Source organism: Manis pentadactyla, chromosome 4 (assembly GCF_030020395.1).
Source record: "Manis pentadactyla isolate mManPen7 chromosome 4, mManPen7.hap1, whole genome shotgun sequence".
NCBI lineage: Eukaryota > Metazoa > Chordata > Mammalia > Pholidota > Manidae > Manis > Manis pentadactyla.
In genome coordinates, this window is record NC_080022.1 from 159,789,344 (window position 1) to 160,077,701 (window position 288,358).

Below are 288,358 nucleotides of genomic sequence, written 5' to 3' on the forward strand. Positions count from 1 at the left end.
TCACAGGCCTGGATGCTAATGAGCTGAGCCAGCAGATAAAGGACATATTTGAACTAAAAATGGCTGCTGCTGCCTCATGTCCATCCTCCAAATCGCCACAACAAACTCTAGTCTTCTGGGCCTTTCTAGTCAGATACACATAGGAAAGGTAATTTTGGAAAACGTAATTTGGCCTAGGTACGCTGAAACATTACAAAGACGGCACAGTTCATTCCTCACCAAGTTGGCGCACACACACACTGTCTTAAGCCACATTTAATCTCCAAATAAGGACAATAACAAAGTCATGCTTCTGCTTATTGTGACACAACTCTCCCTCTTGTGAACAGAACCACTCTGACCTTTTCCCCAGAAGAGCATCAGATTCCCATTTTTCTCTCCAGATAATGTTCATTCTTTCCCTACCTGATTCACACTCCCTTTTTGACACCCTGTAACTTGAATACTTACATATAGTTAATTATTATAAGCACATCTTAAATTAGATGATAAAGGGATGAGATTTAAAAATTAGTTAATGTTTATTAAAATGTACATAAAAATAAGGAATACTCAACTCTTGCAGTCCTCATTCTACAATTGGTCACAAGGTCACAGTATTTATAACTACTGTCATCCAGTACTTACTCCGTATTTCGTCCTCAGAAAGCATCTCAGTTGGCCATAGTTCCTTGCCTGGTAGAATGACCTAAACCTTTTGTGAATGGTCTGGGCCATTAGCAATCTAAATTGGGTTGTTACAGTTTCTCATTGACCTTAATCAGAGGGTATTAGAATATTAAGAGATATCCCAAAAGATCTCCTGCATTTTCCCTCCTTACCCCCACTGTGTAGTAGCAACTCAATTTCCCCTTGAAAATCAGGATCAGTCACCCCAGTAAGTACTTTGCCTGTTGATTCAGGGCCATAAGAGGCCAGATGGCAGCCTCAAGTTCCGATTCAGTGCAATCTTTGCTGTGTCTCCTGGTGAAAGTATTTCTCCCTTTGCAACTAAGACCTCTAGACCAGCAGATGCTAAAGCTGCAGGGATGCAGAACAAAAACTTGACTCTTGCATCACTAGGGTTAACAGTGAGAGAGGTGACTTTCATTTTTATCCTTTGATTCTGGGATTCCCAGGGAATGGGAGAACCATGGTGCCGGTTTCGAGCATATACCACTACTGGGGGACATTTCCTCAGCCCTGCAAGATGTCACAACCTAGCTGGCACTGTAACTGAATCTTCAGTAAGCCCTTCAACCATCTGTCAAGGCAGGTGCTTCAAGATGATGGGGGACATGGCTAGACCAGTGAATTCCAACAGTGTGAACCCATTGCTTCATTTCATTTGCTGTGAATACCATAATGGTGGATGATGCATTCTGTTAGGCCACAGATGGTAGTTTTGGCAGAAGCATTGTGGGCAGGGAAGACAAATTTATGTCCAGAGCAAGTGTCAGTTCCAGCAACAACAACTTGCCGTGTCTTCCATGATGAAAGTAGTCCAATGTAATCAACCTAACACCAGGTAGCTGGCTGATCCCTTCAGGCGTTGGTGCCACATTAGGGGCTCAGTGTTGTCTCTTCAGCTGGCAGATCAGGCACTCAGCAGTAGCTGTAGCCACATCTGTCTCAGTGAGTGCAAGTCCAAGTTGCTGAGCCTATAATGACCTTCATTACTGTCACCACGGCCACTTTGTTCAGGAGTCCACAGGAGCTGCTGGGGAAGGAGGCTGTCTAATGTCTGTAGAATGGATCATCTTATCCACCTCATTATTAAAACCTTCCTCTACCCTTTGGTGAACATTCACATAGAATACTGATATCTTCATATTCGGCCATTCAGAGAGGTCTGTCCTCATACCACTTTCTGCAGCCTTTTGATTTTCCACTTGTGTTCAAGTCCAACTACCCAGCCAAACCATGACTTGGTGCAGAACCATCTCTTCCCAGGCAAAATGAACAAACTGGTGTACTGCTCCAAGTTCTGTCCACTGGGAAGATGTCCCTTCACCACCATCTTCCAGGGCCATCTTGAGAGAGGTTTTAGTGCTGTGGTTGTCCACTTTCAGGTGATGCATGCATATCAGGCAGAACCAGGACTTTTCTTCCTCGGTCAGCTGAACACAGGCAACTCCCCATGAAGGCATGGGTATGTGGAGAGGGAGAATGTGATGTAACAGAAGAGGGGCCTTGGACAAGTCTGGAAATTGGTTACAAGATCCTATAGGGATAGAGATTAACTTCCTCAGGTAGGGAAGGAGGGGCTGCTTCTCATGGCAAAAAAGGGTTTAGGTTCCTAGCTTCGCTAGGATCTGCCCATAGAACCCATCCTAAGGTTTGTCACATTCCTTCCCAACCAACACCCTAACTTCTAACAAAAGACCCTGGCAGGCTGAGAATTTGTGCTGTAACTCAATGCCAGGAGGATTCACAATACTGAGTAATTAGTTACACTCATAGCTAAAATTTTCTTCAGCAAAAGATACCCAGGAGAAGCAGTAGAACAGTATGCATTGGTGCAGTTTGGGGCACCTAGCACAAGGCTCTCAGGTTCCTCCATGTCCCAAGGCACAGAGGTGGGCTGTCCCTCCAACAGAACTTGGGGATGTGGACACCCTCTGCCTGAGGAGGCCTGCTTCTGTCCCTGGTCAGGAGGCACTGGCCACGTAGGCATCACCTGCTATGAACTCCTTCCTCAGTTCTACAGGAATGGACTTTGGGTTTAGTTTTCAGTAGTCAGTCCCACAAACACTGGGCCATCACAGAAGCTACCAGATCCTTTATGCAGACCTTGAGCTGTGAATTAAAACTTCTAAGTTCCAAATTTATCATCTTAATTTTAAAGAAATGTTACAGTCCTTTGACTAAATAATTATGCTTTTAGGAATAATAATAAGGATGTGCATAAAAATATAATTGTCAGGATAAATCATCAGAGTACTGTTCATATTAGTGACAAACTAGAAACCACTTACGGGAAACAAGTAGGCATTCAGTACATAAATTTGGTACATCCATAAAATGGAATGCTAAGCAGCCATTAAAAATGTCACAGAAGAACATTTATTGACATGAAAAGGTAATCAGGACATACTGATATGGGAACAAAGTAGACAGCAGAATAACATACAGTACTGATTCCACTATTGTAAATTATATGTATACTCAGCAAAAAAAGATTTGCAAGGATGTCCATTAAAGCAGTAACAGTGCTTAACCCTGGGGAGTAGTATATCGATGTTTATTTTGTTCTTTGTTTACCTGTAGGTGTCTTTTTTCTATAAATCACATAATTTGCTTTTGTAGTAAGAAAATGTTAACATATTTCAATGCTTCATTTTGATTAAAACAAATCCATTTTTTAAAAACAGGTTTTCTCAGAAGCAGAAAGTTGCCACAGAGGCAATGATCTTCTTCTCTGCAGAAGCTGGCCGGAATCACAATCACAATCACAATCACAGCGCAAGTGTGATTCAAGGTGCAAACGGTGCTTCCTACAGTTTCAGAGTGCTTGTGTCAGCTCCTGTGACCAAGTGGCTCACTTCCAGCCCAGCCCGTCCTATTCTTGCTGAGTCACCATCCTCATCATCTTCAGAGCCATGTCCCCTTGGTCAGAAGGAACCTAAAACCAAGCAGTATCAGAGTTAGTGCTCCTGGTCCTGAGTTCAGGGGTAACATCCTGAGAACCTACCTCCAGGCAAAGTGCCATCTCTAACAGCACCCTGAGAGGAGAGCTGCACTCGGATGCATTCCCTTCTGCAAAACAACTTCTGCACTGGACAAAAGCTTTGTGGGCCCCAACCATGATGGCTTTCAGGGGTCTAGAGAAATCAGCATTTATGAAAGAACCTTCTACTCCATTTGGGGCTGATCTGTTGGCTTCTTTGTAAGGACTGTGCTTATGTCACTAGGACCCAGCCTTTGCTCAAAGACAGGGGAAGATTCTACACACTTTAAAGGATTCTCTATGTAGAAGGGATCCCAGATTGGGGAAATAGCCAAGAAGAAAGCTAACAGCAAACCTGTAAAAAATACAGACAAGACCCGATGCTGGGTGGCACCCCCATTTTTGTATTGTTATTCAACTTTCTTTTGTCTTTCTCTTTTATTTTTCAAATAATTCCTTTAAAAAATCTCCTCCCCACACACCATCAAGTGCAGGAAAGCAGAGTCCTCAGTTTCTCCTCTATAGACATTGGGGAAGGGTATATGGCTCCACATTCTGAAATTTCGTGGCTCCATGTTTCTCCCTGACTCTCCTGCCAAGAGAGGTCCTTAGGAGGTACAGGCACAGTAGGGCACCCCAAAATTACATTTAATCAAATGAAGGGGAAGTAAGTGGTGCGGATGATTTACTAACAGTCTTCTAGAGCTATTTTAAGGCTGCCATAAACTGATTTTTTATTCTGTGACAAACCAAGAAGAAATGGGCCTGCACCAGCACCCTGGTGAGGGCGTGGTGTTAGCGCCTCCCTCCTTCCCCCTCCTGCCTGCCTTTGCAGTAACAGTTGTAGTAACAGTTGTGCTCTGAGACTTCCTACTAGCATTTCCCAGTCAATATTGACAGTCCTCAGACACTGAGGGTCACATGAATGCCCTCTTAACCCCACATCCTGCTGCCTTGTTCACTGTCTCCAGATGACGTTTCTTAAAGGGCCAGCTTCTACTTCCCGTTTCTTAACAGAGGCTGTCTTCTCTCCCCCAAGGCTCATTGATTTATTCCATCCTTTCCATGCTGGCTTCTGAGCCTGCCACTTCCCTAAAATGCCTGCCACGATGCCTAAAGGCCTCAGTGCAGCCAGAGTGTTGCTCAGTCCTTTGAGCTCTCAGTTTGACACCACTGGCCCCTCTCTGCGTTGGGGACCCACGTGTCCCTGGTCTCCCGCCTACTTCGAGTGTTCCTTTCTCAAGTCTTATTTGTGGGTCCTCCTTTTGCCTCCTACCTCTTAAGTGATGGTGTACCCAAGACCCCATCTCCAGCCTTTTGCATATTTGACCCCCAAATCTCTATTTCCAAGGACTAACATTTGACTCCAGGTTCATGTATACACGGTTGATATATTCAGTTGCTTTATGGACATCCCACATGGCTGTTCGACAGCAGTTACCAAGTCCCGCCAATTCTCCCTCCTAACACTTTACCACATTCCTCTTCTCTCCCTTCTGGATTACTATAAAAAAGACTTGGATTGCCTCTTTGCCCCCAGTTTTGTCTCACATCCTTGTTGCTAGAATGTTGTTTCTTAAGACAAATTTGGTAACTTCACTCCTTTGTTTAAAACTGCTCAGTGGCACCCCGTTGCTATGAGGACAGGTCTGAGCTCCTTAACGTAGCATGTAGAGCCTCCCTTCCCAGCCTCATCGCTCCTGTGTCCCTCCTGAGGCCTAGGCTGTCTGAAGGCTGCTCTGGACCTGCACACGCTGTTCTCCTTGCTCCCACACCTTGTCCTCTGTACCCAGCTAAGTCTCGCTCTTGTATAGAGCCTGGTCTTCCATACCCTGAAGCCTGGACTGGGCACCTTCCCTGGGTCAAGCGTCATCTTAGCATTTCTTATGCCATGTGATTAGACTCTTTGCCCCTCTGCCCTCCTGGCCTGTGAGCTCCTTGAGGACAGAGATGGTGCACCATCCACTTATATACCTGGCAGTGATCAGCAGTCACCACTCAATGAATATAGGATCCAAAGAGAAACTGGTTTCTCTCCAATCTTGCAGCATCTTCATTTCTGGGAAATTCTTAGGAGACTAAGGGTCAGACAGGTTAAGGATAGGTTGTCTGTGGTCAGACCCCTAATAAATATTGAGGCCAAGTCTACTACACATGAGCCCCCCTTTCTTCCTTATCAGGGTTTCTCAACCTTGACGCTACTGAGATATACTGGGGTGGTACAATTCTTTCATGTGGGCTGTCCTGTGCACAGGATCGCTGGCCTCTGCCCACTAGATGCCACTAGCAGCCTCCCCCAAGCTGTGACAACCTAAGTATCTTCAGACACTGCCTAAGTCCCCTGGGGGATAGTTGTGACCCCAGCAGAGAACCACTCATGCCCCTGAAGAGTGGCTTGTGGAGAGGGCCCCTTGGTCCCAAATCTCTCTCAGCACCTTGTCAGCCATCTGAGTAAACACACTATATGCTTGATGTGCTAAGAGAGCTTTAAGACCAGTTTCCTAGGCCCATTTTCCAGTCAGACAGCGGCCCCTCAGCCCTTTCTCTATGGAGAATCTGTTCTGGGCATAATGGAGCCAAGTAGGGAGGGCATGCCAGAGGGCACCTTGATGCCCCTCCCAACTAATCTCCCCGCAAAGGCCATCCTGAGAGAAAGAGAAATACTATTTAAGATTTAAGTGGCCAGACCAAAGGAAAACCCTGAGGGAAGTGCAAGGCCCCTTCTGCCTCCTCCTGGTATTCTCCCTGTGGCTCCTTCGCAGGTGTGCGAGTGTGTGTGTATGATTAGATTCATTCCCAAGCAATCTTCCTCAGCCCGTGGAAAACCACTCAGACAGCACACAGCCTAAGAGAAAACTGTTCACTCTGCAGGAGTGCAGTAGTCTGAATGCCCATTTTTGCACACAGAGCCTCTTCTAAACTGCAATTCTAGAGCCACCGCAGCTCACAGCCACTTCCCCACCTTGCACCATGCACTGGCGACTCAGCTTTGGAGAGCACCTTAACAAAGCACTGAGCTACGTTCTCATTCCCTCAAAGTGTCAGAGAAAAACAATTACCTCCCTCTTCCCCCAGGACAACTTGTTCCTTCAGGACAAACCGTTAAAGAGGAAAGCAACACTGAAAAGAGTAAAGGACAGACAGCCCAGCTTAACTCTCTCAGAAAGATTTACTTTCTAGAATGAGAATTGTTAGAATTTCTCAAATGAAGCAAGCACACCAATAGCAGAATTTCATTACAGACCTTTTGAAACACTCCCAAGCCTAAAAGCATTTCTTATAAGACCAATCCAGGCAGCACAAACACGCAAAATCAACAGCTATGGCTTCCGTCTCAGAACAGGTTAAAGTCTGGGACAAAAGCCGACTCTCACCATGTGTCCAGCTCTGAGAATCCAGTAGAAAGTCAGGTTCTTGTAGGATTTAACAAAAGCAGACGTTTCAGAAGATGTAGAGTTACTGTACAGGGCCTTCCACTTCAGCTGGCTGAATTTGTGCAGTTCTGGCCACTTCAGCTTCCGCATCCAGGCCTCCTGACCTGGTGAGAGGGGCAAAGAAGGGCTTGGCGTGAAAAGCCGGGTGGAGCAGGAACAAAAATCTAGGCCCCATAACTTGATGTTTCCCAAACTGTGATGTGCATAAAACTCACCCGGGGATCTTGTTAAAATGCAAATTGTGATTCAGTGGGTCTGGATGGGGCCTATGCTCTCCATTTCTAGCGACCAGTGGTACCCAGGCTGACTGAGAGAAACCTAACAGCTGTGAAGCCCAACTACTGTTTGCCTCGGACTCTCCCACCACCATATGCTTTGTAGAAAGGAAATCAGGGACTTCTGGAGGTAGACAGGCAGTCAGAACAGAAATTTCAGATTTAGGAGACATAACATGGCTCGTGGAAGAAATGCAGAGTCTTTTCAAATAGTCCTCAGTAGTCTTGGCTTACAAATGGCAGAAATATTCAGTCCTGCTGACTTGAGAGCCGCACCACACCCATCAGACCATGTGCATCGACCTGTCCACAGGTTCTGAGAACATGCCCTGAACTTCTGCCTGGCCCCACTGAAACCGAGAGAGACCACGCAGTGGCAGGGTGACAGGGACTCCATGAAGACCGCTTTCCCTGGCGCAGGTTTATGGAGTTTGGAGGATTCAGTTTTAATTCACCTTGTAGAGCTGATCTGTGGCAGGGCACAAACCCAAGGTTTTCCTTCAATTACATAGTGCATTTGTCTAACGGTCAGGAAAATGTCTTCTTTTTTATTTTTGTTGTGGGGTAGGTGTTGTTCTTTTCTTTAATTGCACGCGAGGGCCTCAAAATCTGGATGGGCCCTGGCTTCTCAGAAGGGTCAAAGCCTCACGCAGTTCTGACCCCTTTAAACAGTCAAGGTCCAGGGTGGACAGATGTAACAGGAAAAGGCCTTCCTTGCTGCATTTCAATGTCACCAGTCCTAAGACCAACTTGTCTGGGTCCCATGGCGCCTCCACGTGCCCCTCAGAACAGGTTCCTACCTATGGTGTCCACAATGAGGTCAAGCTGTCCGTTATACACAGTCACATTAACCCCTGCTTCTAGCAACTCGTCCACAATGCTGATGACTGGCTTCATGAAGTCCTTCTCCATATTCAGGAAGACGTTGGTCGCCTGGCCTGCACATAGGGAAGGAGAAAGAGGGAGCAGCTTGGAATCTGCCAGTATGCAAGGCACCTTTCAATCCAGAGCACCCTGGGCTCCAGCGCCCAAAAGTAACTCTGTGCAGCAGAGTTAACTTAAAGACTTAACAGTTAACTAACAGAGACTGAACTTACAGATGCTTCACTGCCAGGGCCCAGAGGGCCCCAAAATCCACGTCCTGAGCTGGTCATCCAGAAGGGAACGTAACACGCACACATGCTCTATTCACTCAAATGCCGTGAGGACAAGCAGGCACCATTTTAATGAGGAACTGAAACCTAGAGAACACTAACAACGGCTGAGGAAACAGGGAGGCTCAGAAGATCCTGTTTCGGCTGTTCCTCTCAGGGAACAAACTAGGGTTTTTGGCCAATGTTAAGTTTTCCTCCTTTGCTGAGGGCCAAGTTTTAAGTTCTGAACAAGTGGGGCTAGCTTACTGATACACCATATCAGAGCGACACCAGTTCAGAGCTGGCCCTCAGCAAAAACACGTGGAAGACTAAAGGAGATGGTCAGGATGCATTCCTGCTGGGTTCCTGTCCATCATCATCATCACACTAAATAGCAAGAACAAGAACAGCTGTCATTTGTTTTTATTTACCAGTCACTGTGCTAAGGAACATCCTATCTCACCTCTTCAACAACCCTGGGAAATAAGGAGTCTTAACTTGTGCAATGGTTAAAGAAAAGGAGGCTCAAAGAGGCTAAGAAACATGCCCACATGAAACAGATACTCAGCAACAAGCTGGGATGCACATGCTGGCCTGGCTGGCAAGCTGGAAATCAAGTCACTGGGGGCACTGGCTGAGGAGTCTGCCTTTCCAGGCCATACACAGATACATCTAAAGCCAGAGAGATTTCTCTATTAGTCATCATCTGCAAAAATGTAGTCAAGACTAAAGATTAAAGATAGCGGCGTGAGAGGTGAGACAGAGGCTTCCTTCTAAAACTACATATAATACGAAAATATAATTAATACAACTAATCTTGAAAGAGCAACAGGAAAGGGGACTGTGCCAGACTGCATACATCTGGAGAAAAGAGCAGACCTCATGGAACAGGGTAATGTACCAAAGCTGCGGCTCGGCAGGATCCAGGCCTTCCCCCACCCCAGCTCACTGGCGGGAGGAAGAGAAACGGAGCGGGCAGGGAGTGGAGGCCTGGGACTGCTAAATACCTAACTCTGGAGATCTGCCCTGGGAGCACAAACCTACATTTCATGGTGCTTTCATGATACTCTCGTGATTAGGGGACTGGAAAGCTAAGACAGGCAGAATTCCTGGAGAGACTGAGATTCCAGCTGCTTGTGGAAAGCAGGAATCCATATCCGGCTGTTCTGCAACAAAAGAAAGGCGGGAAGTCTAAGAGACTTCATAACAAGGAAGCCCTTAGCAAGAGGGCTGCTAAAGGGGCAAGGATTGCACAAAGCTTACTGCTCAGGAGAAAGGACAGGTAGACAAAATTGTCCAGGTGCACTCCACCCAGCAGGTTGGGAGCTTTCACAATTTCCAGGTGCTCCAGCTCCCTGGCTGGCTACACAGCTCCAAGGAACCCCTCTATGATAGGCAGCCTACTGCACCTTTCTCCCGGCCAGCCCCACCTGGCTCGAAAACAGGCAAACCCTACTCTGGCAATAGGTCAGCCAGAGGGAAGATCTGTCTATAGCAACTACAAACGAAAAGCATAGAGGCTTATACCTGTGTGCTCGGCTGACTGGTTCAGGCAGTGGAGACAGGCATAGCAGCCCGGAAACAGGAAACAGCTCTTTCCTCCCCTCAGGCACCAATACCACTCCCCTGCAACCCCCGACATTCCTTCACAGGCTGAGCAGCTCCAGAGAGTAGAGCTTCTGGACACCAGAGGGCGCCATATACAAATATGAAATGCCAAAGGAACCTGGTTCAGAGTAAAATTAATATAACTCTTGAGAAAGATGACATGGACCTCATGACTCTTCTTGAAAGGGAGCTCAAAATAAAAATCATTAACATGCTAATGGAGATACGGAAAGATATTCAAGAACTCAGGAATGAATTCCGGTCGGAGATCCAATCGTTGAAGAGCACAATGGAGGATATTAAAAGCAGATTAGATATGGTGGAGGAGATGACAGATGAAATAGAAACTAGAGAAGAAGAATACAAAGCAGCTGAGGCACAGAGAGAAAAAAGGATCTCTAAGAATGAAAGAATACTGAGAGAACTGTGTGACCAATCCAAATGGAACAATATTCGTATTATAGGGGTACCAGAAGAAGAGAGAGAAAAAGGGATAGAAAGTGTCTTTGAGGAGGTAATTGCTGAAAACTTCCCCAATCTGGGGAAGGGGATAGTCTCTCAGGCCATGGAGATCCACAGATCTCCCAACACAAGGGACCCAAGGAAGACAACACTAGGACATATAGTAATGAAAATGGCAAAGATTAAGGGTAAGGAAAGACTATTAAAAGCAGCTAGAGAGAGAAATAAGATCACATACAAAGGAAAGCCCATCAGGCTAATATCAGACTTCTCAGCAAAAACCTTACAGGCCAGAAGGGAGTGGCATGATGTACTTAATGCAATGAAGCAGAAGGGCCTTTATCTGGCAAGATTATCATTTAAATTTGAAGGAGGTATTAAACAATTTCCAGACAAACAAAAGCTGAGAGAATTTACCTCCCACAAACCATCTCTACAGTATATTTTGCAGGGACTACTATAGATGGAAGTGTTCCTAAGGTTAAATAGCTGTCACCAGAGGTAATAAAACCATAGTAAAGAAAGTACAACAGCTAATCACTAAGCAAATGCAAAATTAAATTAACTATCCCCAAAGTCAATCAAGGGATAGACAAAGAGTACAGAATATGATACCTAATATATAAGGAAAGGAGGAGGAAGAAAAAGGAGGAGAAAAAGAAAAGAACCTTCAGATTGTGTTTAATATGTAACAGCCAGCATATTAAGTGAGTTAAGTTAGACTCTGAGATAGTAAGGAAGTTAACCTTGAACCTTTGGTAACCACGAATCTAAAGTCTGCAATGGCAATAAATACATACCTATCGATAATCACCCTAAATGTAAATGGACTGAATGCACCAATAAAAAGACATAGAGTCACTGAATGGATACAAAAACAAAACCCATCTATAGGCTGCCTACAAGAGACTCCATTCAAACCCAAAGACATACACAGACTAAAAGTGAAGGGATGGAAAAAGATATTTCATGCAACTAATAGAGAGAAAAAGCAGGAGTTGCAGTACTTGTATCAGACAAAACAAACTTCAAAACAAAGAAAGTTACAAGAGACAAAGAAGGACATTACATAATGATAAAGGGGTCAATCCAACGAGAAGATAAAACCGTTATAAATATCTATGCTCCCAACACAGGAGCACCTACATATGTGAAACAAATACTAACTGAACTAAAAGGGGAAATAGAATGCAATGCATTCATTCTAGGAGACTTCAACACTCCACTCACTCTGAAGGACAGATCAACCAGACAGAAAATAAGTAAGGACACAGAGGCACTGAACAACATATTAGAACAGATGGACCTAACAGACATCTACAGAACTCTATACCTGAAAACAACAGAATACGCATTCTTCTCAAGTGCACATAGAACATTTTCAAGAATAGATCATATACTAGGCCACAAAAAGAACCTTGGTAAATTCGAAAAGATTGAAATTGTACCAACCAGTTTCTCAGACCACAAAGGTATGAAACTAGAAATAAATTAAGCAAAGAAAATGAAAAACCCCACAAACACATGGAGGCTTCACAACATGCTCCTAAATAACCAGTGGATCAATGACCAAATAAAAACAGAGATCAAGAAACATATGGAGACAAATGACAACAATAATTCAACACCGCAAAATCTGTGGGACTCAGCGAAGGCCATGCTAAGAGGAAAGTATATTGCAATACAGGCCTACCTCAGGAAAGAAGAATAATCCCATATAAGTAGTATAACTCACAATTAATGAAACTAGAAAATGAAGAACAAATGAGGCCCAAAGTCAGTAGAATGAGGGACATAATAAAGATTAGAGCAGAAATAAATAAAATCGAGAAGAATTAAACAACAGAAAGAATCAATGAAAGCAAGAGTTGGTTCTTTGGGAAAATAAACCAAATAGATAAGGCCCTAGCCAGACTTACCACAAAAAAAGAGAGTCTACACACATAAACAGAATCAGAAATAAGAAAGGAAAAATCACTACAGACACCAGAGGAAATGGACAACTTTCTAGAAAAATACAACCTTCCAAGGCTGACCAAGGAAGAAACAGAAAATCTGAACAGGCCAATTACCAGCAACAAAATTGAACTGATAATCAAAAAACTACCTAAGAACAAAACTCCTGGACTAGATGGCTTCACTGTTGTATTTTATGAAACATTCAGTGAAGACCTAATACCCATCCTCCTTAAAGTTTTCCAAAGAGTAGAAGAAGAGGGAATACTTCCAAACTCATTCTATGAGGCCAGCATCACTCTAATACCAAAACCAAGCAAACATACCACAAAAAAAGAAATGTACAGACCAATATCCCTGATGAACATAGATACAAAAATACTCAACAAAATATTAGCAAACCGAATTCAAAAATACATCAAAGAGATCATCCATCATGATCAAGTAGGATTTACTTCATGGATGCAAGGATGGTACAACATTTGAAAATCCATCAACATCATCCACCACATCAACAAAAAGAAGGACAAAAACCACATGAACATCTCCATAGATGCTGAAAAAGCATTTGACAAAATTCAGCATTCATTCATGATAAAAACTCTCAACAAAACGGGCATAGAGGGCAAGTACCTCAACATAATAAAGGCCATATATGACAAACCCACAGCCAACATCATACTTAACAGCGAGAAGCTGAAAGCTTTTCACCTAAGATTGTGAACCAGACAGGGATGCCCACTCTCCCCACTTTTATTCAACATAGTACTGGAGGTCCTAGCCATGGCAATCAGACAACACAAAGAAATAAAAGGCATGCAGATTGGCAAGGAAGAAGTCAAGCTGTCCCTGTTTGCAGATGACATGAGATTGTACATAAAATACCCTAAAGAATCCACTCCAAAAGTGCTAGATCTAATATCTGAATTCAGCAAAGTTGCGGGATACAAAATTAACACACAGAAATCTGTGGCATTCCTATACACCAACAATGAGCTAGCAGAGAGAGAAATCAGGAAAACAATTCCATTCACATTTGCATCAAAAAGAATAAAATACCTAGAAATAAACCTAACCAAGGAAGTGAAAGACCTATACTCTGAAAACTACAAGACACTCATGAGAGAAATTAAAGAAGATACCAATAAATGGAAACATAACCCATGCTCATGGATGGGAAGAATTGATATTGTCAAAATGGCCAGCCTGCCTAAAGTAATCTATAGATTCAATGCAATTCCTATCAAAATACCAACAGCATTCTTCAACGAACTGGAGAAAATCATTCTAAAATTCATATGGAACCACAAAAGACCTTGAACAGCCAAAACAATCCTGAGAAGGAAGAATAAAGCTGGGGGGATTATGCTCCCCAACTTCAAGCTCTACTACAAAGCCACAGTAATCAAGACAATTTGGTACTGGCACAAGAAAAGACCCATAGACCAATGGAACAGACTAGAGGGCCCTGACATAAACCCAACCATATATGGTCAATTAATATATGATAAAGGAGTCATGGACATACAATAGGGAAATGACAGCTTCTTTAACAACTGGTGTTGGCAAAACTGGACAGCCACATGCAAGAGAATGAAACTGGATTATTGTTTAATCCCATACACAAAAGTAAACTTGAAATGGATTAAAGACTTGAATGTAAGTCATGAAACCATGAAACTCTTAGAAGACAACATAGGCAAACATCTCCTGAATATAAGCATGAGCAACTTCTTCCTGAACACATCTCCTCAGGCAAGGGAAAGAAAAGCAAAAATGAACTCATGGGACTACATCAAACTAAAAAGTTTCTGTACGGCAAAGGACACCATCAACAGAACAAAAAGGCATCCTACAGTATGGGAGAATATATTTGTAAATGACATATCCGACAAGGGGTTAACATCCAAAATATATAAAGAACTTACACGCCTCAACACCCAAAAAGCAAATAACCTGATTAACAAATGGGCAGAGGATATGAAGAGACAGTTCTCCAAAGAAGAAATTCAGATGGCCAACAGGCACATGAAAAGATGCTCCACATCGCTAATCATCAGGGAAATGCAAATTAAAACCACAATGAAATATCACCTCACACCAGTTAGGATGGCCAACATCAAAAAGACAAACAACAAATGTTGATGAGGCTGTGGAGAAAGGGGAACCCTCCTACACTGCTGGTGGAAATATAAAATTAGTTCAACCATTGTGGAAAGCAATATGGAGGTTCCTCAAAAAACTAAAAATAGAAATACCATTTGACCTGGGAATCCCACTCCTTAGAATTTACCCAAAGAATACAACTTCTCAGACTCAAAGACATATGCACTCCTATGTTAATTGCAGCACTATTTACAATAGCCAAGATATGGAAGCAACCTAAGTATTCATCAGTAGATGAATGGATAAAGAAAATGTGGTACATATACAGAATGGAATACTATTTGGCCATAAGAAAGAAACAAATTCTACCATTTGCAACAACATGGATGGAGCTGGAGGATATTATGCTCAGTGAAATAAGTCAGGTGGAGAAAGACAAATGCCAAATGATTTCCCTCATTTGTGGAGTATAACAATGAAGCAAAACTGAAGGAACAAAATAGCAGCAGACTCAGAGACTCCAAGAATGAATTAGTGGTTATCAAAGGGGAGGAGTGTGGGAGGGCGGGTAGAGAGGGAGAAGGGGATTGAGGGGTATTATGTTTGGTACACATGGTGTGGGGGATCACAGGGAGAACAGTGTAGCACAGAGAAGGCACACAGTGGACCTGTGGCATCTTACTACACTGATGGATAGTGACTGCACTGGGGTATGGGTGGGGACTTGATAATATGGGTAAATGTAGGAACCACATTGTTTTTTCATGTGAAACCTTCATAAGAGTGTATATCAATCATACCTTAATAAAAAATAAAAAATAAATGTAGTCATCTTGCCCGTCCAGCCATATTGGGCAGGGAGAGAGGGTCCCTATAGCCAGGGAGGCTGGGGCTGGAAAATACTGTCACAATGATAAAAAGAGGCAGTTGAGCTGAAAAGATGCACACCTATGAGACTGACCTTTCTGCCTCCTGTGTTGCTCACATCTCTTTCTGCTCAGTGCCACAGCAGGTCGGGCACACAGGTGTACCCCTCCCTTGCAGCTTGGATACCATTTTCTTTTTGTTTGAGCTAATTAACTTTTTTCTTCATTTCTAGAAAACTCTTAAGGGGTGAGAGAGAGATGAAGATCTAGGAAGAGGATGAGGCTTGAGGCCTTTGCTGACTTTGCAGGCTGGGAAAGTGGCCTGCGCCACTAAAGTAAGTGAGCACCAGAGCCAGTCTCAGCTGCTGTCATGGGGTTGCCCTAGGAGGGCATAGTCTGGGGTACCTAGGACATGAACAGAATGCCCCTCAGTTGGCAGTGCTTCCCCTCCAGCTGTCTGGGAGGCCCACTTACTCGTGGCTTCCCTGCAGGACTCAGCAAGAACTTATCCAAGACTTCTGCCCGGCCCTGCCCCCTGAGGACTCTACTATTTGCTCACTGTAGCCCTCAGACTGGACTGCAGCAGGTGCCAGACCTCGTCCAGAATCAGGATGCCTATGGATGATGGCCAGAGAGCTCGTCGAAACCTGTCCCAGATGACCTTTCTCTGAAAGTCACACCCACAGCTGACTGTGGCCTTGGGCATGCTTTTAGTATGAACTTTTTATTATGGAAAACTTCAGACTGATACAAATTAAAGAGTTATGATTCCCATATACCCACACCTGGCTTCAACAATTATCAACTCATAATCATCTGGTTCATTTCTCTCCCCACCCACTTCCTTACCAGCCCCTTACTTTGAATTGATTTGGGCATGTTATTTCCTGTCATCTGTTTGCTCATCTATAAAATATGCACAGTACTATCGCTCTACCTACATTACCATCACCACCACCAAAGCCCATTCTACAAATGAAGGTCTTTTGAGCTTGTACCCCACCCCCGCCCTACAAATGGGACAAAGTTAGGTCATGTAACTACCTCCCCAGAAGCAATCCTCAGGAATAATTTTGAGCTTCTTTCTGATGGGCCCGTTCATGAGCTGACTTAAGGTGTCCTGTTGTAGGTGTCCCACGTGGCGCTGGCAAAGACGAACTAAAACAAACTGGTACATGGTGAGTCAGAGAACTGGATGTAGGACCAAGGGGACATCTTTACCAAGCTGCTGGGGGTGCTGTATGTAAGAGGGAGGCTTCCAGCTGGAAAATGAAAAGTGCTGCCTTGATTCACCCCAAAGGGACAGAATCAGAAACACTCTAAAAGTGGAGATGCCTTATTAGTTTTGACTGCTACATTTTATGTGCTTTGGGGCCACTGAGATTATCCAGCATGGCCAAAGGAAGTTGGCTGAGAAGAGGAATCTAGGACTCCCACAGTCTTCATCTGCCTTTTATAGGAGGAGGGTCCTGGGCCTTTGGCACCCACAGTGAAGCTGGGTCAGTCGAGAGTAACTTAATCCAGCCCGATTCAGGAGGACTGACATTGTGATGTTGGCTTCCAGCCAACAGACGACCAACCAGCCAGCCAGCAAGCATGCAGAAACTGGTTTCCAAACTTAAAGAACACCATGCTAAGTGAAAGAAGCCAGATACAAAAGACCCCCTCTTGCATGATTCCATTTATATGAAATGTCCTGAAAGGACAAATCCAGAGAGACAGAAAGCAGATCAGTGGCTGCCTGGGGAAGGGAGTGCAAATGAGAACAGACAGCAGAGACCTGTGGGATCTTCCTGGAGTGATGGAAATGCCCTAAACCTGCATTGTGATGACTGTACCACTCTGTGAATGGACTAAAACCGCTGAATTATACAGTTAACATGGGTGAATTTTATAGTATATGCATTATATGTCAACAAAGCTTTTCAAAAAAATTGATTTCCTCTTGCACAGAGTTGGGGAGAGGGGTCTAGCAACTTCAAAGTTCACTCACCTAGGTAGCTCTGGGTCAATTCTAGGCTCGACTTCATTTCAGACATGGGAGGGCTTTTAGTTAAGATGTTATAGAAGTTCACCCCATCTGCATTCTGAAATACAGAAGTATATCTGGCTGTTTGTTTTCTTTGTTTACACATTATCAAAGCTCCAAAACAGAAAGGCACCTGGCTCTCCATCTCATCCAAGGACAGCTCTAACTCCGTAAATTTCCTCAGACTGGAAAGAAATGCAGCTCTGAAAACTCAGAGACGAGAGGGGTCAGTTCAACCTCCTGGGGACAGCGAGCAGCTCATGTAAGTGGAGCTCAGATGCTGCAGGAGAAAACCAAGGTCCTGTGTGTTAATTTACAGAGACAAGGCTGCGGAGGGTCCTACACACTGGAGCCCTCAGCTGTGCATATTTCCCTTCTGCTCACTGGGGTCAGAATGTTGCTTGGCAAAGATTCAAACACTCACCTCTGCAAGACATACTGTTTCTTACAGAATCCATACATTCAGCCAATGGACAAGCAAGTCTTGCAGGCCTGGGTGGCTTTCTAACCCTGTCATTGCTCAGACCTGTCAGATTTAGCATTTGGCATGCAATTATTTTCAGATGTGTAGAGCCTTGTGATAGACCCTAATCCTGACAACACCAACTAAGGGCCCTTTATCCACAGGAAAACACTGAGTGGGCTGGCCCCTGACATGTCCCATTACCTGTTCAATGACCATTTCCGCTTTTCCCCACAGCTGTGTGGCCTCTTTGTAGAGCCCCTGATTTACAGCATCCCGGACTTGTTCTGCAACCTGAACCACCTCTGTCAGACCTTGGTCATCGAGAAGAGACTGGAATACAAACCAAGAATAAAAATGCCCACTTTGTTTAGAGATACAAATCTGGCACCGCTACAGTTAGGAATGGGTAACAGAAAGAGCAGGAGAAAAGAGAAAGGGGGGCTCATGTATAAAAGTACACTGTTACAAGTCACATATTTAATGATGAAAGAAATAGACCAAATGCAAACTAAACTGAGTCTAGATTGGGTATATGGGTGTTCATGGTGATCTTTTTTGCATATTTGAAAATTTTTTTTTAAGTTTAGGGGATTTTTAAAATGATGTTTCTTCTACCTGAAATAATGGGTGACTGTGCTATTGTTTCTTTCCATTTGGCTAGCTGTTGTTTAGGATCTCCAATTTATATGGACTAAGTGTCTGTGCCTAAGGAGCAGAATCAACACATAAGCATCCTTCCTCGGGACAGAGCCAGAAGAGGTCAGCTGGGCTGTTCACCACAGGAGGTGCAGAGGTGCGGACTCATCTACTTACCATGCTGTACAGGTAAGGTCCCCAGGAGAGCACCGAATCTAAAGGAAACCATATGTGTATCAAGTAAGTTGGTCATGGCTGTCCCCCCAACAGGAAAGCCTAGCCAGCTATCGCTCCCAAAGCAGAAAGAGACTGAAGCAAGAAACCCGGTGGCTGTGAGTTTTAAGGCTCCTCACCAGGTCACCAGTGCCTATAAAGGGCTGATGTCCCAGCAGCCGAGACATGTGACAAGGGTGTGGGGCCTTTCTGTTGACTCAGGACTAATGGCCCGTCATCTGGCCTGATACTGGCCCAGCAAGTGAGTCACAGCCAATGCTGGCATTCCCCCAGGCAGGCCTTATGCTTTTTGACACCTTAGAATATTTCCCCACCCTCACGTTTCTGCCCTGCATCCTGTTTGCTCTTCCAGTTGGGGGATACTAGCTTCTGCCAAGGAGCTACTTAAGGAATAATACTGATGGTTTTGTAATTCAAGCATCTATGACTATACTGCCAATCAGTTCCTGTCTGTTCCACAATTATATTGAGAATTTACTAAGAGCCTGAAGCCAGCAAAGGGTTTTAGAAGATATAAATATGAATAAGACAATGCTTACCCTCAAAGGGAATTGGGCTTGGTTTAGACAGATTCACAATGACTGTAACACTAAGTAAGGCTAGTGCCATTGAGATGTGCCAGCAAAGTATCAAAGACCATAACTTATAAACACATTTGAATGTCACTCCTTTGCTTAAAAGCCTTCAATGGTCCCCTAAGGCCCAGCATCTCAAAGTATGTTTCAAATAACCTCAGTTCTGCAGGATTTTAGTCTAGGTATTAGAAGAAAAAACGATCTTCACTGTTAAATATCTGTGGGGTTATGCAAAATATAACGCATTTCTTCACTGCAAGACTTCTCAGAGCCTTTAATGTGTCTGTGAAATCTTGAGGAGATGGAGCCAGTATTTAGCACTCCCAAAACTTATTTGGCCACAGAGCCTTTTGCAGAGCACCTCACTGGGCTGGTATTCTTCTGAGTACACCCTGAGAAATGCAGGCACACCAGGTCCTCCAGGACCCAGGTATCATTTACCTCCAGCATAACCACCAAGCCTGTGCCTGAGGTTCTTGAAATACAGAATCATCTGCAATTTTCCAAAGCATCCCATTCCCTGCTTGATCTTGACCAGGACTGACAAAGTCTTTCTGTAAAGGGACCAAGGCCAGTTTGTAGGCCAGCCACTCTCTATTGCAACTACTTAACTCTGTTGTTGCACCACCACTCACTCACAAATATGTAGATGAATGTGCGTGACTGAGTCCCAATAAAAAACTTATTTACCAAAGCAGCAGAGTAGCAGGACAGACTCCATTTGTAGGCCACAGTGTGTTTATCTCTGATATGGACCTTAGAGGCCCAACAGAACTTTCTGCAGTGTTGGAAATGTTCTATATCTGTGTGGCCCAAAACAATAGTTAATACCCACATGTGGCTATTGGCACTTGAAAGGTAGTTAGTGCTATTGAAACACTGATAGTTTTATTGTATTTTAATTAGTTTAAATTTAAACAGTCACATGTCACTATGGGTACCATACTGAAGTGCAGGTCTTCTTAAAGCATGCAGCACCACCTGTGTTATCTTTCCTAGCACAACACCTACTACCTAGCAAGCAATTGGTGATTGCTCTTGAAAATTAACAGTACTTCTCCTTCCAAAAGGAGGAGTTCTGGGATGGAGGGGTGAAACTTAAGGGTGGATCTGAAGGGAGGTGTTAGATCTGGGCAGGAAGATTCATAAGGGTCACAGCAAGGTGAAAAATGTAGATTCTGGGCAGGATGAGTAGCACCTGCAAAGCCATGAAGCTAAACTTACTGATCTAGTGTAGGGGGCACTGTGTGATGGGTCAGGGCATGGATTTTAGTGCCTGCTGCCTGGGTATGAATCCTGGCATCAGCTGTGTGACTTTAGGAAAACTGCTTAACCTCTCTGAGTCTCAGTTTCATCATCTCCAAAATTAGGATAACATCCATCCTTACACCTGAAACTAATACAATGTTATGGCAACTACACTTCAATAAAAATGTTTTTTAAAAATCCATCCCTGGGAGCTGTTGGAAGCATTAAACAAAGTTAACACATACAAAGTAATGTTGTTAGGAAACTGTGATGAAACCCCAGAAGGAAGCATGAGGGCCAGCACTGTAATTTTGAGTGAGATCTGGTGAGATCTGGTCATGTGCTGGACCTTCATGCCTCTAATCAAGGCTTTTGCAGTTTCAAGATGTCCTAGGAAGCTCATCCAGGAGGGAAAAACAAACAGCAGCCCTTCTTGCAATGCTCACTCAGAGCTCTCAGTTATGCGGCTGCGGTCCTGCCCAGAGATGCCCAGAACAAGGGCACCACCGGGGAAGAACCATTCCAAGTAGCATCAGAATGACCCGAGTCCATTATGGACATGGCTCTGTATGAAGTCAAGCCCCTGTCTTTTTGGGGGAAAACATTACCGTTAATAAATTATTCTTCTTAAAGCAGGCATAATCACACATCGCCAACAGTAAAGCTACATTTAGAAGAATTTTGGTAAACACATACACCATGTAACGACCACCCCAATGAACATATATAAAGCACAGAAAGTTCCAGCACATCCCTTTCCAGTTTATTCCCCTCCTTCCTCCAGGAAGAAGGCAACTTTTCTGTTTTCTAACTCTGTGGTTTTGCCTATGAAAAGCCACCTTTTGTTAGGTTAGAGCAGTAGTTCTCCACCAGGGGTGATTTTGTTCCCCAGGGGACATTTGGCATTGTCTGGAAATACTTTTGGCTGTCACACTGGGGTAGAAATACTGGCATCTAAAGATGCTAAGATGCTACAATGCACAGGACAGTCCCCCAAAGCAAAGAATTACAGGACTGAAAATGTCAACAGTGCTGAGATTTAGAATCCTGCATTGGCATTAACCCCGTGGAGGAGGTGAATATTTCTGAAGTCACACCCCAGATGTTTGCAACATAAACTTTTATCTATACTCCCAACGAGGATGCTCAGGTTAGGAAACTGCAAACCTGAGTTGCAAGATCTGATGGTAATCTTGCTGCACCATTAATATGAGCAACAGATAAGAATTTCACCCCAAATGCTCATGTTAGTATCAGAGTAGTGGAGGGGCAAATGACAAAAAAACCTGGATTTGAATCCTGACCAGGCCACTAATGCTGTGTGTCAGAGGGCAAATTTCATCATCTGAGTCTTTAGAATGTCTTCAACTGTAAAATTTGATTCTTTTGTTATGAGAACCAAATAAGAGAATATGGTTCAGTCCATAGCAACTCATGGTTGATGCTTTGTACATGAGTTCTCATCCCAAATTTTGTGGATGCTCCAGGAGCAAACACTTTCTGTACTGAATTCTGCAAGGACCCAGAAGATTCTATGGCCTTGTTCTTTGACCTGGACAACACAGCCCAATGTCCCAGGGAAGGACGGGGAAAAGGAAGTAAAAAATGTCTGAAAATTCCACACTCACCAACAGGGGAGATCCAGGAGTCACCCAAAGCGACCCCAGCGAAGTTGCACCGGATGGTCCCTTGCTGAATGGCCTGAAGGAAGAGGGGCCAAGAAACATCCTTGCTAAGGACCTCTGTCCCCTCAACAGCAAGCCTTTATCCATTTCCTTTCCTCAGTTGCAGAAAACTCCTGCCCACCATTTCTAAGACTCCCTGGGTATCCAAAGAGCTTGGACACACACTAGGGAACAAAAGTAACTCTTTCCTGCTGCTCTTCACAAAATGAGTAGGGATGTTTGAGCTTCTCTCTAACGTTTTCCCAAGGGTGTTGGCAGGTGTGTGAGGTCTGGTGAGCCCCTATTTCTTTAAAAGGGACACTGGCACCATCCCCACTAAAGTCTCACCAAGTGCTCAGGGGACTCCTTGGGTACAATCGTCCGTGTCCAAGTGGCAGCCACTGAAGGGCCTCCTCAGGAGATCCTTGAGGGTGGGATGGATGCTTTAGGACTAGGAGCTCATGCTCCTCTGATTCTTTCAAATTAAATTAATACATCTGTCCAGTAGCAGAAAATTGGAAACAATCTTAGATACTTATCAACCGGATGGGCTAAATGAATTACGGTTATTTCCATGGTACAAGGTGCAACTTAAAAAAAGAAAGTGGTGGCTTTTTATTGACTGATAAGAAGAGATCTCTCAGGTATTTTGTTAAATTTAAAGAGACAAAAAATAGTACATAGTATACACTATCATTTGTATAAAAAAGGGAAAAAAGAATATATATGAAGGGGTTAACATCCAAAATATATAAAGAACTCACATGCCTCAACACCCAAAAAGCAGATAACCTGATTAAAAAAATGGGCAGAGGATATGAACAGACACTTCTCCAAAGAAGAAATTCAGATGGCCAACAAGCACATGAAAAGATGCTCCACATCACTAATTATCAGGCAAATGCAAATTAAATTAAAAAAATTAAAACCACAGTGAGATATCACCTCACACCAGTTAGGGTGGCCAACATCCAAAAGACAAGGAACAACAGATGCTGGCGAGGATGCGGAGAAAGGGGAACCCTCCTACACTGTTGGTGGGACTGTAAAGTAGTTCAGCCATTGTGGAAAGCAATATGGAGGTTCCTCAAAAAACTAAAAATAGAAATACCATTTAACCCAGTAATTCCACTCCTAGGAATTTACCTGAAGAAAACAAGATCCCTGATTCAAAAAGACATATGCACCCCTGTTTATCGCTGCACTGTTTACAATAGCCAAGATATGGAAGCAACCTAAGTGTCCATCAACAGATGAATGGATAAAGATGTGGTACACATACAAAATGGAATATTATTCAGCCATAGAAGAAAACAAATCCAACCATTTACAACAACATGGTCGGAGCTAGAGGGTATTATGCTCATTGAAATTAGCCAGGCAGAGAAAGACAAGTACCAAATGATTTCCCTCATTTGTGGAGTGTAATAATGAAGCAAAACTGAAGGAACAAAACAGCAGCAAACTCAGATTCCAAGAAGGGACAAGCGGTTACAAAAGGGGAGGGGTGGGGGATGGTGGGTGGGGAGGGAGGGAGAAAGGGATTGAGGGGTATTCTGCTTAGTACACATGGTGTGTGGGGGGGGGTCACTGGGAAGACAGCGTAGCACAGAGAAGACAAGTAGTGACTGTGGCATCTTACTACACTGATGGACAGTGATTTCAATGGGGCATGGGGGGGGACTTGATAATATGGGTGAATGTAGTAACTACAATGTTTTTCATGTGGAACCTTCATAAGAGTGTATCTCAATGATACCTTAATAAAAAAAAAAGAATATATATGAATTAGCTTACATAGGCATGACAAACCTCCAGAAAGACACAGAAAAAAACTACTAACAGAGGTTGCCTTACAGGAGGAGACAGAAGCAAGAGAGAGAACTTTTTTTACAGTATAACTTTTACATTTTCTGAACTTTGAATTATGTGCATGCACAAGATATTCAAAGACCTAAAATAAGAAAGCAATTAATATCCTGACTTTAAACACTGGTAATTAAAGGGAAAGAATTATCCATTTATCTGGCTTTTCCATAAGGAATTTATTTCAAAGTACCAAAATAGTCCCAGATGATGAGGGCAAGTTCACTTTATAGAATACTAGGCTCACATATGTGAACAAAACGTCAGGAGGAGAAAAACCGTCATTTTGAAACTCCTAATAAAATTGCTGACTTAGCTAAGAATGACAAATTAATGCTAAAACCATTAGGTGAGAGATGAATGAAAATTGGGAAATCTATATAGTGTGAAATAACACTACTCAGGTAACTTTCTGCCCAGGGGGAGGGTGTAAGAGTTCAATGGAGAGATCGGATTAGACCTAGACATTATGTGCCTTCTAATAAGAAGCAAAATGAAGTTCAAAACATCACCTACATCAGAGGTTGGCAATTTTTTTTTTCTAAAAAGGGCCAGATATTAGATATTTTAGGCTGCATAGACCAAACAGTCTCTGCTGCATATACTTAACTCTGCCATCATATTGCTGAGGCAGCCACAGGCAATATGTAAACAAATGAGAGTTCTAAGAAAAGTTTTGGACACTGAAATTTGAGTTTCATATAATTTTCATGTTTCCTGAAATAGTCATTTTCTTTTAACATCACCCCCACCCCAACTTGAAAATGTAAAATCATTCTTAGTTTATGAGTGATATAAAGACAGGTGGTGGACTAGATCAGATCTATGGGCCATAGTTTCCTGAAACCTGACCTATTATAATATATTCTAGCCAAAACTTTTACCTTGAATGCATCAGGCCTCTAGTTATAACTTTGTTTTGTAGAACAGACAGTGAAAAGAGGAATAAACTAAATAACACCATGAAGATGTTACCAAACAAATCCAGAAAATGGGACATTCCATAAGTCAAGTAGTCTGCTTTCTTTTCCAGATCAGGGTCATAAAAAGGGACCGTGCTAGATGAAAACAGCCTGATGTAATTCATGGATCTGGGTTGAGTATTGGCTTACACAAACCAGAGAAAAGTACATGTTGGGACCATTAAAGAAGTCTGAATATTTGAGGTAAAAATTTACTGAAGTGGGAAGGTGAGGATTAGTGGTTGAAGCAAGCCTCAACAAGTGGTTGTAGACCTATGGATAATATGATATTGTATTGGTTAAAAATCTTTTTATTTATAAAAGCCCAGAAAAAGATGTAAAGGCGTTAATAGTGGTTATCTCTGGCTGGAAGGTGAACTTTTAACTTTTAATTTGTTTGTTGTATTTTTGAATTTTCTGTCATGCACATACTGCTTCTTATAAAAGGTTCATTTTTTAAAAGAAATAATAAATCTTAAAAAAGCAAAAGTCATACAAACTCACTAAAAAATTTAAACACCAGGTGCAGGACAAACTGTGACAAACTCTTACCTCTGCCCCACTTGTGCCTCACACTCACTAATTAACCACAGTTAACAGGTTATATATCCTTCTATCCCCTTTGCTGTCACAAGCATTAATACACACGTATATGTGTACAGATCTATCCACTCTTTATGATGATGGCTGCGAAGTATTCCATCATGCAAGGTATACTATTTTATTTAACTAATCCTGTACAGACAGCCATGAACTTATTTTCAGTTGATGGACATTATAAGCAATGGAATATCAAACATCCCATCCTCTGACACATGTATATTTGTTAAGTATTCCCAAATGGAAAGATTCCTGGGAGTGAAATTACTGGGTCAGCGGGCACATACATTTAAAAAATTGATAAATACTGCAAACTGCACCTTTAAAATGATTTGCCCAATTTCCATTCCCACCAAAAGTACACAAGAACACTTATTTTCCTGGCTGCTTACCAAAACTGGCTGTTACCAATCTTGTAAATATTTGCAAACTCATAGATTTGGCTTACTGATAAAAGCGAGTGTTTTCACATAGTCCATAAGCTATTTGCATTTCTTCTATAAATTGCTGGCTATATCCTTTGCCAATTTTCAACTTAGGAGATTGTCCTTTTTTATGGATTTATTGATATGAATTCTTTTTCTATCATATATATTTGTGTATATGTGTGTATCTTTTAAAATTATTTATGGAACTCTAAGAAGTTTTAAATTTGTATGTGGTCTACATCTGCCAAACTTATCCTCTGGGTGTTTCATCTTATGAAGGAATAGCCTTTCCTACCCAAGATTCTAAAACTCTTTCCCTAAATTCTCAGGTTCTCTTACAGTTTAGATGTTTAATCTGTCTGGAAGTGGTATTTTATGCAAAGCAAGAATCCAACTTAACTATTTTCCAAAGTGATAACCATTTGTGTCCATACCATTTACTGAATATTCTATTTATTCCCTAATGATTTGAAATACTATCTTATCATTTATATATGACTACATATATGCTACATTTATAAGTATCTATAAAATATTTCTAGACTCTATCCTGTTGCATTTAACCTATTTGTCTGTTTTAATGCCAGTACCACAGTATAATACTGGCTGTAGCTTTTTAGTTTGTTGAATATCTGGCCAGGGAACCTTCACTGTTCTTTTTGAAACTCTTTATGATTATTATTACAGATTTACTCTTACTTTGTATGCACAAGGTCCTATTCAAAGAATGTTCAAAAACATCTGAATACAAAAAGTAACATAACCAGTTTTATCTGAAGCCAATACACTGAAGTCATCTTCCCTGTTACCTTATGAAGTTCTGGACCAATGCCAGCAGCCATTTTTCCTCCATACGACTCTGAGAAAATGTAGAATGGAATCGTCTAGCAAGAAAAGGAATTTGTGAAGAATTAAATTAGAATGTTTACTGCATGTAAGGCCTGGCCAAAAAATCTGATTTTGTTGGTCTTTCCCCCCATATCTGATTATTCTATCTCAGTAGAATACTGGCTCCAGGGTCACTCTTTCAAGCAAAAAACCATGTTTAGGGATGATAGAAACAGAAGTCCACAGCCTGTTCTTGGGCACAAAAAGGTTTTCTCTGGAATCAGCTGGGCATTGAACTCTTGGAGAAGTTTAAATTTATTCTGAAGCTTTAGTGCTGCAACTGCTAGCCCCGTGCATAGCTGCTCCTGAGTCACTGCTCACCTGGAATTCTTTGTGGCTATCGAAGAAGGTCTTCAGGAGAACCATCATGTCTGACACCACAGTAGCAAGGTCTTTGGCATATGCATCACTCCTGTTCACATAGCTGAACCCAGTACCCACAGGGTTATCCACAAATAGCAGACTGGCCGACTGGAGCTACACGCCACAGAAAATCAAACGCTGCAATCAGTTGGTCAGGCACCAATTATCTTTTGATCATTTCATATAAGCTCAATAAAAACCACACCTGTGAGGTATCAGTGTAGTTATAATCCTATTGCTAAAAGCATTTTAAAAAATAAGGGGCAGGGACATAGGCTACTATGAAAAGAAAAGGAGCAGCAAGAAAGGAAGAGTGACATATACATAGGGACAAAGCATCTAAGCTGTCACTTCCAACAGTTTGCAGATGTCCTAAATGTAATAATCAGTGCAGGTAGAACCACACAGTGTCAGTCTGAGCAAGAGCTTGAAGCACTAAGAGTACATCCAAGGTCTTACTACCACACAGTCTTCTTCAAAATGAATCCAATTTCCACACTGGCTTGGCTTTCCTCTATACTACAAGGATATACAATCTATACCCCTTCCAAAGGGGCTTAGGGTTATAGAATTTTACATCTAGAAGGATCCTTAGTGATGACACAGTCCTGCCATGTCCTTTAGTGATCAGGAAATTAAAGCCCAGAAAGGGCCCAGTACTTGTCCAAGGTCACAAAGTTGGACAGGTAATGGCAGAATCTGGAATAAGGCCTGGGTCTCCTCACTTTTCATTCAGGCTTTTTCCCAATTGTATTACCCTCTCAGTTCTGAGAGGTTTGGAGACAAGCCAGTCAGGCACTCTGCTCCTGCAAGCAGAAGTGAAATTTCAGTTGGAAGTGTTCTAGGCCAAGGGAACAGCATGTGCAAAGACCCTGAGGCAAGAGTAAGTAAGATGCACTTAAATTAGACTAGTACGGAGATAGATAAAAATCAAAGGACTCAGAGGGGACCTTAAGGAAAAGGTGATCCTGCATTGAGTCCTCAAGAAGTTCTAAATATAGATATGAGTATGGTGAGGGAGGTGTGAATGCATGGACGAAGGAATGAAGTCCAACCAGGAAAACTGCCCATGCAGAGGCCTGAAGGGAGAGTGCACATGGACAGATGTTGGAAGATGTGGCTGGAGGTAGGCAGGGGCCAGCTTAAGCCCAGGAATCTGATCTGATCCTTCAGGTAACTGAAAGATGTTAAACTAAGGACTGATTTGCACTGTAGAGTTTCCACTCCCTTGGCGTGTGGAAAGTGGACAGGGTGGGGGGACACTCTGAAAGCAGCCTCTAGAGGGGATGGAAAAGGGATGATGAAGAACACTAACAATATGTGGGTCACAGAGCAACCACAAGACCCAGAAATTTCACTCTTATGTCTGTATCCCCCAAAAACTGATAACAGAGGTACAATATTTGTACACCAGTGTTCCCTACACTATTCACAAGAGCCAAAGGGTGCCAGTGCCATAACAGGTGAGTGGATAAATAAAATGTGATATATCCACACAACAGACTACTCGGCCTTAAAAAGGAATGAAGAACTGATGTATGCTACATGGACAAGCCTTGTAAACACTATGCTAAGTGCAAGAAGCCACACACCAAAAGCCACATATTGTAAGATTCCATTTTCATAAAATGTCTACAATAGGCAAATCTATAGACACAGAAAAGTAGATCAGTGGTTGCCTAAGGAGAAACTGGAGGTAAAAGCTAAGGGGTGTGAGGTTCTGTGGGCTGAGAGGGTATGAAAATGTTTTGAAATCACTGGTGATAGCTGTAAAATTCTGAATATACTAAAAGCCTTGAATCGTATACACTTTAAATGGGTGAGTTGTACAGCATGTGAATTATATATCAATAAAGCTATGTTTTAGGAAATCATTTTCAAGCAAAACTGATTGGACAACAGGGATGAGGGGCAGGGGAAGACGAGGATGGCTCTAGTTTCTGGCTCAGGCACCTGAGTGGAAATTGGCTGGTTTTGTGGGTGGATAAAGGGTCTGGTGTAGGACACAGAATAATGAGCACCGCCTGGGGTTCTACTGAACTGGGTTGTACGAGGGACACCCATATGGAGATATCCAAGAGACAAGTGGCAAATAGTTTTGGGGCAAAAGAGAAAGTTCTGAGCTAGAGATACTGACTTGGGAGTCACCTTCCTTGCACCGTTTATGCAGTTTTCAAGGATGGAGTTGCCCAAAGAAGACATAGGAGGGAAAGTTGCCGAGGACACAGTCCTGGGAAATAGCAACATCTAAGACATGGGAATGACCAACAGTGCTGCACAGAGTCAATGAAAATGAATCCCAAGAAGCACCCAATGGACTTGGAAGCCAGCTCGCCTCAGGGACAACAGCTCGAGTAGAGTTATGGGGACAGATTGCAGTGACTTAGGGCAGTGCTTCGCAACCTCGTGGCCACAGAGGAAATAATCCTAGAGTTAACGCTCTGGGTTCGCTAGCACCTACTTCCTCCTGTGCCCAGACCCCTGGGTGGGAAAGCTCTGGGCTAAGGGGTATGCAGGAGGTAAAGAACAGGCAAGAGCAAACACAAAGAATTCTGGTAAGAAAGGGTGGGAGCTGGAGGGGCTTGTGTAGTCAGGTGAGAATTTGTTTTTAGGTTGGGAAAGACCTGTGTACATTGGCACGTCCAGGAAAAGAAAGCTAAGGGGCATAAAGATACAGAAAGGTGCTGACTCCCGAAGTGGAGCTGGGGAGGAAGTGACTCACAGAGCACACCCTTGCTTTTTGTTCTAAGATGGGCAGGATAGTAAGAAAGGGCAGAGGGGCAAATACATTTATTAGTGAGGACAGCTGGTCATGTGTGATGGCTTCTGTTTGCTGGTGGGGCAGGGAGATAGGTTAGCTCCTGGGGAGGGAGGGAGGCCGCAGTAGGAGCTCCGAGGATAGTGGAGAACATATGCAGCAGGGGGCTGTCGGGAGAGGAGCAGAGCAGGAGCTCAGAGAGCAAAGGGTGGCTGTGCGCCCAGAGCAAAGCCACAACTGGGAAACAGCACCACCCGGCTGACAGTGTGGCTCTGCCCACCAGTATTGGGCAGCCTGTGGATAGGGGCCAAGCTGGTGCAGACTGGGACTGACCCAAGGCTGGGCCTGGCGAGGCTGTGATGGGAGGAGGATGGGGAGCCAGTACTGGGAGGCTGACTGGAGAGAGGGTCAGGGTAGGAAGTGATGCTAAGAATAGGGGAAATAGGCAGAGAGCTAGACATCAAAAGGGCAGAGGACAAGGGGTTTGAGGTGAGGAAGTCAAGAAGCAACACAGGAGAGTAGTAGAGAGGAAAGGGTTGGAGACCATGACCAGAGAGTGGGACCCTGGTGTCAGACTGCAGAGATGACCTGTATGTAGGAAATGACAGGTCCAGGGTATCTGCTAGAATAGGTTTCTGCACACAAGTGAAGGGAAGGTCATGTAGTTGGAAAGGCAAGAGAGACCAGTGTGGGATAAGCTGTCCTGAGAAATTAAGAAGCTGGCTCGAGAAGAAGCCTGTGGTAATACCCACAGCCCCAGGACACACTGAGAACAGGAAAGGGTTGTGGGGCAGGATTGCTAAACTTGTGGCTCTACCCAGAATGGGGCAGGGCCTGGTAAGGCTCAGCCTCCGAGAGCCCATGTGGCAGTTTCAGTTAGGGGCCATCCTCACTGTACCCAGGTAGTTCTTCGTGGTTTGAGAGCACTGTCAAGGGGCCCAATTTCCTCAAAGTTTCCAAATCCAGTGCTGGAGCCACCTGGACCACCCTGTAGAAGAGAAAAGAAACAGAAATAAACCCAGAGAACACATTAGTCCAATCACAGTCACTACAATGACAAGCACAGTTACTACAATTTAGGATTTTGTGATGGCTGGTCAACCCTAAACAAAAGGCACAGTTGCTCTAAGTAAGGCAGGGACATGGGACACGCATCATAATGAACTTTTCCTGCCTCTGATGAAAATGCTGAGATATGAACAGTATAGTAAGAACAGGAGGGATTCCATCTTAAGGCTAAGATTCCATTTTAAAAACCAGGGAGTTAGGAGGTAAGATTCCTAATATATTCTTTGGTAATCAGACAATAACCCACCCTACCTTAAGGCAGGGCAAGCAGTCCTAACTGATATGTTCCCAGGGAACATGCTCTAGGGAAACCACTATCTTGGAGAAGAACAGGATCTATTAATTTCTTGTGTTAAGTTTATCTTACACAACATCTAGAGGACTGACTGGATGGTAACATAATGTCTCTCACCAGAGAGAGACATCATGAGACCACATATGAAACCTACACATCCCTCCCTCCTGTGCCGCCACCCTTTGCCCCATTCTTGAAAGCCTTAAAAGAGAATCCTAGGCCCTTAAGTGTGCCTCTCTCTGAGGCTGCCCTCACTCCCCTGTCCTCCAGTGTATACTTTTTAAATAAAGCTTTCTCACTGCTCAACTTACTGCGTTTTGTCTCTGTGCTTTTCCAGTGGTGTCTTTGTCACTATGTTATTTCATTCTATTCTCTAGACTTAAGCACAAGTCTTCACTCTCTCTGTCCTACTTCAGACAAGTAGGGAGGTGCTGCTGAGACCTCTGATTTAGGCTTGCACGTTCCCGTCACCTGGGTGACCCAGCAGGACTGCAGCTGTATGATCAAGTTCTTTCGTAGCCTGCCCAAAAATCTTTCTTTGCCTTTGGGAAGTTCTCAGAACATAATCTCCATCCAGTGCTCTGCAGCTCCCCCATATCCTGGGGTGGAAGGGGCTTCATTACCACACCATGCAGATCCAAGCAGATCCTGGATACCAGGTGATCCTGGCTTTAGGAGTTGGCAAGGGATCTGCCCTATGCCAAGGAGAAGTTAAACGAGCTTCCCTTTTCTTTCTCTGCTCTTCCTTGCTCTCTCTCTATTCCCTGCTACTCTCAATTTAATGAACTCCTTCCTTACTTACGCTTGTTTGACCTGCTCAAGAATTCTTTCTCCATCAGAGTCAAGAACCCTCCCCCATCCAGGCTGAGGTTTCACCTGGTGTTTCACCTAGTGCACAGGGAGAGACCCCCCCAGACACAACTACCCGGCAACAGATCCAGTGAACCTGGGGTGTCTGTACTGAACCCCCCCTAGTAACTGAAGTCTTTCTAAAAGGAAAAGGCCCCAGAGGGAACTTTCCTACCTACTATTCTCCAAGCTTGAACCCTAGCCTGCCATGGAGCTCACTGGCCTTCAAAATACTTTGTCTAACCCCTTTCCTTTCAGAGAGAGATGTGGTAATCAGGGGCTCTGCCAGGACTGGACCTGGAGCTAGTGACTCTCCTCCCTACCACCCTCTCCTCAGCATCTCTGAAGATTAGCAAGAGGCCCAGACTGAGGGGTAGTTGGATCAAGTCGATCCCCAGGATACAATGAGGCTGACATAAAAGTCCCAGGGCAGGGAGCACACAATACTCCAGGCCTCTAGGGCCAAAGGTAAAGCAGGATTCTGAGTGGAAGCATGGTGCTGGGAGCCCCAGCTGTGAGAGGCAGTTTCTATGGATTCTGAAGGGCTAAGAGAGGGAGGAGGCCCTTCAGGAGACAGGGGTAAGACGGTACTTTTCCAGACAAAATCTTGGGGCCACCAGAGCCAAGGAGGCTTTGATAAAAGCATTACCAACTGAGATGAAGGGACAAGTCAAGGGCCTTAAAATAAAAAAGGCTACTGCCTCACTGCACATGAGCAAGATGGATAGGAAAAGGAGATATGCAAAGATAGAAGGGAATGACTCAAGCCAAACAGAAGTCAGGGCAATTTGGATTGGAAAACCTAAAGAAGAAAAAGATACATAAAATCAGCACTTGGGTAACTAGGACCCCAAAAGGGAAGGTCTTTATGAAACTAATGTTTTGAACCCACACCAACCTACCTATTACAAAATCAGGAGGCTACAAATCCCTGTAATTACATGTACTCTGTATCTTAAGATTTCCTAACGCAGTATGAAAAAACTCACAAACCGGAGGGAGCTGATCATCACAGTGGTATTGATAACAGCAAAAAGACTCAGCCCCAATGTCCCCCAGTAGAGCAACAGGTCAGTAAATCATGACGTCTACAGGATATAATGTGAAACTGCCATGTACAATCACAAACTATGAAAAACTATATTGAAAAATTGAAAAATGCTTATAATGCAATAAGTAAAAAATAAAAAACCCAGCAAGTATGTACCCTCGAGTGAGTGCTGGGCCCCTTTTCCCAGTGGGCTTATTAAGATGGGCCAGGGGGGAAGCCAGGAATCCTAGGGGGCTTGGTCTTTGAGGAAAAAGCTCAATTTCCTGTTCTGCTTCTGATAAGCCATGGTTGGCAGCAGGAGGTGATCCACCCCCAGCCCAATGGCAACAAGAAGCTGGCTGAAGGATGCTTTTGGTCTCTTTGTACAGAAGCATTCTGCAGCGGGATCTTTTTTGTCTAGAACTTTGGGATGACATACTACCATGGCCCAGCGCTATCCAGGGACTGAAACATGGTTGAAGGTGTCAGTGGATGGACTTAAATGCTTAGATGGCTTCAAAGTGTACCAAAAATAGCTCACTATTCCACTCAGTGTTACTTCACTCAGATGACATGAACCTCAATTCTCAAGACCTGCCCAGAGAAGTTTATGCATGGGTCCTCGGCAGACTGCTAAAACAGATCTCCTTTTAATCTAAATTGATTATTTCGTCCTTAATATTATATATTTTTCTTTTCTCTGAGGGCTCTGAGGAAATGAAAAGCAGGTTAGTTAGCCAGCCAGCCGATAACCTTCAAGAGCATCTCAGCTCAGACCGTTAACTTAACCAAAGGGCACAAACTCTGGGGGCCAGGAAGTGCCTGGGCACCGCATGGAGCAGAGGAATCTGAGGGCTCCACCTCCTCCAGGAGCTCCTGCCCTGTCTGAAAGGCAGCCAAGCCACTCAGCTTTGGGATAGTAAGTTCACGCCCAGATTGCTAAGGATTGCTAAGTCTCCTGATTTTTAGAAAAAGGAAATCTCTTGATTTTTAAATGTTGGAAATTAATTCAAATAGGACAACCACTCCACTCAGCAATAGACCAAAAGAAAGGTTTGCAACTTCTGAAATTCAGTGGTTTTCAAATTGCGCTCCCGAGAGCCCAGAAAGTGCCCCATGGGCAGCATGTGACAAAGGGGAGGATGAAAGGATGGGATGGGGCACCCCACCCCCACCCTAGGGCTTCTGCTTTCTTTTGCTTTGGCCCTTATGTTAGCTTTCACTTGGGGGTGGAAAAAATTCTGTTGATTAAAAAGAAGTCGGAAAACCGCTGAAATCCCCAAGATTAGAAAGCCCAGAAAAGGGAAGTGTCTTCCCATAGCTTTAAGTGGCAGGAAGGCATCAAGAACTGCAGTCTCCTGACTGGAGGACCTGGCCTTGTCCACTGCACTGCTCTCCCCAGTCCTTGACCACCGGGTTTATCTTCATCTCCAGCCACCCCAGAGGTGGACAGAAATTCCCTGGGCTACATATATTGGTTCCTCTGAAACATTTTCACATCTGCACCCTTGGTTAAGCTTCACCTCCAGCCCTCAAGGGAGACACTTGGGATAATCCTAACAGAGAAAGGCCCATCCCTGCAAACTGCTCAGTTTTGCTTTCTCTCACCAGGAAGTCTGCACGGGCTAACCCAGGAGGCGAAGCCTGGGGCAATAGGAGGCTGCTTGTGATACAAACATTTTTTGAGGAAGTGACATTTGTGTCCCATGGAGGTGAACACCAGGGCACCTTATTTCCTGCTGAGCAACCTGGGGGCCCATCTAGGCCATATCTACAGTTTCTAGAGACTGAAGCAAGACCATGTTCTTCAACTCCTCCCTAGAGACTGATCTTCTTGGTGAGTGTGACCTTTGACAGGTATCTCAGATATGCAAGGAAGGATCCTCTGCCTAACTCCAAATATCCTTCAACCAGTTTCCTGCCTTCCATTCTACAATCAAAGCCCAAATTTAGAGTGCAAAGACATCTATAGAGAAGGAGAAGGCTCAATATTTAACATGAATATACAAAAGGCTGAGTCATTTGAAAAGACTGGCTTTTTCTGGGCACAAGAAGTTAAGGTCTAGGAAAGGACTGGGAAAACAAGGAGAGGGAGGGCTGGTCAGGGTTCCTCTCTTTGCTTTGGAACCTTCAAAAGACTTTCTGTTAGCATATGGTCAATGGTATCTTCAGGAGCTTCCAATAAAGGGTCCTGCTGCTGTCTGGGCTCAATATAAAAGGACCCTGCCAAAAGGCTAAAATCCCGCCCTCTCTGATTTGGCCTCCCTGGCACACCACTGCCTCAAAGGACAATGAACCCAAGCATAGGAGTCCCCGAGCTGGCTGCTGGGCCAGATCAGTCCTTCACTGCTGAGCTGTGAGCACTTGAGAACAAGCAAAGTGGTAGGTAAGTGGGCCAGGCAGTGAAGCCGATTTTACCTGAAGCCACATGACCAGGGGCAGCTCTGAGTAGTTCTTGCAGGGGCTGGTGGCATAATAGAGCCACCAGAACATGTGGGCATCCTTCCGGACGGTCACATAATCCCACACTTCCTTTCCGTCCTCTGTGGGCCAGTCAATGACAGCACCTGAAACAAGAACAATTCGATATTCCTGAAGAATGTCTAATGTCCAGGTAAATTCCAAGCCCAGTAGATACGGCTATGCTAGGCTAGAAATGATCTGGTTTATATCTCAGGCAGTTTACTCATTCTAATATATCGTGGATAAGGAAAACCACCTCAGTTACAAAAAAACAAACCAAACTTAACAGTGGTATAGGAGATGGGGGGCTTTGACTTTTTCCTCTACACCCTCTGTAATATTTGGATTTTTAACCATAAGTGTGAAACACTTTTGCAGTTGTTTTAAAGAAGAGAGATTTACATATTTGGGAGAAAAAAAAAATCTCAAAAGGCAACATGCTGGTTTTTGTATCTCATTTAATAGATGATTAAAGGGCATCACAAATGACTGGAGCCAAGATCTGACTCTATTATGCCAGGGCAACTGTTAGGTTTTTTTGAAGGAAAAAATAGAAATGTAGGTCCTCTCTTAATGTTATAAACCAAAATAATCCCCAAGCAGATTAAGTATTTCAATTTTAGAATTTAAATATTAAAAGTAACATTAAAACATAGTTGAATACTTTCCTGACCTCTGGATGAGGAAATGATGTAAACATACCCCAGAGACTACAAAGGAAAATACCAACACAGTTGAGGACAGAAACTGACTATATTTCTGTACAAAAAAATTTCTGTACGTTAAAAATAAGGCAGACCACAAAGAAAGATCTGCAACAAATATGACAAAAGTTAATTTTCCTTATTTATGTAATCCATTTAAGAAAGGGAAGTTTCTAATAGTTATATGGGTAAAGATCTGCAACAAATATAACAAAAGTTAATTTTCCTTATTTATGTAAACCATTTAAGAAAGGGAAGTTTCTAATAGTTGGAAGGGTAAAGGCCATGAGGAAATAATTTCTGATAAATATGTGAAAGAATGGTTAACATCACTAATACTCAAAGATATGAAAATTAAAGCAATGAGGTCACTACACAATCTTTGCTCATTTTCATGACAGACAAAAAATGATGGCAGGTGCTCGATGTCCACAAGGAGACAGGAGATGCCCCTCAGCACTGCTGACCAGCGTGAACAGTGGCGTAACTTTCAGGGAAGGCAGTCTGACAAAAAATTTATCGAAAGCCATGTATACATTCCATCCTGTAGATATGTCTTAACATCTCCTGGTCTGAATCAACAACTGAGAATTCGGACTGACCACGAACTTGCCTTGTGACCTTAGGCAAGCTGCGGAACAGTTCTGTTTTCCCTATTGTAAAATGGGGATCTAGCCCTCCAGCTTTAATCCTGTAACTCCAATTTTCGTTAATTAACTTTTCTAGCACTGCAAAACATGTATCAAGGAGAGTGGGTTAAATACATTTTCTAAGTCACTTTTGCTAAAGTAACTACTTTCAAGGCACCATCTTTTTTTCTCAAATACCACTCTGGGGGTAAAAAAAAGGTTGATGTTAAAATGTGATGAGAGAGGTGACCCTTGGTGACTGGAGTTCTCTACCTTCCCTTCCTCCTTTCTTAATTTCAAGCCCCAGTGGCAAGTCAAAGAACAAAAACTGGTCTCGAGAATATAAGGAAGTAGATGAGACAATGCAGGTTCGTAACTGGTAAGGATGGAGATGAGGAGAACCTTCAGCAAGTGGCCTGAAGAACAAAACAGAACCACTAGAGTATTATAGATGTGGCTATAAGGTCTATACACAAGTAACACAGGTGTACCGTCTCCTTGAAAATGACAGATAAGGCTCAGGTCCCTTTTGACCTAACCCATGGCACTTCTCCCTCCCCAGGCACTGACCACAGTTAAAAACTTTGGAGGCAACATATTTGACAACATTTCCCAGACACAAGCTGAAGGGCCAGAAGATCCACATTTTACAAAAGGGAAAACAAGAACTCTTAAGCAACTCGCAAGTTTGAGGCCCGTTCAAATTCTCAGTTTGAATTTAGACCAGGGGATGTTATGTTGAAAGAAAAAAATACAAGTCATCCTTATTAAAAGTGAATTTGCTTTTGCCAAGATTTGTGGTGGGAGAGATGTTATCTTGTCTGTTGTGATCAAGCATAGGGAGAAAGGCCTTATCTCAATGAAACATGCACTTTGTGGTAGTATTTTCCAGGGTCTTTTGGACTGCAAATTTCAGCTCAAAGTAAAAACACCGAATCTCACTTAGCAGCCAGTAACATCAGGAAAAGGCAGGTGGTCTTCTTAGGATATTAGAAACCTCAACTGATCAGCTGTTCCTCCAAATCATATATTTTGCACAACTGCTGCTACGTAGGCATAGGGAGGAAAAAGGCACCAGACCATCCGGAACCAAAAATGGGTAGAAAAAGCACTTTCAATTTAAAAAAAGAAAAAGAAAAAAAGATTCACAAGCAATGTAATTACTCAAGGTAAAAACCGGGGAAAAGAGATTTGCTTTAAAAAGCACAAACTCACTAAGAGGCTCTCATCCTTGGAGTAGGCAACGGCCGCCGAGGTACCTTTTGCCCGAACCTACCCGTGCTCAGGCCCAGAAGCTGCACCACCACCAGGAAACAGCTCGAAAGCACCAGCTCCATGACGAACACTGCGCGGCAATTTGCGGCAGGCTGGACAGACGCCCCACCACGTGACGGCGGCGGGCGGGGCCCGGGCGGGGGCGGCATGGGGCGGGGCCCTGTCCGTCTGGTCCGTCTGGGGGCGGGGCCTTTGCGGGCGAGCCGCTAGCATTACCCGCGTGCGCTCCGTGGGCGGGCTCATGGAACAGTGCTCAAGTGTTCTGTCCGCCCGACAATGGCGTTCCTGGCGGTTTTGGGGTCAGAGCAGAGAGTAAGAGACGTTTAATGCATTTTCTGACTTAGGTTGTGCGACAGGACTGAGACGCTACGGAGAAATAACCAGGAGGACGAGCCTGCTTGCTGCATCCAGCTTTTTACTTTCCAACAAATGGCCTGGCATTTCAAAAACTGCTGCATCTGCCCCATATCAGATTAAGCCCAAATCAGCTGGTTCTTGGAAACTGTTGAATTCTGGATTTTCACAGATTTTTTTTAAAAGTTATTTTTCATATAAAATTACATACATAAAGTTTATTTGTTTTTGGCAGGGAGAATTCCCAAGAAATCAATACCAGGGGTCTCAGTATCAGTGGCACATCCCTGAGCCTGACATAGGCAGTGAGTACTTATTTCTCCCCATCTTTATTCATCTCCTTAATAAATTTGTCTACTATTCCTTAAGGCAGAGTGTTTAAGACCATAGACCTTGGAGATTGGCAGGTTGGGATCTGAAACCCAATTCCAAGGGTTTGACTTCTATATTTTTATCACCACCCTGGGTTTGGAAATCTTAGGCATGACCCTCCATACCACACCCCCGATTCTGGGCTGCAGGAGGACTACCAAGCGCAGCATGGACCTGCGATGGCCCAGTCAAGGAGGTAGAAAACTAAGGTGCATTTGGGCCCTTTGTAGAGAGCTCTGAACTCTCTAAAATGGTAACAAGGCAGTTAAGTATATATTAGAATTATGTACATTATGGACGTTTTGGAAATTTGAAAAAAATTTTACATCCTATATAACCATTGTTGGCATTTGGGATATTTTTTTCCTCCAGTCTTCTAATTCAGTTTTCTATATACAATTGTAAAAATGCTATTTTTTTCTTTTGATAATTTTCATCAGCATTGTTCTGTGTTGTTAACATCATCTTCACAACAGTCATTTTAAAGAGGAAGGGGAAGAGAAGAAAACGATGGTAGAGATGTTTTTGTGTGTGCGTATTTGTGTTTAAAGGACATTTTTAAATGAGGGTGTGCTGAATAACTCGCTGAGTTAGGGAACTGGATTATGCGGGGGCTGTATGAGGGTCGGGTCACTTTTGAATACTCTGCTTCAAAAGTACACGACAAAAAATGCATAGTGTTTCCCTGTATGGCCCCGGAAGATGACTGGTTAGCCAGAGACGGGTAAGATTCCTCAAGGGAGGAACAACCTAAGACAGGCACAGTCGCAGGGGGGCCATCAGGTGAGAAATTGGGGATCAACAGAGGTGAGGCTTAGAACCTCACCCCCCCTGTTCTGAGAGAAATCTTCTGCATACGTGGATGTTTTATTGCCCTGGTCTAGCTTGGATTAACACATAGTCTACAGGCACACACCTGATCATCTACATTTGCTCTCTTACAACACTAAACTATGTTTTCTACCTTTATCTTGTATCTACCTACCACTTCAGCATTTTATTAAAAATAATAATAATAAAGAGAGAAATGTAGTATCCACACATAAATCAAGTATAAAAACCAAATGAGTATTCATATTTGAACTGACTGTTTAGAGTTCATAATGCATGAGCAAAACCGAAAGTTTCTGTGATGACTGCCCTTGTACTGTTCACTATGTAACTTATTCATTATGTAAGAATCTGTTCTCCATGTAAGAACTTGTTTGGTATGCCTCAGAAGATTGGAGACTGACGAAAATTAGGTTTGGGGTGGATTAATGATTGTGCATTGAGCATTGACTCCCCTATACAGAATTTTATTGTCGTTAACAATCATTTGATCAATAAATATGAGAGATGCCCTCACAAAAAAAAAAAAAAAAAAGGACAGACTTCCAATGGTAAAATAAATAAGTAACCGGGATGTAATGTATAGCATAAGGAATATAGTCAAGATAATGTAACAGCTTGGTAGGGTGATAGCTGGAACCTCAAATTATGTATATAAATGTTCTACCACTGTGTTGTACACTTGAAACTAATGTAATGTAATACTGTGCGTCAACTACCCTTCAATAAAAAAATAATTATTAAAAAAAATAAAATAAAATAAAATAAAAAATAAAAAAATAAAAAAATAAAAAATCAATACACCTATGTACCAAAATAGACATAAAAGTTTAGTATATGATAAAGTTACAATTAAAAAATCAATAAGGAGAGGAAAGATTATTCATTGTCTGATATAGAAATGAAATGACTAGAAAAAGTCCCATCAGTGCCTCCCATCACACCATAAAAAAAAAAAAAAAAAATGCATAGTGTGTAGTACCTGAGAGTATCATATGAGAACCATGTGCCTGGCTTATTAGAAAATGCTCTACCTTAGTATCAGAAGGTCAGTCACTTTGCCTTCTTCCAAGTTTGGGATAAATTATTTTTCTAGTATGTGCAGAGCCTGGGACACCCACCATATTCTGGGTGTTGTTGGGGAATAAAGTATAAAGGGACTTGGGTTAGTCTGGATCACAATGCAGAATCCTGAGCACAACAGCGAGTAGCATGCTGGGAATATAGGATTCACACAGGTGATGTGCCTCTGGGCAGAGGGTTGGGCAGGCAGCCACATGACCAGATCTGTGCTACATTAGGTTTTGTGTTGATGCAATGAAAATGTCCCTCCTCTTCTTCAGAGCTAACCCACTGAAGGAACTAATCACCTGAAGGAATGTGGCTAATTTCCACAGCAACTACCTACCAAAACTCACATAGACAGTAACGAACTAGAATCGTCAAGGAGAAGGAAGATGTAAATCTACTTGACAAAGCTGAGTGAGGACTGGAAAATATGGGAGAAGAAATGGACTGGAAATCATTCTTAGAAGCAAGTGAAACCCTGATAGGCCAGAGGGATTTTTTGTGCTTCCGATTTTCAGTTTCACTTTCAGTTTCTAAATTTAAATTCTTTGCAGGTGCAACAAAAGGAATAATAATTCAACTCTCTAATGTTACGTAGAATGCACTGGAATACAGTTTATTTCTTGAATTTCCAAACTCAAATAAAAATACGTCAGGAACCAGCGACTAAAGAGGTTGAGTTCATTTGGACATGTCAACTGGTCTGGGACCTTCTACATGAAATGCCCACCAGAGCAGCAGTGACAAGAAGCTCCCCCAGCTCCTGCCTTCAGGTGTCAACAGAGCCCGAGTAGGGAACCTGGACTATCGTCCTGGTGGTAATGAGCACCCTCTCCCCTCCCGCCCCAGAACAGTGTCAGAGAAAGGCAGCTAAAACAGCATAAATAAAATCCAGAGTCTCAAAACTTAATTTGAAAATGTTCAGATTTCAATTGAAAATTACTCATTATACCAAGCACCAGAAGATCTCAAACTGAAAAAAAACAATCAAGAGATGCCAACAGTGAGGTAACAGTACATGTTAATAATAATGTATTGTTAAAAAGAAAACTGCTGGCTAAAAATAGAGTCATTTACGTTAAGGCCCTACATCAGTAAACCAAAATTTAATGCCTAACCTAACTACAGTTTCAGCCCCCTCAGGAATATAACCTTTGACCAGCCAAACTGGAGTTCCCTGGAGGTAATTCCTGAGAGACACCTTCACCCTTAGAAGGGCGACCTTGTCTAAACAATCCATTCCTGGCTAATAAATTTCTTATTTTTTAAAATAGCCCTCTCTCTACTTTTAAAAACCCTTCTTTATCTGCAGCTCAGTGGAGCTCCCATCTACTTGCTAGATGGGATGTTGCACAAAGCAAGAATCATTTAATAAAGCCAATTAGATCTATTAAATTTTGTTTTTTAATGTTATCAATATTCATTCATCAGTTGTAACAATATGAAACACACTAATGCAAGTTGTTAATATGGGAAACTGAGTATGTGGGTTAGGGTGGGGGGAGACCAAGGATATACAGGAAGCTGTGCATATTTTAGTCTCAATTTTTATAAACATATAACTGCTCCAAAAATAAACTTTTTATTAAGTTAAAGAAACCCTGCTCCGAAATTGGAGCCAAAATGGCGGCGTCAGTAGAACAGCGGAAATCTCCTCCCAAAACCACATATATCTATGAAAATATAACAAAGACAACTCTTTCTAGAATAAAGACCAGAGGACACAGGACTACATCCAGACCACATCCACACCTGAGAGAACCCAGTGCCTCGTAAAGGGGGTAAGATACAAGCCCCGGCCCCGTGGGACCCGAGCACCCCTCCCCCCAGCTCCCGGCGGGAGAAGAATAGGCAGAGCGGGAGGGAGACGGAGCCCAGGACTGCTGAACACCCAGCCCCCGCCATCCGGACCAGAGTGCAGACACAGTGCGTGCGCGGGGGGCCCTGGATACTAGGGAAACAGGCAGCAAGAACAGTGAGTGGGCACCGGAGGCCTGGCGCTGGAAGACAAAAGAAAAGCGAGCAGCCATTTTTTTTTTCTGTTTTGTTTTGGCGAGTGCTTTTTGGAAGTCTTAAAGGGATAGGGACCCCAATACTAGGGAAACAGGGCAGCAAGACTGGTGAGCAGATGCCTGAGGCTGGCACCGGAGAATAAAGAAAAACGAGTGTCCATTTTTTATTTTATTTTTTATTTTTTATTTTTTTTAATTAAAAAAAAATATATATATTTTTTTCGTGGTCATTGTTTTGTTTTGGCGGGTGCTTTTTGGAAGTCTTAAAGGGGCAGGGCGGGACACTTAATCCAAAGGTAGAGAATCCGGGGACCTCTGGGCACCCTAATCCCATGGGCTGCAGGGAGCTCGGAGGCCCCTTAGGGAGATAAATAGCCTCCAGGCCGCTCCCCCTCCAACGTGACTGCACCATTTCGGAGCAGAGGCCCGAACCAGACCACGCCCACAGCAACAGCTGAGATTAACTCCATAGCAGCCGGGCAGGAAGCAGAAGCCCTGTCTGCACGCAGCTGCCCAGCACAAGCCACTAGAGGTGGCTGTTCTCCCAGGAGAGGAGGGCCACAAACCAACAAGAAGGGAAGTTCATCCAGCCATCTCTCTTCCCAGCTCTGCAAACTATTCCTATCACCATGAAAAGGCAAAGCAACAAGGCAGACAAAGATCACAGAGACAACACCAGAGAAGGAGACAGACCTAACCAGTCTTCCTAACAGAGAATTCAAAATAAGAATCATAAACATGCTGACAGAGATGCAGAGAAATACGCAAGAGAAATGGGATGAAGTCCGGACGGAGATCACAGATGCCAGAAAGGAGATCGCAGAAATGAAACAAACTCTGGAAGGGTTTATAAGCAGAATGGATAGGATGCAAGAGGCCATTGATGGAATTGAAACCAGAGAACAGGAACGCATAGAAGCTGACATAGAGAGAGACAAAAGGATCTCCAGGAATGAAACAATGTTAAGAGAACTGTGTGATCAATCCAAAAGGAACAATATCCATATTATAGGGGTACCAGAAGAAGAAGAGAGAGGAAAAGGGATGGAAAGTATCTTGGAAGAAATAATTGCTGAAAACTTCCCCAAACTGGTGGAGGAAATGATCGAACAGACCACGGAAATCCACAGAACCCCCAACAGAAAGGATCCAAGAAGGACAACACCAAGACACATAATAATTAAAATGGCAAAGATCAAGGACAAAGAAAGAGTTTTAAAGGCAGCTAGAGAGAAAAAGGTCACCTATAAAGGAAAACCCATCAGGCTAACATCAGACATCTCAACAGAAACCCTACAGGCCAGAAGGGAATGGCATGATATATTAAATGCAATGAAATAGAAGGGCCTTGAACCAAGGATACTGTATCCAGCACGACTATCATTCAAATATGATGGTGGGATTAAACAATTCCCAGATAAACAAAAGCTGAGGGAATTTGCTTCCCACAAACCACCTCTACAGGACATCTTACAGGGACTGCTCTAGATGGGAGCACTCCTAAAAAGAGCACAGCACAAAACACACAACATATGAAGAATGGAGGAGGAGGAATAAGAAGGGAGAGAAGAAAAGATTCTCCAGACAGTGTATATAACAGTTCAATAAGCAAGCTAAGTTAGGCAGTAAGATACTAAAGAGGCTAACCTTGAACCTTTGGTAACCACGAATTTAAAGCCTGCAATGGCAATAAGTACATATCTTTCAATAGTCACCCTAAATGTTAATGGACTGAATGCACCAATCAAAAGACACAGAGTAATAGAATGGATAAAAAAGAAAGACCCATCTATATGTTGCTTACAAGAAACTCACCTCAAACCCAAAGACATGTACAAACTAAAAGTCAAGGGATGGAAAAACATATTTTAGGCAAACAACAGTGAGAAGAAAGAAGGGGTTGCAGTACTAATATCAGACAAAATAGACTTCAAAACAAAGAAAGTAACAAGAGATAAAGAAGGACACTACATAATGATAAAGGGCTCAGTCCAAGAAGAGGATATAACCATTCTAAATATATATGCACCCAACACAGGAGCACCAGCATATGTGAAACAAATACTAACAGAACTAAAGGGGGATATAGACTGCAATGCATTCATTCTAGGAGACTTCAACACACCACTCACCCCAAAGGATAGATCCACTGGGCAGAAAATAAGTAAGGACACGGAGGCACTGAACAACACAGTAGAACACATGGACCTAATAGACATCTATAGAACTCTACATCCAAAAGCAACAGAATATACATTCTTCTCAAGTGCACATGGAACATTCTCCAGAATAGACCACATACTAGGTCACAAAAAGAGCCTCAGTAAATTCCAAAAGATTGAAATCCTACCAACCAACTTTTCAGACCACAAAGGCATAAAACTAGAAATAAACTGTACAAAGAAAGCAAAAAGGCTCACAAACACATGGAGGCTTAACAACACGCTCCTAAATAATGAATGGATCAATGACCAAATGAAAATGGAGATCCAGAAATATATGGAAACAAATGACAACAACAACACTAAGCCCCAACTTCTGTGGGACACAGCAAAAGCAGTCTTAAGAGGAAAGTATATAGCAATCCAAGCATATTTAAAAAAGGAAGACCAATCCCAAATGAATGGTCTAATGCCACAATTATCAAAATTGGAAAAAGAAGAACACATGAGGCCTAAGGTCAGCAGAAGGAGGGACATAATAAAGATCAGAGAAGAAATAAATAAAATTGAGAAGAATAAAACAATAGCAAAAATCAATGAAACCAAGAGCTGGTTCTTCAAGAAAATAAACAAAATAGATAAGCCTCTAGCCAGACTTATTAAGAAGAAAAGAGAGTCAACACAAATCAACAGTATCAGAAACGAGAAAGGAAAAATCATAACGGACCCCACAGAAATACAAAGAATTATTAGAGAATACTATGAAAACCTATATGCTAACAAGCTGGGAAACCTAGGAGAAATGGACACCTTCCTAGAAAAATACAACCTTCCAAGATTGACCCAGGAAGAAACAGAAAATCTAAACAGACCAATTACCAGCAACGAAATTGAAGCGGTAATCAAAAAACTACCAAAGAACAAAACCCCCGGGCCAGATGGAGTTACCTTGGAATTTTATCAGACATACAGGGAAGACATAATACCCATTCTCCTTAAAGTTTTCCCAAAAATAGAGGAGGAGGGGATACTCCCAAACTCATTCTATGAAGCTAACATCACCCTAATACCAAAACCAGGCAAAGACCCCACCAAGAAAGAAAACTACAGACCAATATCCCTGATGAACGTAGATGCAAAAATACTCAACAAAATATTAGCAAACCGAATTCAAAAATACATCAAAAGGATCATACAACATGACCAAGTGGGATTCATCCCAGGGATGCAAGGATGGTACAACATTCGAAAGTCCATCAACATCATCCACCACATCAACAAAAAGAGAGACAAAAACCACATGATCATCTCCATAGATGCTGAAAAAGCATTTGACAAAGTTCAACATCCATTCATGATAAAAACTCTCAGCAAAATGGGAATAGAGGGCAAGTACCTCAACATAATAAAGGCCATCTATGATAAACCCACAGCCAACATTATATTGAACAGCGAGAAGCTGAAAGCATTTCCTCTGAGATCGGGAACTAGACAGGGATACCCACTCTCTCCACTGTTATTTAACATAGTACTGGAGGTCCTAGCCACGGCAATCAGACAAAACAAAGAAATACAAGGAATCCAGATTGGTAAAGAAGAAGTTAAACTGTCACTATTTGCAGATGACATGATACTGTACATAAAAAACCCTAAAGACTCCACCCCAAAACTACTAGAACTGATATCGGAATACAGCAAAGTTGCAGGATACAAAATCAACACACAGAAATCTGTGGCTTTCCTATACACTAACAATGAACCAACAGAAAGAGAAATCAGGAAAACAACTCCATTCACAATTGCATCAAAAAAAATAAAATACCTAGGAATAAACCTAACCAAAGAAGTGAAAGACTTATACTCTGAAAACTACAAGTCACTCTTAAGAGAAATTAAAGGGGACACTAACAGATGGAAACTCATCCCATGCTCGTGGCTAGGAAGAATTAATATCGTCAAAATGGCCATCCTGCCCAAAGCAATATACAGATTTGATGCAATCCCTATGAAACTACCAGCAACATTCTTCAATGAACTGGAACAAATAATTCAAAAATTCATATGGAAACACCAAAGACCCCGAATAGCCAAAGCAATCCTGAGAAAGAAGAATAAAGTAGGGGGGATCTCACTCCCCAACTTCAAGCTCTACTATAAAGCCATAGTAATCAAGACAATTTGGTACTGGCACAAGAGCAGAGCCACAGACCAATGGAACAGACGAGAGAATCCAGACATTAACCCATACATATATGGTCAATTAATATTTGATAAAGGAGCCATGGACATACAATGGCGAAATGACAGTCTCTTCAACAGGTGGTGCTGGCAAAACTGGACAGCTACATGTAGGAGAATGAAACTGGACCATTGTCTAACCCCATATACAAAAGTAAACTCCAAATGGATCAAAGACCTGAATGTAAGTCATGAAACCATTGAACTCTTGGAAGAAAGCATAGGGAAAAACCTCTTAGACATAAACGTGAGTGACCTCTTCTTGAACATATCTCCCCGGGCAAGGAAAACAACAGCAAAAATGAGTAAGTGGGACTATATTAAGCTGAAAAGCTTCTGTACAGCAAAAGACACCATCAATAGAACAAAAAGGATCCCTACAGTATGGGAGAATATATTTGAAAATGACACATGCGATAAAGGCTTGACGTCCAGAATATATAAAGAGCTCACACGCCTCAACAAACAAAAAACAAATAACCCAATTAAAAAATGGGCAGAGGAACTGAACAGACAGTTCTCCAAAAAAGAAATACAGATGGCCAACAGACACATGAAAAGATGCTCCACATCGCTAATTATCAGAGAAATTCAAATTAAAACTACAATGAGGTATCACCTCACACCAGTAAGGATGGCTGCCATCCAAAAGACAAACAACAACAAATGTTGGCAAGGCTGTGGAGAAAGGGGAACCCTCCTACACTGCTGGTGGGAATGTAAATTAGTTCAACCTTTGTGGAAAGCAGTATGGAGGTACATCAAAATGCTCAAAACAGACTTACCATTTGACCCAGGAATTGCACTCCTAGGAATTTACCCTAAGAATGCAGCAATCAAGTTTGAGAAAGACCAATGCACCCCTACGTTTATCGCAGCACTATTTACAATAGCCAAGAATTGGAAGCAACCTAAATGTCCATCGATAGATGAATGGATAAAGATGTGGTGCATATACACAATGGAATACTACTCAGCCATAAGAAAAGGGCAAATCCTACCATTTGCAGCAACATGGATGGAGCTGGAGGGTATTATGCTCAGTGAAACAAGCCAAGCGGAGAAATTCAAATGATGGAGTGAATACCAAACGATTTCACTCATCTGTGGAATATAACTACAAAGGAAAAACTGAAGGAACAAAACAGCAGCAGAATCACAGAACTCAAGAATGGACTAACAGGTACCAAAGGGAAAAGGACTGGGGAGGATGGGTGGGTAGGGAGGGATAAGGGGGTGGGAGAAGTAGGGGGGTATTAAGATTAGCATGCATGGGTTGGTGGGAGAAAGGGGAGGGCTGTACAACACAGAGAAGGCAAGTAGTGATTCTAAAACATTTTGCTATGCTGATGGACAGTGACTGTAAAGGGGTTTATAGGGGAGACCTGGTATAGGGGAGAGCCTAGTAAACATAATATTCGTCATGTAAGTGTAGATTAATGATACCAAAAAAAAAAAAAAAGCAGTTCCTGTGTGGTGACCTCCAATGAGTTCTACACAAGGGTATAAAGGGCATATAAAAGTGTAGGCAAAGGGCCTGTTTGCATTTATACAGAAGATCAAAGCCTAATTGGGCTACCCCGAAAGTGAACTAAGATACGGTAAGAAAGAGAACTTCCAACATCAGCACTCTCTGGAAGACTCATGCCAGAAGATGATCATCAAAAAACCCCAACAAAGATCCACGCACTGCTACAGCTGTAGATGCACTCATCCCACCAGCTCCTGGACTTGCCATGGGAATGAAGGAGATATGTAAGCTGGCCTGTGCGTACAGTAAAACAACAAATTTGAGTGGATCTATACTGTTGGAACTCAACCAAGAATTAGGAGAAGTGCAAATTGTAGCGCTCCAAAATCTTACAACTACAGACTATTTACTGTTAAAAGAACATAAGGGATGTGAACAGTCCTCAGGAATGGGTTGTTTTAATGTGTCTGATTTCTCTCAGACTGTTCAAGTTCAGTTGGACAATATCCACCATATCATAGATAAGTTTTCACAAATGCATAAGGTGCCTAACTGGTTTTCTTGGTTTCACTGGAGATGGCTGGTAATTACAGATATGCTTTGGTTATGTAACTATACTCCTATTATGTTAATGTGTGTGCGCAATTTAAGTAGTAGCTTAAAACGTATACATGCTGAAGTTACTCTACAAGAAGATATGTCAAAGAAATAATCAATCTTCCCATGTTTTCTTCCGCCTGCTACTTCTATCGCTTTTCTTCTTCCTTCCTAATTACAACCCTTAAATAGAATTCGTGCCTCATATCAAATTTACCGAGTATCATAATTCTTCCAAGTGGTAAAGATACCTCAAGACAAATGCTGGGCATAGAAGCTACAGGGCATAAATATGCAAAGAAATAAAAAGCTAACCATTTCAAACAATAAGGCTTCTCTCTCACTTACCAACTTTACATTTCCCTGTATGGCCCTGGAAGATGACTGGTTAGCCAGAGACGGGTAAGATTCCTCAAGGGAGGAACAACCTAAGACAGGCACAGTCGCAGGGGCGTCATCAGGTGAGAAATTGGTTATCAACAGAGGTGAGGCTTAGAACCTCACCCCCCCGTTCTGAGAGAAATATTCTGCATACGTGGATGTTTTATTGCCGTTTTCTAGCTTGGATTAACACATAGTCTGCAGGCACACACCTGATCATCTACATTTGCTCTCTTACAACACTAAACTCTGTTTTCTACCTTTATCTTGTATCTACCTACCACTTCAGCATTTTATTAAAAATAATAATAGTAAAGAGAGAAATGTGGTATCCACATATAAATCAAGTATAAAAACCAAATGAGTATTCATATTTGAACTGACTGTTTATAGTTCATAATGCATGAGCAAAACCGATAGTTTCTGTGATGACTGCCCTTGTAATGTTCACTGTGTAACTTATTCATTATGTAAGAATTTGTTCTCCGTGTAAGAACTTGTTTGGTATGCCTCAGAAGATTGGAGACTGACGAAAATTAGGCGTGGGGTGGATTAATGATTGTGCATTGAGCATTGACTCCCCTATACAGAATTTTATTGTCGTTAGCAACCATTTGATCAATAAATATGAGAGATGCCCTCACAAAAAAAAAAAATATATATATATATATATTGTAACAACTTGGTATGGTGATAGCTGGTACCTAGAATTATCATGTATATAAATGTTGAATCACTGTGTTGTACACCTGAAACTAATGTAATACTGTGTGTCAACTACCCTTCAATAAAAAATAATTATCCACAAAAAAAAGAAAAAAAAGAAACCCTGCTCCGCAAAAAGATATGTCCAAGCTCAGTGTCTTCACTGGAGAATTCTACCAAGCATTGAAAGAATTAACAACAATTCTAAACAATCTCTTCCAGAAAATAGAAGATGGCACACATCCTAACTCATGTTATGAAGCTATTATTACCGTGGCATATATGAAGTCATTATTATTAAAACCAGATAAAGACATCACAAGACGATAAAACTGTAGACCAAAATCCGTCATGAATTGAGCCATGAAAATCTGTAACAAAATATTAACAAATAGAACTTAACCATAGTTAATAAACAAAATTCAACTGAGTCAATTTGAAGATCTAATCGGCTACATTCAATGATTTATGAAATCGGCACCATCCCACACAGCAAGTAGAAAGGAGTTTTGAGGAGCGGTTACAAAGGGGAAGACTCTTATAGGCAGAAATGGGGCAGGACATAAAAGTTATTAGAAAAAGAAAAAAAAGGATTATTTCAGACAGGGTCACCTTCCTTTGGAGGACAGGGTGGGTGTCTGTCATCCAGATCCATTCACCAGTGCAAATCAGGAAATTTCAGATTAATTGGTTAAAAAAATCACATTCCTTCAATTAAGTCTTGGTTTGGTGGCCCGAAGGAAAATAATGCCATTTTGGGACTCTCTTCCTCCCCTCTTCCCCTCCTCCCCTCCTCCCCTCCTCCCTCCTCCCCTCCTCCCTCCTCCCCTCCTCCATTCCTTTTTTCCTTCTCTCTCTCTTTCTCTCTTACTTCTTAAACAGCATTATATGAAAATAATTATTTACCGTGACAAAATAGGATTTATTGTAACAATGTAAGACTGGCTCAATATGCAAATATCTATCCATCATATTAACAGGATAAAAATATCATTTGATCATATAAATCGAATCAGAAAAAGCATTGACAAAATTAAACATCCATACATACATGATAAAACTTTCAAAAAATAGGTCTGGAAGGGAATTTTCTCAGTTTGATAAGGAACATTTATAAACCCTTCCGCTAACATAAACTTAATGGTGAAAGATGGAATGCTTTCCTCCTAACATTGGGGACAAGGCAAGGATATCCACTCTTTTTCAATATAATGCTAGAACTTCTAGCCAGGCAAGAAGAGGAAAGAAAAGGCATACAGACTGGAAGTGAATAAATAAAACTATCCTTATTTACAGATGACATGATTGCCTACATAGAGAATCCCAAGGAATCAATGCACACCAAAAACCCTCCTAGAATTAATAATTTAGTTCAGTAAGGTTGCAGGATATGAGATAAATATATTAAAAATAAATTGTATTTCCATATAATAGGGAACACATGAACACCAAAATATAATTTCATTTATAATTGCTTAAAAAAGTAGGTATAAATCTAATAACACATGTATAGGATTTATATGCTGAAAATCCCACAATGCTAATGAAACAAATCAAAGATCCATGTAAATAGACAGTTCATACCATGCTCAAAGATTGGAAGGCTCAACATAGTAAAGATAGCAATTAGTCCTCCCACAAAAAATTAAATATATAGATGGATATTCAGGAACTAGAGTAAAGGTAAAAGAACTAGAATAGCTAAAACAATTTGGATAAAGCACAAATAAAGTGGATAGAATTCATTGTCTGATTTTACACTTACTGTATAACTACAGTGATGAGGAGGACTGTGTGGTCACAGAGAACAGAAATAAATCTGCACAAATATGCCTAACTGATTTTTACAAAGGTGCAAAAACAATTCAATGGAGGAAACAGAGACTTTTCAACAATGGTGCTGAAGTAACTGGATATACAGCAGCAAAGAAAATAAACCTTGCAGTAAGTCTCACACCTTATCCAAAAATTAACTCAAAATGGACCATTGTCATAAATACAAAGCATAAAACATTGGGGGATGGCGAAGTAGAAAATTTGGAATACAGTGCTAGGCAAAGAGTTATTTGATTTGAGACTAAGAGCATGACCCATAAAATTAAAAAGAAGCAAGAAACCCAAGTACAACATGGATAAGAGACTGGAAGAGAAATTTCACTAAAGAAGATAACAAGCAAAGACACAGAAAGATATTCAACAGTATTAGACATTAAAGAAATGCAGATTAATACCACAGTGAAATATCACTACATGCCCCTTCAGAATGGCTAAAATAAAAAATAGCGGCAATGCCAAGGATATGGAGAAATTGGATCACTTCATACATTGCTAGTGGGAATGCAAAAGGGTACAGCCATTCTGGAAAACAGTTTAGCAATTTCTTACAAAGCTAAACATGTAGCTATCATATGACCCAGCAATTGCAATCCTGGGCATTTATCCCAGAGAAATGAGAACTTGCATTCACATACAAACCTGTAAATAAATGTTTATGTCAGCTTTATTTGTCATAGCTCTTAACTGGCAACTGTCCTTATATCCTTCAACAGGTGAATGCTTAAAATGTCATGAAATACTACTCAGCAATAAGAAGAAACAAATCATTGATATATACACCGACCTGGATGAATCTCCAGGTTGCTGAGGGAAGAAAGCCAATGCCAAGGATTACATGCTTTATGATTTCACCCATATAACATTCTTGAAACGACAAAATTAGAGAAATGGAAAACAGTGGAGGGGGGGTGTCTATAACAGAGCAACAGAAAAGATAATGGTGATGATGGAATTATTCTGTATTTTGAGTCTCATCAATGTCAATATCCTGGTTTCACAGGGGGAAATTGGGTAAAGAGTACCTGGGATCTCTTTGTATTATTTTCTACAACTGCATATGAATGTATAATTATCTCTTATTAAAAGGTTTAATTTAAAAGAAGAAAGCAAAGAGAAGCGTACAATATAAATTGATCTGCTTCTTACTTTTTATATCATATCCTAGACACCATTCCATGATAATGTATTTGGAAGTACTTCATAGGGATTAATTGAATAAATGATACATTCATACGGTGGAATTCCATATAGCGTTCTATGGATGTACACTAATTTTATTCAGTTAAATCCATGTTGATGGACATTTACTTTTATTCTTGTTGTTTGCTATCACAATGTTTCAATAAACATTGCACAGGAGTCTTTGCACATAGTCTTAGTCTATCTGTAGAATAAGTGCTTAGACCTGGAACTGCTGGGTCAAAGAATACATGGATTTATAATTTAGACAAATATTGCCAAATGACCCTATAGAGACCTCTTAGACCCTAAATGGGTCTTGACTCCCCTCCCCCAAGAAAAATCCTCTCCACAGATTTTTGCAATCATGAACATTACAAAATAAAAATAAGCACACAGAATTAGGAACCTACTACTCAGCCTTATTAATGTAATGTTAGCTCTTTGATTCTTAAATTAGATCCAATTTAATCAGATTAGATCTGACTCTTGGATTGATAGTTCAGATTCACTGTTTTTTCCTCACTTGAGGTAACCATAGTGGGGGAAATGGGAGTATTTTACTTATCTCCAGAAAGGAAAATAAAAATAGACAGGCAAGCACTGAGAAGCTATCCACTGCTTAGGTAACTTTCCATGTTTTGGAGAAGCGTTTTCAGACTGGGGATAGACAAATCCTGAGGAGTACTCAAATCTGCTTGAGCACTTCCTGAACACAGGCCTGTGTGGTTTTAAGAGAATTTAGTTCCACATCTCCTTTTCTCACTTAGATCCCTTCCTAGAGCTACCCGAGAATGTGCCTGTGTTTCTATTCTCCCAAAAGAAATGTATCTTTTTCTCCCTTCTGCCCCACCTACACAGCCTCACTAGCACCTGCTACTATACTTGCTTATTTGTTTCTACCAGATATTTTTAAATTTACATTAACTTTAGGGGAAAATGTAGTGGATTCTGCTGTAAATAATGCACACAACAATGACTATTGATACACAAAAATCTAGTATCCTGAACTTGAAAAAACTGCTTCATTTTATTAACTCCTCTTTCTTAGATTTATTATGCTCTTTCAGTTCCATCAGTTGCTTATTTATAAGATAATTGATTTCATCTACCAGATTAAATTGCTAGTACATCTGGATATAATAGTTTACAAATGTCCATCTCTCTGGCCATCTGCCATGAATATACAATCCTTTTTATGGAATTGTCATTTTCACCCCAGTTTCATCTAACTTTAGCTCCATAAACCTGAGCAAGTGGTGTAATCACTTAAGTTTTAATAGAGCTTTCCCAGATATTGAGAAAGTGAATGACTCTAATGACTGGGTAATTATTGATCCTACCTGAATTGGTGGCTGATAGAGTACTGAAAACAATTTTTTTTAAAGAACACTCTTTAGGTGATTTTAGCACGTTACTTGGAAGGAGTTTAAGGAATTGACTAACATTGCCAATAAAATAAGTCCTTCCATTCTTATGTACTTATATAAAGGAACATGTTTTCTCAGGACTTTATATCTATAAAAACACAAGTAGGTCCATAATTGATGTGGACCCCCGTATCATTTAGCAATGTTCACCAACGGACTTGGATTCATTACACATACACACACACACACACACATGCAAAGCTCCATATATTTCATAAATATATATGTTTCCATGTCTATTTTATTTTCCCTATTTGCTAATTATGTAACAAAATGTGTGATGTTTTATGTTATTTTGATCAATTGTGTACCACTAATAATAGTAATGATAACTCAATCAGAAGACCTAGAGCATTAGGGTCTCAGGAAAATAACAGAAAAAAAATTTTTTTCAGTGTATCTATTGACTACAAGGTATTAGCTACTTACTAGTCCACTGACCTGGGGAAGTTACTCAACCTCTCTGAACTTTGGGCTTTTTAAAAATCATCAAAATGGGAATAATAGTTCATAATTCATACCTTTTTAAGGAAAACTAAAAAAATTCTTATGAGGGAGAATGGAATGGAATTTTAATGATGTAAAATTTCTGACTTATTTACCTAGAGGCTTATTTTTTTTTAATTTTATATTATGGCTAGTGGTGGTATTAAACTACTAAGATATTCCACTGGATACATTTAAAAAAATGATTATAAAATATCGATATTTACAATACACTAGGAATTACATCTTTTCCGACTTTTTTAAAGATAATTTTTTTGTCAAAGCATAGATGACATTAAATATTAAATATTATATCAGGTATACAACAGTGGTTCGACAATATATATTACAAAATGCTCATCATGATAAGTGTACTGTGTCACCATACAAAGGTATTATAGTATTTTTTACTGTATCCCTAAGTTGTACATTTCATCCCCGTAACTTATTTTATAATTGGAAATTTGTATCTCTTTATCCCCTTCACCTATTTCGTCTGTCCCTTCACCCCCACTTCCAACCACTTTTGATGAAAAATTTTGTCAACTAAGTATATTGGGAGTTACTGATTTTTCACATTCTTTTATGTATGTGAGCACGTATCTTAGAAGACCGCTGGTGAGAATTGCTTGTTTATCCATACAGTTACCGATCCTACACAGCGCTCAGGAGGAAAGGGATGAAGCCCTTGCATCTGTACTATACTCTCCCTAGCCCTGTCAACAGAACCGAACCATCCCCGCTCCGCGTTCTTGCCCTTCACGAAGCCTGTAGTAGCCACTTGCTACCAATAGGTGGCACACGTTAAAGGTTCCAGGGGGCGGGCCGGCGGAGCATGCGTCTCCGAAGCTCTCTGGTGCCTCGCGACTTCCGCTGAGCGGGGAGCAAAATGGCAGCCTCCGAGACGGTCAGGCTGCGGCTTCAGTTTGATTATCCACCACCAGCCACTCCGCACTGCACGGCCTTCTGGCTTCTGGTCGACCTGAACAGATGCCGAGTAGTCACGGATCTCATCAGTCTCATCCGCCAGCGCTTCGGATTCAGTTCTGGGGCCCTCCTGGGCCTCTATTTGGAGGGGGGGCTCTTGCCCCCCACCGAGAGCGCGCGCCTGGTGCGAGACAACGACTGCCTCAGGTGCGCGCGGGCCGGGGACGCGGGCGGGGTGGGGCGGCGGGCCTCCGGAAACCGGGGTCCGTGGGGGCCGGCGCGGGGATGGGGTGGGGATGTCAAACTGCACAGAAGTGAACCCCGGAGATTCTGATTGGTCTAGTCGGCTGTGGAGCTCAGGAATCTGCACCGGAGCGAGCATCTGGTACCAGGATGCTTCTGATGCAGGTGGTTGGTGGACCAAAGGTGGAAAAACCCAGATCTTGTGTGAGCAGGGCCCGTGTTTATTTGAGCTTTGATTTAGCAAATGCCCACTTAGCCAGGCACTGCAGGGTCAGGTGCAGGAGACCCAAGCAAACAGAGGGCTGTCATGTTTTCTTCATAAACGTGCAGCTTTTCTAACAGTGCTGCTGCAGTATTTCCTGGGACTTCTGGTGGGTGTCATTCTGTGTCTCACATGGGCGTTTTGTGGTTCACTTAAATAAGTGTTTGGGATCTCTTGGGGTATAAGTACATGTGCCCAATTATATATAACAGCAATAAATGTCTTATTCATATCAAGGTCATTTTCATGTATTTCATTTGCTGCTGTCTTCAGTTAATCAAGATACCAGTCATATCCGCGTCTCTGTTCCGGAGCCCTATCTCTGTGAATTCAGTAAATTCACATGGTAATTATATAAAAATATAGTTGGAAATGTCACTATATAAGGTAATTAATTCACTGTCAAATCAGGTAAAGGGTGACCATTTTAAACTTAAAATAACCAATCTAAGGGTGTAAATATTTTTGAGTTCGACAAAAGCAAGTTTGAGTCCATCACTTGCTCTTGAAATATTTTTTAAATGATTCGAGATGTGTATCGAGGAGCAGGTGTGATAAGAATTGCCCATGTATGGTTGATTTGTCTCAATAAAATGGTAAGATATGATCACTTCAGTTTGGACTCAGATTGATTTATTCAAGACTTCTTTTTATTTTATTTTTCAGATCTCTTCCTTTATTTTTTAGATTAAAATATAGTTGATATACTTAGGACTTCTTTTTAAAGCTCCAGCTACAGTGGATAAATTTGAGTTGTGAACTGGCAGACTACTTCCTCTTGCTTGCACTTTGTTGAATATTCTTTTCCCTAGAGCATGTCAGATCATAAGGTTTCTTCAGAACATTAGGGACTTGTAATTTGGAACAATTACTACATCTTTGAGTGTGTGTGTGTCTCTTAAAATCAGGAATACTACGATTTATTAATAATGTTTAGCTGCTTCTAATAACAATTTGAAATAGTCCAAATTTCAGAAATAGTTCTTTCTCCTTTTCATCCATTGTGACTAAATCTCCCCTCTCTCTGCAGTTCAGGGACTATTTAAATATTGCAATTATGAGGAATGCAGCTTCTCCTATGAAGTTTAGTTTTTTTTAGCTGCCCTTAAGTTTACTTTCTGAATTGTCCCCTGCGCAATGAATTAATAACTTGTGGCTAGCTAGCTGTCAGCATACTGCAGTTATACTTAAGTTAATGAATTGCTTGAGGATTGTAACTCTTTATAATGAAGTTAATGTCAAAAGCAAACTGTGAAAACTGGTAAAAGAAAAAAATACAGCAACTTGGCAGGAAGAATTTCTCCTAAATGAGTCAAATGCACAATTGCATATGGAAAGAAATACTTCTGTAGCTGGCTCCAGTGGTAAACCTTAGGAAACAATTGAAATTGTAAGATTTTTTTTTGTTTTTGCAGTTTCATGTTGCCAGTCATTCTGTCTTCCCCTGCCTCACTTTCCGTAGAGCTACAGAAGAAAAGTCTCTTTTCTCAAATGTACCTGATACTGTTGGAGCAGACCAAAATAAGTAGCTTTGTGCTTCTGTATATTTTCTTCTTGTGTGATGCAGGCAGTCAGACTGAATAATTATGCCAGGTTACGATGCTAAGCGCAGAATTTGGTTGAGAAAGGAGAGGTCACCATGGAACACAGATGGCCAGGGAACTTTGGAGTACTTTGAAGGAGAGGTTGGAAAGGTTGGATGCTCCAGTATAGTTGTGGAGGCAAAAGCTAGCCTGACTAGGCAAAGCAACAAGTCTGATGAACAAAAGGATTCTGTTGGGATTGCTGGGAGTATTGACAAAAGTGTAATGAGAAAGGGGGAGTCAGGTTGTGGGAGTCCTGAGAAATGACCCCAGAAGCTGGAGAGGTAAGCTCCATGCCTGGCTGGCATGGCCATTTCCCCATAGCATATTCTTCTCAGCCCCCAGCATCTGATTTTCTCTGCTCCCAAGTTGCTGACAGTGGGTTCTTGATGGATGTCCCAACTCTCCTGAGAGGAAGAAATGCTCCCATTTGCTTGGAGCCCCTTTAATTGTTTGCTAGGGTCGCCGTAACAGCATACCACAGATATGGGGTGACTGAAACAACAGAAATTTCTTTCTCACAGCTCTGGAGGCCAGGAGTCCACGATTAAGATGTTGACAAATTTTGTTTTTTTCTGAGGTTGTAGATGGCGCCCTTCCCAGTGTGTCTCGCATGACCTTTCCTCTGTATGCAAGCATTCCTGGTATCTCTGTGTGTCCAAATTTCCTCTCTTACCAGGACACCAGTCAGATAGGATTGGGACCCACTTTAATGGTCTCATCTTAATTTTATCATCACTGGGTAAAGTCTGGGGGGACATCATTCATTGTATTAATAAAAATTAGAGGTAACATTTGGGTAGCACTTGTTCTAAGCCTGACACTGCTGTGAATATATGATAGCTCATTTGAGTACTATACTCATTATCACTACCCATTTTTACAGATGAAAAAGGCTGAGGTAATGATAATTTAAAAATTTAATTGAGGTGAGAGAAAGGATTTGAACCCAGACAGTCACTTTGGCCTTGGCAGGCAGTAGGTGGGAGTTCTCAGTGTGCATATAGGCTGTATTTCTTTTTTTTTTTTTAGGCTGTATTTCTCTTTGATAGCATCCTAGAAGTAAAATTGAAGGTTTAAAGGAATTACCATGTATTTTGATAATACCACTCAAGTTGCCCTGCCAAGAGTTTGTGTAAACAGTGGAGAGTCTGTTTAAAAATTTGTTGTAATCAAATCTCTGTCATCGCTAATCACACAGGTAACTCACATCTTTTTTGTAAAAAGAAAGCCACGTTTGTTGTCTGTGATCCAAGTAGAGAAATGGAGAACATTGCCAGGGAATGTATACACTCTGAAAGGGAAGGTAGAGCAGGCCCAGGTGAACCATTTCTTGTTCTCCATATGGCATTTGTCTCTCAATCTTGGTATGTTCCAAACCGAAATTATTCTCTTCTAGAATAGCAGATTCTAGTGAGGCTTCAGCAATCACAGGTCATACCTTCATGCCAAATATCCACAGGTCCAGTGTCTTCAGAATGGGTGAGATGATGCCAAGGGTTGCATTTGAAAGCATGATGGTGTTCCAAGATCTTCTAAGGCAGGGTTCTGTGTATATTGGGTGCAGCACATCCTGCATTCCAGTGATTTAATAAACCACAATGACTGAACAGAGGGTCTTGCAACCATTTTCAAAATTTAATGGAAAGTTTGGTCCTAAATATTGGTTGTCTCAGAATGGAAACTTGAATCATAACATTGCTACAAGTTAAAAACAAATTGATCAATAATGTCAAGGACCAGCACCATATTCTGCAAGTTTCCTAATAGTTCTTAGGTTTACTGGATGCCGAACTAGCTCTTGCCAGTTAAGAATTACTTTATGTAAATTTAATATCAAAAGGAGAAATAAAAAGAGAACTATAAACAAGTATTAAACTCTGTATCAAATTATATGCAGATGTGTTTGGAGGTAGAGCATACTGATGTCTCAACTTACTTTGAAACACACCAAAAAATAAGACAGATTGATTGTTATAGGCATGGATGATTAGATAGATATGTGATAAGAGAAGTGTAGTAAATGCTGATTATAGAATCTAAGTGATATGAATATTGCTGTCAATTCACTGTAAATTCAACTTCTATGTATGTTTGAAAAGTGTCATAACATTTTGGAAAATGTAATCAGTGGAAGAACTAAAATTAAACTATGAAATATGGCAAAGAAAAAGGGTGTCCTGGAGGTGAGCTAAATCCTTATTTTTCATTTTAGAGTCAGTAGACATTGTCTGAATTTAATAAATCAATAAATGTGTGTTCATGTTATTTAGAGCAATGGAGGTAACAGAGGTAAGCAAATAGAAACATTTAAAGAAATTATCTCTGAAATGAGATGAAGGTGTTGTATGCATTAAACTTGTCTTTCATAACCTAAAAAAAAAGAAAAAAAAGAATTACTTCCTTGCTGCTATGTGCCGAGGTCCACAGCTGGGAATACAGGTAATGTGTTTTTATAATTTAAACCACTGATTTTTCAGAGTTTATTTTTCTCTTAATTGAACTGTGCTGTTGGCTGCTTTTATTTTACCTTGATTTGTATGTGTGTATTTGTGTATTCTGAAGAATAATTAAGGATTTTTTTGACTACCACATTGAGATAAATCCATAGGGCTACTACACCTTAAAAATTTTGAAAGAGTACTTGTATCTTCTTATTCACTAATTGTACTTTTTTTTTTCCTAATTACTGGCATAAATCTTTTTAATTTTTTAATTTTTAAAATTAAGGTATCATTGATACACACTCTTATGAAGGTTTCACAAGAAAAACAATGTGGTTATTACATTCACCCTTATTATTGAGTCCCCCATTGCAGTCACTGTCCATCAGCATAGTAAGATGTCAGAGTCCCTATTTGTCTTCTCTGAGCTACACTGTCTTCCCCATTACAACCCCACACCATGTGCACCAATCATGTTACCCCACAATCTCCTCCCTCCCTCCCAACCTGCCCTTCCCGACCCTCCCCTTTGGTAACTGCTAGTCTGAGTCTGCTCCTTTTTTTTCCTTCAGTTTTGCTTCATTGTTATACTCCACAAATGAGGGAAATCATTTGGTATTTGTCTTTCTCTGCCTGACTTATTTCACTGAGCATAATACCCTCTAGCTCCATCCATGTTGTTGAAAATGGTAGGATTTGTTTCTTTCTTATGGCTGAATAGTATTCCATTGTGTATATGTATCACATCTTCTTTATCCATTCAACTATTGATGAACACTTAGGTTGCTTTCATATCTTGGCTATTGTAAGTAGTGCTGCAGTAAACATAGGGGTGCATATGTCTTTTTGAATCTAAGATCTTGTTTCCTTTGGGTAAATTCCAAGGAGTGGAATTCCTGGGTCGAATGGTATTTCTATTTTTAGTTTTTTGAGGAACCTCCATATTGCTTTCCACGAAGGTTGAAATAGTTTTCATTCCCACCAGCAGTGTAGGAGGGTTCCCCTTTCTCCACATCCTCACCAGCATTTGTTGTTCCTAGTCTTTGATGTTGGCCATCCTAACTGGTGTGCAGTGATATGATACCTCATTGTGGTTTTAATTTACATTTCCCTGATAATTAGCAATGTGGAGCATCTTTTCATGTGTCTGTTAGCCATCTGAATTTCTTCTTTATATCCTTAGTCCATTTTTTAATCAGGTTATTTGCTTTTTGGGTGTTGAGGTATGTGAGTTCTTCATATATTTTGGATGTTAACCCCCTTGTCGGATATGTCGTTTACAAATATATTCTCCCATACTGTGGGATGCCTTTTTGTTCTGCTGATAGTGTCCTTTGCTGTACAGAAGCTTTTTAGTTTAATGTAGTCCCATTTGTTCATTTTTTTAGCAAGCTTTTTTATGCACCCACTGTGCTTGACATTGGGGAGACTCTGAGCTTTCCATCATAGGTCTGGACTTATTAGAAATAGCCAGCTGCCAGTTTATGGGGGAACAGAATTCCAAAATTCCTGATATAATTTTGTTTGAAACATGTATGAGCCAGGGTTCTCTAGAGAAACAGAAGCAACAGGATGTAGTATAGACATAGATGTATAGATGTAGTTTTAGATACAGATATGAGGTTTATTATAAGGAACTGACTCATGTGATGATGGAGGCTGAGAGGTCTCAAGATCTGTTGGCAACCTGAAGGCCTTGGAGAGCCAGTAATATAATTCCAAACCAAGTCCGAAAGCTTGAGAACCGGGAGAGTTGATAACATAAATTCCAGTCCTAGTCTAAGTCTGAAGGAAGGAAAAGACCGATGTCTCAGCCCAAAGACAGCCAGAGGGAGGGAATTCTCCTTTGTTCAGCCATTTTCTTCATTCAGGCTTCAATGGACAGGGTGAGGCCCATTCGCTGTGGGGCAGGCAGCCTGCTTTACTAAGTCTACCAATTCAAAGGTTAGTATCATCCAGAAACACCCTCACAGACACACCCAGAACAATTTTTAAGCAAATATTTGGGTACCCCATGGCCTAATCAGGTTGACACATAAAATTAATAATCACAAAATATCATGGAATTTTATGATGGCTGTCACCACTCCAGAGAACGTAAATTGTTCAGTATTTTCCTAAGTTTAAACAAAATAAAAATGAAATATGACATTACAAGAGTAGTGCACATTTAAAAATAAAAATGGATACTTAGCATTATCACTGCTTGGGATAGGCAACATAATATAATGGAAAGATTATGAACTTTGAAATGAGACACTGAGGTTTGAATCCCATATCTGCGTTTACTAGCTGTGGATCTTGAGCAAGTTACTTGTCTGAACTATGATTTTGTGATGTTTTCAAATGAAAGGTACTTCATGGTGATGTTGAGATGAGAGAAAATGTGTAGAAAATGTTTGGAACACAGTAGTCAATCAAATCATTCATTTGAAAGTTGACCATAAATGATGCCATATTGACCATTTGGTTACAAACTTTTGGCCTTAAGTGGTTGGACATTTTTTTTCATTGACTAATGGCACTGACTGTTTATGGTCATCATAGCATATAACTACATCTTGGAGACATGCCTGTGAATTACTCATTCTGGCTCTCTCTCTCTGTCGTTCTTTTGATAGAGTTAAATTAGAAGAGCAAAGAGTTGCTGAGAATCCTGTGGGAGTCAGTAATGGTGACGGTACTCATTTATTACCTAGAAAAGCAAAGAAGCGGGCATTTGAGTTGGAGGAAGATGAAGAAGCTGAATTAGGTTACAGAAATTCAAAGAAGCATTGGAAGAGTCAAGAGAACAGCAGTGAGACAATGTTGGATCCAGAACCAAAAGCTGTCACACATCAGAGTGTAAGGAAAAAAAACAAGAGGAAAAGCAAAGCTGCATGGAATGTAGTGGATGGTGAAGAAGCGACCAAAAGAAAACCACCCAAGGAAAAGGAGAAATGTGGATATAAAAAACAGACCAAGAATCCCAAGTCTTCTAAATCACAGACAGTGAAAGAATGGGCAGCCCAGAACTGTAGTTCCTCAAAAGGTTCCCCTGCTAGAAACAGCTTTGTTAAAGCCAGAAAGAAAGTTGGTGTGGGCGTTCATGTAAAAGATAGTCCCAGTTACTCCTCAGAGTCTGAGTCTAATCACGAGTCCACCAGTGATGGGCTCAGCAGTGTCACTGTGGAAGTTGGAAATTCCTCAGAGAAAGTATCAGCAGAGTTATCAAAGGAAGGACTCTCTACAAAAAACACAACTGCAAACAAAGGGGCTACAAAAACTGACTTTAATGCTACTGCCGTCAAGGGCCAGACAACCAGAACATCATCTTCTAGTTCAGAATCAGACGACCAATGCCTGACGTTAAAGAGCGCCCTAGAGCGTGCTGCAGATTTCCGAAAGACAGTAGGCCTCTTCACAGGCTGCCCAGGCCCAGGGCTGCCATCACAGCCTCCAAATACTGCTGGATGGAAGTACTCTGACTCAAAGGGTGGCAGACAGGCTCCTGGTCCTCCCAATGTGACTCTCCCCACCAGTTTGGGAAGAGGTTGGGGCAGAGGAGAGAACCTTCTTTCTTGGAAGGGAGCTAGGGGTCGGGGCATGCGGGGGAGAGGTCGAGGACGGGCACATGCTCTTTCCTCGACTTTAAATAGAAATGCTGAATTTCAGAAGCAGCAGCAATTAAACGATATGGTAACAAACACATCTACTATTATTCAGGCAAGTATTTATTGTGAGTCTACCTCCTCCCTTTTCCATGGTGGTGTGTCTGGAGTTGATGTGATGGGTTCATGTTTTCCATCAGTAACAAAGTCCCATGGCTAATACTGTTTTTCAGAATCCAGTTGAGACACACAAAAAGGACTACAGTCTGTTACCGCTGTTAGCAGCTGCTCCTCAAGTTGGAGAAAAGATTGCATTTAAGGTATATTTTTAAAACAACAATTACAACAAAAAAGATTATCCTCCATCCAAACAAACTTAGTCATTAGCAGGGCAAATATATATGTGTGTATACACACACACACACAGTTGATCCTTGAACAGCATTGGTTTTGAACTCTGGGTCCACTTATATGCAGATATTTTTCAAGAAATACAATGGAAAATTTTTTGGAGATTTATAACATTTGAAAAAATATATTTTTTAGCCTACTTTACAGTAAGAATATACTGTGTAATACATACACCATACAAAATTTCTTAATTGTATGCTTATGTTATTAGTAAGGCTTCTAATCAACAGTAGGCTATTAAGTTTTTGGGGAGTCAAAAGTTATGTATGGATTTTTGACTACACGGGCAGGGGGGTTAACATCCATTGTTCAAGAGTCAGCTGTATGTATATATAAATTATTCCCAGATCATATCTTCTCTATTCTCTGCCTAGCATATAGTAGGTACCCAGTAATTGTTTAATTAATGAATAAAAATAGCTCAGCTTGGTGTCTGGAACATAGTAAGTGCTCAATAAAAATGGGTGTACATACATACATAGCATCAAAGAAGTTCCCCTAAACCAAAGACACCCTGCTCAAAACCAAACATACCTTTCCCACTGGAAGCCCTACACCACAAGTAGGGCTCCCAGAATGGTGGAGTGGGCACCTCAATGCTACATATTTTTTCAGAGGTAGGGGAAAGGAGCCGCAAGGCTTGTGTATTTGTGGGCTTTTTCTTCTTTTTTAGCTTTTGGAACTAACATCTGATTATTCTCCTGATGTCTCTGACTACAAGGTAAGGCCACTTATTTAAAAATAACTAAGTGTCAGTATATTTAAGAAGCTAAAGTCATATTTAATACTAATATGGGTAATAGAGTTTTTCAAATAATTTTTTAAGTGTCATAAAGTAGAACATAAAAGCATTGCAAGAATATAAACTTTTTAAGAGTATCATTGTGAAGTCTCCCAGTGTTATTTTCCTTTCACTTGGAAAGAATATGGAATGAGAATGATGAGTTTAATTTTTTTATTAATATTTTTCTAGTTAGCTTAGATACACAAACTTACTGGAGTAACCTGTCCCCTGTGAGCCTAAACTTTGAAAGGACATAATAAGTACCTCTCACCCAGAAAGAAACTTGATTATTTTCATCATAGGAATCTATTTCATATATTGTTGAGTTACTGCTGGTTATTATGCTATAATATGGCTTCTTTTGCATTATCAGTTAACCAAAGGCAATTCACAAATATTATCTTTGGAATTTACTCACTTAATATCTGTATGGAACTTTGTATTAGCATCTGAGCTTTATTTATCACAGTTCAGTAAAGACTTGACTCAGTCAGTGGGATTATGTGTTTCCTTCCCTTTTTCACCCATTCAAAATTTTGTTGAAAATCTCAGTAAAATGCATACTTTCTTGTTTCGGTGTAATATACAGAATGTAAGTTCATTTTAAAGTGACAATTGGGAATTTTAACATAGTAATAAAAAATACAAAGAAGATTTGATTATGAGCTGATACTTAAGAAGGCTTTTAAAATCTTGGTAAGAACCTTTCCTCAAAAGCATGCTAGAAGAAAAATCTGTTCATGAAGGGATTTGGTAGGTTAGTTCTGGTAATTGGTGTTTTAACATATTTTTCATCATCTTAACTCCTTAATAGAGGTAACCTTATAATTTATCATCTAAATTATCTAAATCAGTGAAAAGGATTAATATTATATTAAAAATTATACTGGAAGGAAATGTAAACAGATCAGTCTTGGGTAAACCAAGATGTCTTATCACCTTGTCATAGATAACTCATTTAATTATGTGATATATGAGGAAATGGAAATATAGAATTGTTATATTCCACAGCCTCTGCAAATTGTGAGTATTGATGATACTAATTTTTTTGGTATTATTAATATACACTTATATGAACAACATTGTGGTTACTAGGTTCCCCCCATTATCAAGTCCCCACCACATACCCATTACAGTCACTGTCCATCAGTGTAGTAAGATACTATAGAATCACTGCTTGTCTTCTCTGGGCTATACTGCCTTCCCTGTGACCCCTGCTACTTTATGTGTGCTAATTGTAATGCCCCTTTTTCCCCTTATACCTCCCTTCCCACCCATCCTCCTCAGTCCCTTTCCCTGTGGTAATTGTTAGACCATTCTTGAGTTCTGTGAGTCTCCTGCTGTTTTGTTCCTTCAGTTTTGCTTAATTGTTGTACTCCACAAATGAGGGATATCATTTGGTATTTGTCTTTCTCTGCCTGACTTATTTCACTGAGTATAATACCCTCTAGCTCCATCCATGTTATTGCAAATGGTAGGATTTGTTTTGTTCTTATGGCTGAATAATACTCTGTTGTGTATATGTACAACATCTTCTTTATCCATTCATCTACTGATAGACACTAAGGTTGCTTCCATCTCTTGACTATTGTAAATAGAGCAGCAATAAACATAAGGGTGCCTGTGTCTTTTTCAAACTGGGCTCCTGCATTCTTAGCATAAATTCGTAGGGGTGGAATTCCTGGGTCAAGTGGTATTTCTATTTTCAGTTTTTTGAGGAATCTCCATACTGCTTTCCACAATGGTTGAACTAGCTTACATTCCCACCAGCAGTGTAGGAGGGTTCCCCTTTCTCCACGTCTTTGCCAACATTTGTTGTTGTTTGTCTTTTGGATGTTGGCCATCCTAACTGGTGTGAGGTGGTATCTCGTGGTTTTAATTTGCATTTCTCTGATGATTAGGGATGTGAAGCATCTTTTCATGTGCCTGTTGGCCATCTGAATTTCTTCTTTGGAAAAGTGTCTGTTCAGATCCTCTGCCCATTTATTTATTTATTTATTTTTATTTTTTTGAAGAACATTATGTTTTTATGTTTACTAGGCTCTCCCCTACCCCAAGTCCCTCCAACAAACCCCGTTACAGTCACTGTCCATCAGCATAGTAAGATGTTGTAGAATCACTACTTGTCTTCTCTGTGTTGCAAAGCCTTCCCCTTTCCCCCCACCCCCCACATTATACATGCTAATCATAATACCCCCCTTCTTCCCGGCCCTTATCCCTTCCTACCCTCCCATTCTCCCCAGTCTCTTTCCCTTTGGTAACTGTTAGTCCATTCTTGGGTTCTGTGATTCTGCTGCTGTTTTGTTCCTTAGTTTTTCTTTTCTTATACTCCACAGATGAGTGAAATCATTTGGTATTTGTCTTTCTCCGCTTAGCTTATTTCACTGAGCATAATACCCTCTAGCTCCATCCATGTTGTTGCAAATGGTAGGATTTGTTTTCTTCTTATGGCTGAATAATATTCCATTGTGTATATGTACCACATCTTCTTTATCCATTCATCTACTGATGGACACGTAGGTTGCTTCCATTTCTTGGCTATTGTAAATAGTGCTGTGATAAACATAGGGGTGCATCTGTCTTTTTCAAACTGGAGTGCTGCATCCTTAGGGTAAATTCCTAGAAGTGGAATTCCTGGGTCAAATGGTAAGTCTATTTTGAGCATTTTGAGGAACCTCCACATTGCTTTCCACAATGATTGAACTAATTTACATTCCCACCAGCAGTGTAGGAGGGTTCCCCTTTCTCCACAACCTCGCCAACATTTGTTGTTGTTTGTCTTTTGGATGGTAGCCATCCTTACTGGTGTGAGGTGATATCTCATTGTGGTTTTAATTTGCATTTCTCTCATAACTAGTGATGTGGAGCATCTTTTCATGTGTCTGTTGGCCATCTGAATTTCTTCTTTGGAGAACTGTCTGTTCAGCTCCTCTGCCCATTTTTTAATTGGCTTATTTGCTTTTTGTTTGTTCAGGTACATGAGCTCTTTGTATAATTTGGATGTCAACCCCATATCAGATGTGTCATTTATGAATTTATTCTTCCATACTGTAGGATGCCTTTTTTTTCTACTGATAGTGTCCTTTGCCGAACAGAAGCTTTTTAGTTTGATATAGTACCACTTGGTCATTTTTGCTTTTGTTTCCCTTGCCCAGGGAGATATGTTCATGAAGAAGTTGCTTGCTCGTGTTTACATTCAAGAGAGTTTTGCCTATATTTTCTTCTAAGAGTTTTATGGTTTCATGACTTACATTCAGATCTTTGATCCATTTTGAGTTTACTTTTGTATATGGAGTTAGACAGTAATCCAGTTTCATTCTCTTACATGTAGATGTCCAGTTTTACCAACATCAGCAGTTTGAAGAGGCTGTCATTTCCCCATTGTATATCCATGGCTCCTGTATCATATATTAATTGACCGTATGCTTGGGTTTATATCTGGACTCTATTCTGTTCCACAGGTCTATGGGTCTGTTCTTGTGCCAGAACCAAATTGTCTTGATTACTGTGGCTTTGTAGTAGAGCTTAAAGTTGGAAAGTGAGATCCCCACTGCTTTATTCTTCATTCTCAGGATTGCTTTGGCTATTTGGGGTTTTTTGTGGTTCCATATGAATTTTAGAACTACTTGTTGCAGTTCATTGAAGTATGCTGTTGGTATTTCGATAGGGATTGCATTGAATCTGTAGATTGCTTTAGGCAGGATGGCCATTTTTTTTTTTTTTGGTATCGTTAATGTACAATTACTTGAACAACATTGTGGTTACTAGACTCCCCCTATTATCAAGTCCCCTCCACATACCCCATTACAACTGTCCATCAGCGTAGTAAGATGCTGTAGAATCATCACTTGTCTTCTCTGTATATACTGCCTTTCCCGTGTTCCACCCCCTCGCTACATTATGTGTGCCTATTGTAATGCCCCCCTTTTCCCCCTTATCCCTCCCTTCCCACCCATCCTCCCCAGTCCCTTTCCCTTTGGTAACTGTTAGTCCATTCTTGGGTTCTGTGAGTCTGCTGCTGTTTTGTTCCTTCAGTTTTTGCTTTGTTCTTATACTCCACAGATGAGTGAAATCATTTGATACTTGTCTTTCTCCACCTGCTTATTTCACTGAGGATAATACCCTCTAGCTCCATCCATGTTGTTGCAAATGGTTAGGGTTTGTTTTCTTCTTATGGCTGAATAATATTCCATTGTGTATATGTACCACATCTTCTTTATCCATTCATCTACTGATGGACACTTAGGTTGCTTCCATTTCTTGGCTATTGCAAATAGTGCTGCGATAAACATAGGGGTGCATATGTCTTTTTCAAACTGGGCTGCTGCATTCTTAGAGTAAATTCCTAGAAGTGGAATTCCTGGGTCAAATGGTATTTTTATTTTGAGTTTTTTGAGGAACCTCCATACTACTTTCTACAATGGTTGAACCTATTTACATTCCCACCAGCAGTGTAGAAGGGTTCCCCTTTCTCCACATCCTCGCCAACATTTGTTGTTGTTTGTCTTTTGGATGTTGGCCATCCTAACTGGTGTGAGGTGATATCTCATTGTGATTTTAATTTGCATTTCTCTGATGATTAGGGATGTGGAGCATCTTTTCATGTGCCTGTTGGCCATCTGTATTTCTTCTTTGAAGAAGTGTCTGTTCAGATCCTCTGCCCATTTTTTAATTGGGTTATTTGCTTTTTGTTTGTTGAGGGGTGTGAGCTCTTTATATAATTTGGATGTCAACCCCTTATAGGGTATGTCATTTATGAATATATTCTCCCATACTGTAGGATGTCATTTTGTTCTACTAATGGAGTCCTTTGCTGTTCAGAAGCTTTTTAGTTTGACATAGGCCCACTTGTTCATTTTTGCTTTTGTTTCCCTTGCCCGGGGAGATACGTTCATGAAGAAGTTGCTCATGTTTATGTCCAAGAGATTTTTGCCTATGTTTTTTTCTAAGACTTTTATGGTTTCATGACTTACATTCAGGTCTTTGATCCATTTTGAGTTTACTTTTGTGTATGGGGTTAGACAGTGATCCAGTTTCATTCTCTTACATGTAGCTCTCCAGTTTTGCCAACACCAGCTGTGGAAGAGGCTGTCATTTCCCCATTGTATATCTATGGCTCCTTTATCGTATATTAATTGATGATATCTGCTTGGGTTTATATCTGGGCTCTCTATTCCTTTCCACTGGTCTATGGGTCTGTTCTTGTGCCAGTACCAAATTGTCTTGATTGCTGTGGCTTCGTAGTAGAGCTTGAAGTCAGGGAGCATAATTCCCCCTGCTTTATTCTCAGAATTGCTTTGGCTATTTGGGGTCTTTGGTGGTTCCATATGAATTTTAGAACTATTTGCTCTAGTTCATTGAAGAATGCTGTAGGTATTTTGATAGGTATTGCATTGAATCTGTAGATTGCTTTAGGCAAGATGGCCATTTTGACCATATTAATTCTTCCTAGTCAAGAGCATGGGATGAATTTCCATTTATTAGTATCCTCTTTAATTTCTCTTAGGAGTGTCTTGTAATTTTCAGTGTATAGGTCTTTCACTTCCTTGATTAGGTTTATTCCTAGGTATTTTATTCTTTTTGATGCTATTGTGAATGGAATTGTTTTCCCGATTTGTCTTTCTGCTAGTTTATCATTAGTGTATAGGAATGCCACAGATTTCTGTGTATGAATTTTGTATCCTGCAACTTTGCTGAATTCAGGTATTAGTTCTAGTAGTTTTGGAGTGGATTCTTTAGGGCTTTTAACATACTGCATCATGTCATCTGCAAGCAGTGATAGTTTGTCTTCTTCCTTACCAATCTGGATGCCTTTTTTTTCTTTGTGTTGTCTGATTGCCATGGCTAGGACCTCCAGTACTATGTTGAATAAAAGCAGAGAGAGGGGGCATCCTTGTTTTGTTCCCGATTTTAGAGGAAAAGCTTTCAGCTTCTCACTGTTAAGTATGATTTTGGCTGTGGGTTTGTCATATATGGCCTTTATTATGTTGAGGTACTTGCCCTCTATGCCCATTTTGTTGAGAGTTTTTATCATGAATGGATGTTGAATTTTGTCAAATGCTTTTTCAGCTTCTATGGAGATGATCATTTAGTTTTTGTCCTTCTTTTGTTCATGTGGTGGATGATGTTGATGGATTTTCGAATGTTGTACCATCCTTGCATCCCTGGAATAGATCCTACTTGGTCATGATGGATGATCTTTTTGATGTATTTTTGAATTCAGTTTGCTAATATTTTGTTGAGTATTTTTGTGTCTATGTTCATCATGGATATTGATCTGTAATTTTCTTTTTTTGTGGTGTGTTTGCTTGGTTTTGGTATTAGAGTGATGCTGGCCTCATTGAATGAGTTTGGAAGTATTCCCTCTTCTCTTTTGAAAACTTTAAGGAGAATGGGTATTATGTCTTCTCTAAATGTCTGAGAAAATTCAGCAGTGAATCCATCTGGTCCAGGAATTTTGTTCTTGGGTAGTTTTTTGATTACCGATTCAATTGCATTGCTGGTAATTGGTCTGTTCAGATTTTCTATTTCTTCCTGGGTCATCTTGGAAGGTTGTATTTTTCTAGAAAGTTGTCCATTTCTTCTAGGTTATCTAGCTTGTTAGTGTATAGATTTTCATAGTATTCTCTAATAATTCTTTGTATTTCTGTGGTGTCCATCATGATTTTTCCTTTCTCATTTCTGATTCTGTTTGTGTGTGTAGATTCTCTTTTTTTCTTAATAAGTCTGGCTAGCGGTTTATCTTTTATTTTCTCGAAGAGCCAGCTCTTGGTTTCATTAATTTTTTCTATAGTTTTATTTTTCTCAATTTTATTTATTTCTTCTCTGACCTTTATTATGTCCCTCCTTCTGCTGGCTTTTGGCTTCATTTGTTCTTCTTTTTCCAGTTTCAGTAATTGTGAATTTAGACTATTAATTTGGGATTGTTCTTCCTTCTTTAAATAGGCCTGGATTGCTGTATACTTTCCTCTTAGCATGGCCTTGGCTGTGTCCCACAGATTTTGCGGTGTTGAATTATTGTTGTCATTTGTCTCCATATATCGCTTGATCTCTGTTTTTATTTGGTCATTTATTCATTGGTTATTTAGGACCGTGTTGTTAAGCCTCCATGTGTTTGTGAGCCTTTTTATTTTCTTTGTACAATTTATTTCTAGTTTTATACCTTTGTGATCTGAGAAGTTGGTTGGTACAATTTCAGTCTTTTTGAATTTACTGAGGCTCTTTTTGTGGTCTAATATGTGGTCTATTCTGGAAAATGTTCTGTGGGCACTTGAAAAGAATGTGTATCCTGTTGTTTTTGGGTGGAGAGTTCTGTAGATGTATGTTACCTCCATCTGTTCTAATGTGTTGTTCAATACCTCTGTCTCCATACTTATTTTCTGTCTGGTTGATCTGTTCTTCAGAGTGAGTGGAGTGTTGAAGTCTCCTAGAATGAATACATTACATTCTATTTCTCCTTTTAATTCTGTTAGTATTTGTTTCACATATGTAGGTGCTCCTCTGTTGGGTGCATAGATATTTATAATGGTTATATCCTCTTATTGGATTGACCCCTTTATTATTATGTAACGTCCTTCTTTGTCTATTGTGGCTTTCTTTGTTTTGAAGTCTATTTTTTCTGATACCAGTACTGCCAGACTTGCTTTTTTCTCCCTATTAGTTGTATGAAATACGTTTTTTCATACCTTCATTTTTAGTCTGTGTATGTCTTTGGGTTTGAAGTGAGTCTCTTGTAGGCAGCATATAGTTGGGTCTTGGTTTTTTATCCCTTCAGTGACTCTCTGTCTTTTGATTGGTGCATTTAGATCATTTACATTTAGGGTATTTATCGATAGGTATGTACTTATTGCCATTGCAGGCTTTAGATTCATGGTTACCAAAGGTTCAAGGTTAGCTTCCTTACTATCTAACAGTCTAAATTAACTCACTTAATATGCTGTTACAAACACAATCTAAAGGTTCTTTTTTTTTTCCCCCCTCCTTTTTTTCCTCCTCCATTGTTTATATGTATTAGGTATCATATTCTGTACTCTTTGTCTGTCCCTTTTTATTACCTCTGTTCACAGCTATTTAACCTGAGGAACACTTCCATCTATAGCAGTTCTTCCAAAATACGCTGTAGAGATGGTTTGTTGGAGGTAAATTCTCTCAGCTTTTGCTTATCTGGAAATTGTTTAATCCCTCCTTCAAATTTAAATGATAATGTTGCCAGATAAAGTATTTTTGGTTTGAGGCCCTTCTACTTCATTGCATTAAATATATCATGCCACTTCCTTCTGGCATGTAAGGTTTCTGCTGAGAAGTCTGATGATCTGATTGGTTTTCCTTTGTATATGTTCTTATTTCTTTCTCTGGCTGCTTTTAATAGTCTGTCCTTATCCTTGATCTTTGCCATTTTAATTATTGTATGTTTTGGTGTTAATCCTCGTTGGGTCCCTTGTGTTGGGAGATCTGTGTACCTCCATAGCCTGAGAGACTTATCTCCTTCCCCAGATTCGGGAATTTTTCAGCAGTTACTTCCTCAGAGATACATTCTATCTCCTTTTCTCTGTCTTCTTCTTCTGGTACCCCCATAATACAAATATTGTTCTGCTTGGATTGGTCGCACAGTTCTCTCAGTATTCTTTCATTCTTAGAGATCCTTTTTTCTGTGCCTCAGCTTCTTTGTATTCCTCTTCCCTAATTTCTGTTTCATTTATCGTCTCCTCCACTGTATCTAATCTGCTTTTAATACCATCCATTGTGTTCTTCAACAATTGGATCTCCATCCTAAATTCATTCGTGAGATCTTGAATATTTTTCTGTACCTCCATGAGCATGTTAATGATTTTTATTTTGAAATCTCTTTTAGGAAGATTCATGAGGTCTATTTCATTTGAATCTTTCTCAGGTGTATTCATCATTTTGCCTTGAACGAGGTTCCTTTGACGTTTCATAATTTGTCTGTGGTGCCCTCTACTACCCAGAAACACTATTCCCTTGAGCTGCTCAGCCCCTGGGTCGATGTTGGGGGTCGCAGGGGAACGGTGTTAGTGCTTGGGGGGAGGAAAGAGCTGTTCCCTGCTTCCCAGCTGCTATGCCTGTCTCCACTGCCAGAACTACTGAGCTGAACACACAGGTGTAAGCCTCTATGCTTTGTGTTTGTAGCTTCCATAGGCAGGGCTTCCCTCTGGCTGCCTTGATGCCAGGTCAGGGGTTGCTTGTTTCCAAGCCTGAGCCAGGTGCAGGCTAGCTGGCAGGAAGACACAGCAGGCTTCATATCATGGTGGGAGTCCTTGGAGCTGCGTAGCCAGCCAGGGGGATGGAGCACCTGAAGATCATTTAAGCTCCCAACCTGCTGGGCAGAGTGCACCCAGACAATTTTGTCTACATGTCTTTTCTCCTGAGCAGTTAGCTCTCTGCAATCCTTGCCCCTTTAGCAGCCCTCTCACTTTTAGGAAGTCTCTTAGACTGCCCACCCAGATCAACTGGATATGAATCCCTGTTTTCCACAAGCAGCTGGAATCTCTGTCTCTCCAGGTATTCTGCATGTCTTAGCTTTCCAACCCCACTAAATCCAGAGCACCATGCAATGTTGGTTCATGCTCCCAGAGCAGATCTCCAGGGCTAGTTGTTCAGCAGTTCCAGGCCTCCACACCCTCCCCACTCCGTTTCTCTTTCTCTTTCTCCCACCGGTGAGCTGGGGTGAGGGAAGGGCTTGGGTGCCACTGGGTCACAGCTTTGGTACATTACCCTGTTCTGTGAGGTCTGCTCTTTTCTCCAGGTGTATGTAGTCTGATGCAGCCTTCTTTCCTGTTGCTCTTTGAGGATTAGTTGTATTAATTATATTTTCATATTACATGTGGTTTTAGGAGGAGGTCTCTGACTTCTCATGCCACCATCTTTAATCTTGTCCATGATACTGATTTTTAAAAAAATTTTTGATTAGAGGGTAGGGATACTTTTAGCTGCTTAATATATGTTAGAAATGGACTTTCCAAGGAATTGTACTAATTTTTTTTTTGGTATCATTAATTTACAATTATGTGAGCAACATTATGGTTACTAGACTTCCCCCATCATCAAGTCCCCCCCACATACCCCATTACAGTCACTGTCCATCAGCGTAGTAAGATGCTATAGAATCACTACTTGTCTTCTCTGTGTTGTACAGCCCTCTCCGTGCCCTCCCCTACATTATGTCTGCTAATTGTAATGCCCCTTTTCTCCCCCTTTTCCCCCTTATCCCTCCCTTCCCATGATACTGATTTTTTAAAACACATATTCAATGGGTGTTGGTCCTCATAGTTATTACCTTGGAAACCTGTTTGCTTACTTTATTTCCTGATATTTTTAGACCTTCTTTGAAACTGTTTTAAAAACCATTTTTGAGAGTTGACTTATTTTTAATTTTTCTTGAGATAAAATTTGTATAACATAAAATTCATTCTAATGTTTTTAAAGTGTACAATTAAGTGGCTTTAGCATATGTTTAGTTTTATATGTTTTCAATACAGTGTGTACCATGTTGATTTTTAACTTGGACTCTTATGTTTGAAAGGAAGGAAAAATATTAAGCCATAATTCAGAGACCCAGCAAGTAGACATAGAAATTCTTTCATCTTTACCTGGTGAGTCTTCTAGAAAACAATTTGGAAATTAAAGCTTCTCATGTCTGCATTGGTTTCTAAATAACTCTGCTAGCTCTTCAGTCCACCGATCACTACTGATTAACAGACGCCCATCATGATCAGTGACCAATCACATCACTTCTCTCAGAGTCTCTTGATGATTGGTCACTGCATCTGTTTACTCAGTCCCCCTACACACAACAAAGTGGGTAGTTGTGCTGTCTCCTTGTCTCAGTGGTAAACCCATGTGACATTTTACAAAAATGGGTAATGGAAATAGGGAATTGGTCAACAAAGATGAAAGCACAACAGAGAAACAGGGATAATACTGGAAGTGACATCCAAATCATGTTTAAGTGAAATTAGAGAAGAAATAGCTAACCAAGGGAATGTTGACACTCAGTTTACGGAACTTCTTGGCATAAATGCAGAAAGGGGTTGTAAAGAAAGGGACGAAGATGTCACAGAAGTGACATCAGCCAAAAACTTCACAAAATTGTGAAATGAAACAAACTCTCAGAACTATTTTATGACATTAAAAGCTCAAAGGATTAAAATATTGAAAGCTGTTCTAGACTTAAAAAGACATATAACAATTCTGCCAGGAGGGCATAGGGAAGATTTTCATTCTGTAGCATTTCATTCTCATGACAAGAAGGCTAGCAGTGTTCAAACTACCCTTGGTAAGTTGTTTACAAAAAAGTAGAATAATTCTCAGTGTTTCTATTGTTTTAAATTATTGTGTACTATATAAATATTAGTTTTACTGTTTTTTCATTTCCCTAAATCGTAAAGGTTTTAATGTTTTAACAAAAATTTTTAAAGTTTGTGAGACAATCATAATTTCCCCCACTGATTATCAAGATTGCTTTGCATGATTTAACCTTGCATGGTCATTTTTGTGGTCCACGCCAATGTGCGAGGTGAGGGCTACTGTATCACCAAGTAGTAAGCATGTGTAATTTCTGATGGAGCAAGACATAGGAATTTTGCAGAATTCATATTACCTTCCCCTGTTGAAACATTATCAATTATTTTTGGGTATTGTCCTGTAGTTATTTTTTTCTGGGAGTACTAATAATGACAGTAGATCAAGCTCATTTTTTTTCTGTGAGAGATAAATGTTAATCTTTATTGCAAACAAAAGTTTTTTTAAATTAAGGTATCATTGATATACAATCTTATGAAGGTTTCACATGAGCAATATTGTGGTTACAACATTCACCCATATTATCAAGTCCCCCTCACACCCCATTGCAGTCACTGTCCATTAGCATATTAAGATGCTATGGAAGCTAATTTCTTTTTGAAGAAGGAAAGACTGTCTCTGATAAATGGCCAAGAAGCTCCCTTCTGCTGGTGCAGGATTTTGTAAGGGTCTCCTGTCACTGAGCACTCCGTATGTTTATGTGCATATCCGGCTTCCACATCAGTGGACAGTTTGTGGTGGTTTTCAAATGATGTAAATACCCTGTTGAGAAACATTTTCACTACTGGGAAATTACTTACTGTCTCTCCTCCCTGCCATCTGCTTTCAGCCATGAAAGAACCTGGGAAATTTGATTTGGTGTATCACAACGAAAATGGCACTGAGGTAGTGGAGTACGCTGTGACGCAGGAGAAGAGGGTAGGCACGCTTCTCTTCTTGGGGTTGCTTGGTCGTCCTTTCTCTACTGGTTACTGGTGGTCTGGAAGCTGACATTGCAGAGCCTATGTGAGAAGATGCAGAAATAACAAACTCTTGTTTAAGTCCAGAATGGCATAAAAGCATAGTTAATTAAGGATTTCAGTAGAGAATAGCATATTTTTAAGAACTTTTTATTGATGTATACATTTAGAAAGTATGCATAAGTGTATATAGCTTGAATGATTTTCTCAAATGAATATATCCATGTAACTAGCACCCTGATGAAGAAATAGAACATTAACAGCCTCCCTGGAAATAAATCTCCATTATGTCTCTTTGCAGCCACTACTAGCCACCAGATGTTACCATGATTCTTAATGTATAACAAAATCTGAAGAATGACATAAAATGATGATTCTGTCTCTCGATTTTTCTTAAATCCTTAAACTGCCATTTTAGGGAGTATATCGTTTATTGAGTTTTTTTAAGCAGCCAGACTTCCAGAGTTGCTGGCAATGGCTGGCTCATTAGGCTATGTTAGCATTGAAGTAAATAGACTTTATATTTAAGAAAATGCTTTCTCTTATGGTGTTTATAGTTGAAATGTTTTAGATATTATTCTGTAAGTTTCAGTCTTAAAACTCTCATTTTACCTGAAGTGTAAAAAACCTGTAGAAACCCTAGCCAGACTGTATTATTTTTGCTTAGTCTTTAGGATAGATGACACACTTAGGGATTTGTTCCAAAGACACATTTTTAGGGTCTGTGGTAGGATCATCAGATTTGGCCCAGTCTCCTGTAATTCTTTATTTGCAACATATGCAGCCCCCACTTTTTTGTTGAAATGTGTTCTGGAAACTACATCGGAAAATTAAACGTGGAAGCTTTTTCTTTTCTATGCCTTTTACTGAACAGAGGCCTGAAGTAGAGCCTGTAATTACCCTTTTTAACACTAGATGGCCCTCATCATCCATATAGCCAAGTGTTAGAGTTTGCTTTCCCTTGGTAAAATGCCTGTTTTTAGGCAGCACAGAGTAAGAACTACACAACTACACAAAAGGGCATCAGCAGCCTAGTGATAACCCTTTTGGACCATATCTGCCTCCAAAGAGATCTGTGGGCCACGTGTCCACAGGGTCTTATTGGACAAATTCTCTTGCTTCTTGATAACTAGTTACCCCATAGCCTCCCCCTTTCCCCCCAACCCTGCCCAACTCCTGCTCGAAATCAAAGATGTAAAGTTTCTATGTGAAGTTTAGTTGCATTCTAGGTAAACAAGTTCTCATACCCTTATTGAAGTCAGTTTAACTGGGACCTAAATTATTCCAGGCCTTCATTCTGTGCAAATGGAAATTTTCTTGACTGAAGTTTTTTAGTCACTAAAATCTATAGGACCTCCAGATGAAGTCTCTAAACTGAATACTTTGCGTTTTTCCTCAGATCACTGTTTTTTGGAGAGAGTTGATTGATCCAAGACTGATTGTTGACTCTCCGAATAACCCATCAAGTTCAGAGCTTGCCTTAGTATGACCTCTCCACCTCATAGTTTACAAATGTCTTGTTTGTAAAAGTGACTGTAACCTGAACTTTAAAAAAAAAAGATTTGAAAGGTGTATGCGTTTTGTTATCTTCACTTTACTGCATAGGAAAAAAATCTACCTCATGATTTAAAATAACATAAGTGTTGTTTTTGTAGACCTTCCCCCCAACCAGGTTTAATTTCAGTAACAAAATTTAAAACATGACATTCCCTGCAGGCATTGTTATAAGCCAATATGTATGATTTCTTCTCTTTTTTTATTTTTTTGACCATCAAGTAGCCATCGTCAGTAGGAGTTTATAATACCAAGTGCAAGAAAGTGCTGCATATCTTGTCTCAGTAAGTCTTATTAAGTAACATTTTAAACATGAAAGCATGTATATTTGACCTAATTTTTTAACATTTGAGTTGTTCTACTAAATGTGGAACATCTTAGAAATTTCAAGTATTTTATACTTGGAATTATCAGGAATTAACAAGTAGTTGAGTTTGTTGAAGTAATGAGTTAAGGAATCCTTTCACATTTTTCTCAACTTTAAGATTAAGGCTTCTCAGGGCCAGTGCAGATCAGTTGAGAATAAGACCTCATGTGTGTGCCTAGGGAAGAATGGGTGTCCCACTGGGTGAGAGGATCCACTCTGAGTCAGACCAAGGAATGTGTTACTTTGCTTCAAGATCCCAAGCACCTGATTGAGTACGCTGGAGTGAGGATCTCAAACAGAAACGTCCTTTTCTGTTATTAATAAGCACAAAGCTAAAGTGGCTAAATATATACTATGAAAATCACTGGAACAAAAAGATCAGATTCCTCCTTCAGCTTTTCAGATTCTTAAATAAAATCTTATTGAACTAAGCTTCCATGCTGAGTCCTCATCTTTAGTTGGGTATTGGCAAATCACTCTTATTTTACAGTAAAGACATTAAATTTCTCTGGGACACAATTTGCCTAGATTGAAGAATCTGGTGTTGAAAAGTTTAGTTCAACAGAGTTTGTTAGATCTGGGAGCTGTTGGATTAATGAAGATGCTGTGTAGGTTTAATTTGCATGACATTGGTGTCTATCAAATGTGGTTTTATTGATTTGTAATGCATTACTCCAGAAAGAGTGAGATTAATATGAGTGGTGGGATCTTGGTACTGGGGTTCTTGTGTAGCACACTTTCTTTCCAGAGTTTGAAAAGATAACTGGTAAACAACAACAGGTACATTTTAAAATGCTCAAAATCACTAAACATCAGAGAAATGCAAATCAGAACCACAGTAAGATATTACCTCATACTGTCAGAATGGCTAGTACCAAAAAGACAAGAAATAACGAGTGTTGACGTGGATGTGAAAAAAAGGGAAGCCTTGGGCACTGTTCATGGGAATGTATATTGGTGCAGCCACTATGGAAAACAGTATGGAGGTTCTTCAAAAAATTAAAAATAGAACTACCATATGATCCAGAAATTCCACTTCTGGGTATTTATCTGAAGAAAATGAAAACATCAGCTTGAAAAGATAGATGCACCCCCATGTTCACTACAGCTTTATTCACAATAGCCAAGATGTGGGGAGATAACCTAAGTGTCCACTAAAGGATTAATGGATAAAGAAAATGAGGTATACGTATGTACAGTTCATTCAGTTATAAAAAAAAGTGAAATCTTGTCATTTGTGACAACCTGGGTGGACCTTGAGGGCATTAGGCTAAGTAAAATAAGTCAGACAGAAAAAGACAAATACTATATGATCTCACTTATATGTGGAGTGTAAAAAACAACAACAACTAAAATTCATAGATACAGAGAGCAGATTGGTAGCTGCCAGAGGTGGGGTTAGGAGTGGGCAAAAATGGTGAAGGGACACCAAAGATTCAAACTTCCAGTTATAAAATAAGTCATGGGAATGTAATGTACAGCACAGTGACCATAGTTATTAATACTGTATTGCATATTTGAGCGTTGCTAAGGGAGTAGATTTCAATAGTTCTCATCAGAAGAAAAAGTTGTAACCATGATGATGGATGTTAGATAGACTTACTGTGATCATTTTGCAATGCATGTATACAAACACTGAATCATTATGTTGTACATCTGAAACTAATTTAACAGTTATATTTAATTATGTCTCAATTAAAAAAAACACCCTAGTAAACACTGACTAGACCAAAAGAAGTGTTGACCTCAGAATGTGTTTTCTTCACATTACAATCAGTTTGTGAGTCACCTTTTTTCTCTTTAGCAGTGTTTTTCAAACTATAAATAGTCTGCTGGAAGGGTCATGAAATCAATGTAGGGGGTCATGACCTGCTTTTTGAAAAATGAAATGCAGTAGAATAGAAAAAACAAGTACCGTATCCAACTAACCCTGTCAGTTTTTCTTGATGTGTGAGGCTCATTTTGTTCATTGTGAAGAGACTGCCTGCCAAACCCATGTCTGAATGGCCACAGGTTTTCTGTCAGTAATTATTTCAAGTAACAATGTGTCCCATGGAAACTAAGGTCAGCTCTGCTCACAGTACAACAAATTGCACAAGTGCTTTTCCTTGTGACAACCACTGTACTGTGTTATGCAGAAGAAAATGTACCTTCAAGGTACTTCAAGGTACAAATAATTGTCACTGCTCCGTCAAGGACATTCTTAAATGCAAAAGGCTTTTTTTTCCTACTGCGAGCTCAAGGCCAAGCGGTCCCACTGGCTAGGTTCATGCTGAAGTGCAGCAGTTCATTGCTTTTGCACCATCATTGCAAACACCAACGCGGTGAAAAGACAAGTAGCATCTCAGTAATTTTGACCTCATGGACCCCCAAAAGCATCTTGAGGACCCACAGGAGTCCACAGACAACACTTAGAGAATAGCTGATATAGTAGGAAGGAGATGGATTTGGGCATCATCATTGGGTCCCCATCTGAGCTGGATGGCATAGAGTGAATGTCTTCATTAGAATGGGCCTAACCCACCCTCAGACTTGCAGTAAAAAGTCAAAATAATGCTTGTGAAATGTGATATTCAGAAAGTGTCAGTCTACTCTTAAACCTCTAATCAGACACAAAAGAGGCTAATTAATACAGTAAATCAACTCATTAATATTCAGAAAGAAAAGTCACAACAGTATTAGCATGGGATCTTTTTGAAGGTGGATTCATTTTACTCTGCGAAAGTTATATGGATTAGTCAAAAGGATATTTGCATCCTGCCTAAAAATATTCATTTTAAAGATTCACTGTATTAGTAAGAATGTAATCACAGTTAGCACCTAGCTCTTTAAACAATCCAGGTATGCCCATGGGAATGTGATGGCTGTGAAAATATCATTTCTCCTGTGTCCCAGTGGACTCGAGAGAAATAAAGCTTTGGTCTAAACCATGAGTCTTTACTGGAATCTAAGCACCCAATCTGGGGTCATATCATGTTAAAGCCAGAAGCCACCTTTGGAACAGTGAAGCACAACGTCCATTTTACTCTGAGACAACAGACCCAGAGGAAGTGAAACAACAGAGACAGTATGTGGTTAGAATGTGGACTCCAGAGTCTGCTGACACAGGTACAAATTTTGCCTTGGGTTTTAGTCACTTCACCTTAGACAAATTATCTAACCTCGGTTAGCCTCAATTTCCTCCTCATAGTACCTACCCACTGGAGTGGGGGCAGATAATGCATGTAAAGCATTTAGCACAGGACCTGGCACATAGGAAGCGCTTGATGAGATTTTGTCATTTATTTATGTTCCTATTATGTGACTTGCCCAAGTGTGTAGGCTATTGCCTCCCCATCACCTGGTTAGTAATGAAGCAAGAGGAAACAAATATGAAATTCCACTATTAGGAATTAAGCAAAAGGTTTGGAAGCTGAATCCCTTAAGAATGTGTTCTTGCAAAACCATTACGTGAAAAAGCTGAACGCTACTGAGTACAAGAATGTGCTTTTGGCACCAGCTGCTGGGTGTGTGCAACATGAATAAGGGTCTTGGTGGTTTATTTTTTTTTAATATCTAAGATAATTACCAATACAATATTTTTAAAGTTTTTCCCTTAAGTATAAATTCAGATGTATGTTGTTTCATTCCTGGTCACAGTAAGATTTTTAACTACACATACAACCTCTTCCCCCCTTCCATTTTTAAAAAACAAAAATGGTGTCTTACAAAGCCCTTGGAATTCCAAACAGTTCTTCCATTAATGCTACCAGTTTGCCGTACTTCTTTTGACATCCTTTTGGAGAACAATCTTGAGGACCCTTGTCAAACAATCGTAATAACAGTAATAAAAATACAGCTAATTGACTATTTTGAATTCATACCTGTTAAGCATAGATTTAATTTCTGGAAACTTCCAAGGTTGGTGACTCCTGATCCATTTTAAAAAATAGTCTTTATTTCTAGGACAGTTTTCACAGGAAAATGGAGTAGAAAGTATAGAGAGTTCCCATACATCTCCTGATCGTCCCTGCCGCCAGAGTGCCTCCCCCACCGTCAGTGTCCCATGCCACAGTGGTACATTTGTTACAACTGATGAACCTACAATGACATCATTATCACTCCAAATCCATAATTTACATTAGGGTTCACTCTTGGTATATATTCTTTGGCTTTTGCTAAATGTGTAATGACATGTATCCACCATTACAGTATCGTACAGAACAGTTTCACTGCCCTGAAAATCCTCTGTGCTCTGCCTATTTATCCATTCTTCTGTACTACCCTGGTAAACACTGATCTCTTTACTGTATCCATATATTTTACTTTATCCAGAATATCATATAGTTGGAATCTCAAAGCATGTAGCCTTTTTAGATTGGCTTCTTTCACTAAATATGAAATTGAAGTTCTTCCATGTCTTGTCATGGCTTCATAGCTCATTTCTGTTTGGCACTGAATAATCTATTGTCCGAGTTTATCCATTCACTTACTGTAGGACATCTTGGTTGCTTCCAAGTTTTAGCAGTTATAGATAAATATCTGCACTAAATATCTGTGTGCAGGTTTTTGTGTGGACGTTAAGTTTTTGACTCCTTCGGGTAAATCCCAAGGAGCATGATTGCTGTATCATATGGTTAAGAATATGTTTGGTTTTGTAAGAAACCACCAGATTGTTTTCCAAATGGCCAGTCCATTTTGCATTCCCACCAGCCATGAATGAGAGTTCCCTACTGTGGCACATTCTCACCAGCATTTGGTCTTGTCAGTGTTCCAGATTTTGCCCATGATAGTTGGTATGTGGTGGTATCTTGTTTTAATTTGCATTTCCCTGATGTCTTATGACAGGCATCTTTTAATATGCTTATTTGCCATCTGTTTATCTTCCTGGATGAGGTGTCTGTTCAGATCTTTTGCCCTTTTTATATTTGGGATGTTCATCTTACCAAGTTTTAATTGCTGTTTGTATATTTTGAATAACAGCTTTTTGTCAGTTATGTGTTCTGTAAATATTTTCTACCACTGTGTGGCTTGTCTTCTTATTCTCTTGATCCTAAACCATTTTTAGGATTAGGAGATAGAATGAAAAACAATGAAAAAAATGAAGTAGGTGACAGGGTGGTGCTAGAGTATACAAATGGTAGAGTAGGCCTAAGCTCAGGGTACCAGTAGAAAAACATGAGAAACAAAAAATGTGGAAATAATTTGATGCCAGAAAAAGACATAATAACATCCACCTTTGGCTGTGACAGAGTAATTGGTGCATGACTTGCCTTCCCACTGAAAAACTACAAAACTGAGCAAAATATATGATGCAACTTTTTTCAAGCATTGGGCAAAAGATAGTATAGGATTATAATTCTGCAGAAAAGGGGAACCCCTAAGGAAGGCATGCCTTATAATCACCCCAGATTTCTGCTGTGGTGCAGGGAGGTGGATCCCAAGTGGTATGGTGTCTTGTTGAGCTGAAAGGGCAGAGGGTGGATTAGTAGGCTACTGAACAACAAAAAAATTGGGGCAGGTTGCTAAAGAGGAGAAAGCTGTTTGGGGGAGAAGGATCCTGGATGTCTGCATGGAGTTTCACATGGGTCCTTGGTTGAGGGCTAGCTAGGTTGCAAAGGTACAGGGTGAGGCTATGTGAGACCTAGCAGAGATTATCTGTTGTGCAGTTGAGAGCTGAATGGTGATACCAGAGATTATGCAGTTCTGGGAGATGATGGTGTTCAGGCCTTGTCAGAGTGGAGAGAGACTTCTATGAGCTCCTTCACCGTTCAGGCCAGACTCCAGAAAAGACATGTTTTAGGAGTCAGGAATACGTCTTAGTTGAAGGACCAGGTCCCAGGATTAAAGTCAAATTAAAATATACCCACTCTAATAAAGAATAAAATCAAGGCTGACAGGGCCAAAGGGATATATCTGTTATTTAACTGCCTAGCAGAACAAAAATCAATACCCTTTAAAGGAAAACAATATAATCAAGACTTCGTAAAACATATCATCCACAATGCCCAACATAAAGTAATTATTATTGTGAAAAAGCAGGGAGATCTGACCTTGATCAAGAAAAACAACAAAAACATCAACAGACTCCAGGATAACTGAAGTTTGGAACTAACAGACAAGGATGTTAAAGTAGCTATTACGAATATTTTTCAGGACTTAAAGGGAAATACAATCAGTGGATGGGTAGGAAATCTCACAAAGCAATGGAAGCCATTAAAATAAAAAACCAAGTGAAAATTCTAGAATGGAAAATTAAAATATCTGGAATTAAAATTTAACTGTAGGGGATTAACATCTAATTGGAGACTTCAGAAGAAAGGGTGACTAAACCTATCATCAGATGAATAGAAATTATCTGATGACTAGAAAGAAAACAGATTAACAAAGTCTCAGTAACTCAATGGGGCAATACCAAACAAGCTAACATGTTTAATTGGTAAGAGAGAATGGGGCTAAAAAGTTGAAGAAACAAAGTCCAAAAAATTGCCCAGATTTGGAGAAAAACATCAAGTTACAAATCCAAGAAGTCTAGAGAAACCCCAAACAGGATTAAAAAAAAAAAAAGACACGTAGGCATATCATAGTCAAAATGCTGAAAATCATAAAGAGATCATCTCAAAACCCACCAGAGGAAATTAAAAACATTCCCACAGAGGAACAGCAATACAAAGGACAGTTGTCTCATCACAAACAACGGAGCCAGAAGACTAGAATGATATTTTTAAAGAGTTGAAAGGAAAGAAAGTCAACCTAGAACTGTTTTCAGTTGTCAATAGTCAATACTGTGAAATTATCCATTAAAAGTGAAGATGGAATAAAGACATTTTCAGATAAATAAAAGCTGAGAGAATTCATTTCCAGGAGACCTGCACTACAGGATATGCTGAAATAAACTTGTATCCATAGGAAAGAACGAAGAGTACTGGGAATGATAAATATGGAGAGTATATCTATCTTTTTATATGTAATTTTTTTTCTTCCTTTTATTTTATTTGGAAGTTAACTGTTTAAAGTAAATGTAATTATATACTGCTAAAAGATAAACTGAGGCACTTAAAAGATTTGAAGAGTTTATTTGAGCAAACATCAATTCGAATCAGGCCAGTGCCAAACCAGAAGTGGTTAGGGGCACTCCACTCTCAGGAGCTAGGGAAAAGCTTTTGGTATTTAATTTGCTATAGCTTAATGTATGGTTTTCCTTACTTGGGAAAGCCTAGTTAGCCATTTGTGATTGACTGTGCTTAAGTTTTGCTTTCCTAACCTTGGGCATTTACAGGAATTGCCTCTGGCTTCAGTTTTGCTTGTTCACGTTGCCTGACACAGCAACAGTGCCACCTCAGTCTAGTGACCTATTTGTTACTGACTTTCACAATAGTGTGTGCTTTATTATGTAAGCATATGTAAAATAGATGATGATAGCAAAAGAGGCTGTAAGTAAAAATTTAATGTAAATGAGATTCTCCAATTTTATATGAATCATTAATACAATCTTTATTCTATATAGACTATGATAAGTTAAGGATGTGTATAATAATCCCTAGACAACCACTAGAAATATAATAAAAAGTATAAGTAAAAGGACAGTAAGAGGAAATAAAAATGAAATGTATCATATATTTGATTAATCCAAAGGAAGACTGGAAAAGAGGAACACTGGAACAAAAACCAGAGACAACTAAAAACAAGTAGCAATTTGGTAGACTTAAAATCAGTAAGTCCATTTAATACAATAAAAGACAGATTGTCAGGCTAAAAAAAAAATCAAGATCCAACTGTATTCAGTCTATAGGAGAGACACTTTAAACATAAAGATTCAGTGAATTGAAAGTAACAGGATAGAAAGGTATACCACACAGACAGTAGGATAAAGCTAGTGTGACCATATTGCTTTCAGACAAGGAAGATTTGAAGAGAAAGATTATTATGAGAGGTAAAGGGGGATTTTTCTTCATTATAGAAGGGTTAAACAAACATATAAAATCCCTAATCTGTATGTACCTGTATTAGTTTCCTAGGGTTGTCATAACAACTACCACAAACGAGGTGACATCAACCAATGAAAGTTTATTCTCTTGCAGTTCTAGAGGCCAGAGGTCTGAAATCGAGGTGTGGGAAGGGCCATGCTGCCTGTGGAACCTGCAGGCGGGACTCCTTTCTTGCTTCTTAGCTTGTTTACTAGCAATCTTTCGTGTTCCTTGGTTTACAGCTACAGCACTTCGGTCTCTGCCTCCACTGGCATATGGTATTCTCTCCTTCTGTGTGTATGTTTTCACATGGAATTTTCCTAAGTCATACTGAATTAGGGCCTATCCTAATGACCCCATCTTAATTGATTACATTTGCAAAGACTCTATTTCCAAATAAGGTCATATTCGCAGATACCAGGGGTCAGTATTTTAACATATTTTGGGCATATAAAATTCAACCCATAATAGTACATAATGACAAAGTGTCACACTGCATGAAGAAAAAAACAAAGTGAGAAATAGACAAGTTCATTATCATATTGAAGAAATTAACATCTCCTGTCAGAAATTTGTAGAACTAGACAAAAAAAAATTGAGAAGGGTATAGAATATCTGAACCTTGATATAATTAATATTTAAATATTCAGTAGCTGCAATACATACTTTTAAAAAAGTGCTACTAGGAATGTTCACTAAGATAGACCAAATGCTGATAACATAGGTCTCAACATATGTCAAAAAACAAACATCTTAGATAGTAGAACTGACTGAAATGGAATTAAATCAGAAATCAATAATAATAAAATATCCAGGATAAATAAAATAAAAATATCCAGGTATTTCATAATGAAGCCATTTTCTTATAGGTAGCTGATGTATTAAAGAAGAAATTACAAAGGAAATTAGGACATTTTGAATGGAATGATAATGAAAACACATATATCAAAACTTGTGGAATATAACTAAAGGAGTATTTAAAAATTTATAGTTTTAAATGCCTACATTAGAAGAGTTTAACAACAGTAGTCTATGTTCGAACTTAACAAGCTTATAAAGAAGAGCAAATTAAGCCAAAAGTAAGTAGAAGGAAATAATAGATAAGAGAATGAACCAATGAAAAAGAGAGCAGACAAATGACAGAGAAAATCAAAGCCAAAAGTTGATTCCATGAAAAGTTAATAAAATTAATAATCTATTGGGTGGATTAATCAAGGAAAAAAGAAATTGCTTAAATTAGGAATGAAAGGGGTTATTACTACAGACTCTACTGACATGAAATGAGCAATATGGTAACATCAGCAAAGATGGCAGAGCAAGGGTCTCATAAAATTCTGCCTCCAGAAAAGGAAACTAATAAGAATTGTCAGGATCAACTTTTTCAGAACTCTGGAGATTAGTGAAGAGCTTACAACAATTCAAGGAGTGCTTATTCAATACAAGTGGCTGAATCTTGGTAAGAACAGCATGCTTTGTGGTGTTTTAACTTGCCCTATTCCCATTATCCATCCCCAACACCCCCCTCCTCTCCAGCTCTCCATGATAGTCTTGGAAACCAATAGTCTGCAAATGTGAGTTCTTGGAAAACACTGGGGAATTTACTGGTTCTAAGCATTTAAGGAAATCCCTATCCAATCATTAGGTGATCACTAAGACAACTAATCAGAGACTTCAGAAGCAACAAATGACAAAGAATACAGACTTAATGGTATTCAGGAAAATCACTAAACAAATAGCAAGAACAAACAGTCACAACAACAAATCCTTGGAGGGGAGGGGGAATTGGGGGTCCACAGAGTCACACTATATTATTTTAAATGTCCAGTTTTGAACAACACACACAAAATTATATTAAATGTCCAGTTTTTATGATATAAAGAAACAAGAGTGACCCATATGTAAGTCCAGGGAGAGGAAATCCCAGGACAAAATACCTCAAAACCAAAATCAGTCAAAGGGAGAAATAAAGTTTAAAACCCATTTATTGCTCACAAACTGCACTCCAGGGCCATCTCTTTCCTCTGCTCCTGAAGAAGCCAGCAAGCAAGCCAGCCCCTCCCTTTAAACTCTCAGGTTCAGATATGCCCTTGATTGCCCAGGTAATTACCCATTGACATGGAGATGAACTTCTCTCCACCCCTGAGGACATGCAAATGCACTAAAACGAGGCCAGATATTCTGGAAATGTTACAATTTTATCCACACCATATATAAGAAAAAATAGAAACTGTCCCTGAAGTGCAAATGTTGGGACTTACTAGACAAAGACTTTAAATAAACTATTTTAAATAGGTTTAAAGAACATTAGGAAACCAAGTCTAAAGAAATAAAGGAAAGTATGTGAATTATGTCTCTCTAAATAGAGAATATCAGTAAGGAGATATAATTTGTATTTATTTGTTTTGAGATTTTTTTTTAACTAAATTCCAGAGTTGAAAAGTAAACTGAAGTGAAAAATTCACTAGAGGGACTCAACAATGGGTTTGAGCAAGCAGAAGAAAGAATTTGTGAATCTGGATATGATCAATTGAGGTAATCCAGTCTGTGAAACAGGAAAAAGAATAAAGAAAAATGAGCAGAACTTCAGAAACCTGTGGAAGGGACACCAACAAGCATACCAACCTACATGAAAGGGAGTTCCTATAGGTAAGGGGCAAGAGGGAGGGCAGGAAGAATATTTGAAGAAATAACAAAGGAATAAAAATATTGCACTGGAAAATAATGAAAGATGGCAGTAATGGAGAAATAGAGGAGCAACAAAGATGTAAGACATAAAAATAAGTAGCAAATGGCAGATGTAAACCTTACCAGTAATTTAATGTAAATGGATTAAATGCTCCAATTAAAAGGCAGAGATTAGTTGGGTGCATAAAAACCATGATCTAAGACTATATGCTGTCTACAAGAGCCATACTTCAGCTTCAAAGACACAAACAAGTTGAAAGTAAAAAGATGGAACAAGAGATACCACACAAACAGTAACCCATAAGATAGACCACCTTTGGGTAATAAAACAAGTCTCAATAAAATTTGAAAGATTGAAATGATATAAGTATATTCTCTAGCCACAATGGAATGAATTTAGCTTGTAGGTCTTAGTAAATATCTACTGCATGGAATTTAATAACCAAAGTATGTCCCTCCTTGCTATCTTGACTGTGAAACCAGCCCTTCCCAACTTCTCCATCTGGAAAAAGAAGTCTACAAATATTCTGTCCTGAGTCAACAGGCCACCTCACCCACAAGAGCTAGCTCATAGGGGACTTCATAGTGTTTAGTTCCTGGGAACTGCTGTATTCTTTCCATCCAGAGGCAGCATTATAGAGTAGGAAATGCTTGGTTTCTGGAATCAAATAGGCTGGGTGCCAGTATCGATTGTCTCAGGTAAGTTATTTTCTCTAAGCCTCAATTTTCTCATCTGTAACATGAGATAATTACACCTACTTCAAAGATTTACTGTGGCAATTAGAGATACAATGCATACATGTTAATTTCCTTCATCCTGTCTTCCTCCTCCCCATGCAAACACCATTGCCAAAGGAAAAAGAACAAATGGGGTAAGGGTCCTGGAAGAATAGAAATAGGGCAACCAGGAATTAGAATGCTGAGTAAGGCAATCCTGAGCTAGAACTTCAGCACTATTTTATATAAAATATGTGACTTTCATTTGTAAAAATGTATATAAAGACTTCTGTCTTGTAGTTTATAAGGGTTGTAAGAGATAATACAACTGACTCATCTAACGCAGAGCAGGTGCCCCATCTAGCGCTGAGTAGGAGCTATTGCTTTCAGCAGTAGTTTTAGACATCTTTACCTTTTCTCCTTTTTGATGCTCACCCTGTCCCCAATGCAAACTCCAGCTAACTCCTTCCCAAATGCTTTCTCTGCTCCCCATCCTTTTTTTGGGGGGGGGAACAATTCTCTCCTCCTGTACACCCACTTTTCCTGCACTCAGACCAGAGAAGGGGGAAAACAGAGCGCAAAGAATTAGAGAAAAACCTAAATAAACAATTTTGAGACAAATGTTTTAAGTCGCAGTATTGTATGTGTCTGTGTGTGAGAGAAAACCTTTGTTAAACTGGGATGTCTTCAAACCTCAACAGGAAATAAACAAAAAACACCAAAGAGCGTGTTAACATCAGTAGTATGGAGAGATTCACTAATTCAAGCATGGGTGTGTTACGGGCTCCAGCCTTCCAGGGATCCTACGTCGATAAGCCAGAGTCCAATCAGGGAAGAGGAAGGAAGGATTAAAAAAAAAAAAAGAACGTTTTGTTCCTACAGTTAGTTTTTAAAGTCCTGTCCTGACAGCCTTGTTCGCGGGGCAGTGGGGACATCTCCGGTCTGGATGAGTTCTTCGTAGGTAGGGACTCGCTGCAGGCGCGTTCATGCAGAAGCCCAACTGGGTCCGAGGCTCCCCGCTTGCCACGTCGGTCCCCTCATCCGCAGAGTGGGCCTAAGATCCTCCTGCTAGTAGTGAGGATAGAAACCCCGAGCCTCGCGCCCACCCTGTGGAAGCCATCGGTGGACCCAGCGTCGCCGACCTGCCTCTCGGAGCCGCAACTAACTCGCGCCTCAGGCCGCCCGGTCCCCCGCGGGCACCCCGCGCCCCGCCCCCGCGCTCACGTGACTTCCTGGAAGGCCGCGGAGGCCGCCCTCTGCCCCGCTCAGTTTCGCTTCCTCTGCCTCTGCCCGAGTGCAGCAGTTTCGCCCTCAGTCCCAGCTCGTCGCGTCAGGAGCGCCATGGCTGAGCTGATCCCCCTGGCCGAGGAGCTGTCGTGCTCCATCTGCCTGGAGCCCTTCAAGGAGCCGGTCACCACTCCCTGTGGCCACAACTTCTGCCGGTTATGCCTGGACGGGACGTGGGCGGTCCAGGGCCCGCCGTTCCTGTGCCCGCAGTGCCGCGCGGTGTACCAGACGCGGCCGCAGCTGCACAAGAACACGGTGCTGTGCGCGGTGGTGGAGCAGTTCCAGCAGGCCGAGTTGGCCCGGGATTTGCCCCCCGACGGCTGGACGCCGCCTTCCCGCTCCACGACCCCGAGTCAGGCCAGCCAGGTGGCCTGCGACCACTGCCTAAAGGCCAACGCCGTCAAGACGTGCCTCGTGTGCATGGCCTCGTTCTGCCAGGAGCACCTGCGGCCGCACCTCGATAGCCCTGCCTTCCAGGACCACCCGCTGCAGCCGCCTGTCCGCAACCTGCTGCGCCGCAAGTGTCCCCAGCACAGCCGGCTGCGGGACTTTTTCTGCCTCCAGCATGGCGAGTCCATCTGCCACATCTGCCTGGTGGAGCACAAGACCTGCTCTACTGCGTCCCTGAACCAGGCCAGCGCTGACCTGGAGGTAAGGGGTGCCAGGTGCGGGTACGCCGAGGGGCAATCTGGGCCTGCAGTGTTGTTCAGCGTGCGCTACTGTGGGCATCATGCACGGCCTTCCCTGGATCGCCTGGGTCTGGAGGCTGGGACTTGCAGGGCCTGAGACCCGGGGCAGGGGCATCCCCCAGGATAGAGTAGAAAGGGTTGGGAAGAACGTACAGTCCTCCTCTATCGTCCGTGGTCCGCCTTCCCCTCCTCTCTCCCTCTCCCACTCCCACCCACCCATTTTACAGAGGGGACCACTGAAGACACAGGTGACGTTGCTCGGCTTAAGCTTTGTACTTCTCTGACGGCATTTAGTAGAGCATTTTGAACCTCAAGTATGAGCCCCTAGGTTACCTCTGTTTCCTCATTAAATCCTGGCAGCACCCAGGAGGTAGGTATAATTAGTTCCATTTTACAGCTGAGGAAACTGGAGGTCCAGAGAAGTTAATTTAGCCTGAGCTAATCCAGTAAGCAGCCCAGCAGGCATTGGATGTCCAGCTGGTTTGACTGCATGGTTTGCCCTTTCTCCCCATGGGCTAGCCTCATATCTATGTCTACAGAGTCCAGAGCATTGGACATTTCCTGGAAGCTTGAGATCACGTCCGCAAAAGCCAGAGATTTCTAGCGAGCAGGGAGGATTGTTATTGCTGGGCAGGGTGGGCAGAGTCCCAAGAATCCCTGGGTAGGGCACACCATGATTAATGGTGAATAAAATCTTTCAAAATAGAGAGTTCTGGGATGCACACTAAGAGACAGGGAGGCCAGAGTCTCACACATAGTGCCCTCAATCCGGGCTGTGAGACTTGGACCACAGGATTTGGCTCCTGGACCTGAGTCCTCGTCAATAAAGGGAGGATGTGGGACCAGGTGGATTGCTAAGGGGCCTTCCAGGCCCATGGTGCTTTGGGCTCCGGAGAGCTGAACTGTGTGGGGAATTCGTCCTAGCAGGCCCCAGCCTCAGGCAGCATGGCTGGTTGACACAGCTCCGACCAGAGCTGGCTGTCGAGACCTGGGTTTAAGGTCCAGCTGCTTCCTCCCTGAGAAATAGAAGGGGACAATAACAGTACCTATCTCAGAAAGTTATCAGGAGGATTGCATGAGGCCATCTATGAACAGCGTTTCACAGTGAACACTCCTGAAGAGCTGTCTTTATCATGTCTGTTCCTCTGGCCCAGGGTAGAGGAGAGCTGGTTGGGGTGGAGGCTGTCAGGCTGGTGGAGGCTTCCCCGATCTTTGCTGCAGGATGCATGGGTCTGTCCTTGAGGACTGGGGCAGCCTGGTCCTACCAAAAGGCCCTTCTAGAAGTTCTTATCTGTGGAGGCAGCAAGCAAGTAGAGGGCAGGGGGCTCCTTCGTCAGGCCCAGAGGCACAGCTCTCATGGCCTCTAGGCCCCAAGCTGGAGTCCTCACCCAGTCTGTGCAGAGCACACTCTGCGGTTTAATCCTTGTGTGTGCCTTCCCTGCCATCTCCCCACTCCCATTGTCCTTGCTGGCTGAGCCCTTTAAGCAGCCTCCTTTTCCAGCCCTGCTGCTTCTCACTACTGGTGGCAGGACCAGCCCCAGCTGAGCAGAGCCCCAGGCTTGGGTGGCTGGCTTGTCTTAGCCACTAGCTGGGCGCAGGCTTAGAACTCTGGTTTGTCCCATGTGGAGCACCCAAATCTGCAGTGTGTGAAGGGATTCTCAGAACTTTATGAAGTTCTCTACCCTTGATTAGGGGATTGTCATGGCTATCAAAGTCCTTGGGCCACTTTCATTTTGTTCGGAGCCATTTGGGCCCCTCTCCACCATGAGAGGACTGTCATATGTGTTTGATTAATGGTGAATAAAATCTTTCAAAATACCGAGTTCAGGGATGCACACTAAGAGTGGCTCTGGGAGGTGAGTCAGTTGTCAACCCCCAGTGTTCTGAGTTCTCTTATGTTCTGAGACCTGTGAGGCTGGGTCTGCCTGGGACTGGCCTTCTGCCTTGGGCCCACAGTTTATTTTGGCCACTGTTAGAGGCCAGGTCAAAGGACACTGTCACAGATGTCGAATCTGAAACATCATGAGTGACTTGGGCTTTTGGGGTCAAGCTAGTACGGCCTTGGTCTCTGCTTCCAGCTCTTACATATGACTGTCACGGGGTTGTTCAAATCCAGATTCAAGGTCAAATTCAGACCTGAATATCTCTAATGGAGTGGGGAAGCAGGAAAGTAGAAGGGAGGGCCAGAATATGTTGAGCCAGCTAGTTAGGGGAAGTAAATGTTTTTTCTAGAAATTTCCAGTATGCTCAGTTTGGACACTAGACTGTATTTGTAATACCAGTTAATAGTGATGTGACCTAGGGGAAGCCACTTAACTACTGTTTTTTAGTGTGGATAACTCCTACTTCTTAGTGTTCTTAGCTTTAAATAAATTAATACATGTAAAGTACTAGAACAATGGCTGGCTGAGAGTAAGTCCATGATGAGCACTAGCTGCTATTATTTGAGTGGTGAGGTTGTTCTCTTCTTTACCGTTTCTATGCCCCAACATTTCACTTGAGCAAGGAGGTAGGAGACTCAAATTTTCATTATGAAAATGTATAGAAGTAGTAAGAGGCCCCAGATGACATTATCTTCCTTAATGCATAATTTACTTTTGTTTCTGGTGGTGGCCAGGGACCTAGCAATTCTGAGTCATCTTAATTCCGTGTCAGGGATTGAACTGATGGTGGGCTGGCTCATCCTTATTTTCCTAGGGTGGAGTTCTTGGAGATCTGCCTGTGGGGCTTACAAGTGAGCCTTGGACTCTGATGTTTGTCCTCCTGCCTCCCTGAGGCTGATGTACGACACGCTCTCTCCTAGCTGGCTTCCGGGATGTGATGGCTCTGGGAGAGCAGCCCCAGATAGCAGCCTTATGTCCCTGGGGTTCCTTCTCCCGGATCTTGGCTCTGAAGTCCTTCCCTGCTTTGTTAGCTTTCCATTATCTTTTAGCAGATTCCTCCCAAATATTCTGTCTGTTTCTGTGGTTGTTTGCAGTGGGAGGGTAGGTTTGCATGGCGTTGCCTGCTATCACCGTCCCAGCTCGTTTTGTCTGTGTGACTATGGCAACCTTGCTGTCCTCCTCACCTCAGTTTCATCATCTTTAAAATGGGTGCTAGTGAAACTCACAGTAATACAAGCTGACATTCAGTTTGTCCTTACTGAGATTCAGGCTCTGTGCTGAGGACTTAACATTGTTTCAGTTAATCCTCCTACCAGCCCTGTGAGGTGGGGGACAGTTGTTATCTATTTTGTGGCCAAGGAAAACAGGTGAGAGGCTTTTGGACAGCTGGGAATAGGGAATAGAATCCTGGTCCGGCCAGCTCTGAATCCTGTACTTCTAACTACTATAATGTCCCTCTAAAAGGAGGAAGGGGGCAGAAAATAAGACAATACTTCAAAAAGGTGTAAGCAGGCAAGACATGGGGTGGCAGGGGAGGCAGAAACACCATGGGAGAGCTTCAGGGGTGGTCCCTGGTGTGGGGTGCTGGCAGGGGCTGGGCTGAGGAGCTTTCTTACCCTGGTTTGCTTCTTCCACAGACCCAGCTGAAACATAAGCTGATCATCATCCACAGTCAGATCAATGGGGCAACACGAGCGCTGGAGGACGTGAGAGCCAGGCAGGAGGCTATGTGGGTAAGTGGCGGGGGTCGCCACCACCGGCCTGGCCCTGGGGCCTCCCGTGGCCTCCAGGCAGGACAGGCAGGATGAGCTCAGCTCTGATCTCTGCAAGGCTCACGTTGGCTTCACTCACAGTGTCAGATCTTAAACATCAACCTTGTGAAACATGCAATCAGATATGTGCCCAGGAGAGAGCCTTCACAGACTCATACTGAAGACTCCCTACAAGCCTGCACTTAGGGTGGGGTGGGGGAATCACTAAAACCTGGGATTAAAAAGTAGTAGTATAAAAAGTGGTTATGGCTTAAGTGGGAGAAAAAATAGGAAGCTGAAATGTATGCCCACGAGAGTTGCATCTATTTGTGTAAATGCAATATATTAGTTCTCTAGAGCTGCTGTAACAAATTACCATAGACTTGGCTTAAAATTACAGAAATGTGTTCTCTCACAGCTCCGGAGGCCAGAAGTCCAAAATCAAAGTGTTGACAGGGCCACATTCCCTCCAAAGGTCCTAGGGAGAATCTCTGGGTTCTCCCAGCACCTGGTGGCCCAGGCGTTCCCTGCCTTGCGGCTGCACCACTCCAGCCTGTGCCTCCGTCACCCTCTGTCCTCACGTGGCCTCCCCTTTTCTGTGTGTCTCTTCTTTCTCCAGTAAGGACACTTGTCATTGGATTTAGGGCCCACCTGGGTCATCCAGGGCAATCTCTAAGATTCCTATCTTAATTACCTCTGCCAAGACTTTTTCTAAGTAAGTCACATTCACAGGTCCTGGGATGTGGACATCTCTTTTTGGGGGCCACCATTCAACTCATTCCAGAAACTGTAGGAACAAAAAGCCTGGAAAGAAGTATAGTAAAAGGAGAGGGGTGCAAGTGTTGGAGTAGTAGGATTAGACATGGCTTTTTCCCTCTAGTTTTCACAATTTTTATAAGGTTTTTAACACACACACACACACACACACACTGTGTGTGTGTGTGTGTGTGTGTGTGTGTGTATAATATCTTTTATATTAAAGTATGTTTAAGTTTCCTGTTCTGGAGCTGCACCACCTGCTTTATTGCAGCAGCTGTGGCTTAATCAGGTGAGATCTGGGTTAGAATACCAGCTCTGGTACATACCAACCTGTGATACTTTGGTCTTATCAGCACATCTCTAATTCTCAGTTTTCCCATGTGCACAATGGAATCAAGACTTCTTTCTGAAGGTGACTGTGAGGCTTCAGTGAAAGAATGCACATGGTGGGGGTGGTGGGGTGAACAGGCTAAACTGCTAGTAAAGATAACCCAGAAATTCAGGGGCTGAAATAAGAGAGAAGTCTCTTTTGCTCACTGGGACCTGAGTTCAAGGCAAGACCTGAGCAACTCAGACTAGTGGGATCGTTCTGCTCCATATGATCATTCAGGACTCAGGGTCTTGTTTTCCTGTTGCCTCGCCACCCCACAGGGTGTTTTCCTCATGTCTTTGGTTGCAGCTGGGTCACCGTGACATCTCTGTTGGAGTCTATGAAAAGGGGCACAAGGAAGAAGAGTGTTGCACACATCACTTTTGCCCCACTTTCTTTCTCCCTTTTTTAATCCCCCTTCCTCTCTTCCAAAAGTGACCATATCTTGAATTTATTCACTCACTCCTATGTGTGTCTTTATACTTTTATTATGCATATGTTATTCCTTTAGCAATAAATACTCTGTTCCAATATTTCTAAGTTTAATATAAAGAGCATCAAACTATATGTCTTCTGCAAGTCATTTTTCTCTCATGGAAATTTATCCTCACACTGCTCTGGTTCATTAATTTTTATTGCTGTTTAATATTCCACTTAGAATAATTTGCAGTCTGCATATCCAGTCTCCTATTGATCGACATTCAGAGTGTTTGCAGAGTTTTGCTTATTCACACAATGCTGCTTATAAGCATTCTTGCATCTGTCTCTGGGGCAGGTGTCTGAGAAATTTTCTAGAGTATCTTCCTTGGGTCGGTTGTTGGATCACAGGGTGTGAGTACCTTCAGATTCACTAGATACTTCCAGATTGCCCTCCAAAGTGGCTGTACCCATTTGTACTCACATGAAGTACAGGTAAGAGGTCCTGGTGCTGCACATCTCACCAACGTGTGGTACTGCAGGCCGAGCTTTGCTGCCCATCTGATGGATGCCCTGTTGTCTTGGCCCTCTCAGGATGCTGCGCACAAGAAGATGGAGCAGCTTAGACAAGAATACGTAGAGATGAAGGCTCTCATTGATGCTTCAGAGGCCAGCTCGACACAGAAGATAAAGGAAGAGGAGAAGAGGGTCAGCAGCAAGTTTGACAACATTTACCAGATCCTCCTCAAGAAGAAGAATGAGATTGAGATCCTCAAGGAGGAGATTGAGCTTGCCCTGACTGAGGGGGACGAGTTTGAGTTTCTGGAGGTGGGTCTTGATGAGGACATCATTGGACACTCTGCCTGGCATGACAGTGTTGTTTATAGGTGCCCTGGAGCCCTCAAGGAGTTGGGGTGTAAGAGGTCATTGGAAGCATCCCCGACACATGCACAGTATCCATTTTCTATGCTGTGTGACAACCAGCCACAAACTTAGTGGCTCAGGAGAACTTACCTTTGCTCTCACGCTTTCTATGCTCAGGAGCCTGGGCGTGGCTTAGGGGCCCAGAGGCTGCAGTCTTGAGTGTCGGCTGGCCCGCATTCCTCTTGGGGCTCAGAGGTAGTTTCCAAGCTCAGGTGGGTTGGCAGAATTCAGTTCCTCGTGCGGGACTGAGGCCCCTGCTGTCTTGCTGGCTGTTAGCCAGGGTCTCTCGGGTCTTAGAGGCTGCTGTGGCTTCCTGCCATGTAGCCCTCTCTAAACTTGGCAGCTTGCTTCTAAGCCAGCAGAGAATTTCTCCCTCCAGAAAGGCCCAGGCCCTCTTTTAAGGGCTTTTACTTGGTTAAGTCAGGCCCACCCAGGATAATCACCTTTTTGATTAACTCAAAACCAAAAGACTTGGGTCTTAATTACATCTGCCGTATTCCTTCAATTTTTCCATATAAGGTAACCTACCCAAGAGCGATATCCTTTTGTAGTCACCATCCTGCCCATATTCAGGGGGAGGGGATTATATATGGTGTGTTCCCTAGGACAGGTGGGAACCCTGGGAGCCAAGATTTATGATTCTGTGTCGCCTTCTGCATAAGCCTCCACTCCCTTCCCCCCATCCCTCCACTGCACCACCTCTGGAAGTGTCTTTCTAAAGCAGAGACACCCCTCCACCCTATCTTCATGTTATTTAGTGTGGTCCCCGAGGCCCTGGGTGCTGGGCCCTGCCTTTGCCGGCAGCCTCGTCTCTTGTCCCCCAGCCCTGCCTGGTGCCCTGACCGCAGCAGAGCACTCACCGTTCCCCAGACACACCTGGCGTTGGTGGGGACGCCACAGCTGACCGTTGCCTAATAAATCCTGTCTTTCTTGGGGGGCTGCTCCACTTTCCCCTTGTCTTGGGTGCTGCTAGTCTGCTGTTGCTGGTGTGGTGTCCCAGGGTGTGTTATACCCGCTGTAGTCCTCCATAGCAGTGTTTTAGGCGGGCTTGTTTTCATGTCTGTTCAGACTTCTGGGAGGGGCCCATCTGCCCTTCCTCCTCCTGGCATGTCTGGTGCTTAGAAGACTGCCTGGCATGTGGGTGTTCCAGTGAGCCCCATTAATTGGGTGACGGGCCAGGACACCTCAAAGGCCCCGATTCCTTGTTCAGCTCCTGCAGAGGGTACATGAGAGACTGGTAACCCTCTCTTATGCCTGCTTGGACTTTTATCCTTGCCTCAGCCAGATGGCATTAGCTTTCCTCTCAGGTACTTAATTCCTGTTTATTGGAGTAGCTGCCTTGAGCTCTCAGAATTCTGCATCTGTGTCTGGATAACTGAATGTCCTGATTTGGTCTCAGAGTTTGGGGCCTTCCGTAAGACCCTTCTTTTTCACTGATGTGCCTTGGCTGAATCGTGCACCCCTTGAGGTATTCCGTGTTTTCAGAACACATGTTCACATCTGGTCCTTAGAGTGGATGGTCCCGAGTCCCCTGTCCTTTTTCAGCCATAGCTGGAGGGGCTGAAGGGGCATTACCCCTGGGGGTCAGGAGACCTGTCTTTCAACTTTGTCCCTGCCACTAATTAGCAGCGTTGCTGGCAGGAAACTTGTTATTTCTTGGCTTCAGTGTTCCCATCTGTGAGGTGAGTGACCTCTGAGGGCCCTTCCAGCTTTAGATCACTGTGTCGTAAGTGCCACCTCACGACCTCTGGCCTGTAGCTGGGACTTACCACCTACGGGCACAAGGAAATGCCTCTCAGGATTCATGAGGCTTGAGCTGAGCCCTGGCTTCACTGGTGCTGCCTGAACTAACCCCCTGGCTCATTCTAGAAAGCGGCAAAACTTCACGGAGTCTTGACAAAGCCAGTCTACGTCCCCAGGGTGGAGCTGAATCACAAGCTGATACACAGTGTCTGCCAGGGCACCTCGGACCTCAAAAACGAGCTGAAGCAGTATATCAAGCAGGTCAAGAAGGCTGAGGAGCCCAGTGGCTCAGGTGACCATTAACAACCCCCACCCTCTCCCTCTGGGACCCTGAACTGGGATGCGTCCCCTCAGCATTTTGGGTGGGAGAGAGGGTCTTGATCCAGAGCACTGGGCCTGGTTTCAGGAGTCCTGGAACCTCTAGGACTTGCATCTAGGAGGTAGTGGGGAGTCTTTGCCTGATTCTAAGGTTGTAGCCATTCTTCATAAAAACATTTTTTGGGGCTTGGTGTTAGGATGGGACTTGCAGAGTGGGCTCTTTGTGTCTGGGATCTTGAGGCTGACTCGATGGGTTTTGACTCTGGGTTGTGGGTGTATTTGGTGGGGTAATGGCTAGTTTTGGGGCCAGAGAAACCTGGAATTCCTCCTTGACACCCACTTTCCTTTCTTCTGTATCCAATCCTTCAGCAGATTTTGTTTTTTATTATCTCCTGACTCATTCCATTGGTCCCACTGCTGGCCACCACCTCTCCATTGCCATCAGTGGTGGTAGCTTCCTAAATAGTCCTCTGACCACTCCTGCTGCAGTCAGAGCTTTTCAGGGTACAAGTTTGACCTCTTAGAACCTTCTCCATCCACCCTTTCCAGAGAATTTCCATTGCTTTTAGATTATATACCAGACTCTTGGCCATGGCCTACAAAAACCTGCCCTGGCAGGCCTTGTCTGTCTCTCCAGCCCTGAAGTGCCCCCTCATCCTGTGCACCTTTTTGCATTCAGGTCCCAAAAATATGTAAGTTTCCTGCCACAGGACCTTTGTACATGCCCTTCCCACTGCTTAGAAGGTCCTACCTTGTAGGTAGAAGCATTTTCTAGATTGTATATTCACCAGTTAACGCCTCTTATCCTTTGAAGATCTGTTGAAACATTACATTTCTCAGCAAACCTCCCCTGTCACCACTCCCTTTCTCAGACTAGGTTCCAGGATCCTTATCATCCACTGGGGCCTTCTGCACAGCTGAGTTTACTTTTCCTTGTCATTCCTGTCTGCTTCCCCCACCAGAGTTTGACCTCTGTGAGGCTGGGGGCTTGGCCTGTTTTTTCCAACACACTCTCCCCAGTGCCAGGCACATAGTGAATCTTTGCTGTGTGATCTAGGGGGTGAACTTGAATTTCTGCTTGGCAAACCAAGTGTCCTTGCAGAAGGGCCTCTGAAACAGGTGTGGCCAGGCTCTATAGTAGAGGGTAAAGGTGTCAATGAATTAGCCGCACATATTTATTTCCTGATACATCAGTGATCACTGGTCTTGGGGAGGAGGGGTGAGAGAAAAAGAGGGAAAGGAGAGGAGCTACCACTACACTCTAGGCATCTTGATCTCATCACTGTGAGCAAGGGGAGTCAGCCATGTTGTGTTCTGGAGGACACAGAAGCTCAGAGAAGGTTCACAGGTCATGGAGCTAGGTGCTTTTGGAGAAAAGACTTGACCCCAGTTACATTGGAAGCCAGAGAAGAGAGTGAACATACCAAAGTCATCTTCTGTTACCGTGTTTCTAGCTCTTGTAAATGACTGGATGGGGAAGGTCACTGGAAATTGTCTTCTTAAACCCTTTACCTGCCTGCCCATGGCAGTGCCGGCTCCTAGGCTTGGTTTGGAAGAACTGCGTAAACTAAGCCCTTCTTCTTTGGCACAGGAGACCCTGGAGAGCATGGCCTGGAGCCCACGAGCAAAGTGGCACGCCCTGTGAAGAAGGTCCAAAGTAAGTAGCCCCACCACTGTCCCCAGGGCGACAGCATGCCTGTGGCTGGCCAGTGCTCTGACTGAGGTGCTCTGAGGGGTCGCTGCTCCTTCCAGATGGGTACAGCCTGTCCCAAGTCACCAGGGGGCCCCAGTGCATCTGGAGATGAGTGTTTTGCAGCGCCACTGAGCAGACGTTGCAGGAGCTCCTAGGGCACTTAGCTGGACTGGGGTGCTGAAGCTTGCTTGTCTTGAGAACTACATATGACACCCCAGTTCTGGCGCTCGGGGAGAGCTCCTGGAAGAGGCTGGCAGGGCAGTGGTCCCAGAAGAGCAGAGGCTCAGCCTCACTCATAGCTCAGAGCTGTTCAGCCTTGAGTTGAGATGTGCCTCTGCTGTCACCGCGCTTCCTGGCCTTGTTTCAGTATTGCCCTCCTCTCCCCGGCCCCCCATCCGTTTAAGAAATATTTTTTTAATTGCCGCCACCCATGAAATTTTATACCACATGTGTACTGTGTATCTGTTATATTCTGTGCTTTTAGGCATAAAAAGAGTAAGATTTTCTTCTCCTCCTCCCCCTGCCAAGAATCCATTTTTGCCCCTTGGAGGGTGATACCACCCTTGTTGAGGTAGGCATGTGCTGATGGCTTGGGGGCTGGAGAGAAGAAAGGTCCTCAGTTTCCTCATCTGTCAGATCTGGACCATAATGATACTGACCTTGTAGGATTATTCTGAGTGAGGTTTACATGGACACTGATGTCTCTTTAGAGGCCATAAATACGAGTGAAGGCTCTTTAGAGGCCATAAATACGCCACTGTTGGCTGCTCCTGCTCCCCTGAAAGGTCACTAGGAATCAAGGAGCGTTGCTCTCCCCTGGAAGGTTGGGGAGAGAACTCTGGGTGTGTTTTGCTTGTGGTGACTTGCTTTCATGTTTAGGTTGTCTTTGGCAGACAAATGTGTGGCATTGATCCCCGAGTGGAGTAGAGTCCGGGACCAGGATATCTGGTGCAGCGGCGGGAGGGAGCCCCCACGAAGCCGGGAAATGTGGGTGGGCACTTGGTGTGAAAAGGGAAGTGAAAGAGTAGGTGGAAAAAATGCTGTGACGCTGTCCCCGCTCCTCACTGCAGCCCGTCATGCAGGGGTGAGCTGGGGGTGCTGGCCGAGGCTGACCTGGGGAAGCAGGCAAGGGATGGTGGGCCGGGGGGCAGGGGGAGGGGACTGAGACCCCGGAGAATTGTGACACCAGGGAGGGGCCTGTGCCCCCAGCCTGGGCCCTCCGGAGGTGCAGGTGCAGTGGGGATGGGCGGGAGCAGAAGATGAGGAAGTGGGGTTAAGTGAGGTCACCTTCTGAGAAATGGTACTGAAGTAGGAGGAACAGGGAGTCTTGCGGGGCCAAGGCTTGAGGGTGATGTGAAGTGTCCTGTCGACGGGTGGGGTTGAGATCCCAAGCACCCCTTTGCATCCTGCAGTGGGGAAGGTGGCAGAGGGAGCCTGAGATCTTCCAGCCTGTGTAGACTTGAGCAGGCATGGGACTCACCCAGGGGCCTTGTAAAACAGCTTGCTGGACCCCACCCCTGGACTACAGACTCAGCAGGCCTGAGGTAGGGTCCCAGCATCTGGATTTCCTGCTGATTCCCAGGTGATATGGATGCAGCTGGTTTGGGGACCCGTTTTGAGAGCTGTTTTTTTAAAATTAAGTATCATTGATACACAATCATACGTTGGTTTCAAATACACAACACCGTTGTTCAACATTTACCCATGTTATCAAGTTCTTACCCTTCCAGTGCCGTCACTGTCCTCAACGTGGTAAGATGTTACAGAGTCATTAACTGTCTTCTCCATGCTGTACTACTGTCCCCATGACCAGCTTGTATTGTGATTGCAAATTACTGTGCCCTTGAATCCCCTTCTCCAACCCCTCCCTCTTGGTAACCACTAGTCCCTTCAGTGTCTGTGAGTCTGCTGCTATTTTGTTCCTTCTGTTTTGCTTTGTTATACTCTAAAATAAGTGAAGTCATTTTGTATTTGTTTTTCTCTACCTGACTTATTTCACTGAGCATAATACCCTCTAGCTCCATCCATGTTGTTGCAAATGGGAGGATTTCTTTTCTTTTTATGGCTGAATCATACTCCATTGTGTACATGTACCACATCTTTATCCATTCATCTACTGGTGGACACTAAGTTGCTTCCCTATCTTGGCTATTGTAAATAGTGCTGCGATAAACAGGGGAACATATGTCATTTTGAATCAGGGATCTTGTTTTCTTTGGGTAAGTTTCTAGGAGTAGAATTCCTGGGTCAAATGGTATTTCTGTTTTTACTTTTTTGAGGAACCTCCATATTCCTTTCCACAACAGTTGTATCAATTTACATTCCCACCAACAGTGTAGGAGGGTTCCCCTTTTTCCACATCCTCGCCAGCATTTGTTTTTTCTTTTATTTTGGATAGTGGCCATCCTAACTGGTGTGAGGTGATATCTCATTGTGGTTTTTAATTTGCATTTCCCTGATGATTAGCGATGTGGAGCATCTTTTCACGTGCCTATTGGCCATCTATCTGTATTTCTAGTTTGGAGAAAGTGTCTGTTCATGTCCTCCACCCATTTTTAATTGAGTCATTTGTTTTTTGGGTGTTAAGGCATATGAGTTATTTATATATTTTGGGTGTTAACCCCTTATCAGATAAATCATTTGTGAATATGTTCTCCCATACTGTAAGATGCCTTTTAGTTCTGCTGATGGTGTCCTTTGCTGTACAGAAGCTTTTTATTTGATGTAGTCCCATTTGTTCACTTATTTATTTATTTATTTTTATTTTTATTTTATTTATTTAATTTATTTTTTGAGAAGGCATCTCTCATATTTATTGATCAAATGGTTGTTAACAGCAATAAAATTCTGTATGGGGGACTCAATGCACAATCATTTATCAACCCCAAGCCTAATTCTCAACAGTCTCCAATCTTCTGAAGCATAACGAACAAGTTCTTACATGGTGAACAAATTCTTACATAGTGAATAAGTTCTTACATGGTGAACAGTGCAAGGGCAGTCATCACAGAAACTTTCGGTTTTGATCACGCATTATGAACTATAAACAATCAGGTCAAATATGAATATTCGTTTGATTTTTATGCTTGATTTATATGTGAATCCCACATTTCTCCCTTATTATTATTATTATTATTTTTAATAAAATGCTGAAGTGGTAGGTAGATGCAAGATAAAGGTAGAAAACATAGTTTAGTGCTGTAAGAGGGCAAATGTAGATGATCAGGTGTGAGCCTATAGACTAAGTATTAATCCAAGCTAGACAAGGGCAACAAAACATCCACGGATGCAGAAGATTTCTCTCAAAACGGGGGGTGAGGTTCTAAGCCTCACCTCTGTTCATCCCCAATTTCTCACCTGATGACCCCCTGCAACTGTGCCTGTCTTAGGTTGTTCCTCCCTTGAGGAATCTTACCCGTCTCTGGCTAACCAGTCATCTTCCGGGGCCATACAGGGAAATGTAAAGTTGGTAAGTGAGAGAGAAGCAAAATTGTTTGAAAAGGTTAGCTTTTTACTTCTTTGCAGATTTATGCCCTGTGGCTTCTATGCCCAGCATTTGTCTTGAGGTATCTTTACCACTTGGAAGAATTATGATACTCGGTAATTTCTATATGAGGCACGAATTCTACTTAAGGGTTATAATTAGGAAGGAAGAAGAAAAGCTATAGAAGTAGCAGACGGAAGAAAACATGGGAAGATGGATTATTTCTTTGACATATCTTCTTGTAGAGTAACATAAGCGTGTATAGGTTTTAAACTACTAATTAAATTGCGCACACACATTAACATAATAGGAATATCGCTACATAACCAAAGCAGACCTACAATTACCAGCCATCTCCAGTGAAACCAAGAAAACCAGTTAGGCACCCTAGGCATTTGTGAAAACTTATCAATGATATGGTGGATATTGTCTAACTGAATTTGAATAGTTTGAGAAAAATCAGACAAATTAAAACAACACATTCCTGGGAACTGTTCACATCCCATATGTTCTTTTAACAGTAGATAGTCTGTAGTCGCAAGATTTTGGAGCGCTGCAACTTGTACTTCTCCTAATTCTTGGTTGAGTTCCGACAGTATAGATCCAGTCAAATTTGTTGTTTTACTGTATGCACAGGCCAGCTTAGATATCTCCTTCTTCATTCCCATGGCAAGTCCAGGAACCAGTGGTATGAATGCAGCTACAACTGCAACAGCGCTAGGATCTTTGTTGAGGTTTTTTGATGATCATCTTCTGGAATGACTCTTCCAGAGAATGTTGATGTTGGAAGTTCTTCTTCATATCGTATCTTAATTTGTTTTCTGGGTAGCCAAATTAGGCTTTGATCCTCTGTATACACACAACCAAACCCTTTGCCCACCCTTTGATATGCCCTTTATATCATTGTGAAGAACTTATTGGAGATCACCACAGAGGAACTGCTTTTTTTTTTAGAGAAAGGAATATTATCAGAAAAATGTACTTCCATAGCTGATCATCTGACACCCTTTAAATGATCAAAATTAAGGATATTTAAAGCATGCATTAATCGTTGATTTACAGTTAGTTTTATCCTATCAGGGAGTAATGCCCCTTTTCTTTCTTTTTTTTTTCTTTGTTATCCTTAATCTACAATTAAATGAAGAATATTATGTTTACTAGGCTCTCCCCTATACCAGGTTCCCCTCCCACAAACCCCTTTACAGTCACTGTCCATCAGTATAGCAAAATGTTGTAGAATCACTACTTGTCTTCTCTGTGTTGTACAGAGCTCCTCTTTCTCCCACCCCCCATTATGCATGCTAATCATAATACCCCCTTTCTTCTTCCTCCCCTTATCCCTCCCTACCCACCCATCCTCCCCAGTCCCTTTCCCTTTGGTACCTGTTAGTCCATTCTTGGGTTCTGTGATTCTGCTGCTGTTTTGTTCCTTAGTTTTTCCTTTGTTCTTATACTCCACAGATGAGTGAAATTATTTGGTATTTATCTTTCTCCGCTTGGCTTATTTCACTGAGCATAATACCCTCTAGCTCCATCCATGTTGTTGCAAATGGTAGGATTTGTTTTCTTCTTATGGCTGAGTAATATTCCATTGTGTATATATACCACATCTTCTTTATCCATTCATCTACTGATGGACACTTAGGTTGCTTCCAATTCTTGGCTATTGTAAATAGTGCTGCGATAAACATAGGGGTGCATCTGTCTTTTTCAAACTTGAGTGCTGTGTTCTTAGGGTAAATTCCTAGGAGTAGAATTCCTGGGTCAAATGGTAAGTCTATTTTGAGCATTTTGAGGAGCCTCCATACTGCTTTCCACAATGGTTGAACTAATTTATATTCCCACCAGCAGTGCAGGAGGGTTGCCCTTTCTCCACAACCTCGCCAACATTTGTTGTTGTTTGTCTTTTGGATGGTAGCCATCCTTACTGGTGTGAGGTGATACCTCATTGTGGTTTTAATTTGCATTTCTCTGATAATTAGCGATGTGGAGCATCTTTTCATGTGTCTGTTGGCCATCTGTATTTCCTTTTTGGAGAACTGTCTGTTCAATTCCTCTGCCCATTTTTTAATTGGATTATTTTGTTTTTTGTTTGTTGAGGTGGGTGAGCTCTTTATATATTTTGGACGTCAAGCCTTTATCGGATGTGTCATTTACAAATATATTCTCCCATACTGTAGGGTACCTTTTTGTTCTATTGATGGTGTCTTTTGCTGTACAGAAGCTTTTCAGCTTAATATAGTCCCACTTGTTCATTTTTGCTGTTGTTTTCCTTGCCCGGGGAGATATGTTCAAGAAGAGGTCACTCATGTTTATGTCTAAGAGGTTTTTGCCTATGTATTTTTCTAAGAGTTTTATGGTTTCATGACTTACATTCAGGTCTTTGATCCATTTTGAGTTTACTTTTGTGTATGGGATTAGACAGTGGTCCAGTTTCATTCTCCTACATGTAGCTGTCCAGTTTTGCCAGCACCATCTGTTGAAGAGACTGTCATTTTGCCATTGTATGTCCATGGCTCCTTTATCAAATATTAATTGACCATATATGTCTGGGTTAATGTCTGGAGTCTCTAATCTGTTCCACTGGTCTGTGGCTCTGTTCTTGTGCCAGTACCAAATTGTCTTGATTACTATGGCTTTGTAGTAGAGCTTGAAGTTGGGGAGTGAGATCCCCCCTACTTTATTCTTCTTTCTCAGGATTGCTTTGGCTATTTGGGGTGCTTGGTGTTTCCATATGAATTTTTGAATTATTTGTTCCAGTTTGTTGAAGAATGTTGCTGGTAATTTGATAGGGATTGCATCAAATCTGTATATTGCTTTGGGCAGGATGGCCATTTTGACTATATTAATTCTTCCTAGCCACGAGCATGGGATGAGTTTCCATTTGTTAGTGTCCCCTTTAATTTCTCTTAAGAGTGTCTTGTAGTTTTCAGGGTATAGGTCTTTCACTTCTTTGGTTAGGTTTATTCCTAGGTATTTTATTCTTTTTGATGCAATTGTGAATGGAATTGTTTTCCTGATTTCTCTTTCTATTGGTTCATTGTTAGTATATAGGAAAGCCACAGATTTCTGTGTGTTAATTTTGTATCCTGCAACTTTGCTGTATTCTGATATCAGTTCTAGTAATTTTGGAGTGGAGTCTTTAGGGTTTTTTATGTACAATATCATATCATCTGCAAATAGTGACAGTTTAACTTCTTCTTTACCAATCTGGATTCCTTGTATTTCTTTGTTTTGTCTGATTGCCATGGCTAGGACCTCCAGTACTATGTTAAATAACAGTGGGGAGAGTGGGCAACCCTGTCTAGTTCCCGATCTCAGAAGAAAAGCTTTCAGCTTCTCACTGTTCAGTATAATGTTGGCTGTGGGTTTATCTTATATGGCCTTTATTATGTTCAGGTACTTACCCTCTATACCCATTTTGCTGAGAGTTTTTATCATGAATGGATGTTGAATTTTGTCAAATGCTTTTTCAGCATCTCTGGAGATGATCATGTGGTTTTTGTCTTTCTTTTTGTTGATGTGGTGGATGATGTTGATGGATTTTCGAATGTTGTACCATCCTTGCATCCCTGAGATGAATCCCACTTGGTCATGGTGTATGATCCTTTTGATATATTTTTGAATTCGGTTTGCTAATATTTTATTGAGTATTTTTGCCTCTACATTCATCAGGGATATTGGTCTGTAATTTTCTTTTTTGGTGGGGTCTTTTCCTGGTTTTGGTATTAGGGTGATGTTGGCTTCATAGAATGAGTTTGGGAGTATTCCCTCCTCTTCTATTTTTTGGAAAACTTTAAGAAGAATGGGTATTATGTCTTCTCTGTGTGTGTGATAAAATTCCGAGGTAAATCCGTCCAGCCCAGGGGTTTTGTTCTTGGGTAGTTTTTTGATTACCATTTCCATTTCTTTGCTCGTAATTGGTTTGTTTAACTTTTGTGTTTCTTCCTTGGTCAGTCTTGGAAGGTTGTATTTTTCTAGGAAGTTGTTAATTTCTTCTGGGTTTTCCAGCTTGTTGGCATATAGGTTTTCATAGTAGTCTTTAATAATTCTTTGTATTTCTGTGGAGTCTGTTGTGATTTTTCCGTTTTCATTTCTGATTCTGTTGATTTGTGTTGATTCTCTTTTTCTCTTAATAAGTTTGGCTAGAGGCTTATCTATTTTGTTTATTTTCTCAAAGAACCAGCTCTTGGTTTCATTGATTTTTGCTATTGTTTTATTCTTCTCAATTTTGTTTATTTCTTCTCTGATCTTTATTATGTCCCTCCTTCTACTAACTTTAGGCCTCACTTGTTCTTCTTTTTCCAGTTTCGATAATTGTGATGTTAGACTATTCATTTGGGATTGTTCTTCCTTCTTCAAGTGTGCCTGGATTGCTATATACTTTCCTCTTAAGACTGCTTTCACTGCGTCCCACAGAAGTTGGGGCTTTGTGTTGTTATTGTCATTTGTTTCCATATATTCCTTGATCTCTATTTTAATTTGTTTGTTGATCCATTGATTATTTAGGAGCATGTTGTTAAGCCTCCATGTGTTTGTGAGCCTTTTTGTTTTCTTTGTAGAATTTATTTCTAGTTTTATACCTTTGTGGTCTGAAAAGTTGGTTGGTAGAATTTCAATATTTTGGAATTTACTGAGGCTCTTTTTGTGGCCTAGTATGTGGTCTATTCTGGAGAAGGTTTCATGTGCACTTGAGAAGATTGTGTATCCTGTTGCTTTTGGATGTAGAGTTCTATAGATGTCTATTAGGTCCGTCTTTTCTACTGTGTTGTTCAGTGCCTCCGTGTCCTTACTTATTTTCTGCCCGGTGGATCTATCCTTTTGGGTGAGTGGTGTGTTGAAGTCTCCTAAAATGACTGCATTGCAGTCTATTTCCCCCTTTAGTTCTGTTAGTATTTGTTTCACATATGCTGGTGCTCCTGTGTTAGGTGCATATGTATTTAGAATGGTTGTATCCTCTTGTTGGACTGAGCCCTTTATCATTATGTAGTGTCCTTCTTTATCTCTTGTTACTTTCTTTGTTTTGAAGTCTATTTTGTCTGATATTAGTACTGCAACCCTGCTTTCTTCTCGCTGTTGTTTGCCTGAAATATGTTTTTCTATCCCTTGACTTTTAGTCTGTGCATGTCTTTGGGTTTGAGGTGAGTTTCTTGTAAGCAACATATAGATGGGTCTTGCTTTTTTATCCATTCTATTACTCTGTGTCTTTTGGCTGGTGCATTAAGTCCATTTACATTTAGGGTGATTAGTAAAAGATATGTACTTATTGCCATTGCAGGCTTTAAATTCGTGGTTACCAAAGGTTCAAGGTTAGCCTCTTTAGTATCTTACTGCCTAACTTAGCTCGCTTATTGAGCTGTTATATACACTGTCTGGAGATTCTTTTCTTTTCTCTCCCTTCTTATTCCTCCTCCTCGATTCTTCATATGTTGGGTGTTTTGTGCTGTGCTCTTTCTAGGAGTGCTCCCATCTAGAGCAGTCCCTGTAAGATGTTCTGTAGAGGTGGTTTGTGGAAAGCAAATTCCCTCAGCTTTTGTTTGTCTGGGAATTGTTTAATCCCACCATCATATTTGAATGATAGTCGTGCTGGATACAGTATCCTTGGTTCAAGGCCCTTCTGTTTCATTGTATTAAATATATCATGCCATTCTCTTCTGGCCTGTAGGGTTTCTGTTGAGAAATCTGACGTTAGCCTGATGGGTTTCCCTTTATAGGTGACCTTTTTCTCTCTAGCTGCCTTTAACACTCTTTCCTTGTCCTTGATCTTTGCCATTTTAATTATTATGTGTCTTGGTGTTGCCCTTCTTGGATCCTTTCTGTTGGGGGTTCTGTGTATTTCCGTGGTCTGTTCGATTACTTCCTCCCCCAGTGTGGGGAAGTTTTCAGCAATTATTTCTTCTAAGATACTTTCCATCTCTTTTCCTCTCTCTTCTTCTTCTGGGACCCCTATAATACGGATATTGTTCCTTTTGGATTGGTCACACAGTTCTCTTAATATTGTTTCATTCCTGTAGATCCTTTTATCTCTCTCTCTGTCAGCTTCTATGCGTTCCTGTTCTTTGGTTTCAATTCCATCAATGGCCTCTTGCATTCTATCCATTCTGCTTATAAACCCTTCCAGAGTTTGTTTCATTTCTGCGATCTCCTTTCTGGCATCTGTGATCTCCTTCCGGACTTCATCCCATTTCTCTTGCGTATTTCTCTGCATCTCTGTCAGCATGTTTATGATTCTTATTTTGAATTCTTTTTCAGGGAGACTGGTTAGGTCTGTCTCCTTCTCTGGTGTTGTCTCTGTGATCTTTGTCTGCCTGTAGCTTTGCCTTTTCATGGTGATAGGAATAGTCTGCAGAGCTGGGACGAGTGACGGCTGGAAGGACTTCCTTTCTTGTTGGTTTGTGGCCCTCCTCTCCTGGGAGAACAGCGACCTCTAGTGGCTCGTGCTGGGCAGCTGGGTGCAGACAGGGTTTCTGCTTCCTGCCCGGCTGCTATGGAGTTAATCTCCGCTGTTGCTGTGGGCGTGGCCTGGCTCTGGCTGCTGCTCCAAAATGGTGGAGCCGCCCTTGGAAGGGGAGCAACGGGGAGGCTATTTATCTCCGTAAGGGGCCTCCGTGCTCCCTGCTGCCCATGGGGTTAGAGTGCCCAGAGATTCCCAGATTCCCTGCCTCTGGACTAAGTGTCCTGCCCTGTCCCTTTAAGACTTCCAAAAAGCACTCGCCAAAAGAAAACAAAACAAAACAAAAACAAAAACAAAAACAAAAACAAAAAAACAAAATTAAATAAATAATTTTTAAAAAAGAAAAAAAAAGCCACTCGCTTTTCTTTGTCCTCAGGCGCTGGCCTCAGGGACCCGCTCACTGGTCTTTCTGCCCTGTTTCCCTAGTATTAGGGTCCCTGTCCCTTTAAGACTTCCAAAAAGCACTCGCCAAAAAAAAAAAAAAAGGCACTCGCTTTTCTTTGTTCTCCGGCGCCGACCTCAGGGACCGGCTTACAGGTCTTGCTGTCCTGTTTCCCTAGTATCCAGGACCCCACGCATGCACTGTGTCTGCTCTCTGGTGTGGAGGCTGGGGCTGGGTGTTCAGCAGTCCTGGGCTCCCTCTCCCTCCCCTGCTCCGACTCCTCTCCTCACGCTGGGAGCTGGGGGGGAGGGGCGCTCGGCTCCCGCGGGGCCGGGGCTTGTATCTTACCCCCTTCGCGAGGCCCCTGGGTTCTCGCAGGTGTGGATGTGGTCTGGATATTGTCCTGTGTCCTCTGGTCTCTATTCTAGGAAGAGTTGTCTTTGTTATATTTTCATAAATATATGTGGTTTTTGGAGGAGATTTCCCGGTGCTCTACTCATGCCGCCATCTTGGCTCCACCTCTGTCCATTTTTTATTTTGTTTCCTTTGCCCAGGAGATGTGTCTAGGAAAAAGTTGCTCATGTTTATATTCAAGAGATTTTTGCCTGTGTTTCTTATAAGAGTTTATGGTTTCATGACTTACATTCAAATCTTTGATTCATTTTGAGTTACTTTTGTGTATGGAGTTAGATAATAATCCAGTTTCATTCTCTTACATGTAGCTGTCCAGGTCTCCAAACAACAGTTGTTGAAGAGGCTTTTCTCTATTATATATTCATGGTTCCTTTATCGTATATTAATTGACCATACATGTGTGGATTTATATCTGGGCTTTCTATTCTGTTCTATTGATCTGTGGGTCTGTTCATAAAGCTGTTGTTTTAACTATACTTAGTTCCCATAGGTACATGCTCCAGTCATTTTTAAAAGACTATTGTGGTACTTAACAAGCATATTTTTTTTTACTCACTCCCTGTTTTTTGGTTGTTGTTTTTTTTGTGTTTTTTCTTTTCCAGAGATAGAATTTCCTACAGTAAAATGCATAGATGTTAAATATACAGTTAGATTAATTTTGACAAATGCATACATGTGTGTTGCCATACCTGAATCAAGATAAAGGCTTTCTGTTAGCCCAGAAAATTCCTTCATGTTCCTCATTAGTCAGTCCCTTCCCACCCAAAACCATTCATGCAGGTTTCTATCACCATAGATTAATTTACCAGTTAACCTCTTATATTTTTCAAATTAAAACATCCTATCTTTATTTGTATGGATCACATTCCTACAAATGTTTGTTATTATGGTGTTTTGAGTCTCATTTAAAAGATCCTAATTCTGAAAATTTTCTTTTTCAGAAGAAGAAAAGAAACCCAAGAAACCTCGTAAGTTGTGCATTTCTGCATCTCTGTTTCTTCAGACTAGCCAAGTGCAGAACTAAATGCTGGCAGTGAAGCTGGGCTGTTTTACCAGGGTTCTGTGATGGGGTGGGAGCTCTGTGATTATGTTGTGCAATGGCAGGGCATCCTGAGGACAAGTCTAAGTATCCAGACAGATGAGTGTAGTCCGTCTGGACCCACCAGTGTTGTCCAGGCTGTCCAGGAGTGTGTTTGTAGAAGTTGCTCTTGAAAAGGAGCATGGAAAGGAGTACAGGCCACCAAGTCACACTGTGTGTCATGTCCCCCTTCATCCCCAGCTGTTGCCATGGCTCACCCTGCCACACCCTGCAAGACTCCCACCTTTGGAGCCCCGGAACAGTTGGTGGATGTAAAACAAGCTGCCAGTCTGGACGGTGAGTTACCTGTGGGCAAGGGCAGTGGGGTGGCCGCTCTTTGTTCTGAAAACATACAGACTCTCCCTGTTTCCTCACCCAGCTTCAGTCAAAGCCACCAGCGTGCAGCCAAACTCAGCGTCTCTCAAGACCAAGGTGCTGGAGACCTTCTTAGCCAAGTCGCGGCCTGAGCTCCTGGAGTGTGAGTGGTCTCTTCTCAGGCTCGGGCTCTCCTGTGCAGCTCTTGCCCTTGTGTCTGTCCAGAGGGCCAGCGTGGTCGGCTCCTGTGCTTGTCAGCCACATACCAGTCCTGCGCCATGTCCACTCTTACAGGCTCCCTTCCGTCAGCTCCTGCCTTCTTAGCCAGCAGTCCTTTGAATGCCCTTTTGCTGTCCAGTCTGGCTAAGCCCAGGCCAGGTTGAACCCAGCCCACCCCTTTCTCTGCACCTGCCTCCAGCGGCCGTGCCGGTGCCGTCACTGGTGGTCCCCTGCCAGCCCTGCTGCTCTGGTTTCCTGTCAGCCCCATCATTCCAGAACCTTCCCATGTGCCATAAGTTCAGTCTTCTCCCTGTTCCACCCACCGTCCTCTGCTTCACAGAGAAGAGAGACTCCCCAGAGGGGCTCCCCATCCTCTCACTGTATTGCCATCTCCCGGGCACCCACACCCTCTCCCTCCAGCCCTTCCTGCTCCTTCCCAGAGCCTGTCCCTCCTGCTGCTGGATCCCACCCCTCCTGCTCTGGGCCTTCTTGGTCCCGCCGCTTCACCCTCACCTTCTGTCCTGGGGTTTGCCCATCCATTGCATGTTTAAATTTCCCTCATCACAAAAGTCAAACAAAACAAAACGGGCCACACCTGCCGACCTTTCTTGGCTACAGCCCTGGGTCTGCCTCCCTCTCACCTGAGTACTGGTTAAAGATACGAATTCCTGGGCCCCACTCCAGTCCTAAGGAGCAGATTGCAGGGGACTAGCAGAAAAAGTTGTGTGCTGAACTCATTTTTTCCATGACCCTTTTAAGGAAAGTTGGAAACGTACAGCTGTTAGGATGGTCTGTGGTGGTGGTGCTTCACTGCTCTGCACCTTGGACTCCCCGAAGGGCTTTTTAACATCCCTGATGCCCAAGCTGTCACCCAGCTGGCTCCAGGCTCAGTGTTTCTGGAAGGTGCCCCTGGGTAGCGGTGAGGCCGAGGGCCTTGTCTAATCGCCAGACCAGCACAGTCTGGCCTCCATCCCCACCCCTCTAGCAGGACAGCTCTGGCAGAGGTTAGCCAGGGCCTCTGTGAGGCTGCATTCAAAGGACCGTCCAGCTTTCATCTGGCCTGGAAGGGTCAGCGTCCTCCTTGTAACCTCTTCCCCATGGCTGCCCAAGCCCTGGTACTCCCCTGGGCTTCACCTGCCCCTGGGGCTACTCCTTCTCAGGCCCCTTGAAGCTCACACTCCTCTTCTCTGAACAACAGCAAGTGGTTGGAAATCTTTACGTAAGGCCAGGCTTAGGGAGTTCCTCCCACCATTGCACCCATGGCTTTACGCACACGGCGCCCTCTACTCGTGCCCACATCCACGCAGCGGCCAAAACCTGTCTCTGAGAAGTGCACTCCTGGCCCTCCTTCCTCTGCAGCTGAGAGGTTTTGATGGGGATGTGTAGGTGGCTTCAATTTCTCAGGGCTGGCCTCCTCAGCCTTCTCTGCAGCGCTGGTCCTGGGCCAGAGCTGACTGCGGATCATCAGCTTCTGGTGGGGGTGCCGAGCCGCCCATTTCTGGAGCCCCCTATGCTCTGTGGAATAGCCATATAAGCAGGGAAAGTGAATTCTGGCAACTTAGGAGAACATTTTCCTTAGCCCACTCATTTTGCCCAGGGGAAGGTATAGGCCCCAGTGAAAAGCATTCTGCCTTAAGCCACCTAGCCATGGAGTGGCAGCAGGTGGTGCAAACCTAGTCTCCTGGTTCCTGAGTTCCTGAGTTCCTGAGCTAGGGATTGACCTTCTCCACCATGCTGCCCATAACGTGTCTCCCATGGGTCCAGGATCCCCTGTGAGGAGGGGGACAGAGATGGGTGTGTCCCAGCGGGGAGGTGGATGGTAGAGACAACCCTCTGCGGAGTTCAGTCTTCAGATGGGGAACTGGTTGGAAGGGTGGGGAGGCCTTGCTAGTGTCTCCACCAAGGACAGAGTCAGGTCATTTGTGTGGTTAAAACTTCACCCGGCTCCCTGCTTCCCACCAATTGAAGTCTAGACCCCTTGTCTCTCCACTCCGTGGCTCCAGCGTGTGTCCCGTCCCTGCTGTGGCCTCTGTGCCCCCGGCTGCCCAGCTCTCCTGGCCCCAGCGCATGCCTGTGGCCTTGTGACTCCATGGCTTGCCTTCCCTGTCCCCTTGCTCAGGGCAGCTTTTCTCTCTCCTCTCTTCTGTTCAGTTCTCTCTTCCTATTGCTTGGCTCAGATTCCAGCCTATTTTGCTCTCTCCACTCTTCAAGTAGAGCCAGTTGTCCATGTCTGTTCTTACAGCAATGTGCCCACCCTTTCAGCAGAGTGGGGGGCTCCCGGTGCTGTTGCTGATGGGCTTGCCTTGCTTGTTAAGAGTTTGAAGTCCAGGGGGCCAGGCACTATGTCTGCTTTGGGATTGTGTGTCTTGCACAGAATCTGGCATGAATCATGTACTCAGTCAATGGTTTTAGATGAATGAATAGACAGATTGGTGACTGACAGATGGACAGATGGATGGGTAGACTGATGGACAAATATCTGGCTGGCTAGACTGGATGGATGGATGGATAGATGCATGAATGGGTGGATGGATGGATAGATGGATAGATGGGGAGACAGATGACTGGATGGATGAATAAAACAAATGAACAAGTACTACCAATTGGAGAGAGGTTTAAAAGTGAGGGCACTTTGGGCTCTTTGTAATTGATTGCTTGGGGTAATGCTTTCATAGATGCTGTTAAGTTAACCCTGGACTACAACACCGCCCACAACAAGGTGGCTCTGTCAGAGAACTACACTGTCGCCTCAGTGGCGGACTTACCCCAGAGCTACCGGCCACATCCGCAGAGGTTCACGTACTGCTCTCAGGTGCTGGGCCTGCACTGTTATAAGAAGGGGATCCACTACTGGGAGGTGGAGCTGCAGAAGAACAACTTCTGTGGGGTGGGCATCTGCTACGGAAGCATGAAACGGCAGGGCCCCGAGAGCCGGCTCGGCCGCAACAGCGCCTCCTGGTGTGTGGAGTGGTTCAACACCAAGATCTCTGCCTGGCACAACAATGTGGAGAAAACCCTGCCCTCCACCAAGGCCACGCGGGTCGGGGTGCTGCTCAACTGTGACCATGGCTTCGTCATCTTCTTTGCCATTACTGACAAGGTCCACCTGATGTATAAGTTCAAGGTGGACTTTGCCGAAGCCCTGTACCCGGCCTTCTGGGTGTTCTCTGCAGGTGCCACGCTCTCCATCTGCTCCTCCAAGTAGGAGCAGCTCTCCGGCTCCTGCTGCCTGTGGAGTGCCCAGACTCTGATGAAAATGCTGCAGGAGGAACTCGGAGAGTTTCCCTGAGAGTCCCCGAGGGCTGGGGGTGGGGGTGATTTGGTGGGAGGTGAGAAGGTGGGGAGATGGGGTAAGAGGAGGGGCTCTGCCAGGGAAAGCCGGGGCGTGGGGGTGGTTGTGCTGTGGGCAAGGAAGCATCTCCACCTCCCAGTGCCCACTAGGGCATGATGACCTCCTCCCCCTGTCCTGGTAGCTCTCCAGGCTGCTGGGCAGCTGGCCAGGGCTTTGAGTCAGGTCAGAGCCCCTCCCCTCCTGGAGAAGCCACAGCCCCACCCAGGCTCTCCGGCCTCTTGGCGCCTCCCCTTTTGCTCTCTGGAGTAACCTTCAGATCTTGGTGTTCGGTTAGTCTCTGAAGGGCTATCACAAAGTCATTGAATTTCAATATTACCCCCCAGTATCCATATGTAGGGGCTGGGGTGACGCTCAGATTCCTGGTTATTTTTTGTGCTTGTGGGAAATGGCCCACAACAGGCCTCCACCCAGCCAAGTTTCCCAAAGAAGGGGGTCCTCTTCCTCCACTGGGAAAGAACCCTGCTTCCCTCCCTGTCCTGTGCCCCTCATCACCCCATCGGCAGTTTAAAAATATTAAATGGAAGAGAAGCCTTTTCAGCCTAAGGCTTCAAATCATGATCTGAATCAGCCTGTGTTGAATTTGTGATTCAAGGTCAGTGTGAACATGGCCCCAAGTAGAGGGAACCCCTCCCACTGAAGTGTGACCAAAGGCCTCGTGGCAGAGATGCTCCGGCTGCAGCCATGAGGCCTTGCTGGAGGCCTTCCACGGTCTAGGCTTTGGGGCAAGGATCCGCTGGGCAGCCGGGGCCCTAACTGGGTTGGCAGAAGTGTGCTGGTTTTGCCTTTAGGAGAGTGGCTTGCCTTTTTACTCATAACTCCCCTGAGTGATAATCTCCCCTCCCCAGGACTGTGAGATACTGGACTGGCTGGGGTAGGTACCACTCTGGCCAGCACAGTAAAGTGGACAGCCAAGCTAGATGTCTGGAGCCTTCCAGCAGATCCCATGTGAAATGGTGGCACTGCTGTTCATCCCCAGCCACAGGCCGCAGACCCAGTGCTGCTCCTCGCCTGAGTCAGAGGTCTGGCCCTAGCCCTGGCCCCTTCTGCTCCCTTCCTCATTTGAACCAGTTCCAAATGTGAGAATTGGCCAGGCTAGGGATCATGAAGTCTAAAGACCAGGGACAAGCTCCAGGTCTCAAGCACAGGGACTATGTTTCCTGCAGTGTTTCTGTGCAGTAAAAATGACCTCAGTCCAGTAAGGGGAGGGAGTGAATGGGTTGCTGGATTTTCCCAAGCTCCTCAGCACCTGATGTCAAGAGGTAAATTCTCATCCCAGAAGTGGGAGAAATTGAACTTGTTGTGAAACAAGTCCTGCTCTGGGCTTGCCCAAGAAGGGAGTTCTTTGTGGTATGAAAAAGAGGTCACCCCTGGGGGAGTGGGGACCCCAGACCTTTTCATATGGGTATTTGAGAATTTAATGCATCTCTGGCCTGGTGCTGAATTCCAGGGTGCACTAGTCCAGAGCACTTGATATTCCAGACAGATGTGTCCGTCTGTGTCATCTCCCGGCAAGGACTTTAACTTCCTTGGGGGGGAGAGCATTGTAGGGAAGACATCCCTGCAATAGCTGAGGTGTGGTTTTAAAATTTTTTCTTCCTTTGCTACTGGGAAGAAAAGTTCTTTGGTGATTGTCCTCTGCTTTTGGAGATGGTCAAAGCACCTTCATTGGTCTTCTGAAGCAAAAGCCTTTTGAAGCCAAGGCATACTTGGGAAATAGCTGAGTAGAGGAAAAGAATGCTAGGGATTAACCCATGGGACCTGCTGTGGCTCTCATCTGCAGAAATGAGGGCAACAGAGAGGGATCTTCCCTGGTGATCACCTAGCGCAGGATAGGGAAGGGAGTCCCTCTGTTTATAAGAAAGCAAGTAGGTGACCCCAGCTGAGCCCTGTGAATCCTACTTTGGAGATGTAAATTGAGTAGTGGCCCTTGCTGTCTTGAGCAGTTCTGTTTTCAACAGTGAACCCTTGCATTCCCTCCCTTGCAGGGCAGCTCCCCAACCCTGGAGTCCTAGAGTTGGGGAAAACTATTCATTGGTCTTCTCCTTTGGCAGAGTAAGTCAGACAGGGAGGTAGTGGATGACGCTGCTCACTGCTCTTACCAGCCCATCATGGAGGAGCTGCCTCCTAGGTGCCTTCTGACTCACTCTGGTGTGACCAGGCCAGGGTCACGTGTTTTTTTATTATTCAAGAGTGGACAGTTCCCCTACTGTAATTACTCTGAAATGGATCTAGGATCTATAACTAATATTGATATGTTATCTTGTGCCTTATTCTGTCCCCACTCCCACTATTGATTTTAATTAATTAGGAGTATTGGGACTGTTAGTTCTCGAGCTTATGCATTTAAAGAGCTGATTCCTTAGGAGGAAATCAGAGTAGATGTGGATCTTTTGAGACCCTTAAGAAATACCAGGGTCCAGTCTGGCTGACATGACTTAGAAGCTTTGGATGTGGTAAATCAGTGGTAGGTATTCTTGCTTGCATCTCAGTATAGCACTTTTCTGAGTTCTGTGAGTTGCAGTGAATGAATCTCAGGGAGGTAATGTGCTATAGGCTGGATGTTTGTGTTACCCCCAAATTCCTATGTGGAAATAACCCCCCAAAATGTGATGGTGTTGGAGGGGATTGGGTCATGAAAGGGGAGCCCTCATAAATGGGATTAGTACTCATAAAAGAGACCCCACAGAGCACCCTCACTCCTGCCGTGTGAGGACACAGCAAGATGGTTGTCTATAAACCAGGAAATGGTTCCTCACCAGCCACTGAATTGGCCAGTCTGTGGATCTTAAGCTTCCAGCCTTCAGAACCTGTGAAAAATGTTATTTAAGCCACCAGTTTATAGTATTTTTGTTACACATCCCGGATTGAGACATCATGGGAACTGCGAAACTGATTAAAGGAAACCTCATTTAACATGGAGTTAATGAGCCCAGAAAGGGTAACTCTCTCACTAAACCACTCTGCAGCCCTTTGCAGATCCCAACAGGAAGAGCGTACCTTTTGTTCTTAACAGGAGGAAACCTATACTTTATGCCAACAGGAGCAAGATTTTCTCCTTGCCTGGCAACAGTCCAGCCTATGAGAGACTTGTCACAACTCAGCCGAAGAAAGCCACTATACTTTGAAATCCCAGATTACTGTACTGGACTTTATGTTTGTAGCAGCCCCTTGCAACTCCCCCCTTTCCTCTCCAAAAGGGCATTCCTTTCCTTTGTTCTCTGGACTTGCCTATAGTTTTACTATAGCTTGCATGTCTCAAATTATAACGATTTTCTATTCCTAAATAAACTCATTTTTGGTGGTAAAATTACTGACCTTTTTTTTGTAAGGTTAATATTACCTCTGGATTTGCAGCCTGTCATAAGTGTGAGTGGCCTGGGGCCCCCTGAAGTGGGGCTGGTGTCTGGACTGGGATGTGCCTTCAGCCTGTGGATCGTTCCAGTGCTTGCTCTCTGTCCCTTGGATTGTGTTTTGGGACAGGAAGGCTAGGGGGACTGGAAGTGGGTACGTCCCTTCCCCCAGGTCGGTCCCGCTGTGATAAACGCCAGCAGGTGAGGCTTTGGTTAACTAGTTTCTCCTGAGGGCAGGCCTTGTTAAGAACTGAGTGCTTTGGCTGTCTCAAAATGGTTCCTTTTCCCTTCCTGCAGCCAGAAGCTGGAGGGGATTTTTCTCCAATATTTCTTGTGGACACTGGTTGAACTCCTGAAGGTAAATCTCACAATAGGGTGGGGCTCCCTCTGGCTGGGTCTCCTTGGATTTTTTAACTCTCAGACGTGTCCACCCTGAGTCTCCTACCATTGGTCGTCACACTTGAGGTGTTCCTGCCCTGGCACTGTTTCCTCTGGTGGTTTCTGCTTAGGACTCTGCTCTGGGAATTTGCACTTCCCTCTGTTTGCCTCTCCAATCCTGGGGGCAGCAGTTTGCCCTGTATCCTCCCCTCTCTCACTGGATCCAAGAGGAATTGTTGCTTTTTCAGTCTGTTCAGCTTTTTACTTGTTAGGAAGTAAATGGCACCTTGCAGTTCTTATGTATGGAACTGGAAAGTGGGTCCATGGTTTCATTTTTATTCAGTCCAAAATACTTGGAGTTTCCCTTATTTCCCATTGGTTATTTAGAAGTGTGTGTTTAGTTTTCACATAGTTGGGGGTTTTCCAGGTATCTTTCTGTTAACTGGTAGACTAAGAATATACCTTGCATCATTTGAATTGTTTTAAGTTTATCGAGCTTTGTTTTATGACTCAGAATATGATCTCGTTGGGAAAATATTACATGTGTATTCGAAAAGGATGTATATGCTGCTACTGTTGAGCAATGTTCCATAATGTCAGTTGACAGTGCTGTGCAAGGCTTTTTATACCCTTACTGCTGTATGTCTCCTTGTACCAGTTACTGTACAATTTACTGTGGATGTATCTATTTGTCCATGAAGTTCTATCAGTCTTCATTCTATGTAACTTGAAGCTCTTTTATTAAATGATAAGTATTTAGGGTTTTTATGTCCCTTTGTCATTACCAAGTGGCCCTTTTTATCCTTGCTAATATTCTGTGCACTGAAAACTACTTTTGTCTGATTAATAGAGACATTCTAGCTTTCTTTTGATTAATATTAGCATGACGTATCTTTTTCTCAATCTTTTTGCTTTTAACCTGTGGCATATTTAAAGTGTCATTCTTACAGATGGCATGTATTTGGGTCTTGGTTTTTTTTTGAAGTCTGACAGTCTCTGTGTTTAATTGGTGTGTTTAGACCATTTATGTTTATGTAACTAAGCACGTAGAATAGGAAATAAGGCTGGGGTCATCTTAGAAAAAAATCTGTCATAATTGTCTCAGTCTTTTATTCTCCTTGAACACTTACATACTAGGCTCCAGTTGGTCAGCGTCTGTGTCAATTTACTGTTGTTTTGAAAAATAACTGTTGTTCCCCTCTTGAGGAGAAGGAAATGTTTATGTATATATATTATATATATATATAAAATTTTTCAGTTTGCAATTTTACATTCATCTTTGTCTATGTAAAATGTTCACACACAAAAAATAAATAGCGTTTGACCTTCAATACCAATAATATCAGATTATTAATCACCCTTTGATGTTATAGTGACTACCAGATGCAGTAACCCTTGAAGTGACACAGAGTAGTGTCACCTGTGTAGAGGGAACTAAATTCTTAAAATTCCAAACCAAATCAATGCTTTAAAAGAAACTACCTCTTTTTTAAAAAGCTCAGAAACATATTCCAACTTTGTAAAGCACTCCTTGCTTATCTATAAAAAAGGACACCTCTTTATGAACACTTAGCAAAAAAGCTGAATGCAGTCTGTTGTCTTTCCTTTTTAGAAAGTTTTTTAAAAAAAATACAGATCTAAACTTACTAATGATGTAGGCAGTGCCAACTCTCTTGAGTCAGAAATAGATGCCAGGCAATGTAATCTTAAAAAAAAATTGTGAAATAGAAACAAAACAGCTTCTGCATTTATTTCCCTGTTGTAAGGTTGCTATCTGTACTGCTCTGAGCCGGCCTTTGCTCTCTGAATGGGAGCCCCACCTGATCGGTAGGGTGGTTTCTGCTTTGCTCTTCTATTCCTTGGTGACTCATAATGATATTGTACTCCTTCTGTCTGTTTATATGCCTCAAGATTTCCTCAGCACATTTGAACAATAACACACTGACCTTTCATTTGTCACTTCAGGAAACAGCTGGTTGCTAGAAACTAAGCACAGCAATCTTTACTGTGTGGAAAAGGAGAGAATACTGCAAAGGAGAATGCCCAGCCTTCTGGCGACCACGAGCTGGACGTGGGTGCCAGGACTCCAGCCCAGTTACCACTTGGGCAGTTTTCATCTTGCCCCTTTGCATTAGGCGGCTCCTCCGCCGTGGGGTGCCAGTGACACCCTGGTATTCCCTAACAAAGCAGCGCTCTTTAATGGGACCCTCACCGACTTGCTACCACTGCTGTGGCCCCAGGGCCTGCCTCCCAGGTCTTGGGCCATCTTGTATTACTCTGTTAAGGAGCTGTTCCTCCACAAACCTTGTCCCACCCCTTCTCTCCCAGGTAAGTGGCTCACTGTGGTCCTGCCTGGAACTCCGGCCCCCCGACCCCCTCCATACAGTGCTCTGTTGCCAGGCTGGCCTCATGGAGGGGTGACTTACTCATCTAGTGAATAAGTACCTGCTGTGGGTCCGGTTTTGTTCTCACTGCTGGGGATACAGCAGTGAAAGCTCCGAACCCAAATCCCTGCCTCTGTGGAGCCTGTGTTCTAGTAAAGCGAACAGACAACAAGAACACTGCTCCTGCAAATGTACTGCAAAGCAAGGTTAGGGCATAGTGCAAGCTGGTCTGGTAAGGGTGTTTAGGGAAGGCCCCTCTCCTGGGGTGACATTTGATCAGCATCCAGAATGAAGTGAGGGAGAGAGTCAGACCCTGCAGAGCTCTGGAAGATAAACAAAGGCCCGGAGGAACGTCTGGTGTTTGGAGGACACTGTGGCATGGTTTTGGATTTTATTCCGAGTATGAGGTGATGTGAGGAAGGCCACACTTTCCTCTAGTCCTCCTCTCTCTCTTTTAGAAAGTGAGTCTTATTAGGGCAGGAGTTTTGTCTCTTCTTTACCGCTATTTCCCAAATACACAGAAAAATGCCTGGGACATAGATGCACAGATATGTTTATTGAATGTGTGAATGCATTGTGAACGTAAACCTCACTGTGCATAAGAGACTCTGCTGTATGTTTGGGTCAGCCTGAGAAATTTATAACAGAGGAAAAGAGTAAAATCTAAAACCCAAGGCTAAACATGACTATTCCTAGAATCCTACGAAAAAAGAAAAAAGCAAGTTAAATCCTTCACAAGGGCCCCCTTGAAGCACTAGATCTTAGCCTATCTTTTCTGTCCTGGGTCTGTCCTCTGATGTTTCTGCAAAGAGAGAGCCCTTCAATGTTGCACAGAGAAAATCTCCATCCCCTATAGGAATTCCTCACCATCTCCCCCCAGGGATTGATTTTTGCCCTGGGGTTTAGTTTTCTCCATTTCTCCCTATAGGGCAATTCAGAGGACACAACATTCTTAGGAACAAATTCCCTAGCCTCCAGGTGTTTAGCTGGGATGATTCTCAGACTTTAGAGACATTTAAATCTGGAGGACTTGATAAAACATTTCTGGACACCCCTTCACCGACCTGCCAAGATTCTGATTCAGTAGGTCTAGGGTGGGGCTTGAGAATGTCTTTCTAGCAAGTTCTGAGGTGTTGCTCTACTGCTGGTGTGGGGTCTGCATTTTGAGAATCACTGGTCCAAAAGAGCACCTCAAAGGACATCAGCAAATACACGCACCGGGGCTCTTGTGGGTGTCTGGTCCCCTTTGAGGTCGGCTCCCGTGCGAAGGGAAGGGAACCTGGTCTTCGGCGATCCGTGCCGCGGAAGCGCCCCTCGTATGTGGATTTTTCCATCTGGTTGACTTGGTGATTCTTCGCTTCCCTTTTCCCTTCCTGGCTGGTTGTCATTTCATTCGCTGTGGATTCTGCTTGTCTGCTGTTCCCGAAAAGCAGCTCCCTCCAGGGTCCAGGGGCCGCACTTCTCGCCCTAGCGTTCTGCCTGCTGGGAATCCACCCCTTTTCTACACCCTCATCTCCTCCTAGCTGACATTCACCTCCACGGACTATGAGCCTCTGTTCCTGGTAATGTAGCAGGCTTTACATCAACATTCAGGAGGCTGCTTTTGGTGGCAATAAATAGAAAACCCAGCTTCATACAATCTCATCTCACATACCCGTCGCCCCACGGCCGGGCGGTTCTGGGGCTGGTCGCCTCGCTGCGGCACCTCGCCTTCAGTGGGTGTCTTCCTCCCCTCCGCAGGCCGTCCTTGGCCCTTGGGCTCTCCTGAGGTCTGCGTACCTCCTGGGGGAGACGGCTGTAGTGCTTGGAGGTGTCCCATGTGGTTGTGGTGTTTTCCTCCTGCATCTCATTTTTAAGAGTTTAGGCAGCCTATTCTGGAGGCGCCCCAGCACATCTCCACCGTACATCTCATTGCTAGAAGTGGGTCACAGGTTCCCCTCCAACTGCCAAGAGAACGGGATTACCAAGTGGTTAGCTACCCCTGAGTTGGGGTGGGGTCACTCTTGTTGACCTTTGGAGGTACGGGAAGAAGGCAAAGGGTGCTGGGTGGTAAATCAGCGTCCTGTGTACAGATTCTGGTTACCTGCTGCTTAACAACACTAAAACTTGGGGATGACAGCACGTTACTGCGCTCCCGACTCCGCAGTTTGTGTAAGGTTCGCTGGGAGAGCTCGTTTCCGCTCCGCTTGGCGTCTGCCGCGGTGGCCTGATGGCCGGGTATGGCCTGGAATGCGGGCTGGAGCCCGGCCACGTGGAAGCTTGCCTTCCTCGCGGCCGGTAGATTTTCTGTGGGCAAGGCTGAGGGATGGGCAGTTCCAAGGGCAATGTCCCACCAAGACCAGGCGGGAGCCGTGTCAGCTTTTATGCCTGAGCCTTGGAAGGCCTTTGACATGCCGCTGCATTCGCTCCCCTGGAGGCAGACCACTAAGGCCAGCCCGCATAAATGGAACCAAACTCCACTGCTTGACGGGAGGAATGTCAAGGCGTTTGTAGACCACATTATGTCTCATCTTATTAAATCCCCCAAGCAGCCCTGTGAGGTAGGTTCTATCCTCCGCTTCTTACAGATTAGGAAACAGGCTCGAGAGATCATGCTAGGATCTTGAAAACGTTACATTCAACAAAACGAACCAGACACAAAAGGATAAATACGGTATGATTCTGCACACACGAGTTACCTAAAATAAAGACAGAAAGCAGAACAGTGCCCACCCTGGGGGTGGAAGAAGTGGGGAATAGGGAGTTCTTGTTTCATGGGTACAGTTTCTGTTTAGGATGAAGAAAAAGTTCTGGAAGTGGATAGTGGTGATGGTTGTACAACATTGTGAATGTACTTACTGCCACTGGATTGCACATTTAAAAGTGGTTAAAATGGCAAATTTTGTGTGTATTTGACTAATGAAAGTGGGCACACACCCACGTTCTGGCAGATTGTATTTTTCAAAAATGGCCACAGCCCTCTTTCTAGGCCCACGTGCTCTTCCAGAACCTTGCCACACTCCAGTAAGGGGCAGAGTCTATTTCTCCTGTTGAGCCTGGGCAGAGCTTTGTCACGGCCGTGGGGAGTAGAATATGGCGTGCCCCTGCGTGACTTCTGAGGCAAGGCCACATGGGAGAGAGGGCGTCCGCTCGGCTCTCCCTCTGGGAATGCTCTCCCGGGAGCTGGGATACTACGTGTGAGGAGCCGGCTGGAGTCCTGGCCGACCGACAGCATCAGCTGCCTGACGGGCGAAGGAGTGAGCTTTCACTGATTGAGTCCCCATTCTTTGAGCCATCCCACAGACAAGGGGAGGAGACGTACACCCGTGGGAGAAATCTGGGAGCCTTGCGCAAGTTGGAGATTCAGGAGCAAAATAAGTGTTATTTTCAGCCATGCAGTTTTCAAGAAATTTTTTACACAGCTAATGGGGCCTGGAACACACATCTAGTGAGTGACAGACCAGGACCTGCTGTATGTGTACAGCATTGAGGGTCTGTGCATGTGTGTCCACGGCTCTAACCAGCCAGAGGTCTGCTTGGACTCAGCAAAGGCTAAGAACCTCTGACCTAGACAGAAGATGGAATAACTTAGTGAAAAAACAAAGCAGTAACAGACCCCGCTGGATTTTGGAGTCACAAGGCTATATTGGTACCCCAGCTCTGTGAGACACTGGCATGTCACTGACCTTTCTGAAACACAGTCTGCTCATTTAGAAAATAAACTACATCTGCTTGGCCTACTCAGGTTGTGAGGAATGAAATACTTTGTATAAAATTGCTTTATGAATGATCAGATGTTCTACAAATACAAGTTGTTATGCCACTGAATTCAAGACCATACGGTTCTGGGTTTTTATGTTCCACTTTCTGTAATTTCTTACCTGTCTTGAAGGAATAGGTTCTAACTGGTCTTCCCTCCTCTCCCTCCTGTGGTCGGGGTGTTTCACTGGTCTGAAGTCCATTGCTGTTAACCCGGGTCACGGCCACAAGCTTTGGTATCAGACACTAAAGGTCACTGCTCTCTTTACTAAATAAAAACAAACCTCCTGTAACACTTTGGTCGGAGCTTACGTGTTTGTAAGGAACAGAAACTCACTGTGGCTGGGCCCCCTCCTCTCCCAAAGCAAGCATGGTATTTAAAACTGTGTTTCTCAAGCTACCAATGGTGAAGAACCAGGTACTTGTTTTTAATTTTCAGTACATCATTATCAACAGTATTATCAAGTAGAGAGAAATGACATGAAACAGACATACAAAATACAAGCCACATTTATTATGATTAGATTCAGTAGTCCCTGGTTGAAATAGCTATAAAAACTTCTTAACTAAATGTCTGTATTTATTTCCTGGCTGATTATAAGCGAGCAGTTCGTGGGCCAGGCTTTAAGCAGTATGGATTAAAGCATGTAAGGACAATGAAGCCCAGCAGAGAATCTGGTTGGCTGCTAGTCAAGATGGGCCCCTGGTCAGATAAGCCACAAGGAAGGCATGATCCTATGGCATGAACAGAGCCCTTTGGCAGTTTTTGGTTGGGGAACTTCCCCGAGAACGGGGCATGAGATCATCTGGCGTGCCATGGGAGCACGGAGGGGTGCTGTTTCCCTGGGCCGCCCTGTGAAGGCCATGCCTCTGTAGCTTCATTTGTTCAAAGACTGCTGAGTGCCCCACAGGCTGGGAACTGTAGGCTGAAAGTAATATCCTGCGGAGTAAGTGTCTGATAACACACAACATAATCTTCACAAAAGATATACACATGCTTGTTAACTGAATGCAAAAGTTTATTTACAAGATAAGTTCTCTGACCTTTAGAGCTCGGTGGACCCAGCTTTCTCACAGACTACTTTAGTTTTCTATCTACTCCCACATGAGAAAAATACTGTTTGTATTAATTAGCCCCAAAACCCCACCAAAAAAATCAATTCTTATAGGTAGTAATACTTTCAGCACATCAAAATCCTTGAATTCCTTCCATGAGTAATTTATTTTTGTATGTATGTAACCTAAATGTATGAAGGGTCTCTTTTGGAGTTTGCCACAGTCCCCACTGCTTCTACCTTCATCAAGTGCCTTGCCCCTCCAAGCATGAGTTTGCAGCCCTAGTTGGACATTAACTCCCACTTTTATAAAGGAAACTGTGGCTCAGCAGCGACAAGTAGCACCCAATGTTAAATAGTGGCAGAGGCCGGGTTTTCAACCGAGATACTTCAAATTCTATGCTCTTTCCACCATCCTAACTGAAAACAAGAGTAGTTCACCTCATTTATTTCCATTTAGCTCTACTCTGCATAAACCAGTCTATGAGCATGAGAATGCATGTTCCTTCTGTCATTCAAGTGTGTACACTCTGTGCCCCTACAAAAGCCATGCAATACCAATTTTATGTTCTCCTGTCCGTCCAAAATTATCTGGCCCGGAACTTGCCACATAAATTGTTTGTCCTGCTGTAGCACAAGGACCATCTAATGTGAAACTAACTCCAAGCTACCTTTTTTTTTTTTTTGAGAGGGCATCTCTCATATTTATTGATCAAATGGTTGTTAACAATAAAATTCTGTATAGGGGACTCAATGCACAATCAACCCCAAGCCTAATTCTCAACAGTCCCCAATCTTCTGAAGCATAATGAACAAGTTCTTACATGGTGAACAAATTCTTACATAGTGAATAAGTTCTTAAGTACAAGGGCAGTCATCACAGAAACTTTCGGTTTTGATCACGCATTATGAACTATAAACAATCAGGTCAAATATGAATATTCGTTTGATTTTTATACTTGATTTATATGTGAATCCCACATTTCTCCCTTATTATTATTATTATTTTTTTTTTAATAAAATGCTGAAGTGGTAGGTAGATGCAAGATAAAGGTAGAAAACATAGTTTAGTGCTGTAAGAGGGCAAATGTAGATGATCAGGTCTGTGCCTATAGACTAAGTATTAATCCAAGCTAGATAAGGGCAATAAAACATCCACGGATGCAGAAGATTTCTCTCAAAACGGGGGGGGAGATTCTAGGCCTCACCTCTGTTGATCCCCAATTTCTCACCTGATGAGCCCCCTGCGACTGTGCCTGTCTTAGGTTGTTCCTCCCTTGAGGAATCTTACCCATCTCTGGCTAACCAGCCATCTTCCGGGGCCATACAGGGAAATGTAAAGTTGGTAAGTGAGAGAGAAGCAATATTGTTTGAAAAGGTTAGCTTTTTACTTCTTTGCAGATTTATGCCCTGTGGCTTCTATGCCCAGCATTTGTCTTGAGGTATCTTTACCACTTGGAAGAATTATGATACTCGGTAATTTCGATATGAGGCACGAATTCTACTTAAGGGTTGTAATTAGGAAGGAAGAAGAAAAGCTATAGAAGTAGCAGGCGGAAGAAAACATGGGAAGATGGATTATTTCTTTGACATATCTTCTTGTAGAGTAACTTCAGCATGTATAGGTTTTAACAAACTACTAATTAAATTGCGTACACACATTAACACAATAGGAATACAGCTACATAACAAAAGCAGACCTACAATTACCAGCCATCTCCAGTGAAACCAAGAAAACCAGTTAGGCACCCTAGGCATTTGTGAAAACTTATCAATGATATGATGGATATTGTCTAACTGAATTTGAATAGTTTGAGAAAAATCAGACAAATTAAAACAACACATTCCTGGGAACTGTTCACATCCCATATGTTCTTTTAACAGTAGATAGTCTGTAGTCGCAAGATTTCGGAGCGCTGCAACTTGCACTTCTCCAAATTCTTGGTTGAGTTCCAACAGTATAGATCCAGTCAAATTTGTTGTTTTACTGTATGCACAGGCCAGCTTAGATATCTCCTTCTTCATTCCAATGGCAAGTCCAGGAACCAGTGGGATGAATGCAGCTACAACTGCAACAGCGCCAGGATCTTTGTTGAGGTTTTTTGATGATCATCTTCTGGAATGACTCTTCCAGAGAATGTTGATGTTGGAAGTTCTTCATATTGTATCTTAATTCGTTTTCTGGGTAGCCAAATTAGGCTTTGATCCTCTGTATAAACACAAACAAACCCTTTGCCCACCCTTTGATATGCCCTTTATACCATTGTGAAGAACTTATTGGAGATCACCACACAGGAACTGTTTTTTTTTTTTAAGAGAAAGGAATATTATCAGAAAAATGTATTTCCATAGCTGATCATCTGGCACCCTTTAAATGATCAAAATTAAGGATATTTAAAGCATGCATTAATCATTGATTTACAGTTAGTTTTATCCTATCAGGGAGTAATCCCCCTTTTCTTTCTTTTTTTTTTGTTATCATTAATCTACAATTACATGAAGAATATTGTTTACTAGGCTCTCCCCTATACCAGGTCCCCCCCACAAACCCCTTTACAGTCACTGTCCATCAGCATCCCAAGTTACTTATTTTTAATTGAAATATAGTTGTTGTGCATTATATTGGTTTCAGGTGTACAACAGTGACTCAACAGTTCCATTCAATACTAAGTGCTCACTGTAATGTATAGTTGCTGCCAACACACAAAGGTATTATAATATGAATGACGATATTCCCTATCATGTTCATCTCCATTAATAATTTTATATTTGGATGTTGGTATCTCTTTATCCCTTTCACTTGTTTCACCCATCTCCTCCCACCCACCCACCTTTGTGGCAACCACCAGTGTTCTCTGTTCAAGAGGCTATTTCTGTTTGTTTTTTTTTTTTCAGATTCCACATATAAGTGAAACCATATGGTATTTGTCTTTGTCCAACTTATTTCACTTAGCATACTAAGTCCATACAAGAGCATACTCCAGGTCCACCCATGTTATCACAAATGGCAAGATTTCATTCTTTTTTATGGCTGAGTAATATTCAATTACATATATGCTACATGTTCTTTGTCAGTTCATTTCTTGATGGGTACTTGGGTTGCTTCCATATCTTGGTTATTGTAAATAATGCTGTGATAAACATAGGAGTGCATATGTATTTTTTAAAATTAGTTGTTTTGTTTTCTTCAGGTAAATTCCAGGAAGTGGAATTGCTGGGTTATATGGTATTTCTAATTTTAGATTGAGGAACCTCCCAACTGCTTTCCACAGTGGCTGCACCAATTTACATTCCTACCAACAGTGCAGAAAGGTTCCCTTTTCTCCACATCCTCACCAATACTTGTTTCTTGTCTTGTTGATATTAGCTACTCTGGCTGGTATGAAGTGGCATCTCATTGTGGTTTTGACTTGCATTTCCCTGATTAGTGATATTGAGCATCTTTTCATGTCTTTTGGCTGTCTGTATGTCTTTGGAAAAAATGTCTTTTGCTTTTTTGGTGTTGTGCTGTACAAGTTCTTTAAGTATTTTGGATGTTGGCGCCTTATTAAATATATCATTTGGAGATACTGTCTTCCATTCAGTAGGCTGCCTTTTTGTTTTGTTGGTTACCCTTGCTATGCAGCTTTTTTTGATATAGTCCCACTTGTTCACTTTTGCTTTTGTTTCCCTTGCTTGGGGAGGCATAACAAATGCCAGTGTTCAAGAGTTTACTGCCTGTTTTTCTCTTCTAGGAATTTTATGGCTTCAGGTTGTACATTTTGGTCTTTAATTCACTTTGAGTTTACTTTTGTGTATAGTGTAAGATAGTGATCCAGGTTCATTCTTTTGCATGTAGCTGTCCAGTTTTCCCAGCACTGTTTATTGAAGAGATTCTCTTTTCCCTGTTGTTTATTCTTGCCTCCTTCGTCATATATGGACCACATAAGCATGGGTTTATCTCTGGGCTCTCTATTCTGTTTGGTTGATCTATGTGTCTATTTTTTCCCCAGTACCATACTGGTTTGATTACTGTAGCTTTATGGTATACTCGAAACCAAGGGAGTGTGATACCTCCAGGTTTGTTCTTTATTAAGGTTGCTTTTCAAAGATGTCTATTTTATCTCATTGTGTCAAAAAAGAACATAGGATCATATTTCTTAAGTGCTGCACTTTAAGTTTTATTAAAAAACAAGCAAACATTTTCAACATATCAAATGCTTTAATTCACATTTCTCTGTAGGCACTGACCACAATACATATCCAAAACAACAAAAGTAATTAACACAGGGTAACTGAGTCATGAGTACCCTTCTTTCTTGTTGCTGTCACATACCCTCATGTGGTCAGGGGTGGAGGAGAAAGTGCAAGAGGCCAGTTGGCTACTTCAGTGGTGCCATCACAAGTGCCTACAATGTGGGCTCAGAGCCCCATTCAGTCAGTTCACTTGCAAGAGTGATCAGGGCCAAGGATTCAGGCTGCTCTAAACCTGTACAAAACAGCATTACAAATCAGAGTGCCAATATATCTGCATGACTCATTTAAGCAGATCAAACTAGAAAGACTGGTGGCACAGTCCAGAACTGGAGTGATGAGAACAGATGTCATGAGCCGTTGTCATCTAACTACACATAGTGCCCTTCTGTACTCTGGGAACTTGCTCATAGATAGTCCAAACTCCTCATCCGATTAGAATGTCCTCTTGCCTGGATAGTATTAGAGGTACAAGAAAAGCAACCTAGTTTTCTAAACTCTCCCTTTTTAACCTTTCATGTCAATCACCAAAAATTACCATATGATAGAAATATCCTATAGTTTATCTTCTGTTAAGTGCATTTTGCTTTGACACTTTCCTTAAAGGTGAGGTAGCCCAGGGCATCCTTGTAGAGATGGAGTGTCCTAGGTCTAATATCAGCAAGAGCTTCCATATGACTTATTTTTTTCAGACACTTCTGCAGATGACTAAATTGAATACTTTCATTTAAGTCTTGTCAAGTTCTGTGTTAAAGGGTGGCATTCTCTGATTCTTTCTCCAGAACCCTGGAATGTACATGAGACCTGCAAGCTTCATGCAGACTACACAGTTGGGGTCATGGGGGCAAAATATGTGTGTGTGTTTGTGTGTATTTACTTATGCAACTAGAGTTAATCAGATACAGACACTATTTCTATGCTAAAATTAGAAACATGAGAAACAGAGGTACATCAGTGCTTTATTATGCAATAAAATACCTTTAAAAGTTGTGAAATAGCCAAGTGCCCATATTCCAAGCAGCGACAACTGAGACCTCCAAATTATTTCACCAAAAAACATCAGTTTTCTGAATATGTAAAAATCAGCAGAAAATTAACCAGGTGACATTTGTTAGAGTAGTGGCCTCTAAATCCTTAATAAAAATAGTGGAATCTTTTTTTTTTTAAAGAGGAAGTGGTTTATCTACTGCAATCTTATCTGAAGCAGCACTCCAGGGTGGGGGCGGGGCACTGACTGAAGAGAAAGCAGGCCCCTGACAGGGTCCCCGCCCCTGGCCCTGAAGCACTGCTTGTTCTCAAGACTCCATGGGTTACTGTCCAAAACCTACAGTTCCATGTAAGAATCTGAGGCTACCAATTTTTATGGAAGAGTTTAGACAGACACATCAGTTTGGATAGGATATGAGCAAGTCTTCATAGAGGTCCTTTACCAGAATGATTTTGGAGGAAGAAAGCAGTTAGTGAAGGACAATTTTAAGAACATCCAGTTAATTCAATTTTTCTGCATGGTATCTATCTGGCAAAATCCCTGGTGAACACATGAGGTGCAGAACAGTAGCTTTAAAATTTCAGTGTGCATCAGAAGCACCTGACGTGCTTGTTAATAAAACCAGAGATGTCCATGTCCCACTTCCAGAGACACTGATTCACAAAGCCACGGGCTGGGCTTAGGCATCCATAATGGCAACCAGCTCCCTGGGTGACTGTGGTGCTGCAGACAGCATGCAGGTCACGCTCTAAGAAACAGGACACAGGCCTTAAAGGGAAAATTTGAGACAGGCAGGAGCATACTTTTTAAAAGTATCTCTCCTATCGTGTTGCTGAAAACACACCTTCATTCAGATTGGGGTAGAGTAACACCATTATTATTATTTTTTTAAATTTCTAGATTAAAAAAAATAAATCTACCTACATACCACATTCCATATCCAAATTAGGTAGAATTGAAAAAAAACTCTGAATATGAAATGCTGGTTCTTGCTTTACTGTTACCATTTTGAGGGAAAACCACACAAAATTATTACCCATTCTATTGACCTTTTTGGCCAGGTAAGTACAGATTATGTATTCGAATCCACATGAATCTAAATTAATGTAGCCTTCAAAGTTTTCTAGTTAGTGCAAATTTAAAATTCCATAGTATACAGCAAATACAATTTTACTTTATATTACAAATGCAAACTATTTTTCTTCTGACGTGCTGGTAGTAGTCATTTTTACAATGCAAACAGGACTTTACAACTTATGCATCACAGTATATTTTACAACTCTAAGTAGGCAAACATTTCAAAAAACAAATACTACACATCTGACACACCCTAAAAAAATAAAAATAAATAATTTTGACTATAAAATTTTATAAACATTAGTTACATTAGTGGTTCACAGATAATTGTAGCAGAAAACCTAAAATGCATTTAAGATCATGTAATCTCACCATTAGACAACCTATATTTTAAAACACAAGTCAGTTTGAATTCTTTTAACTATAACAAAGCACTGAAAATGATCACCATTTACTTATGGATCCGTAAGAGCTGCCAGGAAGCCAGTATTTAAGCTACTAAATTTATGAGGAGTTAGGAATGTATTAGGACAGTAGAAGATGAGAGAAATCTGAAAACAGACAGGAGAGATGCTTTACTTCATATATTCCTTCCTGAGAATGTAGAAGTTATTATTATTTTCAAATCAAGACAGTTTAATATGGAACAGGAAAATCCTGTGGCAAATTATTCTTTCAAAGTGTAGAATCCCTTGTAACGTAAACAACTCCTACAATATATTACTTGCAAACATGTGTCTTGTAAATTATACTTTAAAGCAAGGCACATGCCTATACACTTATTGGAAATGCTGGGTAAATGTGCCTAAGAAGTGAATTTTACTAAAATAAGATGTTTTATGATATAGTATTCTGAAATAACTTACCTAAATAAAACTAAGTCTGAATGAGAGAATGAGGCAACAGAAAAACTTCATGAAGGATCAATAGAGAAAAAGACCTTACTGGATTATGGAAATTAAAAAACCAACTTGTTTAAATAAATGAGGATATTGTACATAAACCTATTCTAAATCCAATGTAATGTTGTGGTTAAGACTATAGTGTTAACAAAAACTATATAGTTATTTTGATTAATTCTGATATTCCAAATTAACTATTTACTTTGATTCTAAAATTAGCACTATGAATTACAGAAAAATATAGCCTAAAGCAGAGTGCATTTAACGGTGTATTTATAAAATGTGGTATCTGAAACAGTTTTGACCATGAATTAAAGAATAAAACTCATTATACTCAAAACATGATCAGCCCATAAAAGAAACTTGACAGAAGTCTCCCACCACTGCAGGTGACCTACCCTGAAAGGTGTGTGAATAAGGTGAAAACAGATCTGCTCACAAGATCTTTCAATACTAGAATTTAGCATCTCCAGCTGAGATCTGGAAGAGGTTAAGTAAAATTAAAAATATTTCCTAAGAAGTACTGACTAACTGTATATGCTACTAAGCTGTTCCTTCAAAATATGGACTGGTCCTGAAGGTGTGTGAAATTTAAGTTTATGGCAATTCATGAATGACAGAGTCACGAAGATCCTTAAGGAGCTAATGGTGTTTTGGGAGCTATGTTCTCGCCTTTCAGAGATTAATGTCATGAAAGACCACCAAGTCCACAAACATGCCATTTGTTAGAAAAACACCGGGCTGGAGGCCTCAGGCGTCCGCCTAAGTGCAAGACCCAAGGAGAAAGCCTGATTAACAGAAGAGCGCCCTCTAACGGGTCACCAGGAGACTAGCCCTTCAGTAAGTTGTTGGCAATTGAGGGTCAAATAAAACAGGGAAACAAAACTTTCAGTAGGTTGCCAGTGCTTTCATTCCCCACCTCCCCTACTTTAAAAATATTGAGCAATCTTTATGAAGACTATCTGGATAATATATTTATCAGAATTAAATTACAGGTTTTAATTACTCAGTCAATAGACTACATTTCTGATTGTGACTAGCACAATTTGTGATCAATTTAACTTAATAAAGCCATAATTGTAAACACTAAACACAGGTATGCCACAATGAAGAAAATAAATAAGTAAAAAAAAATAGATCTCATTTTTAAGTAAATATGATAATAACACTTTAGCAGAGGGTTCTGTCCACTTCCCGAAGGGAAATTCGGTTAAGTACTTTGGATATTTTTGACTACCATACTTCAAAATACTGTTAAGACCACTGAAATTTTAAAACTCATCATTGCACTTTTTTTGAGCAATTAATCTGAATATTTAAATTTTCTTTAGTACATTTTTTTCAATTGTTTTTAACTGAAAGAGAAGCTGGGTGAACTGTCTAGCTCAGAACCCATAACTTTGAATCCAAAGTGCTCTGAATGCTAATTTTGATCCATTAACCTATGTGGTTCTCTTTTGGCTATATTGAATTTCAGCTCAACATGGTCATTAATAGGATTAGTAAACATCATTCAGGGGTCTGAGAATGCTCCTAAAATAAAAATTATACTGACAGTTTTAAGTATTGTCTTTCTTTTACATTTCTCCTTTCAGTTTCCCAGAAATAGGTATGTATGGATCCGCCTGGTGCTAGGCTGTAGAAAATCTTAAGAGGCATGCTGCTGAAGGATGCCCGGCATTAACCATGTGGGTTTGACATTCACCATCTCCTTTCAAGTTAACTTTTAAAATGTTGCGGCATCAACATATTAAAAATTAAGATAGAAATGATTTTCCTCCCAATTTTGTTGGATGTATAATGTATCCATCAAATGTACGTGGTTCAAGAATAAGGAATGAGAGTGCATACTTCACAGTGAGTCAGTCCCACTCTCAAACATAAAGCCATGGAAAACATTTCATCTTCATGTATGTTTTGTGATTTTTTTTAAGTTAGTACTATACGATCAAAGTGTTTTGCTGAAAGAAGAACAGGCATTTGTAAACAACTGGAAGTTTCGCTGTTTTTGGAATGTTATTTACATATATGTATACCCATTATACTTCTAGTGAAATTAAGACTAAATAGTTGATAGAGAATGTCTGCCTTTGGAGGAATGATGTATCTACTTGTTTGTGAGGATTCTATACTACGTTTTTCACTCCCTCATCCATTTATTGTTTCCTTTATGTCCTCTTGATCTGAAGTACTAGAGATATCATCATCTGTTTGTTCTCCAGAGAAATACAACATCAGTGCATGTGTCTTGTGAGTCACGGTGACAGTGCAGGGCCCTTGGGCCCACGGCTCCCCATCTACCTGCATTGGCATCATCGAGCACTTCAAAATCAGCTGGATTAGGGAACAAATAAATAGAAAAACATCAGTTCCCAAAAAGCTCAGACAGGTCTTCCTTAATAATGATCTATATCATCCAAAGTCCCTTAATCTTTCTTTTAAGGACATTTCTTACCTTTCATTCTTAGAAATTAATTTGAATGTATCTTTATTCATTGATTGTTTAAGGGATTCTTTTCCATTGAATGCTTTATTTCTTCAACTGGACTGAGGGCCACATTTCCTTTCTTCCCCATCCCACTCCACAGCAGGGGCTGTAAACCACTGCTTAAGGAAAGCTGTGGCATGCATACTTTCTTCTACATATCAGTGGCTTACAAAGGGACTGGGACAAATGAGCCTGCTATAGCACTGTTTCACTTACCCGCACCGTATGTGCTTGACCTATTCGAAAAGGATTTGCCAGTTTCACCTGAATCTGAGCACAGTGGAAAGACCCATATACTCCAACGACTTCTAGTAAGCCATCATCATGCCTAAAGTTGTAAAAAGAACATATGGATTATGCAGTAAAATAAAATCAGCTACCTTAGACCAAACAGTTACTTCTTAATATAGTTGGAACATCAACTTATTAAGTATTAATATGGTTTACAAAAAAGAAAATTCGAGGGAAAAACATAAAAGATTTATAAGAACAGCAGGCTTCTTTAAACAAAACAGTGACATAAACAGATTGAAAATGTACATACCTGGCTAGAGGGTAAGTCTCATCTCCCATCCCTTCCCACAGTCTGCAGCCACCGCCCCAGTAGCCAATGTTCAGAACTATAATACCTTCCAAATTAGGCAGCTCTACTCGCTCACCATCCAGTTCTAGCTTTAAAGAAATACAGGTAGTTAGTTACTACAGGGCACACTATTCCCAGACAGAGCACTTAGAATTCACATCATTTTCATATAAGGATGTGCATGCAAGAGAAGACTACTTCCTACCCCTCCAGTAATTTGGCCTTTCCCAGCTGTTCAATGTTTAATCTAATAAAGGAATTATGACAATGTGTTTTACCAAGGTCATCAATGATGTTCTTTCTGTTAAATCCCACTATTTTTTTCAAGCCTTACCTGACTTGCAGTTTCACTAGCACCTGACATTGCTGACCCCCTTCCTCTTTTCCTGAAATATTCTTTTCCTTCACTTTCTGGGAAGCAGACTCTCTTCCCTGGATGTCCCTCCTCAGTCACTGTTAAGAACTTCACTTTCTGCCTCCTGTCGATGGCTTTCCTCATTGCTGTGTACCAGGCTCCTTTCTCTTCTGCTACAGACTCTGGGGGAAAACCTTAACCACTTTTACATTGTCAACTTCCATCTCTGTGCTCACAGCTCTATCCTGCTGGTCCAGGAGAATGAAATGGACCAGATCTGTATATCCTGCTGCTCCTAAAACAGTCCACAAACTGGCACCTAGAACACCTGTGTGCAAAAGTGAGTTATGCATCTTCTCTGCAAGCCCCGTACAATGTCCTTCTGGGAAAGAGTGGCATATCCTCCATAGCTGCAGAGAAATGGTGCATGGCGTGGGTTTTGCTAGCAGGGACTGAGGAGAAAGGACTTGGCGTGCATGGGTGTTGTGGCCGGAGGGAATGGACGGGGCCATGCCTTGCTAGCATGTTGTGAGCAGTAAAAACAGTTTCTCCCAATCCGCCCTTTTCCTTGCCTTACTTCAGTTTCACCGGATTCATAAGGAAATTTGCTCCAGGAGGGGAAACCCCTGAATCCCAGAGCTACACCTCCCCACTGGCCTAAGCCAGGAACCTGGGAGTCATCTTTGACTTCTGCACCTTTACCCTCCACATCCAATTAATCCCTAAACACAAGTGACACCACTTCTAAGCATCTCTCTCTCCACCACTCCTGACAGTACCTAGTCCATCACACCATTATTCTCTTCCCTAAAATGTTCCCGATGGTCTCTCTCTGGCTTACACATCTGACAGCAGCTGGACTGACAGTTCTAAATGCAAACATGTCATCCCCTAATTATAACGTTCAAGGGCTTGACTCAGTGCTCAGGATGAAATCTAAGTTCTTTACCAGGCCAATATAGCCCCTCTGGGACTTGGCCTCTGTCCCAACTCAGCAGCCTCAGCTCTTGCCAATTCCTTCCTACAAGCTATGTTCCAGCTTGAACTGTTTCAAATGTGCCATCGCTCTTGCCTCTGGGCAACTGCAGATGCTGTTCTTAGCTTAGAACAGTTCTCACCTCTTTCTTCACTTGGCTAACTCCTACTATTTTCAGATTCCAGGTTTACTTCTTTCCTAAGCAGCTTTTCCAGCCCCTGGGCTATATATATTGCTCCTACTTGTTCCTATAAGGCGCATACTTTGCTTACCACATCACCTCTCATGTACTGCAGTGTGGTTTAAATGCTTTTCTCTCTAGACCATACACTTTGTGGGAGTGAGGATTTACCACTGTATCCCCAGCACCTAGGACACTGGACAGTGCCTGGCATTTTGTAAGTGACTTCACAAATAATTTTTTTAAAAATTATCAGACCAAAAAAAAAAAAGTGTTACCCTGTAAGCCCAGGGAACTTGTTTTATGGAAAATCTTGTCATGCTTCCCGGGCTGCTAAGAGGGCTGGAGGCAAGCGTACGGCACACTGCAGCAGCTTCCCGTGGCTTATGTGCAATCAGGCTTCTCAGTGCCTGCTCATTTTTTTCACTCTTCCTAAGCTGTTTACTTAGTTTACTAGTTCTAGGTTTCTCAGTATGAATACCTTTGTCATTGCTATTAACCAATAAGATTCTTTCTGGAAGCAAGCAAGGAATATATACAAGATTTTGCAATATTAAGTAGTAATAAGGAATCACTAATATCCTCTTTTTATTGCTCATATATTTTTATCTTGCAGTAATATATAAGAGAACTATCACAACCATAATATGAATTAAACCTTGGGTTTAAACTTCCTCTGAGAGTCAGTGATGAGTCAGGTGCTGCATTAGATCATGTCACATTCGTTTTTATGATGTATGAACAGAAGCTCTTTGGCATAAGAGTTAAACAGACTCTAAAGTTAGATAAACCTGGGGTTCACATCCTGATTACATGTATACTTGTCACTTGGACGAATTACTTAATTTCAAACAGTTTTCTCTTCTGCATAATAGGAAGGTAATAGTAACTGCCGTATGGGATTAGGGTAAGAATTCAGTGGGATAATGTGTATAAAGCACTTAGTAAAGGGCCTGGCATAAATACTCCACATATGTTAGCAAAACATGTTAATAAGAAATGCAGCATTTTTGTTAAAAAAAAAGTCGTTGATAATCCTGAGATTACCTAAAAATTTAAAAGCTTACCTCAACTTTTTTATTCAAATCTTTACATTCTTGGACTAAACAATCTTTGGTTCCATAGAATAAGTAAACAGCCTGTGAGAAAGGGACAGAGAATGTGATATTAAAGCAATCTAGCAGGCTTTGTAAGCAAGAAGACACTACCGAGGCTCCGTGACGCAGCTGCTGGGACATGTTTCCTCAGAGCGGACTAAGTCCTGGAGGGGGGAAAGCATGTCATGACACTGGAGTTTAATTAGCCTGTTTTTCAGGGGGAACGCAGGGTAGGAGTGGTTTCCCCCATTTTACCCAAAAAGCTACATTTTATAAAAAAATACTATATTAAAATTAGAAAATTCTACCTTTTCCTAGTACTTCAGATTACTTAATGAAAGAAATACAGATCCAGCAAACATTTTATAATCACTTTGGAATCTAGAAAGGTTGATGGAAGCCCCGAGATGTTAGTTACTAATTGCACAAACAGCAATACTTATTGCCTTGTTAACTATACTAATAAAAAGGAACTATTTATAAATTTGAAATACAGTTGCCCCTTTAACAACATGAGGATTTAGAGGTGCCGACCCCTTGTGCAGTTGAAAATGTGCATGTAGCTTCTGACTCCCCAAAAACTTAACTATTAATGGCCTATTGTTGACTGGAAGTCTTACCAATAACATAAAGAGTCGGTTAATACATATTTTGTATGTTATATGTATGATGTGCTATATTCATACAATAAAGTAAGCTAGAGAAAACAATTTTAAAAATGTTGTAAATCTCCAAAAAAATTTCCAATATATTAATTGAAAAAAATCTGCATTATAAAAGTGGACCTGTACATTTCAAATTCTTGTTGTTCAAGGGCCAACTGTTTTGTAAAACAGAACCAGGAAGAAAAATGTTTTGCTTTTTTTTCACATCCTGTTGCTTAATCACCGAACATCATTAAAGGAATCAACTCTACTAGAAACCAGAACAATGACTGTAGTTAAAAGCTCTCATAAACAAACTGCCCCTTTTGCTTACCTCATCTTCCTTGTGGTGTTTTTTCCAGCCAGTAGCATCTATTTTTCCATTAATTACTTCACTAAAAATTTAACATGCCTCAAATTTCTTTCCAACTTCAACTGCCATTTAAGTTATTAGATAAACTATCATATACTCCACTTGTTTATTCCACATAAACAAAATACACTGTAAAACATTTTAAGTTTAAAAAATCTTTTACAGTTATAAAATACTTTAATCAAATACATTTAAGGATCTAATTTAACAGTTTTAACGCCAAACAGAACAGGTAAATATTTCCCTTAGTTCTATCTGAATCTACTTGAAAGAGTGTTAGGTATAATTGAACTCTTGATTGTTACTGTACCTTCTATGACAAGCAGGAAATGATATTTTATCCAACACACCTTATTAAGAATTCTGCTGGAAAACAGAGATGGTGCCTTCTCACGATGAGCATGGAAATTGAGAGCCATGAGTGCATCAGGTCCAATAGAAAAGTAGTTGTTCATTGTGAATTCCTGTGAAAAAGGGTAAGAATAAGCAATAGATTATGCTTCAGTGCAAGCTTGTGTCATATACTTGGATCAAATCTTACTCTCAATGTTCTTTATGGAAAATCTAATATATTCTGCATTTACTTTTCACATGGAGCTATTCTGGGCTACCCAGGGAAGATTCTCAAAATAAAGCTACAGTTCAAAGGCTGGTAACTAGATATGAATTTCACTTTCCATTTCTGTTTAACATGCTGCACCTCAGATCTTATCATCTAGAATGGCTCTACTGTGCACCCAGGCCTCCCACTCCCATGTTCCCATTACTTCTGCTATTGACTTTCACTGCAACTCTCAGGCTCTCAACTTCTGTCAGTCTCAATCCAGGCTATTGGCACCCCCTTAAATTATCTTATTTCTCAGCTCAGCCTGGATTCCTCAATTTACATCTCTAGCTTTGTCTTGTTCCTGAGCAATAAGCCTGAATTTCCAACTTCTTGTGCAATAGCCACAGTCTCAAAGTTGCTATGCCCCAAATCTAACTCATTTTCCTCCTACTCAAACCTGAAGCTATTTTTCTTATCCTGGTTAATTTTACTTCTAAACATCCAGTCATAAAAACTAGAAATCTGGGAGTATTATGTATTTTCTTTTCCCTAATACCAATCAGCTGCCAGCTCTTGATCAGTTCTACCCCCTACACATCTCTTGAGTTTGTCCTTATCCTAAGATACACCTAGTTTTGCCCTAGTGCAGGTATCTAAGCTATTTTCACACAATCTCCAGAGCATCTTTTTTAGAATACAGATCTGCTATCTCTGTATTATTTGCTCTTGGCTAACCTTGATTTGCACTCTCTAGTCTCTGTTTCTTCCACCTGGAAAGTCTTTTGTCCTTTTCTCTGTTGATCTAAACTGTATTTACCTTTCAAGGAGCAACTCACATTTCACTTCCCCTGAAATTTTCCCAGCCTGGTCTGCCAGGGAAGCACTAAGCACACTGCAGCCTGTTCTGCCCCACAGCACTTTTTACAGTCCAACCTGGGAGCTGAGCACAGGAGTTTCTCTTCTGCTCCATAACCACTCATGAGAGAAGCACCATGTCTCTGCATCCCAACACAGTGCCTTATCTTGTACAACGCGGCCCCCCATCATGTTTGCTGAAACTACTTGCAACTCAAGCCTTAACACACCTTGGGTTTTCTTAAGTTGTAGTATCCTTTATTTGTTACTTGAACTTTCCATCTGAAAAAAAAGTTAAAAAAACCAAACAAACAGTAATTATTACCAAATGAGCTTCAGTTAACTATAATTATTACTGATCAACTTTGGATGCCTAGAAGATGTGGTTCTTTTATTAAAACAGCACTTGAAAAAATAAGCACACTTAAGTGAGTTTAAGTGGGTATGCAAATTCTAAGTACTCAGTCTAACTTACGACTTCAGTTCTTATATGGCAAAAGAAAACACCAGCATCTATGTATAAATGCAACTAACACAGTCTTTTACATTTAAATTACATTTAGCTTTATAACTACATAAGCCTGCATTTATAAGCCACACAATATTATCAAAGCTCAAGAAATCCACTTTTGGGGGCAAGTATAACTTACCTATCTAGTTTAATTCCATCTGCTTCCATCACATTTCTTAAGACTTGTGCGACTGGTATTTCTCCCGCATAACCTGTGCCCCAACCCAAAGTATTGGAGAGATCGTTGCCTGTTCCCAGAGGCAAGACTGCAACTTGTGGAATGTATTTTTCTTGTCCCTAGAATGTGGAAGGTGTTCAGATTTTTCTCTCCAGACTACTTGTAGGGTAGTAATATTTGGTAAAAGTTAAAAGAACAAAGCAATAAAGATACAGTTATAATAACTGTATGCTGTTTTGCTAAAGGTTATGCTAACAGCTTAATCATAATATTACAAATCGGCAAGGTTTTCTAGTATTCATCTGCATAATAAAAAGTGTAACTAAAAATATTGTAATAATTATCTTAGAAGTGTTTCTGTGAAAGGCAAGTAGCTCTTAAGGACTGATACCTTAATCTTCATTTCATCAACTGCATCCAGGACCCAGCCCACAGTGCCATCCCCTCCACAAACAAGTACTCGGGCTGAGTAATAGGGAAGGAGAGTACAAAGTTGCAGAGCTTTGATAGGGGGAGTTTTAGTTACATCAAAAACCTAGAAAAGAAGGAAAAGGAAAAGTTATCTTAGTATCTAACTATTTGTGAGGGTGATTTCCCTCTAGATGAGTATAGATATGGTTAAATAACAATACTGACGGTGATGCACTTACCTTTAACGATATGCCAAGCCCCATGCCAGTCTTTATATTCATATGGCTCATCTCACACTGACCCTACAAAGCATGAGTAAACCTCTTTCTACTGACCAGGAAATTGGTGCAGAGAACAACTAAAGAACTTGCCTACATTACCTCCAATACTTAGGTGCTGACATACAAATTCAGTCTTATATAGTCTATCTACTATTCAACACTGCCTCCTTCCTGTTCACATGAAAGCAGGATGTGCTAAGCTCACCTTTAACTAGTGACATAAAGATGCAAGAATCCTTAATATTTATAATTATGTAAATGATTTGGGAAAATATTTCAAAGGACAAAAATGCCCTGTGTATAAAGGTATTCAGTGTGGCATTGTTTATATTGTACAACGTGAGATAAACTCAACCTCCAACAGCAGAATAATTATCTTAGTTATGACATGTGTAATTACTAGGACTATGATGCAAAACAGTAAAATATTTTACCTTTAAGGAAAACAGAATGCAAATTTGTACCTGGATTATTGTCACAGTAATATTAATATGAAAATGCACAGACAATTCAAGGAAAGAACATGGACAAATGAAAACAACTGATGAATTCATGTGGGGAAATGGCAGGTGATTTTCATTTTCCTTTATTATTTTCATAATTTCCTTAATGTATAATGTTGATAGGGAAAATACAAATTGAAAGAGGTTACTGTGTTTCTGATTGTTGCAGAATGAGGTGTTTAGCTTTTCAAAGCAGAAGCTGCTAGCATGTAAACTCAATCTTAATGGTGTGATCTTTTATTCTTTTTTAAAAGTTTTGATGTGTAATCTGAATATACCAAAATTCACCCATTTAATGTGAACAGTGATTTTTAATAAGTATACTGAGTCATGGAGCCACTACCATTATCCAGTTTAGAAAGTTTTTGTTGCTCCAATGAGATACCTGTGTAGTCACTCTCAACTCCCTGCCCTACTTCATGCAACTACCAGTCTACTCTTCATTTAGATTTGCCTTTTCTGGACAGGTTATATAAATGGAATCATAGAATATGGGTCTCTTGAATCTGGCTTCTCTTACTTAGCATGTATGTGAGGCTCATTCACTGTAGTATGTATGAATTGGCAGTTCCTTTTTCATCACTGAATAATATTTGATTGTCGGGTACACCACATTTTGTTTTACCCACTCATGGACTGATAGGTAGTTGGGTTGTTTCTTCTTTTTGGCTACAATAAATAATGCTGCTGTGAACTTTTGCATATAAGTCTTTGTGGGACATTTGTTTTCATTTCCCTTGGGAAGGTTCCTAGAAATGGGATGGCTAGGTAGTATGGTAAATTCACATTTAACTTTTTAAGAAAAATTTTAAAAAGCCAAATTCTTTTCTAAAATGGCTGCGCTATTTTTTATCTCTACCATGAGATCTCCTCTTTTGCCACTTATTTGAATGGCTTGATACTTTTATAGTATTTATATTTTCCTATAACCAACTGATCACTGGTTTAAAGCATTAACAACCATTATAATTTAGGGAAAATGAAAAGCTAAACAAGCAAAGATTAATTCAGAAAGAAAGAAAGGTTTTTCTCTTCAGTTACCTGGACTGGATTGAGGAGGATCCTAAATTCTCCCAGTAGTCCTTCTCCCATATTGGTTCCACTACGAGAGTTGGCCAGGATTATTAATGGAGTCCACTGTTTTCCAAGTTTAGAGGTGAGCTAAAAGATAAATGTGAGCGAACAGGATTTAATATCTCAAAGATGGTGAGCAGTACGTTTTCAATTGTTGGTAACAACAGTGCTGTAAATTTGCTGAGAGAAAAACAAGTGTCCCAGTATAATCAATACAATATAAAAATCAAAGAATTCTAAGAATGGAAAGGGACGTGAGATATGAATTAATTTAGCCTCCACTTAATGTATAATTCTCTTCTATGTTATTTTAGCTGAGTCATCCACCATATGCTTGGATGTTCATGTAAGAAGGAACTTACTAACAAGACAGTCCATTTCACTGCTTTATCAAGTTATTAGAAAGTTTTGACTTAAATTGAGGTAAAAATCTGTCTTTCAAGAACTGTCATTCATTGTTCTAATTTTGCTTCCTAAAGCAACTAGAAATAATTTCATTTGTCCTTCCATATAACTGTTGTACTTAAACACCCGAAGCACTGCATCTTTTATTAGTCTTGTCTCCTAGGAAATACATTTCAAGTTCTTTCAACTGTTCATAGAATGGACATTGACTTTCTCTGCTCTTACCCTGACTATCCTTTTCTGCATGTATCATAATGCATTTTAATTTGCAAGTTTTTTTAATGTGGTACTCAGAAATAGATTCAAGAATCTAGATATATACAAATCCCAAAGTCAAATGAAATTAGTTTTTCTAACCTAATCATTTTTCTTCTCCCCTTCTCCTTGTGGGTGTAACATTAATGAAGATGTTCCATGGTTTTACTTCGTGATTACCACCCCTTGTGATCTCAGGTTGAATTCAGATAGAAATTGCATGTTTAAAAATATGTATCATAATAACACTAAACAAAATGTTTAAACATTTTTAAATGCCTCTTTCTTTTGTAGGAATATTGACAAAGATGACACTTATGATATAAAATCCTAACTTAGAAAAGACACAATTTAATTTTAAAATAATGGTAAAAAGCTGAAAGCTTTTCCTCTAAGATTAGGAATAAGCCAAGGATGCTCACTCTCACTGCTTTTATTCAACATAGTACTTGAAGTCTTAGTCTTAGCAATCAGAAAAAAAAAAAGAAATAAAAAGCATCCAAACTGGTAAGGAATAAGTAAATCATCACTATTTTCAGGTGGTATGATACTATGTATAGAAAACCCTAAAGATTCCAGAATTAATAAATGAATTCAGTAAAGGTGCAGGAACAAAATCAATACACAGAAATCTACTGTGTTTCTATAAACAAATAACAAACTAACAGAGAATTTAAGAAATCAATCCCATTTACAATCGCATCAAATAGAATAAAATACCTAGGAATAAATTTATTTTATTTCAAGGAGGTGAAAGACTTATACTCTGGAAACTGTAAGATATTGATGAAAGAAACTGAAGACACAAATAAATGGAAAGCTATTCTCTGCTCATGGATAGAAAGACTTAATATTATTAAAGTGGCCATACTGCCCATAACAATCTATAGATTCAATACAATCCCTACCAAAATAGCAATGGTATTTTTTACCTAACTAGAGCAAATAGTCCTAAACCTTGTATGGAGCTATAAAAGACCCTAAATAGCTAAAGAAATACTGAGAAAGTAGAGCAAGGCTGGATCATGTTCTGTGATGTCAAATTGTACTACAAAGCTACAGTAATCAAAACAATATGGTACTGACACAAGAACACATACATAAGTCAATGCAACAGAATAGGGAGCCCAGAAATAAACTCATGACTATGTGGTAATTAATATATGACAAAGGAGGCAAGAATGTACAATGGGGAAAAGAATCTCAACATATGATATTGGGAAAACTGGAGAGCTATGTGCAAAAGAATGAAACTGGATCAATTTCTATAACATACAGAAAAGTAAACTCAAAATGAATTAAGGACCTAAATGTAAGGCATGAAACCATAAAACTCCTAGAAGAAAAGAGAGGCAGTACACTTTAAACATTGGCATTAATAATATTTTTCTGGATATGTCTTCCCAGGTAAAGAAAACAAAAGCAAAAATGAACAAATGGGACAACATCAAACTAAAAACCTGCACAGAAAAGGACACCATCAACAAAATGAAAAGGCAACTTATTGTATGGGAGACTATATTTACAAATGTTAAATCCTGTAAGGGACTAATATCTAAAATATATAAATAACTCATACAACTCAACACCAAAACCCCCCCAACAAATAATCCAATTTAAAAATGGGCAGAGGATGTGAACAGATATTTTTCCAAAGAAGACATACAGATGGCCAAGAAACTCATGACAAGATGTGCAACATCACTAATCATCAGGGAAATGCAAATCAAAATCATAATGAGCTATCAATTCACACCAGCCAGAGTGGCTAATATCAACAAAACAAGAAATAACAAGTGTTGACAAGGACGTGGAAAAAAGGGAACCTTCATAACACTGCTGGTGAGATTGCAGACTGGTGCACCACTGTGGAAAACAGTATGGTGGTTTCTTAAAAAACTAAAAACAGAAATACCATATGACCCAGCCAGTCTACTTCTGGGGATTTATCTGAAGAAAACAAAACCACTAATTCAAAAAGATACATGAATTCCTATGTTAATCACAGCCTTAATTACAATAGCCAAAACATGGAAGCAACCTCAATGTCCATCAATAGATGAACACATAAAAAAGATGTGGTATGTTTGTGTATATAAATATAAAAGAATATTACTTCGCCATAAAAAAGAATAAAATCTTGCCATTTGTGACAACATGGATGGACCTAGTGGGTATTATGCTAAGTGAAATAAGTCAAAGAAAAATACCATATAATTTTACTTATATGTGTAATCTAAAAAACAAATGAACAAATAAACAAAACAGAAATAGATGCAAAGACACAGTGAATAAACTGGTAGATGCCACAGGGGAGGAGGTTGGATGAGATAGGTGATGAGGAAAAAGAATATTTGATATCTTGATCTGGGTGATGGTTACAGGAGTATATACACATGTCAAAATTCTTTGAGCTGTACACTATAATTTGTGCATTTTATTGTTATGTACCTCAATTAAAAAAACAAAAACAAAAAACAGTTCAACTACTATAGCATATTTAAGTATGAAATAAATGCAAATTTGTCTAATTATTCTGTAAGAGCTACACAAAGATGGAGCTATATAAAGTCTCTCATACAGTAAGTTGCCTTTTCATTTTGTTGATGGTGTCCTTTGCTGTGCAGATTTTTAGTTTGATGTTGTCCCATTTGTTCATTTTTGCTTTTGTTTCCTTTACCTGGGAAGACATATCCATATTTATATCAATTTTGCTACACATACATACTGCAAAGTGTTGCAGACAGCTTTAAAATTTAATATTATTTGTGTGGGCATATAATGAGCGATGTAAACTTACCTCTAGACACCCTATATAAAGTCCCAAATGGAAAAATTATTTTAGAAAAATGTGTGAGGAAAATCTATGGGTTTTTTTTTCACTAACAATAATCATGAATTGCAGACCTGCTATTCATTAGGATCATCTGAGGACCTTGAAAAAATACAGAAAACAGGGACCTACCCTAGACCTACTAAATGAAACATGAAGATGGAGGTGAACTCAGGAATCAGTATTTTTAAAAAGCCCCTAAATCATTCAGATGTAGACTGATTTAGAAACCACTAATGTAACATTTGATATTTCCCTTTAGACATGAAAGAACTCAAGAGCTGCAATTTGTGGCACATCTCTGAAAACTGAGAAGGGTTTTATGATGTATCATAATGATTTTTCTCATATCATAATTGTCTCACACACTGATTTAACTTCCTGGAAGTCAACTATGTAAGGAAAAATAAGCTCTGATTACCATTGCATAATCTGTTTTTTTGTCTTTACGCATCTGATTAATGGAGGTTAAGTAACTTGGTGGAATGATGAGATTTTTGAACTCTCCAAAATCACACTTCTCATTTTTTATGCTGTTTTTCATGCACTCATCATGTACTATTTTCTGACACCAAATGCATCTGAGGGAAGAAACAAAGACAAGAATTAATTTTAAATCATAATCTTACTGATCTAGAAACCAATAATTTTTATCAAAAAAAGCAGAACAGTAATTTCATCACTACTGAGTATAAAATCTGGCAAATAAAAGATTTGTTAACTATCTGCATAGTAAACAAGGATCAATAGTTTGAACATTCTTGGCAGTTAATCCAACTTACAGTGTGGTCTGGGGCCCCCAAGATCCTTTCAGGGCATCTCTGAACTTAAAATCATAATACTAAAATGCCATTTCACTTTCATTCTCTCAAAAGTGTATGGTGGAGATTTCCTGAAGCTATATGACATTATACGATATCAACAGACTGAATGCAGAACAGATTGGAGAATCTAGCTGACTTCTAAGCCAAAGAACTGTACAAATGTAAAATAATGTCACTCATCCCACTAAATTTTCATACAAATACTGTTATCATTATTGTTTTTTAAAACAAATATTTAAACAGTTTTTCAGTTTTAATTTGTAGCATGGTAAATACCAGCAGATATAATCCACATAATCAAAAGCTGGTCCAGAACAATGGTTTTGTGTATTATTTATCTGTGCTTTGGTTGAAATAGGTTCATGAGTCCTAAAGTCCTTGCTGCTTAAATGCCCCCACTGACCTGGGTCCTTGAAGCATTTCCTTATGGTCTGGTTTGAAAACCTCTCAACTTCCAACCATCTGTGAACACTTCAGTAAATACAGACAGAAGACATTTATACTCAGATTTGCCTCTGTGTTTGGACCCATGTGTGAACAAAGCAGACAATGGTGCTAGTAAAGGTCCTGGGTTTCTATTATTAATCTGCTAAGTATTTAATCCACTCACAGGTAAGACAGATCTGGCTGTACAGACAAAATACAGACTGTACAATGGAAAATAATGGTTATAATTAAATGAATTAAAAACAAGAGTATAAAAACACTTTCACTCAAAGGTCAACTCTTTTGGACTTCTATTTTCAGGTTTTTTTTCTCATTTGATGTTCAGATTTGTCAAGTAATTACTGCTATTTACTTGAGTCCTATTTACTGCTGAAAGAACAATAATCTACGTGATCTGTTACAGGCAAAAACAATTTACATGATAACCTTTGTTAATACTTCCTTTCAAACTAAACTTGAGAACTACAATAGACTGCTTATGCAGCTGAAGTATATATTACCTCCATTACTGCCCTTTAACTTTAAAATTGTGTGTTATTACTGAAAATCTGAAAGGATACCCGCTCAGTTATTTCAGTGTTTTCCTCTAGGAAGAAAAGTGGGAGTGAGTGATGAGAGGAACATTCATTTTTTCACACTATATTTTTTTGTATTGCTTGAGATTCTAATAACCAGAATGTATTCATGAACTATTTTATAAATTTTTAAAATTGTGTCTTAAATAATATCAGCTTACGCTTGAGAATTTAGAAAACACAGAAAGACATAAAATAAAAATCATCCAGAGACAGTTATTCTTAACTTTTTGATGTACTTTAGTGCATGTTTTTTTTCCCCAGTAGGGATATAAGGCATATATATCTGGAAAGGACTTTTTGTCCCACATTATATCATGAATATTGTCCTATGCCATTTAATATTTTTTAAAAATATGGTTTTTAAAGAATATAATATCACATCACACTGATGTACCATTATTTATTTAATCCCTTTTCAGTTTCTTTAAAAAACATTTAGATAGTTTATTTTTCTAAAGGTTAAACACAAATGAGATTATTTCCCTGGAATCTCAGAATTCAAGTACTGAACCAAAGGGTACACATTTTCCTAAGGTTCTCGACATGTGTGTCAATATGCTTGTTAATCTATGCATGAAGGTGTCCATCATACTTAACACTTCATAATACTGCTCATTAGTACTTAACATTTTTTCTTGACAATTTGGTAGGCAGAAAAAGCATTTTGTTATTTTAATTTGGAGTCTCTGATCACTCGATGAAGTTGAATATTTTCTTGCTTTTTTTGGTGAATTGATTCATGTCTTATATTAATCTTTTACCAAGTTTTAATAACTGCATGTGCTTTTTATTTCTGTAGAATATCAACCTCTTGTCATCCTCATGGCAAACTTGTTTCAGTTCTCTTTTACATACACATTTTAATGTAGTTAAGTTAATTTTTTTGATAGATGTGTATTTCCTTTTGTGATTTAAAAGCTTGTATGCTTTGACATCCTTTACCATTTCCAAACTAAATACTCACCTATAGTTATTTTTCCCCCCATAATTCAGTTTTCATATTTATGTCTTTAATTCAATGCCTCTTGACCTTCTGGGGCTACTGATTCCATTGGGAAACTCATAGAGGTGTCAGGCTTTCCTGGAGCCTTATCTGTCTATGAACTAAGAACTGCTTTAATCCATCTGGAGTTTACTTTGGTGAACAGTGTGGTATGAAGATCTAATTTAACCCTAGAGAACAGTTGTCCTAGTATGATTTATAAAACCTTTCCAATTTCCACTGACTGTGACATCTTTTATCATCTACTCAATTCTTCAAAATTTCAGAAATAATTATTTTAACCAAGATGATGGCTACAATCAGGCTTGGCTCTGTAAAGGTAAAGCCAACACTCACTAGTTATTCAACGTTATACCTTTCCTTACAAATACTATATTCAAAATCGGGACCTGATCTCTACATATTTTGTAATTAGTATTCAACTCAATTTAGATTTCAAACCTGTGGGGAAAATAAGACCTCACTAAAAATGTCTTGATATTTTAGTTTTAGCAATCATATCATTGAGTAATTGCTGTGATCTTAATTTTCCCAATTTTTTATTTTGAAAAATTTTAAACTTAAACAGAAGTCAGAAGAATAGCAAAATGGATACCCTTAAGCCAGCCCTTCACTCTAATTCTTAATATTTCTCCCACACTTTTCTCTTTACATATAGTCACATACTGCTGTATCATTTGAAAGTATATTGCAGACATCATGAAATTTCACCTTTGAAGACTTTAGCATGTATTTCAAAAAAACAAGGACAGTCTCCTTACCTTTTAAAATGTTTTGTGCTTAGTAATATTTTTTACAATGAACACAGGTACACCCACCACCTACATTCCAGCATTAATGTCTTACTGTAATTTCTTTTGTTACATTTCTGTCCATCCATTAATCCATCCTATTTTTGGTGCATTTTAAGTAAATTGCAGACATTGGAGTACTTCCTAAATACCTCAGCAAGCAAACACATCATTACCTAGGGTTCATTATTTGTCTATAGTCTTTTTTTAATTTTGGTATCATTAATCTATGAATTATATGAATATAATTATATGAATATAGGTTTTTTAAAATATAAAATTTACATAATGAAATGTACAAGTCTGTTACGTTTGTTGAGTTGACAAGTGAACATATAACTAAAATCCTTATCAAGACATTACCTGTAAGTGCCAGACTTCTGCAGGAGTATGACTGCTTTATTTTTTTAAAAAGAAGTTTCACAAAAGGGAAAAAAAACTGCTGGCAACACTGCTTATTATTTTTTTAAAGTCACCTGTGCACAACAGCTCTCTTCTTTAGCAGGCTGAAGGAGGCAGAACTGTACATGAAGTAGAGATGGTCATTTATGAAACTCACAGCAGAACCAGGGTTGACAAACTACAAATACATCTGCCGCCTGATTTTGTGACTAAAGTGTTATTGGAATACAGCTATACTCATTCGTTTATGTACATTTATGGCTGGTTTTATGTAACTATGATGGATGGTAGTTAAATAATCATGACAGACCATATGGTCTGCATAACCTAAAGTACTTAGTTTTAGCTCTTTACAGAAAAAGTGTGCTATTCTAGAAGATGATCTGGTATATTTCTTTGTTCTGGATAATTACTGAAATGAATAAACACATACCAACAGAACATTAAAATATAAAATTTAAGATCAAGGCTGAGACTACAGTGGCCAGTGTAACTGAGTCAGATGCTTTGTTTTATTATTCAGTGTGTGTATGTGGGGGTGGGGTAGGGTGCAATTAAGAAAAGGTCTTATATAAAAAGGTACTTTAAGTTTTCTTAGTGAGAGACAAAACACTATATGGAACAAAGTTTTGTTTAATAAATGTAATGAATACTTCAATATAACCTAATTGCCTGTTTTAGTCAGAAGAGTGGTGAGAAGGAAAAAAATAGTATAGGGACGAGTGACAAGATACTACGTGGCTGAAAGGTAGATGCAGAAATACATACACGAAAGAAAAAATCTACAGGGAAAGCAGAATCTAGCAAAGAGCCTGGTACATAAATACATGCTCAGGAAGTGAAAATAACTATGGAATGAGTATAACTTAGCAGGCTCTTGTCACTTATTCTGCAATTTAGTGGCTAGAGGCTTTGAAATCAGTTATCACTTGTAATTATAACTTTGAAATAGTAACTTGAACAGTATTCATAGTTCACTTCAAATCTCAGGCTTCTTTAGAATGTGATGCAGTTGTGGAAAAAGCCCCCGAGGCTGGATAAAATCCAGAGGGACAGTCTTGTCTGTGTACAAAGGTTCTAAATAGATATTTATTTTGTTTCTTTCCAAAATATCTCATTCCTACAGAGGACCATAGCAGACAGTAATCTTGCATCAAATCATTGGCTAAAATAAATCAGAACACTGCAGAATATGGACAATTTCAGGACACTGTGTTCTCTTCTCCTGGGAGAAGAGATAAATGCTCGTTATTACACAGAGACAGTGTCTACCATAGGCGAGGGTTCTAGCATGCCGAGAACAGACTGCTTAGTCACTGGTAAGAATGAGCTAATGATGAAAAGTACATCTATTTCACAAACATTCACTGTGCTCAAAGGGGAGGACACAAAATTAAGGACAGAGGTTCATGTTTTAAAAGATAGTAAGTATAGCTGGTTCTCCAATTTTAGAATCACCTGCAAAGCCTGCTAAAACAAAGATAGCTGGTCCCCAGTCCATTTGTGATTCAGCTGGTCTGGGGAAGGGCTAGGGGTTGTCAGGAAAAATAGAAGATACTATTCAGTTAAATTTGAATTTCAGATAGAAATAATTTTTGGTATAAGTATGTACCAAATATAGCAAATATTTTATTTTTATTTTGTTTGCTATTATCTGGCAACCCTAGAATTTGCATTTCTAACAAGTTCCCAAGTGATTCTGATGCTGTTTATCTGAGGACCTTACCTTGACAGCCATTGATACACAGGATATTGTCATCAAGAAAGAAAAGTTTGGGGATGGTGGTGAGTAGAAGATCAGGCAAGAGTTCCTGGAGGAAAGGGCATGAGATGAGTCTTTAAGGATGCCTAGAATCTGAACAGGGGGAAGAGACTCAAGACAGAGAGGAAAGCTTCTGTTAGAAGGGCAGCAAGAAAAAGGGTGGTGTTCTAAGGAAACCACAACCTGCAAGGTATTGCTGGTGCATAAAGTTTAATGCAGGTGGTGGTAGGTAAGACCAGAAGGGCAGGCAGGGTCCAGGGTGCACAGGAGGCCTCGTGTTCGGCATTAAGCTCTACGGAGTTTATACCGGAAGACCAGCATTGTAAGCAATGGGAGCAACTGAAGGGTTTTCAGTGAGCAAGGCATCAGATACATTTTTCTAGAAAGAGCATTTGGAGGGATGGAGGATCAGAGCACTATGATTATTTGTTAAGGAGTATTTGAAACACAATTATACAATATTTATGGAAGCCATTTTTATCTAATTCTGCATAGACACAAAAAAAGAAATAAAATAATACTCAACTCATGTTTTCATCTAATCCCAACTACTGAAAGCTAAAGCTTACCTATAGACAGAATTATTACATTTATTTAAAGACACTAGTAACCTAGCTCTCACAGATGCCAAAAGGACATGTAAATTTGAAAGACACCAGATAAAAATAAATGGTCACAAAATTTTAAGTCTACAAGTGATGTATAAAATTATTTAAAATAAGACTTAAAAATAGGTGCTGATATAACTGCTCACACTAATTTTTTAGAAGAAATTTCAAATAAAAAATAAATAAGAAAATTAAAAGGTAACTTGCTATCTAGTGTCAGCTTTCTATTTCAGTTCTTAAACATAGTTAGGAGCCTTTCTACTTGTCAGAAATAAAACTCATCACAGTGAAGATGTCTAGACTTAAGGCTGAGACGAGGCTAGGGGTTAGTATTCCTAACCCTGCCCTGGGGGTTAGAAATCCTGGACACCAGTTCTATTTTACAACTGAGTAAAATTCTCTCAACCGTACCATGAGTCAGAATAGATGATTTGCAAAGTAGCATTACCTTTTATTCCAATCCCTACAATGAGCAACTGACATTTTCACCTATTTTCAGACCATACTAAAGGACAAATGTACTGTCCAGTGTGTATTTAAAAGCCATTAAAATATTCCTGGCTTACTCAGTCACTTATCTAAGAGGCTACACGTCCTGAAAGACCATCTGGGAAAAGGAGTATCCTTTTTTCTATTTCACTCCAGCGCCAATATCTACATGCAAACAAGATACTGTCTTTGGAAGTGTGTCTTGGAATGACACTTGTTTTCGTAGTACATTCATAATACACTGAGGATGAAATCATTTTTGCGACTCTAGGGAAAAGTTAGGTTGTCCATACTAGATTTTTCCTTACATAAAATGGAGATAATCAATAGTAACAAAAGGTAAAATATACAGTGGCCATGAAGTGTGCAGCACTTAAGAAACCTCTGGATGAAAGTTAAAAGCTAAGTTTTATTACCCGAAAGGGCAGGCTGGTTGAGCAGCGGAGGCTCGATGCCTCATCTCGGCAAATGACTATTGCAAAGCTGCCCTTCTTGTACAATACCAGGGGTGTTTATTAGCTTGTTTCTTGAAGTGGGCAGTTTAGGCCAATTGCAGCGATCAAAGCGGTCCCAACACCATGAAATCCTGACTTCGACCACGCATTCTGGGACAAGCAGTACCCACAAAGGCCATACCTGTAATCGCAGAGCTTGGGTTGACTGCCGCACTGCTGCTTGCAAACTATACAGTAGCTGCACAGGGGGACATTGCCCCGGATCCAGTGATGGGGCATGGCGTCTGGGGCCCTGCCGTCGTTCTTGAGCATGACATCCTTGCACTGGAAGCGCTTGTCGGCCTTCTTGAGGCAGCCCTCGTCCACGCGCAGTCCGCAGCAGTCGCAGAAAGCGCCCTGCAGAATGTGCTGCGCGCACACGCAGCAGTAGGTGGGCTGGCTGAACAGGTCCGTGTCGCGCCACCCGTGCTTGCTCTTGCGGAAGATGTCCCTGCGGAGCAGCTGTCGGCGCGAACGCTGGAGGCTGCACCAGAAGGTGATGAACACGGGCAGCAGCACGGAGCACAGCGTCCACAGGACCAGGTGCCCGTTCGCAAACAGGCCCTGGTAGGGTGCCGGCCGCCTCTCCCCTTCCATCTTCTCCAAGGACGATTTCTAACGGGGAGGGAAACAGGCGGGGTCCCCTCGGCTGGTGGTCCCGCCCCGCCCTCCTGCCCTCAAGGGGGATCGTGGGAGCCGTCCGGCCAGGTGACTCTGCGCTCCTGAAGGAGAAGTACGCGCGGCGTCCTTCCCGCGGCCTCGCGCCCCTGCTCCCGGGGGCCGGGCGGCGCCCAGCGCTGTCAGACTCCGTCTCCGCACTCTCCTTACCTCTCCCGCACAGCGCCGAGCGCAGTAAACGTTTACAAGCTACTCTCGGCAGAAAGGCGGGCGGGCCTCTGCACCCCGGGCTTTGGGCGCGATGGCGCACGTGGGCCGTGCGCGCCGGCCGGCGTCGTGACCGCTAGCCCTGGGCCCGCACGCCCCTCCGGGCCCGACGCACACGGACGCGTCCAGCCGCCCCGGGCCCGGCGTCTCCGCAGGCGCCCCCGCCGCCCCTCTCGAGAGGCCTGGGCGACCTACGTCTCCGACCGGCCCGTCCCTCGGGCCTTACCTCGCGTGGGGCGCAGGCGCGGCTCCCGGGGCAAGGCCTCAGGCCGCCATCCGCCGCCGCGGGCAGGAGCCGACCCCGGACTGTGGGGTACGCAGACGCCGGTGGAGAGGCCGAGCGAGCCCGCACGCTAGCCGAGCCCCGCGGGGCCCAGGCTGCGGGAGGGGCGGAGGTGCGTGACGCGAAGCCCGGCTGCAGGCCCGAGGGGGCGGGGCCTCGGGAAGGGGGCGGAGCTGGGCGGAAGCGGGGGGCGCCGTGGGCGAGGCTTAGAACCGAGCGGAGTAGCACTAAAGTGGGGGAGTTAAGACAGGATGTTGGTTGAACTTTGTAAGTCTGAAACCTCAGGAGTCTAGTAGAATGATTTGCAGCATCAGTTAAGCTTGCTTATGACCTTCAACTCCCCTCACCGCCTCGCTGTCTGATGGAGATGGGAACTGGCACAGTTTTGAATGTTGGAAGGGAGAAAACCTGCAGTTTTGAGAGTGTCATATACTAAGAGAAGGGAACACCCCAAGTCAAACGTTGGTAGACTAGACCTGCGCTGTTGCTAGTTGTTTACTAAATACACACTGGTTGAGGGCTTACTGTGTGCCAGGCGCGGGCAAGGAGCCCTGGCTGTGACAGAATACCAGTCCGTTGAAACATACCTGAGGAAGCGTTTATTAGCCCTGTTTACAGTGGCTTACTTGCACCAGTTTTCATCTCTGCACTTGCTAGGCTCAATGCTGAATTTTCCATCTGCATTTTACATATGATGAAAACTAAGGCGCAGACTGAGAAAAATGCTTGATGTCACAATGCCGGTGCTGGGACTGAGATCACTTGTTTTAACTTGGTCATTCAAGTTAGCTTCAACTGAAGTTAGCTTCAGTGGAAATTAAAGCATCAGAGAGTTCCTTTTAGTGTGTTACTTGTTTAAGAACCTTGTCCTGGGGATCTTGTTAAAGTGCAAATTATGTTTGCCTTTCTCAGGGAAGTGGCCTGAGAGTCTGTATTTCTACCAAGGGGGCAGGTGTTGCTAATGTTGGTGGTTCCCAGGATACATTCTGAGTAGGGATGCTAGAGTATTTTTTTTTTTTTTTAATTGAAGGGTAGTTGACAACAGCATTGCATTACATTAGTTTCAGGTGTACAACACAGCGACTCAACATTTATATACATGATATTTCTAGGTACCAGGTATCACCATACCAAGTTGTTACAATATTTTGACTATATTCCTTATGCTATACATTACATCCCGGTTACTTATTTATTTTACAATTGGAAGTGTGATATATATATATATATATATATATATATATATATATATATATATATTGTGAGGGCATCTCTCATATTTATTGATCAAATAGTTGTTAACCACAACAAATCTCTGTATAGGGGGGTCAATACTCAATGCACAATCATTAATCCAGCCCAAGCCCAATTTTCGTCAGTCTCCAATCTTCTGATGCATAACGAACAAATTCTTACATGGAGTACAAATTCTTACATAGTGAATAAGTTACATGGTGAACAGTGCAAGGGCAGTCATCACAGAAGCTTTCGGTTTTGTTAATGCATTATGAACTATACACAGTCAGTTCAAATATGAATATTCATTTGATTTTTAAACCTGATTTATATGTGGATACCACATTTCTCTATTATTATTATTTTTAATAAAATGCTGAAGTGGTAGGTAGATACGAGATAAAGGTAGAAAACAGAGTTTAGTGTTGTAAGAGAGCAAATGTAGATGATCAGGTGTGTGCCTGTAGACTGTGTTAATCCGCGCTAGACGAGGGCAATAAACATCCATGTATGCAGAAGATTTCTCTCAGAACATGAGGGGGGAGGTTCTAAGCCTCACCTCTGCTGCTCCCCATTTTCTCACCAGATGGCCCCCTGCGACTGTGCCTGTCTTAGGTTGTTCCTCCCTTGAGGAATCTTACCCGTCTCTGGCTAACCAGTCATCTTCCGGGGCCATACAGGGAAATGTTAAGTTGGTAAGTGAGAGAGAAGCCTTATCGTTTGAAAAGGTTAGCTTTTTACTTCTTTGCATATTTATGCCCTGTGGCTTCTATGCCCAGCATTTGTCTTGAGGTGTCTTTACCACTTGGAAGAATTATGATACTCGGTAAATTCGACATGTGGCACGAGTTCTATTTAAAGGTTGTGATTAGGTAGGAAGAAGAAAAGCTACAGAAGTAGCAGGCAGAAGAAAACCTGGGAGGATTGATTATTTCTTTGACATATCTTCTTGTAGAGTAACTTCAGCATGGATAGGTTTTAAACGACTAATTAAATTGTGCACACACATTAACATAATAGGAATATAGTTACCTAACCAAAGCATACCTGTAATTACCGGGATGCTAGAGTATTTTAACAATCTGGATTGTGGAGTTGGGGAAGCAGGGGCAGGGAGTGTGGTGAAACAGGAAGAGAGAGAGATGACATTGTGAGACCTGGGATCAGATCCTGGCCATACACATCTATGCATCCTAGTTGAGGCAGAGCCCTTAATTTAGCTCAGATTTGAAAGGTAACAAAAGAATATACTTTAAAAAAGTGAGTTTAAAAAATTCCCATTTTAGAATATTTGGAAAATACAGAAAATTAAAAAGGAAGAAAAATGAATCATCCATCTTTCACCCTAAAGACAACCTGTGTTTGACCATTTTGGCCTATTTTCTCCCATTATTTTTCTATGGACAATGGTTTACTTTTTGTATGGTAGATCTATCTCTATCTGGCTATTTTTTTCATTTAGCATTACAATATAACCTTCACATGTTTTTATAAATTTGTATTTAATGATTGCCTAATAGTCCATTTTATGAATATAGTTCATAGTTCATATAAGTTACCTCTGTTGTTGGCTATTTAAATTGTTTCTAATATTCTAATATAAGCCCTTCTGTTTAGGTTCATTTCCTTAGGCTCTTACATTTAGCTAAGGCTTATGGAAAGTTTTTTAACAATAATAGTATCTCTTTCCGAAGTGAAAATCATCTGGAAAATTTATCTGCATAGGGACCCATTAATAGAAATTACCATGTCTGAGGAAAACATTCTTATTTCAGTGATGACAATAATAAGTATTATTATAGCGTGACCGTGTTGCCTGATTAATAGATCCTAGGTGCTATGCTATGTTTATCATCCTCATTTTACAGATGAAGAAAACTTGCTTGATATCATATAGCCAGCGGTCAACTGAGTTGGGGCTTTGAACCCAGTTAGTCTGAAGCCAAAGCCTGGGAGGCTCTTAAGCCATGTGGGCATCTCAAGATGTGGTCTTTGACCACCTGTGTCAGCACCATCTAAAAATGTGGATTCCTGGGTCTTGACAGGTCTCCCACATTAGAACTGTAGTGGAGCTAGGATTCTGCCTCCACAAGTTCTCCAGGCAATTATTTAATTTATTTGTTCAAATCATTTTTTTTGGTTTAAATTGTGAAATGTATCACACACATAAAACATTTTGTGAAACATATATGCATATTAAAAACAATAATAAAATAGACACCTGTGTACCCACCATGCAGGTTAGTATCCTGAACATTAGAAGCCTCTCCTGTGCCAGCTGATTGATAACACTCCTTCTGCATCAGGAAACCACTAGCCTAATTTTTGTGTTCATTCCCTTGATTTTCTTTATAGTTTTTCCATCCCTGAAAGTATCACTAAACAATATAGTTTGGTTTTGAAAAACAAGCCCAAACCTGGCCCTGTCAGGAAACAGCAGTGCATCAACTAATACATGAAGGCTCCCCGGAGGAGATAAAGTGAGTGGGGTCCACTAGGACAGTCTGGATCCAGTTTCCCTGAAAAGATCCCACCTGGGAGAATCAGTGGGCACAGTCTTGGGAAGATTACCCAACACAGTGGGGATAACTGGGCAGGGCTATTTTAACTTGGTCATCCAAGTTAAAAATATCTGGCAAAAATATGGTGGGGGGAAGGGCTGCTTTCTTTTTTCCCTTTTTTGTTCATTAGGACGTCTCTCAAGTTCTTAGAAGAAGGTTAGCATGGCACACTTCTCAGGGAGAAACGAGTATGTCCAGCTGATCCAGGCAATGTGTGCGGGGCTGTGTGAGCAGAAACCTCCTCAGCTCATGGTCATCAAAGGACAAATAAGTACCTGTCCCAGGCTCACTCAAGCAGTCTGTCCTCAAGGTCTGCACTATATGGTACAGATTGTCACTTTGTGCCAATCTTAACTGCCTGCGCTCTGTCGCACAGAGGTCATCCTGGGACTTCCCCTTACTGCTCTTCTGTTTGAACCTCCTGTTTCCTGGATGCCGTGACTTCCCCTTGGGAAATCCTTCTGTTTTTGTGCCACACATTCATCAGTAACTGTTAGAACAAGGGCATATGAGAGGCATATTTTTGAGTCCTTGCATACTTATAGATGGCTTTATTCCATGCTCCATTCCTGATTTTTTATCTGGGCTTAGAATTCTAAGTTGGAAATAATTTTCTTTCACAACATTGAAGAGATTGCTCCATCTCTGCTTGCTTTGAATGTTGCTGTAGAGATATCTATGATTCTTCTTTTTTTTTTATTAAGGTATCATTGATATACAATCTTAAGGTTTTACATGAGCAACATTGTGGTTACTACATTCACCCATATTGTCAAGCCCCCCCCACATACCCCATTACAGTCACTGTCCATCAGCATAGTAAGATGCTATAGAGTCACCACTTGTCTTCTCTGTGCTATACTGCCTTCCCTGTGACCACCCCCGCCACATTATGTGTGCTAATCATAATGCCCCTTAATCCCCTTCTCCTTCCTTTCCTACCCGCCCTCCCCACCTGCTTTCCCTTTGGTAACTGCTATTCCTTTCCTGGAGTCTGAGTCTGCTGCTGTTTTGCTCCTTCAGTTTTGCTTCGTTGTTATACTCCACAAATGAGTGAAATCATTTGGTACTTGTCTTTCTCAGCCTGGCTTATTTCACTTAGCATAATACCCTGTAGCTCCATCCATGTTGCAGCAAATGGTAGGATTTGTTTTCTTCTTATGGCTGAATAATATTCCACTGTGTATATGTACCACATCTTCTTTATGCATTCATCTATTGATGGACAAAAGTTGCTTCCATATCTTGACTATTATAAATAGTGTTGCAATAAACATAGGGGTGCATATATCTTTTTGAATTGGGGATCTTGTTTTCATCGGGTTAATTCCTAGGAGTGGGATTCCTGGGTCAAATGATATTTCTATTTTTTAGTTTTTGAGTAACCTCCATATTGCTTTCCATAATGGTTGAACTAATTTACATTCCCTCCAACAATGTAGAAGGGTTCCCCTTTCTCTTCATCCTCACCAGCATTTGTTGTTCCGTCTTTTGGATGTTGGCCATCCTCACTTGTGTGAAGTAATATCTCATTATGGTTTTAATTTGCATTTCCCTGATGATTAGCGATGTAGAGCATCTTATCATGTGCCTGTTGGCCATCTGAATTTCTTCTTTGAAGAAGTGTCTGTTCAGATACTTTGCCCATTTTTTAATTAGGTTATTTGCTTATTGGGTGTTGAGGTGTGTGAGCTCTTTATATATTTTGGGTGTTAACCCCTTATCAGATATGTCATTTATGAATATATTCTCCCATACTGTAGTATGCCTTTTTGTTCTACTGATGGCGTCCTTTGCTGTATACGAAGCTTTTTAGTTTGATGTAGTCCCATTTGTTCATTTTTGCTTTTGTTTCTCTTGTCCAAGGAGATGTATTCAGGAAAAAGTTCCTCATGTTTATATTCAAGAGATTTTTGCCTATGTTTTCTTCTAAGAGTTTTATGGTTTCATGACTTACATTCAGGTCTTTGATCCATTTTGAGTTTACTTTTGTGTATGGAGGTAGAGAGTAATCCAGTTTCATCTCTTACGTGTAGCTGTCCAGTTTTGACAACATCAGTTGTGGAAGAGGCTGTCATTTCCCCAGTGTATATCCATGGCTCCTTGATCATATATTAATTGGCCATATATGTGTGGGTTTATATCTGAACTCTATTCTATTCATTGATCTATGGGTCTGTTCTTGTGCCAGTAGCAAATTGTCTAGATCACTGTGGCTTTGTAGTAGAGCCTGAAGTTAGGGAGCATAATCCAGCTTTATTCTTCCTTGTCAGGATTGCTTTGGCTATTTGGGGTCTTTGGTGGCTCCATATGAATTTTAGAACTGTTTGTTCTAGTTTGTTGAAGAATGCTGTTGGCATTTTGGTAGGGATTGCATTGAATCAGTAGATTCCCTTAGGCAGGATGGCCATTTTGACAATATTAATTCTTCCTGTCCATGAGCATGGGATGTATTTCCATTTATTGATATCTTCTTTAATTTTTCTCAGGAGTGTCTTGTAGTTTTCAGAGTATAGGTCTTTTACTTCCTTGGTTAGATTTATTCCTAGGTATTTTATTCTTTTAGATGCAATTGTGAATGGAATTGTTTTCCTGATTTCTCTTTCTGCTAGTTCATCATTAGTATATAGGAATGCAACAGATTTCTGTGTATTGATTTTGTATCCTGCAACTTTGCTTAATTCAGGTATTAGTTCTAGTAGTTTTGGAGTGGATTCTTTAGTTTTTTTTATGTACAATATCATGTCATCTGCAAACAGTGATAGTTTAACTTCTTCCTTGCCAATCTGGATGCCTTTTATTTCTTTGTGTTGTCTGATTGCTGTGGCTAGGACCTCTAGTACTATGTTGAATAAAAGTGGAGAGAGTGGGAATCCTTGTCTTGTTCCTGATTTTAGAGGAAAAGCTTTCAGCCTATTGCCATTAAATATGATGTTGGCTGTGGGTTTGTCATATATGGCCTTCATTATGTTGAGGTACTTGCCCTCTATACCCATTTTGTTGAGAGTTTTTGTCATGAATGGATATTTAATTTTGTCAAATGCTTTTTCAGCATCTTTGGAGATGATCATGTAAGTTTTGTCCTTCTTTTTGTTGAGGTGGTGAATGATGTTGATGGATTTTTGAATGTTGTGCCATCCTTGCATCCCTGGAATGAATCCTACTTGATCATGATGAATGATCTTTTTGATGTATTTTGGAATTCGTTTTGCTAATGTTTTGTTGAGTATTTTTGCATCTGTGTTCATCAGGGATATTGGTCTGTAATTTATCTATGGTTACTCTTATTCCGGATCCCTTGAATGGGACTTGTTTTTGCTTTCCGGAACATTGCAGAATCTTATGTTTTTCTTTATGGTACTGAGATTTCACAAAGATGAGCTTTGGTGTGAAGGTTTTCATTTGTTGTGCCAGTTTGACTGGGCCCTTTCAGTCTGCAGCTCATGTTTTTCAGTTCAAGAATTACTTTGCTGATTTCCTCCTCTATACTTTCTTTGTTCTCCTTTTTGAAACTTCTCATTTGGATGTTGGACCTCTGCAATTCCCACTCTTCCAACACCAAATGCAATGGTGTATTTTTTCCCTACATATATGTATAACATTAATAATATTATACACAGCAGTAATAGTATAACTCCATTCAGGTTCCCAATTCCAATGTGTATAAATATGTGGGAGGGGAGTCTTCCCACACATACTTAACCAAACAATTCTTGAACACCAGCAGGGTTTTGGAGAAATCAACTCAATTCTGATGCTGTGTGCCTGGAGATGGCACCAGATTCCTAGGTTAAGGGCTCTGTCCTACAAGACTGCCCTCTACCCTCCACTCCAGATGCTGGTTGCAAGCCCCAGGCAGTTCCCTGTGCTTCTGACCTACCTGCTACAGATTGGAGGTTGCCATGACCTCCCCCTTAGGTTCAGTTAATTTGCTAGATCACCTTACAGAACTCAGGGAAACACTTATGTTTACCAGTTTAATAAAGGATACCTTAAGGGATGCAAGTTAACAGCCAGATGAAAAGAGAGATAGGGCCAGTCCCAAATAAAGGAGCTTCTATCCTTGTGGAGCCTGGGGTCTGGCTCGGTGGCACGCGGAGGTGTTCTGGTTTCCCATGTATAGAAGCTCTCTCCGACCAAGAAGCAGGATGCAACTGAGCAGAGCAGGCAGAGCAGACAGAGAGAACAAAAAGCTCTTCTCACGGGTTTTTGTGAGGGTTTCATTGCATAGTCATGAGGGACTAAATTATTGGCTATTGGTTGATAGAGCCTCCAGGCTTTGCGCTTGGGTGGGGGTCCGAAAGTCTCTCATTAATATGACAAAACACCTGTTTCGCCTTTAAGACTCTGCAGTGTTTTCATGAACCATGGATAAAGACCAGCTATAGCTGGGAAATATATATTTGGTCACATGAATGACCAGATATGTATTTTTTATGACTCATTATATGGCATTCTCCTAGACTATCATCTCTCTTTCTCTCTTCTCTTTTTAATAGACTTCATTCTTTTGAACAGGTTTAGGTTCACAGCAAAATGGAGTAGAAAGTACACAGAATTCCTATATACCCACCCACTCCTGAACCCACAGCTTCCCCGACTGTCAACACCCCACCTCAGAGTGGTGTCTTACAGCTGATGAACCTCCGCTGATGCTCTGTCATCACCCAAAGCCCGTAGTTTACGTAGGGGTCCCTCTTGATGGTGTACATTCTCCAGGTTTGGACAAATGTATCCACTATTACAGTGTCATTCAGAATACTTTTACTGCCCTAAAATTCCTCTGTGCTCTGCTGTTCATTTCTCCCCGACCCCCACCTCCAGTAAACACTGATCTTTTTACTGCCTCCATAGTTTTGCATTTTCTAGAATGTCACATTGTTGGAATCATACAGTATGCAGCCTTTTCAGATTGGCTTCTTTCACTTAGTACTAGGCATCTGAGGTTCCTCCATGTCTTTTTATGGTGTGAGAGCTCATTTCTTTTTAGTGCCATGTAATATTCCATTGTCTGAATGTACTGCAATTTATCCATTCACCCCTGGAAGGACATCTTGGTTGCTTCCAAGTTTTGGCAATTATGAAAAAAGATACTATAGACATCTGTGTGCAGGTTTTTGTGTGGACATAAATTTTCAACTTATTCGGATCGATGTGCTTGCTTAAAAATCTTTTCTCTCTTTTTAAAATCAATCTCTCTCATTTTTGCTCTATTTTTCTCAAAGATTTCCATAGCTTTGTCCTTGAACCTTTTTATTGTGTTTTAAATTTATCTTTTTTAATTTCTAAAAACTTCTTTTTATGTTGATTTGTTTTCTGACTATTCCTTTTTAATAGCATCCTGTTCACATTTCATGGAAGCCAAACTTTTCCCTCTCAGAGAATATTGTTGGTTAGGTTTTTCCCTCTTCTCTTCCTTGCATGGTCTTCAATTGCCCCACCTTGTTTTTTCCTTTGATTTTTTATGTCTTCAAGTCTTCCATTTCAGAGGCTTTCTCAGATGTCTTGTAAACCTCCAAGTGATTCTTAGGCACCTTAAAGTTTGAAAACCATTGCTAGAGTATCTCTTAATTTTTCTGAAACTTATCATCCCAACTGAGATTCTCATGGAGAAGAACTACACATATTTCAGATTTTTTTCCCCTGGAAGAATCAGAACTTTTCTCAGTTAAGACCTAGTACTTTTCCTGAATGAAATGCAATATGACAGTAGCCTTAGAAGTGGTTTCACAAATTATTCAGCTCCTCTAGTGTGTTGATTTGTGCCACCTTATATTCCCACACTTTTGCTAATGCTCCTGTTATTTCTGTTTAGGTTGGAGAGAAGCCTGGCACCGGCCCTTAGAAACCTGATGCTGACCTTGGCTGTCCTTACCTGCTGGGCAGATTTAAGTTGAGGCCAATGTCCTGGACCCAGAGCAGAAATTATAGCCCCCTGTGGAAGCATGCAGCAGGCTAGAAAGGGCCCTTTCCAAGGCCAAACCATCTCACCATTGTATTGCTGTTCTAAACAGGAAGATGTGTGTTTGTGTAGAAGTACTGGAGATATGAAAAGGAAAGCAGGGGCATAGGGTGTAGAACAGAGGGGGAAAATCAACTCATATTTAAAAGGGGCCATATTTTCTTTTCTAATAAAGATGTATTTTTATTTCAGTACTATGTAAATTTATATATCTTAATTTGAGTTTGATTAATCTCTACATCATTTGGTCATTCAAACATTTTTTACAGTTTCTATTGTCTGAGAATGGGGTAGGTATGCAAATATAAATAAGGGTGATTCCAAAAAGGGAAGGACGACTAGTAATAATAAGAACAGCAATGATTTCCAAGTGTTAGATCCTTGCTAAATCTGTCAAGTACTTTACATTTTCTCTTTGACGTCTCAAAGCACCTTAAGAGATAAGTCTTATTATAATTCTTCTAGTGTTCCTATACCTGAGAAAAAACACGATTTGGACAGTAAAGAAATTTGCCAAATGTCACACAGCTTCAGTGCAACACAGGTAATAAGTTTCACAGCGAGGATTCAAGGCCAGTCTGTTGATGACTGTGTGGTCCACAGTCTTGACCATAAAACCACATGGCCTACACAGTAGATATTCATTCACTTTTGAATCAGGTTTCTGCAGGACACTATTATTAACTTAGACCCACCAGCACCCAGATTTGGACACACAAACTATCCCACTAGAACCCCCTGTATCGGTTAGCTATTGGCAGAATAATGCTGTGTAACAAACTGCTCCTAAACTGAGTGGCTTAAAATAACAATCATTTAATCTCAAGGACTTACAGGTTGATGGGTGGCTCTGCTTCAGACTGTGGTAGGTAGAGGTCAGCTGAGCTGGGCTGGGCTGGTGTGAGTGGGTCTTTGGTAAGCTGCACATCTGTGTAGGCTTCCTTCTCGCTCATGTACTTTCCATGTGAGTTAATTCTAAGACTTAAAGAGATGGCAGCTATGGGGGAAGCCTTTTGTAGCAATGGCAGAAATGTGAGAGGGCACACCTCACTGCACAGACACATTGCACATCTTTGTTTGTTTCATGTCTGCTACCATCCCAGTGTCCAAAGTAAGTCTCTTGGTTATTCTCAAGGTCAAGGGGCAGGACTGCAAAGTCATATGGCAGACAGCATAGATATATGGTGGTGCTGGTGAAGAATTGATGTTAATAAATCAATCTATCATACCTGCCCAAACCTAACATGTGCCTATAAATTAATGTGTGTTTGTGTTCCCATGCAGCTTATAGAGTTACTTTTACAATAATTAGAAATGAATTATATGTACATTGTAAAAATACAGAGTTTATAGTCTAGTGGGAAAGGTAGACGATTAAAAAAAAAGAAAACTACTATAAGAAGGAGTGTTAAAATTTACTTAATTGACTCTGGGCCTAAAGAATGTGGACACTTAATTAACTGGGGACAGATTCATCATCTTTCTATAGCTTAAATAAAAGGTCTTCTCTTGTCCCTGAAGTTTCTGTAGCTCACAGATTTTGAAATCATCGTCTTATTCTTTAAAAGAGGGTCCAGTGTGATGATGTTGAGAGCTGGATGGTGTTAGCTTTATCACCGGTCCTTAAACATCTGTGGAATTTGAGAATTCCTTTTAAAAAGCGATGGGAAACCCACACAAATGAAAATATCAGTGTGTTAGGATGCTGTGCATGTGGGTGGTAGCATTCTTTATTCTTAAATGTCAAATTGGTAATGCAGCTTTCCTAGGCCTCAGGATCTGATCCGAGGACTTTCAGACCAATTAAGATCCTAGGAAAATAATCTGAGGCACTGTAGCACCATTTCTCTCCACCTCCCGTAGATTCCCGGGTACTCCTGGCCGCTTCTAGAATAGTTAACCTTTGTGGCCTTGAGTTTTTTACCCCCGATCCAGGTTGGCCCTCGTTCTGCTCTTTACTCTGCCACCTTGTGGACTTCTTGGGAACTGCGTCTTCTGCTGTGAGCCCGCTGACTCACCTAACTGATTTGACTGCTCTTTTCCAAGGAATAAGGGTGGGGGTAGAAGAGAATTCTTCTCCCCAGAGTGACACTCACAACAAAGAGACCTTGCTCTTTCAGTTTTCCCATAGTTCCCCTTTTGGGACAATATCCTCAGAGGCCCAGCTGAAGGGCATTTGAATGGCTGTACTAGTATCACACCTGAAAGGCCCTTGCCACTTGAGACCTTGAGCCAGCATCCCATATAGGCCTGTGACTTTCTCCTGTAGCACCTTTCCAGTCTTCTAGAGATTCCTTTTCTCTCTTTTTAAAATTATAATACAACCTTACTCAGCGCTTACAATTCAGTGGAAGAGACAGGTTTTAAAAAGTAAGCAAATAAAGAAAATATTTACACATTATGGTGAGCTTTGTGATGGAGAGTAAAGGTGGGGTGGGGGGCAGGGAGCCTTCATTAAGTAGGCTGGTAAAGACAGAATTGCTCGAGCAAGAGAAATTTCAAGTTGAAACATGAAGGATGAGAAGGATCCAGTCATTAAAAGAGGGAGGAAGAGCATGTACAAAGGTCCTGAGGTGGGGAAGAATTTGTTAAGTTGAGAATAACTGAGTGTGCCTAGATTGCAGTGAGCTGGAGGGGAGTGGTCTCTGTGGGACTGAAATAGCAGCAGTTACAGATAACACAGGATCCTGTAGTGCATGGCAAAGATTCTGATTTTATTTCTGTGTCTAGTGGGAAGACAAGGAAGGATACTTAAGCAGGGAGGTGATGAAGTCCAATTTCTGTTTTACAGTCCTATTTTAAGAAGATCATCATTGCTGCTGCATGGAGAATGGATTGAAGCAAACAGGGAACTTGAGAGAATAGTTGGGAGCTTGGTGCTAGAAGCTGGGTGAGAAGTAACAGTAACATAGACTCAGGTGGTAACAGCTGAGATGGAGGAATCTAGACCCAGGCTGTCTGATATGGTGGCCACCAGCCACATGTGGCTACCGAACACTTGAAACATATGAGTGTAAATACAAACCAGATTTTGAAGACTTGGTGCAAAAAAAAAAAGAGAGAATGTAAAATATTTCATTAATAATTTATCTTGATTACATCTTGAAGTAATATTATTTTGGATATTTCATGATAAACGAAATCTTTTTTCACAAAATGTGGCTACTATAAAAATTTATAGTTTTTGTAAACTATATAAAAATAGAAGGGTGTTAATAGTGACAGAGTGCATAAAACCAAGTATCTTATTCTGAGCAACCTTGCTAACAATGCATGATTGTTTTCCTTGTTGACGATCAGTTCAAACTATTTTTATACCAACAGAGTGGACAGAACATTTAGGTTTAATATCTGTTACACAACATTTAATATCAGTTCACAACAGTCATACAACATTAAACTTGGACAACTACAGATAGGATATTGTTTTCTTTTGTACTGGCAATGTGACCACAAAAACATCAGATAATTTCTCTGAATTGAGAATTTTACCCCAATAAATGCCACATGCCTGCAAGACATATTTTATAGTATAATAATTTCTTTGTGGAATATTTATACATGAGTTGAATTTAAAAGGACTTCACCCTTCCGAGATTTTTCTGCCTTTATCAGAATAACCTTCCAGTCTTACTAACAGCACATTGTTCAAGGCCCTTTTTGGGCATAATGGGAAGAGCATTAGGCTTTAAAGACAGAAGAATTTGGCTCTGCTTCAGCATCCCTAATGAGTGAACTTAGACATGATTCACCTTTCTCACCCCCCTTACTTATTGGTAAAAAGCAGATGGATAATGGTGCATAGTGCCAGCTGCTATGCAGTTCATACCTTATCCCTCATCCTAATCAAAGCCCACAACCTAGTTACTGCTGCTTCCATTGTGCAGGCAAGGAAGCAAATTCAGAAAGGGTGAGTGATTTACTGACGGCTACATGGCTAGAAAGAGGTGAAGCCTGTTTTTTTGAATTGGTCTTTCTGGCTTCAAAGTCAGCTGGAAAAAAAAATTCCCCTCATTATTCCCCTTGCTAATTTCCCTGTCAACCTATAACATTCTTGGGAAGGTCAAATTAGATTGGTGAATGGGCTCTGGAAAAATGTCATAAAAATATGCAAATGCAAGACATTATTACTTCTCAACAGAACAGTAGGAGCATAAAATGAAGCTACAGGTAAACACCAACACCAGCTACTGTAAGGGTGTGTCTATATCTGTTTAAGTGAAGTGAATCTCACATGTTGTTTTCTCAAATTCAGGCTCTGAAAGTCATATTTACAAAGGTATAATTTCCTCCCTCAAGAGGAAAATTTATAGGGGTCAGAGGAAAATATTTGAGTGGTCATTCTAAAAGCTCTGAGTCAGATGCGTTTAGCATTATATGGTAAGTGCTTTCAGCGGGAGCATAAACAAGCCTCAGGCCGGATGTGGCTTCCTCCAAGTAGGCCGGCTCATTCCTGGGGAGCTCATTCTGCAACCGGCTGGGAGAGGAACCGAAGGCAGGATGAAGAAATTATTCGTGCTCACACTCTCTCTCACCTTCCTGACTTTCTTCTCAGGTGAGCTTTAACTCTGGAAACAGCCTATTGCTATGCTGACTTCAGGAATAAGTCTATTTTATATTAAAAAATTTTTTTTTCATTTCAAATAATATGTAACATATAACATTTCAATTTTTTTTTCAGTCTTCTAGAATTGCTTTCATTAGGGATGAACTACTTAAAAAATATATTTGAATAATAATTCTCAAAAACATGGATAAATCTTCAACTATACCTTCTTTTACAGTTCATATGAGATCATCAGATTTTGATGGACTTTTATTTGATAATATCATTTAGCATTTGTGACAATGAAAACTTAATTTTACTCATGATATCATCTTTGAGGGACCATGTGTGATGACCAAGCTTAACATAATCTTGTCGCAACTTATCTCCTAATAACAGCCTTATTTTGATTTGTTGTATTGGGGATTTAAAATAAATCTCACCAAAGAGAAACCTAAGGGATGAGAAACACATTGACAAGAGAACTGAAGAAACATATGTTTTAAGAAATAAATTCGTTAAAGTAACACCCATGTTTAAAGGAACGGACCATTGTAATAGGGTAGCTCTGTTTCAGTTGTGCAGCTTTTGCTCCAAGTTAGCCATATTAGCGACAATTCAGAATTCCTCTCTGAGCCCTCTGGAATGCCATATCCTTTGGGACAGGTCCCTGTGAAAGCACTTTTGTGTTTTGACTGAAATTGAATTTGCAAATCCTCTGCCTTGGACTGTGAGATGGAGCATGGCCTCGTGTGCCCCAGAGGCCCTCAGGCCCCTCCCTGACTTTTCCAGGGGCCTCCCGGATGCTGCCCGAGAAGCAGGCCAAACAGCTCCTGAGGTCCCGGCGCCAGGACAGGCCCAGCAAACCTGGGTTCCCCGACGAGCCCAGGAGGGTGAGTGCTGCTGGCCTCTGGCTCTTGGAAGGGGTGCTTATTCCCCTCTGAAAGCTTGTTCACTGTGAAACCAAACCCAGGCTGGTCCCCGCCCAGCATGGACTGTGGCTTGAGGTTGTGTGGGGTCTCGGGTGTAAGGTCATCTCGACCTTTCACACCTTTTCTCCTCTGCGGGAGCCAGTTCCACTCACCTACTGTGCACACAGTATTAAAAATAGTAACAGTGGGGCTGATGGTGGGCGTCCCAGGATCCCGAGGAGCTGCTGGGTGTCATCCCTGAACAGGATGTGAGAGATCTCCCCTAGTTGGTGCCAACCCCAGGGCTTGTTCGCCCTCTTCCCTGGGCGCTGGGCAGCTGGGCCTGGATCCTGGGCCGGTGATGCTCTTTGGGTGGGTGGACTCTGCCTGCTGCCCGTGGGGTCCTGTCCCCACCCCATGCCTTTGGTTTGGACCTCTGGCTTCAGCCTGTAGGTTTATGGTGCCAGCTGCTTAGTCTTTCTGAACCAGAGCACCCTCCCCTGCCTTCCTGCTGTGACTTGGAGCGGGTGCCACCCTGGCCCTGGCCCATTTGGACCTGGCTTGTCTCCCTTGCCCTGTGGGGAAGTGCTGACATTCTTGGCATTTTTACCCCACCAGCGGCAAAGCTAGAATGGGAAGTTGTTTTTGTCGTCCAGGCTGGTCTCCCACCGGGGCCCATTTCATGTGCATCTTCTTCACTGCATCTCTGTGTTGAGGCCCAGAAGGATCTGCAGTAGAATTGGCCTTTGCTCCCTGAAAAATCATGTGAATACTTTGATTTGTATATTCAATAGCCTCTTAATAAGATGCAGTATCGTCCAGTGGTGAAGAATTCTGGCTCTGGGACAGACTGTCTGGGTTTGAATCTCCCCATTTTCTATGTAAATTTGGGGAAGTCTTCCCACACTTCTGTACCTTAGTACTCTCATCTATAAAATGGGGCTAACAACAAATACTATTATTTACATCACTATACTATTATTATTACAAATAATAATGTAAAATAATTACTTCATGAAGATAAAGGAATTCATACTAAGGCAATTAAAACTACTCTGCAAACAGTAACTATTCCTTTGAGTATTAAATACTGGGGACCAGGCAGGGTGCTGAGGCTGCAGAAAGAAGTCACTTGGTTTCTGCTCATAGCTGATAGCAGACATGGAAAAGTCAGCAAATGGCTATTACACAGAGTGGCTTAGAAAGGAATCAGGGACTTCAGGCTGTCAAGAGTGGACACGGCTTTGTTTTTGTTTTCTGGTAAAGAAATCAGATGTGGCTCAGGATATCTAAGTGCAGGGTGGGAGGAGATTGGGAGGCGGGCAAGTGGAAGATTAAGGGTTGGAGTACCTTGGACATTATCTTGTGTTCAGTGGAGGACAATTAAGGGACTTCTTCAAATTTTTCAAATGGGGGAGTGCAGACTGTGACTTTATACACATGGTTTGAGAAGCAATTAGAGAGAAGAGGCCCAGGATTGAAGTCTGGGGACACCAATGCGCAGAGGTGAGCAGAAGAGGAACCTGACGAGGCTGAGAAGGAATGTGGGGAGCTTTTTGGAGAGGTCAAGAGAGCATGGGGAGCAGGATGCCTGGCTCAAGGGTCCCTGGGGGGCTTAACTGGCCCCCCGTGCTTTTGGTGTGACGTCTAGAAGGTTCATTCCAGAGGGTCTTCCTCTGGGGCTCTGGAGAGTCAGGCGAAGTTCGGTTTGGAGAGCTCCGAAGAAGCTGCCCACATCCAGGTGCTCAGGAGACAGGTTCTACTGAATTCCAAAGTTGGCCGCTGGTGTTTTCTCTGCCAGCATCTGCCCCTGGCTCCTCTGAGCTCTGACTGTGGAACAGCAGCCTTGACAGAACTGAAGGCCTTTTTGGCATTGGGCAGCAGGTGGGCCTGGACCACTACATCATCACTACATCAAGGATAATGTTACAGTAGGTGGGTTTGGGCCATCGCAGCTCAGCTTCCTGCCTTCTGGCCCCCTCCCGTGCCAGCCTACACATGGCGCTTAACTTGCATCCCCAAACTCTGCTCAGTGTAGTTCTTCCCTGTGCAGAGCCCACTTCCAAGAACTCCGTCTGTTCCTTATTTCCTGGCTTCTGGTCGTCACCTGCCTACGTCAGTGACACCCTCTGCTTGCCTCCTACTTTGTGATTTTACTGAATCTGGCTCTTTTGGTTTTGTTCTGTCTTGGGTCATCTTTTCTAGGCTTGATCACCAACGACTCTTTCAACTGCCTTGAACCTGCCTGATGTAGTTTCTCTGTGATTCTCTCTTGCCTCTGAACCTACTGCTGACCTCACCAACCACTTCCCATCCTTCCTATGTCCAGCCCAGCCCTACAAGTCCCTCACTAAGACACTGACCTCCATGTCCAGGATCTTCAGCTACTCAACCAAGTTTGGAAAAGTGCCAGCATGACCTACAGTTGAGATGTGAGATAAATACGCAGGAAACTCTTTGATGGCTAGTCTGCATCGGTAGTTCTCATCCAGGGGTGATTTTCCTCCCTGATCTGCAGGGACATTTGTCAGTATCTGGAGACATTTTTGGCCATCACAGTTGGGGGAGTGCTTGCTCCTGGCATCTAGTGGGTTAAGGTCAGGAATGCTGCTAACATCCTAAGATGCACAGGGCGGCTCCACAACAAAACTGGTCTTGCCCTGAATGTCAGGAGTGCTGAGGGTGAGGAACCCTGGTTACACAATGCTGAGCAGCCTCTTTCTCTTTTACTCTGTCACTTCATGTATCTCTTGCACTATCTTCCCAATTATACCTACCCACACACAGCCCTAGCTGAATCACGTTGTTTCTGGTATCATATTTTTCTAGGAACATGTTTCTTAACCTTGGCTGCAAGCTGGAACCCACTGGGGAAGTTAAAAAACCGAATGCCTGGACCCCATTCCCAGAGGGGCAGCCCAGGGTGTGGCCCAGGCATTCAGTGAGTGTTAACGCCCCTTGGATGGTAGCAGCGTGCTGCTGAAGCTGAGAACCACCAGGCCAGGCCTCTGGGAGCGATCCACCATGTGTAAAACCAGCTCTGGCAGTCCAAGCTGGGAACACAAAAGCTAACAGCATGAAATGTTTAGCAAAGAGATAATGCTGAACTGACTGGTGCTGTGAGCAAATGTAATCGTTGTTCAGCCACAGTTCAGAAAAGGAGTGAGAGGGTCAGTGGTGCATGCAGAGAAGACTCCTGAGCGAGATGTGCACTTAAGTACCCTTTGCGTTGACCATGCGAGCCAACCAAGCACCGGCCCCTGAAGACACAAGATAAACTAGACTGTTCAGGGTGCCCGTGTCCTCTTGGTGGGGACAGACGGAGCCAGTGCTCCAGCCCCGTTCAGGTTCTCTAACAAGGTCATCTCAGAGGAGAGGGGTCCTAGCTCTCACTGGAAGGAGGAGGGAGGCTGGGAAGGCTTCCTTGAGGAGGTGTTCACTCAGCTAAGGCCTGAAGGATGAGGAGTTTTCAGGCAGTAAAAGGGGTGGAGGTTAGGAGGGAAGAATATTCCACCCAGTGCAATTCCAGTCCATATTCTGCCACTCACTAGTTGTGGACTTTGGGTTTTGAACTTAGGACGAGTCATTTCCATTTTCTGGAGTCCAGTGTTCACAGTAAAATGCAGAGTTTGGCCCAGAATGTGGCTGGAAGATGTATTCCAGGTCTCACACTCTCAGACTCTGGACAGATCTTCAGGGACAACACCGGCTTCCTGGTGCCAGTCTTGGACTGGAGCAGAGCCACGGCAGCAGGGCATGGACTTAGGGGAAAAGCAAGAGCAGTTTATTTAGAGGCCCCAGAGGGGTCTTGACAACATCAGGGCCTCCTCTCATGCTGGCCCTGCCGCTGCTGTACCCCACATCCCAGACTTACTATTTGACCCGTTCCCCCCTGGCTTGGGTCTCACTGTTGACTTTTCCTTTTTATGGATTTACTGAGAGCAAAATGAATAATATCAATCACCTGCCATGTAAAAAGAGGTGATTTACTCCTTTTTTTTTTTAGTTAAATTTTTTATTAAGGTATGATTGATATACACTCTTATGAAGGTTTCACATGAAAAAACAATCTGGTTACAACATTTACCCATATTATCAAGTCCCCACACATACCCCAATGCAGTCACTGTCCATCAGTGCAGCAAGATGCCACAGATCCACTATGTGCCTTCTCTGTGCTACCCTGTTTTCCCCGTGATCCCCCACACCATATGTACTAAACATAATACCCCTCAATACTCCTCTCCCTCCCACACCCCTCCCCTTTGGTAACCACTCATTCCTTCTTGGAGTCTCAGAGTCTGCTGCTATTTTGTTCCTTCAGTTTTGCTTCTTTGCTATACTCCACAAACGAGGGAAATCATTTGGCATTTGTCTTTGTCCACCTGGCTTATTTCACTGAGCATAATATCCTCCAGCTCCATCCATGTTGTTGCAAATGGTAGGATTTGTTTCTTTCTTATGACTGAATAGTATTCCATTGTGTATATGTACCACATCTTCTTTATCTGTTCATCTACTGATGGACACTTAGGTTGCTTCCATATCTTGGCTATTGTAAATAGTGCTGCGATAAACATAGTAGAGCTTTAAGTTGGGGAGCATAATCCCCCTGGCTTTATTCTTCCTTCTCAGGATTGCTTTGGCTATTCGGGGTCTTTTGTGGTTCCATATGAATTTTGCATTTCAGAAGTTGTATTCTTTGGGTAAATTCCAAGGAGTGGGATTCCCAGGTCAGATGGTATTTCTATTTTTAGTTTTTTGAGGAACCTCCATATTGCTTTCCACAGTGGTTGAACTAGCTTACATTCCCACCAGCAGTGTAGGAGGGTTCCCCTTTCTCCGCATCCTCGCCAGCATTTGTTGTTCTTAGTGTTTTCGATGCTGGCCATCCTTACTGGTGTGAGGTGACATCTCATTGTGGTTTTTTTTTTTTTTTTTTTTTTTTTTTGCATTTTATTTTATTTTATTTTATTTTTTATTTTTTATTTTTTTTAGATAATTATTTTTTATTGAAGGGTAGTTGACACACAGTATTACATTACATTAGTTTCAGGTGTACAACACAGTGATTCAACATTTATATACATGATAATTCTAAGTACCAGCTATCACCATACCAAGTTGTTACAATATTTTGACTATATTCCTTATGCTATACATTACATCCCGGTTGCTTATTTATTTTACAATTGGAAGTGTGTACTTTTTCTTGGTTGTTGTTGTTAGGGCATCTCTCATATTTATTGATCAAATGGTTGTTAACGACAATAAAATTCTGTATAGGGGAGTCAATGCTCAATGCACAATCATTAATCCACCCCAAGCCTAATTTTCGTCAGTCTCCAATCTTCTGAAGCATAACGAACAAGTTCTTACATGGAGAACAAATTCTTACATAGTGAATAAGTTACATGGTGAACAGTACAAGGGCAGTCATCACAGAAACTTTTGGTTTTGCTCATGCATTATGAACTATAAACAGTCAGTTCAAATATGAATACACATTTGATTTTTATACTTGATTTATATGTGGATACCACATTTCTCTCTTTATTATTTTTAATAAGATGCTGAAGTGGTAGGTAGATACAACATAAAGGTAGAAAACATAGTTTAGTGTTGTAAGAGAGCAAATGTAGATGATCAGGTGTGTGCCTGTAGACTATGTGTTAATCCAAGCTAGACAAGGGCAATAAAACATCCACATATGCAGAAGATTTCTCTCAGAACAGGGGGGGTGAGGTTCTAAGCCTCACCTCTGTTGATCCCCAATTTCTCACCTGATGACCCCCCTGCGACTGTGCCTGTCTTAGGTTGTTCCTCCCTTGAGGAATCTTACCCGTCTCTGGCTAACCAGTCATCTTCCGGGGCCATACAGGGAAATGTTAAGTTGGTAAGTGAGAGAGAAGCCTTATTGTTTGAAATGGTTAGCTTTTTATTTCTTTGCATATTTATGCCCTGTGGCTTCTATGCCCAGCATTTGTCTTGAGGTATCTTTACCACTTGGAGGAGTTATGATACTTGGTAAATTTGATATGAGGCACGAATTCTATTTAAGAATTCGTTGTAATTAGGAAGAAAGAAGAAAAGCTATAGAAGTAGCAGGCGGGAGAAAACATGGGAAGATTGATTATTTCTTTGATATATCTTCTTGTAGAGTAACTTCAGCATGTATAGGTTTTAAGCTACTACTTAAATTGCACACACACATTAACATAATAGGAGTATAGTTACATAACCAAAGCATACCTGTAATTACCAGCCATCTCCAGTGAAACCAAGAAAACCAGTTAGGCACCCTAGGCATTTGTGAAAACTTATCAATGATATGATGGTTATTATCTAACTGAATTTGAGTAGTTTGAGAAAAATCAGACAAATTAAAACAACCCATTCCTGGGCACTGTTCACATCCCATATGTTCTTTTAACAGTAAATAGTCTGTAGTTGTAAGATTTTGGAGCGCTACAATTTGCACTTCTCCTAATTCTTGGTTGAGTTCCAACAGTATAGATCCAGTCAAATTTGTTGTTTTACTGTATGCACAGGCCAGCTTAGATATCTCCTTCATTCCCATGGCAAGTCCAGGAGCTGGTGGGATGAGTGCATCTACAGCTGTAGCAGTGCGTGGATCTTTGTTGGGGTTTTTTGATGATCATCTTCTGGCATGAGTCTTCCCGAGAGTGCTGATGTTGGAAGTTCTCTTTCATATCGTTTCTTAGTTCATTTTCGGGGTAGCCAAATTAGGCTTTGATCCTCTGTATAAACACAAACAGACCCTTTGCCTACACTTTTATATGTCCTTTATATCATTGTGTAGAACTCATTAGAGGTCACCACATAGGAACTGCATTTTTTTTTTTAATCATTAATCTACACTTACATGACGAATACTTTGTTTACTAGGCTCTCCCCTATACCAGGTCCCCCCTATATACTCCTTTACAGTCACTGTCCATCAGCGTAGCAACCTGTTGTAGAATCACTACTTGTCTTCTCTGTGTTGTACAGCCCTCCCCTTTCTCCCACCCCGCTATGGATGCTAATCTTAATACCCTCCTACTTCTCCCCCCCTTATCCCTCCCTACCCACCCATCCTCCCCAGTCCCTTTCCCTTTGGTACCTGTTAGTCCATTCTTGAGTTCTGTGATTCTGCTGCTGTTTTGTTCCTTCAGTTTTTCCTGTGTTCTTATATTCCACAGATGAGTGAAATCATTTGGTATTTCTCTTTCTCTGCTTGGCTTGTTTCACTGAGCAAAATACCCTCCAGCTCCATCCATGTTGCTGCAAATGGTTGGATTTGCCCTTTTCTTATGGCTGAGTAGTATTCCATTGTGTATATTTACCACATCTTCTTTATCCATTCATCTATCGATGGACATTTAGGTTGCTTCCAATTCTTGGCTATTGTAAATAGTGCTGCGATAAACATAGGGGTGCACTGATCTTTCTCATACTTGATTGCTGCATTCTTAGGGTAAATTCCTAGGAGTGCAATTCCTGGGTCAAATGGTAAGTCTGTTTTGAGCATTTTGATGTACCTCCATACTGCTTTCCACAATGGTTGAACAAGTTTACATTCCCACCAGCAGTGTAGGAGGGTTCCCCTTTCTCCACAGCCTCGCCAACATTTGTTGTTGTTTGTCTTTTGGATGGCAGCCATCCTTACTGGTGTGAGGTGATACCTCATTGTAGTTTTAATTTGCATTTCTCTGATAATTAGCGATGTGGAGCATCTTTTCATGTGTCTGTTGGCCATCTGTATTTCTTTTTTGGAGAACCGTCTGTTCAGTTCCTTTGCCCATTTTTTAATTGGGTTATTTGTTTTTTGTTTGTTGAGGCGTGTGAGCTCTTTATATATTCTGGACGTCAAGCCTTTATCGGATGTGTCATTTTCAAAGATATTCTCCCATACTGTAGGGTTTCTTTTTGTTCTATTGATGGTGTCTTTTGCTGTACAGAAGCTTTTCAGCTTAATATAGTCCCACTTGTTCATTTTTGCTGTTGTTTTCCTTGCCCGGGGAGATATGTTCAAGAAGAGGTCACTCATGTTTATGTCTAAGAGGTTTGTGCCTATGTTTTCTTCCAAGAGTTTAATGGTTTCATGACTTACATTCAGGTCTTTGATCCATTTTGAGTTTACTTTTGTATATGGGGTTAGACGATGGTCCAGTTTCATTCTCCTACATGTAGCTGTCCAGTTTTGCCAGCACCATCTGTTGAAGAGACTGTCATTTCGCCATTGTATGTCCATGGCTCCTTTATCAAATATTAATTGACCATATATGTCTGAGTTAATGTCTGGATTCTCTAGTCTGTTCCATTGGTCTGTGGCTCTGTTCTTGTGCCAGTACCAAATTGTCTTGATTACTATGGCTTTATAATAGAGCTTGAAGTTGGGGAGTGAGATCCCCCCTACTTTATTCTTCTTTCTCAGGATTGCTTTGGCTATTCGGGGTCTTTGGTGGTTTCATTGTGGTTTTAATTTGCATTTCCCTGGTGATTAGTGATGTGGAGCATCTTTTCATGTGCCTGTTGGCCATCTGAATTTCTTCTTTGGAGAATTGTCTCTTCATATCCTCTTCCCATTTGTTAATTGGGTTATTTGCTTTTTGGGTGTTGAGGCGTGTGAGTTCTTTATATATTTGGGATGTTAATCCCTTGTTGAATATGTCATTTAGAAATATATTCTCCCATACTGTAGGAGGCCTTTTTGTCCTGCTGACAGTATCCTTTGCCATACAGAAACTTTTTAGTTTGATGTAGTCCCATGAGTTCATTTTTGCCTTTGTTTCCCTTGCTCGAGGAGATGCCTTCAGGAAGAAGTTGCTCATGCTTGTATTCAGGAGATTTTTGCCTATGTTGTCTTCTAAGAGTTTAATGGTTTCATGGCTTACATGCAGGTCTTTGAACCATTTCGAGTTTACTTTTGTGTATGGGGTTAAACAATAATCCAGTTTCATTCTCTTGCATGTAGGTGTCCAGTTTTGCCAACACCAGCTGTTGAAGAGGCTGTCATTTCCCCATTGTATGTCCATGGCTCCTTTATCATACCCTAATTGACCATATATGGTTAGGTTTATATCAGGGCTCTCTGGTCTGTCCCCTTGGTCTATGGGTCTGTTCTTGTGCCAGTACCAAATTGTCTTGATTACTGTGGCTTTGTAGTAGAGCTTGAAGTTGGGGAGCATAAGTCCCCCTGCTTTATTCTTCCTTCTCAGGATTGCTTTGGCTATTCGGGGTCTTTTGTGGTTTCATATGAATTTTAGAACAATTTTCTCCAGTTTGTTGAAGAATGCTGTTGGTATTTTGATAGGAATTGCATTGAATCTGTAGATTGCTTTAGGCAGGATGGCCATTTTGACAATATTAATTCTTCCTATCCATGAGCACAGGATGTGTTTCCATTTATTGGTGTCTTCTTTAATTTCTCTCATGAGCGTCTTATAGTTTTCAGAGTATAGGTCTTTCACTTCCTTGGTTGGATTTATTCCTAGGTATTTTATTATTTTTGATGCAGCTGTGAATTGAATTGTTTTCCTGATTTCTCTCTCTCCTAGTTCATTGTTAGTGTATAGGAATGCCATAGATTTCTGTGTATTAGTTTTGTATCCTGCATCTTTGCTGAATTCAGATATTAGATGTAATAGTTTTGGAATGGATTCTTTAGGGTTTTTTTATGTACAATCTCATGTCATCTGCAAACAGGGACAGTTTAACTTCTTCATTGCCAATCTGGATGCCTTTTATTTCTTTGTGTTGTCTGATTGCCGTGGCTAGGACCTCTAGTACTATGTTGAATAGAAGTGAGGAGAGTGGGCATCCTTGTCTTGTTCCTGATCTTAAAGGAAAAGCTTTCAGCTTCTTGCTGTTAAGCATAATGTTGGCTGTGGGTTTGTCATTGTCATATATGGCCTTTATTATGTTGAGGTACTTGCCCTCTATACCCATTTTTTTGAGAGTTTTTATCATGAATGGATGTTGAATTTTGTCAAATGCTTTTTCAGCATCTATGGAGATGTTCATGTGGTTTTTGTCCTTCTTTTTACTGATGTGGTGGATGATGTTGATGGATTTTCAAATGTTGTACCATCCTTGCATCCCTGGAATAAATCCTACTTGATCATGATGGATGATCTTTTTGATGTATTTTTGAATTCGGTTTGCTAATATTTTGTTGAGTATTTTTGCATCTATGTTCATCAGTGATATTGGTCTGTAATTTTCTTTTTTTGTGGTGTGTTTGCCTGGTTTTGGTATTAGAGTGATGCTGGCCTCATAGAACAAGTTTGGAAGTATTCCCTCTTCTTCTACCCTTTGGAAAACTTTAAGGCAGATGGGTATTAGGTCTTTACTAAGTGTTTGATAAAATGCAGCAGTGAAGCCATCTAGTTAGTATTTGTTTCACATATGTAGGTACTCCTGTGTTGGGTGCATAGATATTTATAGCAGTTATATCTTCTTGTTGGATTGACCCCTTTATCATTATGTAATGTCCTTCTTTGTATCTTGTGACTTTCTTTGTTTTGAAGTCTATTTTGTCTGATACAAGTACTGCAACTCCTCCTTTTTTCTCCCTATTAGTTGCATGAAATATCTTTTTCCATCCCTTCACTTTTAGTCTGTGTATGTCTTTGGGTTTAAAGTGAGTCTCTTGTAGGCAGCATATAGATGGGTCTTGTTTTTTTTATGCATTCAGTGATTCTATGTCTTTTGATTGGTGCATTCAGTCCATTTACATTTAGGGTGATTATCGATAGGTATGTACTTACTGCCATTGCTGGCTTTAGATTCGTGGTTACCAAAGGTTCAAGGTTAATTTCCTTACTATCTAAGAGTCTAACTTAACTCAGTATGCTATTACAAACACAATCTAAAGGTTCTCTTCTTTCTCCTTTTTCTTCCTCCTCCATTCTTTATATATTAGGTATCATATTCTGTACTCTTTGTCTATCCCTTGATTGACTTTGGGGATAGTTAATTTATTTTTGCATTTGCTTAGTAATTAGCTGTTGTCCTTTCTTTACTGTGGTTTTATTACCTCTGGTGACAGCTATTAAACCTCAGGAACACTTCCATCTATAGCAGTCCCTGCAAAATACACTGTAGAGATGGTTTGTGGGAGGTAAATTCTCTCAGTTTTCACTTATCTGGAAATTGTTTAATCCCTCCTTCAAATTTAAATGATAATCTTGCTGGATAAAGTAATCTTTGTTTGAGGCCCTTCTGCTGCATTGCATTAAATATGTCATGCCACTCCCTTCTGGCCTGTAAGGTTTCTGCTGAGAAGTTTGATGGTAGCCTGATGGGCTTTCCTTTGTATGTGATCTTATTTCTGTCTCTGTCTGCTTTTAGTAGTCTGTCCTTACCCTTGATCTTTGCCATTCTCTTTACTATATATCTTGGTGTTGTCTTCCTTGGGTCCCTTGTGTTGGGAGATCTGTGGATCTCCATGGCCTGAGAGATTATCTCCTCCCCAGACTGGGGAAGTTTTCAGCAATTACCTTCTCAAAGACATTTTCTATCCCTTTTTCTCTCTCTTCTTCTTCTGGTACCCCTATAATGTCAATATTGTTCCGTTTGGATCGTTCACACAGTTCTCTCAATGTTTTTTCATTCTTAGAGATAGTTTTTTCTCTCTGTGTCTCAGCTTCTTTGTATTCCTCTTCTCTAGTTTCTATTTCATTTACTGTCTTCTCCACCATATCTAATCTGCTTTTAATACCCTCCATTGTGCTCTTCAATGATTGGATCTCTAGCTGCAATTCATTCCTGAGTTCTTGAATATCTTTCCATACCTCCATGAGCATGTTAATGATTTTTATTTTGAACTCCCTTTCAGGAAGATTCATGAGGTTGATGTGGTCTTTCTCAGGAGTTGTATTAATAATTTTACTTTGAACCAGATTCCTTTGGCATTTTATATTTGTATATGGTGCCCTCTAGTGTCCAGAAGCTCTACTCTCTGGAGCTGCTCAGCCCCTGAGGCAATGTTGGGGGTTGGAGGGGAGTGGTATTGGTGCCTGGGGGAAGGAAAGAGCTGTTTCCTGCTTCCCGGCTGCTATGTCTGTCTCCACTGCCTGAACCAGTTGTCCGAGCACACAGGTATAAGCCTCTATGCTTTGTGTTTGTAGCTGCTGTAGATAGATCTTCCCTTTGGCTGGCCTAACACCAGGGTAGGGTTTCCCTGTTTGTGAGCCAGGTGGGGTTGGCCCGGAGAAAGGCACAGTAGGCTGACTATCACAGAGGGGTTCCTTGGAGCTGTGTAGCCAGTTAGGGAGCTGGAGCACCTGAAGATCGTGAAAGCTCCCAACCTGCTGGGCAGAGTGCACCTGGACAATTTTGTTTACCTGTTCTTTCTCCTGAGCAGTAAGCTCTGTGCAATCCTTGCCCCTTTAGCAGCCCTCTTGCTAAGGGCTTCCTTGTTAGGAAGTCTCTCAGACTGTCCACCTTTCTTTTGTCCCAGAGCAGCTGGATATGAATCCCTACTTTCCACAAGCAGCTGGAATCTCAGTCTCTCCAGGAATTCTGCCTGTCTTAGCTTTCCAACCCAAATTTCCAATCATAAGAGTATCATGCAAGCACCATGAAATGTAGGTTTGTGCTCCTAGAGCAGATCTCCAGAGTTAGGTATTCAGCAGTCCCAGGCCTCCACTCCCTCCCTGCTCTGTTTCTCTTCCTCCTACTGGTGAGCTGCAGTGGGGGAAGGGCTTGGGTCTTGCTGGGCCACAGCTTTGGTATGTTACGCTGTTCCGTGAGGTCTGCTCTTTTCTCCAGGTGTATGCAGTCTGGCATAGTCGTCTTTCCTGGTGCTCTTTCAGGATTAGTTGTATTAATTATATTTTCTTATAATATGCAGTTTTAGGAGGAAGCCTCTGTCTCACCTCTCATGCCATCTTTAATCCTTGTCTCTCTTTTTAATTGAAGTATTTTTGATATATAGTCTTATGTTGGCTTCAAATGTACAACAAAGTGGTTCAACAGCCACCCTTATTATTAAATTCTCACCTCCTCTAGTGCAGCCACCATCTACCAATGTAGAAAGATGTCACAGAAATACTGAGTATATTCTCTGTGCTGTACTACCATTCCCTGTGATCAGCTTACACTGTGACTGGGATTTATTGTGCTCTTTATCTCACCCTCACCCACCTGTCCCAGCCCCTCCCCCTTGGTAACCACCAGTCCCTTCTCAGAGTCTTTGAGTCTACTGATGTTTTGTTCACTCTATTTGCTTTGTTCTTATACTCCACAAGTAAGTGAAATCATATGGTATTTGTCCTTTTCCTCCTGACTTACTTCACTGAGCATAATACCCTCTAGATCCATCCATGTTGTTTCAAATGGCAGGATTTCTTTTCTTTTTACAGCTGAATAATATTCCATTGTGTATATATACTATATCTTATTTATCCATTCATCTACTGATGGACACTTAGGTTGCTTCCCTGCCTTCTCAATTGCAAATAGTGCGGCAATAAACATAGGAGTGCATGTGTCTTTTTGAATGAGGGATCTTTCTAATCTGTGTACATATATATATATATTTAAAAGAGTGTTCATACTTCACCTGTAATTTTGTATCCTGATTTCCCCCTTAATATTACAACATCCACATTTCCCCATGTTACTACAACCATAATGACACTGAATTACCCTCTTTTGTTGGATAATTGGATCATTTCCACTATTGTTTCTATTATAAACAACACTGAACATTTTTGTTCTTAAAGAGCTTTTAGTATCTTGAAATATTTGCTAAGGTTATATTCCCAGAGAACAGATTACCGGATTTAAGGATATGAATATTTTTAAAGCTTTTAAAGCATATGTCATCAAACTGCTTTCCAAAAAGGTTTTTTTTTTTTAGCAATGTATGCTGTTTTCCTCCAAAAGAATGTTCCAGCAGAGGTTTTAAGGTAAAGATATGATGGGAGTACAGTTATGGTACCTTAAATCAGAGAATAGTTGGCCATTTCTGGGGCAGGAGGAGTGGGTGCAGTGAGGGAGGAACAGGGATCAAAAATGACTTGTACATGTCTGTATGGACAACTTGGTGACATTCACTGGCATAGAAACCTGTCAGGAGGACCAGGTTGTCTGGAATGATGGTATGTTTGAAGTTCTTCTCTTAGAGCACCTGACTTTGTACTTGTTTCCTCTTTATTTCTCTTAGTAGAGATTTACCTTCAGTGATGCCTTTTTAGAGAGGCCTCCTTGTTGACCCTCCCAACATGAATTAGAGCACCCCTCTCACACAGCACTCACAAGATTACTATTTTTTTTTGTATCATTAGTCTACAATTACATGAGCAACATTATGGTTACTAGACTCCCCCCATCATCAAGTCCCCACCACAAAGCCCATTACAGTCACTGTCCATCCACATAGTAAGATGCTATAGAATCACTACTTGTCTTCTCTGTGTTGTACAGCCCTCCCCGTGCACCACCCCCTACATTATGTCTGCTAATGGTAATGCTCCTTTTTCCCCCTTGTCCTTCCCTTCCCACCCATCCTCCCCAGTCCCTTTCCCTTTGGTAACTGTTAGTCCATTCTTGGGTTCTGTGAGTCTGCTGCTGTTTTGTTCCTTCAGTTTTTCTTTCTTCTTGTACTCCACAGATGAGTGAAATCATTTGATACTTGTCTTTCTCTGCCTGGCTTATTTCACTGAGCATAATACCCTCTAGCTCCATCCATGTTGTTGCAAATGGTAGGATTTGTTTTCTTCTTGTGGCTGAATAATATTCCATTGTGTACATGTACCACATCTTCTTTATCCATTCATCTACTGATGGACACTTAGGTTGCTTCCATTTCTTGGCTATTGTAAACAGTGCTGCGATAAACATAGGGGTGCATATGTCTTTTTCAAACTGGGCTGCTGCATTCTTAGGGTAAATTCCTAGTAGTGGAATGCCTGGGTCAATTGGTATTTCTATTTTGAATTTTTTGAGGAACCTCCTACTGCTTTCTACCATCATTGAGCTAATTTACATTCCTACCAGCAGTGTAGGAGGGTTCCCCTTTCTCCACAACCTCGCCAACATTTGTTGTTATCTGTCTTTTGGATGTTGGCCATCCTTACTGGTGTGAGGTGATATCTCATTGTGGTTTTAATTTGCATTTTTCTGATGATTAGCGATGTGGAGCATCTTTTCATGTGCCTGTTGGCCATCTGAATTTCTTCTTTGGAGAACGATCTCTTCATATCCTCTTCCCATTTGTTAAGCGGGTTATTTGCTTTTTGGGTGTTGAGGTACGTGAGCTCTTTATATATTTTGGATGTCAACCCTTTATCAGATCTGTCATTTATGAATATATTCTCCCATACTGTAGGATGTCTTTTTGTTTTATTGATGATGTCCTTTGCTGTACGGAACCTTTTCAGCTTGATATAGTCCCAGTTGTTTGTTTCTGCTTTTGTTTCCTTTGCCTGGGGAGATATGTTCATGAAGAAGTTGCTCATGTTTATATCTAAGAAGATTACTATTTTTGGCTTTTCAAAAAGAATCACTCCTATTGGATGGCTCTAAGCTGCTCATGCAGACAGATGGACTATTTCTTTCACTTCTAGGTCTCCAGCACCAAGGACAGTATTTAACATTTCACTAAATAAATGCTCATTGTACTTATTTCCACTCCTTTCTTTGCTTCTCTCCAAGAGAGAAATTTTGTAGGACTTAACTCTGCTGTAGAACCTGGAAGTTATTTCAAAGAAATCTGTTTTATTGCCTCACTTAAATTCATTAAATTTCTTCTAATCATCCCATACTTTAGGGAAGAAATGATTTGCCAGCTGCTGGGGTGAACCATGAAAATTCTTTAAAAAGATGACATCCAATCTAAAATTATGTCTTTTGTGATTGTATTCGTAAACCCTTGCGTGTCCTGGGAATATGTTTTCCATTTTGGCCTGTCTTCCTTTAAGGAATGTTCTTGTTGGGCAAGTATAAATCACATTAGCTTTATTGTAAGTTGTCTTTATAAAATATGCTTTCATGCTTAACCCCTTGACAAATATAGGTAGTAACTCCATTATTCTTTAGTTCCTTATAATCTCAAATACCATTTTGGAGTGACAGATGTAAACTGTGCACATCGCTGATCTGCCTTCCTTTAGGGCTAAGCTTTTTGCTGTCCCAAGGTGGTTAAGTCCCGAGTCCCCCTTCCGCCTACGTGATTACTTCGCTTTTACTAAGGAGCAAGATAATTCATTCAAATGTTGATGAACCTTTAATTCCATACAAATGTCACAGGAAGGATTTTGCTATTTTGAAAAACGTTCCTGTCTTGATAAATTAACTGTCTACTTTATGATTCTCAGCTTAGATCAGGTTCCAGTGGGTATTAAATTTTATCGTCCCACCACTCTTGTGCATAATAAAGGACTACTTCCAATTGCCACTCTAATTACTGAGAAATTATTTACTTAAATCATTACAGTTGGCACTGGACATGGAACATAGATATTGGTTTTCATTTTGCTTTAATTGTTTTTCCCCTTGAAGAAAGGAATCTACAAAAATTAAAACTTATTTTCCATCTACCCTTTCTCAATCCAGGAACATTTGAGATTAACATTAATGCCGGGTCATTTCTAACTCAGCCAACGTGATTGTTGAATTTGTGGGTTTCAGCAGATTTGCAACTCGGCTTTTCGTCTTTGACTAATGATTGCTTGTTGGTCCTTTGTGGCATATTCGTTTTCTTAACATTTTAAATAAATAGTGAAATGTCATGGAAACCAGGGCTCATTTCTTTCTCTACGTGTGCGTCTGTTTCAGTTGTTTTTTTTCAAAGATGATTTCAGCTGCTATTTAAGGGTGTAAAATATATATTCCTTTTTGGTACTTTTTATGTACATTTGGCCTGAGCCATTGAAATGAGCACATTGACAGAGATGTCAAGGAACCTCCCAAGGAGGATTTAGTAGGATTATAGAGAAAGAACAGTCATTTCATTTATTCATTCACTTGTTTGTACATTTCTCCAGGGAGGTTTATTGAGGTCCTACTATGTGCCAAACACTAAGCCTCATTGTAGGTATACCTTGGTTTTGATCACTGCCATCAAAAGACCAGTTGGATGTTTGGCTGAACAGAACAGGGTTTAAATGAGTATGGGTGCAAATGAGCATATGTTTATAAGAGGTGTATAAATGCTGTATATACGTGATGACACGGTATCACTACTGATCTCATCAGAAAAGTCTTTAAGTATTGGGTAGTTGTTAGGCTCACGAGAGAAAATACAAGTTTTCCAAAATTCTAATTTCCCCTTGAGAGTTTGAATTTTATCATCGAGTAACTAGTACTGCCGGTTGTTTTCCTTGAAGGGACAAGCTCACTTCCTTCATTTTAAAGAAGATGTCTGCAAGAACTGCACATAAACCACAGCCTGTTCAGTCCTCAACCCCAGCCTCACCCAAGTGCTTTTCCTTGACAACACCACCGTGCGTGATCATGCCGCTGACAAGCTGCCTGCTCGCTTCCGGCTGGGGCCCCTTCCACTGCTGCCCCAGGGCATTCTTTAGTGAAACTGGCATTTTAAGAATGTTTTATATTTTATTTTTTAAAACTGTGAATGCATGATGCTGAAGGATACAATGACTCCAGGGTAGTGGGCACCACTGCCTTGACTCCAGCTAAGGCATCAGTGTGATCACCAGAGCACACAGTGGAAAGGCAAATCATGTCTGTTATTTTAAAAAACAGTGTTGAATTCACGGACCCCAGAGGGGAGCACAAACCATACTTTGAGGACTGCTGCCTTAGTCTTTCATTCAACAAACATTTATTGAAAGTTTCATGTGAACCAGTTCCTAGGAGATATGCTCTGTCCACACCTCTAGGCTTGCTCAGATCTGTTTTGTCTACTAGTAACCACAATTAACCGAGGAGAGCTTGATAAAGAGACTTTTGGCAAAAGTGTGGGCAGGATTCAGGTCAACCAGCAAGAGATGATAAGGATCCAGGCTAATAGCCCTAGGCATGAAGGGGTAGAGAAGGGCAGCCCTCTGGGAGCTGTGGCTTTCTGAAGAGGGATGCTGCCTGCTGAGACTCCTCAGGATGAAGCCAGGGTCTCTCTCTCTACCTCTAATCCCGACTGGTGCTTCCTGCATTAAACCTAATTGCAAGCACCAGGTGAGGGAGTCTGTGGCTGCACCTTAGCTGAGTCAGCCTCTTGCTACACAGGGCCCAGTGAGGGAGGGGAGAAGGAAAGGATTTAGAGGGGCACGTGGAGACCACACATTTGCACAGGCCTTGACTGTATCATTGTATCATTAATTCTGGCAACCCAACAGAATAAATGCTGTGCCATCCCCACCCTGCAGATGGACAAACTGAGGTGGAGACATAAAGCAATATTGACAGGGTCTGGATTTGAACCCACCTGACCCGGACCCAGTCTCTCCACCACACCGCCTGGTAAGCAGGCAGGCAAGATGATACTATGGGTTTCCTTTGGTGAGCTGCTTGCATCGAGCAGTTGAATAAGCAAAGCTATGTGCTGGGAAGTCTTTGTTTCTTATTTACAAGACTCCACGCGTCCTTCCTGTTCCTCCCAATGACTATTCTTCTGCCTGAAGATGCCTTGGACAGGACAGGGCAAGGCAGGGCAGGATTCAGCCCAAAACTCACAAATGTGTCCCACAAGCTGCCAGGGAATCACTGTTGGGTCCCAGAGGAGCCTCTCACCATCCATCCCTGCCCTGGCTGCCCCAGAGTCTCCCTGTCCAGGACATGGGGTGCATTTTGATGAGTTAAATGAAAACAACAAGGATAACCAAAACAAAGTCAAGCTGCATGGGTCCTAGGGGAGAGGAAAAGTATTTCGGGAAAATTGGACACCTCATAATTCATTCCTTTGCACAGTCATTTAAAAAACTTTAATAGCTATATTTAATATAGGACGCAGACTTCCTAGAAGATTTTCTAGAAACTGTAAAACTTAAAGTTCTAAATTGGACCCATTGTTAAACCTTTATCAAAACCATAGGACGGTTTTCATAATTTAGTATTTTTATATCTACACATGCCAAGATAATTTAATCTTGTACAAATGTTACCGGATATGACTACTCTTTCTCAAGGTGAAATGTCCCTTCTCTGATTAATGGCATGCTACGTTGGGTTACCTAAAGGTGTTTATATGGATCTGTTTCATGCCTACTTTGCAATAGTTCACATTCCATAGTTACTGTACCTGTAGTTTTTTCAGGGACATGTCAACAGTATACACTCTCCAAGTTACAAATCATTCCTATCTCCATCTACTCCCTTTTGGGGAGAAGCAAGTTCACATACCATTACGTGAGGCTATTTATTCACAAGGCCACTCTGCTAAAAACTATGGTCCAGGCCAATTAAATCCCTGCTCTCAGGGAAAGGGCACTGTCAGAGTGACCAGGGCTATGTTGTAGGGAGCTGCAAGGGAGCTCTGGGGCCACAGGGAATTTAAGAAGGCTTCCTGGAGGAAGTAACATTTAAGCTGAGGCCTCAAAAGTCAGGTACGAGTGAGACAGAGAAGAGAGAAAGCATGGGGTGTCCAGGCAGAGAGACAAGCTCAGAGAGAAGGGAAAACGTGGCTAGCCAGGGAAAGATGGACAGCAAAGCTCAAGGGGGCTGATGGTGAGAGAAGAGGCCCGAGGGAGGGCGAGGCCAGATCACAGAGTGCCCCACAAACCACTCTGAGGAGCTAGAACTTTCTCCTGAGCCCAGTGGGAGCCATTCAAGTATTCTTGTAAGGAAACAACTAGAAGGTGGATTTTTTTTTTAAAAAGGTAAATTTAAAAAAACAAAACAAAACACTTTGCAACAGGCTAAAGAGACAAAAACAGCAAGAGGGATTCTTCACATTCTTTATTTTTACATGCTTTTAAGTGGTCATATGTATCACTATTATAAACCAAATGAAACAAAAGTAGCGATTTTTAATTTTTTATATTTTAAAAACTCACCCTGGCAAAACACCTGAACAGACACTTCACCAAATATCTACAGATAGCATGTATACAAGTGAAAAGATGCTCCACATAGGATGTCATCGGGGAGCAAATTAAAATGACAATGAGATACCACTACATTCCCATTAGAATGGCCAAGATCCAGAACACTGACAGCATCGAATACTGGCGAGGATGTGGAGCAACAGGAACCCTCATTCCCTGCTGGTGGGAATGCAATGTGGCCACCTTGGAAGATGGTTTGCCATCTGATGAAACTAAACATACTCTTAACCATACAGCCCAGCAATTGTGCTCCTTGGTATTGACCCAAAGGAGGGGAAACTTAAATCTACATAAATGCCCGCACATTTACAGCAACTTGATTCATAATTGCCCAAACTCAGATGCAACGAAGATGTCCTTCAGTAGGTGAATGGATAAAATTAACTGTGGTACGTCAGGACAATGGAATGTCATTCAGCACTAAAAAGAAATGAGCTGTCAATCCATAGAAAGACACGGAGGAACTTTAAATGCATGTTACTAAGTGAAAGAAGCCAATCTGAAAAGGCTGAATATTGTCTGATCCCAATGATATGACATCCTGGAAAAGGCAAAACTGTGGAGACAGTAAAAAGAGCAGTGGTTCCCAGGGGTTGCCAGAAAGAGGGATGAATAGGCAGAGCAGGGCAGTGAAAATACTTGTATGATTCTAGAATGGTGGATTCATGTTGTCATACATTTGTCCAAACCCACAGAATGTACAACATGAAGAATGAACTCTAATGCAAGCTATGGACTTTGGGTGATGATCCTGTGTCAATGTAGGTTCATCGATTGTAACACTCGGTGGGTATGTTGATGGAGGAAGGCTGCATGTGGTGGGGGGAATTTTGCTATGATCATAAACCTGCTCTAAAAACTGAAGTCTATTAAAAAGAAAGCAAAATGAAACAGTCACAAATTCTCACCCTGGCTGAAGGATGGCTTGGAGAGGATCAAGGCAAGGTAAGAGGCAGGGAGGACCAGGCAGAGGAGGAGCAGGAATCTAGCAGGAGTGCTGAGCCTGAGACTGGGCAGAGGCCATGCGATGGAGAGAAGGGATCCAGGAACATCCATGGGATTTAGCAGCCTCTTAGGTGGTGGGAGCGGAGGGAGTCGATGAGCACGCGAAGCTTCTGGCTTAACTAGTTGAGTGTGTCATGACCAGACACGTGACAGACGACGCTGGTGGTCTGGGGGTGCCAACGAGCTGCTTCCTGATTTGCACCAGGAGATGGACAGACAGGTATTAGGGGACAAAGAGATGTTTATAACTAAGACAAGACAAGTAACACTTCACTCTTATTTAAGGAACAGCCTGTTGATTTATCATTTTTCTGTTTTATATATCATTTATATGAGATAATTCAGTGAGAAACACTGTGCAGAAAACTCACCACCTGAACTGGTTTTGTTGAAGACCAACACTTGTGGGGAAGAGAAGGCCTACTCTAAACCTGGAGGCGACACTCATGTTGATAAGGGACAGGTCCTGAGCAACTGAGAGATGATGGGGAGACATCACAACATGCCAAGGAAGCAGCCACCCCTCCCCCTGTCGGGTCGCTGTATTCAGCGTATTCAGTGGCTGGCTCCTGTGCAGCTAACATCAGTACCAGTTGGGGTCTGTGCTCTCTGCTCCCTTCTCCTGGCAACGGCATACCCCAGCAATCCTGGATGTCATCCAGAGCCACAGAGCAAACCGAGGGGCAGTGTTAGTTGTCACCTCCTGCCTCTTCCAGGCAGGCAGTGCTGGTGGAGGTCTGAGGAGAGACGGGTCCCCTTTGGGCAGCATTTAGGAGCAGAGATGGTGGGGGGAAGTGGGGCATGGGGTGGAAGGCAGAGTTAGGGATGGAGGGTGGGCAGTGATGAAGGCCTGACCTACAGATGAGGCAGAGATGGAGGGAGTGCTTCTGAGACCCCTTCGGGAGACTGATTCAGTCCTTACACACAGTCTCATGTCAGGTCTAAGGGTGAGGGAGGTGATGACGCTCTGTGTTCTGGCTTCGGACCCTGAGTAGTTGGAGATGCTGGTCCCAGAGATGGGTAGCACTGGATAATGAGTTGTTTTCTGTTGTAGAGAGATCAGTGTGGAGGGCTGGCTACATTTCATAGAAATGGAATCACACAGTATGTGGCTCTTTGTGACTGTCTTCTTTCACTTAAAGTAATGTCGTCAAGGTTCATCCACATTGTAGCATGTATCAGTGCTTCGTTCCTTTTTGTTGCTAAGTAATATTCCATTGTATGGACATACCACATTTTATTTATTCATTTGTCTCTTGATGGACATTTGAGTTGTTTCTACTTCTTGGCTATTCTAAATAATGCCACTCTGAACATCTTTGTACAATCATACATTTTCGTTCCTTTTGGATAGTAACTAGGAATTACAATTGCTGGGTCTTAAAATAACTATGTTTAACATTTTGAGGAACTTCCAGGCTGTTTTTACAAAATTTCCACTATCCTTGGTGTCATTTTTTTTTTTTTTTTGGTTTAAAAGTCTATTTTGTTTGATAATAGTATAGCAACTTCAGCTTTCTTATAGTTATCTCTTGCCTTTTAAAAAAGATGATTTCATCACAAATGCATGCAGCCATAATAATATATTATTTAGTTATGCATATTTTGAGCTTTTAAAAAATGTGTCACACTCTAAATGTCATATTCTTGGACTTGCTCTTCTCATTCAATGTGCTATTTCTAAGACTCACGTATGTTGTTTATATAGCTACAGTCCATTTATGTTCACTGCTGTATAATATTCCACAACATGACCTTACCATAATTTATTTATCCATTCTTCTGTCAGTGGACGTTTGGTATGGGTTCAGTGACCTGCTACTATAAATTTATTGCTACTATAAACATTCTTATACACATCTCCTCATGTAAGTTTCTCTTATTCTCAAACTGACTAACAGCATCAGCAATGGCTGGGAACTTGCTAGAAGTGCAAATTCTGGATCCTTACTACAGGTCATTGAATCAGAAACTCTAGGGCTGGGGCCCAGCAGTCTGTTTTAACAAGCCCTCCAGGTGATTCTAAAGCCTGATAATGTTCTAGGACCACTGCTCTAGGGTATAATTGCCTCGTGAAATTTCTGGATTATGGGCAACCAGTTGTTTTCCAAAGCAGCTGTACCATGTTACAGTCCATCAGCAGTGTCTAGGAGTTCCACGGATGCATGCCCTCTCAGTGCTAGGGTTGTCAGACTTCTTGATTTGCCCACCTAGTGGGCCTGTCTGACTGATCTTTCCTACAAAGAGGCTCCTCCCCTCCGAGCTCTTCCCCTCCCTCACCTGGCTGTGCTCCATCTCAGAACCGCAGGAACATGGCCCAACAGGCCACTCAGCTGTCACTTTTGGTGAAAGCCTGTCTTCTACGTGGTTTGTTTTGACAGGAGTACATGCACCACCTGCTCGGCCTGGAGCGCCGCGCTGAGGAGCAGTTCCTGGAGCACTGGCTGAACCCTCACTGCAAGCCCCACTGCGACAGGAATGTGGTCCACCCCGTGTAGAGGGCGCAGGCCGGCCTCCGGTATGCTCCTTCTCCCAGGCCTTCTGTTTACAGAGACAGTGGTGGAGAGCATATATGTGGGCTCAGAGGCCTTCAAGGACACAATGTTAAGGGAACCAGCTGGTTAGCTCGTTATGGGTTGGGGAGTGACAACAGTGAGGCAGGAGAGATAGGAGGCAGCCAGGTTGAGTGCAGCTCTGGGGGCCCCAGGGGAGCCCAACCCCAGCAGTCTCACAGAGAAATCCCCCAAACACCTATTTGCTGCCCAGGAAAGGTCACTCCGGAATACAAATCTGAGCAAGTGTGGCTTGTTGAGACTTGGGTCTTTCTAGGGGGTGGGGGTCAGCATCCATGGGTTCGAGCAGTGACATGCATCACAGTCGTTGCCACCATCACCAGGATCAGCAGTCTCTTTACTGCCTTCCCTTGGCCCTCCAGGCTGGGAATCTGCTCAGCCTGCCCTTTCTGTCTTCCCTTGTGCCCTGGGTTGACACTTTGGGTCCACCTGAACTGCACTGCTCAGCGTTCCCAGCACCCTGTGCACCCCACCTTGGCACTTGGGTTCCCACGTGAGGCTGCTCGCTTCTTCTCTCCCTGTCTGTGTCCCTCTCCCTCCTCCTTTCCAAATCCTCTTAGATAAAGCAGCAAAATCCCTACAGAGGTTAAGCCTAGTGAGTTCCATTCCTCCTCTTTAATTTTTATGGACTAAGCAGGACAGGATAGAATTGGGGGGTTTATTACCTGTGGTTAAGAGAAATCTCACATCTTCGTGGCTGTTGATTTTGTACTACTATGAATTGATACAGGCACCCTCCCTTTGGAGCACTGCTCTCTCTAATTTCCAGTGTGCTCTCACAGAGATCCTCTCACTGGAGCCTCTCAACACCCCTGGGTCGTTGCAGGGCACGCATTTCAACCCTGTTGTGTAGAGGAGGTAACTGAGTGTGAGTAGGCTGCTAACTCATGCTAGACAGTCGTTGGTACATCAGTCCTTGGACAGCTCCAAATCCTGCACATTTTGTGTGTCTGGTGCTGCTGGGGCCTGGGTGTGTTGGGGGGTGGGGTGGGGTAGGTAGGGGGGTCATGGTGCCTCTGAGGGGCATTAACCAAAAGTGAGAGGAACACTGGCTAGGAGTGGAGCTGAAGGTCTGCTCTTGAGGGGCAGGGTTTGGGCTGACATCCCTCTTTGGTCCTTTCAGCCCCTGGTGCTGTGCCAGCTCAGACCTCGTCTTCCCCCTGCACCCGGAACCTCTGTTCTCTAGCACCAGAAGCCATCACTTGGCTTCTTCCAGAAAACAGAACTGTGGACTGTGGTTAACCTTCAACAGTGTTGGGGTCAGGGGTGCCAACCCTAACCAGTCAAAAATCCATGTATAACTTTTGACTCCCCCAAACTTAACTACTAATAGCCTACTGTTGACTGGAGGCCTCACCGATAACATAAACAGCTGATTAACACGTATTTTCTATGTTGTATGTATGATATACTGAATTCTTACAGTAAAGGAAGCTAGAAAAAAAGAAACACTTTTTTCAAATTACTACATATTTCCAAAAATTCTCCCCCTCAAATTTTCCAATATATTTATTAAAAAAAATTCATGTATAAGCATACCTCGAACAGTTCAAACCCATGTTGCTCATGGGTCAGATGTAGTTAGGTGCTCAGATTCTGGAATCAGCCGACTTGGGTTTGGCTTTCTGAGTTCCCACTCTGTGCATTTAGGCGGGTCACCTAGCCTCTCTGAGTTTCTATTTCTGTATCTGTAAATTGGGGCAGTAAATGATCTCCAGAGCCTGACCCATGGCACATGACTCCATCAATGGAGGCACTATTACCATTGGGCATGCCGGGCGAGGGGCAGGTTTCTGGGTCGTACGAGCCCCACAGCAGCCCCCTCCAACGGTGACAGGGGCCTCTGCCTCTGGGTAGGGTAGGCCCTGCTGGTGAGCCGGGGCCTGGGGGGCTGGCCATGCAAAACACAGGATTCCACAGAGGCCTCACTCCAGGCAGCTCCCGCTGACACTTAAGACAAGGAAGCAGTGGCCGGAGGGATATGTCAACGTGGAATTGGAAGTCAGAGAGCATTCAGATTGTAAGTCTACTTGGGAAAAAATTTCCAGCTTCTCTCTCAGTTTCCTCACCTGTACAATGAAAGTAATAAAAGTGCCTCCCTCACATGGCTGTTCTGCGAATTAAAAAGTCAGTGCATGGAAAAGAGTCGTGCTACCCTGGCACATCCATAGGAAGTGCTCAGGGAATGTAGCTTGATGGCCATTTTGTCCTCCTCCTCTCCCTCCTCCCAACCCAGTCTCCTCCTCCTCTGTCTTCCTCCATGCTTCTTTCTCAACATCCTCATCATATTAACATTAATTTTGTGTTTATTTCCAGCAAGCATTCTGAGAGGCAATGACCTGGATGCTGTCAGAACAAGATGAGGCTCCTCCTTTCGTTTGTGTCTCAACTGTGGAAGTGGATGTCTTCAGAGCCTGTGAGCGTGGGCACGGCAAGGGTTGCCTTGGGGACTGATGGCAAATGGATATGTGCCGCTTCGTTTTACTAATCTGCCTAACTCCTTAACACGAATAGCTTTCAGTACAGAGGCTCCCCTCACACATGGCCTTCTGGTTGGAAAGGGTGGGCAGGAGAACCTTACTTGGGCGGATGGAGCTGGCGTCCTCAGGAAGGGTCGTCGTGGCAGGCGGCCTGCCCTCCGCACTCTGGGGGGCCTTGTGTGGAACAGTGACGCACATCCCCTGGGGCCGTGCCGCCCTTTTGGTGACCTGTTTTTCCCCTCTCCTTTCCTGCTCTAATAAACATCAGTGCTAAACCTGGTTTCTGTGGTGTCTCCTTTCCTTTCCCTCCAAGAAGAGAAGCAGAGGTTCCCTTCCTGTTCATGAATCCCATGCTAGAAAACTACCCTTCTTTGAATAACTGGATGGATGACAATACAAACCCCTAGCATTGTTTCATAAGGGCCATCTTTTTTTGGGAAGAGATTATTTGCCCAAGGACAGGAACTAGAGCCATAACTTAATACCTGGTGCATATGCCCTGGTCTTCTAGCCAAGGAGGCATTTCTTTTGGCAAGTGGGTTGTAGCTCCTGTATCTGACTGCCCCTCACCTGCGGGTAGCCCCCAGAATCAGAGATTGCACTGTCAAAGAACAACAGAAGCAGAAATTGGGAGGCCGAGGGAAAGTGGGCTGAATAGTGTTAGGGAGCATCTGATATCCTCAAAAAATGGTAAGGAGAGATGCCCATACACCCGAGGCTACAGAGGAGGGCCTGTCCCAGGGGAACCCAGGGCAGTGGGTGGGGGTGGGGGGGTGGAGGGTCTCTCTAGGGAGAAAGTCATGGAGCTGCTCAACAGTGATGATAGCAACTTTTATTTTATGCATACTGTGGGCCAAACCCTGCACTATGATTTTTACATACAGTACCTCATTTAATCATCATGCCTACTCAATGCCTTAGATGTGGTTATTATTCCCACTTTATAGATGAGAAAACTGAAGCTGGAAGAATTTAGCTAGTGTATTAGTTTTCTTTCTTGGCTGTAACTAATTGCCAGAACTTAGTTTTCAGAGCCTTTTAACGTCTTCCCCTTGACACACATGATGGATATGCTTACGCAGGACACACTCTCCCAAGGCCCACAGACAAAGAGGCTGGAGATCTGCAGTCACAGTGAGCCTCCTGCAACTTCACCTTCCCCAACTTGCATCTGCTTCTCAGATGGCAGGTGAGTGAGAGCAGTAGTGCTACAGGCAAACTTGACAGCAGCAGAGATCAGTGGTTCAGAATACAGGCTTGGAGCCAGACTGCCTGAATTCCAATCCAGGCTCTACTGCTAACTAGCTGTGTGCTCTTGGGCAAGTTGATTGACCTCTCTGGCCCTCAGGTCCCTTATCTGTAAAAAGAGAATAAAAATAGTACTTTGTTTAAGTGTTATTGTGATAATTCCTTTATTAAGTAATCACTTCATAAAAGTAGCACTTACTCTTTTTTAAGAATTCTTGGACATTATTTATGAATCAAGATAAAGTCCCCCATCCTCTCTCTCTCTCTCTCTCTCTCTCTCTTTCCTTCCCTCCCTTTATTTATTTATAACCTTTTATTTAGGGAAAATGTGGAGAGTATTTGAGGGGCCCAGACTAGAGAGGGCTGCTTGCCTACTTAGAGTTTTCACTTTTACATTATTAAACCATCCTATTCATGAACATGGTTTATCTGTCCATTTATTTAGGCCAGTTACAAATGTCCATCATTAAAATGTTATCATTTTCTTTGAAAAGATTGTGCATATGTTTTGTCAGCATTATTTTTATATACTTGCAGGACTTTTAAAATTGTAACTAGAATTTTCTTAAAATTACATTATGTAGTCGGTTATCCAAGTGTGTAAAGGAATAATTGGTCTTTATATGTGGATTGTATCCATTTACCTCTCTGATATCTGTTATTAATTCTAATAGTTTGGAGTTTTGAGAGGATTCCTACATATGACCTTTGCTTCTCTCCCAAGTTTGGAACAAATTGAGAAGTAGAAGCAGGAGTCAGATAGAGTAAAAATTATCACCTTTCTTATCAAGAGGTTCTTTGGAAAATATGGATTACATCTGTGGCTATAAGGGGCTCTTTAATATTTCCCCCATAATTAGATATACCCAGTCATAGCCAGGCATGGAAAATGTAGGTATCTCTTGTGGGGGCTGCCTTTGTAAAAATCATGGAATAGGGTAGCAGAGAACGAGTGCTTCTCACAGGCAGGCTGGTTTCCCAAGACAGTAGAGAGCAAAGTGCTGAGCTGTGCAGACCTAGTTCTTTCTCCAAACTTGATAAACTTGGGGTGGATGAGGATGCAAACAGAAGCCAGGAATGTTGTCCTAATGCAGTTACCACCATGAAAAAAACAGGAAATAAATGTCCCTTACATATTGTAGCTTTCATTGCATTTTCTCTGTAGAAAATTCTACTGCCCATGACAGTGTTGTTTGTTATTTTATAGTCCATATACCTCTTGTTAGTTTTTCTGTTTTATTGCTGTAGCTAGGTCTCCAGGAATTGTGTTGAACATATAGTGTGCCTACTTGCCTCATTCCTGTCTTTAAAGGGAATGAATATGATTGCTGTAGCTTTGGTAGGAAGTTATTATCAAGTCAGGGAAGTTCCCTCCTATTCTTAATTTTAAAAAAAAGTTATAAGGGATATGTAATTTTTTGAATGCTCTTTTGCATTAATTGAAATGGTGATAATTATTTGTAATAATATTAATGTGGTAATAATTAATAGACTTTTTTATTGTTAAACCATCCTTGAATTCCTGAGGTAGTGTGGCTTCTCAGGGAAGGCTTCCTAGACCAGGTACCTTCAATGGCTGTAAAAGAATTAGCTGGATGAAGGAGATGGATGGGGATGAAAGGTAGGGAAGCATGTGAATGCGGGTGAGGAGAGTTGCTGCAGGAAGAGGCAGCAGCAAGTGCAAAGGCCCCAAGGTGGGAAGAAGCTGCTTTGTTCAAAGCCGTAGTAGATTCACCTCCAAAGATGTAAGGTAGGTTTTCTGTGATGAGGAAGTAAGCCAGCAAATCTCATACAGCCCAATCACCCTTCACCCCAAGACCTGTAAACTCACATGATAAAAAAAATAAGTCTCTGCTTCAGAGGTTTTTCAACTGATGAAAACTGACAATTCATTTTTCGATGTAGTTCAGTTTTCAGGTGATTCAAATTTCTCTCTTTTTGAATTAAATGTGGGCCTTGCCTATCTTCTATCCTGGTCATGTCAAGGTTCTTTTTCTCTTGTGCTTTAAGGGACAGCAGAGAGCAGTCATTCTCAAAATGTGCCTCCCCCCGCCCCACCTCCCAGGGGAGGCAGGAAATTGTCAGACATGCAAATTCTCAGGCCCCACTAAGACCTGAATATGAAACTCACCTGAGTTCTAGCAATCTGTGTTTAAGTGAACCCAAGTTTGAGAACCACTGGGTTGGATCTTTTGGGAGCTTCCTAAAGCTTTCTGATATTGTGGAAAGAACCCAAGACTGAGAGCTAGGAGGCTAGGTTCTAGTCCATTTTACTTATTTTTCCAACAAATATGTTCTGAGTGCCTGCTATGTGCCTCACATTGTCCTAGGCCTTGGGGACCCAGAGATGAATAAGGCAGAGGAAAGCTGATTTTTTAAACAAAAATTGTAAAATTCATGTAACATAAAATTCAACAGCTTACAATTTTAAATTATACAGTTTAGTGGTATTTCGTGCATTTACAATATTGTGCAACCATTACCACTATCTAGTGCCAAAACATTTTATCACCTCAAAATGAGACCCATACCCATTAAGCCTTCACTTCTATTTGTTTCTCTCTCCAGCCCCTGGTAACCACCAGCCTGCTTTCTTTCTCCATGGATTTACCTATTCTAGACATTTTGTTTACATTGAATGATAAAATATGTGGTCTTTGGTGTCTAGCTTCTTTCACTTATTATATTTTTAGGAGTCATCCATGTTGTAGTGTCCCCTTTTATGACTGAATCATATCCATTGTATGGATATACCATATTTTGTTCTCATTCATCAGTTGATGGACATTTGGGTGGCTTCCATATTTTAGCTATTGTGAAAAGTGCTGCTGTAAACAATCATATGCAAGTTTTGGTCTGAATACTGGTTTTGGGGGGTATATGCCTAGGAGTAGAACTGTAGGGTCTTAAGTGGTAATTCTGTGTTGGACTTGTTGAGGAACCACCAAACTATTTTCCATAAGGGCTGCACCATTTTACATTCCCACCAGCAATGTATGAGAGTTCCAATTCCTCCAATTCCTTGCCATCACTTTTTGTTTTCTCTTTAAAAAAAAATTTACAGTTATTCTAGTGGGCATGAAGGGCTATCTTATTGTGGTTTTGATATGTCTTTCCCTAATGACTAACAATTTGAGCATCTTTTCATGTGCTTATTGGCAATTTGTATATCTTCTTTGAAGAAGTGTCTATTTTAGTCTTTTGCCCATTTTAAAATTTGGTTGTTTGCCTTTGAATTGTTGAAGGGCTGATGGTTTTATAATGGCTAAGAGCAGTTTACTAAGGATGGAATCTTTGACAAGTTACTGACCCTCTTCTGCCTCAGTTTCCTCTTCCATAAAATGGGGATAATAATAGAACCTATGGCAAAGGATGGCTGTGTGAAGATTAAATCACCTACTGGGTGTCCAGGAATTTTGCAGGGCACTTTGTGCTCTGTAATTGATAGCCCTTATTATACATGAGATGAGACTAACAATAGTAACTAAACAAGAAATTACCAGAGACTAACCACTGCTGGGAAGAAAATAAAACAGTGATGCAATAGAGTGACTGGAAGGCTATTTTAGGCTGGGTGGACAAGGAAGGCTTTTTGGAGGAGGCGACACTTGAGCTGATACTGGAATGACAGGAAGGAGCCAAGTGCATGAAGATCCACGTACAGGAAGAGCATTCCAGGCTGAGGGAACAGCCAGGGCAGAGAAGGCCCTAGGGCAGGAACAAGCTGGTCAGTTCAAGGAGCTGCTGGAGAGGACGGGGCTGCTGGGAGAGGGGCCGGCGGGCCTGGCTGGCGGGGACAGCGTGGGGGCGTGAGCTTCAGAGTGAGGAAGCCTGGGTGTCCAGGTCTCTATGTCTTAGGAAACTTGGGACAAGTTACTTAGCTCATTTGGAAAAGCCTTCCATTTCTCATGTTCAGAGTGGGGCTGGTTATACCTATCTCAGGCGGCTGTTCTGAAATTCAAGTGGGATACATTTACTTAGATAAATCTAAATGTATTTTAGATGGTATTAATCATAGGCATGTGGCATAGCTAATCCCTGTGTATTGGGCAAAAAAAGAGTGTGGGTGTGTCTGAAAATACCCTTTCATGGGGGTGGTAGCAGAGAATATGACCTGTGTTTTTTTTGCCTTAGCCTTGAGATTCATGCAGCCTCCTTAGCCTCCCTCCCACCTTCCCACCTTCTTTATATCTTCCTTTAAGGTGCAGTCCCGCTGGGCTTTTATTGATGTGCCAGGCCTGAGGCTCTGAAGGTGAATGATATGGACTGTGGCTTCAAGGAGCTTCAATACCACCTTCCCACAAGGTTTCTTCCTGTGAGGCACTACTGAGAGCAGTTTTTCCTTAGGGGATAAAGGAAATATGGGGAAGAACTTGGGTCTGGAATCCTGGTCTCCTTACCAGTACCCAGGGTACAATTGCTGAGAGCGCTCTCAAGCCAGACTGCCTGGACTTAATGCTGGGCCCACCACTCACTAGTTACTTAACCTCTCTGTGCCTTGGTTTTCTCTTCTCTGAAAGGGAGGTAATAGTAGTACTTATAAGGGCCTGATGAGGAGTCATGTAGTTAATTTTAATAGAGGTAAAACACTAGAAGAATGCCTGGCAGGTAAGTGCTATGTAAATATTTGCTTATTAAAATAAATAAAATCAACAAAAGCAATAGCTTTGTGATCTGGGCAAGCCCTTTGATAGCCAGAGCCTCGGTTTCTGAATCTGTCCGTTGGTGCTACTGTGAGGTTCCAGTGGGGTAACATGTACATAGTGCCTGGCACCAGGGGGTCTCTCCACAAACGCCAGCTCCCTTCTTCCCATTCATCAGAGTGTCCTGCTGGGACCCCATCTGCCTTTCTCATGACTCCTCAAGACCAGAAAAACAGGCCTTATCTGCAACCCAGGGCCAGCATCCTGAAGGATCTTAGGAAATCTATGCTCTGTGGAATTGGAAAAGAATAAATTGGAAACGGGGTTGGGTGTGTGTGTGTGTTGGGGCATCACGCGCCCCCAGCAGGCCCACACACTGGGGCTCCCAGGAAGGAGCGATGTATCCAAGTCCCGAGCGAAGGCAGGTCACAGGGGCTGCGAGGGCCCGGATGGCCACTAGGGGTCAGTGTCTCTCCGCAGCAGACGTCGCAGGCCGCTTACCTGATTGGGGCAGGCGCCCACTGACAGTTCCTGACAGTTTGCAACGTCTTCTGCTTAACATAAAAAAAAATTAATTAAAGTATCTTTCTCCGTACCAGAGAAGGGAGCCCAGACAACCCAAATAACAAGCTGACTGTCTTTGCAGGAAAAGGCAGAAGGTGGTTAAACCGTCCCGTCCTTGGCATTCCTGGGCTGAAAGACTGAGAATCCAATTGTGGTTTCTGCTCTGGTATCTTGGTGCCGCCGAGGGTGCCACGGGGAAAATCTGCTGAATTCTTCCTTTTCTATTTTCTGCCTCGGCGACGGGGAGGGCGTTAATGCCGGCTGGCAGTTACATGAAACTGAGATGGATGGTAATGGGGTGTGTTACAAACAAGGGCAGGAAATAAAGTGTCATATTTTCTGGAGGGTGAACCGCTCCCCGGAGACAGAGAGGCAGGATTCTGTCGAGGAGACACTTTGAAGAAAAAAAAGAAAATAACCCTGCATAATCTACTCTCTCTCTCTTCTTTCCCTTCCTGTTGCCTCTCGGGAGAAACACAAATTCAGTCTTATCCCAGGGCTGGCTAATGGACAAATAACTGGGCACCACGAAAAAAAAGAACTCATTTAGATTCCTGCTTAAATGTTTAGTTTTTCCTCAGGCTGAGTCTTGGAGGTAGACTTCATAACATCAGAGCTACCTGCCTGGAACCCAGTTCCTGTCTGCTTGCTGTCGCCACCCATCCTCGAGCCCACTGAGTGTGGCATTCCGGATGCCCTGGAGCTGGCCCCTTCCCTGTGCTTTTGCACAGGCAGGAAACCACCTCACCTCATTTCCTCCGTCCTTGTCACTCTCCTGCACGACACCTTCTCTGATTCCTTCAGCTCCCACCTGCTTTGTGCCTCTCCTCCTCCACTGTCCCTTGTGTAGACCTATATCACAGCGCTCTTTGAAGGCTTGGCTGCTATCTCATTCTTTGTGTGCCTAGCACCTGGTACAGTGCCTGAATCATTGTTAGCAGGCACTTGATATATGCTTGTGAATGAATAAATGATAATGTCCCACATCTCTCTGCTAGAAAGAATAATGGCCAATGTTTATTGAACATATTCCCTGTCTTAAATGCTTTGCATGCTTTTTGCAAGATAGGAAATAGCATGTTATCATCAGCATTATTATCATATCATCTCTATTTTACAGATTTGGAAGTTGAGCCTCAGACAAAGAAACTGCCTTGGCCACAGAGCCTGGCAGCCACAGAGCAGGGATGCATAGCTAGAGGCTGGAGGGCTTCTGCTGGCTTGGATGGTCCATTCCTTGGCACCTGGCGTCCTTGCGCAGCACTTCCCGCTTGCTGACTCATGCTGGTGTATACCACGTGAGTTCCTTGAGGCCAGGGTTCTGCCTGCAGCTTCTTTGTAGCCCTCAGGAGTGAAAAGGCCTAATCAGGAAGTGGGCCCCTGGGGTTTGGCTTTGATTTGGACTGAATGCATCCCCAGGGGACCCGACTACTTTTGGACTCTGGAGCCAGGCTGCCTGGGTTCAAATTCCAGCCCTGCCACGTATTAACTGGGCCAATCACTAAACCTCTCCGGGCCTCGGTTTCCTCAGTTGCAAAATGAGAGAACAGTAGCACCCACATCATAGAGCTGTTGTGAGGACTGAATGAGTTAATGTGTTTGTGTTGAATGGTGGTTGGCACAAATATCTATTCCCTGTTGGAGACGCTGGATACAGAATATTTGCTGCATTTCTAAACTGTTTGTCCCCCTGTGGTTCATCAAGTGTCTGTGGGCCTCATAGCTCCCTCTTTTTCATTTAAAAAGTAGACATTCCATTAAAAACAAACAATAGACCAAACCAACAGTCTTGTGCCTCTGAGATGACAGGGTAAGGCAAGCGTTTGGCATTCTGCCTTACCATCCACTTCATGTCACTTATTAACAACATACAAATCAACAAGGGATGCCCATATAAGGCCTGGTATTCAATACATTCGGTGTATGGCTGCTTTGGGTAGACATACGCTCACAATTAATGAAGCCAGCCGGCTTCTCCGGATGGCTATAAATACCCTAGGAAGAGAAATCCAAGACCAAAGGCTCAGGACACTCCAGCCGTCGGCACCAGCTCAGGCTCTTCCTGTGTATGATGCAGCACGACTCGATACTCACTGCTTCCTGAGAGCTGGGTGAGCCCACTGCAGCCACATTGCTGTCAGTGTTCCCAGTGGTGTCACCAGATACCAGGTTCTCTAAGCCCAGAATGCATCTGTTCAGTTTTCTTCCAAAGGTGCACAGAGAGCAGTGGGGATGGGGTGCTCTGACTGCTTGGGAGTGATTCTCACAGTTATGGCTCAGTCTCCAAATATTTATGGAGCAGTTGTTATATATGTATGGGCACCACTCGTGGGGATGAGGTGTGGGGATATTGGTGGGATAGCTTCATGGAAGGTGCAGCCTGGTGGGGAGCACCCAGAGGTGCTCTTACGCTGAGCATAGCGAGGAAGAAGGCCCGGGTGCTGTGGGGTTTCTGCGTGGGTGAGGGGGTCTCACTTTGGCCCGGTGATTAGGGAGGGCTTCCCAGGGCACTGATGGGTAAGCTGAGTTGTGAGGAATGAGCTGAGAGAGGTAGTAGCCTGTTCCCCACTAGGCTTATATAAGACCCTGAGACTGAGGAGAGCATGGAGAAGCCCTGTAGGGCTGAAGGGAGAGCAGGACAGCACAGGGAGAGTGAGGGGAGGGGCTAACAGAAGTAGGGAGGGTGTGTCATACAGAGTATTGACAGTCATGTTAAGGGTTGAAGATTAATTACGAGGGGTAATAGGATACAACCGAAGGATTCTAAGCAGTAGAAATAAGGTAATAACATTTACATTAAAAAAAAGGGGCAGCCATAAAAAAGCATGAAATCTTGCCATTTGCAACATGAGTGAACCTAGAGGGTATGATGCTAAGTGAAATAAGTAAAACAGGGAAAGACAGATACCATATGATTTCACTTATATATGGAATCTTAAAACCAAACAAACAGACAAACAAAATAGAAATAGACTCATAAACACAGAGAACAATCTGCTGCTTGCTGTAGGGGAGAAGGGGTGGGAGATGGGCTAAATAGGTGAAGGGGATCAAGAGGTACAAACTTTTAAGTATAAAATAAGTCACAGGGATGGAAAGTACAGCATAGGGAATATGGTCAATAATATTGTAATATCTCTGGGTGGTGACGGATGGTAACTCCACTTACCACGGGTCTTGCCAATGGGTTTCAGCCCCGGGCAAGTTCACTATGGATTCAGTGTGACCAAAGAAAATGACAGCAAAACGTTCTTGGGGTGAAAGGGTTATACCCAACTTTATTCTCAGGGTGGCAGGTCAGTCACTAGAATCCCGTTCACTCAGAGCGAGTCTGCATGCAGCAAGCCGGTCTCTGCCTCTGGGCCCCTCTGTCTGCACAGTCGTCCTCTGGGCCTCTCTGCACAGCCATCCCACACAGCCTTCCTCTGGGCCTCTGTCCTCAGCGTTGTGAGCACTCCAGCCTCTGCTCTGCTCTGCTCTCCTGCAGCCTTGCAGCCCTGCCACCATGTCGCGTGCAGAGCACTGGGCAGAGCTCTTTATATAGAGTCAACAGCCATGTATTGCCCACAGGTGTGCAGTGAGCTAGTCAACCATGGCCAGGTGAGAATCCTGGCCACAGAAACTCTCATTTTATCCACACCACGGTGAGCATTTTGTAATATATATAATTGTTGAATCACTATGTCGTACACCTGAAACTAATTAATATTCTGTGTCCACTTCAATAAAAGAAGAGAATTTGAAAAGAAAAAAAGCTGCTTGTAGCTGTGATGTAGATTAGAGAGGATTAGAGAGAAGCAAAGTGATCCTGCAAGGACCTCTAAAGCAGGCTGGGGGAGAGACGTGGGGGGCCTGCTGGAGGGCGGACAGAGGAAACATAGAGGCCTCCCAGGGTTGGGTTTGAGGAAGGGGGCGGCTGGTGGGAGGGAAATGCGTTTGGGAGAGAGCAGATCATATGTTCAGTTTTGGACATGTTGAATTTGAGGTCGTGGAGCGACATGAAGGTGTGGGTATTGGGTAGGGTCTAGAGTGCAGCAAATAGACTGGGCTGGCCTTTTAGACTGCGAGTCACTGGCTGTGGAGGCCATTTAAAGCCACAGAGTGGATGAACTGGCCCAGCGGAGTGAGCAGGTCAGTCCTGGAGTGAAGAAAGTGAATGGCACTCTTGGAATTGCAGGGATGGATAAGGGAAGATGATAGATGGTGGGAGGTCAGGCTGTCCTGCAGCACAATTTAGCATTTGCCTGGGGAACCAGTCTTAGGTGGCAAATCAGTGTTTGCACTGTTATGGCATTGGAAGAATAGCAGTGACCTGGGCCCTTGAAATTTCAGTCACCTGATGGGAATTTGGAGACCTTTCTGAGTCTGGGGAGCTGTCTAATCCTTGTTGGGATCTAAAAGTCACGAATTCTTTCCTGCTGCTTTTCTTCGCTTGGTGGGATAGCTCTATGGAGGGTGCAGCCTAGTGGGGAACAGCTAATGGACCGGAGGTGCTCTTATGCTGAGCATCGTGAGGAAGAAGGCCCAGGTGCTGTGGGGTTTCTGTGCAGGTGAGGGGGTCTTACTTTGGCCCAGTGATCAGGGAAGGCTTCCCAGGGCACTGATGGGTAAGCTGATTTGTGAGGAATGAGCTGAGAGAGGTAATAGCCTGTTCCCCACTAGGCTTATGTAAGACCCTGAGGTTGCTGAAATCCTTCCCACCTGATCCTGTTAGAACAAGGACCTCTCCTGGGTGCTCTTTCTGTCTCTGATCCATTCTAGTACTTCGTAGGCAGCTTTGGGGCCAGGTAGGGATTCCTGATGAAAGACCGTTTTGGCCATGGTGGGTGGTGGGGAATCTGTCTCTCTGCTCCCTCTTCACTGGTGGCCTGATTTGCTATGAACCAGCGGTTAGAGCTGCTTTGGAGGGAAGGTGCCTCTCAAAGATTCGAGCATTTAAATGCATGACCTTGCCCTTGTCCTCTCACCTTTACATTTCCTTTGGTTCTGTCTTTCCATGCTGGTGGTGTGGGAGATGATTTTAAGTGGTAGATGGACATGATATGAAATAACATTAAGTCACAATGAAATAATAAACTTGCTTCATTTTCACTCCTGCTTATAGAAAGGAGAAAAACCCCAGGATGTTTTAAACTCTTACTAATCTTTCCTTTTAACAAGAGTGAGCAGGTCCCCGGGGCCAGGCAGAGCTGTCAGCTTGGCCCGCTATCTAGTGACAATGGCTTTATTTTCATCGATTCTAATTTTTCCTCTCCTTATGACCTGTGATGCCGGCTTGCTTTCACAGCTGTGCTACTGCTCACTGCATCTTTCCAGCTCTGCTTTGTGGGGTTATTTCCTGCCTCAGCTAAGCTGGCCTATCTTGACTGCTGCAGTAATGATGAAAACTATTCTTTGGAATAAACATATTTGAGTCATTTCACCATTGGAACACAGCTAAGGCAAAAAAAATATATGAAGGCAATAACATGAGTGGCAAAATCTGGAAAATGGTAGCTGAGATGATAGAACTTTTGAAAAAGGGCTGACCTAATCAGGATGATCAGCCATCTCGCTTTCCCTGGGATTAAGTTTCTGGGATATGGGACTTTCAGTTTTAGAACCAGGAAAGTCCCAGGCAAGCAAACGGGGATGAATGGTCCCAAGTGAAACTAATGGATGATCTTCTCCAGTTGGTCTTAATCAAAGTGGGCTGGCTGGCACACCCATCAGAGTCTCCAGGGGAAGCTGGGTCAGACGAGGGTGTCAGTGGGTCTTTGTCAAGCCTCCCCTACCCAGTGTGGTTCAGCTCACTCACCGGACTGATGAGGAGACAGCAGATGAGTAAGGTGACTTTACCGTTACAGGTTGCCCAGATGGTAAGTGGCAGTCTCACCTCCTGACTGTTAGTTCCAGTAAATTTTCTTCCTTTCGGATCCCCAGCTAGAGCTCTTCGCTCTACTCTGTCCTTTCTTCCATAGCCTCTGTTTGCATTCAGATGCCTCTGTAGTAACCAAAACCAACGAACAATTAGATGGCATTTATTAAGTGTGAGACACTGTCCTAAGAGCTTTCTGTATATTAATCACTGATCTGCACAACGGTCTTTTAAGGTACCATTATCTCCTTTTTACCCTTGAGGAAACTGAGGCGTCAAAGAGGTTCAGTTATTTGCCCAAGGTCATCATCAGCTAATAAATGGCAGAGGCAAGACATAGAACCCAGGCTATCTGACTCAAGAGCCCATGCATTTAAGCCCCGAGCTACCCTTCCTGGCTCGGCTGGCGCGCTTTACTGCTGCCTGTGGGGTGGTGGGCTCGCAGAGGGTGACGTCCATGTTTACGTGGTGTGGTGTCAGGCAAAATGCTCCGAGGCAGGCACTGGGAGATCTGACAGTGAATCCTGGCTCTGGCATTCACTTAAAATGTGTAAGCCTCACTTTAATTGTGTGTAAAATGGGAAAATAATACTAATAAAAATAATAAATAGTATCATATCCGTTTTTCTTTTCACTGCTAGGCTGTTGTAAAGATCACATACAAGGAAGTCTGGGATAGGGCTTTCAAACAGCGCAGTATAAAACATACAGTTTCTGTGAAACAGACAGTAATGGGATGCTCGTTAAAGGCATAATAATGATGGGAAAGGCCACTGTGAAAAGGCAATGGACGGGCTAATTAAAAAGGTCCTGCTAGAAGTCTGAATGGCAGTGGTATAAGTAGCAGTAAATGTTGAATGGACAAATGAAAGGGGGCGTTGGAAATGAGAACCCTGACCGAACTCGTGATGTAAGGCACACAGATCTGGCCCAAGCAGACCCAAAAGAAAAAGACTTAGTCTCATACTGCAGTTATTAACTCCACCTCACAGGTGAGGAAAACACGACTCCCAGTGCTGCCCTTGCCAGCGGCAGACTTGGGGTAGGTCCTGACCTCTTCTCATTTGCCTCCTTTCCCACTCGGGGCAGCAGGGATTAGGTGAAATAACACCGCGAGGGCTCAGCACAGTGCCGGGCACCGGGGAATCCCTCAGTCAATATTAGCTATTATTATTAGCGGTGGAGGACCTGGCAAAGTGAACCAACAGTTGCTACACACACAAATGTTGATTTATATTTCTCCCATCTCCACTGAGACTGGAGAGTTGGTGAGGAGGTCGTGAAGTTTCCCTCTGATTTCGTAACCGCTCCTACCCTTCTGCAGGCAGAGGGACGCCTTCCAAGCCCCCTTGCAGCCTGCCTTCGAGTCCAGCCCATCCTCTGGGTTTGAGTGTCGCTTTGAGCGAATGCTTTAACTATCTGTGCTTTAGTGGAGGGCTCAGGTATGCCCATGATCCCCCAGATGCCCTGCTACTTCCCTTCAAAAGAGAAGGGCTCGGTGCTAACAAAGTGTCTTTCAGACACCAGACACAGGACGCTGGCGGCTGGCCTTGAGCGCTGGTTTCCCGTTTCTGGGGGCAATGGCAGGCTGTCTCGCCAACCCCCGCCCCCTCCCCCAGAGTGTTATCTATGGGGATTGGAAAACATTATCGGAACAGGCCCCATCTGTTCCTGAAGTCGTGGAAGAATACTCGTGTGATACATTTACAGGGTCACTGGAAGACCCTCTAATTTTCTGGGAAATGACAAGGCGTCTGTGGCCACGTTGTGTAAAATTTCCTCTTTTATACCCAAGTTACAGGCCATGGACTATTTACTTGGAGTCTGAGGGTTTATTTACCATTCAGGCAACATCACAAGCCGTCAAAGAAATCTACTCAGAGTAGGATGTGTTGGGTGTCTCGCGTTTCTAAAAATGACCCTTGGCTCCTTTTTTTTTTTCAATAAATCTTTTTAGGTGCTATGTTCACAGTGCAAATAGCTCAGGAAGGACACTGGTTAAGGGAGTCAAAGTTGAAGTCAGGGCAGACGTCTTACGTGGAAATAAGAATGAACCCAGCAGCTTTGCCAGGAAAAGAAACTGGCCGTAAATTGGATTCCTCTGCAGTGCTCTCCCAAAGCAGATTATTGATGTATTGATCTGCTGAGTAAGCACCTCAGGTGTGCGAAGACTTGGTGTGTCATTCAGAACAAACATGAGACAGCCGCAGAGTATAGGGAAGTTGCCTCCAAAGTCAATAACTGAAGGAATGCTTTGGGGAGAGATTGAAGAACATGTTTTTCCAAATTTAGAACCCACTCACATTTCGTGGGTTCTGAGATTAATATTGAACTTGAACACAAAGTTCTAGCAAAATACAATTTTCTGATTCAAAACAAGGTACTGTCTAAGGGAGCCTGCGAAGGTGTCTGGGAAGTCCTTGGTCTCTTACAAAACAGCCTGTTTGGGGATTCAAGTGTGAATGAACCAGGACTAGGCTGATTCCATTTCCCTTGAAATCCATGTGGCTTTTAGAATTAAGTGGGAATGGGGTGGTGGTGGGGGTGTGGAGTGTAGGAAAGAAAAGTGCATTTGAGGTTTTGCTGACCCTAAGACATTTGAAAGTTAGTTTGAATCCTTCTGCCAGGTGCAGACAGTCTGTGAATCTTGCAGACTCTGCTTTTGGTCTGATAACAAAGCCTCAGGAGGAGTTGTTGGAGAACAGAATAGATATGAGGCTACTTCCCTGGGGACCCAAGGACAGCTGCCCCGGGGCTCTGCCTGCCTGTCTTTATCACAAGACCTTATCCGCAGGTCTGACTCTGTCTGGTCTCATACATACTCCCAGGGAAGGGAGGGCCTGCTGCCTTGCAATGCTTTTGACCCTGAGCTTGAAGCTCCCACAGCCTTCAGTTTGGGGTTGAGTGACCCCATGTCCCGGCCCTTGTAATAGTTTTCTATTATGTCACTCCTAGGCTGAAGAACTCTCAGTGGCAGCTCCATGGCTGTAGCTTACAGTGCATGCCCATCAGCATGGTCCACCCTCTATGGCCTGGCCCCTGCCTGCCTGCCTCTCCAGTGCTGCCTGTTGCTGCTCCACATACTCAGTTCTCTGCCCTGCTGAACCACTAAAGCACCAGGCCCTGTCTGGCTTCTCTGTCCTTGTCATTTGTTCTGCTTGAAATATCCTCTTCCAATCTCCCTCTTCACCCGGCAGTCCTTTCCAGAATCCAACCCTGTGCTGTGCCACCTTCCATGGGCATCCTCAATTTACCCTGTTGTAGTGCTTGCCACTCTCTGTAGAGGTCTGTTTATTGGTGTGCTGAGTTGGAGCACAGTATATTCACCAGATTCTGGGGACAGCCACTTGTCCTGGGGGTTATGTCAGAATGGGTGACACTTCCTGGGGACTGTGTGCTGGGGAGGGAGGGTGGAATTGGGGATTTGAGCCATGGGTAGCATGTGTTTGTCTTTCCACTGGCCTATGAACTCCCTGGAGGCAGGGAGTTTCCTCATCTCTGGATCCCCAGTACCTCACATAATCCTGGCATATAGCTGACGGGGCTCAGTGATAGCCGTTGATGAATGGGTGGATGGAGTGAAGGATGGAGGGCGGGATGGATGGCTAGTCTAAGGATGCAGAAAGACTAGCTGTGATTTTTCCCTCTGCCTCAGATGCTTTTCCTCATCCTGCTCTCCTCCCTTCCTCAGCAGGCTAGCTTGAGGTCATGCTCTATAACACAGCATCTGAGGCAGTGGCCTGGAGGCCAGAGGGAGCAAGGCTTAGCTGGGAAATTGCAGGAAGGTGTGTATGTGGCTGGAAAACACATGTTGAGGGAGGGGACAGAAGTGGGTGGTGCAGCCAGGGAATTTTAATCAGGGGTCAGGCCACAAAAGGATTCCATGCATTAGTCTAAACCTTTGGATTTTGCCCCAAGAACAGTGGGGCCTGTTGAGAGGTTTCATGCAGGGCAGCATCCTGAACTTTTGCATTCTATTTCTTTGTCTATATTGCCTTTTAAGCGGATACTTAGAATTGCCCTGCAAGGAACATCTCCACCCAGAGCAGAAACTAGGCGAGCCCTACCTATTTCAGCAGGAAGGATGTCGGACCTGGAATCAAAAGGCCTGGCTTCATTTGCCTTGTGCCTCAGCTTCCTCACCTGTAAAGTGAATAAAATAGACTTTACCCAGGGCTGGCTTCATGGTGTACAACTTGTGCAGTCACACAGGACCCCAAGCTTACAACAACCCTCTCTTGGTTTAATGCTCTGCTGTCACTCTCATGAAATTCTTATTAATTTTTTAACAAAGAGCCCCCATTTTCATTTGTACTGAGCCCTACAAATTATGGAGCTGGTCTTGAATCTCACTTACCAGGGATGGTGTGAGAATAAAATTAGGTGCAATATGTGAAAGGTCCTTAAAGATGGTAAAGCTAGTACTAAACAAAGATAAGACCTTATTGCTATTAGGAAAGTGACATGATTATTCTTAAGTTTATTGATCCTCTTGTATGCCAGGTGCTTGTAAGTCACCATCCTTAGCAGACTCTGGGTTATTCAGTAAAGGGCAGAGCTGGGACTTGAACCCATATCTTCCATACCCAAGTCTAGTGCTCTTTCTTCTGTGGTAAAATGCTGCTGAGGTGTCTGTCTGCTCTACTGTTCTAGGAGCGCCTTAGTGCCCAAGGCATCTTTCCTATCCTCTCAGTGCCTGGAACAGCATTTTGTACAGACAAGATGCCCAGTAAATACATGTTTGTTGAATGAACTAATACATCTAAGAGAATGACAAGATTATGTTCCAAGTGTCCCTGTTCAAGTCCTCTTTAAGTCTTCCTACTATTCTCAGAACAAAATCCAAACTCTTTACCTTGGCACAGTCAGTGGTCTGGCTCTTGCCTCTACCTCTGTCCTCCTTTCCTGTTGGGCCCTTTGCTCTGGAAGCCACTCTGGCTTCCTTTCAGTCACTCATGTCCACCATACTCTTGCCACCCCAGAGCCTTGGCACATGCTGGTCCGTCAGTCCGGAGCACTATTCTTGGCTCTTGTTAATGGCGTGGCTACCACCAGCTCATTATTCACTGCATCCCAAGCTTCACTTTCTCAGGGAGGACTGTGCTCATCTCCCAACCAGGGCACCCTCGTCCTGACAGCCTCTCAAAACATTGCAAACCTCCCTGTCCCAGCACTTCTTGCAATTGCAACTTTGCACATCTTGCTGCAGTGGTGTTCACAGTTGTCCATCTTGTGCACTAGCAGGACCACATTTGTTCTTGTTCCCTGTGGTATTCCCAGTGATAAGTGCAGTGCCTGTCAAAGAACAGGCACCTAATAAATGTTTGACGAGTGCATGAATTAAGCGTAAGGTGTTTGCAGGTTTGGCGCACAGGTGTTTTCTCTAGCACGATGGGGAAGCTCCCTTAGGCCCATGACTATGTAATAATCATGTAACAGTGAACATGGAATGGGGCTTCTTATATGCACTAGGCACTGTGCTAGGCCCTTCAAATGTACCATCTCACACTGTTCCCACGGTGCATCCATGAGGAGGGACTGTAATCGCTGCATTTGATGGATGGTGAGATTGAGGCTCAGGGAGGCTAAATGACATTCCAAGGTCATAGATCTCATAAGAAGCAGGCTGAACTGGCGCCAGCTCTAGCTAACACGGAAATCTGGGCTCTTCATTGCTCTCTCTTACCACTTCCTATTGCTCTCCCTTTCCTGCAACCGGCTTCTGCCCATGCCTTGCCGTATGGGTCTCCGTGGGCCTTCCGTGTGCAGAGATTTGCTGTGGGGCTTGTGCTACTTGTGTGTGAACTGTGATAGATGTGAGACGTGGAACAAACACAGGCAAGAGTGTCACTGGTGTGGAGACTAGTCTTGGCTCTCCTCTTAACTGCTGTGTCACTCTTGGTACATCCTATTTGTCCTGGCACCTCACATTTTCCAGTGGTAAAGCTGAGGATGCTGCCCATGGTGTCAGTATGAATTCTGGGTGAAGTCCCAACAGGGTTAGAATCCACATGGTTCTTCCTAGTTCCTTCCTTCCCCGTGTCCCAGCCATGCTGTCCTTCCTGCTCCTGCCAGCCCCAGGGCTTTGGGCCTGCTGGCCCTCTGCCTGGAGCAGCTTCCTCTGACCTTCAGGGGGCTGCTGGTCATCCTTGGCATGCAGGTTTCAGCTGCAGTGTCACAGAGAGGCCTTTCCCATCCACCTGAGCCAATGTGGGGGCCATTCCAGCACTCTATGACCTGGGCCTTGTTGGTTTGCTACATAGCACTCATCACCACTTGAAATTATATATATATATAATACTGTATATATATATATATATATATAGTATGTTTTTATAGTATATGAAAATTATATATATAAATAGAAAATATTTCTATTTATAATAAATCTAAAATTTACCTATCTATCATCTATCTATCTATCTATCTATCATCTACCTACCTGTCTCTCCATCTCTCTACCATTGCTCACTTGTTTGAGTCTCCTGTCACTCAGCCCACGGGAGCAGGACAGCAGGCTGTCTTGTTCGTTGCTGTATTTTTAGCTTTGGGAGGAGGGCAGTATTTACTGAATGCATCGAAGGATGGATTGAATGAATGAATGAATGAATAGTTCTGTGTTCTCTAAAGCACCAAGAAAAGGGATATAGCAGGGCGAGAAGGTCAGGTAAGATCAGGGCCACTTGGTGCCATCGCCAGAAGCCCAGCACCAACCCCACAGCTCACTTGCTAGAGCAAATTAAGTGCCCAACAAATTGTCATTAAATACATGCACCCACTTAATCAAATTGGCAGTGGCATCTGCCCTGGTGTGCCTGCAAATCCAATATGAATTGCCCTAGAAAAGGATCACAAATCCAAGACAGCCCAGAGGAAGGCCACCTCCTGCCCCCACCCTCCTGCCCTTTCTCTCTCCTCAGCCAGAGAATGTCAGTGTCCAGCTACGGGGGGTGGTGGGGGGGCACAGCCTGTTTGTGTCTGACCATGTCATCCAGGGAGTTTGTGTTCAAATTTTGGGGGCATTTCCAAAGCTTTCAGATGTTCTGCTGAGATTTTATATCAGGGCTCTGAGGGTTCCACAACGCGAAGACAGTTTACTTTCTGCCTCACCCACTGCCCATCACCCACCTTCCTGGTTTACCGTTTGATTCTTGAGAGCAGCCCAGGGACTGGAGAGAAATGGATTATATCCTATAGCTGCCACAAAGCTGGAGAAACCCCACATTTAAAAAATAGTAAGTGGCTTCTAGGCCAACAATATTTCTTATTCAGGATTTGAAGATCTGGAGCCTGCTACACAGGTGATCACTTCTGAAAAATAAAAAGTAAAACGTGGAGGGTTTATCCTATATCTTTCACCCCCAAGTACTAAAGAGCAATTTAGGTACAGTATGGTGACTATAATTAAGAATACTGTATTACCACAAAATTGCTCAGAGGATAGATTTTTAAAGTCCTCATAAAAAATTTTTTTTGTGATTACATATGGGGACTGATGTTAACTAGACTTACTGTGGTGATCATTTTGCAATATATCCAAATATCGAATCATATTATATACCTAAAACTAATATTATATGTCAATTATACCTCAATTAAAAAAAAACCCCTAAGTATGGGGATACAAATGAAAAAAAAAGAGCAATTTAGGGAGAATATAATATTTGCTACCTGCTTCTGCTTTCTGGGTCAATTATCCATCCAGAAACCTGGGCAAATGCTGCTTCTTAGGCTGGAAAGTGCCTCTCCTGGCTGGCTGAGAAGAAAAGCCTTGAGAATTCATCAAGTTTCTCTGCTGCCCCAGGGCTGGCTATTAATCCTCTGCCCCAAAGAAAGAAGAACCTAAAAACTTTGAGAGAAGGCGATTTCACAGTCTCTCCAGGAGTCCTCTTTCATGGTCCAATAAGCCCTTACAGTCAGGAAGTTGTTCCTTGGTCTGACCTATGGCTCTTATGCTGCATTAAACCGTGTTGATCCTAAATAGTCTGGTTTCCTGGATGGCACCTATCTTGGGCTTTCCTGGGGCCCATCATGGTAAATGAGCTGCCTTTAAAGGCACATTGCAGAGGAAATCTGTCTTCCACTGTCTAATGGCTGGACTCTTCCTGCTGCAGGAGCCTTTGATGATTTCCATGCTGGCCAAGGCTGCTTGCCCCACAGCAGGGAGACGGCCCCGAGTCCCCCAGTGTCCTGGGGATGGTCTCTGAGGTGAGATTTAGATGAGGCTCGCTGTGCTATATTCCAACCCTTAATCCTCCTCGGGTGCTGGGGCTGAGGGTGTTCTTAGTTTTGATCTTCTGTTGCCTTACTAACCCATCGGCTCTGTCTCACTCCCCATTCCCCTCTTCAGGATATCCCAGCTGGAGAGGGATCTCAACAGGGAGGGACCCTGCCTCCTGGCTGCACTGAAGGCGTCTTCCCTTATCTAACCACTCTGACCACCACAGATTCTCCTTTTCAGTTCTGAATGGAACTCCTAGACAGGAAAGCCCTTGCAGTGCAGCTGTGAGTGGTGGATGGGTGACAGGTATTTGTGAATGGAGATATTAATGAATGAATGGGGTAGTGCATTACTGTGTACCAGACTAGACATGCTGGCCTTTCGGGTTTTCAGTTGCTTCCCTGTTTAGCAGTGGGTTTTCTGCCTCCCACTAACTGAGATCACAAAGCACATTTAGTAAGTAGAGAATATGCCAGTAACCCAGGACAGGGGAGACCCAGCTGGGAATCCGGGAAAGAGTTTGACCAAATTCTGGCTTCGGCACTCAGCCATGAACCAGGCAGGACACAGGCTGAGGAGACAAAACTGCTTCTTGTATTGGTGGCATCTGCTCCAAGGTGCTTTTACAACTCCACCTCTGGGATCCAGTAAACTCTTCTGTCTCCCCTCCTCGGAGCCTCCACCTCTGCCTCAAGTCTAACAGAGCCAAATTAAGGAGAGTAATGTTGAGTTCAAGGTCTTCTGTACTGAGATGTCAGCTCACTTTCCTGGAATTCCTAAGGAGGGATATGCTATAAATACTATATTTGCATCTCCTTGTCCTCCCCTAACAAAGCAGCCCCCAGAGCTTGGAAGCCTGGCTTCTAGAGCAAAATGTAACAATGTAAACTACTGGACCTGAAGGGTTGCCATTGTTTTACAAAGGCCATGGGTAAGCAATGAGTTTGGTAACTGATTCTCCCAGGAATCAAATTCCACTCCACATGGTAAAAGGGAATTTCAACAAAAGAAACTTGTTGCTTTAATATTTTCTGTTATGAGCATAACAAATCTCCTCCTCGGGCACACACCCTGCCCCTCCAGACCAGAGGGGACACTAGCCCCTTGCTCACAAAGCCCATGGCCTGGAGTGGGTGACCCTCCCCTAAGGCTCACGGGGGAGCATCGGGGACTCCAGCTCCCCAGCACCCTCAAAGTCAGTCCTCCACATTAGTCCTTGGCTCTCAGACCAAATAACACCACCAGGTTACCAGAGTACAAACAGTGAACCAGCGAATGACCAGAACAAAGAATTTGTGAAATTATCCATCTTCCTATTTGCTTTCCAGTTAATAGAGCTAATTAATATATCATTCTCCTCATCTTTTTGCAGCTTGAAAAGACAAAATAAAATACTGTTAGGTAAATCTTGAATTTCTCTCTCTTGGAAGTTGCTTTTCCCCACACCGACTTCCTCTCTTTTAGAGGAAACAGGATGTTGCCCTTAGGATAGAATGCCTTTTCTTGAAGTTCACAGGAGCTCTCACAGGCCCTCCTTTTAAATCTCAAGGTCATTTTTGAGTTCTCAGGCCTGTGGGAAGTTGTCTTCACTGTAGTGTTTTTCTCCATCTAAATTCTACCCTGCTTACTGTATCTGACGGTCCCTAGGGAAAAAGATTGGTGCCTCGCCTGAACAAACTAGCATGCATCTTTGAATGGTGCACCTCATGTTCTTCCTTTATGCCTTGGCCACCAGGAAACTTGGTGAAACTTTTTGCTCAATTGCCCTAGTGTTCCTTAGATTATGTTCTTCAATTTTTATTCTGATTTTGGTTCTTCTGCCTGAGTTTTAATCATCCTTTTCTATTTGTTGGAGTTCTGCCTTCAAGTTCATGGGAATCCAGGGGATGTTCAGACAACCTGGGGGTAGATATCTGGGAGGGTTCTTCATGAGAACTCTTAGCTAAGGAAGTTTGAAGAAGTCATTCAGTGTTGGGCAGGATCATAAAGAAGGCCAAGTCAGAACCAGGAAGATAAGGCGACGTTTTATCTTTCACCAGGGCTGGAGCCTGGGTGGGGTCCGAGGTATGAGGCTCCTTTCAGGTAGAATGTTCAGGATTTTGCTTATATACTCATCCATCCATCCATCCATCCACCCATCCATCCATCCATCCATCCATCCATCCATCCATCCATCCACCCATCCGTTTACTGTTCCATTTATTAAGAATGTATTCCCTCCAAGGAACTTTTCTAGGCACAGCAAACACAGTGAATAAATCCAACAAAATTCCCTGCCCTCATGGAGCTTACGTTCTGCTGCAGATGGACAGACCATAAACAGAAAAAAATGGAATTATGTCACGGAGAGACAAATAAGATAACAGAAATCTATGGAGTGGGGGAGCTATAATTTTATATAGGGTGGCTGGGACAGAAGGGGCCTGAAACAAATAGAAAATATACGGCGGGGAAGCCCATTTCACGGTACCAGGCATGAGCTCCTAGAGTTGATATGGCCACATCATTCTCTTCTGGAAGGCAGAAGGATGGTACAGAAATGATAACTACTATAATGAGATTTCCACATTTAACCTTAGGCACTAGTCTGAGTTTGCACACTCCTGGAGATTACTTTCTAACTTCTCTCTCCTCTGCTAAGCTGCAGCTTTTCTGAGCAAAGGGAATGTCTAGTACATCTTTTCAGCTGGACAAAAAAGACTCCCAGAAAAATGAAAGATGTGAGGAGAGAGAGAGAGGAGATGGGGAGGGAGAGGGTCCCCAAAAGAATGGTGGAAATGGCTCTGGTGCCGAAAATAGAGTAAAATTCACAGAAAAGTTACAGATTTTTGAGAGAGCTTATGTCAAAAATGCCACCAGATTGATCTAAAGGAAAATGAAACCGTTGGGGATGTGAACAAACTTCTGGGTCCCCACCTCTCTTTAGGCAGGAAGCAGACTAGTGGTGCTGCTCACCACTAAGAGGGCATATGTCCCAAAGGACACCTCAGAAGTGTCCAGGGCTGATGGGAAGGTAGGACCTCCAGAAGGCAGAGCCAGGGGCCCTGGAGAAAAATGGATTAGGGCGCCACTCTGAGAGCCTAGAATGGGGGCAAATCCAGGAACATTCTCTACTCCCAAATTACTCCCTTTCAAATAGGAATGTTTTTGCAGTGTTTTTGTCCTTGTTCCACCATTGCATATTGGCTGTAACTGGGGAAAACAACTTGTCTTTTTGATTTTTAGGTCCTTGAGTCAAGGGGTGCCTCAGTGAGATTTGATGTAAATCATGAGTTTCTGGATTTTCAGCCCAGTGTCAGGATAGGGTAAGATATTTAGAGTGTCCTAAGGGTGGAGTAAGTACATTTTGCATGTGGGAAAGGCGTGAATGTTGTGACCCAAAGACAGAGAATGGGCATTTTCTATAAATACGCATTTCCTCCCCTTTTCTATCCATCTCCATGGGGCAACTTCCCTGCCCTTGACTTTGGGCTTTGTTATTTTACTTGTTTGGCAACTGAGATATTCATGGGTGTTACATGAGTGGGGGTTTGAAATGAACTTGTGCTCTTGAGCTTGCTTGTACTTTGGCCACAGTCCTGAGGAAAACATGACGTGGGCCCTGGAGAGTAGGGGTGGAGCAGGGGAGAAAGGCTGCTCTGGGCCATCCGTAGACATGCAGCCCGAAGCCAAGTCCCCCCGACTGGCCCTCAGGCGCTGGGGGCAAACACAGTCATCACCACTAACTGTGATATTTGTGGGTGTTACACAGCGGTAGCTGGCTGAGACAACCCCACAGTAGCAACCTGGAGCCCCCGGGCTTCCTGAAAGGTAGGAAGTGAACAAACAGATGCCTAACAAATAGGGAGTGGGTCAATGTCCACAAAGGAGAAGTGATACCCTCTTTGTGAGGAGCTGAGAAAATTCCCTGACTGCTTTGAAAACTCAACATAAGTAGTGGGTCTTTATAGGTGGGAGGCTTTATAGAAGCAAGTGTACCTCCGAGTCTCCCATGCTAGCCAAAGGAGAGGAATAAAGAGTCAGTTGAAGTTGTGGGTGAGGTGGATGGGTTTATAGACTGAGGTTGTCCAGGAATTCTCAGTGTATATATGCAGTGTACATACTTAATGTTTGATATATTTGTTATACAGTAATTTTCTGATAATTAAACTTCTTAATATAACTTTGTGGGAAGAGTGCTTTCCCCACATTCCAGAGATTACCAGGAGTCTGACTTAAAAAAAAATTTTTGTTGTATTGTGTGTATTTTTAGAAGGAGGTAGAGTAAAAATAAATAGATTAACCAGGAATGCTGGGAAAGGGGGTTGGGTGGGAAAGAAAAAATGCCATTCAGAAATAGACCATGAAACTAATTACCTGGATAAACCAAAGTAAAAAAAATTATTGTTTAAGACAGGGGTCATAAACTCCAATACCTTAGGGGCCAAGCAGGTGACATAATAAGTGGTGCAGGCCAGGTGGGGACTGTGGTGCTACAGAGAGTGTGTGCCCTGCCCCCGGAGGGCAGCTATGACTTGGCTCCCATTTGTTGCTCTAGGGGAATGGGGACAAATCTGAGTTTTCCTAAGAAACAGGGTTGCCGTCTATGTTTGCACAGGTTGCATGCTACACAAGAGTGCTCAGCTGATAAGGCAACTGGAGACTCAAATGCTGTCCCAGCTCTGCTTAACAAGCCTTGGGCCAGGACACAAGACTCAGGGAGCAGAGGTGGGCTGGATTTCAGCCCCCATTCATCCCCTTCAGCCCACCTTTGAGTAGTGCACAAACTGTGTGGCCCCAGGATGGAGTATTTGCTTCCTTGTGGAACCCTTCCTTATCCCTGCCCATGGCAGCCCGGGCACAGATGCCCTTTCTAGGCTTAGACAATTAGATGCTTCTTTCCAGGACCTGGAGTTCTTGTGTGAGTGACAGTAGCACAGAGATGGAGAGATTACAGGGGGTGGCATCAGCTGTTTAGGTGTGTTTGAATGGTGATAGGTACAGCGCTTCTGAAAACAATGAGCTGCCTAACAAGACTCACTGAAATGCTGATTGAGTCAGCAGGTCTCCTGTTAACCTCCTCAGGGTTACTTCCTCCTAGGGCAGGGCGGGGGTGGGGTGGGGGAGGTGGGGAGAACTCTTGAGTGGACTCACCTGTTCTTAGTAGCCTTTGCACACGCGTAGGTTACTGTTTCATGAAGGTCCCTAACTAGTGTGTTTCACCACAGTAGGGTGAAATGGTCCTTTCCTGGGCATCAGGGTTCAGGACAGTGAAAACTCTCTTTCCCAGAAGGTTTGCATTTGATCCTAGTTCCTGTAGAGCTTGGTCCTGGAGCTTGCTAGCTCTGTGATCTTGGCCAAGTTTTCAATATGTTGACCCTCTGCTTCCTTGTCTATAAAATTTGGATGCTGGCACTCCTTGCCTTCCAGCAATATTATAGAGACCAAATGCAATGAGGTGATGCCTGAGAAAGCACTTTGCAAGCTCTGACCTATCATGTAAACATAAGGAATCATTCGTTATACACCTGCTGAGACATGAGAATTCATATTGCTTTAACCAGACATGTTTTAACCAAAGATGGAAGTAATTCTGCATGGAGCAGGCCATTTGATTATTATCAAAATGCTGAAAAAAGGGCTTTACAATCCACCACCTCCCAGGGTATCCACCCTGTCCACTGCTGCAAGGTGTCTTTTCCATAATAATAAATATTTGCATTGCATCTTGACATTATTTTATTTGACCCTAACAATAGTCCTACCCATTTTCTGATGAGGAAACAGGCTCAGGGAGCCTAAGGTTATGCAGCTGGCAGAAAGCAGAACTAGGGAGTGACTCTAGGTCTTCCACTTCTAGTTCATGGTGCCTCCTAATAGTCTCCTGGGACCATCAGAGGCCAACTGGGAGCTCAACAGCATCACCAGTGGTAGTAAAAACTCCTGTGAAGTGCTCAGGGATCAGGAAGGGATCACCAAATGTCTGGCAAGTGGAGGAGCCCCAACTGGAATCCCTTCTCTGCATCTTCTGGAAACAGCAGCCTCCCCTCCAGCTTTTGGGGAATTGCCTCCTTCTCTATTCAGTGTCATTCCTTGGGAAGCTGCCTCTCTGGGGGCATTTGATTTAATCTACGTTAATGAGATACATGTTCCCAAGCATTTGATTTTGAAAGGTTACACACAGGGATGGAAGGAAGTGGCAGCTGGGTTCTCCCAAGGCCAAGCTTTGCACAGTGGTTCTCAAGCATGAGTGAGCAACAGATGCACCCAACGGGCATGTTAAAACAGATTGCTGGGCCCACTCCCAGAGTATCTGATTCATGAGGTCTGGGTTCTCAAGAATTTGCACTGTGAACAAATTCTCAGGTGATGCTGCTCAGGGGACCACAGTCAGAGCTTCTCAACCAGAGATGATTTTGAAGGATATTTGGCAATGTCTGGAGATATTGTTTATTTTCATGACTTGATGGCTGTTACTAGCATTCATGGGGAGAGGTCAGGAATGATGCCAAACATCCTGCATACACAGGACAGCCCCCACAACCAGAAATTATCCAGCCCCAAATGTCACTAATGCCATCGAGAAACCTTGCTCTAAAGGAATGGACTGTGTGCTCCTACATGGAGGTCCCAGAGATGCCTGTTCCTGCCTCTGTACTTGTTCTTCCACTGAGTCTGTGGGCTATCCCAGTATCCTTCCCAAATGCTCCTTTTTATTTATTTAGAGTCAGTTTTTGTCATTGCTATCTAAGATCTGAGAGAGATGAAGATTTAACTATTTTAGAGCACTCAAGCAGATACTCTGAAGAGCACGGACTGGTTTCTGGGTTAGCATGACATATAAGCCACATGCATTATTTCCTTTCCTCCTGCCATTTAACTGCTGTGTACTATTCCATTTGAAATATATGCCATCATTTGTTTAACCATTTTCCTATTCTTGAACATGTAGATCAGTTATTTTTTCTTTTCTTTTTTTATGAATGATGTTACAATGAACACTCATATAGAAATGCCTGTGCTCATTTCTATGTAAGAGATTCCATAAGGTTCATGCCCAGAAGTGAGATTGCTGGGTGATGACATTTGGACACCTTCAGTTTCACTGAATACTGATCATTTGCTCTCCAAAAGGGTGTCCATTTATTCTCCTACCAGTGGTGTATCAACATCTCCTTACATCCTCATCCACACTCAGAGTAGACAGGTATATTAATTTTTGCAGTACGTTGAGTATACATTGTTTTAATTTGCATTTCCCTGACCTTTACGGTCACTGATCATCTTTTTACATGCTTATTGCTCACTTGGGTTTATCTTTTTGGAGATAATGATTCACATTCTTTGCTCCTCCCCTTTTCATTTTACCTTCCTGTTTAATTTCTCAGTGACTTGTAGGTGAGATGATATATTCTGGTTATCAATCCACTATTAGTCATATAACTTGAATGTCTATTCTGTGACTTGCCTTTTAACTTTGTTTATAGTATCATTTGTTGCACAGAACTTAAAATTTTTACTTCAGTCAAAGGTATTCATCTTTTGCTTTTTGAGTTTTTTTTTTCCCATCTTGTTTTAAGGATCTTTCCATAAGCCAATATTATAATCTATTTTATTTTAAAAAAGTAAAGCTTTAAAAAATCTAGTCTTTAATCCATCTGGAATTTATTTCTTTTTGTAGAGTGGGTCAGAACTCTGATTTAAATTTTTCAATATGGGTAGCTAGTTGACCCAGCACCAGTTATTGAACAACCCTCTTCTCCCCATTGATCTATGTCACTGCTGCATGTAGTTAGTTTCCATTTATTTGTGGGTCTGTTTCTGGGCTCTCCATTCTGTTCTATTCATCTATTTGTCAGTTTCTGCACTGATACCAAACTGATTTTATTACTGTATTTATAATGTCTTGATATTTGAAAGCATGAATCTTTCCTCTTTGTCTTCTTCTAAATTATGTTGGCTAATTCTAGGCCTTTACACTTATATATGAAAAATCCCACTGAAATTTCAATTTGACGTATTGAATACATAAACGTAGGAAAAATATCTTTGTTACCTTTGCCTTATTTTAAAATGTGAAAAAATAACTAATGATTACCTAATATTTGAGAATCATGTGTTATGAGAAAGGCAGAGGGGGAAAGACAGAAAGAGAGAGAGAGAGAGAGAGAGAGAGAGAGAGAAAGAGAGAGACACCAAGAAAGACAGACCCTGGAAAATACGATTTAGAGAGCAGAGAATTAAAACTTTTTTCTAATCAATATGCTCAGACATTTGAGAAGGTATTATCCCATGAAAACTCAACATGCCAAAAAACTAACAGTTACAGAATAAAAACCAGTTCTTCGAAATGAAAAATATTAAGTAATATGATGTAGCTTAGAACAGTAAGATATCTAAGAAAATAGATGGAGGTGGAAACTATGAAAGATAAAAGATACAGTAGTTTAATCCAGGAGGTACAATATTCAATTTATAGGAGTTCCAGAAAGAGAATCAAGAAGATAGAAGAGAATTTATAAATTTAAATTTGTAAGTTTATAAATATAAAAACTTCTAGAGCTTACAGCCATGAGTTTATAAATTGAAAGGTGAGTGAAAAGAATGAGTGAAAAAAGGTACATCACTATGAAATTTCAGAGTAGAAAGGGAAAGGAGAAGATCCCAAAGGAAAGAAAGAAGATAGATGCAAGGAAGAAAGATGATATATCATCTACAAAGGAATGAGAATCAGACTTCTTATCAGTGACCCTGCATGATGGAATACATAATGAAGCAAATGATTTTAGAATTCTCAGCAAAAGTAATTTTCAACTTAAATTTGAAAAAGTTATCATTTAAGTTGATAGCTTTTTAAAAAACATGTTTTCAAAAGATACAAGAATTTAGGGAAGGTATCTCTTACAAATTCTTAGGAAGTTACTTGAGAATGTGCTCCAGGAAAAATGAGGGAGCAAACCAAGAAAGAGGAAGTCATAGACTTCAAAATACTGTAGGTCTATCCCAGAAGAGCACATTATTAGAGTTTTCAGGAGGACTAGAAAGGAAATGTGCAGGAATATAGTGTGGAAGTTGGGGCAAGGGGGTGGGGCAGGGTTGGTAAGGATATCTCCTGGAGAAAAAAATGTGCTCAACTGAACACTTTGATGGAGAGTTTTTGGGGAAAAAAAAAGTGGTTATAATAAATAGTGTAAGAAAAAAGAGGCAATTAGAAACTCAAGGGAAAACATAAAGCTTAGAATAAAAGAAGCATAATCATTATACATGATTTAGGAATATTATTTACAATAATAACGTAAATACTGTTCTTTTCCAAATTTTAGAATCCTTCCATAGATAAGAATTGAAGATTTAATAATGTTTGCCAAACAACAATGCAAATATTATCAGCCTTGACAATGTAAAATTACCTATGTCAGAAGTTAAGAGATGGGTGTAGACAGGAGAGCTAGGAAAAGATAGAGGCCCTAATATTTTTATAAAGTAGAAAGTTAAGAAATACTGATAATAAGAGTTGAAGGGTTAAATATATTGAAGTATAATTACTTGAAATTACAAAATAATTAACAGTGATATCTGAGAATAGAGCAAGGAGGTGGAAGTGATATAAAGCAGCTAAATTTGCATCTTGGTATCATAGCAAGGATCAACAGCTTATATAAAATTGGCAAATCAAGAAACAGTTAAATAAGTATATTTGGAGGTTTGAGGTTAATGTCAGAACTACCAGGTTAAAGAGTTAAAAAGTAGTTATTTTTGGAGAATGGAACGCTGGGTGGGGAGGGATGAGGTCCTTCTGTACTGTTTTACTTTTTAACTGTGTGCATTGTTAATTTTATTTAAAAATAAGACAAAAGTCATGGGTTTTAGTCAAGCAATTCATATGTTATTCTAGTGCATTTGGAATCCGTCTTTGACACTTTCAAGCTTTGTAGGTGTCTGACCCAGAAGTGGGGGTTAGAAAATGCTAATTTCCTATTCATTCCACCTGAGAGTTCCTTGCTGTAACCACCAGGAACGTATCCTTCTTGGTTTAGTTTCCTTCAGTTCCCGATTATATGCCCTGAACAAGACAACAGAATCACTGTACCAAATTCTGGGATCCACTTTGTCACAAGTAGTCTCCTTAAACATAGGACCCCAGCTCCAGAAACATAATGGGACTCACTAAATATTTGCTGCAACTGAATGAAAAAGCCTAGAGATACCAAATGCCCCAAGCAGGGTCTGTTGTGAACTTTTCTCCATCCAGAACCAGAAATAGTACCACGTTTATTCATTCAACATGTTTTTGTGAAGCTCCTACTATGTTCCTGGTAAACCGGTGAGACATGGCCTCAGCCTCAGTGGAGACATTGAGTGAATTGGTGTGTAATAACACAATGAAATAGTGCAATGAATGAAAAGAACTGGACTCTTAAGAGAGAATGACTTTATTACAGGGTCAAGGGAGACCTTTCTGAAGCTGTGACATATGAGTTCAAAATGAGCAGGGCTAAGTCAGGCCAAAATGAAAGAGGATTGTCTAGACAGAAGGAGCAGAATGTGCAAAGGTCCTGAGGTAGAAAAACTGGATGTGCAATAGGGGTGCTTCTTGTGCTTTAATGTGCACCTGGGAATATTATTAAAAAGCAGATCTGACTCAGTAGGTCTGGGATAGAGATGAACTGGAATTTCCAACCAGCTCACAAGTGATGTTGGTGCTGCTCGTCTGAGGCTGCAGCTCACACTTAGGGAAGCACTGTATTAGAGGAACAGAGATTTTGAAGTTGTGACAGCATGGTGAGTGAGAATGGGGGTGAGGAGATAGGACTGAAGGAGCAGGCAGGGACCAGATCATGTAGGATCTTGGAGCCCACCTTCTAGGTATAAGGAGGAGATTCACATCATCTGATTTGGTGACTAATAAAATGCTTCTTAAATTTTGTTAATGCTCTGTAACATTGCTGAGAATGGTAGTAGTTGAATTAGATATACCCTTGGGAGATAATGATCCTGGGCTTGTTTCTTGATGAGGGAGAACCTGAAGAACCAAGGGGTTTCTAGAGGTGTTCAAAGTAGAGGCTGGTAGACCATGCAGCTGGAAGTCCACCCATCTCTCATCTCCCCTCCTGTTCCACCCTCAGATCTGCTGCTGTCTTTACAAAGGATGCAGTGTATTATGCTAAAAACAGGAGTCTTAAGATTTGGGAGAAACTGCTGCCCCACTGCTTGCCACCTGTGTATCTATCTGGCCTTGGGCATGCCCTCAATCAACCTGAGCCTCAGTTTCTATACCTGCAAAATGGAGATGCATAAGCCTCCCTGGCAGGCAGGGATGTTGGGAAGATTGGAGATAATGTAGGGTAAGCACCAGCCTTCCGTAAATGAGATCTCCCCAGCATCCCCTCTCCTCCGCCCCCACTCCTATTTCCAAGTCCCAAACCTAAGGAGAGGTCACAACACACCACCTTTTGCAAAGTTCAAGGACTTGAGACTGTCAGGCTCTTTTATATCTTGAAATGCCACACTGCTTGGAGAACTTTCTTTCATCTTAAATAAACCAGTAGTATCTTGGGTTTGACTGGCAGAATGTATAGCCCCAGGTCCCCCAGAAAAAAAGTGACTATTTTCTTTTTGGAAAAGAAAATTCTCCAAGGGGAAAAAAAATGAGTTGGCTTCCCCTACTCAGGTTTGTGCTGACCTTTTCCTCCCTCTCTGGCTGTCTGTCTGTCTCTGTCTTTTTACCCAACAACAGGATGTCCTCTTTCTCCCCCTCCTCTGGCTGCAAACATCCCTGGAGACACTCTGTCTGCGGCGCTGCACTCTGTTTAAAGGCACAGACACCTATTTCTCACAGAAGAACCATTAGGTAAACAATAATATATATTTTTTAAGCCCAGAAAGTGGCTTGACATCCTCAGTGTGGAGTGAATGTCTGTGGCATTCTCCAGCTAGTCTGAGGACAAAAGCCTCCAGAGGAAGAATGCTTCTTTTCTTTTCTTAAAAGAGTAAAAGAAGACAACAGGAAACCTCAGCTGAAGGGGGCCGGGAGGCCTGAGGCGGGCAGTCAGGAGCTTATCTTGGCCTAAGAACCCCCAGGCTGTTCTTGGGCACCCCTGGCCCCAGTGGACATATCGCTCTGATAGGCCTGGTCCCTTAAATGCACTTCCCCTTGGCTGAGCACTTCCGCAGTGCGAAGGCCCCACTCCTCCCAGGACCTCACTGCACCTTCCTCATGGGGTCAGGAGACATGCATCATTATCCCCCTTTCACAGAAGAGAAACATAAAGCCCAGTAGGATAAAGTAATTTTCCCAAGTTCACAGAGACCAAAGTTTGCAAAGCCAAGACTCCAAAGTTCATTTCTGAACCACCCCAACATTGATTTCCTGGATCCCAGCTGTTTGATGACTTGACCTCACCCTACAGCATTGCAAGAGAGAAAAGACCCATTTTCTAGATTTGGAGGAAAGAGCTGCTTTGGGTGAGCAGTGGGATCAGGAATAGGGCTGAGGTCCCCAGGGTCCTGACTCAAATACCCAATGCTGGTAGTTGCAATAAAAGAGAAACCCGAAGAGTAAGATGCAGTCAGCACCGCCGTTTTCCCGCGTGGGTGCTCCGCTCTGGGACTTCGCCGTGAACACTTCCCTCTGGCCGCCCTCCGTCTGTCCGCGCTGCCCCACAGCGGCCATCCACAGAGGCGGCGCACCCACCTTCACATCTGTCCGGAACCGCCAAGTAACACCTCCGTCCCCCTCAACCGCGGCCGCGCTGCCGGGGCCTGTTACCCACCCGTGATCCTCCGCGCTCCGGACGCAGGTGATCCTCCTGCGGGTCGGAGGTCACTGGCACCTGAGCGCTGGGTCGCTGCGACTCCGCCATTCCTCTCGCTGTGTCTCATCGCCTCGCGTTTCTCATCTCAAGTCGTCACACGAAGGGTGAGTCTGGGACAATAAGATACTTTGAGAGAGACATTCATGCAGCTTTTATTACAGTATATTGTTATTATTGCTAATCTCTTACTGTGCCTAATGCATAAATTAAACTTTATCATAGGTATGTCTGTATAGAAGAAAACAGTATATACAGGGTTCGGAGCTATCCGTGGCTTTATGAATCCACTGGGTTCCTGGAACATATCCCCCATGATATAAGGTCAGACTGCTGTCATTACCAGAAAAATAAAGCACCTGAATGCGTTCTCAGACCACATAGGAAGAAAATGATTTTGGCTTCTTCAAAATACAGCGACTGTTCACTGCTGGGGATAAACCAGCTGGGAGAGGAAGTGTCTGGAGCGCAATATGCTGGCTTTCAGTGGAGGCGGCTTTGGGTGAAGGCAGCGTGGGTTTGAGAGGAACTTGCTGGTGTGCGTCCCTGAGACATCCCTTCCTGCTTATGATCCTTGTTTCTCTGTCTGATGCGTGGGCATGAAGAGGTGGTGGAAGGCTTCTCTGTGTCAGGTCTCTGTCCTCAGGGCAACCTGCAGAAGGGCAGCATTCTTATTTTTACAATGAGGAAAGCATGGCTCAGAGAAGTTCACCAGTTTGCCAGGGTTTGGCTGGTTCCCATGAGATTGCTCTAACCAAACTGCTCAGCTACAGTGGGAATGTGAGTAGAATGTCCTGGGCATATGGTATGGGCGTACCTTGCTTCATTTCCTTCATTCCTTGACTCTCAGGAGCACAGAGCACGTTAGGATGGAAGCCAGGCTGCTGCCCCTTGGTAGGCTGGACAGAGGGCTTGAAAGCCTTGGTGGTGGTAAGGGGGGTCATGGTGCTTTGCCTGCCCCCAGAGAAATGACACCTGAGGTGAAATTTGGTCATCGCAGTGGAGCTGAATGTTGTTATCTGCATCAATTTTTCTGTCTAAGAGAACAGATGTTCACCGAGTTCTTCCTCTGGCCTGGAGGAAGGAGGGACAGAGAACAGAGCAGGGGGCGGTGTTTATGCCAGAAGAACAGTGCAGTCAACAGCGATGACAAGAAGCAGAGTGCATGGAGGGCTTACTATGGGCAGGAATTGTGCCGAGCATTTCACAGCTGTTGGCTTCTTCCAACGTAGCAGTGATGCTGTTGAGAGTGAAAGCTGTTTCCTCTCCAGGTCACTCTTTGCCCTTCTGTCTGTGCCCGGGAGGCGGGACTTCTACAGACAGCGTTACCTGGGCTTTTTGGGGATACTGGGGGGCCATCAGAGGCCAGGAAGAGAGAGATTGGGCATTTCCTCCCTGTCACCCAGCTCTGTGTCCCCCAGCAGTGACAGCTCCTAGTGGTGGGCCCTTCCAGGGTCTCCAGCTTTCCTGGGCCTCAGTCCTGGGGGCAGTAGCAGCTTCTTTCCTTCACCAAGTTCTCTTTAAATCTCCCTCCCCAGTATGCCTTCTGTTCCCTGCAGCCCCCATGTAGATACTGCCAGGCACCTCTTTTTTGCACTTCACAGAGGAGACAGAGGCCCAGGATAACAGGAATTGCCAAGGCCACAGGGCTTGTGGGGGGCAGAGGGAGGATCCAAGGCTCGAGTCTTCCCAAATCCATTGCTCCAGACAGGTTGCCAAGCTGGACCTGCATGGGGATCCCATGTGTTGCTTCTGAAGCAAACTCGTGGGTGGGGGGAAGTGGGGAGGGAGCCTGAGGGGCGGGAGGTCAGCCTGCCTGGCCCTGTATCCTCACCATGCATGACCTGTGAGAACTGATCAAATCATTCTGCTGCTGATGGATTCCTTATGAACAGGCCCAGCAGCTGTTTATATCCTTCCTGCAGGAAGCCACAGGCCTACTAGGAGAAGGGAGGGTGAACAAACACCAAAGCAATTACTGTTACTGCTCACATTGCTACGTTTTTAAAAAGTGTTTCACATTTACAAAGAGTTTTCCTTTTGCTCCCCAGTCCCCCACCCACTTCTCTTGCTTGTGGCTAAGCTGGGAGACAGCTGGGCACTCTTCCCCCAGCCACTTCTCAGATGGGGACACTGAGACAACTGAGAGGGGCAGAGCTGGCCTGGAGGGCAGCAGGTGACTTGGGGGTCTTGCTGCTTCTGAGGCTTAGTTCCAATGGGGCCGGTAATGTCTGCTTCAAGAGTCACCAGCTGAGATGAGCAATGACCCTGGCAAGGCAGATCTGATGCTTTGCCGGGGACAAGAAGAAGGGAAAGAGGGGAAGGGGAAGAATCAGCATTTTTGGAACAAATGTAACAATATACCAGCCCTCAGTCACCTCACTGTATCGGCTTGACCACCATATACCATTACACCCATTGTCCAGATAAGAAAACAGAGCCTTGGAGGGATTAAGCCCGTTGGAACTAGCATATAGTAAGTGTTAAATGAATATGTATTGGCTGAATAGATTAAGTAACTTTACCTAGCTAATCAGTAGCAGAGCTGGAACTGGAATTTAAGTCTGTCTGACCCTAGAGTCCTGTGTATGTTTCAGCAACACTGTGCCAAAAAGAAATTTAGAAAGAGAAAAGGATGGAAGACCAAGAAAAGCAAGAGAAAGCCACTAGCTGCTAGACAGGGGAGCTGCTAGAATATGGCAGTTAAGACTGTGGGTTCTGGAGGCAGACTGCCTGGGTTCACATTCCCACCTCTGTCCTTACTAGGTGTCTGATATTGGGCAAGTTGCCTAACTTTTCTGTGCCTTGTTTCTTCCTGTGTGAGTGGAGATAAGAGCACCTATGCTTTTGGCCTTGGTACCTACTACACCGTTCTGCTCTGCATCATAGCGGGGCTGACCCTTTCAGGCTGTGTGCCAGGCTCTGCGACATCTGGTTTCCAGCAGAGTTTACCCAGTGGAAGGCCCTGGTAGGAGGCTGGTGGGCAGGGTTAGAGAGAAGCCCGAGTACTTGTCCACCTCTCTGCTTTGGGCCTGCTCTGTGGCAGCGGCTGCGTCACCTTCATGGCTTTGGCTCCTGTTGGACCCTGTGACTCCGGATTCTGGATGCTCCCAGAAGCCACAGCACCCACTCTCTTTGGCCAGCCCCCACTGGGCTCAGGGTTGTAGCTTCCATCTATTGCTAATCTCTGGGCAATCACCCTATCCTTGTTGGGCTTCTCTGCTCTGCTGTCGCCAGAAAGCCAATTCTCTGCATTAAATCTTGTTTTAAGGAGTTGGAGTGATTTCTCTTTTCCTAATTGGTACCATGGGGTTTGTGAGAGTTAAATAAGTTAATCAGCACCTAAGCACTCAGCATGTGTCAGCTTCTGTTTTTGTCATTACTGAGGCCCCAGTTTGTCCAGCCCAACTCAAGGGTTTCTGAATCTTAGGCTTCTCTGTGGCTCTTCCCCCTTGGGAGTGGGGGTCAGGGTGGGTGGAATACTGCACCTCCCTGGCAGTACTGAGGGTGTGCCAGCTTCCGTTTGTCCCCTGCCCTGAGCACCAGGCTCCTCAGAGAGCCCTGCACGGCAGTCGTCGTTATTCCCCTTCTACAGGTGGGGACAGGCCCAGAGCTACTGTGCGGTTTGCTCAAGGTCAGGAAGTGGGAAGGGCATTCAAATCCAGGGTCGTGAGATGCCAAAGCTGGCGTCCGCACCGCCGTGCTGGGGTGTGGAGAAGCTGCTGCGGTCACACTGGCTGTACATCATAGGGAAGCTGGGTTGTGTCCCTGGACCTTCTTTAGAGTTTCTCTCTGGACGCTGCTGGTGCTAGCGGCCAGGTGTGTGTGTGGTGTGTTGGGGGTGTGCTCCATCTCTCACTCCCAAGCTGCCCTCCTGGGATCCTGTGACTTTACCACCATCACCAGGGCAGCTCTGGCTCCTAACCTGCAGTCTTTGCAGGTTAGCCAAGGGCACCCCTCCCGGAGGAGGGGGCATAGGGTAGGGCTCTGTTAGGGAGGAGAAACCAGGAAGGGGTTTCTCCTATACTCGGTGGGGGCAAAGTGGAAGGGAGAGAGTGAAGGGGAAATGAAATGCCCATCAGTAGTGACTGGTGGATTAAACTGTTATTAAGTCCATAGGACAGAATTCTAGCAGCCATCAACAATGATGTGCATCCATATTTGTTGATGTGAAGAGATGCCCGCAGCTTGTTGTGTGAGGAGAAAGGCAGGTTAGAGGACCTACATCGACTGTTTGAGCAGAGCTTGGCATGTGCGCATCTCTGCAAATAGATGCCCGGGAGCAGGGCAGCAACAGATGAAACCTGGTTCTCTCTGGCAGAAGAGATTTCACCTTTGGCCTTTAAATTTTCTTGCATGATTTGACTCTTGTAAATAAATAGTGAGCATATAACCTTTTATTAACAGAAAGAAAAATCCTAGAAGATTTTCACTTTTAAGATCCAAGTAGAGAGTAAGGAGGGTATTTGTAGACTCGCCTGCTTTCAGGTTTCTTGGCCAGGAAGGAAGGGGGGACATAAGATGCTACTAAAGGCAGTGACAAAACTTTCTCCTAGGAGAGACGTGATTATGCATTTGTGCTGAGAGAAAAGGTGCCTGTGGTTGGGGAAAAGGACACAGATAGTAGAGGGGGTATTCTCCTTGGTGGTACAAGGATTTAGGGAGGTGGGGTTGGGGTGGAATCTTGGCACAGGTGGTGGGATTAGCCCTGAACAGGTGGAAGAGCACCCCTTCCATGCAGCAGGAAGGGCAGTGCAAATGTGCAAAGCTTGTAGGTGGGGAGGCAGGAAGGTGAGGGCGTCCTTTCCTGATTGCCTCTATTTTCTCTGCAAAGTAGGAGGCAAGGTCAGCTCATAAGAGTGCGATGGTCAGCTTCCCAGGCAAGGGGCTCAAGGGGTCCGGGGGAGGTTTGGAAGGCACTGTGGGGGATAGAAGAAGGGCTGGTGGGGATAAGCAGAGGGATGGTCCGTCTTTGCTGAGGCCAGCTGCTGTTAGAGGCTTCTCATTTGACACCTGTCCATGTAGTTGAATGTCTTCCTCTAGCAGAATTCTGGTGTCCAGAGATGGGGATGGAGACAGCACATTGTTGGGTTAACTACAAAGCTGCAAGGCTTTATGGGTTAAATGTGACCAAGGGACAAGGTGGTAAGGGGTTGGCAGTGACAGCAGGAGAGTGGGTTACATGAGGAATCATGACCTACAGGCCAATGAGGGAGGGAAGTCAACATGCAGGAGAGAGGTCTTAATGAGAACAAGGGTAGACGTAATGAACAAGGGCGGAGAGTAAATGAACAAGAGAAGGACTGCTGTGGCCTGGGATGAGATGTTGATGGTAGGCGCAGGAGGGTTCCTGTTGTGATCATGAGGGAGGGGAGTCAAGGTCATTGGATTGGAGCCAGGTTGGTGGATGGGTCATCCCCATGGTGAGGGAAACTTGGGATGGAGAGGAAAATTGGGAGCTGGGAGCCCTTAGTGAATGAATGTGAGGGAGGGGCTGGGTGGAAGAGAGATCAGAGTGAGGAGAGATGGGGCAAGATGGCCTGGGGGAGACATTGTTGTCCAAGGCAGGAAGAGCAAGAACAAATGAAGTCTGGAAAGTGAATTAATAGGCAAAGAGAGCAGGTCCTGGAATGTCAGAGGGGAGCCTGGAGACCAGGAAGCACATTTTGTAGTGGAGGAAGTTGACTGGGAGAGGTGATGTGAGATGCTCATGGCTAATTAGCCAGATAAACTAGGCTAACACTTTTTCTCTGACTGAGATTATGGAACCACGTGCCTTTAGAGTGATAGTCATCTTGGAAATTATCTGTAGGCCAATCCTTTCATTCTAAAGCTGAGCAAACAGAACACTGGAAAAAGTAGGTGAAGTTCAGTAGAGCTGGGACCAAACCCAAGTGTCCTGACTCTTGATTTGTTGCTGAGATAGGGAAGACAGTGCATCAGAAAGGGACACATAGGGTAGTGTGTGGATGTGTAGGGGTGTGTGTGTGTGCATGTGCACATGCATCCACACACGTGTGAATTCACATTCATGTGTCTGTATTTGCAAGAAAACTGGACCAAGACAGTGTTTCCCTTCGTGAAGGCAACCGTTCTGTTGCCTCTGTAAAGGGTGATGGTAAATACTTTCCTTTGCCAGGAGTGGAGATGGGTGAAATGAGGCAGTATCTGTGGATCTCCTGATTGTCGTGGGTGCACGTGGGGGAGGCGGCTGCCCTGCGCCATGAGTCTGCTTTATGGTCTTGCTGCACACACAGCCCCAGTGTGTGAGCTTGAGCCTTTCTTTCCCTGCTCAAACTGGAAGCCGCAGGCCCAGATTCCTCATTGCCTGTATTAGCACCAAGATACCTCCACTGGGCACATTTGTTTAGCAGGGCTTATATGAGTCTGTTAGGATGGTCATAATAAAACACCGCACAATGGATGGCCTAAACAACAAATTAATTTTCTCATAGTTCTGGAGGCTAGAAGTTCAAGACCAAGTTGTTGGCAGAGTCAGCTTCTTTTGGGGCCTGTCTCCTTGGCTTATAGATGGCACCTTCTCACCATGTCTTCTCATGGTCTTTCCTCTGTGTGTGTCTGTGTCCTGATCTCTTAAAGACCAGTCGTATTGAATTAGGCCCCACTCAAATGACCTCATTTTAACTTAATCACCTCTTTAAAGACCTTATCTCCAAATATAGTCACATTTTGAGGTACAGAGGTTATGATTTCAGCTTTCAGTTTTGAGGGACAAAATTCAGCTCCAAACAGGATTACTTTGGTTGTAAGGCACAGAACCCCACTCAAGTTAGTCAAATAAAAAAAAAAAGGTTATTGCTTAGGATGAGGCTGTCTCATTGGTATTATGGACTAGAAAGCAATTCTTCCCATCACTTTCCTCCCTGGGGTGGTGGTTTTAAAGTATGGCCACAAGTTCTTTGACACTCCTCACCCCCTAGATAGATGGCAGAAAAGATGCTAGGTGACTTCTTAGCCTGGGTCATGAAAGACCATGCAGCTTCTGGCTTGTTCACTGACACACTTGCTGTTTGGAGCCCTGACCCACCTAATAAGTCTGATGACCCCAAAAGGCCTTGCTGGAGAGACCGGGCACTCAGGTTTACAGCTACAGTTGAGCCCGGCTTCCAGCCATCCCTGCCAAGGTGCTAGACGTCAGTGGAACCCTCTCCAACACTCCCACACCAGCCATGTGCTAGATAATTATCATGCAGCGACTTCTGCTGATACCCGGAGCAAGAAGAATCACCCAGCTAAGCCCTGCCTGAATTCCTAACCCACAGATTTATGATCTATAATAAAATGGTTGTTATTTTGAGCCACCGAGTTTTGGAGTAGTTTGATATGCAGATAAAGAAGCAGAACACTGCAAGGCTACTTTCTGCTTTCCTCTACTTACTGTTTTCTTCCATTTACTCCTGTTTCCTGCTCCCCCTTAAATTTAACCTGCACATGGCGGTGACTTGTAGTCCTAGTTATCCAGCCAAGTCTCTGCTCTAGCCCCCCACATCTCTCTGGTTAGGCTCTCCATATCAGTCATAATTTTTGAGAATCTGGCCAGCCAAGGCCAGGGGCAGGGCCACGTGTTATGGGAAATGGGCCATGTCTCCTGGAGGCTGGGGCCCAGCAGACCCAGAACCTAATGTCTACAGTGTCCATGTCAATGTCCCAGCTGAATCTGGCTGAGGCGGAGAGGCAGCCTCAGGCCTCCACTCCTTTGGAACTGTACTGCTCCTACACCAGTGAGAACTACCCCAGCTGGGAATCACACGGTTGGCTTCAAGGAGGAGAGGGCCCTGGAACTGTCCAGTTTATTCTCTTTCTAACAGGAATTCCTTTGATGATAACAGAAAGATAAATTCCCTATAGCTGCTTTTTAACACCTCCAGTTCATCAGGGCTGCACAGGGGTAGCCACTGGCCATCTACCACTTCGGCTCGCTTACTCCAGATGGAGTTGAACTTTGCTTTCCTTTAACTTTTTCTCTTTGGTCTTTGTTTTGTCCTCAACAGTCACACAGAGTAAGTGATCTCTCTTTCAGCAGACAGTATTTGAAATCCTCGAACCCCTCATTTTAAGGCTTTTTCTCTTCATAGCAAACCTGGGACTCAGGTGTAATTACCAGAATGGGGTCCAGAGCAGGGGAGTGGGAGGAAGGACGATTTGCTTCCACTAGTAATTGAGTGAGTGTGGGTAGGGAAGCCAACACGGACTTCGCTTTCTCAGCTGCAAGATCTTTTTGATCATCTCTCTGTTCTTGCTGATTTTCACAAGAAAGCATGTGTGGCTTAACCCTCCCCTTCTATATTAGTTTTGTAGGGCTGCCATAACAGATGGCCACAAACTGGGTGGCTTAAAACAACAGAAACTTATTCTGTGACTCTTCTGGAGGCCAGAAGTCAGAAATCAAGGTGTTGTAGGGCTGGTTTCTTCAGGACGCTGTGCAGGGTGGTCTGCTCCGTGCCTCTGCTGCTTGCGGCCGTCGCTGGCAATTCCTGGTGTTCCTAGACTTGCAGATGCATCGCTCAGTCTCCACCTGTCTTCACATGACATTCTTCCCCTTCCCCGTGTCCTCTGTGTCTATGTCCAAATTTCCCTCTTCTAAGGACATTAGTCATTGGATTAGGGCTCACCCTAATCCAGTATGATCTCATTTTAACTAATAACATGTGCAAAGACCCTACTTCCAAACAAGGTTGCATTCTAAGGTTCTAGGTAAACATGAACTTTGGGGGGACACTATTCAACCCTGTACACTTTCTTTCCTTCTTTCCCTCCCTTCATCCTTCCCTCTGTTTCTCTCTCCCTCCTCCTCCCTTCCCCACTCCATCCATATCTCCCTCCCAGAGGCAGAGAATGAGCCCCATAGGGCCACTGTGTTTGCACTGTGTCTGCACTGTGTCTGGTGTAGCCCTGTGTGTAATTCGGTTGGAGGTCAAGAAAACCTTCAGAAAGCAGGAACCATGTTGCTGCTTATAGATAACTTGCAAATCACTCCGTGCGGGTATCTGGATTAGATGCTTTCGCAGTCGGTGCTCAAGAAGAAGGAGGAGAAAGAAGAGGAGGAGGCTAAGCAGAGCAAAAATATAGTTTGCAAACTGAAATAATTTTTGCACCTTGCCTTCATGGCTATGGGGAGCTCGTTGAGATGAGAGTTTCTCCTCTTTAGGAATAAAGATGAGTCAGGTAACAATCATGCTTCCCTTTGTCTGAGGTTCTCTCAATACCACACTTTTACCAAAGACATTGTTGAGTCCTCCTAGACTTAACGCTGGTCGATAATGTAGCCCCTAGCCACAGTGAAATGAGAATGTGCTTAAAGTGCAAAAGACAACACCAGATTTCAAATGCTTACTTAGCATGAAAACAAAGATTGTAAAATACTGCATTAATAATGTTTGCATTGATTACATATTGAAATGATAATATCTTGATTATATATGAAGTATATTATTAAAGTCAATTTCACCTGTTTTTATTTTTTACAAAACACAGCTACTAGAAAATTTCAAAGGATATACGTGGTTCAAGTATTTTTCTACTGGGCAGCACTGTTAGAGCCCAAAGTGACTCAGCATGAAGCTCATTTACCTGCAGGGTTTGAATCTTGGCTTTGCCACTGATACATTGAGGCCAGACACATTTTCTCTCTGGGCTTCGCTTTCATCCTCTATGAAGCGGGCATGATGTGATTATGATTCCTACTCCAGCTCCCTCTGGGAATCCCTGTGAGTGTCAAAGGCGAGAACGTATGTGGCGCAGCTTCATGACTGACTGTAAGGTGCAGCCCACATGTGGTTTGATCGGGACCAGCTGCAGGACCAGCAGCAATATCTGCATCCCCAGCACCTCCACCAATACCGCCAGCACCGCTGCCTCTTCAGCCCAGAGAATTAGGCCACCAGGGCAGGCGCACAATACCAGACCCAGGGGAGGACACAGCCTGCAAGAACTTCTCCTTCCAGCTCTTCCAAGCCCTGTGTCCGGAATCTAAGTGACTGACCCTCTGCCAGCTGCCAACAGTGCTTCTGTCTGCTCAGAGGGGGTGGGGTGGGGTAAGTCTCTGAGAAAAATGTGCCATCCACCTAGCACTTTTCAATCAATACAGTGTTTATACATGCTTTTGGATTAGAATAAGACATCCAACTTTTTTTTTTTTTTCCCAGAAAAGCATTTCTGTTGCATCAGACCACCAAAGCATTTCCCCTCTCTTTTTTTGGCCACCAAATATTTTTATGATTTTCCACATAAACAGCTAGGGAAAATGCTAGCAGCCACTCAGGCGGCAGTGGCCGGCACACTATGTCTCCCATGAGAGCAAGGGATTAGAACAACAGCAAGAAGGCCAGTGCCTAGGGAATGGGGTGTGGTGGGGGTGGGGGGCAAAGGAGTGGTAATTAGTCTAAGATAAAAGGATTTCTATGAATTCTTCTTGAGAATCCTGGGATAGTAAACTAGGATTTGCCTGTGGCTTCAGGCAGTGAGGGCTCACTTTTGAAGGATTCAGACATTTGCAGATGAAATTAGGTATCAGTGAGGTTTGGAGGTGGGTGTGGAGTGACGCCAGCCATCTGAGGGCTAACCCTGGGTCCAGCAGACCTGCCTCTTTCGGGCCCCCTCTCTTCCCAGCCTGAATTTCTGCCCCCCACCCCCAACCCCCTTACCAAGTGAGATTCATGATCAAGTCGGGGATCTGCCTCCTGAAGGATACTCTGTGGATGTCCAAGAGCTCGTGGTAACTATTGATTATTTGGTCTTCCTTTTCTTCTTTCTTCTTTCCATCCCTGGCCAGCTTTCCCAGAGACATAGCGGGGCCTCTCGTAGCCAGCCAGCTGCTCTGTGCTGAGAGATTTAAAATCCTGCAATTGATTCTGACTGTGTCCAGAACAATAGGCGTCTGAATCAGATTTATTAATCTTCTGGGGAGTGAGGGAGGCAGGCTTCGCGTCCAGGCTGTTTACTGTGATGACAATGGGCAGGGTTTGGACTTGGATTTCAGCTGGGTTTATTATGGGCCAAGGCATGGGAGCGGCAGACAGCGGACAATTCTAAGCCGAGCGGGCTGGTGAGGGCCCACTGGAAGAGTTTCAGCAGAGATGTGTTGAGGGAGTAGTAGGAAGAGCGGGGTTGATTTAGGGGACACCCCAGCAGGCAACCACAGGTGACAGGATGGGGATGGCAGGCGTGGCTCCTGGTGGACGCTCGGCACAGTTTATTCCATTGTCTCTGTTTTGTGCTCAAATCTCTCAGGTCTTTGAAAGACAGAAGCCGGATATGCAGGACATTCTTACTCAAAAGCAGGAGGCTGGATGAGACCACCTTTGAGAAGGTTGGGTGAAGGCCTCCACTCAGTTCTAGAAAGTCAGGGTCAGGAATGCAGGGCTTCACTGGATGGGGCACTAGATCGTGACTGGATGCTCAGCAGGCACGTGGCCGTAGAGCCAAGACATCTTGCCCCACAGAGAACTGGAGAAACCTTTAGTAGGTGAAGGGTTGCAAATGGCAGACAGGGAGGAACCACTGCATTCTGGTGGTGGAGAGAACTGGCTTTTGAAGATTACTTGGGTCCAAATCCTCATTCTGCCACCTGTTGGCTGTGAAACCTGGGACAAATTACTTCATCTCTCCAAGTCTCAGTTTCTCTGTCTCTGAAATGGGAATTGTAAAAAAGAATCTATTCTGTGCGGTTGCTTTGAGGATTAAATGAAATGATGCACGCAGAGTTCTTAAAACAAAGCAAGTGCTGAAAAACGTTGGCTGTTGCTGGCATTGTCCTTGTTGGCGTTACCGTTTTATTACTGATGTGTTCTACATGGCCCCAGGGGGCAGAGCAGGAGCAAATGGGTGGAAACCGCAGGGAGGTTGAAGTGGTGCAACTCAAGAAAGACCAGTTTGATTATTAGAATTATAGAGAAAGGGAACAGGAAGGAGGGCGGGAGGGAAGAACAGGGGAAGGAAGGAGATAAGGAAGGAGAGAGGCAGGAGGCTTACACACATAGGCTTCAGTGGACAAATCTGCAGAGGAGAGTGACATGCCTGTTGAAGGCAGGAGATGGGCACAGCCCCAGGGTTGGTAACTCCAGCAGGCTGCCAGTTACTGAGAACAAGATGTCTCTCCCACTCAGGACTGGCCTAAAGAGTTGGTGAAGAAATGAAGGCTTGACATTCCTGAAGGATGGTCCCGGGTTCTGTTCAGCTGGTGTCTTTGGAGGGCTTCCAGTCCAGACCCCTCAGGTGACTGAGCCTGACACTGTGCCACGGAGCACCTGCCTGCCCAGGAGTGGCCTGCAAGGGGAGGTGTCTTCCTCCACATGGCCCCCTGCGTGCCTCTGCCCACTCTCACTTAGCAGAGGACTAATGTCCTTTTGGTGGTTTGCTGCCATCTGTTTGCCTGTAGTTTGGAGGCACCCTTCTCTTCCTCTCCCTTCTCCATCATCTCTCCAAAGCTGTATGGTTGATTCTCATTCTGTCCCAGCCATGCCCCTCTCTCTGTTGATGCCCTCATTCCCCTCATCCTGGCCTTCTCTCCTTTCCCTGTACATAGTGGCCCTTCCAGGCTGATGGGTATGACCCTGGGACTTGGCTGTGTGCATGGAGCCCCAGACACCTGTGCCTACCCTGACCTCACCACTGAATGACATGCCCCCTTACAGCCCTAGGTTACTTATTTCTAAAATAGGGCTTCCATGTGGATTCAGTGAGATTATGGATGTGAACGCCTAGCTTGGTGCCTAGCATGGTAGGTGGAAGCTATGACTGTATTTTTATTGTTATTACCAGATGGGGGATGATGGAGCTAAGCCCTCTGTGCAGGCTTGAGGTTAAAAGACCTTAGCCTGGCAAGAGACACCGCAAACTGAGTGTAAGACAGGGCAGGGAGGAGAGAGATTGGAGGGGGAAGGAGGGGGCCCATGTTAATGAAGTTCATGCTAAAGATACTTGGCGGCAGTGAGGCCACAGGCCTGTGGCTGGGCGCCAGGCCCAACCACGAGTCTCATTTCCATATGCGGGTCAGCCTGTGGCATGTTTATAGCTTGCCTCTCTGCAGAGCCTCACCAGAAAGGTCCCGCCCCCAGGACCACTGGAGGGAGGCCGGCGCTGGCTGTGGGAGGTGGGCTGCGTGCCTTTGGCTGGGAGAGCACGGTTCCCATCAAAGTCAATTACCGGTGGCCGGCCCCTGACGTGAGATCAGTAAGCAGGCCCCGGCCCCTTGGGGATGTGTGAAATGATGTAGGTGAGATCTATATGTGGGGCTGTCCACACATGGCTGTGTGGTTATAAATACACACAGCCCCGTTCGCAGAGCGCTGTGGGAGCCCAAATAGCTCTGCATGCAGCTATATATGAGATGTAAACACACAGACCAGGGCCTGTGGTGCAGGCCTGTGGCTGAATGAAGCTGGGGCTCGGCCACCTCCTCGGGTGATCTTAGGCAAGCACTTCCTTCCTGCCACTGCTAGGGCTGCAAGGGGCAGGTCTTGGGCTAGGGGCTCACACACTTAGCCTGAGGCTCTTAACCAAGGACCTTCGTGAGAAGGCATGCCCAGGAAGTGCAGAGCCAAATCTTGGGTTCCAAACGCCTCTTTGTCCATAGACATTCTCTGGCTTGGAGGCATCCTTTTCTCCCTTTTCCTTCTCCCTCCCCTCTCTTAAAACTACCTGGTTGAGTAGATTCTACCCCAGCCATCTTCTCTCTACTTATGCCCCCATGGCCCTAGACCTCGCCCATCTTCCTTCACCTGCACTCAGTGGTGTGCTGGTAAATGTTTAACAACTGATTCTTGGAGGGAAAAGCCCTGATTTGTAGCATTTGCCCATTTCTGTGAAGTGTTTCTTCTTACCATGGCCAGTTTCAAGCTACCAGTGTGAGGTCACAGAATGCAGAGCTGAGTAGAGATGCACAGTAGCCCTTCGTTATGTAGCATTTCCACCATATGGATACACTAGACATAAGTAATCTCAAGAGCAAAGATAATATTAAAATGTCATAGGACAATGAGTGATGAGTTTTGGGTACTCACTACCTTTGTTTTAAAAGTAACTTATTTAATTATAATTTTATAAAATCTGTTTTTAAAATAATGACCATATACATCAGCTGGCTTACAAAACTTTTGAATATTTAGCTATCAGCTTATATAAGTATATCAGCAGAATCCAGAACAATATTGTAGGCATTAAAACTGCTCTTAGCCACCCTGCCTATCCCCAGTCTCTTCATTCTTGAGTTATGTTCTCAAACTACAAACCTGATTGTGGCTGAACCCAATTTAAATCTTATGTGAATTCTGTAATTTGAAGGCCCTTCCTCGTCCGACCCTAATGACGGCTCCAGTTTCAGTCCAGTCCCTAGCCCCAAGCCCTCTACTGTCACACCAAACCTCTTTCCATTTACCAAATAGATTATCAGCTGGGCTCCATCCTGTAGGACTGGAACTGGCAGAGGTGGCTGGGGTCTGTCCTGTAGAACCTTGTAGGCTGTGGTGGGGATTTAGAATATTATTCTGAGGAGGGCTTTGAGCTGAAGTGTAATGTAACCTGAGGTATTTTTAAGAGCATCACTGTGTAAAAAACAGATCATACTGGGGAGGAGGTCAGAGCGGAAGCAGGAATAGTTAGAAGACAATTGCAAAAATCCCACAAGAGATGTAGAGTCTTGCACCAGGGTGTAGCACTGGAGGTGGTGGGTGATGTCCAGATTCTAGAAACATTTTGAAGGGAGAGCTGATTTTTACTGAGTGCATAATGATCATGACAAGAGGAGGGAGAATGGTATAAAGTACCAGGAGCATGTAGTAGCTGCCAAGTGCAGAGGTGATAAAATCTGATCAGGGGATTTTGGAAGACTTCTCAGAGGAGGCCACTGAAAGAAGAGAGGGGATGTGAACTCAACAGTCCAGGCAGGTTTATTGCTGAACCTGCGAGGGCCCCCTCTGTCCCGGCCAGCAGAACAAAGGAAATAGAGGGTCTCTAATTGGTCAAGAGGCTTTTTATGGCCAGGGCTTTGGTGGGCTCTTTGAGGGGAGGGGTCAGAGAAAATGTGGGCTTGTGGCTTGCTGACGTGTCCTGTGGAGGATGCTTGTAGCCTAGCTAAGATGACACCTAGGTCTCTCTGAGATGGTGGGTGGGCTTGTTTGAAAGATGGTCCTCAGGTCCGGATTCTATCAGTCACTTCTGAGCAGAGCCCTGGTGGCTGAGGGAAACATCAGAACACAAAGAAGTGGGGAGAGTATTTGGGATTAAGACGATGTCTGTGGAACCATGAGAATAAAAATGTTCTAGGTGGACATGGGGAGTGGTGAGTGGCCCATTGCATTTGGTGGTAGGTAAATGGAGGGGTACTATGGGAGGTGGGTCTGGGTCTTGGAGGGCTTCGTCTGCAAAGCTGGGGGGCTTAGACCTTTTTCCCATAGGCAATGGGGAGCCATTGAAGGTTTTTGGCAATGAATGACACCATCTCAGATGTCAGCTTCAAAGGCATGGAGGCTGTGGACAAGGATATAAGGTAGGAAGCCACTGCCCAGGTGCGAGAGCATGCAGATATAAATGAGGGACTGTGTGGTGGAAAGGAAGAGACAGGCTGGTGAATTTTTCCAAAGCAGAATTTGCAACATAACTGATTGGTGGTTTTATCCAGGAAGGTGGGAGACCTAGAGGCAGCAGAACAACTTCTGGGGTCCAGCTTTGGGTAAATGGTGATGCACAGGTTAGCAGAGATAGGTAAGGTGTGAGATGTCCTGTTTAGGACATGCTGAGTGTGAACATGTAGTGCATGTACACTTGTTAAATGAATGGGAGAACAAATCCAGGTCAGACTCTGAGCCTTGTGGTCAAATACTGAAACATCCCCTGGGCTGTTCCTGGCCTGACCAAGTCTCTCAATGACTTGGACTAAACTGACCAATTTACAGCACCAGCTGCAAGGATGCTCCCTCTGCCCAGCAAGGCAGGTGCTGTGAAGCGATCAGAGGTTGTGGGGGAGGGCATTTGTTTTTTGGTGACTTAAGAGTAAACTTTTAGTCAAAGTATATCACAAGTGAAAAAAAACTGCACATATGCTAAGCATACAGCCTGAGGAGTTTTCACAAGGTTATCACAGCTTTACAACCAACACCCAGATGGAGAACAGAACGGTGCCAGCACCCTGGAACCCAGGTCTTTGATGGGTGCAGTGGAAGCCATCGTGGTGGCCTCCTCTCCTGCCCTGGCTGAAGACTCAAGGCCTGCCTTCCTCTGGGTGGCCCAGGTTCTCTGCTGGTCTTGCTTTCAGTAAGCCTGGCCTGGGGGCAAAGCCCAGACTTCCTGTCTCAGGGATCTGGGCAGGGCCAACTGTCATGAATGGGAGTGCGCACCCCTCCCTGAACAGTGCCTGCCCTTCTCTGTCCCTGCCCACAGCTCTTGGAGCCTGGGCCTGCAGGTGGCCAGCAAGAACCATCCTGTGCTCCGTGGCCAGGGACTCGGGCCTCAGCCGTGGCATTGAGTGACAGTTCAGAGTAGCCTGTGGATGTCAGGCCAGGCCTCTGCAACACTGGCCTCTGCTTGAGTGGGATAAATCAGAGCCCCGAGAAGGTCTCTTTTAACTCTATGATGTTTGAAGCGTAGTGGTTATGAACTTCACTTGATGAAAATAATAATTGAAGTAACTTACTGAGCACTCACTCCAAGCCAGGATACGTACCAGGCATCCATCACTGCCTTTGACCCCTGTATCTACCCTCTGAGGTTGCTGCTTGTATGTTTCCAGTGGGGGTATAAGTTTCCTCACTCTCCAGTCATATGTGCATTGAAATTAGAATGCAAAGACAATTCTCTGTAAAGGATTTTGTCTTGCTTATGAGCTTTCTCTTCTCCAGAAAGGTGGAAAGGAAAAACACCTCTTAAATTTTGATTCAATCAGACAATGCTAGTCCAAGCCAGTAGCTAACAGTCTTTGAGAACTAACCTTCAGCTTGGATTATTCAGGTACCTTCTGTGTCTGTCTGAATTCCTCCCCTCTCTTCAGTTGTCTCTAAGATGGTACTGGGTGAGGACCCCACAGGGAATGTGGTACACTCGGCATTGATGTCTTTGCAAGACACCTTATGGAAGTGATTCCAGAGCAACAACTCTACCTCCACCTCTGCCCCATAAAATGCATGTTTTCTGAAACCAATAGCCAGAGGTAGTATCCAGAAGAGGGCAGCACCGAGGCACAGGGTGGGAGTTTCCCCATATGAAGGTTGGACCAGGGCCTCTGGGCAAGAGAGGCCAGTGACTATATGGTAAAGTGAGCAGCAGGTGACCGACAACATCAGCCTCTGGACATGCTTCCCAGATACTCTGTGGAGGAGAACACGTGGGTCACAAGCTGCCCTTCCTCCCAGCCAGGATTGCCTGTCTTCATCGTTAATCTGCATGCCTCTGACCTTCAGGCAGGTGGAGGCCTGGTGCCTCCTGCTGAGTCTATAATTGTTAATTGGTATCTTACCACCCAGAACCCTGCTGAAACAGGAGCCGTCCTTTCCTGAAACCCAGGCCTGGGATGTAAAAAAAGATGAAGGCCAATTGATACCTTTGCAACCTAAACATGGCCACATCATTCTCCCCAGTCTTGGGAGAGAATTCATGTTGATATTTCTACCTCCCCTACTGGTATAAAACTAGGATGATGACGTGCATTACCCCCTGAGAACCTGGATGTGAGGTTTTCTCCTCCCACTGTCTGTCGGGGAAGGACAACCTCTCCAAGGCATCAGGAACTTTGCTGGCACTGGCAACGGTGAGAGCATGAGCTCTGATTTTGTTGGTTGTGCCTGAGTGTGCTGGGCTGACAACCCTGACTTTCGAGAAGCAAGATGCACCTGGATTGATTGCAGCTGGAGGGCTGCTTTGGGTCCCCATAAGCTGCAGCAGGCTGTGGCTCCTGTGTCTCTGTTGGAGGCTGGGCTCTCTCTTTACCTCTAGCCACTACCAAGGGAGGGCGACAGAGCCTCAGGCTGGGCCTGCTCCCAGCTCCTGAGTAGGCAGAGCACAGAGCACTTAAGGCTGTGCATGAAACAACCTCAGTGCATGTCTGGAGTCTGGCCATGGAATGCCAAGATACACAGGAACCACTGTTCCAGCCCAGGTCTCCAGGGATGGGGGCTCCAGGGAATGAATGCCTGCACATTACCTCCTCCCAACAACCTGAAAGCACTGTGAACAGGCTGGGCATGGGGAGGGTATAACTGGGAACTGGGATAGGGTTGGCTCATGGGCTGTGGAGTGTGTCTCCAAGACACTGCTCCAAGATGAAGTCAGAGGCAAGCACTACCAGTTAGGGGAGCAATGCATTGCTGTGAAGGGGCTGAGCAGAGAGGCAACGAGGAGGTATCTGACAAGATAAGCCACAGCTTTGGAAGAGTGGGGAGGAGTCAAAGGCCAGAGTGTTCCCTGGCGGGTTGAAATGAGACACTTACTGGGCTGTAGTGGAGCTTTTTATAGCGAACAAACCATTTGGGACCATTCATCCATCCATCCATCCATCCATCCATCCATCCATCCATCCATCCATCCATCCATCCATCCTCCCTGAAACCATGCATTCATCCACTAGCATTGCAATGTGCATGGTAATGTGCTGAGAGCAGTGGGGGATATAAGGTACAATAAAGCCTGTCCCTCTGATGGTTTCCATCCCTAAAATATAGCCAGTCTGGGGTTCAAGGTGCTGTATGGTACGAGATCTTGCCTTAGCTCATGGCACCATGCTGCCTCTTGTACCCATCTGGGTAAGAATAACAGTTGTATTTTTGAATATCTACCATAGATGGATCCTGCCCTGGGTGCTCTGAATACATTATCTTGCTTAGTGTTCATGACAACCCCATGAAGGAAGCAAGATCTGGAAAGTTTAAGGAATTTGCTGAAGTACTGTGCTGTGTTGGCGAGCAGTGGAGCTGGGGTCCACTGGTCACAGGAAATGGGGTCCGGCTCTAAAGCAGATGCTCACTGTACCCTGCCCCACACCTCTCTACCCATAGGATCCTGGTGGTGGCTGTTAAACTCCTTGAGGGCATGGATCGGTGTCTGCAAAGCCGAGTCTTTTTATTTCCAACCCTGAGAGTCTACAGTCAGATCTGGAGGAGCAAGGCAAACCCACCCTCTCATCAGGAAAAGGAATGGTACTTTTATCTGGCTCACATACTGGATTTTCAAAGAAATCACTTGCTATTTTGTTAATTTGCTCATCTAGAGTGAATACCTGACTAGAGGATTGTTTTGAGGATTAAGTGAATTAACGCATGTGGAACACCTGGGCTTGTGCCTGGTGTGCAGTAAGGGCTCAGTCCACCTGAGCCGTTAGCACTGTCCAGGATTTTGTTTCCATGGCTAACATACCTGCAAAACTGATGGTGCAGCCCCTTCCTGTTAGAGATGAGGAAACCCATCCAGAGAAGCAGATCCTGCCCAGGGTTGCCCAGTGAGCCCTGTGACCATGAGCTCCATCTGTCCTCAGTGTCAGGAGAAGTGTTTCTGGAAAGGGAAGCCGGGTTTGCTGGGGAGATGATGGAACAGGGAGCCTTGACCCATGAGTGCTGCTGCCCCTTCCTTCCAAATCTCTCTGGAGGACACTTCTAACAAAAGCCAGCTCCTGTTAGCCAGGAGCAGGTGGAGACTTCGTGGCTTGTTTGTGGGCCCCATTCTCTTTCACCTCCCCTGGGTCCAGACTGAGCTGCAGCAGAATGAGAATGTCTCAGCATCTCTGAATCCATAGGGCCTGGCACCTAGCAGGTATCTAGTAAATACTTCTTTGGGGGACAAGAGGGGGTTGCTCTGGTAGTAAAGGAGCAGCCATATGGCTTGTGTGTATGTGATGCCAATGTAAGGTCAGACCGATGGGAACAAATTGAGGTACAGCTAATATTTGGGGTTCTTTTCCAACAGAGTGAATGGCAAGCCAGAAGGAATCAGTATGCTCAGTGCCTAACTGAGGGCCCAAGGGACAAGGGTCTGGTGACCCAGTCCTGTTAGCAAAACACCTATGATTGTTTGAATTGTTGGTTTCTGTTGCTCTGTCTTTAGATTTCAAGCTTCTTGAGGTCAGGGAGCACCCCCAGTTTGTCTCTGTGTTGTAGCAGCTTAGCACAGGGCTGGGCACAAGATGGGCAAGTCCATACCTAGCTAGAGTCGGGACAACTGCCCATGTGGGTCTGTAGTCCCAAGCCAGTGAGGACCTCTTTGTTCTCCCAGTGCTATTGCTTCTGAAACCACCAGACAGACCTCTTGTTTCTAAGCCCATCCCTGGTCACTTCATTATCTTTCATGTCCCTTCCCCCATACCCCCAACCCCTAACAGAAACACAGGGAGTCAGGGTTCTGAAGAAAGAGTGGCCTGCTCAGATTTGATCAAGACACAAGTGAGAGGCAATGATTTGTGAAGAAATCCTGGTCCTGTCTAATGGAATTTTCCCAAAATAAATCCATGTAAACAACTTCCCACAAAGAAGCAGTCAGGGGAGCTGGGTGTGTAAACAGCGTGAACAGTCGCAAGTACTATGGGCTCCAGGGGTGCCGTGTCGTCTGGAGGGGGGGCTGTGGGGAGACTCCCTTTAGCAAAACACCTTTGGCTCCAGTCCTTCTGACATCATAATGTCAGCCAATTCATTAACTTAAAAAAAAAAGCCCTTATTTTACTATCATCCCCAAAACATAGCTATACCACTTTGCAGCTGAAAGGGCTGCAGAATGGATTTTGTTTCAAATTTCTGATCCCATTTCAAAAGCAATTAAAAGAGGAGATGATCTTCATGCCCAGAGAAGGTGGGGGCAGGAATGGGGTTGGTGGAGAGAATGGGGAGGGAAGGTGGTTGGAGGAAAAATCCCTGGGGAAGTAGAAAACGGTGTCTCTTGGGTGCTCAGTGATGGATGTGAATAGACTCAGTTCCTAGAATTAAAATGAGAATCTGCTCTTCTTGAGGCACTCAGAAGGACGCTGAATCCTTGTGGCCTGGATGGCTCTGGCCATGTCCCCGTGGAGGCCTGCTGGGAGCTGGGCTGTGTGTACGATTGTGCAGACCAAACTTCCAGAGGAAGTGTGTGCAAGGAATCTGTGCAGGACACACCTTTCCTCCGGACATTTTCCCCAGTGGAGTCTGACTTTCCCAAATGTGATCTGTTTTCAGGATCTAGGTTTGAGGACTTTCCCTCCCTCCCAGTACCAGGGCCTGGAGAGGGACCTGTATTTGAGTTCCAGCTGGGCCACTGTTATGCTGCCATGAGACTTTTAGCAAATTGCATAACTTCTCTGAGCCTCAATACCCTCATGTGTACAGAAAGAACATGGATAATGCTCCCAGCCCTGTGTGCTTCAAAGCATTGTCAAATTCAAGTCATGAAATGGCTGCAAAGTTGAGGGATTTTTTTTTTATTATAGTAAATTTGATTCTGATTTCCTGCTTAAGCCTTATCTTAACTCAGTTGGATTTTGCTGAGAATCTGACTGTCTTTGCAAAAGTCAGAGCCAGGGAAACAGGAAGGGTTGAGTGGAAGGTGCCTGGAGGCAGTGTGAGGAGCGAGATGATATTGGAAGGTAGGAAGGAGCAGGTGGGAAGCGGAGGCCACCAGCAATCTGTGAGGCTAATGTGCCCCATGTAGGTTCCAGAGGATCTCAGGACTGTTCTCTGCCAGCCTGTGCTCTTAACCAAGTCAGAAGCCTGATGGGAATGATGATAAAGATACTGACTGTGGCTGATTGGCTCTGGGTCTTAATTTTTCATTCCCTGGAAAAGGGGTGGACATCCCCATTCTTTGCCATGTGACTATATATATGTATGTATATATATAGTGCCCTCCTACTGTGGGTGGAGGTCACTTCCTCACCCACTGATGTCGGCTTGGCTATCGGACTTGGTTTGGCCAGTGAGATGCTAAAGAAGTGTTCTGAGGCCTTTAATTTAAATGTTCTTGTACAGTTTGGCCTCTTGTGTTCCTAAGATCTGCCATTAAAAGAACATCATGCCCCAGTAGTTGCTGGTCCAAGAAGAATGTGTAGACACATGGATAGGCCTGCATGCAACCCCAGAGCCTGGAGCCAAGCCCAGCTTATCTGCAGCCTGACACAGAGCTTCCGCAGCCAACTCACAGAACTGAGCATGACACAAATAAATGGTTATTGTTGCAGATCACTGAGTTTTGGGAGGTTTGTTATGCAGCATTATCTTAGTCTGATACACTGATAATGGCAATGAGGATAGCATAGGAATCCTCACTTTTGCACACTTCATGGCAGCTGAGATTTGCAAAGCAAGAACATGGTTCTGATATCCCTGAGTTTCAGTTAATATGGTACCATGTGAAGTGAGGATGGCCTGTAATAGTTTATAATAATTCCCTTTTTAGAAGCATCAGATCCCCTACGTGTGTAGAACACCAGATGCTTATGATGACATAACAGAAAACAGGGTGTCATACAGTTAATGAGTAAGAGCTTGGTCTCTGAAGTCAGGTCATCATAGACTTGAATTCTGACTTTACCACATCCAAGCTTTGGGATTTAGGACAGTTAGCCTCTCTGAGCCTTAGGTGCTTCATGTTTGAAATAGGATAATAATGATTTTTGTGAGAGGGACATGAAATGGGGCATTAACATTTCTAGTATACTGCCTGCTATCTGATGAGTGGTCAATAAATATACTAATTATTATTAGCTATTATTCTGGATGTGGAGGGTGTAAGTGGCTGTGGGGAGACGTAGGGCCCATTTGCTGGGAGCCTTCTCTGAGTGGAAGATCATCTTGTCCCTACCGGAGGCCAAGCGGAGGGTATGGACTCCAGGCTGCCCTGGGCTCGGCTCTGTCATGTGGCAGAAATGTCACCCTTCAGCATTCTTAAGTTCTAGTCCTTCCTCAGAGTCTCTCTCTCACTTGTCATCTGCTGCACCTGATGGACCTCTAGGAAACAGGACTCCTTTTGTTTGAAGGAGGGGATGAGGGTTGAAAGATGGAGAAGGAGCCATGTTTTCAGGATTAGGGCCTCAGGGCTGGGGACCCACAGGGTTGGATTATAGGATTTACCCACGGAGTAGATGCTACTCATTTTCTTGTAGGCTGCCAGAAAGGCATGGTCTGCCTTCATGCTAAAAACTCCCTTAGTTGGATGCTTGAGGCCCCTTCCCCATCAACTTGGCAGAAGCTAATGATGAGACGGTAACGATAAGCTACATTTCAGAGTGCTGTGTGGTTTTCTCTGAGTGCATTATTTGACTGACTGTGGTCCTCACAGCTCTATGAGGAAGGCAGGACAGGATTTTTAGCCCCATACTGGAGAGGCAGCAAGGAAGAATCTCAGTCCACAAACTCATATGTGCAAATGCTCCACTTAAATTTCTATTTCAAGCTCTCCTTATACTGGGGGGACATAGTTTTATTCTTGGCCAATTCTATCCCCCTGTGGGTCCCTGCTCTGCCCTGGGGTGTTTCTCTTGGGGTTTGTCTAGGTGCTGAAGAGAGACCAGTCTTTGCAGGTCTCCGCCGAGACCAGTTGTCCTCTCTGGCTCTTGGTTGTTGTGGTCACCGTTGCACCTGCCCTTCCTTATTCTCAATTGCAGGAGGCCTGGATGTCTCAGCTGACCTCTGGGCCTCTGTCAGCTACCCGGGTCAGTCTGTTCCCTTGACACTGGTGATTTCTAACTCAGTGAGCCTCCACTGGTTCCTCCTTTTCTCGGCACGCCACACAGCCTTTCCTCTGTGGGTTTGCTGCGACCTCCTCCAGGGCTCAGCCTAGGCAACAGAGGTCTCCTCTATTCTAGACTCCACACCGTACTCAGAAAGAGGCTTGTTATTCCACTATTCCACCTCCAGTGTAATCCAGACTTTGTTCATCATTAGCTGCTGCTTCTCCAGTTGTATTACTGAAGGCAGCATTAGAGCTAATCCTGCAAGGGTATGACTGTTCAAATGCTCTAGAGGTGTCTTGAAACTGTAGTCTACTGCATGCCTAGGACCAAGGGGAAATGGACTTAGTAAACAGCTATCCTGTCTCTGCCACACCTTTACTTCTTTATATGGTGAGGGTGGGGGTGGGGGGAAGGATACTGTAACCTGTCTTGGATCAAGCAACCTAATTCTGATACATCATGTAATTGCTGTGTCCTGAGACACCATGGTCTATCTTTTGAAACTCAAAGCCATTCCTTTGCTTCTGATGTAGCTTTCTTTTCCTGAAGAAAGAGATGCTGCAAAGTCCACTTGCCTACTGGGATAAGGGACCCAGAAACAGGAAATGACAGAGGAAAACACATCAACAAATATTTTGCAGTGTTAGAGTACAGCTAGTAATGATGGAGCTGGGGCTTGATCCAGGAGCCAGTGCCTCGGCCTCCTTGGTGGGGGTCCCCAACCACGAATACAGCAAGCCATGAATCTAGAAGAACCCCAGTTCATCCATATTCTGGTGTGTGCTTTCTGGACCAAAGATGTTTTGGGCTGTAGTAGGGATGAAACAGGTGAGCTCAGAGACCTGAGAACTTCCAGGAGCTTTTGGTGGATTCATGCTAATCTTATGTGTCCTCCTTTTCCTTTTCTCATCGCCCTCCCACTCCAGTTTCATCTCAGCTCTGCCTGCTCCTTTCTAAGCGATCCCCTCTTTATCAACTCCTTCTGCTCCTGGGGTTCCGTGCTGTGCTGTTGGTAAGATATTCAAATCAGTATTTAAAGTGGGTTGGGGTCAACTTATAACCAACACTTCATTCAGCTAATACTTATTGAGCACCCTCTCTGTAAAGAGCACTGTTCTATGAGCTTCTCAGGGCAACATGCTGACAAGAACACAGTCTTTGGGTTGGAAAAACTAGAGTTTGAATTCTGGCTTGGCTGTTCGAGAACAGCATGATGGGCCAAGTGACTTAACTTTCCTGGGCTTCATTCCCCTCATTTCTAAAGTGGGGAAATTAAAACCAGATCCCCAGGATTTGCATTGAGGACTCAATGTGGAAGTGCCTTGCAGAGAGAGCTAGGTCCTCACTTCCCTACAGCCAATGGACAGCCCGTCCTCTATCGTCCTCATTGTCTCTTTCATCCTGGAGAGGCTCTTCCTCCCGCACATGCTCTGGACCCCAGCCCCCGCGACCTCTCAGGGCCTTCTCTCGGTCCTTACCCCCTCTCTCGACTGTGTTGTCCACTTGCCCTCCCTACTGGATCATTCCAATCGGCACTCTAACAACTGCTCAATTTCTTTAACTTTTGAAAGGCATGAAAAACATCCCTTGAAGCACCCTCCCCTCCCCATCCTGCTGTCTCTACCCCCCCTTTAGATTCAAGCCGCCGGAAAGAACCTCCCACAGGCGCCGCTCGTGCCCCCACCCTGTCCAACACGGCGCCCACCCCTCCCCCCTGAGGCTGCTCTTCCAAGGTCACCACTGACCGTGTGAGGCCATCTACAATGGCTTCTTCTCTGTCTTCATCTTATTTAATGCTGAAGTAGTTACTTCTTTTTAAAAGGACCCGTGGACCACTCCTTCCTTTTCTAAAACAGTTTTGTTGTGGTTTTCCTCCGGCCTCTTAGGCAGTTCCTTCTCAGTCTCTTCTGCCAGCTCTTGCTTCTCTTCTTGCTTCCTAAATGTTGGGGTCCCTGGTCCTGAGCCCTTTTCTAGTCTATCTCTATAATCTCTCTCCAAGTGATCTGATTCATTCTCATGCCTGAGATGACATCTATGTGTTCTCACTCCCAAAGGTATCGCTCCTAAGTGTATATATTTCTTTGAAATTCTAGATTTCCATGTGCAGCTGCCTGCCTGACATCTCCCAGGATGACTCTGTCCTGCTTGACATCTGCTCCTCCTTCAGTCTTTCCCCATCTCAGTTAAATGTTATCTCACCCTCCCTCTCCCTCACCTCCTACATCCATTTCATACCGAGTCCTGTTGGTTCTCTTTGGGGGGTATCTTTGATATCCCCACACTGCCCTCAGCTATCTCCCTGTTTGTAATCACTTCTATTTTCATGTCCTTAATTCTACTCTTAAGGTTATCATCAGAGTGATCTTTTGAAAATATAAATTAAGTAATGTCTAAACAGTATGCCCACTCCCAAAATACTTCACTGGCTTCCCACGGACTTAGAGTAAAATGCTCAGTTCCTCACGTGGCCCACAGGCCGGTAGGAACTGGCTTCTGTCTGCTTTTCCAGCCTCAGCTCAGGGCCCTTTCTCACGCTCACTGCCCTGCAGCCACACCGGCCCTCTTCTCCCAGCTCCCGATGGCACGGCGTTCTTGGCCGGCACGGGGGCTTGGCATGCTCTTCTCAGCTCATCACCGCATTCCTGCACATCCTTTTGGTCTCGGCTTAAATGTCACTACCCCCAATCTAATTCCAATGCCTCCTCTCATTTCTTTTATTCTTTCCATTCATATGATACATTTTCTTCATAGCACTCATCACAGTTGGTGATTATATAATTATTTGTGTCCAAAGTTAGCATGAATAGTGTGCCTCCCCAGCACTGCGTAAACCCTGTGAGCCAAGGACTAGGTCTTTGTGGTTTGCTGCCGCAGCTCCAGCTCTGGCACTCAACAGAAGCTCAAGAAAGAGTTATCATGGAATAGTTGCTAATAGCTAGTGAGCTCTTCCTGTGTGTCAGGCAGTCTTCTAAGTACTTAGCTGTATTATTTTATTTAGTCCTCACAACAGCCCTGTGGGGTGGATACTGTTCCCCACTTTATAGATAAAGCGGAAGGACAGTGAGGTTAAATAACTTGTGCAGAGCTACTCAGCTAGGAGACAGTGGAGCTCAGGTGTGAACCTTCAGACCTCAAGTTCTGAATTGCCTTGCTCTGCCCCCACCGCACAGTGAAGGCACACAGTATGTTCTCTGGCAATGGGGCTGCTGGGTGGCAGTTTCCACTTAACTCCTCTTGGGACTGAAGAGAAGGGGAGCTTGGAGCCTATGGCACCCCCCACCTACCCCACAGATTTCCTGTAGTGCCTTTCATCCTTTCATCTCAGCTACCTCTAGCGGGCATGTCAGAGGCACTCTGGAGCCTCAGGCAGGTTGGGGGGTGGGAGAGGCTTGAGGCTTCAAGACACCAGGGAGAGTGGGCCAGGCTGTTGTTGGGAAGGTCGCCTTGAAGAGGTGGGGCACCTGCAATGCTAGGGCAGTGTGAGCAGGGAGGGGGCTTGCCTGGGCATTTTCTGGCCCATGTGGTGCCCTGCTCACTTACCTGGGATCCTTGGGAGAAGGGACCATGGTGGAGGATTAGCAAGTTTTAAAAATGGCTTATGAAAAAAATGACATTTGCATTTCCTGACTCCCAAAGTAGAGGAAGCAGCTCAAAAGATGCAGTGTGTGGGTAAGCAGCCATTGCTGATCCTGCTTGGTTGCACCTTTGCGCCTTTCTTTGCTCAGATTCCCCTTACCCACACCCCCTGCAGCCCCAAACCATGTGGGGGTGTCCTCTTTGCACCCCTCCCTTACCAGTTGACCACAGCCTCTTTGGGGCAAGGACTGGGAATTATTCATCCTTGTATTCCCAGGTCTCGCACTGTGCTTGGCACTTAGTAGGTTCTTTCTTGTTTGCTGAACTGTTGAGTCCATCTGATTCCTCCAGGTTGAGTTGGCTACTTTCTCTTCCATGTTATCTTCCTAAATAGTACACACCTCTATCGCAGTGTCTAGCCCGCTGCACCTGTTTCTTTATTCTTCTGCCGCTGCAGTGAGAATGCAAGCTCCTTGGAGCCAGGAGCCATGCCACATTCATCTTTGTATCTCCAGGGTTCAGCACTTGTGTTCAATGAATGGATGAAGAATGACTTCCTTCTCCAATCTCCAAGAACCCCAGCTTCTGATGGGTGCTTCCCATGCAGGTCTGATTTTGAAAGTGTGTCCCCCCAAGGTGGGGAGGTAAAAGACAAGTGGAGAGCAGAGAGCCTGGCCCAGAGAAGGCTGTTTCTTGAAAACCTCCTCAGGGTATATATCCACCTGCCTGTTGCTGTCAAAGACCAGGGACGACTCTGGGGGAATTGGACACGTGCTGTTGCTTCCTAAATATAAAAGATTGCCTTAAGTGTTTAATATATGCCAGTTGCTGGACCTATACTTATTTCATTTTTGATAGCTATAAATAAGGTATCATTGTTTTCATTACACAGATGAAGAAACAGAGGCTCAGAGAAGTGAAATGTCTTCCGATCTTGGTCTTGTGAGATGGACTGCACCCAATGTCCACCTTCTTGACCACTGCCGTTTTTCCTTCCTCAGGCAAAAATTATAAATATATCAGGTTGTGTTCTCTTCATGACTGCAGGGCCTCTTTCAACCAGACTTCTTTTTTGTGATGTGAACCTTCCTATGCCCAGGCTAAGAAAGCCAAAAGGCTTAGTCGAGGTTTGCCAGGTCTTAGAGCTGACCACCAGGTGGTGCTGTTGGCCCAACATACAATCGTAACAATATTGGCCTTTTGGGGAGGGCTGAAGTTCCTTAAGAAACAAGCTTGCGCTGCTGTAGTGAGACCTGCAGTCCCTGGGTTCTGCCCTTTGCCTGAACCGTGCTTCCATAAGTCACCTAACTCGAGCTCCAGAACTGCCCGCGGAAGTTGCTGTCTCTATTCGAAGGAGCCTCAGAGAATTTAAGTAAGTGGAGTGAAGTTCCCAGAGTTCCAATCAAAGAGCCAGGATTTGAAGCTGAGTCTGTTTGATTCCAAATCTTCAGATTCCTGGGTTACAAAGGAAGCAAGACCTGACCCATGAGTTTACAGCAAACTTCCAGCCCTCTGTCTTCCCTACGGTAACTAGAGATGAATTGTCTGGGAAATGCCTGTGCAGTGTCAGGCCCCTGGACAAGTTCTGAAGAACCGGGGTGGGCCAGGGGTTCTCTGGGGATGTGGGCATCTCTGCACAGAGCACCGCACTGTTTCTTCTCTTGAGAAATGATGTTATTCATCGGCCTTTTCACACCTCAGTGCATTCTCTCAGTGGAAACTGCAAGTTTACCTTAGAGTTATGCGATAATTCCAGTGACCCTCTGGAAAATACCATTTGCCTCCTCTTGTTTTTGAACTTACAAGTCAGCTCTCCCTTTTATTTTCCTCATTTTCTGGGGAGATATGTCTTGATATATATTGATAGTTCTAACTACATAAATAGAAAGAAATTTGACGAAGAACACGGCTGCGTAGGGCAAGGGGAGATACGGGAGAGGCATGTACCATTTATCAGAACGAGAATATCAGTACCTCATTAACACCGTGGTTGCTCAGCCCTTGATGTCCTGGTAGACCTTCAGGAATCTGGTCCAGGAGGCGTCACACTGGCTATGACGCAAGCTTTCATGTGTGGTCTAGGGTGTGCTGGGGATGGTGAGTGTGTTATTTCTGATCATCAATCGTCAGTCCTCCCCTAACCCTGATTCTCAGTCTTCTCGTGAGGAGGATATTACTGTCCTTATTTTATAGATGAAGAGGAACACACAGCGTCATGTTTCAAAGTGTGGGCCCTGGAGTCAAGCACCTAGATTTAAACCTGCCTCTTCCACTGACCTGCAGGCCTGGGTCTGCCTGCCACTTTCAGATGCCCCATTTTGCCTCCTGTCCCTGCAGCCACCTGCCTCAGACCCACGGGAGCCTTGAGGAGGGTATTTGGAAGGGGCGGCCCGGGTGGGTGGGGGGCTGACCTGGCAGAGATTAGACTCAAGCTAGTATTTCAGGGTGCCTTTGGGATCTGGGGAATTTGCCTGCCTGCTTTGTAACCTTCACATTTCCCATGTGCTGGGGTTCCTCAGTCTTTACCCTTTCGATGTCTTTTGCCCAAAACAGATAATCCCCAAGTCCTCTCACCAGCCACCTGGAATTCCCATGGCTCCTTGCTCTTTATACCCTTCCCTGGTGCTTAATAAAAAGTATCTTGCACATCCGTGGCCCTCTGGTGGACCCGAACCTTCTGCTAGGACTTAACTGCTGTTCACAAAGATGCTCTTCCTCCTCCTCCATCCATATCCCCATATTCTCTTCTTCTAAATATCAATAGAATACCTTGCAAGAATCAAATGTTTTCTTGGTTTTCTAGAAGAAAGTGGACCTCACGTTTCTTCAAAGTATAAGAACTGAGCTAGATTCTCCAGGCCCTTAGGTCAAGATAAACACTGCCCTCTCGCTGGGAGTATTCCTTGGATTCACTCAGCTCACCCTCAAAACTCCAGGCATCCTATCTTCTCCGCAAGTGCTGGGACCCACCTGCTTAGGAATGTGAGCAGGGAAGAGGCCTGGGCTGGACGCTGTGGCCATCACTTCTGCTCTGCAGGAATGGGTTATTCCCTCTGTTGTTAAGCATAAGCTAAGCATTTTCTAGTTATTTTTGATCCTCCTGACAGCCCTACAATGTAGATATTTTTGTCCCCATTTTTAGATGAGTTTACAGGATGCAGAGAGGCTAAGTAACTTTACCAGTTTACTCAGATGCCAACTGGCAAAAGCCGAATCGGAATCCAAGCTCTAAAGCCCTTGCTCTTTCTCCTGCTCCATGAGTAGGAGCCCAGGCTGGGTGGGGATTCCAGAAGCATCATGGAACGGACAGTGTACTAGTCTCCAGTGGCTGCTATAACAAATTGTCACAAAGTTTATTATTTCAGGTCAGGAAGCCAATAGTCTGAACTCAAGGTGTGAGCAGGACTGTACCCCCTGGAAGGCTAGGGGAGAGCCCGTCCTTGTTCCTTCCAGCTTTTAGTGGCTCCAGGCGTTCTTTGGCACAAAGCAGCGTCACCCAGTCTCTGGCTCCATCTTCCCACCGTCTTCATGTAGCTCCCCTGTGTGTTTCTCATAAGGGCACTTATCTTCGGTCTTGGGACCTGCTTGGGTAATCTGGGATGACATTGTCGGGGGATCTTTAACTTAACTACATCTGCGGACACTCTCTCCCCGCAAATGGTAGAATTCAGGTGTTTTGGGAGGTAGACGAGTCTTTTGAGGGCCGCCACTCAACCCACTACAATCCACCATCCTGTAGGGAAGCAGGAGTTTCCCTGTTCTCTGCAGCTCCAATAGCCAAGATGGAGGCCAAGGAGGGCAAAAGCTTAAGGGACACACATTTTTAGTTATTAACAGTAAGAACTTTCTAGTAAGTACGAGTTAATGGAGGTGGCTGTGTCCCCTGTGGAAGCAGTGGGTTCCTGTCATTAGAGGTGAGCGATTGGGGATAATTCATCCTTCTGTGGGATGGGCACAGGGCATGTAATACTTTTGGGGGCCCATGAACATGTTTTAATTTCTTTTAAAATGAAAAAGAACTTTTGAGTTGGAGAGAATGCTTTATTATATAATTTTTATATGTCAGCCTCTACACCAGTGCAGTAGTAAAATATGACTTTTACTATTTGGTGGAGGAAGGGCTGCATGAAAGCAAAAGTGTCTACAGCTCATGAAAGCCATCAGGTGGTGCTGGCCGGCCTGCGGGGCGGTGGGGAAGGGGTGGGGACCAGGGCCCTGGAACGCTGGGTGGAGGCGGCACCCTTCCCAAGCAGCTTCCTTCGTGCCTGGACGCTTGTCTTAGTGTCTCTTCACCTGGAATGAGTGCCCTCCACTTCAGGGGACAAAGCCCCCTTGCAAGGACACCTGTTCTGGATCTCTTAGAGCGGACGCTTGAGGATGGAACCCCTTGGCAGCTTGTCACTGATGACATCTGAACAGTGCCCACTTTTTGTGGGCATTTGTTAAAGGTTAAACCACAATGATAAGGAATAAATCTCTTAGGAGAGAAGGGGAGGGAACCAACATTTCCTGAGAATCTGCTTTCTTGTGGACACTTCACAGAGTTAATTTATTTCCACATTTTACAGATAAGGAAAGTGAGGTTCAGACAGATTCAGAAACGTGCCCAAGTTTCCTGCTTAAGAAGCGACAGACCCAGGTGCACTGAAGCCAGTTCTGTTTGATTCCCAAGCTGGGTATCTTTCCAGTGCATGCTCCTGCCTCCAAGTTCCTAGATAGTATGTCGCCACAGGGAAAAACAGCATCGGAGGGAATAGGGGACAGGGATGGTGGGGGCTGCAATGGGATGAAGCTCTTGTCCTGGATTTTTGGGCTCCTAGGTGAAAAGGAAATGGACTAGGAGCTCAGTGTACCCAAAGTCTTCATTCAGGCTAAAAAGGGAGAGAACAGGCCCTGGGAGGTGGGACCCAGGGCTCTCTATGGCTTCTGCAGCTGGCTGATCTGTGGCCTGGGAGAAGGCACTTTGCCCTCTGGGATGCAGTATTCTTGGGGGTGAATCGGGGGGAGGTGGCTGTGATCTCCAACATTCCCTGGGTGGGATTCGCCTCGTCCTTCGCCCTTTTGCAGCTCATCTCCCCAGCTAGTGTGGAGGCCTCTTAAGAGCAGGGAATGTTTCTTATTTTGTGTGCCCAAATTTAGTATTTCAGTATCCTCTTCATGATTTTTGCCTCACTAGGTACAAAATCCTATCTATTGTATTCCTATTTACTTAATAGGATCCTTTAACTTACTTTTAAGAAATAGTCATCCTGTGCAAAACAATGTTAATGAAATCATGGGCTTAACTAATTCATTCACTCCTTCAACAAATCCTGATTGAATTCCTATGGGGTGGCAGGCCCTTCTAGATGCTGGGGCCATAAAGGAAAAAAAACAGGCAAATCTCTCTTATGGAGATTATATTCTCCTGGAGGAGATGGAGAGTAAATACGTATATATATATATGTGTGTGTGTGTATGTGTGTGTATATATATATATATATATATAAGAGAATTTCAGAAAATGATAATAGCTCTGGAGAAAATTCAGTGTGATAATATATTGGGTCAAAATTTTGATCCATGATAAGGAAATAATTTTATATTGAGCCTCCAATATACACACAAACATACATGAAACAGAGCAAAAGTGTTAAGAAATAGTACTTTACTACATGTGATGTGCTTTAATGTTTTCTCATCTTTCCCATTTTGTTTTTAAATATGCTCATTATGAGCCACTGAAGACTGATCTACTAATGGATTGTAGCCTGCAGTTTGGAAAAGACAGAACATCAGGGAGTAAGTGGTGGGATGCGTGGCACAGTTTTAGAAAGGGTGGCCAGAGAAGGAGCCTCTGAGGAAATGAGACTTGAGCAGAGGTGACAGAGCTGAGAAGGAGGAAGCTATGTGAAGATTTAGGGGGAGAACATTCCAGGCAGAGGGAACAGCAAGTGCGAAAACCTTGAGGTAGATTGAGTTTGGATTAGACGTGCTTGTACTGTGTGCATGTGTGTGTGTATTTTTCATGGCTTATCTATTCTCATGTAGATGAAAATAATTGTGTAAAAATTGACATAGAACATTTCCTCTGTGAACCATTTACATCAGTTTCCTATTGCTTCTGTAACAAATGAGCGCAAACTCAGTGTCTTAAAACAAAACAGACTTACTCTCTTACAATTCTGGAGGTCAGAAGTACAAAATGGCTGGCAGGACTCTAGGGAAGAATACATTTTTTTTTTTGGCCTTTTCCAGCTTCTAGAGGCTGCCCACATTCCTTGCCATGTGGCTCCGCATCACTCCAACCTCTGCTTCTATCATCACCTCTCTTCTGACTCTGACCCTCCTGCCTTTCTCTTATGAGGACCATTATGATCGCCTTGGACCCACCAGGATAACCCAGGACAACTGATTGTGAAATTTAATCACATCTACAAAGTCCCTTTTGCCATGTAAGGTAACATATTCACGTGTTTTGTGAATTAAGGTACGGACCTCTTTGGGGGACCATTATTCAGCCTACCCCACCACCCATCACCTGCCGCCCCACTACCATGTGAAATCATCTTGTGTGGGTCACTGGTGAGCTCACTGCCATTGGGTGCTTTGTCCAGTGTATGCACTCACTGGGAGCTTGACACATGTTTGCTGAACAGTTAAATAATGAGAAGAGCCCCCTTCCTCACTTCTTCCTGCCACCATACTTCTCTTTCTCTGTTCTGTCTTCTTCTGGAAATATATCCACCTACAGGAGCCACCTGGGCCAGAGACAAATGGGCCAAGGCTTGTTGGCTTGCGCAGGACCGGAACACTCCCGGTGGGCTCTGATCCCACCTGCCTGAGGTTTCTGGCACACCAGGGCCGGGAGGGACTCTGGAGGTCACAGGTTCAGCTCTCTCGATTCACAGAGGAGGAGAAGCATCCCAACCCTTTTGCCTCTTATGGCTTCATTTGATATTTTTAATTATAACACACTTTATATATAACACTAGGATTGTTTTACCTTCAAAATAAATGATTGCTCTTTTCTCATTTTATCCTCATCCTATTGGTAAAGGACAGGCGTCGATCCTCCTATATTACAGATGAGGAAACTGAGGCCCTGAAAGTCAAGGAGTAAAGCCAGGCCTAGACCACAAGTGTTCTGACTTCTTCTCCCCCCAAAATTCCTTCCATTAGACTCCCAGCTTCTCTCTTATTTTTAAAGGTATCGGAAATCCCAAAGCCCTTCTAGAAGAGCTTGCTATCAGGAAGAATGATCCATTGTGTTTTGCATAGTACCAAGGAGCAGAAGTAAAAAGCTTTACAAAGACAGAATTTAGTTTAACAGATGGGGGAACTAAATTTTAAGAATCAGTATTATCCAAACTAATAGGATTGGCTGCCTAAGGAGACACAGGGAACCAATTCCTTGAGACTGGATGGTTCTCAGCAGAGGCTGGACTTGGAAATTGTTAACCTTATTTAGATAATCGTTGAGTTAAAGATTTAGCCACAGGCTTTCGAGGCCCTGAGAGAGCAGACCCCCATACTGAACTCCCCAGTCCTCTGCTAGTCCGTCTGGGGCGGCTGACCTTAGGGCTTTGGAGGAGGGGAAGGGAAAAGGGGGTGTGTACAAAACAATGGGTCTTATCATGGGGGTGGGGGCTGATGTAAAAGGAAACCTGGAACAGGGAGCCCTCCCCCTTGGGGGTTAAAAATCGAATTATATACATTTTAAGTGGCATTTTCAGGGTCCTAGTGATTTTCATATAAAAACTCACATGGAGTCCTTGGCATCTGTTTCTCTTTTTAGGACAGAAACCAAGAGACTATTTACATATTCTTAGGGCTCTATCACCAATTAAATCTTTGCAGAACCTCAGTCCTCCCTGTCCCCCCACTCACCCCCACCCCCACCGGCCCCCAGCCCCTACAACTCTCTCCGCATTCAGGATTAAATTTCTTGGCAGACGGTGGTTGCTGCTCTCTTTGGTGATTTATTTATTCAGTTGGATTATTTTTCATCTCTAGCCTGGGCATTTCAGGCCTTGGCGTCCACCTTCTGCTCACTGGGAAGTGACCCTGCTTGGGGACCCTCCCCAAACTCAGCTGCGGGGCCGAGCCGGGAGCACATTCCTTCAGGCGCCGAGAGGCAGCCTGTCTCCGTGTCATCCCTCGGCACCCCCTGCCCCTTCCTCCCCCTTCCCGACTGTGACAGAGCCTCCTCCGGGAGATGAGGGAGCACAGCTGGGTGACGTCACTAGGAATGCACAGGGGCCTGTGAGGGGCCGGAAGGGGCAGAAGTAAGATGTCACTGGGAGCCACTGGACGGTTTGTTTCATCATTTGCCTCAGACATAGTCTGGTCCTGCGGGGCCTGAGGAGTCTGCTGAAATGCCTGGGAAAACTGTATCTGGTGGGATTCACCCATGGCCCCCCGCTCCACACTGTCATCCTAGCTTACTCTTCTCCCTCACTGGCCCTGCTCCTCCATCGGCTCTGTGACCTGGGGCAGGTCACATAACCTGTCTCCCATGAGACATCTAAAAAATGGGGCAGCAATGGCCCCTGCCTCGGGGGGCTTGGGGAATAAATGAACTGGTGCCTGTGGAGCCCCCAGCACCATTCCTTGCACATAATAGGGATGTACTAGCTGTCAGTCATTAGCAGTAAGGTGTGATCTTAGAGTTCAGAGGTAGAGGCCTACAGACGACACATTCAGTTTAATTCAGCAGATCACTGAGTCTTGACTTTGTGTCTTGACTGTACTGGGTGAGGCAGGGATCAAGAATAGAGGCAGGAGGGTGACTTGGACTTTAACCTCACAGAACCTCGTGGACACATGTTTCAATGTGGTTGTTGAGTTTTGGAGAAGATAATGTATGGAAAGCTCACGCTATAAAGAGAATACTCTATACATTAGCTGTTGTTATTTATCAACATAGTAATCTACTAGAACCTAATAATAGTATTTATAATACTATAATACTTGTAAGACACAACTCCTGGACTCAAAAAAGCTCAGTTGAGTGAGTGATATGGGCCAGTAGAGAAGCTCCAAGTGGGGAGCTCTAGCAAGTGGGTCCGGAGCCAGACAGCCCGGGGTTCAATCCCTCCTTGTTGCTCAGCAGCTATGTGATCTTGGGCAAGTCACTTCACGTCTCCCTGCCTCTGTTTTCCCATCTGCAAAATGTGTATGACAATAAAAACTACCTTGAAGCACTGGGGTGAGGCTGAAATGAACTAGGATATGTAAAGCCGTTATAATGTGTGGTATAACCCACAGTTAGTGCTTTTGAGGTACTGGCTTCAGCTGTCATCAGGAAACAGTTAATACGGGGTGGGTCTCCTGAGGAAGGGTGACACTGAGGTTTGGCTTTGAAGACTAAGAAAAAAATTTCCAGGTATGAGTGGGAGGTGATCTAGGCATTCTAGGTAAAGGGAATAGCCGGGGTGGGAAAGTTGAAAGGGGTGGTTTGTCCGGAACATGAAAGTCTGTTCTAGTCACTATAGTGTAGGAGGGAGTGAAGGAAGATGGGGCAAGAGCAGGAGGGCTGGTCGACTGGTGAAGGAGCTGATACCCCATGAGGAGGGGTTGGGGTTCCTCCTCTTGGGGATGGCAGCGGACCTGTGTTTTAGAGAGAGCAGTCGGGCTGCAGCGTAAAGGGTGGATAGCGGCAGAGGCTGTGATCCTATCTAGGCTGCTCATTCGTGTCTCCTGAAGTACTTTACACAATACCATGTCAAGTTTCTGCTCCTGACCAGGTAAATAAGATAGGATGGGATCTGGGCAGGATCCAGTTGTTCAGCCCCAAGTGGGGACCCTGGATTGGGGGGAGAGCAGCTGGAGGCCATAATAATATCTTAATACAATTCAGATGTGATATGGCCTGAACCAGAATAGCAGAGTATTCAGGGACAGACAAAAAGACAGAAAGATGGGGGTGGGGGCTGGGCACACACACCTGTGTCCCTTTGGGAGCCAGTTGGCCTCACCACTGGGCTTGGATTCTCACTCTGATGCAGGAGCAAGAGGTGCTGTGAAGGCGCAGCGCTTCTGGGCACATGCACTTTGACAAGCAATGGGGAACATGAGCTAAGCCAGGAGAGAGTCCCGAATTCTCCTCAGTTGGTGAGGTTGTAACTCCATCTTCCTCCTCTGTAGATGGTGCTAATTCACCAGACTCTCTCCCCGGGGCAGGCTCTGATGTCACGGTTAGTTGTCTTGCTGGGGTGGGCTGGGCCTGGGTGGGTACAGGCTCAGGGGCAAGCTTGCCAGTCTTTGAAATCGGACCTGATTGTTTTTAATAATGTCAAATTTAAAATTCATTTCTGATGTTGGTGCTTTGGCAGACGTTTCTCAGGCAGGGCAGGTGGTCTGCTTTTGGGTCTCCCAGCCAGACAGCCTAGCGAGAACACTGGCCCAATCCCTTTCACTTTCAAGGCCCACCCACACCTGCCAATCACATGACGTGATGCCTCAGAGGCTTCCTCCCCTGAGTCATTCTTGTTATGGCTAAGCTGGGGCTCTTCCAGGGAGCCATGCTGTGGGGTGGCTTGTTGCAGTTCTTCCAAGGTTGCTGGGGGTGTTGTCCTTTTCCCTTCCAGTTTGTCTCAAGGCCCTTGCCTTTAATTCTTCACAGAGATGGTTCTGGGTGTACAGGCATGTATGTGTGTGTGTGTGTGTGTTTAATGACTAGAAAAAAGGGAACCCCAAATGGAGAAATCTATTGAGGGCAAATAAAGTGTGACATAAGCATTGGACTGGAAATCAAAAAAGGTGGAGCCTTATTTCTGGGCTGTCACTCATTTACTTGGGTCTATTGCCTGTTGTCTTTGGGCCTTAGTTTCCCCCATCTGTAAACTATGAGGTCAGCTGGTCTCCAAGATTTTGTAGTGCTCTGCTATCATATGGCTTGTTGAGCACAAGTTTCTAGCCAATGGATCTAGACCCTGAGGGCTGAGCCCTTTATAGGATGCTTCTAGAGATACAGTGTAGGAAGGAGATTGGCTTCTTAGGGAAACACTCAAGGAACACCTCATAAAGAGTGAGAGAGAGAGAGGAAAAAAGTATTTGCTGGTATCTAGTGTCTACCAAGTACTGCCCGAGAGCTCCACCTACCCAAACATTGACTCCTTGCACCAGCCTGTGAAGCAGGTGTTCGAAGCCCCTCGGTATAGGTGGAGAAATTGAGGCTTGGAGAGTTAAGAAACTTTCTCAGGCAAAAGAAATGGGATATAAGCCAATTCTATCCAAGTCTCAATAGTAATAGCAGCAGTAACAGTAATAACAGCTGTGAGTGCTGAGTGTTTACTGTTTCAGGCTGTGTCCTAATTACCTTACTTAATGAACTTGGTACTGTTAGGATCACCATTTACAGAAAAGGAATCTGAGGGTCCGAGAGGATCCTTGTTGAAAATAGAGCATCTGGTTAGTGGTAGGGATGGGATTCAAGTTCCATTCTTTCTAAATCGAGAGCCTGTGGGCAAAGAGTAATTATAGTCTGAGACCACAGGAAGTAACTAATTGGAAAGTGTCAGAGGGGCCCCACATGTCAACCAAGGGGCCAGCCTTTTAGGGAAAGCTGTAGTTCTCATAGCCTCTGCTCAAGGGGCAGTCAAATCAGTGGCTGATAGATTCTGTGTCCTGTCTCCCACCCCAAGACTTCAGCCCCACAGGGTAAGACCAGAGGGGGCCCTGAATGGCATCCAATACAGGACTGGCCAGGGCCTAGGATGTGGCTCAGAGAAGGATAATGAGTTGGCTCGATCATATTTCCTCCTTAGGGAATCTGACCTTGGTAATGATGAGAGAATGAGGCAGCCGGCAGAGGAAGCTGAAGCTGAAAGCTTCATACTTACAGAGAGGTGGTGAAGCCCACTTTGTCCTCTACAAGCTGCTAGGAGCAGAAATTGCTGGAGAAGGAGAAGGAAGGCCAGCTGAGAGCAAGAGAACAGCGTATACAGGAAAGCTGCATTCCTGTGAGACTACATGCCTGCAAGAGAAAACGGGCAGTGCAGTGGCTATCAAAGGAAGATGACGCTGTCAGCTCCTACTTCCAGTTCCCGTGAGGCCCCATTCTTGCACCCCAAATAAGATCCCTCTGTCCCCACTATCTTTACAGTACACACTCCTCCTACACTCACCCCTTGCAGTCCTGATATTTAAGAGATATTTCTGATCTTGCAGACAAAAAAGCTTGACTAAAATACAGACCTAGGTGTGGAGTCTGGGAAGAACCAGTTAGAGTCTTCATTTGATTATTATACTTGTTTGGTCTTTTTTGACTGCTCTGCTCCATGATATTAAGGTGGATTACACTTCCCTCCCCCAGAAAACTCTCAAACATGCACATATATAGTATCTGTCTATCTGTGTATCTATCTACCTACTTACCTACCTAATCTATCTGACTGGCAAGCATATGCTTGGCACATAATAGGTGTTCACTAAAAATGTATATGCTCAATAAATGATATGTAATTATATGTAATATATATTATACATTAAGTATATATGCACATACACACACACACACACATATATATAAATATAGTTTCATTTTATTTCTACAACTTCCCTATGAGGCAGGTAGCAATTAACCCCATTTCACAGATGAGGAAATTTAGGCACACAACATTTAAGCCACTTGCCCAACATCCCATGGCTTGAAGGAAAGATGCAAAATCAGCTCTGAGCACTTTTAGTAGCTAATGCAGAAATGAAGCCATGACCTGTTCCATGCGCACATCACCCTGGGCGCAGGTGCTGTCAGAAGTCTCTGGGACCTCGGCTTGGCAATGGTGGTAGTGGGGCTGTTTTCCCATGAGGCGCAGAGCAGAGCCTGTGGTGTGAGTGATGGGCTTCCTCCCTCCTTCCTCCCTTCCTTTTGTCTTCCTCACACCCCCCTTCCTTAGTTCCTGAGGGCAATTTAAGGAAGAAAATAACCAAACTTATGGGCCACCTTTTGTTTTTGTTTAAAACAAAATAGCTCCGTTTTCTGTAAAACACTAGTTTTAGCAAAGGAATTATCACTATGGGCATCTTTAAGAAGCAGCACTCGTTGATGACAGTCTTTTACTATTCATCCTGAGATTCAACTGTGGGCCAGTTAAGCTCAAGTGGGTGGGCAGCGTGGGGCCTGTGGGGTGAGTTGCTCATCATGGTTTTACATTGTTTGGGTAGAATTCACCTAGTGACTTGGTGCTGAGTCCCTGGGAGCACCCAGCCAACCCAGCTGTTCTAAAATGAGGAATAAGCCTGTCTACAGACATTGGTGGCCTCATTCTCTTTTCCAACCAAACGAATTTTGCGTGTACCTAACCTCCCAGCACCCGCCGCATGGCCACCGTGCACTGCAGCCCTCGCGGACAGTGCCAAGGGCCTGCGCTCCAGCCAGCGGCTTTCCTGCTTCTCCAGGCTGTGCTTGGCGTCTGGGCCCTGGCTCTGGGCTCCAGGCTCTGTGTCTGCTCTGGCCCTTCCCCGTTGTCTGGCAACCCGTTCTTCCACTGCTGGCACCCTGACTGGTGCCTGGCCCTGAGGTCTGCCTTGATCTTACTGTCACTTGTGGCTTCTCATAAGGGACATGCTCCCGCTGGATAAAGGCCCAGCCCGAGTCACTGGTGCAGGGATTCGGGACGTGGGCTTTAGATCTGGCAGAGCTGGGTTCTAATGCCAACCGACTATTTGTTAGCTCTTCAACCTTAAGCAAGTCACCTTTCTGAGCCTCAGTTTTCTTATCTGTGAAGTGGCGGTGATGAGATCTACTTCGCAGAGGCATTGAGAGGGTTAAATGAGGGAGCAGTTAGCACAAGTCTGGGTCATAGCAAGCACTCAGTGAATGCTGGTTTTATCATTACGACATGAGAACTTGAGAACACCTGTGTATGGGGTGCTAGGAGTGATACAGAAGACTGTGTTCTGTAGCACTGCACATTCTCAATTCTTTCTTCAAAGGTACAGCCTCATAATAATTATTCTGAGGTGTTACAATACTTGTGATTTATAGATGAGGAACCTGAGGCATACAAGGAAAAATAAGGGCACTCAGTGTCAAGTGGGGAAGTCTGGATTCGAACCCAGGTCTCCTGACTCCCAGTTCCGGAAAGCAATGCAGGCGGCTGCTTTGATCTCTCCAAGCTGCTGTCCAACAATGTGCCAACAGGAAGGGAAGATGGAGGAGAGGAGCTGCTCCCCTGGCGGCCCCTCCTCCCAGAGTGCCGGCTGGCGGCTGAGCAGGAGGAATTCCAGCGGCTGGCTTGTGCTCATGCTTGAGGAATGTCTTGAGAAGTCGTGCCTAAGCCCTCTGTATCTGACTCATCATCTCCCCGTCTCCAGGAGTGTCAGAGAAGAGCTCCCTTAATCCCTCCTGTCCTCGGTCCCAGGCTTTCATTTGTCAAACTAAAAATATTCCCTCCGGGAACCTCCTTTTGCCAGAGGCTGAAGGAGGTACAAGGGGACTGGTGTTTCAGTGTCACTTCCTGACAGCGCCTTGTTATTTCATGGCCAGGGACACAGAGATGGGGCAGCAGGGCAAGGGGCCTCTGTCATTTCTGGGCCAGGGCCAGCCTATGCACCTTTCTCTTGCAGGCTGGCTTCCTTTGTCCCCTACCCATCCTCCAGACTATAGCCTAGCAGCCTGACACCCAGCTTTGGCCCAGTCCCCCGGGGCTGCTTGGGATTTCATGCCAGGTGAGGGTTATAGAATGGCAAAGTCATTTCCTTTGCAGCCTGAGGGGCGGGTGGGCTGGCACCATCCATCCATCCTTGTCTGCAAGGCTAGTCACCTGATAAAGGAATGGAGAACTTGATGGCAAAGGAAAAAAAATAGTCCTGGCTTCCTAGGTAGAGCAGGTAGAAATGGAGCTCCCCAAGTCAGACAATGGCAGTGTTGGGGAGACATCAAGGTCGGCCTCCTGTTTCTCCCCTTTCTTTCTAAATTCTGTCACTTCTGTCAGCCTCTTGGTCTTCAGGGCTGATCCTGAGTGTCCATGGCATTGGCTTGGTCCCAGACCTTGGCACATAGTCACCGAGCTGCTGCCCCGAGCCCCACCAAGGGGCCCTCTTGCTCAGTGGAAATAGAGCATCATGAAGCAAAAGGAGTGTAGACCTTGAATCCAGGCTTGGTTTGCACTCTGGCATCATCCTGCCACCTGCTGTGTGAACTTGAGTAAGTACCTCATCTCTAAGCCTCACTTTCCTCATCTGTATTAGTGGATAATCAAACCCATTATACTGGGCTATTGTGAAGGTGATTAAGATGGTGTATAGATGGTGAATCCTACAACGTGTGTCATTTACTAGGGGCTTGAATCATCATCATCATCATTCCTTCAGGACCCAGCAACAAATGCCCCTACCCATGGTTGGAACCAGAAGACCTTTGCCCAACCTCAGCTCTGCCAGTAACCAGCTGTGTGGCCCGAGGCAAGTCCCCTAACATCTCTGAGTCACCTGTGCTCTTTTGTGAAATGAGGAGTTTGGGCCTGATTTCCTTTGACAGTCTCCTCAGATCTAAAATTTGGATGCCTTGGAGATCCCTGGGAGTTGGTGTTCATGGAAAATTTCATTCTTTTAAAGAACACAGGAAAAATGGAACTGCTTGCTTTGGACTGAATTGGGTCTCCCCTCCCCCACCAATTCATATGTTAAAACCCTAACCCCTAATAGTACTACAACTGGAGATGGGTCTCTAGGAGGTAGTTAAGGTAGGGCCCTACTCTGATCTGCCTGTGGCCTTATAAGAAGAAGAGATTCCCCACCCCTCCTTGTCTTACAGGGACACAGTGAGAAGGAAGCCATGTGCAATCCAGGAAGGGGGTCCTCCCCAGAAACCGAACCCGGATGGTGCCTTGGTCTTGGACTGCCCTCCTCCAGAACCATGAGAAAATCTGTTTCTGTTGCTTCAGCCTCCTAGTGTGTGGTATCTTGTTATAGCAGCCCGAGCTGACTAAGACACTGTTGAAGGAGAACCATCTGGCAGAGGAGCACTGAGCCCGAGACCATAGTCCATAGCAAGCCCTTGATAATGTTTATCGAGCTAAAGAGGAGTGTGGAGTTTCTGCATGCAGAGCGAGAAGCCACACCTGTCCAGCGGACTTTGTAGTTGGGAATCAGTGGGAACACTGCCATTAAAGGAGGGAAGTCTGCTTTCTAGCATGATTAGTGTTAACCCAGGCTCTGGAGTCAGACAAGGGGAGTTTGAACATGGGCTCTGCTACATGCCAGCTGTGTGACTGTAGAAAAGTTAATTGACTTCTCTGGTCTCATTTCCTTACCTGCCAAGTGAATCATGGCCGCCACTTCCCAGCTGTGAAAAGGAAATGTGATAATGCATACCTGGTGCCTAGCCCAGTGCTTCACACATTGTAGGCCCTTGCTAAGCATTGGTTGCTGCTCGTAATAATGTCATTTATATAATCAGTAATTATTATCACTTAATAATAATAATTTTACTCATGTGATTTGCTTTACCTGCTTAAGCTAAAAATAAGGCCATGCTTCTCTTATTATTTGGATTGAAACTGACTGCAGGCCCTGTTTCCCTATCAGAGGAACACATTTCTCACTTTCCTGTGTCTACCCACTCATGATAATTCCCCAAATGACTGTTTGTATCCGACTCAGCCCCAGGGTGGTGGAGACCCCAGCTGCCCTAAGCCCACCTTTGCCACAGAAGGTGCTGGAGCAACTTGTCCTCCCTTGACAGTCTCAGCCCTGGCTCTGGTTGGGCTCACAGCCCTCCTGTCTGTTCCCTCTGAAGCGCCTCTTCTAGGGAGGGCCTTCATGTCCTTGCTGCTTAGGTGGCCTCCCTGTACAGTCTCAGTGTTTCAAATATTTGAATAACTTCGAATTAAAAAAAAAATCCATCCCCATTTCAAGCTGCTGGTTCCCCGCTGGTTCCTCAGAAACCTTTGAGTTCCACAAACAAGGGATATTGGGCAGGATGGCCTTTGATAACCCCCCTGAACTGCTTCCCCAGTGACAGTGAGGTGCCTACTTGCTTGATATGCCATTATGCCTGTGGGACTATTCAGGTGGCCCTTTTCACAGGAGATCTTCAATAACAGTAATAATTTCACAAACCGTTGAATCTAAGATGCTGCATATTGTAAAAAAAAAATTATTAGTCAGTGCATCATCCAGAAGGAAAAAAATGCTTCTAATTACCTGTGACACACTGTCCTCTGAAAGACACGTCGTGATTTCAGAGATGTTAAAGATGTGAGATCAGAATCCTTGATGTTATTAACAGTGTTAGCTAATATTTCTTGAGGACTGACCATGTGCTTGGCACTTGCTGGAAAAAATTTAAAGGTATTCATTTAATCCCCCAAACAGCTCTATGAAGTAGAGCCTATTTTAATAACCTCATTTTACAGATGAAAAAGTGAGGCCATGTAACTTAAAGTCACACAGTTAGGGAGTAGCTAGATTCAAGCCAGGCAGTTGGATGCCCCTTTTACTAGACATGAAGCAATAACAACTTTAAAATTGAAACTTCCTTTCTTTCTCTCTCTCTCTCATATGCAACATTTATTTCTGTATTTTTTGCTGTGAGTTAAAAAAATTATATATATGTATTTTATTGAAGTATAGTTGATATGAACATAGGATTTAAAGTCCTGTCTTATTGGTTCCTCCACATGTAGTTAGAATACCAACTTACATGGAAGAGCAAGAAATTGGGGTTGTAACGATCTGGTAAATCCTCTTCCAAAAGGAGTTTGGTGCTGAAGTCCCCACAGGCAGGAGAGGTGATCCCTCACCATACATACCCTCAGCACCTAAGAGAGTACAGGTTGCCCAGGAGATCACTTCATTCAAACATTTTTCATTGAACTCTTCATTTCCTGGCCCTTTCCCATGGCTTTCCCTGGGGCTGGGGTCCATTTATCCTCTGTACTGTGGCTTGCTCAAGATGATACTGATAATATCCCCCCTTGGACCCTTTTGGAATTTCCTCAGCTGCTAGTGATGGAAAACCCAATTAAAAGCAGGTTCAACAAATAGGTCTTTTTTTTTTTTAAATCTAACCTGATGAGTGTCCAGAGGCAGTCCAGCTCCAGTAGGTGGCTCAGTGAAGCCAGCTACTCAAGGTCTTCTTTTAGCACTGCCATCATCGCCTGTTGACATGTTGCCTTATGGTTTTAAAGTGGTTTCTACACCTCTAGGCATTTTTATGTTCCAGCAGGAAGCAGGGAGGGACTCTGTCTTTTTATTTGGTAAAGGAAGCCCTCTCCAGGAGAGACCTTAGCCAGAATTGGGTCACATGTCTATACGCTTAGGTCAGTTACTGGTCATAGTAATGAGATGACTATGACTGGTTTGGCCTGAGGTGATGTATCCCCTGGAACTAGGGAAGGTATCTATCTCCCTTCCCCAAGATCAAGGGAGCCCTGACTACTACCTGAACAAGAACAAAGACTGAAAGTCCAGATGGCTGATGGCTCAGCAGCTGCCAGGGTCTGCTACATCTCTCCTTACCTCTTTCTCTCCTTCTCTAGCAGTCTCTTCTCTAAGCCACCACCCATTCTTCTCTATGTACTTAGGCTAGGGAAAAGAGGGTGCAGAGCCTGCTTTCCGATGAGCCTTACTGAGAAGGGAGGGACCGCCTCTGCTGAGGCCCCAACATTATCCCCAGAGCTTATCACATGGCCTGATGCACTGTGGGCCCTCAGTGAATACTGGAGTGAATGGATGAGTGACTGCCAGGCAGGGGCGCATGTGCCTTGGCTTCTCTCTCAGGAATCAGCTGGGAGATTGGACCTCCTGCTGCCACTGGCCTGTGTAGGCAGTGTGTGAGTGCGCGTTTACGAGTGTATGCGTGCATGCGCACTTGCCGCTCCTCCCTGCCTCAGATTGAATTACTTATAAACAGGCCTACACCAACCTGGCAGAGTCTGCATTTCAACAAGACAGTTCCCACAATTTCCCAAATTCTTTTGATTTGGCAAAATCCAAAAATAAAACAAAGTTCCCCCCCATCTTCTGCTCAGCAGGGCTCTGGAGTCTGGTCCTCTGCTCAAGCAATGGGTTCCGGATGTTTGGGATGTATTTCCAGAGCTTGCTAATCTGCCTTCTCTCCCTCCATATGCTCTTGCTCTGGACATGGCTTTCCTGCTGGCCTCTGCCTGGAGCTGGGTGTGCAGGAGCAGGTCTCAGAGCTCCCAGGACTCTTAGGGCCTCTGTTCTGCATGGGCGCCCTCCCATTCTGCATTCTGGGTTTCTCCATTTAAGACATCTGTTGAGGTGTGAAGGAATTGAGAGCATTTTCCTTTGTCTTCAGGAATCCCATTGACCCCCAAGAATGGGATTGCTAAAATAACCTCCAGCCTCTGGGTTCTTAGGAAGCAGTGTGTGGTTGGCTAATTTAAAGTAACTTGAATCTTAGACACCAGGATGTGTGAACTACCTTCCACCATCATCTGACATGTGTCTAAACTTTCATGCAAATGAATTTGTGAGCTTCTTATTTACTGAATTAGGGGGTTAGATTAGATATCTTTGTGATTTTTTCTAATGTTAATGAGGCAGATAGCAAGTATTACTATTTCGTATATAACTGAGGAAACTAAGGCTCAGAGAGGTTGAGAGAAAGGCTGAAGTTCACACAGCAAGTCAGTAGCAGAACCAAGGCTTGAACTGAATCTCAATCTGATAGGTTTTCTATTACATCATCCTATCTTTTCTGTTAGTTTCTCCAAGAATACCCAGCAGATCTAGACACAGAACCCAGTCTCTTCCCAGAAAGTTTCCTTGCCTCTCCCAGTCCCTAAAATGTTAGCCAGGCAGGGTATGTTCTTCAGTCAGTATTGTGGTGATGGATGTTGTGCAGATGGGACCTTATGACAGAGCTCTGGAACTTGAAGCCTGGCACAGGCAGTGACCTAACTTCTTCCTCACTCCTCACCTCCCAGTCCATACCTCCTCTCCATTAATTAAAGTGATCCTTTTCTGAATGCCTGTGGTTTTCAAATGCATGAGCAAACCCCAAGTATAGTAGTCTACCACTAGCAAGGAAAGAGCTGAAGGTTGGTAGCTGAGAGAACAGGGTTCAAGGCCTGGCAAGTCCTTTCATTAGATGTGGGCTTTTCTCACATCCTTTAATCTTTCAAGATCTCGATGTTCTCTTTTGTAAAATGGGTGTAGGAGGTGTTGGACTGTATGGCCTCTAGGATCCCTTCTATCTCTCATATGCTACAGTATGTCTTTGTGATGCTATTTAATGTAGAAATGGCATAGACAAAAGGAATCAGGAGCAGAACATTATACATTATTGTTTGTTTCCATGTAGTGTGAGAACCTGGAAATGCAGAAGGAGTCTGTTAGGTGCAACCTGTGTGAGGAACTCTAGCGGCTTTGTTAGGTAAAAGGGGTGCTGAGAGACTGACTGCAGACAAAGTGCTTGCAGTGTGCTGGGCACAACACACTCTTTTATCATGTTTAATCCTCACAATAACCTCGTATGGTAGAACTTGATCCTGACTCTCTAAGTCCTCATTTCATATTCTTTCTATAGTGCCATAGCAGCATCTTCCATTTATTAAGCATTTATGATGTGTCATATACCACTCCAAATACAGTAATCCAAAGGACGTTAATAATAGATCCCCATTCTATGGATGTGGACATGGAGGCACAGAAAAATAGAGTGACTTGTCCAGAGTCATACAGTTAATGAATGGCAGAGCCCAGATTCTCACCACTTCTGCTCCATCATGACACCTATGCTGTCAACCACTGGCTCATGTTGCCCCCACTTTGCCTTATGGATCACTAATGTCTCTCAGAAAGTTGTTCACTAAGTAATTGCCCAGAGTTTTGCCAAGTGCAGTCTGAAGACCAGTTGCATTAGAATCTCCTGGAGCTCGTATGAAAATTGCAGATCCCTGAACCTCTCTCTAGGGGCTCTTGAAGCTGACTCTCTGGGGGGTGAGATCTGGCACTGTATAATATCGAACTGTCCAGTGAGTCTTAAACCCATTAAAGTTTGAGAACCACTTGACTAGGGGATGAATAGATCTTACTCTCATTACATGGACTTTTCCATGAGCATAGGAGATACAGGGTATGGTAAAAGTTTCCAGCAGGGAGCTAAGCATTATTATTACCTTACTGAGATACCTATGAAATATAGGTGCTTTGCAGTGGTGTTCTGGATATGGACTTTATCTATGCTTTAACATGAGGTACAGCCTAGTGTTTCAGTTAGTCAAGACTAGGAAATGCTATGGTTACAAGCAACCTCCAAATGTCAGTTGTTTAGAACAATAAAGATTTATTTCTCTCTTCTACTACATTCCAATGTGGGTCTGTAGGGTGAGAGATGAGGGGCTATATTCATCAGTTTCTGTGGGTAAGGAATTCAGGAGTGACTTATCTGGGTATTTCTGGCCCAAGGTCTCTCATGAGGTTGTGATCAATGTATCAGAAGGAGATGCAGCCATATGAAGGCTGACCGGGGCTGGAGGATACACTTCCAGAATGGTGCACTCACATGGGCATTGGCAGGAGGCCTCAGTTCTTTATCGTGTGGGTACCTCCACAAGGTGCCTGAGTTTCCTCATGATTTCGTATCTGGCTTCCCTCAAAGCAGACGATCTAAAGGGGAATGAACAAGCAGGAAGCTGCCGTGCCTTTCATGACCTAGTATTCAAAGTTGTACACTATCACATCGACTTCATTCTATTCATTAAAATGGAGTCACTAAGTCCAGGATACACTCAAGGGAGGAAAATTAGTTTCTAATTCTTGAAGGGAAGGGTGTAAAAAATCTGCGGACTTTTCAAAACCAGTACTGTTCACCAGTTCACCCTCTGGCCGCAAACTGTTCTTCCCACATGCAAAATACACTCACTCCTGCCCTAGGATGTCATTCCATCAGAGTAGCAGTTTGAATTGCAGAATTTTGTCATCTAAACCAGGAGCTAAAGCATAGTTCCTCTTAAATACAAAGACCTGTAAATACACTCAACATAAAACGATGGGTCAGGCATAGGGTAACCACTACAGACATATCTGTTCAAAAATGGGGAAAAGGGGAGGCACAACGGACTCTTGGTTCATGGCGAGTTGAAGTGTTAGAAGTTCTTTGATTAAAACTTGATCTTTTCCGGACTGGGAATGGTTCTCCATGGCCCTTTGCCCTACCCTCTGGGATCTTTGTTCTTTCTCTGAATCATCCTTCCTTTTTCATGAAGGGTAGTCTTGTTTGCAGCTGCACAGTGTTCTCAGCCTGTTTCCTGCCAGAATTTAGGCGGAGAGGTTCAAGCATCATTATCATTTTGCAATCTTTCTGTCCTTTTCAGTCCAAGCAGTTGTGTTTCTGCAAGTATAATTTTCTTAAAACTGTCTGAGTCTCCTGTGAACTATATTCACTCCATTAGACAAAGGCCACCCAGATACATCTTTGATAGAAGTCTGTGGGCTTCTGCTGAATCAGCTGAGAGACAATGTCATTGAACTTCTTAGAGACTCTAGTTTCAATTGTGAGCATCTGTGAGGCACATACATAAACTTTTTAGAGGGATTTCTGTATGACTGAACAGCCCTCTGAGAAACGGAGCTGTCTGAGGCCTCACAAAGGGCTTTTTTGCCACTCCCTTGGTGATATCTTCTTCATCTTCATGTTTTCCATGGAGTGCCCTCAAATTGTGTGGAAGACATTTCTTAATTTTAGCATTGTTTGCCATCTTGAGAAGCTGAAACATTTCAAGACTATCATGTCCTAGCTCTTTCATGCTTAATAGACCTTCTTTTAGCCTACCTGTCTCCTCTCATGTTCTACTATAGACAACAAGAAGAAACTGGGTGGAACCTTCAACACATAGCTTAGAAATCTCCTTCGCTAGTTTACTTGGTGTATTTTCTTTCCATGTAACTGCAGGTGACAGAGTTGCTAAACTTTATACCACTATATATTAAGGATCCCATTTCCTCTACTTTCCAATAAGATTTTTTCTGCTCTCCTTTATGCCTTCTTTCATCTGCAGCCTCTTCAAAGGTCACATGCATCTGCAAAAAGTTTTGTTCCAGCTCTTCAAGCTTTCATTAACGCTTACCTCAAAATCCTTCTACCTTCTGCTTACTGCTTGATTTTGAAGCCTCTCCTACATTTTTACATATTTATTATGGCAACCTCTCATTTCTGGTAGCAAAGTCTGTATTTATCCTTTGTTGTATAACAAATTATCCAAAAACTTCACAGTTTAAAAGAACATTTTTATCTCACTAATTACTGAGGGCTAGGATTCCAGAAGTTTCTTAGCTGAATGGTTCTGGCCCAGCCTGTCCTGAAGTTGCAGTCTCTCAGGGCTGCAGGAGCCACTTCCAAGACGGCTTATTCACGTGGCTCTTGGCTGAAGGCCTCAATTCCTCACCACATGGACTTCTCCATAGGGCTTCAAAAGTGTCCTTATAACATGGCTGCTGGCTTCCCCCAGACTGGGTGACTCAGAGAGAGAACAAAGAAGAAACTGCAGTGCCTTTTGGCCTTACAGGTGACGTGCCGTACTTCTGCCACATTCCGTTGGTCACGCAGACCAACCCTGATACATTGTAGGAGGGGGCCACTAAGAGGCGTGAATACCAGGATTTGGGGGATCATAGGGAGCCATTTTTGAAGCTGGCTACCATTACCTCTGCTGAATCATATCTCTGGGTATGCAAAATACTGCTGCATGTTACAGTATGAGAAGGGGAGGGACATCTATTTTTGTTATGCTTTGTGACATTAGTTCTTTTTACTTCTACTCATAGTCTGTCATTTCCTAGGATCTAGGCATGAAACTATGAGGGAGGATGGCCAAAAGACAAATCCAAAAGGCAGACGCTGTGCTTGTCAGAACCACCCTTCCTTCGAGCATGAGGATTTGTTAGGCTTTGCTCCTCTGCCCCAACTCCCTGTTCCCATAGGGTGAGTTATGTTTTAAGAGTCCCCCTCAGCTTCTCATGTGAATAGATAAACTCTTGGTGGGACACCAGAACATCTTGGAGGCATATCTGAGTTCCTAGCCTAGCTAATAGAAATAGCTTAAGCTCAGGTTGGGACTTGGCTAAAAAGGTCAAGAATCAGAGTAGTGTAAGAAGGTGACCTCGGGGAGAAAGAGAAGTAGAAACTGCCCTTGAAATGCTTTATAAAAACCCATGATCCCTCAACTGACAGGGGATCTGAAGTATCCAGTGGGTGCAGAAGCCATGGCATCTACAGTTAGCCATTAAGAACCCAGTCTGGCAGTAGCAAAGACTTTGATAAGATTCTCTGAGCTGCCCCCATACTGATCCCTTGCACCTGTATCCTTGGCAATCTCCTCCTTCAGACTTAAGATTTCTGATTTCTTAAAGTAAGTAGAAGGAGGGAGGGAGAGATGAGCACTGTTCTCCTCAGATGTGATATGGAATTTTATGAGTAGACCTGAGTCCCAATCTTTAAGCTATTTCTATTAGCTAGGCTAGGAACTCAGATATGCCTCCAAGATGTTCTGGTGTCCCACCAAGAGTTTATCTGTTCACATGAGAAGCTGAGGGGGACTCTTAAAACATAACTCACCCTATGGGAACAGGGAGTTGGGGCAGAGGAGCAAAGCCTAACAAACTGATTTAATTGGAAAGTCTTCTGTGTGGGACGTGTGTATCAGGTATGATGAAGAACCTGCCAACAGCTCTCAGAACTACCAGTCATGAACTACTCTTATGGAGTCCCATAGAATTACTGATGGAGTGAGCAGATGTCTGGGCCACTATAACTACTTAGATTTTTAATACCAAGAAACTGAACAACTTGAGAGCATAGGAAACCTATTTATCTCTATTTTCATCATCTTCTTTTCTCTCCTGAAATTAGGGCTTTCAACTAGAAGGAATCTGGGCCCTTCACAGTTAGTGGAATAAAATAGTACTTAGTATAAAGGACCATAGCTTATGATAACAGAAGGGTGATCTGGGTGTTAGAGCGCCTGTCATAAAAACCATAAGCAATATACATGAAGGAGACTTGCCTACCTGACTGAAATACTTGAAATTGAGGGAGAAAAAACATCTCACATAAAATGATGTAAATCATATGAATGAATGAGAAAATTCTTATGTCTGAACCAGAAGTCCTCTTAGGGAAATAATTATTTTATTCAGAAAAATGTCTAGATAAGCAGTTTGGGATTGAAGGTAGCACCCCACAGAAATAACAGAATGAGTAGAAGAAGAAAAATAATCAGCTAAAACTTTTGTATCTTAGTAAAGAAGAAAAATTTGGGGCAAGTGGGAGAGAGTTTGGAAGAGGGTAGAAGGTAGAGAGAAGACAAGGCGAAGCATTTACAAGGTAGAGGGTGAATGATGAGGGATGCTCCATGTTCATCTGGATTGTGTCTCTGCTGTGCTCACAAGTGCCTTGTGCATGTGGTTCCTTGTAGAAACCAAGGGTAAGAACTTGGCTTTAATCTTGGGGCATGGAATATTGCAAACAAGAAGAAAGATGATCCATAAACTGAATTCCTGAGCTATGAGCAGAAGTTCAGAGTCAGCATCTCAGGCAAAGGTAATGGGAAGTAGAGGTGCAAACGGGAGGAGAGATGCTTAGGAGCCTGTGCACCAACACACGGAGTAGAGAAGCAATGCAACCTTGACATGTAACATGAAGAGGCAAATATGATTTCAGAGAGTTGGTCACCTGGTGGGATGGTGCTTGTTTGTCTGGGGAGGAAGCTGCTGGTCTGAGACAGAGAGAAAGTTCTAACAAGGTAGGAAGAGCACCCTGGTATATACAAGGAGAGTGAAAACTTATTAACTTCTGGGTGGACAGAGTAGAAAACTTGGGTGATGAAAAAAAATGATATTGATTTCTGCTAGTATTATTGTGTTTTGACTGTTAGTAACCACCACCAAAGTACTTTGCATGCAGTATCTCATCTAATTTTCACTACAATCTTAAGAGACAAGACTATTATTCTTCCCATGTTATGGATGTGAAAGACAATCATCAGAAAGGTCAAGCAAGCTGTCCAAGGCCACCCAGATAGAAAATGAAGTGAGAATCCAGACCCAAGAAGTCTGCAGAGTCTGTGCTCTTACAGACATGTGACCACTTAGGCTAATAGAAGATATAGACATGTGACCACTTGAACTAGAAGAAGATACAGGTATTTGAACAAGTTCTGATTCTCCAGCACAGACACAGGCGAAGAAATCATGAGGGCTGCCAACTTCCTGGTTATTTACCAGAGGTCAGGGGTCTTGTTATCCTAAAATCCAATGTTTGGCAAAAGCTTTTTCACTTTGCTTAGCAGTAACATTGTCCCTGAAAAGACAAAGGAGACAAGCAAAGGAACTGTCCCTTTGCATGCTATACATGGAGGGATGAACTTGCTGTTTCTATGGAAATTCTGG

General features: G+C 43.1%; 5 protein-coding genes across 13 annotated transcripts; 3 read left to right on the plus strand and 2 right to left on the minus strand.

Moving 5' to 3' along the window:
- Positions 1 to 3,022: 3,022 nt before the first annotated feature.
- Positions 3,023 to 38,627, minus strand: SCPEP1 (serine carboxypeptidase 1). The gene is made up of 13 exons (XM_036879748.2): positions 38,521 to 38,627; positions 35,867 to 36,015; positions 31,105 to 31,194; positions 27,407 to 27,562; positions 27,007 to 27,081; positions 22,306 to 22,378; positions 18,798 to 18,835; positions 18,186 to 18,314; positions 17,483 to 17,576; positions 16,534 to 16,647; positions 8,159 to 8,296; positions 7,024 to 7,187; positions 3,023 to 3,604 (listed from the first exon to the last, which is right to left on the minus strand). The coding sequence occupies exons 1-13, from the start codon at positions 38,579 to 38,581 to the stop codon at positions 3,542 to 3,544; spliced, it is 1,344 nt and encodes a 447-aa protein (XP_036735643.1). The 5' UTR covers positions 38,582 to 38,627; the 3' UTR covers positions 3,023 to 3,541.
- Positions 38,628 to 56,507: 17,880 nt separating this feature from the next.
- Positions 56,508 to 79,735, plus strand: COIL (coilin). Of its 2 annotated transcripts, XM_036879791.2 has the most exons (7): positions 56,508 to 56,775; positions 63,722 to 64,805; positions 64,924 to 65,010; positions 65,775 to 65,822; positions 76,426 to 76,495; positions 78,034 to 78,122; positions 79,563 to 79,735. In XM_036879791.2, exons 1-7 carry the CDS (start codon positions 56,531 to 56,533, stop codon positions 79,650 to 79,652), a joined length of 1,713 nt encoding a protein of 570 aa, XP_036735686.2. In that variant the 5' UTR covers positions 56,508 to 56,530; the 3' UTR covers positions 79,653 to 79,735. The 2 variants fall into 2 exon arrangements, with proteins under 2 accessions (XP_036735686.2, XP_057357305.1); XM_057501322.1 differs by lacking the exons at positions 76,426 to 76,495; positions 79,563 to 79,735.
- Positions 79,736 to 92,651: 12,916 nt separating this feature from the next.
- Positions 92,652 to 122,271, plus strand: TRIM25 (tripartite motif containing 25). 2 transcript variants are annotated; one of them, XM_036879558.2, is made up of 9 exons: positions 92,652 to 93,370; positions 96,929 to 97,024; positions 99,183 to 99,416; positions 101,382 to 101,547; positions 103,165 to 103,230; positions 114,942 to 114,968; positions 115,280 to 115,375; positions 115,458 to 115,556; positions 118,288 to 122,271. In XM_036879558.2, the coding sequence occupies exons 1-9, from the start codon at positions 92,774 to 92,776 to the stop codon at positions 118,815 to 118,817; spliced, it is 1,911 nt and encodes a 636-aa protein (XP_036735453.2). In that variant the 5' UTR covers positions 92,652 to 92,773; the 3' UTR covers positions 118,818 to 122,271. The 2 variants fall into 2 exon arrangements, with proteins under 2 accessions (XP_036735453.2, XP_036735452.2); XM_036879557.2 differs by lacking the exon at positions 96,929 to 97,024 and having other exon boundaries at positions 92,694 to 93,370.
- An 11,733-nt stretch (positions 122,272 to 134,004) lies between these two features.
- DGKE (diacylglycerol kinase epsilon) lies at positions 134,005 to 160,348 on the minus strand. 6 transcript variants are annotated; one of them, XM_036879578.2, is made up of 13 exons: positions 159,160 to 160,348; positions 152,041 to 152,200; positions 151,368 to 151,466; positions 148,094 to 148,213; positions 146,249 to 146,392; positions 145,819 to 145,976; positions 145,399 to 145,450; positions 144,117 to 144,230; positions 142,720 to 142,791; positions 140,102 to 140,229; positions 139,774 to 139,885; positions 139,181 to 139,403; positions 134,005 to 134,337 (listed from the first exon to the last, which is right to left on the minus strand). In XM_036879578.2, exons 1-12 carry the CDS (start codon positions 159,612 to 159,614, stop codon positions 139,218 to 139,220), a joined length of 1,800 nt encoding a protein of 599 aa, XP_036735473.1. In that variant the 5' UTR covers positions 159,615 to 160,348; the 3' UTR covers positions 134,005 to 134,337; positions 139,181 to 139,217. The 6 variants fall into 6 exon arrangements, 5 of the variants coding, with proteins under 5 accessions (XP_036735473.1, XP_036735471.1, XP_036735472.1 ...); XM_036879576.2 differs by lacking the exon at positions 134,005 to 134,337 and having other exon boundaries at positions 134,598 to 139,403; positions 159,160 to 159,632; positions 160,129 to 160,348; XM_036879577.2 differs by lacking the exon at positions 134,005 to 134,337 and adding an exon at positions 134,598 to 135,838.
- Positions 160,349 to 172,555: 12,207 nt separating this feature from the next.
- C4H17orf67 (chromosome 4 C17orf67 homolog) lies at positions 172,556 to 201,756 on the plus strand. 2 transcript variants are annotated; one of them, XM_036879583.2, is made up of 5 exons: positions 172,557 to 172,834; positions 174,386 to 174,499; positions 175,283 to 175,383; positions 198,806 to 198,942; positions 201,314 to 201,756. In XM_036879583.2, the coding sequence occupies exons 2-4, from the start codon at positions 174,445 to 174,447 to the stop codon at positions 198,920 to 198,922; spliced, it is 273 nt and encodes a 90-aa protein (XP_036735478.2). In that variant the 5' UTR covers positions 172,557 to 172,834; positions 174,386 to 174,444; the 3' UTR covers positions 198,923 to 198,942; positions 201,314 to 201,756. The 2 variants fall into 2 exon arrangements, with proteins under 2 accessions (XP_036735476.2, XP_036735478.2); XM_036879581.2 differs by having other exon boundaries at positions 172,556 to 174,499.
- The last annotated feature ends 86,602 nt before the right edge of the window (positions 201,757 to 288,358 follow it).

Coding starts and splice junctions, on each gene's coding strand:
- DGKE (XM_036879578.2), bottom strand. CDS start 159,614: ATGGAAGGGGAGAGGCGGCCGGCACCCTACCAGGGCCTGTTTGCGAAC. Junction 145,977..146,248: donor TTGATGAAATGAAGATTAAG/GTATCAGTCCTT, acceptor TCCACATTCTAG/GGACAAGAAAAATACATTCC. Junction 140,230..142,719: donor ATTTGAATAAAAAAGTTGAG/GTAAGCTTTTAA, acceptor ATTTCTTTAAAG/CTAGAACTGGATGGTGAGCG.
- TRIM25 (XM_036879558.2), top strand. CDS start 92,774: ATGGCTGAGCTGATCCCCCTGGCCGAGGAGCTGTCGTGCTCCATCTGC. Junction 114,969..115,279: donor AAAGAAACCCAAGAAACCTC/GTAAGTTGTGCA, acceptor CTTCATCCCCAG/CTGTTGCCATGGCTCACCCT. Junction 115,376..115,457: donor ACAAGCTGCCAGTCTGGACG/GTGAGTTACCTG, acceptor TTCCTCACCCAG/CTTCAGTCAAAGCCACCAGC.
- SCPEP1 (XM_036879748.2), bottom strand. CDS start 38,581: ATGGAGCTGGTGCTTTCGAGCTGTTTCCTGGTGGTGGTGCAGCTTCTG. Junction 31,195..35,866: donor CCCTGGTCATGTGGCTTCAG/GTAAAATCGGCT, acceptor TCTCTTCTACAG/GGTGGTCCAGGTGGCTCCAG. Junction 3,605..7,023: donor TTCTCAGAGCTGGACACATG/GTGAGAGTCGGC, acceptor GCTTGGTTTTAG/GTTCCTTCTGACCAAGGGGA.
- COIL (XM_036879791.2), top strand. CDS start 56,531: ATGGCAGCCTCCGAGACGGTCAGGCTGCGGCTTCAGTTTGATTATCCA. Junction 56,776..63,721: donor CGAGACAACGACTGCCTCAG/GTGCGCGCGGGC, acceptor TTCTTTTGATAG/AGTTAAATTAGAAGAGCAAA. Junction 65,011..65,774: donor GAGAAAAGATTGCATTTAAG/GTATATTTTTAA, acceptor CTTCTTTTTTAG/CTTTTGGAACTAACATCTGA.
- C4H17orf67 (XM_036879581.2), top strand. CDS start 174,322: ATGGTAAGTGCTTTCAGCGGGAGCATAAACAAGCCTCAGGCCGGATGT. Junction 174,500..175,282: donor CTTCCTGACTTTCTTCTCAG/GTGAGCTTTAAC, acceptor TGACTTTTCCAG/GGGCCTCCCGGATGCTGCCC. Junction 175,384..198,805: donor TCCCCGACGAGCCCAGGAGG/GTGAGTGCTGCT, acceptor TTGTTTTGACAG/GAGTACATGCACCACCTGCT.